The 288,358-nt window shown below is 39.8% G+C and overlaps 1 protein-coding gene and 3 long non-coding RNA genes across 8 annotated transcripts in view; 1 reads left to right on the top strand and 3 right to left on the bottom strand.

Annotated features, from left to right (window-relative positions):
* The first annotated feature begins 75,423 nt into the window (after window positions 1-75,423).
* On the top strand, window positions 75,424-223,411 carry CHRM2 (cholinergic receptor muscarinic 2). 4 transcript variants are annotated; one of them, XM_058724172.1, is made up of 4 exons: window positions 75,732-76,127; window positions 76,388-76,550; window positions 185,828-185,893; window positions 217,954-223,411. In XM_058724172.1, exon 4 carries the CDS (start codon window positions 218,002-218,004, stop codon window positions 219,400-219,402), a length of 1,401 nt encoding a protein of 466 aa, XP_058580155.1. In that variant the 5' UTR covers window positions 75,732-76,127; window positions 76,388-76,550; window positions 185,828-185,893; window positions 217,954-218,001; the 3' UTR covers window positions 219,403-223,411. The 4 variants fall into 4 exon arrangements, 3 of the variants coding, with proteins under 3 accessions (XP_058580155.1, XP_058580153.1, XP_058580156.1); XR_009260221.1 differs by lacking the exons at window positions 185,828-185,893; window positions 217,954-223,411 and adding an exon at window positions 176,509-177,351 and having other exon boundaries at window positions 75,424-76,127; XM_058724170.1 differs by lacking the exon at window positions 185,828-185,893.
* Window positions 223,412-226,283: 2,872 nt separating this feature from the next.
* On the bottom strand, window positions 226,284-229,952 carry LOC131508935 (uncharacterized). Of its 2 annotated transcripts, none has more exons than XR_009260219.1 (3): window positions 229,730-229,952; window positions 228,510-228,629; window positions 226,284-227,879 (listed from the first exon to the last, which is right to left on the bottom strand). It is a non-coding gene; the product is annotated as an uncharacterized LOC131508935 (long non-coding RNA). The 2 variants fall into 2 exon arrangements; XR_009260220.1 differs by having other exon boundaries at window positions 226,284-226,962.
* Window positions 229,953-243,288: 13,336 nt separating this feature from the next.
* On the bottom strand, window positions 243,289-243,708 carry LOC131508934 (uncharacterized). Its single transcript, XR_009260218.1, has 2 exons — window positions 243,512-243,708; window positions 243,289-243,417 (listed from the first exon to the last, which is right to left on the bottom strand). It is a non-coding gene; the product is annotated as an uncharacterized LOC131508934 (long non-coding RNA).
* Window positions 243,709-285,069: 41,361 nt separating this feature from the next.
* Window positions 285,070-288,358, bottom strand: part of LOC131508379 (uncharacterized) — a 6,605-nt gene continuing 3,316 nt past the window's right edge. The window contains exons 2-3 of the long non-coding RNA XR_009259984.1: window positions 287,818-287,951; window positions 285,070-285,418 (exon numbers count right to left, since the gene is read on the bottom strand). This is a non-coding gene — a long non-coding RNA (uncharacterized LOC131508379). The remainder of the gene's footprint in view (window positions 285,419-287,817; window positions 287,952-288,358) is intronic.

Genomic DNA, 288,358 nt, shown 5'->3' with positions numbered 1-288,358 from the left:
TATTTTTATGGTGTAGGGGATCCAGTGCTCTGTGTACAATAGTACAGAGCGGATTTATTATTAGCAATGGGAAAAACAGATTTCCAAATTTAGAGACCACTCCACATTCATGAACTTGGAAATTCCAGGCAAACTTGAGACCTCTTGTTGGCATCCGAGTTGATTTATCCTTGGCAAGAGGCTGTGTGTTTCTTTTGTTTCTTTTTTCAGTAGGATAAAATAGTTGCCTCAAACAAAACTTAAATTAGTGCTTTCTTCAAGTTGTTTTATATATACATATATGTAGATAGTAGAAGCTATACATAGGCATAGTATATATAGTAGAAGCTATACATAGGCACCATAGAAAATTGAGAAGTACAGATAATAAAAATCACAAACAATAATAAAAATTCATACTTAATGTTAACACTTTAGTGTATACCCTTCTGGATCTCCCCTCCATTCTCCTCCTCTTCTTCCTTTTCCATCCCTCTCTCTCTCCCTCCCTCTCTCTCTCTCTCTCTTTGGGAGTCAGATGAATAAATTTTTCTCTCTCTCAGTTACATGAATAACACATCCATAAATGTATCTTTTCAACAAAATAAAATCACACCATATATTTCCGTAACCTGCCTTTTTAGTCAATAGTCTTCATCTTTTTTTAAATTAAAATGTTACATCCTTGGGTAATCAGGGAGGAGGTCTTGGAGCAAGAGAACAGATGACGATAAGAAGCATTAGTGAACAATAACAGTTTACATTTAATTGGTAAACGGATTTAACCTTAAATGTGAATTTACAAATGCAGTGATAGAAAGAAAAAGATGGACTGTTTGGGGCACCTGGGTGGCTCAGTCGGTTAAGCGTCCGACTTCAGCTCAGGTCACGATCTCACGGTCCGTGAGTTCGAGCCCCGCGTCGGGCTCTGGGCCAATGGCTCAGAGCCTGGAGCCTGCTTCCGATTCTGTGTCTCCCTCTCTCTCTGCTCCTCCCCCGTTCATGCTCTGTCTCTCTCTGTCTCAAAAATAAATAAATGTTAAAAAAAAATTAAAAAAAAAAGATGGACTGTTTGAAATCGCATGCATTTCAGAAAGTATTGAAAATTGGTATAGGCAGTTGACTGCCTATATAACTGATATAGTTTCTTTTTCTGGTTCAGTAACCTGTTTTAAGTGTTACAAATACTTACAAGATGGCTCCTAGAATTACATAATACTTATATTTTTTTAAAAGAAAGGTGGGGGAAAGGTACTATTAGGTGCAGAGGGGTTTGTGATGTTTTTTAAAAAGTAGTGTCTAAGCAAGAATCAGAAGAGGTAGAGTTGAATTTTCAGGTGGTATATCAAGAACGGTCATACTTTGTATAATCTTGGAATATGTTCTCATTCTCCAGAGGTTACTGAGAGAACTGATTTGAGTTATGTATATAAATTATCTATCATTGCAGCCAGGACAGAGAACTCTTGATCTGTGATTTCTTTTTACAAATGACCATCTGTTTAGGGAAGCCATTTTCTTTGAATTGGGCTGCCGAAACCCCTCTTTTCCCATTTTTTCTCATTTCCAAACCTGGAAATTTTGTATCTCTTTCCTGAAATACTGTGTTCAAGCAGCCTGATAAATTTTTCTCTCAAGATCTTCTGACATCTGGGAGAGAAACAGCTACGATGTTAGTCCTTACTCTTCCAAATGAAGAGAATCAATCACATTGGAAAATGACTTTATGGAAATCTGAGTAATCCATTTTCTTCTGGGGAAAGTCATGTCAGGATTTTCATAAAGGTGTCCAAAAGAACAGAAAAGAGAATTATAAAAATGTCAACCTTTGGCAACAGTGGAGAAGGGAGCTGATCCTTGTAGGTAACTTTAATAGCCTTGCTCAGTAATTACACAAAAAGAACTGCAAAACATTCACTGAAAAAAAATTATCTTAAATTTATTCCTTTCATTTCCTCTCTTCACTTAAGGAAATGAATAAATATGAATATAAGGAATAATTAGAAGGGAAGATTTTCAGAATTTTTTAATCAATTTCTCATTTCTGTGTTACCCCAAATGCTTTTCTTTTTCTCCTATTATTTGTATGGCAAGTACCTGTGTTCACCACAGGTTATCTTGAATTCACTTTGTGAATGCAAATGCTTTTTTTCCTCTACCTGAGAGTTTTCACAGGGGCCAAGAGATTGGCATCCAAGACATCAATGGTCCTCATTATAAACCTTATCTTTGCCTCTCTGTCCACAGGACATCAGATAGAACTATTTCAGGGTAACTTTTATGAACAAGCATTCATTTACTGCAGGGGAAATCTAAATGTATCCCTCCTTTTTTGGACTCCAGGTCATTAATTTATATTTCACATTTATGAATGCTTACGACTGTCAATAAACTGCCAGAAAATGAAGAGTGCTATAGGTGCTGTGTGGCTGGAAATTCAAAGGTGAAATAGAGCATGCCTGGAAAAACTCAAGAAAATCGGAACCAGATTCTCATTAAAAGCATTCTTCAAAACATTTGGAGTGAATGCCATTTGGCCCGGTGAATTTTTTAAATATAATTTATCCAGTAGATGAAGCACATTCTGTGAATTTAGCACTATTGGGTTGCTATCTGTGACCTCTCAAGTTCAAAAGACATTTTGACAACAGGATATTCTGTGTTATTGCCTTCAGTGCCCACAGAGTTACAGATTTCATTTGTCTCCTCTGATTTTAATCTTGTTTTTATCTCTGTGAATGCCTCTTGAAATATATACCTTAATAAGGTATGTTAATATGCAATAAAATTAGCAGGTGTGTATATACAGTTCTGCGAGTGTTTCCACATGTATAGATTTGCAAAGCTACCAGCAAATTCAAGGTACAGAACAGTTCCGTTACCCTAAGAGACTCCCTTTTGCTTTCCTTTTATACTCACACTGTCCCCCACTCCTAAACCTGGCAACTGCTGCTTTGATCTGTAGTTTTGTCTTCACAAGAATGCAATCTACACAGAATGTAATTTTTTGAGAATGGATTGTTTCAGTCCGCAAACTGCCGCTGAGATTCTCCCAAGGCATTGCCATGTATCACCAGCACGTTGCTTTTTCTTGCTGAGTAGTGTTCCACTGAGTGAATGTGCTCCAATTTTTCATCCATTCACTCATTGAAGGCCATTGGGCTGCCATAAACTTGGGGATACAGTTGTATGAATGTAAGTTTTCATTTCTCCGGAGTGAACACCTAAAAGTGAGATTGTTAGGGCACAGGGCAAGGGGGTGCTTATAAGAAATTGCCAAAGTGTTTTCCAGAGTGGTTAGCCTTTTTTCCCTTCCCTCCAGCAATATTCCAGTTGCTCGTCTTTTCCACTAACACTTGGGATCGTCGTATATCCTGTTTTAGCCATACTAATACGTTGACAAAAGTATTGGTGGTTTTAATTTGCATTTCTCTTTGCACAATTTACAGAGGTTTCTCTGGGTGTTTGAATACATATACTTCACTCTACTCATGTTTTTACTGCTTCAGGTTAGATCCTTGCCATCGTATAGAGAGCCCTTTACCCTCCCACGTCGTGCTCTAGTTGTCTATACATTACCTCCACATACACTGGAAACTTCAATAGACAATGTTACAATTTTTGCTCCCGACTGTCAAAATGTATTTTATACAACTAAATAATAGTCTTTTATATTCACCCCGATTTTTACTCTTATTTTTTACTCTTGATTTCTCTTACTCTTTCTTTATTCCTGAGGTTCCAAGTTTCCTTTGGGGATCATTTGTCTTCTGTCTTAAGAATTTCTGTACAATTATATTACAGTGTGTTTGCTACCAACAAATCTTGTTTCCTTAATCTGAGAATATTATTTCATCTTCATTCCTGAAGGATATTTTGGCTGGCTTTGGAATTATGCATTATACTTCTTTTCATTTTAGGATTGTCATTGCTCATTTTTCTGGCCCCATGATTTTTCAGGAGACATCCCTAGTCATTTGAATCATCATTCCAGCAAAAGTACACATCATTTTTCTCTGGGTACTTTTAAGATTTTTTCTTTATCTTTAGTTGTAAGCAGTTTAATAATGATATATTTAAATATGGATTATGGGGAGTTTACCTTCGCTGAGATTTTGTGAACTTGAATTGGTAGGTTTATTTCTTTTGCCAAATTTGAGAAGTTTTCAGTCTTTATTTTTAAAAAAATTTGGGCACTACATTTTCTCTTCTGCTCCTCAAGCACTGACAGCATGAATATTAGACATTTTGATACATTTCCACATGTTCCTGAGGCTCTGTTTACTTTTTCCATTAATTTATACTTCAGTAGTTCATATTGGATAATTTCTAACTGGTCTGTATTCAGATTCACTGACTCTTCGGTCGTCTTCATTCTGCTATTGGCTCATCCACTGAGGTTTTTTTTTTTTTTTTTTTTTTAATTTTGGCTATTATATTTTCAGTTCTAAAATTTCCATTTGGTTCCTCTTTACATAGAAAATGACATGTCTGTGCCATCTCAGTGTTGATTTCTGAATGTTCCTATTCATGTAAGTTGAGATTTCTCTTGTTTTTCCTAGGCTGGGTACTTGTGATTGTGTCCTGGACGTTTTCAATATTATGTTAAGAGACTCTGGCTTAATTTCAGTAGAGAATATTAATTATATTTTAAGCAGGCAGTCATCCCACCTGGGCTCAGGCTGTAAGTCTTGACCAGCCTTCTGTGGGTTTTAATTCCAGTGCCAGTTCAATTTTCAAATTCTTAGCAGTACTGTTAAGATCTATGCCATGTGTACATCCGCCCCCACATTGGACAGTCTGGGACTTGAATGGTGGTCCATCCCATAGATTGGTTAGCAAAGTCTATGTACGATGTACTATGGTTAGGCTCAGGCTCATGCATGCTTAGTTTAAGGTCGGGTTCATACATGCTTAGCTTAGGGATGAACCTAGGAGTTAGTAAAGGATTTTAAGAGGTCACATTCCCATATTCCTCCTGTTCTTTGGTCTCCTCAGTACTCCCTTTTAGTTACTCCATTAAGGAAGCCAGGCTTTATATACCCTGTTGTGCTGTGTACTTTCTTGGACTATGCCTGTGTCTGGGGTCAATGGTCAGAAGGACAGAGACACAGATAACTAAAAGAGTTTCCCCTGCCCCTTGGAATCACAGCTCCTCTGATAGGAGAGAAAGATTCCTTTCTTTCAGAGTTTTAGACTTCTTTGGGTTTCCATTGCCTCTGCTGATATTATGTCATAAGATTATTTGGGGGCTGGGATGTAAGAAAACAAAAAAAAAAGAAAAGAAAAATGAGGAATTTCCTCTATTATATCTGAATGTTAGAAGACCCTTTCCTGACTCAACATAATAAAGGACATATATGACAAACCCATAGCTAACATCATACTCAGTGGGGAAAAAAACTGAGAGCATTCCCCCTAAGGTGAAAAACAAGACAAGGATGTCCACCCTCACAACTTTTATTCAACCTAGTACTGGAAGTCCTAGCCATAGCAATCATGCAATGCAAAGAAATAAAGGTCATCCACATTGCTAAGGAAGAAGTAAAACTTTCACTTTTTGCAGATGATATGATACTATATATAGGAAATCCAAAAGACCACTAAAAAACTACTAGAACTGATAAATGAATTCAGTAAAGTCACAGAATACAAAATAAATTGCAGAAATCTGTTGTATTTCTACACACTAATAGTGAAGCAGGAGAAAGAGAAAGTAAGAAAACACCCCCATTTATAGTTGCACCAAATGTAATAAAATACCTGGGAATAAGCTCAACCAGAGGTGAAAGACTTGTACTCTGAAAACTATAAAACACTGATGAAAGAAATTGAAGATGACACAAAGAAATGGAAAGACATCCCATGTTCATGGATTGGAAGAACAAATATTGGTAAAATATCTATACTACCCAAAGTAATCTACGGATTTAATGCAGTCCCTATCAAAATACAAACAGCATTTTTCACAAAATTAAAACAAAAGTCCTACAATTTATATGGAACCACAAAAGACCCTGAATAGCCAAAGCAATCTTGGAAACAAAAAACAAAGCTGGAAGTATCACAATTTCAGACTTCAAGTTATAGTGCAAAGCTGTAGTAATCAAACCAGTATGGTAATGGCACAAAAGTAGACACATAGATCCATGGAACAGACTAGAAAGCCCAGATATAAACCAACATTTACATGATCAATTCATCTTTGTCAAAGCAGGAAAGAATAACCAATGGGAAAAAGACAGTCTCTTCAACAAATAGTGTTGGGAAAACTGGTCAGCTACATGCAAAGAATGAAACTGGACCACTTTCTTACACCATACACAAAAATAAGCCCCAAGTGGGTTAAAGACCTAAATGTGAGACCTGAAACCATTCTAATCTTAGAAGAGAGCTCTGACATCGGCCATAACAATGTTTTTCTAGATTTGTCTCCTGAGGCAAGAAAAACAAAAGCACAAATAAACTACTGGGGCTACATCAAAATAAAAACCTTCTTCACAGTGAAGGAAAAAAATTAACAAAACTAAAAGGCAATCTACTGAATGAATGGGAGAAGATATTTCAAAATCACATATCCAGTAGAGAGTTAGTATCCAAAATATGTAAAGTACTTATATAACTCATCACTCAAAACCCAAATAATCCAATTAAAAAATGCACAGAAGACATGAACATGTATGCAAATAAGACATACAGATGGCCACTAGACATATGGAAAGATGCTCGACGTCACTTATCATCAGGGAAATGATACCAGCTCACACCTGTCAGAATGGCTAAAATAAAAAAACACAAGAAACAACAGGTGTTGGCAAAGATGTGGAGAAAAAGGAACCTTTGTGCACTGTTAGTCGGAATGCAAACTGGTACAGCCACTGTGGAAAACATGGAGGTTCCTCAAAAAGTTAAAAATAGAATTACCCTATGATCCAATAATTGCACTGCTGGGTATTTACCCCCAAAATACAAAAATCATTCAAAGGGATGCATACACCCCTATGTTTATAGCAGCATTATCTACAATAGCCAAATTATAGGAGCAGCTCCAGTGTCTATTGATAGATGAATGGATAAAGAAGATGTGTATATCTACAATGGAATAGTATTCAGCCATAAAAAAAGAATGAGATCTTGCCATTTGCAATGACACAGATGGAGCTAGAGAGTTAAGCAAAGTAAGGTGGTCAGAGAAAGACAAATGCCAAGTCAGTCATATGTGGATTTAAGAAGCACAACAAAGGAGAAAACGAGAGAGAGAGAGAGAGAGAGAGGGAGAGAGAGAGAGAGAGGAGAGAGACAGGCAAACCAAGAAACAGACTTAACTATAGTGAACAAACTGATGGTTAGAGGGGAGGTGGGTGGGGGGATGGGTGAAATAGGGTGGGGATTAAAGAGGACGCTTGTTGGGATGAGCGCTGGGTGATGTATAGAATTGTTGAATCACTATGTTGTACACCTGAAACTAATGTAACACTGTATGTTAACTTAAAAAAAAAAAAGACAACAACGACCCTTTCCTGATCCTTAAGCCAGAACTAGAGGGATTCTTCTTAAATTCTGTACCTGCTCTCATGCCTCCTTCAGGATTTTGGACTGAATTGAGGACAATGGAAGATACTCATGGTAAACTTATTGCCCATTTGGTGGGATCTTCTTGTCCATTCATCTGCTACTATGTTTTAAATAGAATGTTTTTCAGAAAAGTTTTACATTTATAGAAAAATTGAGCAGATAGTAGAGTTCCCATTTTATCCCTTTCACTCTATAAAGTTTCCCATATTATTAACATCTTACATTAGTATGACATATTTGTTATAGTTGCTGAACTGATATGTTATTATTAAGTAAAATCCCTTTTATTTATACTTCCCTCATTTATTTGCATTTCCCTTGTCTTTGCCTCATTTTACCATTTTAAAATCCATCCAGGAAACCACGTTACATCATGTCCTCATATCCCTAGGCTTTTCTTGGCTGTGATAGTTTTTCAGACTTTCCTAGTTTTCAATGACCTTGAAAGTCTTGAGAAGTACTGTTCTAATATATTGTAGATTGCCATTCAATTGGAATTTGATGTTTTTTGCATAGTGAGACTGGGGTTGTAGGTTTTGGAGGAGGAAGATCATAAGTAAAGTGCCATTTTTATCACATCATATCAAGGACACATAGCACCTCCATGATGTAGAATTGTTCTTGTGGAGCTCATCATCTGGCCTTGGTAGAGATGTTCAGCTTTCTCCATCCCATATTAACTGTTGCCTCTTTTGCCTCTCTAGGCTGCTTCAGCTAGATCATTGCTTTCAAAGTTTTCCAGAAGAGAATAAAGCACAAGTTTATGTATTCTCTAATATTCTGACTTGAATCTTTCACATACTTGGCTTGATTTGGAGGAGGTACCTCCCTCTATTCCTTTGAGTAGAAAGAAAAGGGAAACTCACAGCACTCTGAAAACTCTCTCTTAGAATCTTCACTCACAAGTACTCCCATCCAATTAATTTTCTAGTGTTCTTATATGTCCTCTAGACCTGGGTGATACAGTAATTTTTGTCTTTGTGGATATGTCCATCATACTGGGAAATCTTGGCATAGATATTCTGCCACCTAACTCTAGTATTGTTCTCATATGAGACTCCTAGCAAAGAGACAAAAATTAGCCCTATTAACACATCTTAATGTGTCTCTAAAGATACATTGGCTAAATTCATACTATATTCTTGAACAGTATTTCTGCCCTTTATCCAGGTCTAGTTTCCTTTTAGCTGAGCTGAGCACTGATGAAGGTCATTTTGACCCTATTACTTTTTTTTTTATGTTTTATATATTTTTGAGAGAGGGAGAGAGAGGGGGGAAAGGCAGAGAGAGAGAGAGAGAGAGAGAGAGAGAGGAGCCACAGAATCCAAAGCAGGCTCCAGGCTCTAGGCTGTGAGCTGTCAGGCTCTGAACTGCAAGATCATGACGTGAGCTGAAGTCAGATGCTTAACCTACTGAGCCACCCAGGTGCCCCCAACCCTATTCCTTTAAACTTTACCCAGGATCAACCCATAGTGACAAGTCTCTCCCATATTTTCTGATATTGCTGCTTTGTCTTCTCTTTGTTCCTCCAGAGCCAAATGCACTGCATAAGCAGGCCTTGTCTCATAGATAACCTCCTAAGAGTTACCATATATACGACCTCTGTTTAAAGAAACAAATGAGTCAGCCGTGAAAGTAAAATACGTGATCTTTGCTGTTTCCACCAAAGTTCCATCCTCCCCAACCCAAGGGTGTCTTAAATTGAGAAAGGAGAACTATAAAAGGTATACATGGTTGTATTAATTAGATTTTGATGCAGCAAACTATCTTACGACAAAGGCGGGGGTCCCAGGAGAAAGCAGCAGTGCACACAATCTTTTAAGATCTAATATCCCAGAAATGGCATAACTTTGCTTCTACCCATTTCATTGGCCATAGTGAGTTACAATGCCTGCCCAGATTCAAAGGATGATTAGACTCCTTGATGGGAAAATTGCGAGGGGTGTGGATACAGAGAAGGGAAGTATGACCAGTTGTATTAACCCAGAGAAAGAAGCTATTTAAAAAAAATATTTAATTAAGTTTGTTTAAATACATTTCAGTAAAATTACTTGGCAAATAATATTAGAGGTTTTATGTAGCAATGGCAAGTTTTGAAGACGGAGCATGCATTGAGATTTGAAAACATGCCCTCATGTTACTTTCACTTGTTATAGCATTCCTTTGGCATTGGCTCCGTAAACTATCACTGACAGTTCCTTTGGCTCCTTGTATTTGAAGCAGTAGGATTTTTTAGAGAACGTGTGGCCTACTGTGTTCCTTATAATAGTTTCGTGTTTGGATTGCTCCTTGCGTTTATTAAATTAAACACATTATGCGCCCCCACTTTCAGCTGTCCCAGGATATCTGGACATGCTGCCATTTTCTCTGGGTCAGAAGCTAGTCTGTGCGAAGCCAGGGGCACTGGGAAAACAGTATAGTTTTCCACATTTGGCTAAAATATGAAGAGTGAATTTGGAGTTAAAATTAATCGAAGATTAGGGGCGCCTGGGTGGCGCAGTCGGTTAAGCGTCCGACTTCAGCCAGGTCACGATCTTGCGGTCCGTGAGTTCGAGCCCCGCGTCAGGCTCTGGGCTGATGGCTCGGAGCCTGGAGCCTGTTTCCGATTCTGTGTCTCCCTCTCTCTCTGCCCCTCCCCCGTTCATGCTCTGTCTCTCTCTGTCCCAAAAATAAAAAAAAAAAAAAAAAAAATTAATCGAAGATTTCATCTGAATTTCTTAAAAGGTCCCTTGATAATTTTATAAGGGACTCTTGAATTCAGTAGTCAATATAAAAATACTTAAGAGTAAAGAAAAATTGGTTGTGATTGTTTTAAAACAACAGAGACACAGAGCGTGAGTGGGGGAGAGGCAGAGAGAGAGGGAGACACAGAATCCCAAGCAGGTTCCAGGCTCTGAGCTGCCAGCACAGAGCCCAATGTGGGGCTTGAACCCATGGACCATGAGATTGTGGCCTGAGCTAAAGTCTGACACTTCACTGACTGAGCCACCCAGACACCCTGTAGTTGTGATGGTTTTAAAGTATTCAATCTGGGGGGCACCTGGGTGGCTCAGTCGGTTGAGCGTCCGACTTCAGCTCAGGTCACGATCTCACGGACCGTGAGTTTGAGCCCCGCGTCAGGCTCTGGGCTGATGGCTCAGAGCCTGGAGCCTGCTTCCAGTTCTGTGTCTCCCTCTCTCTCTGCCCCTCCCCCGTTCATGCTCTGTCTCTCTCTGTCTCAAAAAATAAATAAACGTTAAAAAGTATTCAATCTGGGTCTATTCTACCCAGTAGATGAAGAAATAAAAGGATTTGGTTGTTAGTTCTCTTTCAAGCCATGTCTGTATGAAGGGATGATTAAGAACGAAACTTGGGGACCTGAGTTGCCTCCCAGTTCATGTCAGGATAGTTTTGAAAGTGGAGAAAAGCAGTAGTTTTTTTATTGTTCTGAATGGAGATTTTAAGGAGGCCAATATTCCTTTAAGGCTGACTCCATAAACGTAACAGTCCAGTCATTCACTCTTTCCTCTAATTTCTTTTTGAATTATGAATAGATAATTGTGCTCCCTCCAAACATGAACTATGAAGACATATAATCATAGCATATTTGACATAATTTAATGATGTAGCTCTATAAAACTTAGAATAAACTGCTATCAATCATTAATATGATAGATTAATTAATTGCTACATAATGTCATTAATCTATGTCGTAATTAGGCACAGGAAAAAAATTATGTAAATATTTTTCTTTCACAGTAAAGCCAAATTTTCAAAATCTCTTGCCTTTCTTGTTATTTTTAAATTCTGCTAATATACAGATTTCTTTGTATTTATATACACCCAGTAACACTTATTCAGAGTTAGTGTTCTGGTTTTGAATTTTAATTCATTTCACGTTACCCACTATAGGCTCACACTAAGTCTCTTGCTGCTCTCTTGGATTCTTCTCTGCCACTGCCTCTTACCTAGTTGTCTGGTAGCCTTTTCAGCTATCCCTGTCTTAAAGACTAGATATTCTAGGTGATGGAGGGACTATGGTTTCAATAACTCTAAGTCAGTTGGCTTTAGGTGAATGGTCAAAAGCGTAAGAACATGATCGTGTGTTTGACCATGGTTAGGTTATAGTGTGGAAGGGAAGAAGAAGCAGCACAGGAAATTGACCCAGGTATGGAGGCAAACCAATGTTCAGGAAGAAGTCTTCAAGTTCAGGTTTCCTGGTTTGAAGCCAATAACTCCTAGGCACATTCTCCTTCATCTCTCCTCACCCTGATCTGGGTTCCCCCTAGGAAATGGAGGCAAGTTTAAAAAGGAGTTCAGAAAAACATAGCCAAGCTTTCAGGGATTCTAGACCAACTGATCAGGTTTTCCTCAGGAGTCAGCCTTAGAGGAAGATATAGTAAGATTTCAGGAGCAGTGGGAAGGATTCTGTGAGGGATTTCCCCAGTTACTGCCTACATACCCCCTTGCCAAGATGGTTACAATTATTTTAGTGTTATTTGCCTGAAACTTACTAAGCTTGGATTTTTTTAATCCCTTTATGTACAAGCTTTGATTCTGCTGGACTATGTGAGAATTGTGTTTGAGGATCAAGGTTCTCATTCATTTGGGTTTACCAAACTCATCTCCAGTCCTCGTAAGTCCTCAAACTTATTGCCCATGTTTTGCTTGGGTTCCTAAGCCTTCTTCCCCAGACTCTTTTCTTGGATTCTGTAATTGTCTGCACTAAGTCTTGGTATCCTCATCTACCTTTGAGCATCTTTTCAATTTAACCATACTTTAGAGAATTGATCAATTGCCCAACGAATATTTCCTACAATGTTCATCAATACTTGATATGCCTTTGGAAGTGAAGTATGAAGAAAGGATAATGAGGAAATGGAAAGAAACCTGAGCTGCCTAAAAGGAAATCTAAAAGGGCATAACGATCAGGTTTAACGAAACTTAAAGAAGGTTAAATAAAATTTGGATTACTTCTCTGGTTTGCCTAAAGCTAGCTCTTTTCCTTTCATTTGTGAAGATCAGCCAGCCTCCTGTGCCGGTGTGTTTTAAATCATGTGTGGTTGTGCACAGTAGAACTTAAGAGGCCACGGTGACCAGTCAGGCACTAAATCATAAAATGTTAGAGCCGGAAGGGACTTCAGAAATCATCTATTCCAACTTCCTCATTTTATAGATGAGGAAACTGGGACCAAAAGAGGTTAAGTGACTTGCCCAGTCTCTGTCATAGTGACTCTGTGCATAGAAACAAGCAGTCCCATCATTAACTAACTGCCATGAGGAGTGTGGCTGCTCCATAGCACAAGCTTTGAGCTAAAACCAGTTTCTTTGATCTCAGAAGCTGAGACATAAGTTTGTCCTTTGGCTATTTCTTTCTCTTTCCTTGAAGGGAAAGCATTCTGCTGTCGTTGGGACTTTATGTTCATTCTTTCTGCCTTCTCTCTGCTAAGACACTCAGAATCACCCTTTACTCACTGCGATATGGCAGGTGATTTCATCGGCCAAGACTACAAGACTTCTAGTCAACATTACCAGAGAGGAAATCTTCAGCACTAATTTTCCATAAATGTGTTCTTCTCTTTGCTTTATGACTCTCATGTCATTTAATTAATACCTTTAAGTTTACATTAGCATAACAAACAAATGTTTATTTCCAAAGTCTATGGGAGCTTGGCAATGATGAGGCTGTGGGCTTCTAACCTTTTTCTTTCCCCACTTCATAATAACTCTTTTCTAATTTTAAAAAGTTTTTAAAGGCTAATACTAACTACTTCTATGATTGAAACAACATACTTTTCATAGTCCAGTGAGTTATCACTCTGGGAGGAGGCGGGTGGGAGTGAAAGCGGTGAAGTAGAAGTCCGTGTACAAGTTTGCAAGATTCCATATGCCCATCAGACCCCACCTCCACTCCCAGAAAGGTTCTGATACATCCGCCATCCCTAAATCATTCCCTCTGATGCCTGGTTCTCAACTGTGGTCCACAGACCAGCAGCATCATCACCATTTAGGTACTTGCTTAGAATACAGATTCTCGAGACTCTGGAGGTGGGACCAAGCAACTCCTGTTTTGACAGGCCCTCCAGGCTACTCGGTTGTTCACTAAACTTTGAGAACCACTGCGACAGAGTGTGGCTCCCAAACTAATGGTGCTAATATTTATGTGAACCTCTGGGTTAAAATAGCTGTTATGTCCACCAAGTATATTTCCTGGGTCTTCCATTGGCATGCCTGAAATTTACTCATTTAAACCTTTGCACAAGTCTATCTAAGACCGAAGATTATAGTTTTGCTCCAAAAAGGACTTTGTCTCCTCAGTCTTCCACGGGCACTGGGCAGTTCCCACCACTGCTTCCCTGAGGCCAGCCCAGCAGACTTGCTGTAATGAGGCCAAAAGCTCATTACTTTACACTGTCCTAAAGCACTTATGAAATCATTGCATATAAAATTAGGAAGGAGATACAAAAACTAATTTTGCTACATAATGTTTATTTTTAACTTGAAAATCCTAAGCTATTCTAGTGATGAGCTGGGATCTCTTGCACATCCAGATTTTAGAAGTGCAAAAAAAAAAAAAAAAAAAAAAGCACTGTACTTACAAAGGTTTAAAAGATTTTGAGAAAAACTGCTCTCTTCCTTTGCACTAAAACTGAAGAATTGCTTTCAGCTGGTGTAGATACTTCCTCTGAGTGTGGGTGTCCGTGTTTGCGATGCCTATGTATTTGGATGAATACAAATAAGAGTTTGCGTGTCTCTTTGATTGAACGGATCTCTATGTTTAGTGAATACAAGCCTATGTTCAACTGTAAATAGATGTGGAGACGTGCCTCTTTGGGGAAGCATACCTATAAATATATGCATGACTGGAGAGCTATAGGCTGGCGCATCTATGTACGTATGCCTTAGGTCTGATTTAGACAAGGATGAAGAAATCCACTTAGCCTCTTCTCTCGTCAAAAGCTACTTTGAATTTTTTAAGTACTGTTTTTATACACTGATATATTCATCCTTCTAGGAGATATGTAATTTCCCCCATTATAAAAATAACATTTGGTCTCTGTAAACGGCTTGGAAGATATAAAAATGTAAAGAGTTCAAATTAAGGTATTTCTTTTTATACTATTCCTTTTCTTTGCCCCCTTTTCCCTTTTCTTACTTCTAGGCTAGTGTTCTTTATGTTACTCCCCTCTTCCCTCTGTTTCCCTCAGAGTCTTTCCGCATTGTCAATATAGACATCTTCGTACGATGTCAAACAGGAGATAGCCGTCAGGTAATGGGAGCAGTTCTTAGATTCAGAATTTGGCTTATAGCTTAGAAGTTGTTTCTGCCCATCATAGATTAAAGATAAACACGTGGCATTATTAAGGAAATACAATATTATAATGCATTAGATAGAAACTTTGCACCTAACAGAATTATAGTATCAGAGATGCTAAGTAGACTACTCTATATAAAATGAATACATCTAGTCTAAATCAGTTGTAATAATAGCTTTCATTTATTGAGCACATAGTGTGGTCCAGGTGCTTTTTATATGGGATATCATTTAAGATACTCCAGACAACTTTCGATCATTCTCTTCTCTTCCTCTACAGATGAGGTAAATGAGGCTTGTAAAGAATTTTCCCAGGGCACAGACAGCTTCCTAATAAATGATAGGATGTAAATTAACTCCCAGTTCTGTCTGATTCCAAATCCTTTGCTCTTAATCCCTATGCTATGCCCAAAAATATATAAGAAAAAGAATTCATAAATTGACTGTAACACAATGAAGAAAATACCAATTTCGGAGCTAAGAGGAACTGAAAGGTCGTCCAGTTCATTTCCTTCAGTTGACAAAGGAGGGAAGCTAATGTACTGAAGTGTTGGTTTTCTTAATATCACACAACTAGTTAGTGGCAAAGCAGCGGTTAGAACACCAGCCTCTCCTAAGTGTTAAGATCATGCTGGCATCTAGATCAGTGGTTCCTTGGATGTACATTGGCTCCAAATCTCCACAGGGTGTGTCCTCATGAGCCTATCTATATTTTATCAATAAAAATCTCTTTTAGCCCAGGCCAAAATAAGTTGCTGATCTAGGCCCTTTTCCTCTTAAAACTCATTCTTATTTCTGCTTTAGTTTTCTGAGTTGGGAGGGAGAGGTGGATGGGACAAAGTAAGACATGGTCAGACTCTCCAAGTTACAAGACATCCACAAATTCTGAATGTGACAGAAAAAAAGAACAGAAAGGAAAAAAAAATAAAAAATTTGACTTTGTCCCAATAAATCTGTTTCTTGCCAATGGACGTTCATGTATACGGAACTACCTGTTCTGAGTGAGGCAGGTAATACAGTGCAGAGGTAGGAAAAGATTCAGTGTCCTACACCTGAAATTAACATAATACCGTATGTTGACTATGCTGGAGCAAAAAATAACAACAAAAAAAAAGATGTGGTGTCCTAAATTGTGACATGTAAGCTATTTGGTTGATCATATCTCTTTGTATTTTTGCTCAGGAACTCCAAATTGTTACAATGTCTGACTAATATCAGAAAAAAATCTATACAGCTGGTCAAAGAGATGATCGCATTTCAGGCTGCCATTAAGGACGCTTCATCTTTCTAAGATAAAGCACCTCATTTCTGTCTGAGTTTCTACTCTGTCCCTCTTTCTAGAAATCCTATCTAAAAACCCTATATGAGAAACCTTCACATCTTTGATGAAACTTAAGTACTTCTATTTAGGACACACACAAACTAGAAATTAACTTCCATAAATCAACAGGGTCCTAGTCTCATTTTTCTCAACAAAGAAAATCAGCAGCGCACTGGTCACCGTGCTGTTAGTGGCTAACTCCATGAGGGTGGAAGCCACTGTGTATGTGTCCCACTGCCAGCAAGGTGCCTGACACAGTTACTAAATAACTGTGCAATGAAAGAATGATTTAAAGAATGAAATGGATCTGTGTAACAGCAGCCATCATAGTTTATTTCTTAACATGTTTGTCTCACTTGATAAATAAACTTGATTTATTTTTATCAACTTCATTGAGATGTGATTCACATGCAGCTCAAACATGTGGTGTATAATTCAATGGCTTTTACTATACTCACAGAATTGTGCATCCCTCACCATAATTCATTTTAGAACATTTTCATTACCCCAAAGAGAAACTCCACACCCCTGAGCCTTCGTCCCCCCTTCACATCTCCCAATTCTTTCAACTCCCTTATCCTGCTTTAAGCAGTATAATCTCTGTTTCTGTAGATTTTACTATTCAGGGCATTTCATTTAAATGAACCCATACAATGTGTGGCCCTTTGTGACTGGCTTCTTTTACTTAGCATAATGTTTCAAGATTTGTCTATGTTGTAGCACATAGTGTCTATATTGTAGTACTTATTTTTATTGCTGAATAATATAACATTGTATGGATATATCATTTCATCCACTGATAGACATTTGCCTTGTTTTTGGCTGTTATGAATAATGCTTTTATGCATATTCATGTACAAGTTTTTGTGTGGACATAGGTTTTCATTTCTCTTGGGTGTATATCTAGGAGTAGAATTACTGGATCGTATAGTAACTCTATGTTAGCCATCAGAGAAACTGCCAGACTGTTTTCCGAAGTGACTGTGTCATTGTACTTTTCAATCAGCAGTGTATAAGAGTTACAATTTTGGGTGGTGCTTTATTTATATCTTCCTCCCAGAACCTAATACAGCATAAAGACATAGTGATACTTTACAAACATTTGTTGAATCGTATAGTCATTTTATTCTCAAGTTTTTGCTTTTTTTATGTGAGAGAGAGAGAGAGAGAGACAGCACAAGTTGGGGAGATGGGGAGATGGAGGGAAGGAAGGAGGGAGGAGGAAAGCAGGGAGGGAGGAAGAGGGAGAGAGAGAGAGAGAGAGAGAGAGAGAGAGAGAGAGAGAGTCTCTCAAGCAGACTCCATGCTCAGCACAGAGACCAACACAGGACTTGATTGCACAACCCTGAGATCATGACCTGAGCCAAAATCAAGAGTCAGACTCTCAACCATCTGGGCAACTGAGGCATCCCTCATCTTCAAATTTTCTGTGGGTTTTCCTAACTTTCTCGAAAGTGAAAATCATGAAGGTTAAGTCGAATAAAAAATATTTTTGATGGTACTGTTTAATACTGTATTTAATTTACTATTTCCTATTGAGTTGATTGTTGGATAATTCACATATTAGGGGCAGGGGACATGTATGTGAATAAAAATCATATTTCTGGTATTTTGAACCTCAACTTCTTCCATCCATCAAAGAAACTAAGCGTTTTCTTTAGGGTCTGTAACATTATTCACATAAGGAGGAATGGAGGGCAATCCATATGCTTCTGTATCTGCTGTACAAATAGCACATAATGTTAGACAGTCAAAAATTATATATTTCAGGAGTGATGAAACTGAATTTTGGAAAGACTGATTTACTCATGGTTATATTAGTAGAAAGAGTTGAAGCTGGGCTTTGAATCCAGGTCTTCTTATTTCAAGTGTGTGTGTGTGTGTGTGTGTGTGTGTGTGTATTATCCTAGAGGAAATTTTTATAACCTCCCATCATGAAAAATTGGCGTTGGAACAATAACTTTGGCATTTCTTGCTCAAGAATTCTCTGATTTGTATTTGCAAAATGATTGTTGACCTGCTCACAGAGAAGCACCAATATGCACAGTGCAACATGGTGTTTGTGAGATTAAAAGAAGAAAACTTTTCAGCAGAATATCTCAGATTCTGTCCTAAGGTACCTCAAGGGTGAATTTAGATTGGAAACAAATGTACTGAGTTTTGTTCCATCTCTTTAATTCCATTTGGCATTTGTTATATTTAATATGTTAGAGGTATAAAATATCTCCTTAGAACAAAAGTTCATTATGGTATTATCTATTTGTAGAGTCTGTGTAAGCAGAACAGCATCTCCTGGGCCATCTTTCAGAATTACTAAGTGGTTGAACTGATTCCTACAAGCTCCTATCTTAAAGTATCCCCCACTTCTTCCAAAGCCGAAATAAGAAATGGAAACACATATGCTCACATCGAGAAGTAGCATCTATTTTTTGATCCAGCTTTTGTTGTCCTGACATGAAGGGGTTAAAAGAGCTAGTAAGCATAATCTTACTCGTTAAGAGTGACTGGAAGGAAAAGCATGGGATTGTCACTTTTACATTTTAGGATAAAATCTTGCAGATATGGGGTAAAGAGACACTGAAACTAATATATATTGAACATCAACTCTGTACCTTCCCTCTTATGATGTTTATAGTCAATTATCTCAATTAAACCACCCAAAGTGCTGGAAATTCGATAGCCATTGTCATCTCCATCTGACAAATAGAAACTAAGGCTTTTATTTATTTTTTTTATTTTTATTTTTTCAACGTTTATTTTATTTTTTGGGACAGAGAGAGACAGAGCATGAACGGGGGAGGGACAGAGAGAGAGGGAGACACAGAATCGGAAACAGGCTCCAGGCTCCCAGCCATCAGCCCAGAGCCTGACATGGGGCTGGAACTCACGGACCGTGAGATCGTGACCTGGCTGAAGTCGGACGCTTAACCGACTGGGCCACCCAGGCGCCCCGAAACTAAGGCTTTTAGAAGTTAACTTTGTCTAAGGTTACAGTTAGAAAATAATAGAGTTTTAGATCACAGATTTATCTGTCATTAGAATCTGTTCTCCTTCCAGTAAACTATATTCTTTCCAGTCAAATTACTATGTCCAGTAAGAAAACCCTCTAAGATACTTGGGGCTGTTCTAGGGAATGTAGAAGTTCTTCCAAATGAAGGATAATTTGATATATTTTCCTCCAAGAACTAAATAAGCACCATTTGAAATTAGCATATTGTATGCAAACATCTGCTGCAAAATTAGCTTCCAAAAGAGCTTGAAAATAGCCTGTCAGATGTTTAGAGTAGATTACACCTCATATTCTTGTTTGCCCTATTGATGCAATTAGCTAACATCTTTTGTGAAAGAGGATATTGAGTAAAATGAAGATCAATACCTATTGTACTAACGACAGATTATTTTTAAGTATTAAAATTCAATAGGACATTTTAAGACCGGTAACCCCACTAACCCCACTTTGCCTATATATTCACTCTGAATGCTCTATGGTAAGAGTCTGTTTAGATAGCAGTCCCAAATCTGTCTTATTGCAAGGGTGTGAATTTAGATGAACATCTCCATAAACCAGAAAGAGAATGGAAATGTAAAACATGAAGAAGTAAACTCAGTCTGAAGCCATATACTTCCTAGATCTGGAACTGAAAATAGTCCATGGTAGCCTAATGTTCCGCTACAGGAATTAAGAACATCTTCATATAATGTGAACCAAAGTCAGGCTTAATACCAAAAACAAAACAAAACAAAACAAAACAGTGTCTGAACTTATTGCTTACCAACAGAAATTGAAAAATCTGTGATCAACATTTTTCCAGCTTTATAGGGATATAACTTATGTATAATATTGTATTCATTTAATGTGCACCAAATCATGATTTTATATATGTGTGTGTGTGTATGTATATATATATATATATATATATATATATATACACATATATATAAATGATTATCACAATAAGTTTAGTTAACATCCATCACCTCACATAATTACAATTATTTTTCTTGTAAGAGAACTTTTAAAATCTACTTTCTTAGCAACTTTCACGTATACAATTGAGTACCATTAACTATGGTCGCCATGTTGTATATTACATTCTTAGAACTTACGTATCTTAACTGGAAGCTTGTACCCATTTCTCCCACCTTTCACTCCCTATCTTCTGCCTCTTATAGCCACCAGTTTGTGCTCTGTTCCTATGAGTTTAATTCTTTTAAGATTCTACATAGAATGGGGTATATGTATTTGTCTGACTTATTTCACTTAGCATAATGCCCTCAAGGTCCATCCATGTTGTTGCAAATGGTAAGATTTACTTATTTGTCTTTTATATGGCTGAATAATATTCTGTTATCCTTATAGCACATTTTCCATATCCATTAACCCATCAATGGACACGTAGGGTGTTTCCATGTTTTGACTATTGTAAATTATGCTACTGTTGTAAATAATGAACATGGGAGTACAGACACCTGTTTGAGATACTTATTTCATTCCCTTTGGACATATACTCAGAAGTGGAATTGCTGGTAATTCTATTTGTAATTTTTTTGAAGAATCTCCATACTGTTTTTCATAGTGTCTGCACCTATTTACATTCCCGCCAGCAGTGTGCAGGGTTCCCTTTTCTCCCTCACCAACACTTGTTGTCTCTTGTCTCTTTGATGATAGCCATTCTAACAGCAGTGAGTTGATGTCTCATTGTGGTTTTAATTTATATTTCCTGATAATTAGTGATATTAGACATCTCGTTACGTAAGGCATTTGTATGTCTTCTTTGGAAACATGTTGATTCAGTTTCTCTGCCCATTTTTAAAATCAGATTGTTTTTGTTTGTTTTCATTTTGTTTTTTGTTTTTGTTTTTTTGCTATTGAGATGTGTGAATTTTTGTATATTTTGAATATTAACTCCTTAGCACATAATGTGTGTTTTTTCACCTATTCATTAGATTACTTTTTTCATTTTTTTATTGTTTTCCTCGCTGTGCAGAAGTCCTTTAATGTAGTTCTGTTTGTTTATTTTTGCTTTTGTTGCCTTTACTTATGGTGTCAAAATAAAAAAAAAATCATTGGCAAGACCAATGTCAAGGAAAGTATCTGCTATGCTTTAATTAATTAATTAATTAAACTTAGTATTTATTTAATTCCAGCTGTAGTTGACATACAGTGTGATATTAATTTCAGGTGTGTGATACATTGATTCAACAATTCTGTATGTTACTCAGTGGTCATCACGACAAGAGTATAAAAGTCCACTTTACCTATGCCACACCCCCCTTCCCCTCTGGTGACCATCATTTTGTTTCCTATACTTAAGAATCTGTTTTTGCTTGTCTCTTGTTTTCTTTGCTTGTTATGTTTTCTTCTAGGAATTTTCGGGGTTTAGGTCTCATATTCAATTCCTTCATCCATTTTGAAATGGTTTTTGTGTGTGGTATAAAATAGGGGTCCAGTTCATTTTATTGGATGTGATCTAGTTTTCCTGATATCATTTATTGAAGAGATTATTCTTTCCCCATTGTATATTCGTGTATATTGTCATAACTTAATTGACCATATATGCATGGATTTGTTCCTGGGCTCTCCATGCTGTTCCATTGATCTATGTCTCTGTTTTTATGCCAACAATGTAGTGTTTTGATTACTATAGTTTTGTAATCAGAAAACGTGATGCCTCTAACTTTTTTCTTTCTCAAAATTGCTTAGGCTATTCAGGGTCTTTTTGTGGTTTTATACAAATTTTAAGATTGTTTATTCTATTTCTGTATAATACGCCATTGGATTTTGATGAGGATTACACTGGGTCTATAGATTGGTTTGGGTACTAGGGACATTTTAACAATATTAAATCCTCCAACACGTGAGCATGGGATATGTCTCCATTTATTTGTGTCTTCTTCAGTTTCTTTCATCAGTATTTTATAGTTTCTTGTAATCTTCCACCTCCTCGGTTAAATTTATTGCTAGTAATTTTATTCTTTTAGATGCAATTGTTAATGTGATCATTTTCTTAATTTCTCTTTCTGATATTAGAGATAGCCCAGCCTTTGGCAGACCTACAACCCTATTGTTAGATGCCACTGAGATTTCATGGATGTTTGTTACATCCAGCAAAACAGCAAAATTGCTACTAGAAGTTGGGTAATGCTGTTATAGAAAACCTGATTATGGGACAGGATGTAAGGAACTACTATGGAAAACTATTTAAAAAGTACCCTGTATTATGTAATAACAGATATTTGGCAAAAACTGTCACCCAGGTTAACTTGGAAGACAAAATGTGAGTGAGTAGCTCAGCCTACTAGAAGGGCATATTTTTTAGGGCCCTTTTCAGCAGTGGATAAGGGGAAAGAAGGAAAGAAGTGTCCCCCAATCCCAGACAGTGGGGATAAGAGTCAGGAAGGACAATTGGCTAGGAAGCTACTTCTCAACAGAGAGAAATCTGTGAACATTTGCCTCCTAGAGTTTCAGAATTGCTATGCTATGACTATTGATTCTGTGTGCTTCTCATTTAATTATTTTTGAATGGGAGTGTTAATTGTGGCTCTTCTGTCCCTAACTAGAGAAGAGTATTGTTCTAGAACAGACTGCTGCTCAGAGAGGTGAAATATTAAAAGTAGGGAAAACTAATATAAAATATAGATGATGGACTCAGAAGCCACAAACACAAATTTAATAGGCATTATAGAGTTAGTTAATAGAAGACATTGAAGAGAGGCACTATCTGAAGAAATAGTGGTCAAATAATTTCCCTAAAAATTTTTATTCATGTCTGGTAGGTTTGTAAAAAAGCAAGACAATCTGAGATACTGTTTTGTGGTGTCTACGAAAATTCCACATATGCCTACTCTGTGACCTAGCAACTCCTCTTCTAGACATATACTTATAAGAAATGTGGGCATACGCCTACCAAAAGACATGTATAGGAATGTTTATGGCACTTTTATTCATAGTAGCTAAAGTTGGAAACAACTTTATATATCCATCCAAAGAATGTAAAATGAAAGAGAAGTGTGTTCATGAGTGGACTACTGCATAGCAATAAAAAAAAAATAATTGGGGGCGCCTGGGTGGCGCAGTCGGTTAAGCGTCCGACTTCAGCCAGGTCACGATCTCGCGGTCCGTGAGTTCGAGCCCCGCGTCAGGCTCTGGGCTGATGGCTGGGAGCCTGGAGCCTGTTTCCGATTCTGTGTCTCCCTCTCTGTCTGCCCCTCCCCCGTTCATGCTCTGTCTCTCTCTGTCCCAAAAAAATAAATTAAAAAACGTTGAAAAAAAAAATAATTGATTACTGTTCCATGAACCAACACAGATGACTCTCAGAGATATAAAAGAACAAAAGAAGCCATACAGAAAAATTGGTAGGATTCTACTTACAATTGGTAATATTAGTCTGTGATAGCACAAGTCAGATTAGTGGTTAACACAGGCAGTAGACATTGACTGGGCATAATGGGCCTTCTGAAGTGTGTTGGAAATGCTCCGTAGGATAGATCTGGAGGGTGTAATATGTAGACATTCATAAATAAAAACCCACAGAGATATGCACATAAAATTTGTATACTTGTGTGTGTTACGCATCAATAAATAAATGGAAATTTTCAGGATTGAAAATGGCATGATTCTTAGATCAAATATTCTCAGTGCTATATCTCTACTGTGTCCCTTGGGCCTCTGACTTTCTGAATTAGTTTTTTTCAGAAACGAAACCTGTTTTCCTAAGGCATGTCTGTTGGGGCTGGAGGGTGTTGGCAGAGGAGAAGACCTCGCCAGGGCTATCAACTTTTTAATATGAAATCTTTTCAAAATTCCCTGCTTTTAGATCATTTATTCTCTCGTGTCTTTTTTGGTCTCTAATGTCCTCAAGTCCTAAACCTCTCAGAGATGAGCAGGACGATCTAGCTGCCCTTCTCACATGGTCCCCTGTATTCAGCTAGTTAATTACATTCATCCCTGTGCTTTCTGTCCACCTAAAATTCAGTGAAGCCTTCCATTTTCTGGAGCCTTGCCCTTCCCCATTCTCTCTGTCCCTCTGTGTGTGTAATTGTGTTTTAGTGGAATTTGAAAGGGAGATGGACAAATATTTGATCTGTAAATTCATTAGAACACTTAGAACTCCAGACCCATGAGATACAGATACATAGGTTTGGCTGACTTACATTTGGGAGACATTCCACACCTTTTCACACAGAAGAAAGCCCAGGATGCTACCATTCAGGACTCCCAACTCCACCAGAAACTTAGGGAGCCTCCCCTAAGACTGAGACTAACCAGAATAAAGAATTAGAGAAGATGGTTTAAGGATTTTAATTTCTTAGGATTTTGAATTGCAAGGGCAAGGAGCTTAAATTTTTGGCCTTTAATTCTCCCTTGATAATTTAATAATGCAAGAGAGTTTGTATTATGCAAAATTGGGTAGTGGGATATTTTATGTTGGTAAAAATACTTCATGGTAATTTTATGGAGTCATTTATGTTCGTTGCATAGCCTCTAATGGGCTATATGCCACAGAATGGCAGAAAAACACTTGAAGTGGGAATTATAATAGTGAGATACCAATTTTGGGGTATATGATAGTCTTTGGGCTAACTTAATTAATGCATGATGCAGACCCATTTCAGAATTCTGAGTCAGGGAAGGGGAGGAGCCAAAGATGAATTTCCCACACCAGTTCCAAGAATATAGGCAAGAAAGCAATGCTGTGTATTGAAAAAGTGGCCCATGAAGTCTGGAGCTGATCTTCTTCCTTGAGGGACGTTGTTTTACCCTTAAGTTATGGGGGAAAATGAAATTGTAGACCATGGGAAATATTATGGACTTCGTGTGGGTTTAAACCTCAGCTCAGACACTTACTAACAGTGTGATCTTGGGCAAGTTACTTACTCTTTCTATGCCTCTAATTATTCATCATTAAAAGGGAGATGTGTAGAGTTTGGGTAAATATTAAATATTTTAATAAATATAAAAGTTCTTAGAATTGAGGGTAATAATAAGACAGACCCCATGTAAACATTATACACATTTCAATTCTCTTTCTCTCCATATTTCTACCATGGTCCTTGAGGAGATTTGGGACTGTGGTCTCGCCCCAAAGCAACCTCTCGGACAGATGAGCCTAGAGAAGGGCTTTATGCAGTTCTGGGCAGATACATTTAATTCCAGAGGAAATAATAACGGGCCACAGGGCAAACCATATTCTCCACCTGAGTTTTACCAATAGTGAGTTATATACTTTGATCACCCCTCTGTTTCACATCTGTGTCTGTCAACTGATTCTGCTCTTGGTGGTGCAGTGGCATGGAGAGGGAGCGTGATTAGTCATCACACGGCAATCCTCAAATAACATATTCATTTACTATTCTATTTATAATCTTTTACATTCCATAAGAGACAGCCTATGAGGCAAACAAGAATATTTAGTAGAATCATTAATATTATACATAGAGTCAGATAGTTTAAAATATCAGGAGATAATTAAAATCACTGAAAGTCCAGATCAATTAACTATTAAAAGATAACTTTGAACATCGTGTCAGCCAAAGCCAAATGCTAACTTCTCAAATTAACTTTCTGGTGTCACTTTGTAAAGCAGGGCCAGGAAGAACCAAGAGACTAGTCATTGATGTGATGAAAAAGAAAGCACTAGTGAAGTTAAAAATCACTATTTTATGTATAATTTAAAAAATAAGTTGTTATCAACAAATCCCGAGGAACATAGTGGTTTGTTGTATAACACTGACGTGTATGCTAGAATTCACTATGTGAGTTTCATTTTTTATGCAGTAAGAAAAAAATCTATGTATGATTTCTGAAGTAAATATGGTCAAAAAGAAAACAAAATTTGCATTAAATTTTATGGCTGTGCAAAGAAAATAATTGATACTTCAGGTTTCGGTGTCAATAATGTCAAAAGACTCACAAAATAATCTTCTTAGCAGTTTTATGTATACAGGCAAGAAAAGGAAAATACCCAACTGCTCACCACTATTAGAATAGATAAGCAAATTGTATTTCAGTCAGTCACTCAAATACTATATGGCAATGAAATATTATAGTGCTGTAAAAAAGAATTCAAGAAAAGGAAGCAAAAAATAATTAAGAAAATATATTAAAATGAGTCAAGAGAATGCAATTTTAGCATAACATTTGGGAATATGGAGATAAATCCTGGGAGGCACAGCAGGAAGAGATCATTACAGCTGCCTGAAGGAATCAGGACCAAAGAATGTGAAGAGGTAAGGCAGCTAATTATAATTTTAAATATAAGCTATGTTTACCTTGGAGAACCATAAAATACAGTATTGCAGGACCGTAAAAATGATCATGTAAGCTGAAACTGGGCAAAGCAATGTCAGTAACTAATGAGAAAAATCACAATTGTTCTTTCACCTTAAAAAATTTTTGTCAAAACATTAAAATCTGTCAATTATATTTGTGTAGGGAAATGGAAAAAAAGCTATTTAATAAATAACTATCGATTTACTAATTATAACTTTATAAAATCATACAATTTTTATTAATTTAAAAAATATAATTAACATTATATATAGTGACAATTATATTGCTATACTATAATTGTATTTATATAAAAGGATACATTTTATAAATTATTTATTAATGAATCAATTAATTTAAAATGTCCATGAAGTACTTCCTTAAATATTATGCCAAATACGTATGTATTGAGTACACTGTGGTTTAAAATATTAGAAAGCTTGAATTAAAATGCTTTATTTCTTTGTAGAAAATTCATCGGGAGTAATTTGAACAGTGCTTGCCTTTCACTTCTCATCATAGAACTTACGGTAGAGAGCAGGTATCTTTTCTAAGCTTTGACAAATTGTCCTACTCCACTCTCATTTTGAATCAACTGGTAGCATTTTATCCTTCGTGCTTTCAGTCTTGAGAAAAATGCCTGAGAGATCCCTCCATGTGAAGTTGTTTGCCAGCGCAACTTCCTCTGGGAAGTCTCCATTCCTTTGGTCTCAGTTGCTCCCCTCATCAATGATTAGGACTCGACCTTCGCACAGTTCCTCTGGCTGCCCATCTACAGGCTCTCAAATAATGGCTGTGTCCATATTCCCACGGTCTGCTATGTCTTCTGGGAATTCATTGTTGGTAGATTCAAGTTCCACTTCCAGCACTATCTCTTTCCACTGCTTTGCTGCACTTTCATCTTTGTTAGCCCATTTCTTCTTCTTTTTTAATATGAAATTTATTGTCAAATTGGTTTCCATACAACACCCAGTGCTCATCCCAACAGGTGCCCTCCTCGATACCCATCACCCACCCTCCTCCGCTCCCTCCCATCAACCCTCAGTTTGTTCTCAGTTTTTAGTCTCTTATGGTTTGGCTCCCTCCCTCTCTAACCTTGTTTTTTTTTTTTCCTTCCCCTCCCCCATGGTCTTCTCTTAAGTTTCTCAGGATCCACATAGGAGTGAAAACATCTGGTATCTGTCTTTCTCTGCCTGACTTATTTCACTTACAATAACACTCTCCAGTTCCATCCACGTTGCTACAAAAGGCCAGATTTCATTCTTTCTCATTGCCACGTAGTATTCCATTGTGTATATAAACCACAATTTCTGTATCCATTCATCAGTTGATGGACATTTAGGCTCTTTCCATAATTTGGCTATTGTTGAAAGTGCTGCTATAAACATTGGGGTACAAGAGCCCATTTCTTCTTTAGATTATCCATTTTTACATAATATCATATGGTTTATCACTGGGAGATGAGGAAGCAACCACTGTAAGCTTTGTTCTCTGTGCATGAACAGAGAAACAGATGTACAGAGACGAGTCAACCAACAGATTTTGGAAGAAGTGACATGATTGGTCACTGATGATAATGTGCACTTGTTATTTACATATTGATTTCTGGGCTCAAGAGCTAGCAGGGGAGTTTGCACTTTATGTAATTACTCACAATTAATACACCATGGCAACTGAAGTTTGAACCATGCTGTTGGGAAGCTGGTGTTGTTTAACTAAACCATGGAAACTTAACTACATAAATGTTCCAGTTATATACTTTCCACATCTCTGTTTGATATAAACACATTTGCAGGTATCCCAGGCATCAGAAGGTTTCTCCTCCTTTTTGATTCATCTTAATTCATTTCTTTGTGGAGAAGTTATTGAGGAGACACGAAGGGAGATTAGCTATTTTCTTCAAAACTTACAAAATGATTGAAGTTCCCATGTAATGAAGTAAAGTAGAAATAGCCATTAGAGGCAGAAAATGTTTCCTGCTATATGTAAGTTGGAATTCATGCTCCATGGCTATACATGATATTAAATAATATTTTTTGGATAAATAAAAAATAGACCATTATCTAAAATCAATTAGATTGTTCTGCTCATGAGAGTATCATGTCAGATGGGATGAGGAAATGTTGGGACAGGGAGTAGTAATAAGGGACAGTACTCAGGGGTGGTAGATCTTGGCATTGACTTTCAAAATCATGCATTTACTTTTTTCAGTGAAAAACAGAGTACTTACATTGAGAACAGACTGATGTTGACAGGGTATGTTTAATACATTGGGTCATGCTCCACATACAACACTGATTTTCTTTTTCTTTTTGTCTGTGTAGATGTCCCATGCTTTGGTCTCGATTTTTACCCTCTCTCTCCTTTAAGGTCAGCAGCATATGTTTGCACTTTGATATTTCCTTCATTTCCAAAGAACTGTTTGTGTGTCCTATATAATGAAAACGTGCTAGATCTTTGGTTCTAGTTTCCAATATGGCAGCTACAGTGCTATTCTTGATTCAAGTTTACAGGGACATAATAATAGAGCAGGTACTGGTAATATCAAGTTCAGCATCTATTTTGTCCCAAGATCCAACTTATTATACCTTTTGAACAAACATATTAAAAGATGGCACAGAAAATCCTGTAAGTGAAAAGAAGGATAGCCGTTCTCTTTTTCAGTCCTCTCATTTTACTGATGAGGAAACCGGACTGTGAGGAATTATGAACTTTTCGTGAAGTTAGTAGATCACACTGGACTACAACACAGTCATTTGATTGCTAGGTCATTGATCTTTATGCCACCTTGTGTTTCTGTAGGCTGGCAACAATAAGAATAGGCTCAGAGATCATTTTAAAACAGTCTATAAGGCACAGTTAGTACTGTATTGAAAAAAATTATCCCCAAAGATATTTTCTCTGCTGAGACATGATTTGTGCCAAATAAGACTGTGGTAATTCATAAGCTCTTGAGACAGTTGCCTTGCACATCTCCCAACTAGCTCAAACTGTGTCTATTGAGCTAAAACACATCAAACTGAAATCCAATTGAACGGGTCCCTTGGATAACCATGATGACTACACAGGTCCAATTTGCCTGATGAGTTGAGTGGAGACGAATTGCCTAAGAGTCAGATAATTTAACTGGAAAATGTTCACTTGTAGATGTGGTCATGGTGAAAAGATAGCCGCTCTTAAAAGTCTATTTTGAATTCCCAGAAACTTTCTGAAGTCAAGGACCACCATTTACATATATTACATAAACCATATGTAATGTATCTATATCCATATCTTCCCAATTCCTTTGGCAAATGAAGATTATATCATGATTGATTGGCATGTGGAGAAATAGATTTATAATTAATCTTGCAACTTTTCTTGTGAACAACTTGTTTGGGAGTGGTAAGGTCATAAGGCCAAACAGATACATATTTGTGTATCTTTCTTTTGTCTTATAACTAAATTAAGACAGAATCTTAGTAGATTAGATTGTTCTTTCTGAGCCTAGACTAGGACTCCTATCTCATAATTCCTAACTAAGTTCTCTTTCTACTATATTCTATGAATTGTTAGTTGTCCTTTTTGAATACCCTCATCGATGAGATAAGAAAGCAGCTGTGTCTTTAGTCTACTGGTCTGTTTCAACATAGTGTCCTATTCAAAAGAAATGACAATCTAATATCCAAAAACGACTGAAGAGCTATTGATATTCTAATGGAAGTGTGAATGAAAATCCTCCCTGGAGTTCCATTCACACATCGTACAATATTCATAACCCTTCTTTATACCCATCTGTCTCCCCAGAGCTCCTCGAAGTAGAGGTTGTCAATTGCGCCATCTGTCACTTTAGCCATCCTGCACTTTAAAATCCAGCACGCAAGGACTTTTGTATTTCTTATCACTCTGCTCTTTGCCTTACGGGTTTTTCCTTCTACAGAGAGTTCCTATGCCCCTCCCAATGCAAATCAGTCCAGTCTACCCCTTATGCCGCTTTGCACAAATTCAGAAACGAATGCATGATGAGAAAGGCACTTTTTGCATTGTTTTGCTTTTGCAAAGAGAAGAGAGGTTTATGAATGCAACATTGATACCTTTTACTTTCACGTATCCTTTTGACAGTTCAGGTACTTTCCATATAATGAGGCAAAGTATACACCCGTACATAAATTATGACTCTATATTTTATTTGACATTTTTGTGTCTTCAAGTCTCTTCTCACATCTCTTTATTCCTCGGTATCTACACCTATAACCAGTAGCCCTGTGTAAAGAAAGGAAAGCCTGAATGAGTTCTGTAGAACAAGGGAAGATATAGATTCATACATAAGTGAACAGGATTTTATGTTTGGGTTTCTGTGTCTCCATTCTCAATTCTCTTTATCCCTGTGTAGCTATATCTGTGCCCAGAAAGTAACAGGGTGGATGAAGACTGTAATAATAATCACTTTGTTTATATTTATATAAATAACAATACTAAAGCCATTTTGTGATGTTATTGAATATAGCAAAGACAAACATAATTTATTCAAATGTATGATTTGAGATAGACACGAACAAAAGGAATAATTGTTGTATTATTCAGCCACCACAGTTCTATTATTTTACATATAAAATATCTTCCATTAAATAAACTTTTATTTTTAATTTGGAGTCAGAATGATATTACTGTTATCCTGTATCATATTGCATTTAACTAAATTAGTGGCCATAAAAATATTGCCCATATTACTGGCTCTTTTTTTTAATGTTATTTATTTATTTATTTATTTATTTATTTTATTATTTTTTTATTTCTTTTGAGAGAGAGAGAGACAGAGTGTGAGTGGGGGAAGAGCAGAGAGAGAGGGAGAAACAGAATCCAAAGCAGGCTCCAGGCTCTGAGCTGTCAGCACAGAGCCCAACGCAGGGCTCAAACTCACAAACCGTGAGATCATGACCTGAGCTGAAGTCAGACGATTACTGACTGAGCCACCCAGGTGCCCCTGGCTCTTTTTAAGTGGGGCAATGATAAGATGAGGACTATGTTTCTTCCCCTTGAATTTGGTTAGAGCCTCTACCTGCTCTGACACACACAGGGAACAGGTAATACTGTGTGACTTCTGAATCTAAGACTTTAAGGGGATACAGTTTCCTCCTGGCTTTCTTTTGTTACATACATCTTTGGATCCCGGAGGCTCCAAAGAAGTCTGGCTATCCTGAAGCTGCCAGGCCAGAGGGACCATTTGGAGAGAATACAAACAGCGATCCTTAACCACTGTTCTAGCTTTTGAGTTTTCCCAGCTCAAGCATCCATATGAGGGATAACACTTCAAATGACCTCAGGCTCAACCACCATGTGTAGAAATTAAAGAAAATACTATCAGTGAACCAAGGAAGAAATCACAAGGGAAATTAGAAAATAGCTCAAGACAAATGAAACAGAAACATAAAATATCAACATTTATGAAATGCAGCAAAAGCAGTGCTCAGAGGGAAATTAATAGCTAATAATTCCTACGTTAAAGAAAAAAGAAGAGAGATATAAAATCAACAACCTAACTCTCTACCTTAGACAAGTAGAAAAGGAAAGGAAAAGTTACATTCAAAGCCAGCAAAAGGAAGGAGCTAATAAAGATTACAGCAGAGATAAATGAACAGAAAATAGAAAAACAACATAGGAAATTAACAAAACCAAAAGCTGAATCTTTAAGAAGATCAACACCCATAAAACATCAGTATACTTAGAAAAGAAGTGAAAAATGCAGGAAAGGAGAAAGTAGAGAACAAGATAAGAAAAGATGAGAAAAGAATCAAAGTGGAGGCCTTCACCTTCCCCAGAAGAAGGAGCTTACTTGAGTCAATAGCAAAGGCTGAAAATTGGGTAGAAATGATAGAGTAATTACTGAAGTATAGACAAGGAAAGTTGACTGAAATCCCTTGATGTAGTAAGGAAAGTACAAGCCAGCAGCCATCCATAAAGAATGGAGAGGTAGAGTTAATGATTGATTTGAATGAAAAAGTTTAGAGCAATGAAGAGAATTGCTAAGCATCAGCAAGAGTCCAGTTGAGGTTAGATAACATGACATTTGCCCTAAATTTAGTTGACAAAATTAATTTTTGTTTCAATTTTTATTTTTCTTTTAGAGAGAGAGTGAGTCGGGGAGAGGGAGAGAGAGACACACAAAGAGACAGAAAGAATCCTAAGCAGGCTCCACACTCAACATGGAACCAGACACAAGGCCTGATCCCACAACCCTGGGATCATGACCTGAGCTGAAATCAAGAGTTGGACACTCAACCATCTGAGCCACCTAGGTGCCCCAAAGAATTAATTTTTAAAAATGCTTAGGTATCTGCTCTCTATCAGAAAGCTTGGTGCTTAATATTCAAAGTTGAATAAGATAGTCTTCACCTTCAGGGTGAATAGGGTGAGGCGATATATATATTTAGGGACCTTTCTACTCCAGTGATTGTCAAAATTTATGAGCCTTAGAAATTATCCCAATGGCTTATTAAAACACAGATAGTTGGTGCCACCCTCAGAGCTCCTCATTCAGGTGGTTTGGACTGGAGCCCAAGGATCAGTGTGTCTGATTCCTTGGGGCTGCTACTTGGACAAACCACACTTTGAGACACCGTGCTCTACAAACGCTGTAAGTTGTTGCTCCTGTTGGTGATGTTAAAACTCTTTTTTTTCCTCCATTTTCTCGGTCATGTTCCTCTGCTATGTTACTCTCTTCCTCACTGGACCACACTGCTTGTCTTATCTGCTTGAATCAGCCTCTCTTCACCTCTGGCCTCTGTGTGGATAATTGCACCTGCTCAGCAAGAAAGGCAAGCATTTTTTTTTTTCATTTGAGAAATAAGGCAGCTGGAAATTTTAAGTGGCTTCCTCATGGTTGTGTAGCCAGTTATTGACCCAGCCAGGATTTAGAGCGTGTTTGTTTCTCTCAGCCTCACACCCTCGGCAGGACAACACAGAGGTAGTCTTAGTTGAAGCTCTGAGAAAGGGCAGACATCACAGAAAAGCACTCACTGAGGGGTGGCAATCAGACTTCTGTGACCCTCCTCTGCTTTTCTTCTCGTTACGAGATAGTAATTAAACTATGACATTTGAGTGCAGGTGGAAGATGTCTCATAAAATCAGGCAGACTTCTGGAGTAGCAAGGTGACTGACCGGCATTCCATGACTTGGTCTCTCTGAGAGGTCCATAAAATATCTGCACAGCCTTAAATAGAAAACCTATAACATCAAAGAATGAACACCCAAAACAAGTTACTGGTAGAATCTGAGAGGAATTAACACTAACTTAAGATCTATAAACTGCAATAAAAAGCCATCAATCTGCAGTTTATATGGACGGCAGTGCTGCTCAAGAGAAAATCTTCTGCCTGGCATGAAGGACTGTTTGGGGATGCCTCTTCCCACCTCTGCAGGCTTCTGTCTATATAAGAAGTCCCATGGGTTGTATCGAGCAGAGACCCAGACAGTGGTCCTTCTGCTGCCTTATTAGCTCACTGAGATTAATCCTGTCCTGCCCTGTGTATCCTCCCATAAGTGCCTCTTCCCACATCCATTTCCTTCTTTTTTAAAAAAATTAATTTATTTATTTTGAGAGAGACAGAGATAATGTGAGTGGTGGAGGGGCAGAGAGAGAGAATCCCAAGAAGACTCATCACTGTCACTGGAGAGCCCAATGTGTGGCTCAAACTCAAGAACCGCGAGATCATGACCTGAGCTGAAACCAAGAGTTAAGCCTTTAACTTACTGAGCCACCTAGCTCACCCCCTCCCCCTGCCAGCATCCCTTCCAATAGGAGAATTTCCCATAACAGAACACAGTTAAGGATTGAAGAGGGCAATCATTGAAGGCAGCAGCAGAATGGGCAGAAATGGGTCAGGACTGGAGAAGCCACGCAAGCAGTGCTCCTTTGGACATGGTGCGAGAAGAGTTTCTAGACACAGAAAACCACAACTAGATCATTCCCAGAAACACTCTTTTCTTTACAGTAAATAAAAAAGAACATGCACCAAGTGATGGTTAATTCGATGTGTTGACCTGACTGGGCTATGGGACTCCCAGGCAGCTGATAAAACATGACTTCTGGGTGTGTCTGTTTTCAGGGGAGATGAGCCGTGTGAATCTGTAGACTGAGTAGAGGAGATCTGCCCTCACCAGTGTGAGCAGGTGTCATCCATTCCCTTGAGGGCCTGAATGAAACAAGAAGGTAGAGGAAGGGGGATACTTTATTCTTGGTTCTTCTTGAGCTGGGACATCAGTCTTCTCCTGACCTTGGACATGGAAACTCCTGGCATCTTGATTCCAGGACTTGAACTAGTGCCATCCCTCTTAAGCCTTACACCTTGTACCCTGGGGCTTAAGCCTTGGACCCTGGGGCTCCCCTGGTTCTCAGGCCTTTGGACTCATAGTGAAATATACTACCGGCTTTCCTGCTTCTCCAGCTTGTTTATGGCATATTTGCAGACATCGTGGGACTTAGCCTCCATTATCATGTGAGCCTATTCCCATTATAACTCTCCTCTTGTTTCTCTCTCTGTCTATCCTATTAGTTGTGTTGCTCTGGGACTGATGCACACCGGGTCCAGGATACTCTGGAATAGTTTTCAGAATACTCAGAAATATCCAGATTCAGAATATCCAGAATACTCTGGATACTCCAGAACAGTTTTCACCCCAGTACAGTCTGACTCAGCGGTGTAGTTACCTAGTACCTCTCTAGTTTGATACCTGCCAAGAGGATTCGAAAAACAACTGAGGTACAGTGATAATAATTAAGAAGAAGCTTTATCTTTGTTTTCATCTTTATCTCTCTCTCAATAAACATTATGCTTTGCTAGAAGGTAGCTCTTATTTCAAGGATAACTAATAGAATGGATAACTACAGTATCTGCAGCCTGAGAGGGAAATAGAGGGCAAAGTTAACATACTTCTGCGAAAGTATTTCAAAAAACAGACATAAAATTTAGAATATATCAGTTCTTGTGTTCTCAATAAAACATAAGAGGATATGACCTCTAAGATATGAGAAACGAACAATGAATTGATAAGACTACAGTTTGAGATGAGAAAAAGCTTTGAGAGGCAGATATAAACAAAAAGGTGATAAAAATGATATGGTAGCTTATAATAAAATTAAAAATAAACGGGTGGAATAAAATGTGTATGAGAACAAATAAGGACAAAGAGGCAATACAGAAAATTAAATTAGCGATGAGCAAGCTGAACTTGAGATATTCCTTAAGGAAAATGCAGAGGAAATGGAGAAAATGAAACATATTATTAAAAAGTTGAAATACTTCCTCCCTTGGCAGTATGACCACTAAGGTGCTCTGAGAACTTCACCCCACATTCCCAAAAGTAGAATTATCTTTTGGATAGGACACATTTAAAAATGTATTTCTAGTTTCACAATTCTACCCAGCCCTTTAAGAGTAAGGGATTTTCTTAGGAATGGCAAGTAATAGACAAGTCCAAGAGCCGGGTTGGTGACAATTGCCTGTAACAGCATTACCATCGGGATTCTTAGCCCTGAGTCAGCTGAGAGGCCCAGGTTTGAGCCCAGGGTCCTGCACTGAGTCCAGACATCCCATGTGCTAGACTCTGGCTCCCGGAAGAGGCAGAAGCGAACTTTCCCTGGAGGAAAATCATCCTGAACTGAGACCCACAGGCGTTTGTTTTTTTTTTAAAAGAGTTTTAAAATTTCACAAAATGAAATGTAATCGTGAAATCTAAAATTCAGTTGATGATTTCAACAGCACACACATACCCCTAAGAGATTAAAATTTTTTAAAAAATGACTCCTATGTATCACTATACACTAAATAACAATAAAGGCAAGAAGATCTTAAAAGCAGGCAAAGAGAAATGACAGACTTAAAATGAATGCAGGTGGACAGCAGACTCAAAAGCAGCAACAGAAGCCAGATGACAGTGAATTAATAGACTCGTGGTGTTTAGAGGAAATGACCGTCAAGTACAATTGCATGCCCAGCAAGATAACCTCTTAAGGGCAAGTGAAAAATGAAGACATTGTAAGTGAAACAAAAATAAGAATTTGCCAAGTAACGGAACTTCCCTAAAGGAACTTCTATACATCAGTAAACTACCCAACAGAAGAATGGGCCGAACCATGAATAGACTTTTTACAAACGAGAACACACAAATGGTATATAAACATGCTAAAAGATATTCAAAAGTACTATCAGACGTATGTAAATTAATAGCACAATGAGATAGGATTTTAAAACAATTATACTGACAGAAACTAGAAACTTCTGAAAGTATCAAGAGGTGTAGATCAGCTTGACTTTTTATAAATTGATAATGGGAATATAAATCTGTGAAAAGAGACTGAAAACAATTTGGTACTATTTTATAAACACGAATATTCTCATTACCTATAACCTAGCTATTACACTCTTAGACAAACCTCTAGGGAAACATGTGAAAGTGCATTGGAGAACACATCTACAAATTGTTCATGGCAGCTCTAATCTTAGAAACTAGAATCAATGTACTTTGCCTATTGTCAAGAGAATGGGTAAATAAAAAATGTATACACACAATAGGTTATATATAACCTATAACAATAATAACAATAGGTTATTATAGAGCATTGACAATAAACTCTAGCTACAGGTAACATGAAGAATTTTAGGAACATTACATTACATGGTCAGGGAAAAATAAAAGTCATCCCAGAAATCTACAGGTTGATAGAATTCTTACAAATCTTAAAATTAAGCAAAATTAATCAACAGACCGTCATGGATATGGATGTGTATACATATACGTATTGTACAACAATTTTAAAATGCAGAGGGATGACAAAAACTAAATGACACCAGCCCCTTCTTGGACAGAGATCCAGGAATGGTTAAGCAAGGAGCGCACAGGGTAAATTGGGATTGCAGTGTTGGTAATGTTTAGTTGTGAAGCAGCATGGTAAGATTGCTAATATTTTGTATTGTGCTTTATAACTTACATTTATGTCATCTATAGGGTTGTTTTTGCATGACAACTCTTATATTAAAATATAAAGAAAAAATAGGGGCACCTGGGTGGCTCAGTCTGGTAAGCATCCAACTTCAGCTCAGGTCATGATCTCATGGTTGGCGAGTTTGAGCCCTACATCGAGCTCTGTGCTGACAGCTCAGAACCTGGAACTTGCTTCAGATTCTGTGTCTCCTTCTCTCTCTGCTCCCCCCCTGCTCATGCTGTGTCTCTCTGTCTCTCAAAAATAAATTAATGTTAAAAAATTTTTTGTTAAAGAAAAAGTAAATATAGAAAGGAACAGTTGACAAATCTGTTTCATTTTCGATATAAATTACTGATAATTTGACTTCCTAAAGAACAGAAAAAAACAAATGGGCGTGAAGCAGTAGCCACAATAGAAAACAAAACAAAACAAAAGATCCAGAGCTGAAGAAAATCTGAGTCAGTTAAAATCATTGATAATAACATACTTTAATGTTTTTTTTTCTTAAAATGTGCCCCTGTAAAACATCATGGAAATGTGGCGACCCCCTCCCAAAAAATAAAACAAAAACAAAAGTAAACAAAAATAAGAGATTTCTTGCCAAGAAAGAATTAAGATTCTAGACAGAACACGACTTTTATTTACTTCTGTGTTAGTATAAAGCAAGGGACAAAGGGTTACATGTCTAACCTGACAGTCCATGGAAGGAAGATGAATGAGTGAGAAGTATAACAGGTTTCTAACAAAGGAAGAAAGAAAGAGCAGGCTAGCTTCAGATTTATCCTTTCCAATTAATAAAGGTAGGAAGACAATGAAGCAAACTGGTTAACAGAATTAAAATTTTAATAGTGGAAAATGGAAGCAATTCAAATGACCAGTGATAGGAAAATTGTCAGATTTAGCTATATTCATACCAGGAATATTATCTATGCCCTGAAAATAAGATTACAACTTGACTAATACTCCTCAAACCTGTCAAGGTCATCAGAACAAGGAACATCTGAAAAACTGTCCAGCCTCAAGAAGAGCCTTACTCCCAAGCAATAATCAAAGATGTGAAAAAAGATTTTCAAACATAATTGTGTATTTCAATACTATTTATATTAGTGATAATATGAAGCAAACTATTTAGTAACAATAAAATATTGAAACATTCTGATACATGCCTACTATAAAAGCACTATTTGTGTTATTAATCAGATTTTAAGACATGAATTAAATGAGATAATAACATATCAAATAACAAAGCAGGTTACAAAAGAGTATACAGTATAATTTCTGCATCAGTCTGTTCTCAGAATATGTGATAGGCCTATTTAAAGGTGTTTTTTTTTTTTCTCAATTAAGTCCTCATGATGACCTGGATACAGCAGGTAAGACCATAGTGGCCATTTGACTTAACTAAGCTCTCTGTTAGCCAGTGGTCTTGGGTATAGTTGGGTACAAATTTTGGCTACTCAAGGATAAAGGAAACTATTTAGAACAATTGGATTCACTCTATTAGAGAGTTGGATTTTTTTTTAATTTTTTTTAACGTTTATTTATTTTTGAGACAGAGAGACAGAGCATGAACGGGGGAGGGTCAGAGAGAGAGGGAGACACAGAATCTGAAACAGGCTCCAGGCTCTGAGCAGTCAGCACAGAGCCTGACGCGGGGCTCGAACTCACATACCGCGAGATCGTGACCTGAGCCGAAGTCGGACGCTTAACCGACTGAGCCACCCAGGCGCCCCGAGAGTTGGAATTTTTAAATAAAGACTTGAGCAATTTTTAGTAGATATGTAAGTCAAAAAAACCCAAAAAAAACAAAACAAAAAAACACCTGGAAAACAGTCTTGATGTGGAAGACACCCAAGTCATATTGGTAATAGAGCTCCAGATCATGAAGTCACAACATTTTGCTACTGAAACCTGTTGGGTAGACCTGCTTTAGAGTCTGGACGACTTTGCCATTCACAATCTATATTCCTGTCTCTATAAGGACAAATTACATTAGTATTTCTTGAGTCTACCTGCAAGATGTTGTTGGGGTTTTTTTTTCCATGTATATCCTTATACTAAATCTTACATTACCTGAGGTTATTTTGTTCTTTGTAACTGAAGAGCCCAACTGATGTGGTATTGCACTGCCCTCGTTTTGTTATTGTCTATTTTTGGTTGATAAATCTCTGTACACCGATGTACACACACATTGAAGATAAACTAAAATTTAACATACCAAAATCTTAACACATGTTAAGATTTCAAGTGCATATTGAGTGATACTGTGTGCCTCACAGCATCCAAAGCAGGGAAATATAGCATTGTGAACCAAACACCCGTCTTCCTGGAGCTTATATTACCATAGCATTCTGACAGTAATTGTTGTTGAATGTTGGGGTTATAGGAGACTTTTACTTATAAAAATACACATTTTTCCAAATGTATATCCAAAATAACATTTTTATTTACTATAAATCAATGTTAGTTTAAAATACAAGAAATGGGTCTTCTCTGAGATTCTGATTTCTGCCTCTCAAGAGAAATGCACAAAGAGGAAACAAAAGCCAGAGAACTAACATGGGGTGGTTTCTTTTTGCATTTTGTTTTGTTTTGTTTGTTTGTGTGTTTGATTTTTTTCTTGGAATCAAGAAAGATTCTTTTCTCTTAAGAAAAGATTTTATTCCTCTGATAGAAAAAAGGCAAGAGGAATAGTTTAATGAGAACAATGGCTTGGCTTCTGAATTGTTCACTACATTCTGAGGCCTCTTACAGCCTATACATTTACAAAAACTAGCTATTTTTCAAAGCTTTGTCTTCTATTTTTCTCGCTACAAATTTGAGAGGCAGGCAGGGCAAATATCATCATTTTGAGTCTTCGGAGCCATCACAGGTTAAGAGAAGTTAAGTTACTTTCCCATAGTTGCACACTTTAAAAATGGCACAGCCTGGATCAGAACCTTTGTTTTCTTCCTGTAATTCTTTTTTTTTAAGCTTTATTTATTTTTGAGAGAGAGAGAGAGATACTGAGTGTGAGCGGGGGGGGGGGGAGAACACAGAGAGAGAGACACACACAGACAGAATCTGAAGCAGGCTCCAGACTCTGAGCTGTCAGCACAGAGCCTGACTCAGGGCTCAAACCCATGAACTGTGAGATCATGACGTAAGCTGAAGTTGGACGCTCAACTGACTGATCCACCCAGGCACCCCTTTCTGTAATTCTTTTTCCACCACACCGCATACACACACCTTGTCCTGCAACTGGACTTTGTTACTATTCATTTTGATTATACTGTTGCGGAGAAAATTACAGTCACATTGTTAGAAATTATGTTCTAATGGGTTTTTAGACATCAGGCAGGCTGAATGAATGAGTTTTTAGACTTCACTGAGTTATGGTGGAATAGAACAACAAGTACATTGAAAGGCCAGGCTTCCATACAGTGCAGCAGAATATAACTTCATTCTTTCTGTCTTTGTTCCTCTAAACCCATTATCTGGGCTCCAGTTTTTGCTTTCACTGCCCTTGAGCAGATGTAATAACTGTTCTACTCTCTTGGACGTTTAAAAAAAAAAAAAGTCCTCTAGTCCCATTAATCACAAGAAAAGGCTTCATTTCCATAATTAAAAAGCTAAATCCAGTGTAATCACAACTCTGAACTTCATGTTAAATATTCACCCCTCTCCAGTGGGATAATATTGCTTCAAGCTTGGCAGCCTTCAGTAAAGAAATAAGATGTGCACCATAAGTTTTCCAGGTCCTTGCCTTTCGCTACTTCTGCTACCCTCCTTTACCCCATGGGGTATTCTCACTGGCGCCCAGCTTAGGTACATGTGGGGCAATATAGAGTAAAATGGAGACAGAAAAGATCTTACGTGTGGTCTGATGTCAGGGTTCTCTGGGTCTAGCGGATGTTTAAACTGACTCTCCCGCATATACCTTAAGGATACCTTAGAGGTTCTCCATTGGAAATACCTGTAGCTCTCTCAGTGTGGACAATGGCCTCTCCTCCAGCCAGAGACTGATGTGGCCGCCGAAGATAGTCCTCTTTGAATCTGCATCTGAGATTATACCTCAGCTTCTTTCTGCTGAGATAGCCTGTCCCTAGAAGGGATTCCTCTGGGATCATGTCCCCTAAAATTGACCTGCAGATCAAACCCCTCCTACATGGCTCTTCGCCTAGGCTTATCCAACACAAAGACACATTCTGTCTTGCTGCCAGTGGTAGTTTAGCTGAGGAGCCTTCCGTTTCCCTCTCCCACTAGCTCCCGCCACAACTTTTGCCTCTGAAGTTCTGAGACATGGGACAAAAATCTGTCTCTTCTTTTCCTCCCAAGTTCAAGCGATATACCTCAAGCTCTCTGAGGGATCCTCTTAAAACCCGTCTCACTTGACTTGAATTGAGAATGAAATAACCCTTTCCCCTTTCTCCATGGGGAGTGGGGTTAGGGGAAATACCACAACTCTCACAATTGGACCCCCCCAAAATCCTCCCTAAGAACAATAATGACTTATCCTCTGTGCCTGGAGGTAGGTGAGCTTCACAAAACTGTACATCACTTTTGCAAGTCCGTCATGAGTGATCATGGTGTAATTAACGGTCCCTTATTGTTTTCTTTTTGATTTGGGGACTATCATAAAACCTAGACAAAGATCTCTTCTTTCCTGATATTTATGAGCTGAACTGAAAAGTTCAAGTTGTAGCACCTATGGGTTCTACATCAGTTTTTAGGAACTATCCCAGGGAAATCAGTGACCTCCAAAACATCTCTGGGGATTGGAACTAGTCCTCAACAGCTTTGAAAGGTCTCCAGCTGACTCTACCATGCGTTTAGAGGTGAGAACTGCTGCTATAAACTCTCAAGTTGGGAAGCTACTTAGAGCCAATCTACATTCAATTTTTTTTTTAATCCACATATGAAGAAGGATAAGCTACTTCCTTCTTAAGTGATGCTGATTCTTCTCTTGACTTCTCCAGGCCAGATATGGGGTCAAGGTTCAATAAAATACATAAGGGGGGATGGACATAAAGAGGAGCCCAGCTACCTGGCTCCCGGTGCTTTTGTCTTTTCACCTGGAGATTTGCCTTTGACCCCTGCAGGAAGAGGGAGGGCAGATTAACTAAATTAGTCTTCCTGAGTTTTTGCTAATGGAATATGAATCTCTTAATATTTGAGCCATCAAAAGCATCTATGTGCTAGAGCCAGGTCATGACAACTCAAGAGAGGCAGCTGCTAAATTTTCAGGGAAAATTTAGGAACTGGGAAGCCAGTTGCCGTCCCATTGAAATTGACCCCGATGGGAATATTTACACCATAGAAATCAAATGTTACAAATCAGGTCTCCCTACCTTACCCTGAGAGAACCAGCTGACAAACATGTACCAGCAAAGCATGAGTTATTGGTATTGAAAAGGTGTTTCTCAGACTCTGTTCTTACTTTTGAAGTTTGAGGCAAGGGATAGGAGGCTCTGAAGCTGGAAGTTTCCTTTCCTCAACAAACCTGCTAGAAATTACTTCCTCAATACAATTTTATATAACTGGAACAGAGAGAAACATGACCCATTCTAATAAACTATGTACTTGCTCATGTAGATCTAGCAAAGTGTATTTATCATAATAAAGATAGAAATGTACTGTAGGTGTTTCTCAACTTATTAAAGTTAATTGGTGCCCTTGCAACAGTTCAGCTCTACTAATTAGTATCCACTTTCTGTTTATAAACCTTTGCATGAGGAAGCAGTGTTTTTGTTTTTCTAAATGCCATGTTTATTCCTTTAGTTGTTGATGTGGGGATATGTTCAGATAATTTTAAAAATTGTTTGAGTAAATTATGGATAAATACCATCTCTCTCTGTAGAGTCAGAATTCATTTTAAGGGGAAAATATTTTACACGGGTTATATTACTTTGCAAGAGCATATCATCTTCACAAACACAAGTTGACACACAAAGACTGTGATGGAAAACCCTGAAAGAGCTGATTTTTTTTTAATTTACTATGTCAGTATTTTCTCTTCCATGAAATAAACTGAAAACATGACCTTATCTTATATAACACAAATACTTGGGGCACCTGGGTGGCTCAGCTGGTTGAGCATCTGACTCTTGATTTTGGCTCAGGTCATGAACCCCAGGATCATGGGGTTGAGCCCTGCATTGAGCTCCACACACAGAAAGATTCTCTCTCTCTCTCTTTCTCTGCCCTGCTCTTCCCCCCTCCTGCCCTTCTCCCCTACTCGTGCTCTCTCTAAAAATAAAATAAAAAATAAAATAAAATAAAATAACACAAATACTCAACAAAACCAAAGAGCCAGGTAGTGTCAGCTATTTAATGTGTAACCAATGTTAACTGTTATACATGCGAGTGGTAGATACTAGATAGATAGATGATAGATAGATAGATAGATAGATAGATGCCCTGACCTTAACTTTATTAAACTTGAAAGCTATATAACTCCTGTGATTTCTCACATCCAGCAAACTTCAAGCAGCTGCTGTGCCCATGTCTTTCTGCCCACATCTTCCACTCTGCCTGACAAACCTACGCCTTCTGTCTCTACATGTCCCATATGTTCAGTTTTCAAAGGACTAGCCAATGATCCCCATTTTACTGGCCCCTTCTTCCTGACTAGTGCTCCGTGGCTCATAACTTGATTTTTACTGTACCTCCACGTCTTTTATTCCACTTTCCAAGCCCAATTAAAATGTATGTTTTGTGCGTCATCTCCCATCCCTGCAAAGACTGATGCTGTGGTGCCTACATTTATACTTCCTGAAATAGTCAATGTCTAATCCCAACTACCCATCTAATGACTGAGAACTTTTTAAATGTTGATTTAGTTATTTTGAGAGAGAGGAGAGGGAGAGAGAGAATCCCAAGCAGGCTCCATGCTGTCAGCACAGAGCCTGATGTGGGGCTTCAGCCTACAAATTGTGAGATCATGACCCACGCCTAAATCAAGAGTTGGACACCTAACCGACCGAGCCACCCAGGCACTCCAAGACTGAAAATTCCAAAGTCATAGGAGAATGTTGGAGCAGTTTGAGGACAAGTACAGCAGCACCCATAACATCATATCCAGTGTGGAGAGAGGCCTCTCACATTTCTCTACGGAAAATCCCTGGTAAACAATACAGCTGGAATGGCAGGATATTTGGTAAGATTATTTCTGGCAAAGGTTTTTCCGGTTTATGTAAACCTCATCTGTAGCAGTATATTCAGCTCTTGAGCTTGACAATTGACTGTAGAGAGAAGCTGGGATCACATTAGTTACCTCACCCAGTCCTCACTCAGCACATGCATCAAACTGTGCTTAGAAACCTCTTAGAGGTTTTGGTATTGTTGTTTTTCCTTCTTTTCTTTTTTAATTGTGCTTTCAGCTGATGTGATATCCAATCCCATTTGATTTAGGGACACCCATTAATATGAGAAAATTATTAAGTTATAGTAAGTGAATTAGTAAAAGCAATGTTGATAAGTGTTCTTTGTGATAGACAGAGGGAGCAAATGTTAGATCTGGTTGGTGATGGTGAGTGATGTGTGCTCTCTCTACTGTGTTTCTAAATGTTAACACGGAATGCATGCATATGCATCATGTTTGTTTAAAATATGTTTATTGGAGAGAAATTCACGATCATGGGCTCTTCATAACCCATTTAGCTAACAGGACTTATAAAATGAGTCAAAATTGTTCATACAAGGGACAAGCTGAGCTTTACAAATCAGCAGAACTTTTGACTTCTGGAATTTTTCCAATCAGCTCATTAATACCTGTTATTCTTTTAACAAAGGACCAGTTATTTTGTTCTCTATTTAGGGCAGCTAATGTCCAGTAATAATCCCACAGAGAGTCAAATAATAAACACCACATTCGTACTGAGGAATAAAGGGTCTATCCTGAGTGCTAGAAGGAGTTGAGTTCCTATTACTCCTTCCCCAGTCCCCCAAAAGGAACAGTGGATGCTGTAGGAAATTAAATCAAATAGAGGGTTTCCATTCTCAGTAAGTTAGTAAGCATCACAAGCAATACTTCAAAATGTAAACCAAGAAAGAGTTAATCTTCCCTTCCCTTTACATTCCCCATTTCCCAATTACCTGGATGCAGGATTTAGTTCCAAATAGGTTTCCTCCTCCTCCAACAACAACAACTTCTTCTTCTTCTTCTTCTTCTTCTTCTTCTTCTTCTTCTTCTTCTTCTTCTTCACCTGTGCAACTGCCACCTAGTTATCTTTGTGGAACTCATTTCATTGTTTCTCTTTAAAAAATTTCAACCATGGTGTTCCATCTGCTATCACTGAACTAGAATGTCCCTAAAATGTAAAGGGAGTCCCCCTGGGAAATGCCTCAAAGAATCATTCACCTAACAAATAGAAAATCATGAAATGGGTTTTCACTTCTTTCAATTAGCAACAGCAACAACAACAACAACAAAGGAAGAAGAGAGACAGGAAAGGGAGACAAAGACTTACTCAGCTTGCATTGTAGTCATGTCTAATTCCTCTTGTTCTTTATCCTTCGAGTGAAAGTGGCTGTTGAAGGAGCCCTAAGACTTTAAACTGCAAGGCAGAATAGCCTGAAGATTTTGTGGGGTAGGAGTTGGACAGAGAAGAACATAGGGGAGCTTCAGCTATGTAGGAGACTAGACCATTTATTCATCAAGTCCATATGAAGTGCCTACTATGTACCCAAGCCTATGCTAAGCACTGGGTAAATTAAGGTATATATAGTCCCTGACAGTTGAGTTTCCTGCCTGGCGGAAGTGACAAATATCAATAAATAATGATACAAATGAATGCACAATTACCACTATGACTTAGATTGTGGGGAAGTGGTATACCATGTATGAGAACTTATAAAAGGATTTGTTCTAATGATGTGTGCCAACATGAGACTGAGATGCTTGATCTGAGATCTGAAGAGTCAGGGAGGGATTACTACATTTCAGTGGGAGTTAAGAGCTTTAATTAAAGCCAAAGGAAAAACCTCTGTACCTAGTGCAAAAACCCTGGAAGGAGCATCCCAAGCACTGGAGGCTAGAAGACAGCCATCCTTGATGAGGCACGAAGGGGTGACAAAGGTCCATATTTTGTCATGTAAACAAATGTTAAAGAGTTTTGTTTTTGTAATTTTCATTTTGAAATAATTTTAGGTTAAGAGAAGAGTTTTTAAGATAATATAGAGAGTTTCCATATTCCTTTTGTTCAGGCTTCCATAGCATTAACATCATATATTGCCCAAATTAAGAATTTAACATTGGTATGATATGATTAACTAAACTACAGACTTTATTCAGATTTTACCAGTTTTTCCACTAATTCCCTCTATTTCAGGATGCTGGGTTGCATTTAATCATTATGTATACTTAGTATCTTCTGATCTGTGACATTTGCTTAGTTTTTCTTCTTCTTTCATGATACTGACACCTTTAAAGAGTACTAGTCAGGTATCTTGCAGAGTTCCTTTCATTTAGTTTGTCTCATGGGAATTAGCTTATGGATTTGGGGGAAATATACTACAGGGTTGAAGTGTGCTTATCATTATATTTTATCAGGAAGTACATGATATCAATAGGACTTAGTACTGATACTATTAACTTTGATCATTTTGTTAATGTATCTGAGATGTCTCTACTAGATTTCTTTTTTTTCTTTTCCATACTCTATTCATTAAAAGTGAGTGACTAAGTCCAGACAAGGGAAGGAGAATGAACCTCCATCTCCTGAGGACATGCATATCAAATAATTTGTGGTCCTCTATTAGAACCACTATGACAATGAATATGTATTTGTGGGAGATATTTTGAAGCTGTGCAAGTTTCCCGTGTTTCATGAAGTTTCACCCACAAATTTCACCATGCATTAGTGGATCATGCCTGGAGCAGTCATCACTGCGATGAATTTTTACTTACCTCATTTTTTTCTATATTTAATATTTGGAATTCTTCAATAAACAAGATTTGCTCCCTATCCATTTATTCAATTATTTACTTATATCTGTATAGACTCAAAGATATGTATTTAAAAATAGAAATATCCATAATTATATTTAGAGATTTCATCAGCTCTCTCTCAAAAATTGGCAAATCAAGAAAACAGACAATTAGTAAAAATAAAGATATAGGGAACAATAATAGGCTGTCAAGCAAACTGACCTGAAAGTTGTAAAATATTGCACTCATCTTTTTTACAAGTGCACACAAAAAATTTACTAAGATATAGCATGATCTTGGCCATAAAACAAAGTTTAGTGAATAAGGAGTGACTGAAACAATACAAAGTGTGTTTTCTGACTACAAGATATTTAAATTATAAGTTGATAGCAGAAAGATACCTGGGATCTGCCAAATAATTTAGAAACTAAGCAACACATTTTATTTACCTTATAGGTAAAATAAGAAATCAAAAGTTATAATAAAAAGATTTAGAATCCAATAAAAATCACATAACATCTCAAAATATTTGAATGTAGCTAAAGCAGTGCTTCTGTCCAGTGAAACTTGGGAAAAACCCATTTTCACACCAATTTCCACATTAAGCATAAGATGATACCAAAGGAATCTGAAGGCTGTAGTGTGCTGAAAGTAATCATAACAGCAAGACCCAAAACAGCTCAACATTTGCCTAAATTAATTCAACCCTCCACAGTGAAGGTCTAGCATCAGAAGCAGCATGTGAATCTCAGGCATACATATTAATTATTTCAGGAACCAGTCAAAAGTTGTGAAACATCAAAACAATGCAGATAGAAAACCATCCATGGTCAAGAGACAAAGCAGTCAACACAACCAGACTAAAAAATGATCAAGATTTTGGAATTTTAGAAAGGCATTAAAAAAAATCTATGATTAATGTGGTCAAGTCTCTAGTGGAGGAAATTGACAAAATACTGTAATATGAAGCATATTTAAATATTTGGGAAAAGGTATTGTACATATTTTAACATTTATAAAAATACAAACTTATATTTTGTGTATTTTGCATATTTATTTCAATTTTTACATAATTGTTTTATCATGCTGTGTATGCTGTGCTGTTGATTGAAGAGATTTTTGAAATTATTACCACGTGGAATTTTCCCTCTCTAATTCTCACTCTCACTGTGTCTCTATCACCTCTTTACCCAGGCTCCAGACTCCTGTCTCTCCCATTGACCATCCATAAGGAGTGTAGCCAGGTGCACCAGGAGATCATAGTTTACCTGATACTGAATTTCATTTCAGTGAATAGAGTGAGATGGTGTTTTGGAAGAATCAATATAATAAGGAAGGCAAATGTGGAACTAAAGCAAGTTGCTTTCTAAGAAATTACTTATTTTAACACTTATACTTGCTAGAATTAAATGTAATTAAGAGGGGCGCCTGGGTGGCTCAGTCGGTTGGGCAGCCGACTTCGGCTCAGGTCATGACCTCACGGTCTGTGAGTTCGAGCCCCGCATCGGGCTCTGTGCTGATGGCTCGGAGCCTGGAGCCTGTTTCAGATTCTGTGTCTCCCTCTCTCTGACCCTCCCCTGTTCATGCTCTGTCTCTCCCTGTCTCAAAAATAAATAAAATGTTAAAAAAAATTAAAAAAAAAAAAGAAAGAATACCCTACCATGCCACAGAAAGAAAGAAAGAAAGAAAGAAAGAAAGAAAGAAAGAAAGAAAAGAAAAGAAAAGAAAAGAAAAGAAAAGAAAAGAAAAGAAAAGAAAAGAAAAGGAAAGGAAAGAAAAGAAAAGAAATCAGTCAGTATTGTGGTAGAGCTTTTCAGGCATTTTCCCATGCAGTTATAAAAACATATATGGGGGCCTGAGTGGCTCAGTTTGTTGAGCATACGACTTGATTTTGGCTCAGGTCACGATCCCAGAGTTGTGGGATCAAGCCCTGTGTCGGTCTTCGGGTGGGGCCTGGAACCTGCTTGGGATTCTCAATCTCTCTCTCTCTCTCTCTCTCTCTCTCTCTCTCTCTCTCTCCCTTGCCCCTCTCCCCTGTTCTCTCTCTCTCTCTCTCTCTCTCTGGAAAAAAATTTTTTTTCATAAAATCCAAAACCACGTATAGAACACTTTGTAAAAACAAAACCAAATATATGTATTATTGGTTTTTGCCTGTTGTACGGTGGTATTCATTTTGATTATTATTTTTTACTGAAAGTCTTTAATTCATTTGTTTTTACTGTTTGCCTTATTTTCCTCCATTATTATTATCTTTTTAATTTTATGTTACTAAAAATACTTTTGTGTTATGGTGAAGATATGTTAAAAATGATCCACTTGAGATGTCATTATATGCCACAGATAGGTACCACATTCTCATTTATCTGGCTACTTTTGCTCAGAATTGTATTTGGGACATTCAGTAATATCAACGTTGTATGCACCAGAGTTTGTTCTTCTTATTTCTGAGTAGGAGTCCATTATTGAATAGTCCACAGTTTTTTAATCTTACATTTAATAGTTTAGGAAACATTTTTGAAAGAGAAAGATGGGCAAAGAGTCATTGCTACTTGGACACTTGTTTGCCAAGCACTGTGCTCAGTTTATATGCACTATGTGAGGGGTGCCTGGGTGCCTCAGTGGGTTGAGCATCCGACTTCGGCTCAGGTCATGATCTCAAAGTCTGTGAGTTCGAGCCCCGCGTCGGGCTCTATGCTGACAGTTCGGAGCCTGGAGCCTGCTTCTGATCCTGTGTCTCCCTCTCTCTCTGCCCCTCCCCCACTCATGCTCTGTCTCTCTCTCAAAAATGAATAAATGTTAAAAAAAATTTTATATGCACTATGCCAGTCAATCCTCATAGGGAACCTATAAAATAGGCACTCTTGTTATCCCATATTTACAAATGAAATAACTGAGGCACAGGGCATGTAAAATACTTGTTCAATATCATATTGCTAATAAGCATCTGATCCTGGATTTCAACATTTACTATATTTATTCAGTACCCCCAATCTTGACAACCGTAGAACATTCCTTTGTCGTCTACCTCCAAAAGTGTGAAAAACTATTGCCTTCAACATTAACCAGTATTGTGGCAACAAATGATTTTTGTAAATTTTCTAACTGCTATATTTGTAAAGTCAAACTTTACACTGATAGCAGAAATCATAATTTCAATCTGTGGAGTAAAGCCAGATTTTTCAAACGTATCCAAAACCACTTTGAAATTATTTGATGTCATTTTCAGAGAACTTTATTCTCCCTTTCTTCTGTTTTCCTTTTCTCTTTTAACTGTATCAGGTGCTCCCTGATTCTTACAGCTTGGAATTTCTATAAAATTCCAGAGGCAGAGGAATCCACAGTTGGTTAAATATTGGTATCTAAGCTAGGATTGCCAGAGTTAGTAAGTAAAAAATCTAAGAATACCCAGTTACATTAGAGCTTCAGGTAAACAGTGAAGTCTTTTAAAATGTACTTATGCCCCTGTGAAGTTTGGGGGACAATTTATAAAAAAATTGTTCATCTTAAATTCAAATTTAACTGGTGTCGTATTTTATGTGACACGTCTAATCTAAACTAAAGCAATATAGTTTTTGAAATTTTCCTCCCTGATAAGAGATAATCCTGTGTATCCCAGGCAAATAAAAACATAAGACATTGTCACAAATGTTGCTTATTGGGTTTGTTTGTATAAAAAGAACATCTAAAGTCTGCAATTAAAAATGCTTTCTTCCCTTCTCCAGAAACCCTCCATACTAAACCCCTCTCCAGTAGTTTAAGGAAAAAAAAAACAAAACAAAATAAAACAAGGAATCGATAGCATGAATTAGAATTAGGTACTTTAAACAGGGTCTACTTTTTGTCCAAGGGTGCCCTCATGGAAGTTAGAACTCATAAATAGGGACCAACATTCCTGAAATGAATATAATCAGCCGGGGAGATACCCTCTTCTCTCATTTCTGTTCCGCTCCCCTTGCCCACAGTCCTGCAGTCTTGAAACAAATCTGGAGACAGCAGCTTCGCAAATCCGATGAAACTGCTTGCAGGCAGCTATCATGAACCACCCAGAGTAGGGAATTCCTTTTCTTTTTCCAAGTATAAAACTTATGAAGACGTTAGAGGAAGGCAGTTTGAGACTCTGTTACCTTCATCTTTGGCTTAGAGGTAGGTTAAAGACCTAGAGAGTCCTCAGCTCCTATCACTGGCCCCAAGCCCTGGTCTGCCGAAATCCTGATGCAGCTCTCCTGGATGGCACCGTTATTCAAAGTTAGCATGCCGTTTGATGCAGTCTATTTAAAACTTTATTAGGAGCTTGGATTCTTCCTCCCCTATAATTTAGAAGGCAGAACAGAGAGGCAGTTTGCTCTTAAAACAATGCAATTGTGAGCTCCTGAGCTGTTGTCAGATTGACTTCCCTTCCATGGAAAGTAACTCCCTTGATGTGTGCCAGTGATCTGTGTACCCCTAGATTAAATGGGAGAGGGTTCACAGAGCTCGTGCTAAATTTTGGACCTTGGAAGATGGTGAAGGGACTATATTGAAAGAAACAGAAGGAACTCAATCAGCAGGCAGGAGACTTGAGTCCAGTTACCTTTTGCTCAGTCCTGCCACCTATTAGTTATGTGACCTTAGTAAATTGCTTATCATCTTTGAGCTGCAGTATCCTCTTAAATAAAATACTGAGGCTTGCCTAGATTATTGTAACGATCCTTTTGAAACTAGAGGTTTATGCCATTTTACGTTAGTTTTTTGTTTCCCTTGAGATTCTTGTGTTTTGTTCAGTTTTTCCAGCTACGCCACTGCTTGGGCACAATAGTCATACATCACAGGGCTCACTGGCTGTCTAACAACTCTTTTAGAAGCCTTTATGTAACAAACCAGGAAAAGAAATATCAAGGGCTTCCGCCTAAAGTTCTTCTGGGAAAAAAGGTAACAATGTATAATTCTTAAAAGACAAAAACAACCAAATGATGGAAGTATAAGTGGGGAAGGGAAGAAAGGGGAAATGTCGCAGAGGGGGATAGTCAGATAATTGGAGAAAAAGATGAATAGGAGGAAAACAGAGCAGCAGGATGGTAGTACAGGGTTCAAATGAGATGCTGCTGTTTTGGGGCAGTGGTAACGATATGATACAGGAAGGAAGTAAAAGAGATGTTCGCACGAAGGAAGGGACAAGTTCAGGCTGCAGAAGTAAAACCCTGGATTCTGCTGTTGAGCCGAGGAGCTATAAACTTTCTCTAAATATTCCTGAGAAATAAATAAAGCATGTAGAATCACGTATACAACTACCAATTTCTATCCTTGGATTGTTGGGCTATATGACAGAAGGGGAGCAGCAAGGCAAGGTAATGAGTGGGCTGGAGTAATTGGGTTGCAGTTCGTGTTATGGGATGGAAGAAATTAGTCATGTGAGAGTGGGGATACGGAGGAAATGATGGGGAAGAATAGTGGTGATGTGTGTCTATCCTCCCTGGGAACTCTGAGACTCAAACAGCAACTTTCTCAGAAACCCTTGACAGTGTTGGAGAGAGCCCTAGACGAACACTTACGGAAAGGTGGAAATTGCTTCAAATTCTTCAGTGACAGAACAGAAAGAATATTCAATTTGACAGATGACTTGAGTTAGACTTCATGGATTTTTTTTCCCTTGGACAGCTGATGGATAGCTGCTCCCTCACGCTGTATGAAGAACTAGGTTTCCCCTGAGCTGCAGAGGCGGCTGGTACCATGAGGCTAAGTCTCTTTTCAAGATAGATGCAAGCTTCACAGGAAGAATATACAGATTATGTGTTTTTCTCTTTCCTTTTGCCCATAAAATACATATTTTATAATTTCTTCATTCACCTGGATGTAAAGAATGGCGCATATTCTCATCTGATCAAGAGAAAGGAGATGGAATGGGTGTATGTCTTTGACTCTTACCAACTGATGTCAAGTGTAGTTCCTGTTTTCTTAATAGAAATTAAAACATGAAGACATAAAGTGGAAAAGAGCCTTACAATGTGCATGATTATAGAGTGGATGGACACAGCATAATAAATGATGAAGAAGGATATTGTTTTCTAAGCAGCACTGTCTCATAGGTCAGTAAAGGAGATAAATATCCCTAACTCCATGAACTTTTTAAAGTTGGACTCCTTCGCTAGCCCATTGGGTGTATAAATGGAGGATTCAGTCAGGAGGTTCTGTACTCCTGGCTCTGTGGACACCATGTTAGACCGGAGAAGGACTTTGTCACAGCGGTAGCCAGTCCTCTCATCCTAGAATTCAAATATCTCTTGTTTCTGTTTAATTTAGCTTTCAAAGTGGACAGCTAGTCTGCCATAGAAAGCCAAGCTGTAAGTATTTACTGAACACCTACTTTGTGCAAGGTCTGTATTGAATACAGAGAAGACAAAAGTGGAAAGAAAATCTCTGCCTTAAGTTTTCATTCTAGCACTAAATAAGGTAAAACATTTAACAAAGATAATTTATTGCAAAATATGTCAAAGAAATCCCAGAAAAATAATGGAAGAAATGTTGAAAATGGGGAAAAGATAAAAAATGTATAGAAAAAAACATGTCTTATAGATAGACAGATAGATGATAGATAAGTGTGATATATGTACATACATACATATTATAATAACATGCTAGCATTTTTATCGATTGGATTGGTAAAAACTGAAAACATGCAGATTAGTGAGTGTAAGAAAAATAAATCCTCGGGGCGCCTGGGTGGCACAGTCGGTTAAGCGTCCGACTTCAGTCAGGTCATGATCTCGCGGTCCGTGAGTTTGAGCCCCGTGTCAGGCTCTGGGCTGATGGCTCGGAGCCTGGAGCCTGTTTCCGATTCTGTGTCTCCCTCTCTCTCTGACCCTCCCCTGTTCATGCTCTGTCTCTCTCTGTCCCAAAAATAAATAAATAAAAAAGAAAAAAGAAAAAAGAAAAATAAATCCTCATATGTACTGCTGGTGAATTTCGGAGGGGAGGTTGTGAAACTTTATTTAAATTTTAAATGTATGTACAGTTGACACAACAATTCCTTTTGCTGAATCTCTTATAATTTTTATAGAAGTATTCTGTAAAAGAGCATAAATACTCATCATCAAATTGCCTGTCCTAGTAAAACATTGGAACAATTCAAAAGATGTGTGTGTGTGTGTGTGTGTGTGTGTGTGTGTGTGTGTATACTGGTCACATTAAAATGTGCGTGTGCATGTGCATGCACATGCGTTTGCATACTTTGGGGAGAAAACAAAAGGGGGATCATGCAAAAGAAGGATTGGACATGAGCTCTGTGGAATATCACCTGGTTCTTTTCTGGATATACTAATTCTGTGTTATTAGATGCATAGAAAAATCATCTGAACAATAATAACTTAGTAGTTATTACTTTGGAGGGGGACTTGTAGGCAAGTTAGTGTTCTTTCCATTTTCTTTTTACACATCTCTGTGCAGTTTGAATTTTTTCAGCAGTAGGTGGTATTTCCGTAATTTACAAATTAGTAAGAAAAATTGAGGATTATCACAAAGCATCACATGGCTAATATTCAGGTGAATTATAGAAACAGTAAAAGTGATATAGAGATTCAGAAAAGATAGAATTCCCACCTGACTTAAGCATGAGCATTGGTGGTAGGGGTCACATTTAAGTTAGGTCTCAGAGGATACTGCATTAGAATCCATGGAATCTGGGCATTGACGTCATCTGAGTTGCCAGCCCCGTGCAAGTTGCCGAGCACGGTGGAAATAACACAGACATCATATTTCTGAGCTCTGTGTTCAGAACATGGGGCTTTTACTTACTGAAGGAATTTGCCCCCTCCCCCAATCTTTGTGTATCTCAGTTTAAAATAAAGGGCATTAGGGGACACGTGGGTGGCTCAGTCGGTTAAGTGTCCAACTTCAGCTGAGGTCATGATCTCACAGTTCGTGGGTTCGAGCTGCATGTCAGGCTCTGTGCTGCCAGCTCAGAGCCTGGAGCCTGCTTCGGATTCTATGTCTCCCTCTCCTCCTCCTCCACTCACACTGTGTGTGTCTCTCTCTCTCAAAAATAAACAAACATTAAATTTTTTTTAGAAAATTTAAAAATAAATAAAGGGCATTAGACAGATCTCTCTCAAGACCCTTCGAGTTCAAGAAGTAAGTGGTATTTGAGGAAGAACGAGCATTTCTGGGGAAGAGGAACAAGAAGGTGGAAAGATGCAGCGTTAGTTCTGAAATGAGGTAGTAAAGCATTTTCCCCCCACAGAAAAAAATTTGATAGAGAAGGATAATGGCAAAAATTGCTGAAAAAGTCAGTGTGAATCAGATTGTAGTTGGCTTTGAAAGTCAGGCTAGAGAAGATGAGCTTTTTCTAATTTAATCACTGGTGATTCCAGAGTAAGAGGCTTATGGAACTGTAATCTGGTAGTGATATGAAGAGTAAGGGACTAGAGGTAGTGGGGAAGGTTATTTGGAGATCCTGTCAATAGAAAAGGTAATACAAAAATGCTGATTCGAAGGGGCACATTCACCCTAATGTTGACAGCAGCACTAGGGATGGTGGTCATATATATGTATACATATATATATACATATATATATATATGTATATATATATGTATATATATATACACACACACACACACACACACACGATGGAATACCACTGGGCAATCAAAAAGAATGAAATCCTGCCATTTGCAACAATGTGGATGGAATTAGAGTATATTGTGCTAAGTGAAATGAGTCAGAGAATGACAAATATGTGAGTTCACTCATGTGGAATTTAAGAAACACAGCAGATGAACATAGGGAAAGGGAAGGAAAAATAAGATAAAAACAGAAAGGGAGGCAAACCATAAGAGACTCTTAAATACAGAGAACAAACTGAGGGTTGCTGGAGGGGAGGTGGGTAGGGGGATGTGCTAAATGGGTGATGGGCTTAGGGAGGGCACTTGTTGGGTTGAGCACTGGGTGTTATGTGTAAGTGATGATTCACTGGTTTCTACTCCTGAAACAATACTACACTGTATGTTAACTAACTTGAATTTAAATAAATAAATTAAAAGAGAAGAGAAAAGAAAAGGTGATATAAAAATAACCTGCATTGCATATTGGCCATGGGTACAGAAAAAAGGAGGAATAGTGGACCAGGTGTTAGAATAGATAATGGAGGTCTTGGGGTCGGAAGATGTAATTTTGTTGCCGATATTTCAGTTTGAGGAATAAAAATGTTAAACAGAAATGTGACGGTCACCATAGGATCCCATTGTGGGGAAAAAAAAGGAAAGGGATTAAAATTTAAGCCCTGCGTAATATTTATTAGTGCCTTGGTCACTGATTTATAAACTATAGGGGGTACATTAAAAAATCCATATTCTTGCCTGTAAATGGAAATGGGATGATCTGCCCAACAGTGGCCAACACAAACACAGCACATTAAGAACTGAAAACCACAAAGGGGGGCGTGCGGCACACAGGAAAGGTCACAAGGGGCTCCTCACTCCCATGTTTCAACTGTGCAATTTTTGTTCCAACAAGTGAAATGCTGGGAGGTTTCAATTTTAGCAATTTTATGGCACAGACTTCTTTTGTAAAGAAAAAATATTATTTATTTAGTAAATGTTTGTTTATTTTAAGACAGAGAGAATGTGCATGCATGCAAGTGGGGGGAGGGGCAGAGAGAGATGGGGCCCGATGCAGGGCTTGATGTCATGACCTTGAGATCGCGACCTGAGCCGAAATCAAGAGTCAGACGCTTAACCGACTGAGCCACCCAAAATATCCTTTTATTCTTGTACCTCCTTCCTTATTTACATAGCCCGTGTAAACACTTAGACTCCATTGAATATGTTCAACCCCTTGAGTTAAGGATGCTACATATCACGACATTGTTTTGGATGAGGAGGCTTTAGCTCAGAGAGCCTGTGGTGATTTACCCAAAAGCCAGTGGGGACTAGTGGTGAGTCTGGCGTGAGTTCCTGCCTCTTTCAGTTTAGTTACCCTGAGAACAATATGTCCGTCCCAAGGTGCTACCAATGAGTAGCCTCTCATACATCCTCACACAGAACGTCTCAGAAAAAACGCACGTGGTTTCTAGAAAAAAGTAATTTATTTATGATCGCTTTATAAGGCTCATAATGCAACTAACTGTATATCAAGGAATAACACTGCTGCACATGTCCATCACTGCAGATGGAGTCTCTTGGAAGATAAATTCTTCCCTCCAGTGTGCCCAGCAGGGACAGCTATCTGGCAGTCATGACAGCAAGTCTGGCAGCTTTTGTAGGCTGTAACTACAAAATGGGCTTGTCCTCACCACTCTTCCTCATCTTCTTTATCTTCCATATCTCTGGAGCCCACGATCATTTTTTCCTTTCAAGCTAAGAAAGAGTATATTACTTCTTTTCCATTTGGATCTACACGACGCAACAATGTCTTGATATCACAACCACAGTTGTTTTTTCTACTGTAACTCTACCAAAAATTAACCATGAAGGATTGCCATATTAGGAAAAGTATCCTTTTTGCACCTCCTGAGGATGGGTGTGACCCGTGTGAGATTCCACTGGAGTGATTTCTGGATGTGTCTTAGGAACTTAATGAGGAATAGTCAAAACTTCAGTTATTTTGAAAGTTATGTCGAATCCTGTGTTTGAGTATAGTAGGCTATGAGGTAGAGGTGGAATCTTCTGTGGTAAAGTCTTTATTTATCATTTGTACTGATTTGGATCAGCCGAGAAGCAGATGCCAGTATGGGTTTAGATGTGTATGAAAGAGATTTATTTACTAGAGGTGAACAGGAGAAGGCAAGAAGATTCTTCAGACAGCAGTACAGATCTAACATTTTGGAAGGTGAGAGGCAAGAAAAGTTCAGCCAGGTCAATGCAGAATCCTCAAGGCAAAGCCACTAGTTCGAGTATTCCTACGTCTCACCAGCTTAATCCGCTTTGGCACCTTTGCCAGGCTCAGCCTATGGGAAGCATGGCCTGTGTGGATCCAGAGGGACAAAAGCTACGGTCACCAGTCAACTGTGCTTTGATGTGCTCATCAAAGCAGATCTGAGATGGGTGCTACACATTGGTGCTCCTTATTCCCCTGAAAAATGTTTCTCTGGAACAGCTTTGGTGCCTTAATAGTATTAAATGTTCTCAGTCTGACTTGCCATTAGATTCAAGTGAACCATTATGAAGTTAAAACTACTGAACATGGGGCACCTGGGTTGCTCAGTCGGTTGGACGTCCGACTTTGTCTCAGGTCATAGTCTCTCACTTCTGTTTATCCAAGCCCCGCGACAGGCTCTGTGCTAACAGCTCAGAGCCTGGAGCCTGCTTCGGATTCTGTGTCTCCCTCTCTCTCTGCCCCTCCCCCACTTACACTTTCTCTCTCTCTCTCTCTTTCTCTCAAAAATAAATAAACATTAAAAAAAATACTGAACATGAAGTGCTTTTTAAAAACTACTTATCCATGATTATAATGCATGTATTGATTGAATTTATTAGATTTGTTGATTAAATGTATTTAGTTTATTCACAGGGGTGTATAAAGACAGATAGATCTCTATATTAATATAAACTATATCCCTAGTGTATTAAATATTTTGTGCATCTCTTCTATTCAAATTTAGACTTTGGTGAGTAAGTTACATTGACAAATCATATTGATGTGTCTATAGTAACAGGACTAATCAGTGGCTCTTAGAGGAAAGGCTTCTGAAGATCAATGACATAACGATTAGTATTTCCTGTGTATTAAGAATTTCATAAATGAATCTTAAAAGCAATAGAATCTTCTAAGTTAAGTTTCTACTTGAGGAATTCGTGAGTCTTGATCAAAGAGGGATGCCTGGGTACTGAAGGACCTTAAGTTTTAAATAAAGCTTGGACAAGAAGTCAGGGGCATGTGTATTTATACTTACATGAAATTAACACAGTCACCATGAACTGGATTTATTCTTAACAAAAGAATGAAAAGGAACATGGCACAAAAGCACGGAAGACCTGAGTTTGGGTATTAGTTCTGCCATGTCCTAGTAATGAGTGGTCTTAGGTAGTCATTCTAAACTTCCTAATCTTCGGTTTCATCATTTAGGAAATAGAATTTCTCAAATGCCTTCTTTATATAGTCTCTAGGAAGGTTAAATGGGCTATGAAATGACAATGGAGTGACACTAGATGTTTCTGTGAAAACACTAAAGGCTGGACTTGCGTAATGCAAGATAAATTATCCATAGGGGTTATTCATTCCCAGCTTGCTTTCTTCAAATCTCCTGAAAGCTGCTTTGTATTGTCTCCTAGTAAAAACGTGTGTGTGTGTGTGTGTGTGTGTGTGTGTGCGCGCGTGTATTTACATATAATCCATGTTCATAAGTTCTCCTTTGGGAAGAGACACGAGCGTCTTCGTATTCATTATGTATTCAGCAACTATTAATCAAGCACCTTTCAGGTACTGTTCCAGTCACTGGGGGGATGCAACAGTGAGTAAGAGTGAATCAGCAGACAAAGTCCCCATGTTCATGGAGCTTATACTCGATATAAGTCTTAGCTTGTGTTCTCAGGAAAACAGACTCTGAAATTGAGGTTTGTGCACAGAAGGTTTATTAGGGATCAAGACGGGTCAGAGTAATCGAAGCAAGTGTGGGCAGAGGGAAAGGCAAAACTGAGAATTAACTGCGACAAGAAAACTCCACAGATAGCTTGGAATTGGGATGGCTTTTGCACTGACCATGTATTTGATGTGGTTGCCCCTTGGGAGAGACAAACCTTAAGTGAGACTGTGTCCTTTAGCCAAGGGCAGTGTCCCATGGAGCAGGTTCATTAACCATGGTCTGTGAGCAGACAACACTCTCCACAGCTTGGAGGAAGAAAGTCTACCTGCTGAAGGGATGTCTAAGTCGTATCTCACAGCATCCAGTACAACAAATAAATGTACGCCCTGACACATGGTGACTGTAGTGACTATGAAGAAAAATAAGACAAAGCAAGGCATTAGAGCCTCGGGGGGAAGGGGCTTTCATACAGAAAAGACATTAGGGCATTAGGGTATATTGAGAAGAGATCTGAAAGAGGTGAAAGCACAAAGCATGAAGACTTCTGTGGTCAGAACATTCAAAAGTAGAGGGAAAAGTACCTGGCAAGGCTGGACACAGTGCTTGATATGCTTGGAGAACAGCAAGGAAACCACTGAGGCTTATGTTACATGATGGAAGGGACATTGGTAAGAGGTGGGGACTTCAGAGAACTGGCATGGGGACACAGGGAGTGATGCAGAGTCATACTCACCAAATGTTGAATTTCTACTATAGCCAGGCCCAGTGAGTAAGATCTCAAAAAGAAAGAATGAGTAGGCTCCTACTGTCATGGAGTTTATATTCAGGTGGAGGGTTGGGGAACATGGAAACGTAGATAGTAAACAAAAATATAAATGATTATATTCAATAGTGGTCAACAGTAACAAAGAAAATGTCTAAAAGGAAAAAGTGATAGAAAGTGAATGAGGCAGAGAGGAATCTTTAGATTGCATGATCAGGAAAGTATCTTCAAAAAGGTGATATTAGAATTGAGACCTGAATCACCTAAAAATGACATCAGAACCTACATGCAAATTAGTAAACAATGTAGAAACTATATACAATTTACATGTATTCACACTCTTTGTCTCATTTCAGTTAGTGACATGTGGCATGTGGGAAAATTCTGTCAGGTATGATTAATCTTTTTTTTTAACGTTTTTATTTATTTTAGAGAGAGAGAGACAGAACATGAGTGGGGAGGGCAGAGAGAGAAGGAGACACAGAACCCGAAGCAGGCTCCAGGCTCTGAGCTGTCAGCACAGAGCCCAACATGGGGCTCACACTCGTGAATCACGAGATCATGACCTGGACTGAAGTTGGACGCTCAACCAGCTGAGCTATCGAGGTGTCCCAGGTATGAATAAACTTAATTGTGCCAAACGCTCTAGCCAGGTACAAGATGCTACCAGACTGAGTCTTGAAGACAGTTGGACAATCAAATCCTTGAGCTCATTGTTTTAGAGGTGGGCCCAGACTCCTGATCCATCCTTGTTCATTGAAAGCATTCCTGGAATGCAAGGCTGATGAATGTCCAGAGAACAAAATAAATAGAATTGTTCTCATCGAGCTACCATTTGTCAATTTTTCATTACCCTATTTAATTAGAACCTGGTGAATGAGTCTAAAGCACTCTTCTCTGCGAGTCAGTGAACTTCATACAGTTCTATAGTGACTTTGTGGATTTATTATCTCAACTAACATTTCAATTCAATTCACCTCAAAAAAAGTGCTTATTAATGACGGATCATGTGCAAAGCACAATGCTAGATGCAACAAGTATACTTATATGATCAATATATGGTCTGTGTCCCCAAGAAGGTTACAAGAGAATTAGAGAAGGTGATATTTATGGAAGAATTGAGCACCAGGCTGACTGTGATAAATATTATGGGAGCACAGTGTCTAATCATTAATTATTAAACATTGCTTTTAATCATGAAGCAGGTAAGACAAGTGAATTTAATGTAACATCAGCAATACTAAAATAAACTTTAAAGAGCATACCTTTAACCAACATTAACAGCAGGTAGCAAATATAATTTATTAACTTACTCATTTTTCACAGATATCAAATGCTATGGGTAATATTGTGCCCCCCCCCCCACTCATCTGTTGAAACCCTAGCCCTGGTACCTCAGAATGTGACCTTTTTTGGAGACAGGATCTTTACAAGTTAAAATGAGGTCATTAGGGTGAGCCCTAATCTCACATACATAACTGGTGTCTTAATAAAAAAAAGTAGGGGCGCCTGGGTGGCCCAGTCGGTTAAGCATCCGACTTCAGCCAGGTCACGATCTCGCGGTCCGTGAGTTTGAGCCCCGCGTCAGGCTCTGGGCTGATGGCTCGGAGCCTGGAGCCTGTTTCCGATTCTGTGTCTCCCTCTCTCTCTGCCCCTCCCCCGTTCATGCTCTGTCTCTCTCTGTCCCAAAAATAAATAAAAAAAAAAACGTTGAAAAAAAAAATTAAAAAAAGTAAATTTGGAGATAGACTTGCCAAATTTAGAGAATGTCACGTGAACATGAAGACAGCTTTTTATAAGCAAAGAAGAGAAGCCTGGAACAGAATATTCTCTTATGGCCCTCAGAAAGAACTAACCCTGACCACACTTTTATTTCAGACTTCTTGCCTCCACACCTGAGAGATAATATTTTTCTGCTAAGTTATGCAGTTTACGGTACCTTGTTATAGCAATCCTAGCAAACTAATACACAAAGTTTAAATATGCTTCCTGTTACTGTCTCAAGGCAGGAAAGACTATTAGCTAAAGCACTGATTAATCCATGCATATACATTTACCTAGCTCATATGGAAATGAGAGTTTGGGAGGCTTATTTTCAAGATGACTGAAGTTTACTCCTTCAAGTCCTGTTACTTTTTTTTTTCTTTAAAGAAACTAATGTACCACGCACGTGAGCTTTTCTGCTTTCTGAAGGAGTAGAGTTAACGTAATTCAACCTCAGGATTGTCAGGATGACTCAAAACTATTTAGCCAACTTGTAAACAGCAAACGTTTCAAGGGCCATTGTGCTGAGAAAGCTTGTGTGTTCTTTCTGTGGCCTCGGAGAGCGCTGCCTCTTGAGGTCTCAGGAGGACTTTTTTTATTGATCTTTCTTTTTTTCTAGTAATCCATTCTCCTTAGTGTCTGTATGCCTAGTCCTTAATTTTTATAATTGGATGCAGTTAACCTTCTATTGGTTTGGAAAACAGATAACAGAAAATGGTCATTTTCTTAGAATGGGTTCCTGATTTATAAACACTCAACTTTGGGACAACTTGTGGGGAAAAGAGCAGTAGCTGCTTTTGGAGCAGAGAGCTGTCCTTCATTCTCAAACTCTGATAAGATGCCCGATTAATCTGGGAAGTAAATTCTTTTATGGAGAACTTGACTGTTGAGACACAAACTCTTTGAAATCTTGTCCCTGGACCATGGCGGACAGAAAGATTTCCTGATATTGGTCCTGATTCAGTTCTAGTTCCAACCCCACATCTTCTGTTCCTTCTCTGCTTGCTCTGTTGATCTTCCGTGGCTTCCCACCCCTGCTGCTCCTCGCGCCACAGTCTCTTCCTAGGCAGTCTCAGCCTTGCCCATGGCTTCAATTACCACCTAGGAGCAAATGAGTCATAAAGTTATATATCTAGCTTAGACCTTTATTTGAGTCTCAGATCTGTAGTTTCAACTGTCTATTTGCCATTCCCTCTTGTTTGTCTGAAAGGTCCTTCAAACTCAGTACGCCCAACGTGAAACCTCTGAGAGCTTTGTTCTCTTCCCATGTTTCCAGTTTTAGTCAGTAGCATCACCATCTCAGACTACAGGGTGTCATCCTCAAAATCTCCCTCTTCCTCCACCGTATCCACTCTCCGCCAAACCTCATAAAGTTCACCTCATTCAAAATGAACTTCATCATTTTTCTCTATTCCCACCACAGTGCCACTAATCAGAGTTGTCGCCATGTGTTCGTTGGTCTTAGGCCATGGTCCTGTTGACCTACCCACATTTATTCTGGCCTTCCTCCAACCCATTCTCCACACTGTGGCCAGCACTTTGTTTGTTTGTTTGTTTGTTTGTTTGTTTAACATATTTGATTATAGTCATCTTTCCTCAAATCCCCTACCTTCATGGTAAAGACACAGAGTTCCTACACATGGCTATACTTCCATGCATGGCTTCCCTCCTTCATGCCTACCCAGTCCATTTCCTCTCATGAAAGGTACCCCATAAATCTCATTTCATCCTTATGGATTTCTCTTTAGTTTTTTCCACCCTCCATGTTCTCTTCTGCCACAGAAGATTTGACCTGTGGTTCCCTTTTCCAAACAAATGATTCTTTCGGCTCTTCACCTGATTAATTCCTCCCCATCTATGAGATGTCCGCTCAAGCTTCACTTCCTTGGCAAGCCTTCTCTGAACTCCCTGGCAGATTCAAATTCTCCTTTTATGTACTCTCAGAGCAATATGATCTTTATTCCGTTACATTTATCATAGTCGTCATTTTCTATTGAATTGGTGTGGTTACTTGCTTAATATTTGTTTCCTCCACTACAGTGCAAGTTCTCTTTGTTCATTATTTTATCCCAAGTGGTCTTCCCAGAATCTGGCGTATTGTAGTTGCTTAATAAATATTTGTCTCAATAAGTGACTAGATGAAAATGATGACATTGCAGTGATTCAGAGGCTGCATGGCTTCCTAACCATTGCCCCAGGGTTACAAAGAAATTTATAACAATAACTTGGGTGAAGATTTAAAAGTAGTGCAAAAAAAAGTGACTATACTTGAACGGAAAATTGTAGGGCTAAGAAATAAATTAGGTCCTTAGCCATATTTCTGGGATTGGATTTCTAAGAAATAAAGATATGGGTTCAAACGTCTACCATGCTTTTCAAAATAAATATTAGTATGTGAATAAATAGAAATCATGAGGTAAGAAATAGGATGAGGAAAAAAATAAAAACCTGGCATTGTCCAGAGCTGTCATCCATATCCAAGCCTGTTTCAGAGGGGAACAGAATTTTCTTAGAGCCTCGCTTAAGCATATTTCACTAGCTATTTCCTCTGTCTGAAATATTCTTATCTCAGAAGTTAACACTGCTCACTTATCACCAGTCACATCTCTGGTGAAGTTTCTGCTGGTTAGTGTTGTGCCATCCCTTGACTATCTTTATCAACAGAATAGGAGAGGTTATGTTGTGGAGGGACAAACATATATTTGTGGCTTAAAACAACGACAGAGTTTGATTTCACAATCCCACTCTATAGCCACTAGTTACCAAGAGTCACTCAGGGACCCAAACAATGGAGCATCTACCATCTTGAATGTTGCCAGTTGCTGGACCAGAGGGAAGGAGAGCCCTGCAGGTTCTCACACTTGTAAAACGCTCAGCGGACATCAGTGCCACTCACACCTCGTAAGTGAAACCGATCACACGAGTCTGTCGCACCAAAGCTGCAGTCTGACCTTGTGTATGCAAGGAGGGAGAACTGTAAATATTTAGCAAGCTCCATAATATCTAATATAGACTAGTCTCTTTACTTGTTTTTGTTGTTTATAGTAATTATAATTGTTTTACACATACACATAGGTAGGTAGATAGATAGATAGATAGATAGATAGATAAGATAGATAGATAGATAGATAGATAGATAGATAGATAGATAGATAAGATTTTTTTCCTGTTTTCTGCCTGATTCTCCCACAAGATGCCCATGAAAGCAAAATTTGGTCTTGGTCAACCTTTGCCTCTAGCACATAGAACCATGCATAGCTTATGGTAGGCAGGAAATAAATATTGTTTACTAAATGAATGATGAATGACTCATGGTGGCTTTTCTGTAACCCATACCTTCTTCTGCCAAGCCTTTTAGTTGTGAGCTCAGTTTGCCTTTATTCTAAGTCAAGAGTGTTACCGGACTATAAAGACAGGTTGTATACAAGGGCTATGAGATTCAAGGAAGAGAATGAGACTAGGATGTGAGGAGATAAGGAAAACAATTCAGACTGAGAAAATTCACAGAAGCTACATGTGGTCTGCAGCATTGGGTCAGGGAAAACCCGACATTTTCGCTCCAACTGGCTTTGCCAAAACTCAGTTGAGGGAATTTGATGGTAAGGCAAGAGCTACTCCAAAATGGAGGCAACTCTACGATTCCTTCCCAGGCGATGAGAAGCCCAGTCACTCCCCAGATCTCAGAGACCTTGACAGGGGTTGAAACCACAGAGTAATTGGCATTTGGACCGATCCTGACCATCTGCTGTAAAAGAATGTGTCCCGTCCTCTTTCCAAGGTACTGACTCAAAACTAGTAAATGGGCTGAAGTGCCCTAAGTGCTGAACACTTAGTATCACTAAACTGCCTCTTCAAACCTTTTGCACCCCCACCCCCTGTCCTCACCGTAGGAAGGTTATTGTGAGTATACTTGACTGAGGCTTTGGGGCACAATCATATTACCATGAACATAAGGACTCATCTGGAAATTTGGGTAATCTAAATCAATGTTAAGTCTGCAATACCTAAATCACTTTGTACTAGGCTACAGTCAACATGTCAGCCGGGCTGCATTGCTTCTGGAGGCTCTAAGAGAGAATCTGTTTTCTTGCACTTTCCAGCTTCTGCAGCCTTCAGGCATCCCTTGGCTCATGGCCCCTTCCATCTTCAAAGCCATCAATGGCCAGTTAAATCCTTATCACATCATATTACTCTGATACCAAGTCTTAAGGACACTTGTGTGGCATGGGGCCTGACTGAATAATGTAGGATAATCTCTCTAAAGGTCAGTGGATTAGCAACTTTAATTACAATTGCCATCTTTTTTTGGGGGGGGGCATGTATGGGAACATATTCAGAAATTCCAGGGGTTTGAATGTGGACATCTTTGGAGAGGGAGGCATTATTCTGCCGAACAAACTTAGCACATGTAAACATTAAAGATTATAAAAATAATCATAAAATTAGCCAAAGAGGTGTTAGTAATAGCTGGTTTCTCAAAATATAATGAATCCTAAGATATTAAAATATCTTTTTCTATAATCTGGAATTACTTAGGATGGACACATGGCCATTTTGCAGATAAAGAGAATGAAACATGGATGAGTTAAATTACTGGTTCAAGGCCATGCAACCAGAAAGAATTGAGATTAGGATCCAGAGCACTTTCTACTAAGATATCACTGTTGCATTTCACTTAGGAATCCAGGTTATTTTGTAATAGATGGTGGAACAAATCTGTCAAGTGGTTAACATTTGTTTTTAAATTAATGAAGCCTAAAATCATAAATTTACATTACTAAGGTACTTCAGAGATACAGAGTGAGTGCATCCTTTAATGTTGGTCAAATGATCATTCCTCAGAATATGTGGTTCAGTGGGTTTTCCAATGCTTAAGGTGACCTGGTTACAAGAGACTGATGTTCCCAGGTGTGGCCGGGTACATATTCACCCGATTCATCCCATTGCAATAGGGTGACGCTGTGTGCAGGCTCCATCATTCTTTTTGTGAAAAGCTGAAGTTTGCCATTTGACGATCTCACCACACAGAAGTGTGCACATAAATAGGCAAGTTGTTTTTAAGTGAGTCAAGATGGTCACTATTAAGGAAATATATAAGCATTTGCAATGATAGGAGCAGACATAGGGTAAGGTGAATGGAGACGCAAGATCTACTCCAAAAGAACCATTCATCTACAAACTCCTGTTGTTTGGAATGGTATTATGAAGTATTATCTATACTAGAGAGTCACTTTATTCTTCAGGATGAACCAAAAGCTAAACAAATACTCCATGTGTTTATACACAGTCACATAGAAATGCTTAAAAAATGCTCTCTCCCTGGTGCTGCTGTGCTTTGTAAAACTGGCACACAAGATGCTATTTATATCTTTAATAAAACATTGAGATTAATTTTTCTGGTTCACCCTGGATCCATTCGGAGAGACACAGTGGCCTGCTGGTTTTGAGTATTAGACTCTGACCCTTATCCTTAGCAACTACATTGCTCTACATTTCAGTTCTAGCCTCCACGCCGTCACCACACCCCAAGTCTCTTTTGAATACCTTCTTTTCATCTGAGCCGTCAGGTTTCTAAAGAGGTCCACAGAGAGAACTGTCACCACACCAGGGAGAAAGCGGGCAAAAAGAAAGAAATAGAAGGTCTTTCAGGACTATTTTTGTTTTTGCTACTTCATTACCTTAAGAGCTCAGTGAAATGGGTTCACAAGCTGCCTTTGAGGAGCTGAGAACTTTCAGGTGTCGGCACGAGAGCCAAGGTGTCGTTCCCAGCAGGTTAACAAAGGAGCTCAGAACAGGAGTGGCTCCTTGCCCTTTCCTACCTGCTTAGTTTCCCATCCTCTCAAGGATGTATGTTGTGGTGGACACAGGGAGCTACTTATTCGTTGCCTTTTTCAGACCATGGGTATTGGCTCCGTTAGGAAATCTAATTTCACTTGGTTAGTGCCTTTTTCACAATTTGTTCTCATTCTCCCTCTGTCCATTCTAATCCCTTTCCGTCCACTGTGATCATTTTTTTAGAATTCATTCCTGTTTCTCTGTCTTTGTTAGTCTGTTAATTCAGCGCTTTCCTTTTAGGTCACAAGTGAAATCCACCAGTGACATCTCCAAATTAGAACCAAGAATAATAATCCGAAGTTCTGGAGAGGAGGAAGAACAAAATGAGAAATTTTACCAATTCTGACATTTCAAAGTAAGTCATCATCATTAAGCAAGCATAGTGAAAAATGTTTTTAATGTGTTGAGATTATTTTAATGACATATAAATAATGTATTTATCTTAATATGCATATTAGTGTTCTGGCCAAAGGTAATAAGCCCAGTGCCAAAGACAACTCATATTTTAATGTGAGTTTTAAAATTCCTCGCTGAGAATCATTATCATATTGGTATGGTAGTATCCTGAGAAACGTTCTCTAGAGATGTGAACAGTTAACCACATCAAATACAGTCGAGACTGAACATGGTTAATGAAAACTGACTTGGTGGCTCGGGGAAAAGGTCTTGGCCATAATGACTACAGCCCAAATTTATAGGAAATGTTGTTAGGCTTAAAAGAGCTAGGAGGAGGGGCACCTGGGTGGCTCTGTTGGTTGAGCATCTGACTTTGGCTCAGGTTGTGATCTAATGGCTCGAGTTCAAGCCCCACATCAAGCTCTGTGCTGACAGCTCAGGGCCTGGAGCCTGCTTCGGATTCCTCTCTCTCCCTCTCCCTCTCTCTCTCTGCCTCTCCCCAATTTATTTTCTCTCTCTCTCTCTCTCTCTCTCTCTCAAAAGTAAATAAACATATATTTTTTTAAAGAGCTAGGAGGAGCACGGTTCAGACCAGAAGTGTGTGTGTGTGTGTGTGTGTGTGTGTGTGTGTGTGTATATATATATATATATATATATATATATATATATATATATATATATATAAATTTAAGGAGTTCAAGTCTAAACTTAAGCAGAAGCATTAGGAAGTAGAGATTTGAGGTCAAGATTATCTGGTGAGTCTCAAGCCAGTGTATAGAATGCCTAAGAACAGAGTAGCAGTTGGGCCTGAGAGAATGTTTAAAGGCAAATAGGCTTGGAATTAGAAAACATTTGAGGCCATCCCATGCACAGGGACTGCATCCCAGTTCTAAGTAACATTACGTTCATCCTAATGCCATTATATAATTAGAATAAGCTGTAATAGCCATGACTAAGAGTTTTCTTCTCAAGAAATTACAGAAATGTCCATGTGCCAGGGGCTCTCATTGCTAAGTGACTTTGCAGTCACCTTATTACTTCCAAAACACAAAACAGTACAAAACAAATTAGTAAAAGAAAGCAGGAAGTTACAGAGTAATTGGAAGTACACCGTAGACACAGTACCCTGGACAAAGAGTGTGTGGGGGCGCTCTTGTCCTATTCTAGGCTTCTCCATTAACCGACTTTGGAAATTAGGCATGGAATCCCACAACGTTTAGTTACATTTGTCCACGCTGGCTACTATAAAGCATGAGCCGAAGGTTTTGGTCGATCATGTCGGGGAGGAAAAATAATGTTCCCTCTACCATTCTGGGTTCTTGCCTGAACAGGAGGAAAACAAGCAAAAGCTTAATAACGTGTATACCTCCAGAATACATGGGAGAGACCCAGGAAAACTGAGGGACTCTCCTGAAATGGCCCAAGCGATCACCTTTAATGACATCTCCAGCTAAAGACCAGAGAAGATCCTGGGTGAAGGGAGGTGAAAGCAAGCGTGGGAGGTTACCCAGAAGAATACAGTAAGTGAGGGTCAGATTTAAGCCCTTCCCTTCTCCACTGATAGGAGATCCTGGAGATTTAGTCATCCTTCTCTTCCTGGTACAGAAAGGGAGACACCTTTATAAATGGAGTTCTCCCCTGTAAATGTCTCTGACAAAAAGGTAACTTCTACCCAGTTTTCAGAGCTTCCTCTGTGTCTGCTGTTTCTTAAAAATAAAGAAACAGCTCAAAAGAATCAATATGCCAAAGACACATATTTGGGGGTAGCATATTCAGCTCCCCTTCATTGGTCATTAATACGGGTCCAGTTTTAGTAATGCCTTCCCAGTGATTGCTTTGCCTGATTGCTTATTTTGTTTACATGAAACTTGCTCAAGAGAGAAACCTTTCTCCAAGCAGGAGAATCGGTATACTCCATATCCTGGCATCGATATACGGAGAGCACATTGTGTAGCTGCAGAGCTCTGGGGTTAGAATCTTCCACTGGTCGTTATTGAAGATTTTCAATGATCACCAATACATGCTTATGTGGCACGCTTTTTAAATTAACTCATTTTCCAGGAAAATGTTTGCCAATAAAAGCCTTGTAGGAATGTAGCACGTACATTGACTTTGCCTGGGGCCTGGCCTTGCCTCATTCCTTTCTGCAGGGATTTAGAGAATACTGCCCATGAGATTTTGTAAATGAAGCCCGTAAGCCACAAGCTCAGTTACCTTGTTGCATCAATGAGGAAGAAAGGACAGAGTGTCCAGGATCCGTCTTATTAGGCACAGGAAGCCAAGGAATGCTTTAGGGATGCTTCTTTGGGCGTATTAGTAAGAGAAACAGTGGGGTCTGTCTGGAGCGATATTATCAGACACAGTCAGTTTGGGTCTTGCTTGCCAAACCACAGCTTTCTGCATCACAATGATCTCAGCCACTCTCATGAAACAGAGGGTAAATCACATTTAGTGCGGAAGCCGTTCTGTCTGGTGGTGGCTCCAGGATATGGGTTTTGAGAATGTGTTAGCTTTTCCACCTTTCCCTTGAAGGATCCTTCCAGCTTAAGAACAGGGTTAAGTATATGATCTGAGAAATTACGTGAATTCCCCTGAGCACGTGATGAGGTCACTCCACATTCTAAGAAATTAGGTTTCTTTGTGGAGTAAAAGGATTTTGAGTATTCCTTCACTACTCTTTTCGTGCACAAAGGGCCATGAATTCAAATCATTTAGAGCCCCATGCACAAAGGAGAGTCTGATAAGAGTTTCATTTGAAACTTGCTAGAATCTTATCTCCACCTCAGACCCCAGCATCCAGCTTAGGCCATGGAAGGAGGAGGTTTAAGCTGTTTGTCGCAATACACCCTGAGGTTGACGTGGTTGAGATGTTTCACTTCTCTTTGTGTTAGAGGTTACCTCCGAAGAGGCTCTCGGCATTACCTCCTGGTAGGAGGAATGCACAAACACTAAATGCTTCCCTAAGTAAACACGCGTCCCAGTGGCCTTTTTCTCCTGCATGCTTAACACTGATTTATCACCATTGCAGCTGTGTAACATTTTGCAGGGTGGCGTTTCATTCCCCCTGCTCCCCGCACCGCCCCCCCATCCCCCCCCATCGCTTCTTTACATTCCCTGTTTGAAAAAGAGCTCTGTACTGTATTTTAAATATTTTAGACTCAGCAGCAGTAAAAGTTTTCAGGCTGTGGCTAACACTATCCCCACTAGGAGAGGAAGGTTTTAACACAGCTGTGATACCGCACTTCAAGAAAAAGGAAAAGGAAAACAGACTAGCCAAGCATTGTTTGTTAGACTGTCCCCAAACACTGTCCTCAGAATGATTCTCATTTCTGGTGGAAACTCCTCTTGCAGGGTCTGGAAAAGAAAAGCTTCGGATTTTCTAAGCGAAAAAGAGACCATCTTTTCTAGAAGCATTTCAATTACTCCGGGAAGGCACGTAGGGAAAAACAAATTACTCTCAGCAGAATAGTGTGTCTATTATAAGGCTGTTGTGAAGATTGCAAAACAGGGAGGGAGACTGAAGAGCCCATTTTAAGCAGTGATGGTCACCTGGTGGAGGGTCACTTTTAGCCCAGGATTGTTATATTTCAGACTGAGGTCGAGGAGTAGCAAAGTCCCTTTGGTAGGCATTAGCCAAATCAGCTTGCCCTTCCCAAAGCTCCAGCTGATTAATGCTGTGCTCTCCTAGTTCAGCTCCTGAACGGTCTGTGTGAGTGGGAAGTGAAGAAGGCGAGGCCTCCTGCTCTGGGTCCGTTTTCCCCATAGAGACCAAGCCTTCCCCTTCGTTTTCTTCCTTGGTTCTTTGAAAGCAGAAAATTAAGAAAATGTTATGGCCTCCCTACCTGGTGGGAAATCACTCGAATTGAACTTGTCACCCTCTTAATCCACTTACGATGACAGAGTGCTGATTTGTGCATCTGATTACCGAAGTCTAATTATTGCTCCGCCAAAATCAACGTGGCACAATAAAAATGTGCCACCTTCCCAGGAGTGAGCCCCGTCATTCTCCTTCTCCTTACGTTAGGAGTGACCTGATTTACAGTCTTAATCAAAAGGGAGCTTTGTCAGAGATTCAGTCATCCCTTTCAGGCATCTGAGCTCTTTAGCACTTGGCGAAAACTAGCTTCATGAGGTTGTAGGTGAGGAAGTTTGGCTTCACAAGTGGAAATTACTAATTTATTAGTGTTCTTTGAGGTGGAACATCTGCCATGCAGATAAAGGAGAACACGTAGATGCATTCTACAAAGTCTTTAAAAAGCACTTTTGAAAATGTTCCACACCATGGCTTACTAATAAATGTAAAAGCTGTATGCCTGGAATTGGGGTGTACCTTTTATCTCAGAAAGGAAACTGGCTTAAGAAATAACAATGGAAGAGGCACTTGGGTGGCTCAGTCTGTTAAGCTTCCGACTCATGGTTTTGGCTCGGGTCGTGATCTCGCGGTTCATGGGTTCGAGCCCCACGTCGGGTTCGGTGCCGACAGCGCGGAGCCTGCTTGGGATTTTCTGTCTCCCTCTCATTCTCTGCCCTTCCCCCATGTGTGTTCTCTTTCTCTCGCTCTTGCTCTCGCTCTCGCTCTCTCCAAAATAGGTAAACATTAAAAAACAAGTAAAAACAAAATGCTCAGAATACACATGATCTTTTATAAAGAAACAGAAACTAGAAGGGGAAGGAGAAGTGGATGGGGGTTTGAAGGGGGTCATTATTACAGTGGATTATGTTTAACATGTTCACTGCATGGTGTTGATGAGCAGTGTGGTTCCCATTGGCAAGACTCATTCTTAAATATTCTGATTCAGGGGGCGCCTGGGTGGCGCAGTCGGTTAAGCGTCCGACTTCAGCCAGGTCACGATCTCATGGTCCGTGAGTTCGAGCCCCGCGTCAGGCTCTGGGCTGATGGCTCAGAGCCTGGAGCCTGTTTCCGATTCTGTGTCTCCCTCTCTCTCTGTCCCTCCCCCGTTCATGCTCTGTCTCTCTCTGTCCCAAAAATAAATAAACGTTGAAAAAAAAATTAAAAAAAAAATATTCTGATTCAGTAGGTCAGAGGTATGATCCAAGAACCTATGTTTTAAAATCTTAACAGTCTTATACATATATCTTATATCTATATACTAGGCATGCTTCTGAACGTTTTACATGAGTTAGCTCTATTATTCCTTATAATAACCCCAGGAGATATTACTGCCACCTATATCCTTTCTACAGGGCAGTTAAATAAGTCTTCCAAAATCAGTGAGTGGCACAGCTTCTAAGTGTACATACAAAAGTGTCTTCAGCAATGGCCTAGAAGAAGAAAATGGACGTCATTGCTGATTGTTTGCCAAAAATGCTACATCCATTTGTAGCTCCTTTCCAAAAGGCCGCGAGTATAGTGGCTTCCTTTGAACACGGCAGTTCAGTTACTCACAGATTCTGTTTTATTCAAGTTTAAGAAAATACTTGCCAGCTTTCATTGGCTTTTTGCTTGTATTGCTCTGGTTGGAATGTGTAGCCTTGTTTATAAGAAGACGTTAATGATACGAAGGAACAAATCAGCAGCCGATCACTGGTTTTTGCTCTCCATTACTGGTCAGGGATCCATTCCCCCTTACATTTCTGCTTTGGTGTGTGTGGGTGGTCAGAAAAGATTCAAGCAGCTCCATGGGTTTACAGAGGTTTACTAGAAATAACGGAGTAAGGAAGGAAGATGTGAATTCATTTTTAAAAGAGCACCTCAGGGAAAGGAAGTGACTAAATCAGGTTGTTAATGTAATGGACCAAATATTTGGGGAGGCTGGGACCAAGATTGGGGAGCACTGTTTTGATTTTCTAACAAATATCTTATCATCTTCTGGAGATGGCAGGATGTAGGGGGGTGAGGGCTGGAGGATAGAGCCACAGTGTTGTAACTCATTATTTCAGGATGACTTCAATAGGGCAAAACCGAGTTTATGCCACATCCTGCTTGGTGGTAGCTCTGAGTTAACAGAACAGCCAGAAACTTTTAGCTCTAGGATTTCCATTTATCAGTGAATTTATATTGCTGTATAATCAATTATCTTGACTGTCGACTGCTACATAGGTGTTTCATATGAGTGTCTTCCCTTATCAATAAGACAGAAAACTTATAAAGTACAGGGACACTGACTTTTGCTATTGTATATGCTCTTTGACACCTACCAGAACCTGGGCATCAAGAATTGAACTGAATTGAATTGGACGTATTAAACCAACCTGCTCTCTGTCTTTGTGATACCAAAGGCGATGTACCTAATTCTGTGTTACTCAGTTGAAGCTTTCAGTGTTTTTCATTTGATTGCAAAAGGCAAACGAGAGAAAATGCGTCTGTGTAACGTATCAAAAATTGATGTTATCTTCATATATACATATAGTTTCGCAAGAGCAAAGTCTGGTACTTAGCTATACTTCAGAATCATATCATTGTGTCTTTATCAAATGGGTTACTATCTAAAAATAATAAGTACTCTTCTTGGAAGCCATTTCTCATTAAAATGAAGAAATGAAAACCTAAGGCTGTTCTGAATGCAAGAAGTTTGCATCTTAATTCTTTCCATGGAGACCCCAAATTCCACGAAGTGCCATAAATACTTTGTAACCTAATGCCTATTCCTGGAAGAAACCATGGGCACTGGAACGCGCTTAAAATGAGAAACAACAACAACAACAACCACCACAAAGATTACTTCTGTAACACACTTGCCAGTATCCCAAAGAAATAAGCAATCCGTGAGCAGTTCGGCACGATTACATGGTTACAAAGCATAGCGGATGCATTCTAACATTTTTCCCACCTGGAAAAACTGAGCTTAAGCATCTTCCGCAATCGAGAAGCAACACTGTGTTCTTCCCAATGTGTCCTATGTCACCTTTACAGCAATCATGTACTTGCAGGAAGGGGACTGGGTGGTTGGTGATGGTGCTGCAGCTGCTGGTGGTAACTGTCAAGGTTCTGGTGTAGAAACTGCAGATGGAGACCTGGGCTCTGGGGATGGACGTGGAGGAGCGAAAGGAGCCCGGACAAAAGGCTGTCATATTTGCTCAGAAGAACCGCCAAATCAGAGAGCAGAGGAGATTTCATTGGAGGAGCGCCTTCAACAGCAACTAATCCTGTCATATTGAAAGAAAATTGTAAATGTTCTCTTCTCCAGAAACTGTCCGCCCATTGCAGCTAATCGCACACACACGCAGGAAAACAGACAGGGTCTCCTGCTATATACCAAAGGCACCCGGGCGCAGAGACCCGCTCCGGAGAGCGAGCGCGCGCGCGCGTGCACACACACACACACACACACACACACACACACACACATACACACACGCGCACACACACACATACACGAGCGCGCGCACACACACGCCAGCCTGCAGGTTGGCTAAGAGCCTTGAAACCGCAGATCCCACCAGGAAATCGCCAGGGGCACTGAAGTAGGTGTTGTCCCCCCCCCCCCGCACTAATTACTACTTCCCCCAGCACTTCGGTGAAGAAATGAATCCCGCCCGGCTCGCCGGTCCATCCAGGTCTCGGTCCTGTTTGGCTCTCCAGACTCGTCGTCTCCGCGAAAGCCAGGTTTGAAAGTACCCTTCGCGTTTCCTTTGGGGGCTCGGTGTGGAGGGCGGGGGCAGCGCCAGTGTAACTCCTGCCTGAACCGCGAAGGGGTTCCAGACTCGCCAAGTGACCGGGACCGGTGTGGGGTGCGCGACTCTGCCCGCGCGCGCCCGCGCCCCGCTGCTCCGGTCCGCGCCTTTGGGTCCGCTCTCTCCCCGCCTCCCCGCCCCACCCCTCCGGGCGTCGCGGCCCCAACTAATCTTTCCCTTTTCTCTGGCAAGATCAAGGGAGCAAGCGAGCCGGCGGCCGGCTCCGGACTCTGAGCGGTGCGCAGCTCCTTCCCGGGCCAGTCAGCCCCGAACCTGCTAAGGGCTCCTCGCTCCTGCCAGCCTTCACCGAGGAAATCGCAGCCCCGGAGGCAGCTGGAGCTACAACCCGCGGCAGGTAAGGGCGCCACGCTGCCCGGCTCCCCGCTCGCCCGCGCCGGGGGACTCTGGCGCGGCTGGTCCCTCCCAATCCCCAGGACCCGGCGTGGAGGGATCGAGGTGGCGAGGGGATGGGGGGTTCTGGGAAATCGGACCGTAGTCCTCCGTAAGTGCAGATTCAAAGATGGAAACTTTGACTCCTGGGGCTTGGAGGGCCGAAGGCAGTGATGGCGCGTCTGGAAGGAAGGGGGCAAACGAGGCAAAGCGCGGGGCGGGGGCGCGATTCCGCAGGTCACTGAGTCCGGCGGAATGTGGCTAAGGCAGCCTGGAAGCCGCGCCTGCGGGGCGTCGCGCCTCCTTCCAGCCCGCCGGCCCCGCCGCGGTCCCCGACCCCCAGCCCCCTCCCCGAGATGCCGTTGTGGGAGAGACTCGGAGAGCGTCGCCCTTGCTTGCCTCTCACGGTCCTTCCCGCTGTGGGGGGGCGGAGGGGGGGGGGTCTGGCCACGTCTGCCGGGCGTTTGGGGTGGAGGCCCTGCTCGCCCGGGTCCGCACAGCACCCCCGGCTCCGCCTTGCGAGCAGCGCCCCGGGCAGTCGAGCCACGTCTCGGGAGGGAGGCTTGCTGCTCGGCCAAGGGGCAGGGGGCGATAAGAACGAGGAAAGATCCCGGGACGGAGGAAGGGGGAAGCCTCTCGCGACCCCATCCCACCTCGGTCCTGCACACCAGGTCATCCATCCGCCTGGGCTTGGGGACGCTGCCCCAGCCCGGAGCCCGCGAGGTCCCGGATCCTGCCCGGGCTCCCCCGACCCCCACCTCACCCCGGGTCCGGGGTCGCGGTTAGAGGCGCTGCACCCACAGCGCCCCTCGTCGTCCGCACCTGCGGACCTATGTGGTCGCCGCTAACTTGTAGCTCGCGGAACCCGCGAGGTGCGGTCCAAGCCCGCGCCGGGTGGATCGCGCAGGAATCCCACCTGTGCGCTCTGCCCCGTGCCCCTGACCCCCATCCCCGCGGGGTGGAGCAGGCTCGCCTGGGAGAGCTTTTGAGAAGGGACGACTCCCCCGAGTTAGTGACCCAGCAAGCAGCACGGACCTACTGCCTCAGTCTCCCCCAGCGTCCCCATCCCTTTCTCTACCCTCCTGCCCGTCGCTGTCCTCGAGGCTGCTTTGAGCCACAAAATCATCCCTGCGAGGCTCCGTGGCACCACCAGTCCCAGGCCAGGAGACCAAGGCTGTTGCCTGTGTGGAAATATCTGTGGGAGTCGGTGCAGAGAAGCAGGAGGAGAGCAGAGAAATGGAGGTAAACGCCTCAGGCAAGCAGAGCTGCCCGCCGATAGCTCACCCAAGCCGCCCTCCCGTGTCCTTATGTCAGTTCACGGCCATGGCAGGTCTGTGGCCTCATTCACAGGAGGGTTCCGAGTTGGCCAGACCAGGCACTGCGAGCCCAGCCGGAGCCAGGCGCCTCCCAGTCCTGAGCTTCGGAATCCCCCACATTGACTTTCTAGTTCCTTTCCATCTCTCTGTCTGTCTCTCGGTTTGTTTTGCGTTTCTTGCTCTTTCTCCTAGCGCTGGGTGCAGTGGGTACGTGGCAGCCAGCCGTGTGGTTCGGTCGTCCCCTAGTACACGCAGCCAGCGACACAAACACACGTCCCCACGCTCTACCGCACACTAGCCCGCGCCCTGGCACGCAGCCCCGGCTCCGCAGCCCCGGGCACCTGCGGCCTCGGCCACCCACCGCCATGGCCACTCAGAGGAGGGAGCCCTCCAGACTCCAGAGGGAAACCGCGGGGCGACCGGGAAGGCCTGGGAAAAAGTCGACTTTGGGGGTGGGGTGAGGGTGAGGAGGCTCTGGAGGAAATGGCCCTGTGCTCTGGCTCCTGCTGTTGCGCTCTTGTGACCACTGCGTTCCGAGGGGGCCAGAGGCTGGGGCACACCAGGCCTCTGCCTTCAGCAAGCCTCAGGCCAGTCCCCCCCACCCCACGCCCCTGCAGCAGGTGGGCAGCCTCTCCCCAGTCCTCCCTGGGAAGTCCAAATGGCTGGGTTCTGGGGTAATGAGCGCCTCAATTCCCTCCAGGCTCCTCTGGTTTCCCTGGATTCAGAGAGCTCTGAAAGTGAGGCAGCTCATAAAGTCCTGGTGTTCAACCCGGTGTCTTGGGGCAAAGGCCACGCATTGCATGTTGTTGGCGGTCTGTGTGTGTGTATATGGTGTACTGAAAAGCATATGGCAGGAGATTCCATTTTGACTGATAAGCAAATAATGATGCCAATACCCTTTAAGCCACAATTAGGCACGTGTGCATGCCGTATTTGGGGTGGTGACAACACGGGGACTGATAATCATAGAGGTAACCTAGTGGATTTGGCCGGGAGACGGTTTCACGCTGGGAACGGTGCTGGGCTGCAATTTAGAACCCGGACTTTTGAGCCTCTCCTCACATGGAGGGAAGAATCTTGTGCCAGCAAGGTTACAGCTTTGCGGGATTCGTCACCAGAGTCTCAAGAAGTAACATATTAATGCCAGGTGAATTTTTATTGCTTATTGCTAATATTAGTAATGTGTTCCAGTTGAGGCAGTACATAGATAAGCAAATTCTGTTGATTCTGTATTTTTTCTGGGCTAAACAAATAGGCCAATTAAACCTGAAAGATAAAGGTGTGGAAATTCCCTTAAAAAGGTGTGGAAATTCCAGCCAAGTGAGCTTAGGGTTTTAAAACTCTATGAATGAAGTAGGGTGGGAGGAGGGGAGATTCCTGGGACCCAAAATTGAGGGTGAGCTTCCTGACAGATGCTTGGTCTTCCCACAAAAGAAAGAGGCATAGTTGTTTATGTAAGGATGCCTCAGGGTGTCTGGAGAGGGAATGGAGTGACAACACAGGTGGATTTGAATATCCCTATCATAGTTCAAGTTCAAGGGAACCCAAAGAAAACCTTTACAGCTCTCAACGTCAGGGGCAGATATGGAAAGAAGAGCAGTCAAGTGTAGGTGAAAGTCCCTTTAGGATGAGTCCCCATATTCTTTCAATTTGGGGACATTGCTCCAAATGTGACCCTATCCCCTTTGCGCAGATAACCCCAACATCAGGCACTTGGAGGTACATTCTAGTGACATTTTCCACTTCCAATCCAGGGCAGCCAGCCCCCAGGGCCAAGGGCACAGGAGGGAGGGGCAGCCTCTGAGGTCTGAAGGAAACAGCAGTCCCCAACCTTCCTGGCTGGCAGGGAAAACATGGCACCCGAGTCAGTGGAGAAGAAGAGGCAGGCTGATGAGGAGGTGCCTGTCTCTCTGATCCACAGCAGTGGACAAAGTTAAGGCAAGTGCAAAAGGGAAGAAGAGGGGCAGTAGAATAACAGGAAGTGGAGAGAGGAATGGGAGAGAAAACAATGAGGTCGAGAAGCTGGGTGTGCCGTCAGAAGTGCTTGGTGGAGCCCGCATCACTGATGTCAGGCTTTGTTTGGGGTCTGCCTGTGAGAGAATGCGTGTCAGTGCTTATCCACACCCAAGCACTCACAACCCACTTGTGATCTGATCTTCATCCTTCTTCACTTTCCTCAGTAGGATCTAGAGACCGACTGACACATTTGCTGACACGTTTTCCTTGACGGACTGGCTTTCCTCGTTTAAACTTACGTTTGAGCTGGCTGGACATTTCATGGTATGAGTGCCGGGTAATTTTTCTCAGACTCCTATATATCAAACACTGTCCATATTCTCCTTGTGACTGTTACTACCTGTCTTTCAGTCCTATCCCCTGTCTTCACTTTGTCTGCTTTCAGTTCATGGGGCAGGTGTTGGGACTGTTTTTGTTGTAAGGTGTCAGAGCCAGTGGACCGACTGTATACCCCAAAGCTCGGCTAGGTCACGGGGGGGTGGGGGGCGTGGTGGTGGCGGTGGTATCTTTCTGTGGGACAAAGGAAGCAGGTTATTTTTCCTTGGAAATGAGTTTTTAGATTGTGTTCTAAGTCTCTGGCACCGTCCTAAGCACCTTTCGTGTATTATATCATCTGTTAGTGCTTTATCCCCACTGTTTCAGATAGCGTCTGGCACATTCTAGAGCTCATTAAATATGTGTTGAATGAACGAATAGGTGAAGCAGTTCTCATTTTATTCTTGCAACAGTGCTACGAGGAAGATGTTATCTTCCCCATGTTAGGCATCCAGAGGGGTCAGGTAACGGCCCAGTTTTGCACAGCTTGTAAGTTGCAGCCCCAGGATGCAAACGCACAGCCTGTTGCACTTCAGTCGTTGTCTTGTGCTGTACCGATTGGCTCTCGGAATGGTGGCAGCATTCATTTTGCCTGTGTTTGGGGAAGTCAGAACTGTGGTGTCCAGAGTTCAGCATTGTTCTCCTCATCCTTTTTTTTAAACATTTTTTTTTGACGTTTATTTATTTTGGAGAAAGGGAGACATAGCATGAGAGGGGGAGGGGCAGAGCACATGAGAGAGACACAGAATCCAAATCAGGCTCCAGGCTCTGGGCTGTCAGCACAGAGCCCAACGTGGGGCTCGAACTGACAAACCACGAGATCGTGACCTGAGCCGAAGTCAGACGCTTAACCAACTGAGCCACCCAGGCGCCCCTCTCCTCATCCTTTTGATTCAACTCTGCATGTGCTTGTTGGAGCCCCTAAATCCTAAGCAAGAAAGATCCAGTGCCAACTAGCTTCTTCTTTGGCACAACATGCTTGTTCTGATTAATCAGTGAATGCCTCTGGCAAAGGAAAACAAGGGCACTGAAATCACCTGGTGTTTTGGCAGATGTTCTTTTCGCCTATGGCTGTACTAAGATTTTCTTCTGTCTGGTGTGCAAGGATGAGGGAGGATGTTGGTATCTTTTAGAGTGACCCATGATCTGTGTGGAAGTGGGCGAAGTGGCTTTTCCACCGTGATTCAGAGGACCAAGAACTGCCTGAGAACACACATACCCCGACTTCCAGTCTAGTTTTCTCTTCGTTCTGCCATGCTGAAGTAGTTCCGCGTAATTTATTAAGATTGCTAGTGCTCAAGGTTCTGAATTCCAGTGGCAACTTTTCATTTTAGTTAGAATTTACTACCCACCTTTGTTTTGAAAGGCATGATGTGGCTCTGGGAAACAGCCATTGGCAAAGGGCGAGTGAGGTAGGTTCTGGCTGGTCTGCTTCCTTCCACACTTCATATATTCTTGTCTTTATTTCACTTCCCTTTCCCCCCCTTCATGTTCAAGCTCCTTCTTTTATACTGTGACCTAAATATACAATCATCTTAACTGGTGCTGTTACCATGGTAATGCTTCATGGTAGATAAGGGTACACACTAAAAAATCAGTTTCTTTCATTAGCAGTGGAATTCCTTGTCTTTCCCTCTCTCCCAAATCCTGGCTTTCACTGAATGATGCCCTCTGGTGTTCAGGAACAGGAAGCACAGTACTTTGGATAGGGCGAGAACATCCTTTTTTAAACTTTGAGAAAATTTCACTTCCAATTTTAATTTGAGATAGACACAAGCAAGAAAGACCTGTAAGTAGTATATTTTTTAAAGCAGAAGGATTAGTCGAAGAAATTCATTGCCTGAACATAGGGCTGTTTACTCTGTAGAATTCTAGAAAGTTATGGGAAAGCTGGGATATTTATACCCTTCTATGTTTAAAATTGCTGTGAAAATATTTCTATGGGAGACAAAGAGATTCCACCAAGGTATCTCTGAATAAGAATCTAATGGAATCTTCTATATTTTGAAGTCTTTAAAACTTCAAAATGGGAGTCTTTTATCTTTAGAATGGGAACATTTTCTTGTTGGATAGGATATAGATATAGATATAGATATAGATATAGATATAGATAGTTTTATATTGTAAATAGTTTTTAGTTGTTTTGTTGTATAAGAAACTTGAAAGTTTTACTGTCTGTTGTGTGAATGGTAATGTCAATCTGTACATTATTTTTTTTTATTTTTTTATTTTTGAGAGAGAGAGAGAGAGAGAGAGGGCATGAGCAGGGGAGGGGCAGAGAGAGAGGGAGACACAGAATCCAAAGCAGGCTCCAGGCTCTGAGCTGTCAGCCCAGTGCCTGACGTGGGGCTCGAACTCATGAACTGCAAGATCAAGACCTGAGCTGAAGTTGGATGCTTAACCAACTGAGCCACCCAGGCACCCCTGTACATTATTATTAATCACAAATTACATGACACATTAGAAGAAGTGACGTTGATCTCCAATAAGCAATGTCTTCTTGTGTTCTCGGTCCAGATTCTACTCACGCCATCTAATGGTGTCTCCCAGTCCAACCTGTCTCTGAGAATTGCCTCCTCTCCATCCACATAACTTTTCCAGACCTTTAGCTTCTCTCACTTGAACTGTCACCAGAGCCTTGCATTTCTAACTGGTCTCCCACCTCCAGTGTTCCCCTAGTACAATCTATGCCTCACACTGCCAGCATGACCTTTCTAAAATGCAAATCTGAACATGTCATTCTCTTGTTAAAAATTCTTCACTGTTTCTCAACTGTGTCGGGTAAACTTGAAACTCAAACCCACATGAGATCTTCTTCCATAACTGACCAAAGCCTTTTTGCCAGGTCCTATCTCTCTCTGTGTGTCTATATTTTCCCACTGCACAAGGAGATAATACACATAAACGGCTGTATAATGACCGACCCGAGAGAAATGCAAAATAAATATTGGCCAGTATATTTATTTTTCTCTTTATTCTCCTCCTCTTCTTCTTCCTCCTCTTTATCTAATTTATTATTAGGATAGTAAGCAGTGAGAAACGTGACCCGTATACTGGCCATCACCCAAACTTAGAACAGTAGCTAAGAAAAGCTATGATGTGGCTGAATATTTTACACTCTGTATCTCATTTAATCTCCCACAGTCAGGCACACTGCGTCATATGTTCTGGGTACATGTATATGTTAGTTGTTTTGATATGCATAGTCGAAATAAGAATAGTGACACTTCTGGCACTTGATCGTTATAGCAAAGTGCTTGGGACGTGAAAACACAGGTTTTTCATTTTCTGTGGGGTTGGCTGAATTGTGTTCTTGGATAGTAAACTGCACTGTTTACAAAAGGCTTGGCCTGTGGAAGTGTCAGGCAACTTGCACGATATTAACCGATGCTGCTGGTTGAGCGCATCTGGACCTTCCCAGGGAGGCCCAGGAGATCTGAGAGCAGAACAGAGGCCGTAATTTTATAAACACGTAAGTTTCAAATGGATTGGAAATGTGGAGCTTCATCTTTTCCCAATGTTTTCAGGAACAGTATGGAATTTCATCAGTATGCATCGTCTCCCAGTCTCTTTCATCGTGGCAAGGGAGCTAGAAGCATCTCCCTAGGGCACACACCAGTTGAAATTCACATGTCCAGCCTGTGGATAATGTGCAACAGTAGCAACAACAAAATTGTAAGATGCGGATTCTTCCAGTCAGTGGAAACGAATAGCAGAAAGTGTGGGAGCAGAGCCATATTTTCAAGTTCTCTATTTCCTAGGTTCAGAAAAGTCTCAAAACCAGGACTTCTCTTTTCTGAACCCTGTACGCCCTTGAGTGTTGATCTCATGGTAGAACTGGGGGTCGCGTTTTCAGCAGTTGGTCTTCAAGAGTTACCAGGTAGAGTGCTGTGAATGACCAGACTCTGAAGAACTTAAACCGTGACTGTCTCCTAAAAAGGCCTTTCAAAAATTAATTCATGGGTTGAGTCATTGAAATACCGTTTCTCTTGCAAAGATTTTAAGGTAGCAGGTTTGGGGTCAGGCCCAGGAATCTATTTTTTTAACTAGCATCTCAGGTGATACTGAGGTGGGTGATCACAGGGCCACATTTTAAATGATACCAGATTGAAGAATTGGCATCTAAAGGGCATTGAAGAGGAACACAGATAGGATGCTCAACCTGAACGTCGCCGCCCTGACGTCGTACGAGTTGTGGCCAGAGACTTTGATTTTCTTATCATCAGTAGATAAATAACTACTCGGGAGGGCAGCCATAGGGAAAGATGCTTCTCTTCCATTTCACTGCCCCTGTACCTGTTTATCGAGAGGGGCACAGACCCCACATGCGTTATCTTATGTTAACTCAGCCCTGGCCATTTAAGACGTAAGCACTTGATTTCGTTTCTCTGCTTTGCTTCACTCGTTCCCCTTCACAATTCCTCTCATTCTCCCTGCCATCTTCCTGGGAAGATTTCTTCATTATTCCAGAGCTCCTCTGTAGCTCTCTCCTATCTGGTTTTCTGACCAAGTTTCCATTACTAAGCCACCCAGGCCAACCACCTGGCCCTCATTCTCTTCCTCTCTCGCAGCCCTGGAGGAGGTGTTAAGAGGGAGGGAATTGTCTTAAATGTTAATGGCCATACATTTCACTGTTAACTGGTTCCAATTAACAGTGTTGGTGGTGCCCTGTCATGATCCTCAGTAACAGACTGATCTAGCATATATAATCCCTCCTCTAGGAACAGGAAAGTTGTAATGATTTTTCTTCATGTTTTTGCTCACCCTTGGTCATGAACTTTAATGACCACTTTTGGTCACCACTTTAATAAAGCAAAGAGCTTTACTGCCTTGCCTCCCCAACTATGCCAAGCCAGTAAACAAGATGGAATAATACAGGAAGACCAGCCTATTATTTCTTGACTGTTTAACCACTGGGGAGATCTTTAGGAGGAGTGCGATGGGGAGTTAAAGAATTACAAGAAGACTGATTTCTCCCCCTCTTCATAAAATCCAAGCATGGTCTAAATTTGATTGGTAGAGAGAAGAACATACATTTCACAATCGGATATTGTGGGACACAATGAAGATTTTCTCAGAGCCTGTGCCTTGCTCGTCACCTGCTCCAGAGAGAAAAGTCTCCTACCATATAACCAGCATAAAAATAGAAAATGATAGGAAAACCCTACTTGACTGTGCTCTTTAGAGAGCATCAGGACACTTGGTTTCATTTTAGGGACAAGATAAAGAGCAGCCCCAGGGCCAAAGTGTTTCCCAGATCTGGCCGCTAGTTTCTTGCTTCTTCCTCAAAATTACTTTTCTGCCAGATTTTATCAGTGGAGTGGGCAATTATGTCCTCATGTAAGCCTCAACGTTACAAACTTGTTTTTCTCCCCTTGTACTGTGTGTTGGGAATACTGGAGGCAAGGAGTGGTGGATGATGTAGTTTAATTTCTGTTGTCTTGGCCAATGGATGTCACTCGAAGGTAAACAAGGAGTCAGACTTTTGCTTTGATTTTAAAGTGAGCGTGACTGGATATTTCCATGTGAGGGAAAATTTCAAATTTGGGGCAAGATACATTTCTGTGACCATCATAATCACAACAAAAACAAGGAAACAACAGCCACTCTTTCTTAGGTACCAACCAAGTTTTAGGACCCATGCCCTTTCTTTACGTATATCATTCCTATACTTCATGCCAACCCTATGTGTTAGATGTTTGCTCTTTGTTTTTTTCTCTGTAAGTCCAGAAGCTGGAGCTCGTTGACACAGAAAAGTTTGTTCTAGGTCTTAGAGGGAGTTTGTTGCCACAGGCATCAGTCTCCTACCTGATGTCAAAGAACAGTTTAAAATTTGTTTTGTTTTGTTTTACTATGCCATAAGCAGGGTTGTTTTCTTTTTTAATGAAGAATGGCTCATTCTATCATTTGGCATCTAGTTTCAATAATAAAGCGAAAGAAAAAGAGGGAGAAGAGAAAAAGACAGGCACATCACACTTCGGGTCTTGAGTTAGTGTTTAGGAAAGAGAATCATGAAAACCAAGTTTATGTTCGAGAAATTGGTCTCAGGTGAGATTCAGAATGTGTTGTGGCTACTTACCGCTTGGCTTAGTCTAATTCTAGGCTTCAGTTTGAAAATGCTTGCTCCTTCCTCGTTCCCGGGAACTCTTTCCAGGCACAGCGGGGGGAAAGAGTCTCAGCAAGGCTTCCAGGTATGGAATTCCCAAGGCAGATAATATGATTTCATGAATATTTATAAAGCATATGTATGTTGGAGAGTTTGTGTTGCCTGCAAAAACACTGTGTGCTAGTAAAATATTATTTCATCTCCTGTTTCGTATTATTCCATGTATTCCATTTCTCTGCAAAACGATTGCTATTACTTAACATTAACCTCTGCATTGCAGATCTAAAAACACAAAAGGCCAAAAGAATTATTTTGAGGGATGAACCATGAGTGGATTGATTCTATTTCTGTTTACACTGTCAACTCTGTTTGTTTGTATGTCCAGAGTCTCCAGAGAATCATTAGTGTCTACTGGTAAATGACAATACCAGCTAATTTTTTACAATTAATTGAAATTTCACACTCTCACATTTCAGTATCAGTCTATATTTTTACACACTGACACTTTTAATCAAGGATTATCTTTCACAAGGGACCTACAACAGGGCCCTAATTAATTAAAGTGATAATTGCTCTTCTCCCTCCTAGTTTGTTATATAACATATCCTTCAGGAAATTCGCATCCTTAGCGTTCCTCTTTAAAATTCCTTCATTTATGAGGAGATACCATGGCTTCTACCTCTTTAAGAATTTACTGAAAACTTGATTTTTTTATTTTCAATTAAATTCAATTGAGTTTTTTATTTTCAAGCAGAGATACAGAAAAGAGGTCATATTTGTATTCCAGCAAGTTTCCATATTCAAAAAAAGAAAAGAAAAGAAAACGATGTCTTTGGATCATGGAAGCATTCAGATTAAATCCCAGGGGTCGTTTTCATGGACAAAAAAAAAAAAAAGAGGTCGTCAGGTGTGTCCTCTTTTGATGTTAACTAGCTCATTTGTTTCTTTACCACAGTGCAAGTTCCCATGGTCTTGGATCTTTCTTTGGTTCCTCAATCCTCTGCTACTTAATTGCCCCTGTCTCTCTGTAGCTTTTAGAGTGCCTAAGGTTTGTTATATTTTTCCCTCTGGTGTGGTCCCATTATTTTAGTAGATACTGAATCTAGAGACTTGGCTATAATTGGCAGCGCTGCTCTCTTCTCCTTTAATAGATATCGCTCCAATTCCTGTATTTTGGCACCTTTTGGTACGGGATGCATTTTCAGAAGTAATTGATGGCGGCTGTAAATCCGTTAGCTCATTTCCCTAAGACTTAGAAATTGCAGATCATTGAAATCACTGCACCATGTATTGGTCAGATTTTTCGAAAGGTCATTATCCCTGTTTGCGGCTCTTAATGAAATTAGTGTGACTTACTCATTCCACTTGCAGCAAATATTTGGGTACTTTTTAAAATCCTTTTTTTTTTTCTCTCAAACTCCCATGTGCCCCTAGTTTACATTTGCACTATAATTGAAAATGGAGCAGTAACAATAGTTCAGTTATCTAAACTTCAAACGGGTATTTTTGTATTACTCTGTATAATTACTGAAAGATAACTTTTCTTACTGCAGTAGCTTTTTTTTTTTTTTAAATAAACTGTATTTTTTATAATGGATTTAGGTTCACGGCAAAGTTAAGGAGAAAACACAGCGCATTCCTATAAACTCCCTGCCCCTATGCACTCCCCTACTGTCAACACCCTACACCAGACTGGTACATTCCTTACGGTAGGTGAGCCTACTTTAACACATCATAATCGGCCCAAGTCCATAGTTTTACACCAGGGTTTTGACAAATATGTAATGACATACATCTACCATGATAGCATAATAAAGAGTAGTTTCATTGCCCTAAAAATCCTCTGTGCTCTCCCATTTATCCCTCCATCCCTCCTAACCTTTGGCAATCATTGGATCCTTTTATTATCTCTATAGTTTCGTTCCTTCCAGAATGTCATATATTGGGAATCATAGGGTATGGAGCCTTTTCAGATTGGCTTTTTTCATTTACTAACATGCATTTAAGGTTCCCCCGTGCCTTTTCATGGCTTGATAGTTCGTCGCTTTTTAGTGCTGGATAATATTCCATTGCATTGGTTTTTCTTTAGTATTTTCATTAAATCAGCAAATGATTTTTTCTTACCTCTTGAAGATACCTTTTAGCTATGCATTCGAGAAATATTTTTTTCTCATTTCATTACGTGTATTATTTTATTCTTGTGTTGGGTTTTCTCTAATCATATAGTTCCATGTTCTTAAATTCTGGAGCTTTCTAATAATAGTCACAGCAGAACTCATGTTGTGAATATTTTAATTCTCTTTTTCTTCCCTTTACTATTTCAGCAATTAGTGAGAAAAGAGCATTGTTAGTTGGCTTGTGGTTTTTATGTAACTATTTTTGTTTTCTTTCTATTTTATTTTTTATAAGATGGTTTTTTTAAATTACTTATTTGGTAATTCCAGCAACAAAAATCTTTCACCTTTCTCGTGAAAAACTTAAATGGTTTGTGTATCCAGTTTTGGTCATTCTTCTACTCCATTGAGTCTGCATATACAAGAAGAGGTAAAAAAAAAAAAGGACACCACGGGCTATTTGTTTTCCATTTCTCCTTTCCAGTTGACTTTCCAAGCTTCAGCAGTCAGGGCTCCTGAGGAAGCTAAGTAAAAACCAAAAATTTACCCAAGATACTTCCTACTGACCTGTAAATGGAGCGCTATGAATCTTATTTTGTTTTACCCAATAGGAGACCAAGCATTCTTGTTTCTATTTGAGAAGTCAACAGAGTCCTAAGAGGTTCATTCATACTCCTCCTCCCTTTTCTCTGTTCTCTGCCTTCAGGAAAAGTGATGTTATTTGATAGCATTGATCTAGTCATTCCCGGTATTCAGACATGACCTTTGCACTGGGCAGCTTATGATACCCACTTTTTTAACTTGACTTTTAATGTCTTTGCTTGAGCCCACTCTTCAGTTTCCACACATATCATATATTTAACTCCTTTATATAATGAATTGTCATTGATATTCTCTGGTTTCGTTAGAAGAAACCTGGTCCATATGGGCAAGATTTGTTTTTTTCTTTTTAAATTTTTCTTTTCAGCATTGAATCTTGTGCCCAGATCTATTCTTGTCATATAACAGAGCTCAATAAATATTTATTTAATGATAATTTTGTGCCACTAGTATGCTCAAAGTTTGAAGTTTCTTCCTACCCCAAATTGTTTCTTCTGTTGGTTTCATAATAGCAAGTTATCATTTTCTGAAATAGCTCAAAGAATCTCTCTTTCTAGGTAAAGAGAAAAAAAAGTGTTTTTCAGAATAAATCTTTCCTTCTGACACATTTTCCTGCTTTGGAGACCAACACTTCACCTAAACCTGAGCAAAATTTTTTATGGGCTATGTTTGTAGGTATATGGTAGTATTATTACTTTATTTAAGTTCAGTGTAATTAATATCTAGGACCTGAACTTTTAAAGGAACACAACTTGTTTAGTTTTATGTGGAACCTACGTCAAAACAAATTTTAGCTAGCATAGATCACGTTTGATTTAAACAGACCCTTTTTCCCTGTACCAGGATGGATTTGCAGGACTCATGATTGTTTTTTTTTTACTCCATCCACAAGATATATGACCAAAAATAGAGAACAATTCACATCATGAAACTAAGTACCATATTGGATAACTTGCCATACTACAGCTTTGGTCTAATGCATAGAATTGGAGGATTCATTTATTCGTTCTCATATTCATTCACCAGCAGATATTTGCTAAACACTTATTTTGTGCCTAACACTGCTTGTGTCCCCACTTTCCCCTCGGACCTGACCCCTCTCTGTCATCACACACGAGTATCATCTGGGAAGGAGAGGCCCACATATACCCACTTTGACCCTCTCTAAGGCTACGCGTTCCCCCGGACCTGCACCGCCACAGCCTCGGCAGTCACAGCCCTGTGCTCCCCTGGTTTCGGGAATCTTCCACTGGCCTTCACTGCTTCTCCACAGTGTAAGAAGAAAAGGCTTTGACCACTGTCCCTGACTTGAGGCTCCAGTGTCTCTCAAAAGGCATCCCCAGTGTCAGGCAGTATAGAATAGAGGTTAAGAATATGACCTTGGGGACAACTGCATCGTTTTCAGTTTACCTGTAGTTCCTTCAGCTTCACATTCAAGAATTTAGCAAAGCCAACTTCATCTAGTTTGACACCCTTATTTTACAGTTAAGGAGACTGTGATCGAGAAGTACTAGTGGCTTGTCCTGTGGGTGACGACGAGTTGAAGTGACAAAGCCAGGATTTGGCGTCTGAATATCCTGATACCCAAACCATTGTCAATTTCATTCCTTCACCATGACTATGCTACGAAATGCTCCACAGGATTATTTTTAACCTTAGAGTTTAATTCCTTCCAAGAAAGACTTGAGCTCCAAACAAAACAAAACAAACAAAAAACAACCCTTCTAATTCTTCCTTATTTGCGTGGGACTTCTGATTCTTTTCTCCACTTCCCATCGTCTGTTTCCTTGACGATTTACAGAGGGGTCTCAATTAGTGGCGAGATTTGGGTGGAAAGGCAGAGGTTCCAACATGAGTGATTATCAAAACTTTAATGGTAGATGTGACATGGTGCCAACCTATCAGAACATGAATCAACCATTGTGTCATCGTTTTGGGTCCCTGCCAAGAATCGACCCTGGTTTCCCAGGTTACTCTGATCCTGAGAGTAGTTGCTTTCCTGCTTTCTGGAAGTTTTAGAGATCTCATCTTGTCTTTTTTGCTACTAATTGCATGTAAATAATTAGGGCTTTCATTAATCTTTGCAGTATCTATTTGGACTGACTTTTTTTTAATTTTCATTTTATTTTTCATTTTTTTTAATGTTTATTTATTTTTGAGAGACAGAGAATGAACAGGGGAGGGACAGAGAGAGAGAGGGAGACACAGAATCTGAGGCAGGTCCCAGGCTCTGAACTGTCAGCACAGAGCACGATGTGGGACTCGAACTCACAAACCGTGAGATCGTGACCTGAGCCGAAGTCGGCGCTTAACCGACGGAGCCACCCAGGTGCCCTAGGACCGATATGGTTTTTTAAATACTGTTGATGCTTGTAAGAAGATATCAACTCAGCCTTTTCACTTTACATAATAAAGAATAATTGAAAACAAATTGCACAATGTATTTGTTCCTTGAGATGTAGGACATCTTTTTTAAAAAGCAGAGGGAAGTATAATGGATGAAGCCTTTTAGAAAACAAGGTCAAAATCCACTTCTTTCTTCTGCGTCCCCATTTCATGAGGTCATTGGGAAGCTATGTCGTCACCCTTACTGCCAAATTGACAGAAGTTGTCCGTGGAGTATCTTTAAAAATTTTTTTTTAATGTTTATTTATTTTTGAGACAGAGAGAGACAGAGCATGAACGGGGGAGGGTCAGAGAGAGAGGGAGACACAGAATCTGAAACAGGCTCCAGGCTCTGAGCTGTCAGCACAGAGCCCGACACAGGGCTCGAACTCACAGACCGTGAGATCATGACCTGAGCCGAAGTCGGACGCTTACCCGACTGAGCCACCCAGGCGCCCCCGTGGAGTATCTTTAGAGTAAGAAAGAAAAGACAAGTCGCAAAGCTGTATTTTTTTGTCATCTCTCCTAAGTCCTGATAACTGTAAGCGTAATCAGTGTCACCACAAATGTTTTCAAAATGAAATGCCCATTTTTTGTGTGGTTGTCTTTTTTTTTTCTTTATTTGATGTCAGAGGAAAGTGGCAAGGAGAAGCAGTTGGTGGTGACTTGAGGACCTGGACTTGTCTGGGACACTGGGCATTTCACGGTCCAGAGAAACTCACAGTGAGGTGACAGAATGCTCTCTCAGACCCCTGTCACTTACACTGGAATGTGATGTGCTCCTGGGAGGTGTTAGGGAGCCACTGGCGAAGCTATTTTAAGAGGCGTTTGGAGCTGTGAGAGGACAAGGAAGTATAGGACAACATGCCAGAAACCTCATTTGTAAATCCTGTATTCTCTTTGGGGGTCACTCGGTGGCAAAATCAAAGAGACGTGTTGCCAGGAAATAAAGCTGCGTATCTTGCCTCACTAGAAGAGAAGTCCACACTAAGTGAAGATCTACGATCAGAATTGAAGCATTTCAACAAAAATCACAGGAAATCTGCTTTGCTTCATCGTTTGTCCGATATGTGCTCCCTAAGCTTATCAATGAGCTGGTGCCATTCACTGGTACCAGTAATCCACTGGAAGACAGCAGGGACTTCGTTTTCAGAGGAACTGTATTTAAGGAGGATGGAAGCTAAATTGCCCCACCTTTTAAGAAATGTTTCATCCATCTTCATGTAAGCTTAAAGAACAAGTATTGGGACGGGGATGACAGTCCTTCTGTGGCAGATTGCACCTCCTTAATGATGGCAAAAAGGGAGGGACAAATCAGACCCCAGCGCCTCCCTCCTCCTCTGTCTGATGGATTCCACAGAGAGCTGGAGCACAGCTTGCTTGCAAAGATGAGCAGGACTGGGGAACTCCCTTCAATTCCACCATTTCCCAGAAGAGTCCAAAATTCCACAGGTACCGTATATGTATAGGTACCTCTATATAAAGAAGACATTATCCAAACTTAAAACTGGGAGAAAATCCATCACTCATATCAGTATCATTCTCATCATTCTACATTTGAAAGTTTGCTTCTCCATCTCCCTGAGGTTTTCAGTCCTTCTACAGAAGCACATGGGGGTGCTTTATAAGGGACAGATACTCACACACTGGAAATACTTATTTTTTCATTTATTCTTCAGCATTTATTGCTGCAAAATTAGTGGCAACCAGGTATTCTGCTGGACATCAAGAATACAAAGATGATTAATCATAATTCCAGCCCTTAGGGTCTGTCCTGGGAGATAAGGTGAGGAATAAGCAATGACACACAATATATGTGTCCTATAATAGAGGTATTAGGACTCCCGCAACCACAGAGGAGAAGTGAGACTAACCTAGCAGAGGCTTGGTTTGATAGAACATTTAAAGAGCAAGTACAGTTTTACTGGGTTGATGGGATGTCTTGGTCAGCTTGGGCTCCTATAACAAGTCTACCACAGACTGGGTGGTTCCAACAGCAAACATTTATTTCTTAACAGTTCTGAAGGCTGAAAGTCTGAGATCCGGGTACCAGCAGGATAGGGTTCTGGCAAGAGCCCTCCTTTTGCTTTACAGAGAGCCATCATCTTCCTGTATTTTCATGTGGTGGGGGTAAGGGATGGGCGAGCATGAGCCAGCAAGATCTTCTGTCTCTTCTTATAAAGGGCACTAATCCATCACGAGGGCTCCACTGTCATAAGACCTTACTTGCTCCCAAAGGCACCATCTCCCAATACCATCAAACTGGAGATTAGGTCTTCAGCAGATGAATTTGGGGAGGGGGATACAATCATTCAGTCCATGGGGGGGGGGAGGGAGGATCTCCAAGAAGAGGGTACAGCATGTGCTAAAGCATAAGAATGGAACATTCACGGTCCTGCACATTATTCTCAGTGGCTGCACCTTATTCTCAGTGGCTGCACATTATTCTCAGTGGCTACAGCAGTGGGTATGGGAATATGGGTTGTTTGGATCAGACCGTGAGAAGCCAATATGCTATTGCAAAGGTATAGACTTACCCTTTTAGTTCCCATGAACAAAATCTTTCAAGAAAGCTGAAGAGGTAGTTTGGATCAGACCGTGAAAAGCCAGTATGCTATTGCAAAGGTATAGACTTACCCTTTTGGTTCCCATGAGCAAAATCTTTCATCCAAGGGAAACATTTTATTTTATGCCCCGTACCATTCTGTTTCATCGACATTTACCTAATAAGGCAGTAGAAAATTGGATAGAACCATGGCAGAGAAGATTAATTAGCTCATTCCATTGGATTATCTAACTTCTGATGTCTTGCCAATGTCATAGTGTCCTGTATTAAAAGAAAGTGGGCCCGTGTAAACACAGAGCAAGGTCTCTACTATTCCATGACTTTCCCCCGTTTGTAATGATCTGGGCTTTAGGGAGAAGAGTAGGCCCATTCCTATGTGTATACTAAGGAAGTAACCAAGACGCTGAAGGAAGCAGGAAATTTATCCTATTTTTAAAATTCTAGTTATTTATCTATATTGGTGTAGCTAGTTATTGGCTCCTTCCGAGACACTGAAACCTCCAGGGTGAAGCGGTGAATAATTGAATCAGTCATCCAAATGTTTTATCTCTGCTGGGCATTAGAGCTTCTAGCATTTTTTCCAGAAGGTGTATTTATGAATAGAGAACCAAGACGCTGTCATGGCAATCCAGTAAAAACCGTGTTTCTCTCAGGGAGTTACACCATAGCAATCTGTTAGGGTCTGTCAGTACCCCAGATACCATGATTGGGTTCCCACGTAACATGATTGGTGGGCTTCTGTGCTTTCTGCTGGTTGTTTGGTTACTATGTAGGCACAGCTCAATAACGTGGCATATGTAGTTCAGTTAAACACGACAAAAAATACTTGCCACAGATCCACTGCTGTCACTGATGGAATGAGTGATTGCTAAGGGTATGGCTTGGAATGGAAATGAGTCTTTACCAAATAGTGCCAGACATGGGGATAGGTTCTTCCATGTGCATCGTCTTTCTCAGCTCTCATGGCTCGTTGGTGTAGGCATCATAATCCCCATTGTACATAAGAGGGAGAGAGGTTTAGAGAAGTCAAATAACTTACTCAAGATGAAGCAGATAGGTGGCATGGCTTGGTTTTGAACCCAAGTGGATTTCACTCAGAGGCCTGTAATCTCTTAAAAAAGAAGACCCACATAGGGGCACCTGTGTGGCTCGGAAGCGTCCGACTTCAGCTCAGGTCATGATCTCAAGGTTCGTGAGTTCGAGGCCTGCGTCAGGCTCTGTGCTGACAGCTCAGAGCCTGGAGCCTGCTTCAGATTCTGTGTCTCCTTCTCTCTCTGCCCCTCTCCCAGTCACTCGGTCTCTCTCTCAAAGACAAATAAAAATTTCTTTAAAAATTAAAAAGAAAAAGAAGACCCACATAAAATAATTGTGGTAAAAGAGAGCAGGATATATACTATTGATGTTATTATTTATTGTTAGTATAGTTGAGTGCTTATTATATATATGATATTTTAAAGACACAAATTTATATAACACCTCTCTCCATGTAAGTGCGTGTAAGCTATAGAGTGAATGATTGCACTTTAATTTATCAAGAAGCAGGTGTCACAACAGAAGTAAAGAAAATGTATCAAAATATATAAAGTACACATTGGGAGGTCAGAAAAAAAATAGTATGGATTTGAGCGAATAACCCCTTATATTTGCATGTTGCTTTAGAGTTCCCAAAGCTTGTCACGGCATTGTTTTAGAGTAGGAGTTATTGCCAGATACAGCCTTCGACCTGTTTCTGTATGGCCACTAGCCAAGAATTCTTTTTTTTTTTTTTTTTTTGTTAGTGGTAAAGGGTCGTTTAAAAAAGAAGTAGAAGAAGAAGAATATGCAACAGAGACCAAATGGGGCCTTCAAAGTCTATAATATTTACTACCTGGCACTTTACAAACACAAAGTTTTCTGATCCTTCTTTTTGAAGAAGTTTCACGGATACTTGTAATGCTCCTCAAAGTATAACTCGTTCCACTCTGTTTCATTTCTTACAGAAGTAAGGCAAGACAGGTGAACCAACATCGTATCACTTGGGTTAAGAAACTTCACTTGTGGTGGTGGTTCTCATTGACAGTTTCTGTATTCCATTGTCCCATAAATGTACCTAATGGATTAGGTGTCTCAGTTTGGCTTCAGAACATGTCTGCCTCTTCCTCGCTGGGCTTGATCCCTGCTCTCCTGAAGTCCTATTTGTGGGTTGTATAACGATAGTTTCAAGAAAGCAATCTTTGTTTAAAAAACAAAACTACAATTTACAACAAATTATTAGATCTGTCATCTCATTTCATTTTCACAAAGACTCTAAAAGGGTGATAGCAACAAGCTGAAGAAATTCAGAGTTAGCCATCTCCGATGACGATAGCCTGAGTTGATACAGCTTGAATGGGGATCCAGAATGCCGACCTTCTGTCCTGCTGTGTGTGCCATCCTTCCTCACAGGAAACCCACTGTGTCGCTCCCAGAAATGCCCTGGAGTGTACAAAAAAAGTTCACTGGCAGCTCAGGTGTGATAAATCCTGCAAGTGGGTTACAGAGACGTACACAAAGAATTAGGTGTCCACACTTTTCTCTTGAAGCAGCTCACCCTCAGAGGACAGAGAATTGACTGTCAAACTCCAGACTTCCCTGACCCTTCCTGACGAGAATGATTCTGTCACCCTCCTGAGGAAACCAAGTGTCTAGTCAGAGGAGATGAGGAAGAAGTCTCTGCTGCTTGATGTCTGTGAAGCAGTTTCCCTTTGTGGGACACTTAGAATACATTTTTTTTAAATTGTAGTTGGAAATAACCTTGTGATCTGACTGTGGCCCCGTCTGAGGAGAAAGATGTGAGGAAGAGAAGTTCCCTGACCTTTGAGGGGCTCTGATGACCAGCCTTGATTCACTGAGACAACAGGAATCTTTGGGAAGGCCGATCTGAAGGAAAACCACACTGAGGAGTTTTACATCCTCTGGGTGGGATACAAGGTGTCTTGTGGGCCTTCTGAGGAGAGCTCTCTGGGACTCTCCAATGGACTACAATTTCCTCAGGGCCGTACTAAGCCATGGCTCTGCTGAATGTGTTGCTTTGCCCTGCCGTATTTAAACAGGAGAATTTTACTTATGTGCTGCCAATTCCTACAGAAGACTAACGCATCAACTCACAGCTTAGTGCATGGGCTCCTAAAATGGACCCTAAGAAAGGCTCTACCGTCTTAAAATGCTTAGGCGCTGAATTTCCCTCTTCTGTGTCATGTCTCCGAAATGTGCGCACTCGCGCCCAAAATTGCAATGGGCACAGGAGAGGTGTGGTACTTTTGAGAACCTGCCTGGTTTAATCCTTACTTCAGCCTGAGGTGAACGGCTGCTCTGTGGTGTTGGAAGCTGTGGGAATTCAGTGAGAAGTAGTTCAGCAGGTTTTCAGACAGGAACTCAATTTATGGGTAGGAATAACCTTTTCCAAGTTACACCAATCATCAGCCCTCTGTCTCCAGGGCAGAAGGTCTCTCTGCTAGGGAGAGAATTCTGAGAAATGAGGGATTAGCATTTCCTGCTCAGACTGCTCGTTGATGAGCCCCGGGCCTCACGGTTTCCCTTAATTTAACATGGGGCTATGATCTGTTTTCCTTCCTCCGATGGGAAATCATGAGAAGAGTTCTTCTTGTTAATACGGTGACTTGGCTTCAAAGAGACGTTGGTATGATTATTCCAATTACAGGCGATCACCTATTCAGAAAATAACTGTTCTCACAACCCAATTTATCCTGTCCTCGTTTTCTTCAGAGCTACTGCTCTTGAATATTGGGATAATATTCGATACCGACGGGGAGATGTGTGCTGAGGAGAAAGGCTGGTGGCGTGAGGTCGCGTGTTGAGTTATTATCGAATGCCTGCCCTTTGCAGGTGGCTTTGAGTGCTCGGGGAGCCATGCCTTCTCACAGAGAGGTGACCTGACCTCAGGCCTCGTTCTTCTTGAGCTTCGTCCTTGCAGCCATTGAACCTTTCCTGCTTTCACGTTGATTTTTGCATCTATCGCCCCCTTTATAATCCTGTGAGGTAGGTGTTATTACTGAGTTCCAGATGAAGAATGTGAGTACTTCAGTGCTGGCCCAATCTCAACTTCAAGTATGTGACAGAACCAGGAAACAAATCAACGGTCCCAACTCAAGTGCATTGCACCTTTTTTCCAAAAAAAAAAAAAGAAAGAAAGAAAGAAAGAAAGAAAGAAAGAAAGAAAGAAAGAAAGAAAGAAAGAAAGAAAGAAAGAAAGAAAAGACTCTCAGGACATCATCATTCAATCCTGCAGCTTATGCATTTCTGTAATGGACGTTACCAGTACGCATACTTCTGAATTCACAAGATAATTTAAGAATCAGAAGAAATAAATTTGGAAGCATTTTATAAACATTTAAAATGCTATGCAGTTGAAGTGTGGTAAAATTATTATTGCTCTTTCCCCAAATTTAGATTCAGATAAACATTTCCACCTGTTTTTATTTGGCTTATCTATATAGTACTGTTATAGGGATGCATTTTTTTTTTCCATTTGAAAATCTTTTAAAATTATGTTCCTTGTCTTGGTAGACTGACTTACTTTCCTATTGGATCCAGAGATATTTCCTAAACATAAAGCAGACATGAGAGTTGGGTACTTTCTCAGTTGACTAGGATTACCCAGTGAAGAATAAAGAATTCTCCCTGCCCTAGCATACCTTATCATATCCAGCTATTCCTAAATGTTTTCCATCAAAGTCCAGCGTGAACCTTACGATGAATAGTTCTGCATTTTTTTTTCCTGATCTGGTGTCATAGGTTAAAGTTATTTCCCAGATCTTAAGGAGATTCCTTCAAAACTGAGACAAAAGGGGCGCCTGGGTGGCGCAGTCGGTTAAGCGTCCGACTTCAGCCAGGTCACTATCTCGTGGTCCGTGAGTTCGAGCCCCGCGTCAGGCTCCGGGCTGATGGCTCGGAGCCTGGAGCCTGTTTCCGATTCTGTGTCTCCCTCTCTCTCTGCCCCTCCCCCGTTCATGCTCTGTCTCTCTCTGTCCCAAAAATAAAAAAACGTTGGAAAAAAAAATTAAAAAAAAAAAAAAACTGAGACAAAATATTCTTAATCTTGGGGAGAGTTAAGAAATGTGTAGTTTGCACTTAGATGTGATTTTTGGAAGTGGTGACTTATGTTCTGCTGAGACAGATTGGGAAGGAGGTAATGGATATGGGACCTAAGGAAAGATGGTGGGCACGTGGAATCAGAACTGTGATATCTCCTGTGTTCTTTCATTGATCTTATATCCGGAGAACAAAAGAAGGTTCTGCACAGGGTATTTTTTGACCATTGGCTACCTTTCAAATTAAGTAGTTTTCCTTTGCAGAATCCCCAAAGGATGTCAGTACTCAAAAGGAAATTGCCCTGTTCTGCAGCAGTGAGAATTTGTGACTCAGAGGCAGAAAGATCATGAATAGAAAACATCTGTTTATCAGGGGTGTTCTAGGGAGAAGCCCCAGAGGACTGCTCTCATCCCGATAGCTAGAGACCATGGGTTCTGCTCTAGTGAGTAATAGAACCTTCCACCTTAAACAGGGTGCCTGGTGTGCCACACTGGCTTTGCCCACTTGAAGGAGACTGTGACAGATGTCTCTGTCCAAAGACCCTGTTTATAGTGATAAAGCTGCCCTTGTTGAGTACATCTTTAGGTCCAATAATGCGTGTGTGTGTGTGTCTGTGTGTGTGTGTGTGTGTGTGTGTGTGTGTGTGTAAACCTTAGTTCTTCACCTAAACCTTCAAGATAAATATTACCTCCAATTTACAGATAAGGAAAAGGGTGCTTAGAAAGGTTGAAAAAAAAAGACAAGGTCGCAGTACCTGTAAGAGCTGAAGCTGGGATTCAAATGCAAGCCAATGGTTTTGTCTCTAGATCCCAAAGAAGTTTGTTCTGGGAAGGACACCTAGAGAAAGGTCAAGCAACTGAAAGTCACCACCTCAAAGATACTGTCCTTGACTTCCCATCTAGAATATGTGCCAGTCACAACCTTCATTGTTCTTGTTAGCACTTCAAGGTTTTGTGTGTACTTTGCCGTTCTGTATTATTACACTTGTGATACAGAAAAGGGTAGGGGCGCCCGGGTGGTTCAATTGGTTAAGCATCCGACTTTTGATTTGGGCTCAAGTCATGATCTCAAGGTTCTTGGGATCAAGCCCCATGTTGGGCTCTGTGCTGACAGCACAGAGCCTGCTTGGCATTCTCTATCCCTCTCTCTCTGCCCTACCCCCTGGCTCATGCTTTCTCTCTCTGTCTCACAATAAACAAATAAACGTTTCAAAAAGAAGACTAATAAAATAAGTATTTGTGTTTCTGCCACCCAGTCGTTTGTGGGCTTTTTTTTATTACAGGAAAATATACATCATATAAAATTTACTATTTGAACCATTTGTAAATGTACGGTTCAGTGGCATGAAATACATTCATGTTGTTGTGCAACTGTCCCCACTATCCATCTCCAAACATTTCTCATCATCCCAGAGTGAAACTCTGTTTCTGTCCCCGTTATTCTGTACCCTTTACCAACTCCTGGCAGCCCCCCGGCAGCTGGGGGGAGGGGCGGGGGCTCATTTACTCTCTAGAACTCTCATTACTTTCCAGAACTCCATTCCCATCTGCCTGGCATTTCTCTTTGGAGGTTTCACTAACATCTCTAATTTAAGGTACTCCACAGTACAATTTTGCTGCCTCCTGAAACTTGTTTCCCTTTCCTCCTGCATTTATCCCATTTTTGTCTCCTTGTCTTTCTCATTTCAGGAAATGGTACCACTCGCTATCAACTAATTTGCTAAGTCTAGAAACTTAGGACTGATTGTTTTTTTAATATTTTATTTATTTTGAGAGAGAGATTGAGGGGGGAGAGGGGCAGTGAGAGAGGGAGAGAGAAAATCCCATGCAGGCTCTGCGAGCTGTCAGGGCTCAGTCCCACAAACCACGAGATCATGACCTGAGCTGAAGAGTTGGACACTTAACCAACTGAGCCACCCAGGTGCTCCAGGAGTGATTTTTTAAAATAAACTTTTTTAAAAAATTAGCATAGTTTTAGAGTTAACAGGAAAGTTACAAAGATAGTACAGAGTTCCCATATACCCCATTACCCAGTTTCTCTGTATTAAGATCTTACATTAGTATGATACATTAGACACAGCTAATGACCCAGTATTGATACCCAGTTATTAACTAAAGTCCATACTTTATTGGGATTTCCTTAGTTTTTACCCAATATCCTTTTTATGTTCTAAGATCCCTTTCAGATACTGTAATAAATTTAGTTGTCATGTCTTTTCCCTTAGACTCTTTGATACTGACAGTGTCTCAGACTTTCCTTGCCTTTGATGACTTCGACAGCTTTGAGGAGTCCTGGTCAGATATTTTAAAGAACAGCCCTCAATGTGTGTTTGTCTGATGTTTTTCTCATGATTAGACTAATGTTAATCATTGGTTTTCTGGGGAGGAAGCCCACAGACCATCAAGGACACATGTTATCAACATGACTTACTAATGATATTCAGCATAGGCACTTGGATGAGGGAGTGTTTGTGATGACTCATTCTTGATTCTTCCCTCCCTTCCCTCATTACACTTCTTATCATGGTCTTAGGTGCACGATCTAGAACTTCCCACCTCTCCAGTCTCATCTTGAGCTGCTCTTTTCTTCAATCAGGTCATAGCTACACTCGTTTGTCTCAGTCTCTTGACCATGATGGGCCCTTTCTGCTTTAAGGCTTCTGCTTAGAGTATATGCCATTTTCTGTTTCCTTCATATAGAAGCTTCTCATGCTTATCGTGGAAAGCATCCTCTCATTATGTAGTCTGATTATCTGCCACTCCTCAGAAAGCTGTTCCCTGTGATTCTAAAATAATGACTTGGTTTACAGGCCAGCTTAGCACCTTGTCTATTTCTTCCTAGAATTTAACGCAGTCATTTTATGTAACTTTTATTTTATGTCTTTAATATCCCACTAGAAGGCAGGGACAAGAGCTCTTTAATTTATCACCGAGTCACCAGGTCTTAAAATGGTATCTGGTATACAGTAGATATTAATACTCGGATGGAGTTGAAAGGCACATGTACTGGATAGTATTGATGGTAATTTATATTTAGAGAAATCCCTTTTTTCCTAAGTTACTGATAATTGGTGTACTGTTGTTCATTTATTTAATGACATTTATCTTTCTTGCTTTGATACGTGAATCAAGGATATGCTTTCAGAAGACTGAAAGAACAAGATATGCTTACTGTGACAAATAAAGGAAAATGATCACCTCACTCTTCAGTGAGATGGTATTGGTCTAGTGAGACCCTCTCTGGGTTACCTTGCTTGGTAGTCCCTGAACCATCAAGATTGTACCAACCCATAGAAAAAGCTCAAGGGTGGGGGGGTGCGGAGAAAGATCCATAGCATGAGCAGAATGGAAAATTACGGCCTTAAGCCTAAAAACACAAATAAATTGGTGTCAGTGAGTTAATTTTAAGTTCAAATTAACTTGAGAAGAGCTTAAATACAAAAATGGAGAAAAGTTGTACGTATCTGAAAATGTCCAAGGGTGATGCCATGGAAGAAAAAAACAATATGGTATTTTTGCCAAAGTTCTCTTACAGTGAAGTTAGATTAAGGGTTCATATCTCTTTGGTTCTCCATCTTTTCAAACATTCCTGACAGTAGCACCCATGTTTTCTCTAATCCCATGGCCTTTTTAGGGATGATCCTTTTAGACTGGGGAAGGATATTGGAAAGATTTGCAGCAAAGACTTGTCTGAGAAGGTAGCAAGCAAATGTTATCCTTCCATTATACCTGGTAGTTCTGGAAGGACTGAATGGGACAATCAGTTGCCTGAATTGAAATAATTTTGCCACTGGTTGATCATAATGATGTAGAGTCAAGATAAGGGTGCAAACTCCTTCTTTCCTTCTACTGCTGCGTTGCCATTTAGGCCCCAGTCACCAGTTAGGCCAGAGTTAACTGGGATAACTTCCTTCTTTCTGAGTTGCTCCCCGATGAGGTCTTAACTTCTTTAAGACATTATACTCTCACAGTCAAACTTTTTGACCACAGAATATCATGGTTCCTGAATCCAGCCTTGAAGCCAGGTAGGTAGATCTCTGGTTTCTTGCAGTCTTTCCTACTAGGAGATATAGGCCTTACAAAGAAGCCTTTTATCTAATAATATAAGCATCTCAGCTTAATTTCTAGCTTTATTATGTTGATAGACCATCTTCCTACCTAAAGTAAATAGGGGATGGCGTGAGGGGTTGTGTGTTGACCAGGAATCTCCATCCTCCCTGAAAAGAAGGAAGAGGGTGGATAGGGAGGGAGCACAATGGAATAACTATACAGTCAACTCCTGAACAATGTGAGGGTTAGGGGCACCAACACCTCACCATGCAGTCAAAAATCCATGTATAACGTTTGACTTCCCCCAAGCTTAATTACTAATAGCCTACTGTTTAACAGAAACCTCACTGGTAACAAATAGTTAATATATTTTGTATGTTATATATATCACATGTTGTATTCTTACCAATAAAGTAAGCTAGAGAAAACAAAATGTTATTAAGAATATCATAAGGAAGAAAAAATACCCTTACAGTGCTGTTGTATTTACCAGAAAAAAAAAATCTGTGTATAAGTGGACCTGTGCAGTTCAAACCCATTTTATTCTGGGGCCAGCTGGGCCTAAAACACTCTTCTTAGTAAAACGCACTGTATTTCATTCTGTTCTTTTATTTCTATATCTTCAAATTTTCTTTCTCTGTTTTTTTTTTTTCTGGCTATATGCCCACTGTTCTTGACTCTTAACCAATTTATCCTACCTTTTCTCAATAGACAAAGCCAGTCTTCCCACCTCCTTGTCTCTTCTTGGTTCTATCATCATTGAAACTGTGATCAGCTTGGAGGTGACACCCTTCAATATAAACCATTATCTAAAATTATAGTAGGTTACAAAGTGTTTTATAATGGCAGAAACAAAAGTATCTGATCTCAAAATATCCTTCCTGATCACACTCTCTATAGAATGATACCAATGATTATATCATGATCATCGTAATAGATATATAAAGGGTAGCATATGAATAAGAACAATCCCAAAGGATCTACAGAAAATGCAATATTGATTATCTCTCAGCAAAAACATAATGAACGTTCACTTTATACTTTTTAGAGTTCTTTTTTTAATTTTTACAATGTGTATGGATTTATTTTCAATCAGAAAAAAGGCTCTCAATATTTGCAAGCTATAAACAGTATGTAAGCTATTATATTCAAGAAGCATCCAACACTTAGCTGTGGCCACCTATCAATCACCAAGAATTCTTCAGAAAGGACAGTATTTGTTCAACAGGACCTGATTGTCATTGTTGTCAAGGAGGGGGATAAGGCAAAGGAACAAACTGAAGGCTGTCACCGAATGGGCTTTACATTTGCACTTCAGCTTCTTAAATTGCTTTTATTTTTTGAGTCAGTATTGTGTAAACTCATACACTGCTTTGGAATATGGAGGTATCTCTTGGTATCTTAGAGCTGGAAATTTTTTCTAGGATCAGCAAAGGAAATTAGGGCAGAATATTTTATCTGCGTGGATTCAAATAATTCCTGGGAATAATAATATATTTTCATAATGTTACCTAATTATATAAAATATGTTCACAACATTATTCTTTATTTGATCTTCACAATGGGCCCGTGGGTAGAAATATAAAGCTGCGTACTTAAAATAGGCCTCATTTCCAGTTTGATAAAACTTCTGTGTGTCCTGTAATGCATAATTTTGAGCACGTATAATGAGAATCTATGTCCTGAAAACTTTGAAGAATCCTCTTAAAATACAATTTGAAATTCTCAAGTTTTTAGCAATTCAGTCCTGCAATTTTCCTTATTTCCTTGGAGCTACAGACTTTTTCCTCATTCCGTTTCCATCTCTTCATTAGTCCAGGAGTTACATCTAAAATGCAGAATTAGGGGCGCCTGGGTGGCTCAGTCGGTTAAGCGTCTGACTTCGGCTCAGGTCACGATCTCACAGTCTGTGAGTTCGAGCACCGCGTCGGGCTCTGGGCTGATGGCTCAGAGCCTGGAGCCTGCTTCCAATTCTGTGTCTCCCTCTCTCTACCCCTCCCCCATTCATGCTCTGTCTCTCTCTGTCTCAAAAATAAATAAAAACGTTAAAAAAATTTTTTTAAAAATAAAATGCAGAATTAATAGGCAGGTTCTATGAACCCTTTCTGATGTTTCCACTCTTCTGGCCATGCTGTTTCTGTGCCTCAGTTTACACTTCTTAGCGTGGAGTCTCTGATAATAAGTTTAATAGCCCTGCTAGTAAACAGTTGGGGTTTTAGTCTTAACATGCCAATTCCCCTGTCTCCCATGGTTGAGATAGTTAAGATTCACACAGTTTAAACTTTCCTGCTACTAGACCTTTCCTTACCCTGTCCATAGCACCTAAAATGATATTCCTTTGGTAAATCACTTTTTCCTTTTTATGGTAAAAGCCTCAAATGCCAGATTGCATCTGATGGATCAGTATGCCTTTTTGCTGACGCATACTCTTATTGATGTCATTGTGTTCTGTTGCAGCTTTGCTTTGTGTAATGAAACACACTTGTAAACCTCTTTTGCACCTTTAAAATGTAAAGAATCAAGTGGGATGCTCAAGCATCTATAAACAATTTTCTCAGCCTATTTGATGTTCAGATAAATAATTAAATGAAAAAGAAGTATAGTCGCCATCATATAAAACATGGATTGGATTCCCCGTTATTTCAGGAGTATGAAGTTCTGCTTCTGGCCATGCAAGTCTTGAAGCTGTATATCATCAGTGAGATCAATTAATTGATATACCTGTCAGGGAGCTGGGGGGAATGTGTGATGTGTGACAGACTGGGGGTACTTTTTGGGTGGACTGTCTTCTTGCATATGACACTTCTGTTACCTATTTCATGCTTCATATAGTCCAAGTCTTCGAGAATGTAATAAAGATTCCTCTTTCTTTTTCTTCACAGACAATGCAAGAGGGAAAGAAAAGCATTTGTGCAGTGGGGAAATTATCTCTAATCTTTCTGAAATTGAAAAAACCTCAACAATAATAGTAGACCTGTTTAGAGAGTGTCACATTCATCTGGGCTTTAGTCTCACCCTGAAGTTAGAGCCTTGAACTAGATGGCCTCTGGAAGGTCTAAGAGGTGATATTCACCAGAGGCACTTAGAAACGCAGTACCCACAATCCTCTGAAAAATGGGACACAATTCCTCAATGATTATGAGAGGTTAAAGTCAATGTTACTTTCCTGAATTCCAACCTCCTGAATTTCCCAGTCTAGTCTAGGTCTAGGAAAGCAATATAATGAGATCTTCAAGTGTATCTAAAGACAGCATTAATGTTCTCACTAGGAGGGATTATGTTTCTAGGTAGAATGTGGTACTTTCAAGGCTAGAAGATTGTTCAATATGTTGTAAGCTATACAACCCAAGAGATCCAAGACCCCAGTACTTTTAGAGTTAATAATTCTGCCTTGCATATGTGTATGTTTGTGTGTGTGTGTGTGTGTGTGTGTGTGTGTGTGTGTGTTTTCTCGTGTGCACTCATATCCATGTTTTCAGGGTGATTCTAGCCCAAACTGAAAAGTACATAAGAACATCTTTAGGGTCATGGAATCTCAGTTGAGGTTGAAGAATGGCCAGAGGGGAGGACATGATGGGTTTGCCAAATTAAGGCAGTTCAGGATGACCAGACTCAGGAGTGAGCAGGGTGAGTGATGGGCATTGGCTGTACAGGTTGGCCATGACATACTGTCAAAAATCTTACATATCACTTTAACAAGGTTGAGGTTAAGGAAGTGAAACATCATGAAAAGGCTAATGGAAGGAGAGAAACAATTGATTTATGGTTAAGAAAAATGACAGTGATTGAAGATTGCAAAATAATTTGGCAAGAAGAAAGACTGAAAGGAGAGAGCCCAGAAAAGTAAATGAGGTAAGAGAGGGCGGTGACCCCCCTTGGACCCCCAGTACTAAGTCAGTACTGATGCAGGTGGCAAGGAGAGGATGGGTTGGGAAAATATTGAAAAGTCAGGCTAGATTGGCCTGGGTGATTGGGTACGTGTGTTGGTGGTGGTAGTGGTGGTAGGTTGGCCCTCCAAAAATCAGGCCCCAAGAGCGATTAATAGGGTTTCTAGGGTAGGCAGTTGGGCTGACGGAAAAGGGGCCAGTTTCCTAAGTCTGATTAGTTCCTTTTTGAACATTTGAGTTTGCGGAAGCCAGTGCGTATAGAGGAGCATTAGGGTAAGCTGCGATATAGAAGTCTTAGCGGAGAGATCGTCACTATCTGCATTTAGTATTTGCCAGCATAATAATGGCAAGCTGCTATTGCATATGTATATTCATATATAAACAGCTTATTTTCAACTCACGTTTGTTCCCAGCTCAAAAGCTCTCATGCTGTCTCCCTTTAGGAAATAAGATTGCCAAGTGGTAACAAACAAAGGCAGATCTGTAATAAATGAGCTCCTGAACTGGAAAGCGGTGCTAGGTCATTTTTCTTAATTGAAAATAGTTGATCTTTTATTCATTTCCCTGCTTTTTGTTTTCTGTGTTTGCCTTCCGAATACCTAGGTGTAATGCAGAGTCTAATTACAGCGTTCTGGTTGCACCACTGTTAGAGCCATTTTTGGCAAGCATTAATAATAGTCATGAAAAGTAAAAACAGACATGCTTTTGTTGTACTTCACAGGGGAGAGCTCATATTTGCTTCTTTGCATGTCTTAATTTTTACTTTTGTGTAAACCTAATCACTGTTTCTCCCCACTTTTTGCCTTTCATTCGTGTCTCCCGGCAATGTGTTTTTTGGCAGGTTTTTCTTTTTAAAATAAGAAACCTGGCCAAAGGAAAGTAAAACTCTAAATGTCATCTCTATCTAAAATCAACATCCTATCTAATTTTTGTGTGTTTCTATAATAGAATCACAAAGGCTAGCCAATACAGGGCTATTCCTTCCTGTCTTAAATACTTCACGATTGCTGCTGTTGCCAGCGATGGCCACGTTGTGATGGCAATAAATAAATTACAGGTGATCTTATTTCTAGTTATCAGACACTTCAGGTGAAAAGTTGATAATGAATTTAATGGAAAATTAACGTTGAAAATAATGAAATATTTTTCTCAAGGTTTATGTATTTTCACGTAGTCTATACAAACGATTTTTTGGAATGCTTACTTGATGAGCTCATGTTTTCATCATGTGCTTGCAGAATTAAAAACAAAAACTTGCCAGTTGTTAAATGCTGAGTAGTGTTAAATCTAGAAAATACTCTTAATTTGGTAACAAGGTGTCTCCACTGACAAACACTCAATGGGTACAACTAGTAGAAAAGTTGGTCTTATCAATAATCAGTGTTTGGTACATTGATTTTATCATTCATGTCGTTAATTACTTCACATTGTTAAATCTCTAAGACTGGATTAAATATTAGAGTGGTGTGTGTGTGTGTGTGTGTGTGTGTGTGTGTGTGTGTATGTGAATTAACAGATCACGTGGAGTCCTTTCTGTGCCTGATTAACGAAAGAATAACTGTCCCAGTGACTGATTGACTTTCAAGAAAGAAGTAGCTGACCAGAAAGGATGAGCTATCTTGTGACACATAGTAAATAGGAAAAAGAATAAAGGATGTGTTCAATGTATACTGGGTGCGGTAGACCCTGAAGGTAGACCAGTCAATGCTATGGCGTGGCTACGCAAAACGGGAAATTAAAAGGCTAAAATGAACACTTGTTTGATTTGTTAAAGAAACTTAACATGGTTATCCATCAAGGTGGACACAATACAGAAAGATTTCACTCTTCAGATCTTGTTGCTAACATAAGGCCAGACATAAAACAGGTACAAAAGAATAGAAAATTCTGAAGAGTTCGTGATGAAGCGTCAAGTTGTAAGTAGGGCAGATTTTATTGTGCCGAAGTTGATTTGGCTGATTTATGGCTTACCATGAGTTTGTGCTACGTAAATTCAAAACATCACAGTTATTATTCTCAGGAATGTTATGTAATTCTGAATATCAATATTTTGATTATATTCCTAGTCATCTCTAAAACTTCATCATCTGTGTAGTTTCATAATGGGCGAGTAGGCATAGACCATTGCCTTCAATAAATGAACACTTTCATTCTAGAGGGCTTCTCACATATGTGTTGCTCTTACTCATTATTTATATTTAATTATCCATTATTTATAAAGAAAAGTGATGGGCACTGTGTATTGTATGTAAGTGATGAATCACTGAATTCTACTCCTGAACCAATATTGCACTGTTTGTTAATTAACTAAAATTTAAATTAAGAAAAAAAAAAAAGGAAAAGCTGATTCTGTATTCTAACTCTGTCATTTGGCAAACAGAAAATGTCCCCACAATTGGGCCCCCAGACTTCCTGTGATAGCACAGATCACAAATGACTGCTCCTTAACTTTTTAATGTGAATAATTGGCTTCACCCCAAGAAGAATCTAAGCCACCGATTCTAAACTCAATGAGTCTTTGTAATGGGGCTACCAGGGAATTCTTACCACCTTCCTGATCTCCATTGACTACCCCAAATGAGATAAACAGTATGAAAAATTTTCTAAGATATGCCACATCTTTGCATATTTGTTGGTTAAGGAGTGTGATATTTAAGCATCTAATTCATGTCACTGAGAGTCAGAATATATGTCATCCAACCAAATTAAGAATTTAAGAAGGCATTAATATAAGAGGCTTGAGAAGTGTTCCAATACTTTCTTTAGAAACAATGCAGCAGATACAGAGAGAGAATACTGAATGCTGCAACCTCTCCCTAAGGTGTCTGTGTGCATTATAAACTACACAGTGTAGTAATCCGTCTCTTGTTTTACGGTTCCTTGAACTCAAAGACTTATTTTGAGACCATCAGAATCTTCTTCCGAGTTCATAGTTGGGAGGAAAGATACAAAGACAGCATTATGGATTAGGTGACAAACAGTAGATACGGATGTACTTGTAGCTTAAAAAGCATGTGTTCATGCAGATACCTCTAGTAAATTCCCGAGGGAAGATAAATAGTGAAAAGTATCAGATAAAGAAGAATAATCTTCTATAAACAGGAGTACTTAGTTTTTATTAGTGTCATTGTTTTCCCTTTTGTTTTCTAGGAGGCACTGAAGACTGTTCAAATAAACAAACAAACATAGAAACCTAGTGAGCCCTGATTTTGTTTGCGTGAATTAATAGGGAAAAAAGAGTCATGCCTCCCACATAAAAGCAGGGTTATTTCTGAGGCTGTTGTCACCACCAAGTGGGGTGTCTTCCCTCTCTGTCGCTTAGAACCCGGAAACAGCCCAGGATGGTCTCTGGAGGTACGGGTGAAAGGAAACAAACCTTAAGACTAACCCACACGTTTTGCTGCAACGTTCCTTTTTTTTTTTTTTTGTATTAGGCGTTGCAGCCATACTCTACCATAGAGAGAAATAAACCAGGACTGATTTTGCTTTGTCAGTACCTGTGAGAGGATTGCCTTGGAAATCAATGAAATAAGGCACAGTGGGGAGCAGTGGCATCTGGGCGATCTTGACCACACGACTGTTTTTTGGTGTGGGGTTTCTCCAAGACCCTACCTGTGCTCAGGACATAAATGCAGAGAAGCAAAAGCCGAGTTAGAGGCAGTCCGCTAAGGATGTCCTGTCAGGCTGGGCACCTCAGAGGGTGACTGGAGCTTGAACACGTGGGGACTTCTCAGAAACCGGGCCTCGTAATTATCTTGCCCGAGGATTGAGGGAGCTGGGCAATGTCGATACTCACGGCTGAGATAATCATTATTTGAAGGCTGCCTCCTGGGGACATTTCCGGCTTGCCACAAGGGCCGGGCAGAGCAGATTTCTAGGTTGCTGATAAAGCTCTGAGACACAGAGAGAAGCGGGGATGGTCGTGTGGGAATCAGCAGGAGGACACTGAAAGATGTGAGTGATATAGGTAGATACTTAGTGAGGATGTCAGCTCCTTACCTCTAATCACAATATTTTGAGCCCTGATCAATATTTGGATATTTATGTATAAATTATATAGGTTAATGGGGTATAGTCAAGCAATATCCCATTAACCTATATAATTTATAATTTATATATATAATTTATACACACACACACACACACACACACATCTTTTAAAAAAAAAAGAATGAGGTAAATTCTTCCTGCAAGCTAGTGGATCATCTTACACATCCCCTGAAGTGCAGGCACCCCTCTTTGGAGACCCCTGTACTGGGAAAATGAAAATGTCCTTTGGGGATCCAAATAATTGTGAACTGCACAAAATTAAGGACATTGAGTGGTGACCCTTGGTTCTTGGCCAAGTAGAAAGGTACAGTGGGTTTGCCTCTGTGCTCAAGGTGGAAATGGATGGAGGCAGGTGCATGAGAGGCCCATTTCCAGTATCAGTGTGGTTTTGGCCTCTAGGCAGTTTTGAAAATGGACATACCAAATACCGACCACAAGAAAAGAAAAACACGCATTTCTTTCTCCAGCGTCTAGTTATGTAGCATCTATCATGTTCTGCACCCTCTCTGGAGTGAATCAGACAGACCAGCAGCTTCTCCCGTGAGCCTGTAGTGTAGCAACACAGATAGCAATGGTCTCTGGGTCTTGATGAACCCCTTTTGTCATTTTCCCTCCTCCTTTCCATTTCTATTATTAAAAACATGCAGCTGCTATTTGATCACATTTTGTAAGGACCTAGCCTTTCAGCTCCTTGGTCAATTGCATTAAAAAATAATAATGGTATAAAAACTTCCTAAATGTGTAAGCTTTACAATGTACAGAGAACTTGCACACACATTATCTTATTCATACCTCACACTGTTATCACTTACCAATAACACACGGAGAGGCATGGGATCAGGGGCTGGGTGACTTGCACAGGTAGCTGCTGGTTAAATTGTTAGAACCCAGGATGAAACTGAAATCCGGGTTTTCTGACACGGGAGTGTGCATACATCTGCGACGTTGCTCATCTATTCCAGAGCCGGATAGGAAGAAGTGTCAGTAGAGTCGATCATTCTCTCCTCCTGTAATGAAATGATATTCCTAGTTAAACTAGATTAGTGAAGAACTTAACACTTCAGCCCCCTCCCTTACCAGATCTTTGTTTTTTCTGTGGCTTCCAGTAGGCTCTAAGCTCCTCTCTGCACTATCAGAAGTTACTCTCAGATCAAAATATGGAGCATTCATTTACTACTAACATTCATACTGTGATGTTTCTTTTAAACTCATCTATCTGTCCATCTATCTGGTTTTGCAGTCAGTTGTCAGTAGTTAAGATAATTAGAATGTTTTTTCAGAATTAACAACTGGTATAATTTCCAGAAGAATTTAGATTTAGGTAGCAGCTTTGTAAGGAGTGAGAAGTTAACCTATGGTATCTCCCAGTGGCGTATACATTTTAATTTTTATCTCTCTCTAATTGAAAAATGACAGACATTGCCCCCAAGTAAGTACATCTAAAAATCAGAAGCAGATGGGATACGTGTATTTAAATAATGCCCTTCCCTGGTCCTGTGCACACAGGCCACACATGCAGATACTTTCTTTCCTTATGCCTTAACTCCAGCCTCAGGACAATGGCTGTGTTTGGAGCAAATATAACTGCAGGGCTCTGGAGCAGCTGGTGTGGCCATCTGTGAGGAGCTGAGGAGCACAGCAGAAATAAGCAGAGCAGAAAAAAACTTCAAGGATCCCGTGAAACGTAGCTCCTGGTCTGCACCAGGAGCAGACCACAGTGAGGACAGAGCAGCTTAGACTGCGGGGACAACAATTGTCCTGACCATTGTTAGGACGACCCTGAATGGAAAAGGGCAAATCAGAAACAACTAGACCTTTAACAGTTGGTTGCAGTTCCAACCCCATGTCAGTTTTTACGCATGACTGTTAGCTGGGCATCCTTTCTCCACCATGTTAAGTATAGGTTACAACTGCAATCACAGAAGCATAGTCGTGGAGCTTTGAAATTCCACAGCAAGATGTATATATTTGGCCACTAAGTACAATTTAATGTGTTTGTTACACAGCAACCAAAATGGTGTGCTCTTTGGACCTTTAGGAGAAAGTAGACACAACTTGCAATGTTTGGCTAGTTTGCATGTTCGTCTTTCTTTAGCAAAAGCAACATGTCCAAGCTCAAGATTAATCTGGATTCTGGGAAGCACACATCCTGGCCGGGAGCTTAAAAATGGACAATGGATGGAGGAAATTCTGAGCTAGAAGACAAAGGACAGAATCTGATTTGGGTTAGTGTAGACATAGGTTGTGTGTTCTTCAACCAACGATGGTGAAGAGGATTCCCCTCACTTTATGGAGACCTTGCTGGTGTGGAAAGTTCATTGTTCGACACCATGGATCTCCAGGTGGGTCACGTTTAGAGATACACCAACCTGGAGGACTCCATGCTGTTGAGCTGTTCACAAGCAGCGGACACTTCTAACCCCATCTTCCCGGGAATTCAGGTGGTGTCTTCCACAGTGTTTATGCATATCTTCCAAAGGTAATCTTGCTGTTCCTTCTTTCAAAGATGGGAACAAACTTCCCACCTCTGTATCAAAATATATGTTATTTTTGATTCTTAAAACGTGTTTCATGTTGTACTCTATGAGGATGGAAAGGAGTATGGAAAGATTTATGTTTATAAAAGTTAATTTAAAATGACAGCGGTACAAGTAAAATATTTACTTGTGGATTTTAATTTTGTCTAGAAGGATTTTTAGTGAAAGGTGAGTCTAGCGTATGATGTTGCATTTTTTAGAACATTTTAATTTATTGGATTTCATATATATTATTTATAAATAGGCCCCATTATACATTCATTGTAAATCATGAAAAATGCCCCTTGCTTTGCAATAAATATATTTTTTGTTTTGTTTAACATCTTTTTGAATTAGGTAGATGTTTTATATTAATGTTATAAAACTGAAAAAACAATAATGATGTTGAAACAATCCTTGTTATATTTTAATAAAAACTCTGTTAGTCTTTTACCAATAGTATGGCATTGAGGTTGGTTTAAGGCAGGTGCTCTGATATTAAAGAAATGCCTTTTATCAGATACTTTGTTTTTAATGCATTGGGATTATTATGTGTGCGTACATATATGTACACACATTGTTGATATGGCTTTAATTTTTTTAATTTAAATGACTTTAATTGTCATGATAAGTTTCTCTTTTAATATACTGTTGAATTGAATTCCATTTGCTACTATTTTACTGAAACTTTGTGCATTTATGTTCAAAATTGAGATTGATTCAAAGTTTTTAAAAAAAGTTTTGAGTTCCGTTTGGCTCATATTTGTATCAGAATCATACTCATTATATAAAATTAATTGGTGGCTTCCCCTTTTCCCTTATGCTGTTGAAGAGTTTTTATAAAGCATGAGGATTATCAAGTCTTTAAATGTTGGAATGGCCCACCCATAAAACTTTTGATACAAAGCTCAAATCCTTTTTTACAAAATTTAAAAAAATATGGATTATATTTTTTCTAAGCCTTTTGATTATTTATATTTTATATATCTTCATTAATTTTGGTAAATTATGGATTTATCATTTATCTATTATTGATTATTTAATGAAAATTCTTGACAATTGTTACCAAATAATTGTGCATATGATTCTGTTAAACTTGATTATTCTCCAAATCTGTTATTAGTTATCTTTTTCTTTTCCTAATTGTAGTCCTATTTTTCTCATGCTCTTTTGGCAAGATTTTCCAGAGTTTTATGAATTTTAATACTCCGAATTCTTCTACTTTTGATTTTATAACTTATTACTTATTTTTGTAGTTACTTCATCTGATTTCATTTGGTTCTTTTTTTCCCCTTCTTTTCATAACTTCCTGAGTTGAACACTTAGCACCTTCTTCTTGAAATCTTTCTCGTTTGGTACTGAGAACACTTATAACTATGAATTTGTCTCTAAAACCTGCTTTGGTCTCATCTAAAAATGTGAAATATAATCCGGTTAACAAGAACATGGGCACAGAAAAATGCAGGCTTGGGTTTGACTTCTGCACATATTGTGAAAGGAACTTTAACTCGTTATGTTTCTTCATTTGCAATATATAGTAAAAATACTTCTTAGAGTGCTTTGCAGGATTCGGTGAGATAATGGATTTGTAAGCATACAGTTCAATGAGAGCAAAACCCAAGGTTCAACACAAATCGTCATATTTGTTGAAAATTGTGGTTTGGCTTTTCTTTTAACTCAATAGTCACCTTAATTTTTAATGTCTAAAGTGTTGAGTATTTGTTGCTTTTGTTCTTACTGAAATTTTCTTGTAAATTTCTGATTTTATTGCACTTTGGTCAGAAATGTGGCCTTATAATGTCTATTCTTCAAGATTTTTCTCAGTTTCTCAGGTTTTGAATTAGTTGGAAATTGAAGAGAAGATTGTACTTTTTAATGAAGAGGGGTGGTTATACACACAGATACACACGTGTTATGTTTATATTTATTCCCTATATTCACTCTGTTATTCATTTTCTTTTCTTTTCTTTTGTAATCTCTCTGATCTGTTAGCTGTATTTGCGTTTCTTGCACTTAACTGTTTCTGGTCGAATTCTAATAGGGTTTTTTTGAAAACATTTTGAATTTTATACATAATTATTACTACTTTTTCTGTTCTGTTTAAAACATTTTGCTTGCAATTCTAGTTCTTAAGCGAATATTGCTACCACCTGCTTCTTCTCTTTTATTTTGAGAACCATGGGTCATTCTTTTATTTTTAAATTCTCTGTGTCATTTTGTTGAGGTCAGTTTCTTTTAAGGAGGCTGCACTTGTATTTCTTTATTTTTTGATCCTTGAGTATTTGCTTTTAAGTTGGTAGTTTAATACTCTCACATTGTCTCCTCTTGCCTTTTTGTCTGCTTTCATTTTGTCCTTCATGTTTTATTTCGTATCCATCTTTTGCCTTCTCAACCTTTCTTTTTCTCACAATAATGACTTAGAGAGTGTAAATCTGTTTTCAGAATTTAATTAGCTCTTAGTTTTACCTTGAAAAATTACAGGTTATCCTTATTTTTTTATAGTCATTATCAAAGCCAAGGATAAGATGTAGTGTATTTTGCTTTAGCGTTTGCTTACTTCATACTCAGTTTCAGATCTTTTGCGATATAACATGAGGATTTAGAGTATAATGATCACCATTAAATTTTTTATTTTCATTACATATGCATATGCTTCTATACATGGTTTCTTTTTTCAAGTATTTCCAATCAGTTGCCTTGTGCTGTATTAACTGTTACTTTATTGTTCCTTGCTTCGCTGGTTTCTATGATTACAAGCGTTGTTCAGCAAGATCTATTTCTAAATTCCTTGTTCTGATTCAATGTCTTGAAAAATGGTTTTAAGTACTTAGTTTTATTTCATCGAACTTAATATTTCTTGAGCCAGTGCATAGCAATGCGTACCTTTCTGTTGCTTTCACACATGAAAGCATCATCTTAAGATGCTTAAGTCATCTTAAGATGACTATAGAAATCTGAAATCTAAAATCTTCTATCCCACAAGACTGTGAGTGCTCCTGACCCAGTTCAGAAATGTGGGGGTGGGAACAAGAGTCATTTCCCCTCTCTGGGTGAGAACTGGGATGGGCTACCTTGAGAGAACCTAGAACCTGTCACTGGACTGGATGGATGTTTGTGTGAAATATTCTGCACACTTCACTCTGTTTGACCTTCAGATTATTAAAACACACACACACACACACACACACACACACGGGGATGCGCCTATGCATTCTAGTCGTAGTCTTACATTTCACCCTGAATCCCTACTTATTTCATATTCAGGAAAGGGTAAATTCTTAAAATGAAATTTCAAGTGCCCCATTGTACCTCTCTTTTGAGACGAGAGCCAGCCTGTGTAACAGGCCTGGGTTTTGTACTCTCTCTCAGTCAAAGCTACCTGCAAAATAGGCGTTATCAGGCCAGAGAACAAGAAAGAATGTTAGATCCAGAACTTACACCAAAAATATCTGTCTTATATTTTCTTAAATTCTGTAACGCACCGGTTTTCCATCCCAGAAGTTCCATCTCAGACTATGAAGGTGTTATCAGGGATTCAGGAAAGACAAAGTAGAGCTCACCAAGCTCTTGACCCAGGGCAGCATAGAGTGTATTTCTTACCTCGTTTTTCTTGTTTCTTTCCCAGTATCATTCTTTCCATATTGATGCTTCCCAATTTCTCTGTAAGGAAAAATGTGCTTGGCTTCCTTGGAGATGCTGTGAAGGATTTACAAAGGAATCACTTGGTTTTACGCTTGATGTGCAAATACCTTGTTGGAAATGGAAGAAAAGAGCATTTAGACGTAGAGGATAGGAAAAATAATAACTGCTAACTGCTTGAGGACTTAACATATGCCTCAAACTCTAAGCTCTTTCTATTCATTATCTCATTTAACTTTCAAAACAACTTTATGAGATTAAACTTTTCATCATCATCTTTCTTTGGGGAGGGCAAAATAATGGAGCCTTAAGTCATCTGCTCACGAACAAACATCTAGAAAATGAAAGGGCACAGTTACCAGGTATTTATTCTTAAGTATGTTGCGGAACTGCCTGAGTGCTTTAGCATTTTTGCGCCAAAGGCAGGGTATGATAGGGCATATGTACTTGTATTTGTTCATAAATCAATGTATCTTCAGATTGTATTATAAATTGGTTATAGATTGCGGGACAGATTCGACAAGACTGTAAATTGGAAAACCGAAGCAGGTGGGAAACAGAGGCAAAGTCTACTTACTCTGGTACATTAGGTGGAGTCGTGAGCATTCTGACTAATGAACAGTCAGTGAAGAATTTCTATCTCTTCTTTTTGATCATAGCAGTATGTTTATATATGTTGACTAAATTTTGAATCATCTGGTATTAGTATTATTTTTTTTCAAAGTGAACAAGCCCATCCTGATTTTCAAAGTGGAATTTTGGACAGGGTCCGTATGTTTACTTGCAAATCTAAGCCATTTTGTTGATGAATATAATAAAAAAAAACATAATCAGAAACTTTATTTTCATTATCTACAAATCTGCATATGTCCACGAAAGGAAGAGGTGAAATATACGCATGAGCGTAAACTTGGGGGAGCAAATATGTCTGCACCTCTAATACGTAAGTGAGATCTCCTTACTAGACCCAGAATTTGAAATACTAAAGCCACCTATACAGGCAGTGAACAAAAAGGAAGTTTTTAAATTGTTTTGAATTATGAGTTTCAATTTTGCTTTCCCAAGGAGTTAACAAGTCTTTGCCTAGATAGAGTTCCTGCTTTATTTTCAAGTGTGCTAATTGTGTGCTAATATGTTTAATAGGCTGATTAGCCAAGGACACACAGGTTTCTCACTGGAATTTCATCACATTGAGTCAGAGATTACTCTGGGCTCAGTGATTGCTTCCAGCTCTTCCTTCCTTCCTTCCTTCCTTCCTTCCTTCCTTCCTTCCTTCCTTCCTTTCAAAAAAATTTTTAAATGTTTATTTTTGAGTAAGACAAGACAGAGAGTGGGGGAGGGCAGAGAGAGAGAAAGAGAGGGAGACACAGAATCCAAAGCAGGCTTCCGGTTCTGAGTTGTCAGCACAGGGCCTGATGCGGGGCTTGAATTCACAAATGGTGCGATCATGACCTGAGTCGAAGTCAGACGCTTAACCTACTGAGCCACCCAGTTGCCCCTCCCTCCAGCTCTTCTTTCTGTTACTGTTCTCTAATGGTGGAGAAAAGTGCCAACATTTATGGAGTGGCCAGGGGAGGGGGAGGAGAAAATAGTAAATGCACATAAGGTATAGACCGTGTTATTCTCCAACACATACATGGCAAGCACAGTTATACTTATCAGTGCATGTATCTTTTCTTTTTGGGGAGATAATCATAGACAATAATTTTTGCTGACGACTATGTGCCAGTGCTAAGACTTTTAAAAGATTAGTTGATTCTCATTACGACTCCATGAGGTAGGTAAAATTTTATGCCCACTCAGTAGATGAAGAAACTAAGGCAAAGAGAATTTAAATAACTTGCTTAAGGTCACACAGTTTCTAAATGTTGGTCCTAGGATTTGAATGCCAAAGATACAGCTGCAGAACTCAGGTTTATAACTATGCTGAATTGCATCCCAAGAAGATGTATATTTATCTACGCATGCACACACATTTATATACATATATACATGCACATGCAGATTAAGCACATTCTTGAAACTCATGTTCTTCAAATGTGTCTGTAGAGAGTCTCATACTCAAATCTACCTGAGTGAACCCCTTTAGATGCACTTCTTTAGTTCACACGCACATTTGTACGCATTTCTCAAGCACACATGGCTGAGCCACCATTTTTATCAGAGAAGGATTGACTTTTAGGTACTGAAGTCATCTTGTATTAGGTCATTTGCAGAGTATAACCAACAGTGGGTGAAAGAAAGGTTATGGGTTGAATAAATTTTCCCTCCAAGATAAATTTATACACACACACACACACACACACACACGTGCACACACCAAGAGCCATGCATATTTACTAGCTGGTAAGTGTGACTTTTAACCAAACTGAGGGTTTGGAGTGGGGCTATGGCTAGGGGAGCAGGTAAAGTTGGAAAGACCAAAGACAACATTCAACACTCTATTCAGATTATTTAGGTAATTCAGGCAGATAAAAGGGATGCTTCGCTAATCACTTTGTTCTTCATATTTAAAGTATTGCCCAGTTCTATACATGGAATCATAACTTATAAGTACTCAGATTTTAATTAGCATGATTTTGATTAGCATAGTAAACATACACATTTTGCTTCTTTTGGTAACATTCTATGTCCACATGACCGTAATGCTTCCTTATTTTCTGGGAGTTTAAATTGAAGCGAAGTAACTAGTGTTACAATTTGATAGGTCCTCTCACAGGATTCTGAATCGTCTTTCAGAAGTTTAAGGTCCTTATATAAAAGCACCAAATGCTCTATTGGCTCAGCTACTACACCTGTCACCTTTTTGTAAGATGTGAAGACTGCAAATCTCTTTTCATCACTGAGATTCTCAGAATAAAGCCTTTTGTGTTTACTAAGGAAGGGCATAAAAAAACATGATTGGAGGTGTGTGGATACTTAGGCACAGCTAAAGCTGCCATCACTCTCTCTCCTTTCAGTAGCATGGTGCCATCTTTGAAACTTGAATCTGCTTTTTTATTATTGTTAACTATTTTTTCTGTGCTACTGAGGTTTTGTTAGTGATGAGTCACATACTTCTTCTGACTGTATGATTCTTAAGTTTTGGTGCCGTTAATTAAAATTAAGTGGTTGTGTGTGTGTGTGTGTGTGTGTGTGTGAGAGAGAGAGAGAGAGAGAGAGAGAGAGGGAGGGAGGGAGGGAGAGGGAGACGATACCAAATTATTCAAATTACAGTCACTCAACTGTTATTCCAAATGTTGTGTTTTTAACTCTGTTCAGTGATTTAGTTGTTCTATTATACAAATTCTCTTCCTTCGCAGTGGAGCTACACATGGTTTCTTTCACTCCCAAAGACAACTTTAAATATTTCTGATCAATCCCACCCAAATAGCCTTACTTAAGAGTAACAGAACCAACAACCTTACTGTATAATAATGCTAAATTACTCATTTGAGAAGTCAATGTTTTTATGCAGCAAATGAAATGTTGGGTTTCAGCAATGATATGGATTAAAAATTAGTGTTTTGTCACATTGCATAGCTCCCATCATAGTCGAAAATATAATACCTAACAGTATATCTAACATAATATTTTGGATTGATAGTTTCTTAAACATAACAGCAGCAAAATCAACAAAAAAGCAGAAGTAACGCTTATGTGTTCTGTATATACAACCACTCTATTAATTAGATGCCATTATCTCTCCCCATTTAAATTTAAGGAAATTAAAGATCAGAACATTTAGTAAGTAATTGCCCAAAGTCAGACAGGTTAGGTCCCGGCAGGGCTGGGGTCGAAGCCATGCTCCTTGCCACCATATTGTCTGATGTTTGTTTATTTGGATCTTCATCCTATATCTTCACTTACACACTGGTTTGGGGGAAAGAGGAAGAAATTGGAATAATTGTATTTGGTTACAAGTTAACACTTAGCAACTAGTTACAATATAGCTATCAAATGTCTTAGTTCAATCAATTTCTCCTTTTTTCAAACCAGTTTATATATTGAATTTTCTTATGTTTTCTTATGTAGCATTTATGATTCAGATGAATGTGATTTTTTTGCTTTGCCTTTCTCCTCTATACATATTATGATATTCTTACCACTATTGATTAGAACAAGTCTTCAGGCAGATTTTTAGATATTCTGTGGATAAGGAGGTCTGCTTTTTCAGTAGATCCCACTAAATTCTCAAGTGGCCACCCATAAATTTCTTCAATTTCTTTTTTACATATTACAACCATATTAAATATCTACCCCTATAGACAATGCTTTCAAAGAATAAAATAAATTAAGAATACTGTAATGGGCTAATGGCGATTTCTCATTTTCTTTATAATAATTTCTTTGTTAAAATTTTGTCTTTGTAATACAAACGTGATTAAAACACAGATTATAATTTTCACACCTTCCTATGAGAGGCTTTTTGTCATAAAAGGAATTTTAATATCAAAAAATATAATTAAACATTTCTGATCCTTCTTCAATAACATTATAGTTTTTTTATGGTTTAAATATTTACTTCTTTGATATTGGATGCTATCAAGGAATAAAAGAATTGTTTGACTTATTTCCTCCTTCTACATATATTCAATTAACAGATATTTATTGAGTACATACCACAAGTTAGCTTAGATGCCCCAGTTCCAACTATTTTTGACATGCTTCACAAGTAATTTATGGACAGTGATATTTACAGCACAAAAATCTGTGAATAGTGTCCTTTCCCAATACATTGGAACAGATCTATTTTAATCTTACTCGCATTGTAGTATACTCACTTGAATGAAAGAAAAAGTAGAATTATATTTATTGCCTTTTAATTTCCAAGTATGCCTGAGGGAATGCCCCTTCACTGACTCATGTGCGTGTCATAGCAGAGAAGAAAATACTGCTTTGAGAGATAAAAAGATAATAAACCCTGCTCCCTGTCCTGAAGGAACTGGGACCCCATGCCCTCTTCCGGACCTTCCAGCACACTCTCTTCATCTCACCTAACAGTATTGTCACTCTGTGTTGGGGGAGAACGACTATTAAGGTAGAAGGTCTCCCCTTTCCCATCAGTGGGTAGCAGAGCTGAGACTTGCATCCAGAACTTCTGACTCTTGGTACAGCTTGTGAGGTGTCAAAGGCATAACCACCTAAAGTGTGGGTGTTGTTTGTTTGATTGTTTGAAGTTTTATTTACCTAAGTAGTTTCTACACCCAACCTGTGTCTCAAACTCCCGGCCCAGAGGTCAGGAGTCGCACGCTCCTCCAACTTGAGCCAGCCCAGGCGCCCCAGAGTGTTGTTATTTGTTTTTAATTTTTTTTAATGTTTATTTATTTTTGAGACAGAGAGAGACAGAGCATGAACGGGGGAGGGTCAGAGAGAGGGAGACACAGAATCCGAAGCAGGCTCCAGTCCCTGAGCTGTCAGCACAGAGCCCGACGCGGGGCTCGAACTCACAGACCGCGAGATCACGACCTGAGCCGAAGTCGGATGCTTAACTGACTGAGCCACCCAGGCGTCCCCAGAGTCTTGTTATTTTTAATGAGAAACAGGCCCAGAGTGTAAGCAGTCCCATGGAAATACCATATTAATTTTAAGAAGATGACTTCAACAGATAAATTTGTGTCATTACTATCACAAAGCTACTAGTTGATTTTTTCAGTACATTTAGTAGCGACGCACATAACATTAATTTGTCCACGCCTTAGTTTCATCGTCTATGAAATAGGGTAGTAAAGGCACCTCGCTCAGGGTTGCTGTGTGGGATAAGTGAGATAATCGGCCAAAGCGCTTGCTGTGAGGGCTGGCACGTCCTAAGCCTCAGTCAATGTTATATTATTATTATTATAGCTTTATTTAGCTCACCACTATTATGTGGGGGGGAAAAAAGGGGAAAAATCTAGGATGCAAGTGGAGAACTGATTTTTAGATACTAATTTATAATAAACTTGTAATTAATACATTTTTCATACATTAAGCACCTGAAAGATGTCTAACTTAGTAAGTTTTCAATATCTAATGCAATACTTCCATAATCTAAAACAGACTCATCCATTAATTTATAGGGATACCTCAGAGAGATTGTGGGTTCAATTCCAGACAACCAAAGTAAAGTGGGCAACATGAGTTCTTTGGTTTCCCAGTGCACGCCAAGGTTATGTTTACCCCATACTGTATTCTGTTAACGTGTGCAACAGCATTCTGCTCAAGAAACAATGTCTGCACCTTAATAAAAAATACCTGATTGCTAAAAAATGCTGACCGCAAGTCATAATCACTGATTACAGATCACCAAATATACTAATCGTGACAAAGTCTCATCTACTGTGAGAATTACCCAAATGTGGCCCAGAGATGTGAAGTGAACAAATGCTGTTGGAACAATGGTGCCAGTAGACTGGCTGGATGCAAGACCGCCATAAACCTTCCGTTTGTAAAAAGCACAGTATCGGTAAAGTGCAGTAAAGCAAAGCAGAGCAAGACGAGGTATGCCTGGATATGATACATGTTTTCGAGCACCTTCTTTGTGCCTGGCTTCTTTCTGATTGAAAGATTTAGAATGAAAATAGAATAAATTATGAATCAGCCTATTTCTTATTCAGGGTGGCAAAATATCAGCTTTCTATCTGTGCAAGAAGGAGTTGTTTAAAGGAATCCTTTCTCAAAAGCGAAAACATACCTCTTTGGAAATTGCGCTGAAGTCATCTCCCAGTTTCTGGAGGAGTCTGTTTCTGGAGGAGGTCTCTAGAGCACATTTGTCTATTTTTGAGCGGACTTCCTTCCCAGCTCATGCCCATAGCAAGTAGAGCTGAGCCTCTACTCTCAAAGATGGGAGCCCTAGAATATAATCTGATTTTGCTGGAGACCTAATAACCAGCTACCATTTCTGTGTACGTAGTGAGTGCTTATCACGTTAGTAGTTTAATTGTCAAAACAATGCCAGGAATTGGGTATTACTTTTAAAAGATAATGAAGCTCACTTTATTGCAGTGGTCTGGAACAGAACCCACAATATCTTTGATGTATGCTTGTGCATTAATAGAATGGCCTGGTTTACATTAGGAAAGTATTTGGATAGATATGAAATACTCATTAAATTAGACATGTTTTCAGAAGCTTAATGTATTAATTATAAACTTATTATAAATTAATATATTAAAATGCCAGAGAAAGGATAAAACGCGCAGGTAGCAGATCTGGGAGACTGACAGCAAATGTTTTTGTATTTGTTTTTTTTTCCCATTATAGTTTACTGCCCACTTAAGGTTTATTTCCCAAAACTCATTTCTGAATGCAGAAACTATTTAGATCAGATCGGTAGCACATTGGGCCAAGAACAGTGTCATACTGTTCATTATCTGGTCGTGCATTTAAATGCCATTTCGATATATTGAATGAAAAGTCTAGACCTTTTGCAAAAGATCACACAAACAGTACAAGTGAAACTTGCCTTTAACTCCTTTCCTCTCATGCCTAACGTAATCTCCTGTCTTGCAGGATTCCAAAAATACACATGCAGTTGCTTACCTCCGCTTCCTTGTGCTTCTTTTCATTATTGTTCCAGTTGTTACTCTTGTTCCCAGTTCGTGCAATTTTTTCTCAATTGATTATGCGATCACCGAAGTGGCAACCTCAGACTCACCTACCCTCCAGCTGATTGTGAAAGATTCATAAAACAGCATCTAAAGAAAGGTTATATTTGGAAGAAAAACAATTACAGCTTTCATTTGTTAATTGCATATTATAGTGGTTAGTAAAAGAATAAACCTTGTCAGCCTGCTTACTTCAGAAAGGCGGAGCAGGGCTCTTTGGAGGGTGTGTTGAAGGGCTTTCAGTTTAGAACCCCACCTGGGAATGACTTCACCCTCCCTGAAAGTGGAATCATGGAGGAACGTCGTGACTGTACCCGGAGGGGCCCATGAAAGGAATCAGAACAAGCCCCTTTAAAACACGGGAAATGAGGCAGAATTCTACAAGAGGAACATGGTTTTTTGCCGTTTCAGGTCCTACCTTCATAGGGTGTTGGGTAACTCTAATAAGCAGTGGAATTTTAAGCCCCAGTTTTCTCATTGGTAAAATAGAAGTATTAACCAAATGTACCTTATCTCCCATGTAGAACTATCATAGGGGGACAAATGGGATCATGCAAATGACAGGTTTTGGCGAACTGTAAGTTACATCCAAATGTTTGTTATTATAATGAAGTAGACTCTGCAGAGTGAATGGCAAATTAAGTCCTTGGGTACTTTTAGTTCTTTTAGATAATTGCTGATTTCTTTTCAGAACGAAGAATTGAGATCCTATGTGATGCCCTAGTGGTCCAGGGGGAAGGATTAATGCTCCTACCAAAGCGTCTGTACTATATCCAGAGTATGACTTACAAACTTTTAGGAGTCAGCACCATTAATCAACCTACAGACTTCTATTACAATGCTTAGATCATTCCTGTAAGGAATGTGTTCTGGGAGAAAAGAGATAAGTGTTGGAAGAAAGATGTATCACTATTGCAGAGCTCATTTTGAGAGTTTAGGGAAAGCTGAATACAAGGAGAGATGCCTTCGTAAAGTTTTATTACTTGCTTAAAGTCATAAAGTACATTCGTGCCCTATCAATCTCTGGTTCAATGGGATTAATTAATTGAGGCTGTGCATGCACACTGTAAGATTAATTTACTGAATAATTCACTGAGAAAAGTATGTTCAATTTTCAAGTGCTTGGGACTATAATGAATCATTGATGTGACTAATTTACCTTCCCTGTATTGACTGATAGGTTTTAAATTGAAGTGATTGGTAATTTGGACACATTGATCGCACTTTCTGTCACGTATATTATTAAGAATTCCGAAAACTTTTAAAGGACTGGCATGTGTTTTTCTTTATAGGAAGATTGAGGAATGTCATAACTTGTCAACTGGAATTTCTTCTTTATTTTGTTTTTAATTTTTTTAATGTTTACTTACTTTTGAGAGAGAGAGAGAGAGAGAGACAAAGCATGAGTGGGAGAGGGGCAGAGAGAGAGGGAGACACAGAATCCGAAGCAGGCTCCAGGCTCCTAGCTGTCAGCACAGAGCCCGACATGGGGCTCGAACCCACGGACTGCGAGATCATGACCTGAGCAGAAGTCAGACGCTCAACTGACTGAGCCACCCAGGTGCCCCGAGGAATTTCTTTTTTAGACTCACCTATGTCAACAAGTTCCAACTTCTCATCACAATTGATAAATCAAGGGAGAAAATTGTGTTGAGAATGATGTGCAAAATTCTCAGGATCTCAGGGAGGAAAGTGGACAAAGAAATGCCTACTGTTCTTTGTGTCAGAATTCTCATCCATACTGCCAATGAGCAGCCTCTGAGAATTCAGGACAGCGTGACACGAAACAATAGAAATGTGGCAAGCACAATTATGTTTTCCAAATCAAGAGACATTTCGAAAAGAAGAAATTTTTTTTTTTTTGGTCCCGTATGATAGCCTAAAATGTGTATTGGAGAATCTTACTCTATTACTTGGAAACAGAATCCAGGAGGAATTAGCTAGATATCCACGTTCATCTATATATAAATTCTGTCCATCTCCCAGCTTGGCCCCTTGCAGGTGCTTATATATTGGATTAATAGTGAAAGGGTCTAAAATAAAAAGGAGCAATGAGTAATCTAACTCAGTGGTTTAGGTCCTGTTTATAGGAATCATGACTGTATTACTCTCACTATTGCTTCTAGACTACGTGCCTCTTCTTGGAGGCAGTGGTGTTCTAACTTTCCTTTTACACTATCACTGTAATTCCCATCTTGGTCATTATATCAAAATTCTTATTATTGGGAGCAATGTAAGCATATAAACGAAATCTGATCTGCCTTTCTTTAGCGTCTCAATTTGAAAATACAGCTGCATGGTTATGAAATCGAATTTTATCTTGGAAAGAACAATAAATTAAAATAAGAACACACTTCACTGGCCTTTTGCCTGTATGTCTTAATGTTTTCCATTCCTCATTTTGGGTACTATACTATCCTCTCCAAAGAAGCATTCACTCTGTAATGGGTCTGCCTTGACTTTATTGAAGACGCTGTATTTTTTTCAAGTTTTTAAGAATCTTGTCTATAACGTATCTTTATGGTACGGATTCTGAGGACCATGTGACTTAGTTCAACCGATGATTTATTTTATGCATATTCTCTTTATGTTCTTTGAATGTGTATTGCTACATTTCTAGTTCTCACAATATTTTCTCCCATGTTTTTCTTTTTTTCTCCCCTCTTTACGTACATTCTACATTAAAGCTTTTTTCTGGGGGGGTGGGCAGTGCCTGGGTGGCTCAGTTGGTTAAGCGTCTGACTTTGGCTTAGGTCATGATCTCATGGTTTGTGGGTTTAAGCCCTCCACTGGGCTCTGTGCTGACAGCTCAGAGCCTGGAACCTGCTTCGGATTCTGTGTCTCCCTCTCTCTCTGCCCCTCCCCTGCTTGCGCTCTCTCTCTCTCTCTCTCAAAAATAAGTAAAAAGCATTTAAAACATTGTAGTTTATTTTTCTTCACATTATCCCCTTTTATCTCCTTTCTCCTTAAATGTTCCTTTTTTAAGTTTTTCTCACTTTTAATATTATAGCATAAAATGTTTCTCTGTGTTTGTAAACAACCACTAAAAATGCTCTTTACTATATTATATGGGGATCTTCATATAAAGACATAAAGGCTAAATCCCTGTTACAATTCAGGATTAAGGGAAATGGACAGTTCCTTACATTGTTCTCTTTCTTGGAGTAAATGTGTGTGTAGGTATAGTTCTTTTGGAAGCTCAAGTTTAGAGTCAAGTTTTGATTTCTGTTGTAGAAGTTTCATTTAAAAAAAATTTTTTTAATGTTTATTTTTGAAAGAGAGAGAGCACGTGCGCGCAAGCAAGTTGGGGAGGGGCAGAGAGAGAGGGAGACAGAGGATCCAAAGCAGGCTCTGCACCAGCAGCAGAGGGAACCCCGAGATTATGACGTGATTAGAAGTCGGTCCCTTAACTGACTGAGCCACCCAGGTGCCCCATCTTCCCCTTTTTTATGACTCCTGTTTCTTTGACCTGTGTATTGATGGATCTACTATACACCTTTAGTTCATTATAAAACCTCTCCAAGTCCTTTTCAGAAATTGGTATATTATAAATTTAAAAAGAAGTTTCTACATAAAACCCAAACACAACTGCTCTTTTTAATCTTTCTCACGTTTCTTTGCTTTCCTCCATATTTTTTTAGGCTTGTCCATTCATTGTCTGCCTTTCTTCTTTTCTTACATCCCTTTCTCCTCTCTTCCTTCCTTGGATGTTCAAATCTTTTCTCTGTTCAGCATTTATCTCCGTATTTTTAATTTCCTTATCCTTTCCCGTGATCTGACACGGGGAAATAGTGTGTGAATTATAAACTTTATGTGTCTCTTCGCCTCTGATGGGTCCGTAACGGTGTGAAAACATATTACTATTTGACCCATGGAAAGGAGAGGCTGGTTGCTGGCTGTCCACAGGCTCAGCATCATAAAAGCGTCCTAAGAGATTAATTGGTTATGTTCTCTCTGGTTTCTCTCTGCATCACAAAACCACGAGAGCTATTTTGCACGCATTTACTCTATTTCACAAAGAGAGAATGAGGTAAGCAAGGGTGGGTAGTAGATTTCTGATAGCTTTTGCCAGGGTTAGTGTACTATCTTCAGCATTAACACCAATTGTGGGTCAATGTCACCATCTTCCTAGAAAATACAAGATCAGATTTGGAAGAGATGTGATGTCAGAGTTTTTTTTTTTTTTAATTTTTATTTCATCTTCCCAAAGGTTCTTATAAATAATGTTCTTCCTTCCATAATAACTACGTTAGCCAGTAACATCAGGGTTATTAGCCTATTTAGAATAACTGTGCTTGCTTCTAAGAAGAGGAAGCTTTTAAGCGATGGGGAAAATGAACGGAGGGCACAGGAAACAGAAAGATATCAACACGTGCACGTGGAACACAACGCGCCGTCTTCCCTAGATGATAAATTTACTGACGTTGGGCACTGTTCACCTCAAAACGTTATGTCCTTCAGTGTTTCAGACAGGTTTATTGAGCAAATGAAATGCACAGCAATTGCTAACATCTCAGGAGAGACTAAAGTCGAAATTCACTTAGATCAGCCCACGCATTATGCTCTCTGTTTAACGTATAGATGTTTGATGAAATTTTGCCCTAAAAATGACTAGCTACTAACAACTAGTGTCTTGGTTCCCTAACTTTCTAGAATTGATACCCTCGTGTTACTCCATCTCAGTGTTAATTATCCTCCAACTTTGATGCTCATAGAGTTCGTAATCATTTGGTGAAATCTTCCCCCGAAGTGACATTGTCCACAAGTTTTGACATCGTCAGCAAGACTGTTGATTCTCAAGGCTGGTGTTACAGAGACATTTCCAGCAGCCCAGTGATATATCTTTCTGTGGGACCTAAATGACCCTGTGCTTCATTCCTGGTCAGCGAGAGACTCACAACTTAAAGCAGATCCCGTGGGAAAGGTAACCTAGGCAACAGTCGTACCTCATTTCACTGCTGCCTCAATGATGGATAAACCATTTCCGTTGGTGGTGGTTCCTCCCCAGGAGAGCCATATACCGAGGTCCTCTAATGTCATAGCATAATGAGATATGAATATGAGAAAATCATGCTGAGTGGCTTCTTAACCAAGTGGAAATCGGGGTGAATCTGGAGAAATAGCTATTACTAATGGTCCAAATACTTTTCCCAGGCAATGAACATTTATAACTTCTGTATAGCTAGCTATTTCTAAAGTGCAATGTGGCAGAAAACCGTTGGCCATTTCCTCTATATTATGCTGAATGGACAACCTTTTGAAGACCCCTAGGACATGTCATAACATTTTATTTTGCCTGTTCTCAGTTCAAAGCACTGTATGAAAACAGACATTCATCCAGCGTTACTGGGAGGGGGAAAAAGATGTTTTTGTAAGTGAATTTCCAAAAAATGGTATTGTACTCCTTTAAACTTAAAATGTCAAAATAAGGTCATGTTAGGATCAAGAGGCTTTCATTAAAATTTTCAGTCGGGTAGAAAATATTTCTTTAAATGTTATACATTCCCATATATTCTAAGGCTCTGACGAATATGGTTTACCTTAATTAAAAATCATTATCATACATATCAATTAGTATTAAGTAGGTGATTTCAAATGTCACATTCACATTCGTAATGAAGCTGGTGTGCTCCTTCTAACTTGCAAATCCAGTCAGATGATCCTCCTGCTTAGAATCCTTCCATAATCTCCACTACCTGTAGGAAAAGCCCAAGTCCCAGGAAGTTCTTCAAATCATGTCTCTTCTTACCACCCTAGTTGGTTTTCTGTCTCTCTCCTCACCCCTGATTCTGGAACCCTTGAGCACTGTGTGCCATCCCCCCAGTGGACCACAGCATTGCACAGCTCTGTGCCACTGATGGCTCCATTTTTCCAGAAAGCCCTTTCTCTCCATTTCTAACTTGTGACCACCCACTCCACTTTGAAGATCCTGTTTGTTTCACCTCCTGGACTAAGCGTTTCCTGACCCACCGCCCACTTCTACTCCTATTACCCTGGCCCTTTTGGGACTGTCATGTCCTATGTATCCTTTAGTCAAGTGGTCTTCATTCTGTGGATTGCTTATTGGTCTGGGTATTTAACTCATCGCGACTTTGTCACCTTTTTTTGTATTCCTCAGTGTTGCTCATAAACAACACCAAGCTTAGTTTTCTTTAGTTTTCTAGAGCTTCATACCTGCTTATGGCATCAGTGAAGGCAACAGAGTGAAGCTCCCAGGGCTTTCAGAGACATGGGGGACACCTTGTCCCTAACTAAATGACCCCCGCTATTCCAATAGCTGTGTATTTTGTGACTGAGTTTTATGGCATTTGTTTGTTCTTCTTTTCCCATTTTATCAAGCTCTCGTTCGTTCTCACTGCTATCAGTGTGTACCCTTCGCTAAGATACTGAAACCCACTGCACCTCAGTTCCTTCCTTTTATAGCTGTTCGTAAAATAAGTTGGGGCAGCATCACAGAGTGATTAAACGGTTGACCATAAATGTTGACAAGTGACTCAGACTTTGAACTTAAATGAGACTTCACATCCGTTTACAGAGTGGAGATTGTAGTGTGTTCCTAATCACTATGATGAGCAGCTCATCAGCTCCACATTGTAGACCCATGCTGACCACATCTGTGAGGCTCTGCATAGCGTTTTGAAACTTCAGCTCAGAATGTTTCTGGGGAAGGTGTCCAAGCGCTGCCCCCCTACTGCCTTTTGCCTTCCAGACTAGGATATGCACCCTTCACACACTAAACCCTGAATGTGCGTAAGCTAGATCTGCATATTAATCATGTTAGGGGGAGAATAGAGTCACCTTAAACTCATCACATCTTAGATCTCTGTCACTGTTTCTCAGCAGTCCACGCTGGACTATCCTTTCCCAGCTTAGCTTTCCCTGAGCTTCACTCATGGCGCGCTGTGTTTCCTCTTCCCAGATACAAACGCCTCATCTACCTACTCCTGCCAAGACTTCCCTCTTTCCCCTCCAGAGTTCTCATTTCCATTCCGAACGACTTTCCTTCCCTACAGCTCCTTCCCTGACACCTTACTATCCCTTGAGGGCACCGCTTTCCCTGTGGCCATCTCAAATAGAGTATGCTTATTTTCTCACAACCCAGGGACCTCCGGAGCTGGAGGTGGCTGCTGGAATCCTTCAGAGCTTCCAGAATAAAAAAATTCCGCTCTCCTGTGGCTCATGCTGCTGCTACACCAACCCTCACTCTTTCCATTACCCTTACCTACCAACTGCCAGCCCACCCTGTCTCCTTCAGTGAAGCTCCAACTGCCCATACTCTTCATCCCCACTTCAAGCCTCCTAGTCACCCTGGAAGGCGCTAATGTTCACCAATCTAGTAATCTGGTCTCTCAGCCCCTTCTCCTCATTGTCTCCAGTGAGGTCCATGGGGTCACCCGTGTCACGTCACCCAAACCCACGAGAATGTCATCATCTGGAATGGTTCTGTCACCTCTTAAAATCCGAGACGCCAATATTCCGCTCTGTCTACAAGTTCCTATCCTTCTAGCTCTCTTATTCTAATAGTGTGTACTCCTCACACTGTAAGGACCTTCAACAAGGTTCCCCTCCAACTTAGCCATATTACCAGCTTCCTTCTCTCTTCGTTTCTTTTCCTTACTGATTTAAATTGCACAACCCATCACTTCCGCACTCTTGTCATTACTCCAAGTCATTTTCCCTCCTGCCCTCAGCTCATGCTCATTCAGAAATACCCCCTTTTCTAATACAAACAAGTTTGCCTTCTCTGATGCTATATCCTGTCCCTGACTGACAGGTGCTCTAGAAATGTCCCTTCCATGAAGATTGGGGCCACGGGGAAGTCATGGTCTCCAGCCTCAACTGGGCCCTTGGAGATGCTCAGGAGTCTTGTTTCCACAGTCACGGTTGTTATCTGTTCTATATTCTCCTAAACCTCATTTGCTCAATTGCCAACTTTGGCATCATCCTCGACTCTTTGCTTTCTTTTATGCAGCACATCTCATCAGTAAGAAGTCTTGTGAATTTTACTTCGCAGACACAATTTTACTTCTCCAATCTCTCTGCATTCACACTGCCACTACCTTAGTGCAGTCCTATGTCATATTTCCTCTAGATTATCATAAGAACCCTATTGTTTTTCTTTACCAGACTAGCTCTCTGGTTCTGCTCTTCTCCACATAGTAACTAGTTCGATCCACTGACAATGCACCTACATCCACTGGCTTAAAGATGTCCTTCTTGTACTTCTTAGTAAAAAGCCAAGGCTGTTTCATATCACATTGAACATCCCGTGGGATCTTCTGCCATGGATCATTATCCCAGTTTATGTCTCTCCACCCTCTATACGTCTACACAGTCCATCTACAGCTCTTCACATTCCTGCCCTCCCTGAACTCCACAGCCATCATGTTCTGGCTTCTCTCCGTATCCTGGCTACTCCCCATTATTCCCTTGGACAGGCTTGGATAATGCCAATGTATCTTTCAGCTGTTGAATTGATGCCATTCCTCTGGGATGCAATCCTTGACTCTACTCGGCAACTGAGAGCAATTAGAGAGTTGACTGGCACTCCGATTTTATTACCAAAGACCCTGTCTGTTGAGTTGTTTCTTCTTCCCTTGCATTTTTATGCTGAGGTATAGCCTGATTGAAGATCCTTTTGTTTTTGTTGTTTTCCAGAGAAATATACTCTTTACGAAATGATGAAAGTGACTCTCTTGTATACTTGCCAAATCCTTCCAAGCCTCAGTTTACTTCTCTATTGAATAGATATTATAAAGGATATGCTAAGAGGAGCAGTGTTATGACCAAGTGATTAAATAAACGATCACATGTTAAATACCTGGAAAATATGAACCCTTACATAAAATGTAATTACATCATTTTGTAGATCGAATAAAGCAGAGGGTTTTTAGGTCATTATTGCAAATCTGATGCCACATTTTACGTAAGATGTTACCTTTGAGTGATCTACTTATACATCTGGCAAACACAGAGAAAAATAGTAATGCTTCTTACAAAAGCAGAGGTTATAAATGATAAAAAACAACAACAACAACAACACTGAAACAAGTTACCATTTTTTTCCCTACTACAATCATTATAAAGATGTGAGATTTCCAAGCCAGATTTTTGAGTTACGGTAATCACGCCAGGCACATGTGAAGTCCTTAAGTCTTTCCAGGAATGTGTTCCTTGTTCTGCCTACACAAACTGATTGAATAAGTCAGGTGTGGAAATTCCTTGTCAGTCAAGCAATTGGTGAGTTGTTTCCATCTAATCAGTTGTTTGTCTTCAGTCAGCCAAAGTTAGGCCCTGAGAGATGGGTGTCTTCTTTGAAAGAACCGGTCATGAGCAAAGACTCGACACAAAGAGGTTTGCATTCCATGAAGGAACCCCCAATGCTACGTGGTAGGATCTGTGTGCCGACATTTCAGTGAGCATGTGAACATACCATGTGTCCTTCATGATATTTTCACTAGTGTTGCAAATAATTTTTTCATGTTGTTACTAAAAAGGGCTTTCATAATTAAAAAAGTTAATAAAAATGAAAGGAATTGCATTTTTCTGGGATTCTCCTCTCCTGCAAATAGGTAGGTTACAAATGGTTTCTCATTAGTACTCTAGCAAGAGATTCTAGGTTGACGGTTACTCTTAACATGCTGGGATCAGTCACCATAACACTGTAGATTTATCCATGGAATTAACCCCAACAGTTACGTAGGCAGACTCCCCACACAGTGTGGAAACCCCTTCCGCCGGCCCTGACCTGTGGTCGTGCACACCATGCTTCACACTTTCAATGGCAGTTTTGCCTCTGCCCACATTCTGCTTCAGTGGTGATGAAGCTCCTTTGTATGGCAACCCAAATTTTGTTTTTCATCACTTCCCCCCATTGGTCATGTTTCTACTTAATCTTAAGCAGCTTCGTAAAAGTTCGTTGTTGGTAGATACATAATAGAAAACATGGGTGTTCTGAGAAATAGTCGTCTCTGCCCCGCCAGCATCTGCTAAGTACGGCAGGATCCTTTCATTGACCAGGTATTGGGAAGCTTACCATTGGCATTTCCTATAGCTGCAAAAATATTCAAGGCTTTTTATCTGAGAGAGTTCTTGCTTCACTTTCAGGTCTCCTTGTCTTTGGTTCATTGCATCTCCTTTTCCTGTCTTGATTGCATTCCTGACACTGAATATTTCTTTATCGTGATCTGCAACCTCTACTGACTTCCTCCACACTGATGCTCGCCAGATGTACAAACACCTATTTGCCACCTGGGAGGAAGTCGCCTGCAACGTTTGGATCCCTATTCCAGGCTTTGATCTGGTTCTACCAGCCCCCATTTAAGCTTCAACTCAGATTAATTTATTCGGCGCATATTTTTGAACACGCACTATGTGTCAGACAGGGATAGAGGGCTGTTCACAGACAGGTAAAGTCATAGACACTTGGGTGCCATTATCCAGGATGGAGTACTGAGCAGTATCTGTCCCGTTGTGGGAATCCTTGCTTTCCGTCCCGTCACTTAAATCTATCTTTATAGCTGTCGGATCTTGGAGTCTGCACATCTGAAGCTTGCAAATATAGATATCAAGATATAGATATTAATATAGATATTAATATAGGCATTAAGGCAAATAAGTGAAATAAGGAGCCTCCTTCTTCCAGGTCTCTTCACTGAGGCAGTGGAGTTCAGATCGCCTGTAAATGTTGTAGCATGACACATTTCCAAGAAAGCGTCGGGAATGGATGGTCGGGATGAAAGAAATCAGCTGTTTGTGGAAGAGAACTGAGTCCCAGGAGGCTGTTGTCTCTGCCTCCATTCCTCTGTAGCCTTCGGTCGGTACTGTGCTGTGAGCATCCAGGAACAAGGCTGTTACTGCCTTTGCAATGCCTCCTGATGGTGTTCCTGCTGCAGCTGTCAGATGTATGGAGACATAATTGATGCAATTCTATTTATACCCCGGGATAAACTTAGAAAACCGAACCATGCCGCCTAAACTAGCATATTCAGTGGATCCCCTTGCTGCAGTCTCTACCATTCAAGTGACAGTGCTGTACGTTTACTATTTGTCTCAAAGTCACTAATTGGCTCATACCTTGGAATACACTGATCGTGCCACAGGCGTGCAGCTTCTGAAGTCAGAAGGCCTGGGTTCAAATTTTGGCTCTGTTCAGGGTCATGATCTGTGGCACGTCTATCAACTTCTTCATCAGTAAAATGAGAGTAATAAGTAGCGTCCACTTTACAGTGTTGTCGAGAGGATTAAATAAGCCACATTGTATTAAGCTCTTAAAACAGCTCCTACATACACAGGAAGAATTCAAAATCAGTTGCTCCTTTTATTCTCATCATTTTACCTCCAGTTCAGGCACGGGAGTGGGTACTATGCCAGAAGGTGCCTTGGATCAGGAAGCAGAACACCTGGGTTACAATCTCAGGTGTGCTACTGGCGAACTATGTGACTGTATGACCTTGGAAAAGCCATTGAACTTCTCTGAGCCTCAGTTTCCTTGTGTGTAAATGGGTGTATGTGAGGGGAATGTTACAACGTTTTGTTTTGTTTTGTTTTGTTTTCGGTACAATGTTTTAAATTTTAAGGTTTCTTTTAGCACCAAAAGCAATCATCCTCACTATCAGTTGATGGGTCCCTAGATAATATAGCTTAAAAAAAAAGAAGATAAATATTATTGAGGAAATTATATTCTTTTTTTTTTTTTATTTTTATTTTTTTATTTTTATTTTTGGGACAGAGAGAGACAGAGCATGAACGGGGGAGGGGCAGAGAGAGAGGGAGACACAGAATCGGAAACAGGCTCCAGGCTCCGAGCCATCAGCCCAGAGCCTGACGCGGGGCTCGAACCCACGGACCGTGAGATCGTGACCTGGCTGAAGTCGGACGCTTAACCGACTGCGCCACCCAGGCGCCCCGAGGAAATTATATTCTTAAAGATTCTTCAAGGGAGAATTAAAGCCTGTAGAAAACACTTATGCTAGAATATTAAATTATAGAGCAAATAATACTACAATGCTACACCTATGGGTAGTATTTCCAATACTATGAGTATTCCAATACTCTGAGTATTTTCATCAAGTGACAAACTATTTGCTGTCAGTGTGGAAGCAAGATCAATAGAGTTCTATTTCTCAGAAGAATCAGGTAACCCCCCCACCCTGTCATTCTCATCACTAATGGAAAATTTAACTACAGGTATATGGGTGGAAATTCTAAATTCTGTGCAGAGAATTTCATCATGTCACAGGGATGTTACTTTAAGTTGGTTACTTACTCTGAGAAAGTAGACTCATGATATGAACCCTGAAAATAGGACAGTGAATTTTGGAGTATTTCTCTGATATGCTGTAGTGTTTGTGGCACAAAGGATTTCTATTACTCTAAGTAGAAACTAGGCTTTATACTTTATATCTCAGATCTTTTCCCAAAAAAAAAAACTATTTCTTGTTCTGTGGTGTTGCTGGACAGAACTTAGCACCACGGAGTGGATCAGGAGAGGGAAAAGGAGATGTGTAAGAACAAGAAAATATTAGTCAAAAGGGGAAGAAGGAGAAGGAGAAGAAGACAGAAAAGGTTGTTCTAAGTTGCTATAATGGTTAAACCTAGAATCAAATCCTGCTTGCTGACTCTGTGACCTTGGGCAATTTAACTAACCTCTCAGAGCCTCATGGTTCCCGTGAGTAGGTTGAATATAGTAATATTTGGATTTTAAAGTAAATATGAAATATGTAAAGTGGCTAGCACAGAGACTGGAAAAAGGTAGATGTTTAATAGCTTGTAGTGATTATTTCTGAATATTAAAGGAGAAGGTTTACACACACAATGCTATGTTGATCCTGGAGCATAGTCACATGCTTCATAATTCTTCAAAACATCAGAAGAAACTCTGTTTTTAATATTCACTCACTTCACTTGTATTCATTGGGAATAATGGAACTGATTGCCTGAGTCAGCAGGGTGGCTACTCCAGCTGCCATTTCTTTTTAAATGAGATTATTTAGTAAATATTCTTCAGAGAAGAATTCACTCATGATTTCAAGACCATAGAGCAAAGGGACCATAGCTAGACTGTTTTGGGCAATGTTATATATTGGTAAGAGCCCATGATTTTGAAGCAGGTATTTTGTTTGAATGTCAACTAAACCACTTACTGGCTTCTGTTTCAGGGGTAAAGCATTTAACCTCTGAGAATAAGATTATCAACTTGAGGTGGAAACGGAAACAAACCAGCACCTGTCTCAGAGGGCTGCAGTGAGAGGGGAGTTCAGATGGATGTGGGTGTATTTCTTGAGCGGGTAGAGTGCTGTAAACATTGATGTTGATTGTTGGTTATGTCTGACCCAGGAAGGAGATTCCCCTCCTCTTAGATTTTATTGTGTGCGTGAAATACAGGACGAAGTGAAGGACACCTCTTCTTTGCCAACTGTCACTACTCCTAACACTTCCAACGCCCAATATGCGTGTGTATTTTCCCCACACCAACCAATTCTCCAATCCTCTGGGTACCAACTGGATGTCCTACAATTCAATTCTGACACTACCTCCCAAGAGTCAATGCGGATTGCATGGACTAAGGGCTCCGTCCTCAAAGACTTCCTCCCCCTTCAGATGCTAGCCACAGTTGGAGGCCTCCCGGGCGACTGACCACTTGGTGATAAATCGGGGTTCCCACGACCCCCTCTCAGCTTCAGTAATTTGCTATAGTGAGTCACAGAACTCAGAGAAACGCTTTACTATTACTGGTTTACTGTCAGATATATTAAAAAGGATACAAACAAACAGGCAGATGAAGACCTACACAGGGTGAGGTCCCCAGGATCCCAAGTTCAGGAGCTTCTGTTCCAGAAGAGTTGAAGTATGCCATCCTCCCAGCACGTGGATGTGTTTATCGACCCAGAATGTCCCAAACTCTGTTGTTTAGAATTTGTTTTTTTAACGGAGGCTTCATCAGAGGCATGATTGAATGTCCCTGTCCTCTCCCTGGAGGTTGGGAGGTGATGCTGAAAGCCCCAAGTTTCTAACCAACATTTGATCTTTCTGGGTACTAGCCCCCCAGCCTGAAGCTATCTCAGGGCCTACCAAATGTTACCTCATTAAAACAAAAGATGCTCCTATCACCTCCGTCACTTAAAACATTCCCAAGTTTCTGGAAGTTCTTGTGTCAGGACCTGGGGACAGAGATACAAACTATGTGTCTTATCATGTCATAATATTGTATCTTTTTCCATGATCAACAGGTAGAATTGTTGAATCTTCAACTGTTTTACTTTTTTCTCCTACGAACCTCCTCTGTGGAAGCAACTTCCAATTTACTAACTGAACGTTAAATTTAATAACTTACTAAATTTAATAGATTTGCTGAGTCAGCCAGACTTCTCAATTTTTCCAGCATTATCCAGATGAAACTCAAAACCACAGTGAGGTCTCATCCTGCACCTGTTAGAGTTGGCTGTTAGCAAACAGACAAGGGACAGCAAGTGCTGGGGAGGATGTGGAATAAAGGGGATCCTTGTGCACTGTTGGTGGGAATGTAAACTGGTGCAGCCACTATGGAAAACAGGACGGAGGTTCCAAACTTCTTAATTTTGGACCACATTAAAAACTGGAACTCTCTCTTTGCCTCCAAAGGCACAGTAGTTTTTCTGAATAGAGCAAGAAGAAATGTGGGTCTCGCCTCCTAACTTTTGTAGACGCTGCTCTTTATTTGAGGCGGTTGTATGTTAGGCGTCAGCCCACCCAAGTTTTCACTGCCAACCCAAAGAAGCTAGAGGAGATAAAGGTATATAGTAGCCACCTCCCCACCTCTACCAGGTTATAGGGTAGCCTCCTTCAGGAAGTTGAGACATCAGGAAGAAGAGGGAGTCCCACTCTTGACCACACCTGCTTTTCCTAGTCCCTTTATTTCCTTCCTCCTTCTTGCCACTCTGAGACATAATCCCTCCCAGACCAAAGCTTCAAAGTGGATGGAAGATGATAACCTGTGGGTTAATTGAACAAGGAAATCTTGAAATCATAGAGAGAAGAAAGCTATTCATAGAGAATGTAAACAATTGTGAGACTGAAGAACAGAGCCAGTTGGGGGAAGAGTGGAATATCGGCATTCTGTTTTCAAAAGGTAGAGAAGATACATGTCTGTTTGTCGAGGAAAAATGAAGGTTACTAATTAGGGGCAGGTAGTGAACCTCCAAGTTAACAAAGACAAAAATATAATGAATAAAATATTTATTAAGTCAGCAAAAATAAGAAAAAGGATAAAGAAGAAACCACCAAGGGAGAATAAATAATAATCCTGTTAAATGGAAAGATTAATACCAAGTCTCTTAGTCATTGCAATAAATATAAATGTGCTGAGTGTTCCATTAAATGATGGATTGTCAGATTGTATTTTAAAAGGAAAGCTCAGTACATGCTGTGTATGAGAAACTATTAGAACAAAGAAATAAAGAAGGGTTGATGATAAAGCACTGGCACCAGTGGCAGGGATAATCTAGCTGAATTTTCATTTGCTATGAGTTACATATACAGTATATGAGTTCATATTCCATAAATGTAAAGGATACCACCTAGGCTATCTGGCCTGTAGACTGATGTAGTTTATATATTTGCATTGCTTTATTCATTCTTTTATTCAATCCATAGCGAGTCCCACCATACAGAGGCAGAACTGCATATTGTGGCCAACCGAGAGCTTTATTTTCTCAATCTGGAAGATACTTGTGAATGATTTAGACTCTCAAATCCTTTCACCATTCCTCATCGTCTGCTACTCCGGGTGATAGGCAGAGCTGCCTATGATTTTTTTTATGTGGCACTCCCATCATCTATTCGCTTTCATAATAGACATAGCTGACAATCTTCCTTTAAACGTATGTTAAGAGTCTGAAATAACATGTTGAATGAGAAAGGGCGTTATGAATTCAGCAAGGAAAATTCCAGATTATTTGCCAGTTCCTTTCTCTTTATCATCTTTAACTTGAGGGCTATAACTTGCTTTTGGTAAAAAGGAAATCCCTTTGGTATTTAAAAAGGAAAACCCCATTTTTCTGTTGTCTTTGCTGAATTGCTCTCTGGACCGTGCCAGCAGTAAAAGTTTCAAAAGGATCTCATTGTGCTTCAACTTCATCTGGGTCCTGGTTTCAAATGCAGATGTTTAGACCCCAGACCTTCTGGATAATGGTCTGCATTTTAGTAAGAGTCTCAGCTGATTTGTTTGCACGTTAAAATTTGAGAAACACTTCTCTAGGAGATTTTGGGGGGGCTGATATATTGATTCTGCAACTAAACTTGCCATTGGTTACACAATAAAAAATAATGGCCAGGAAGGTCTTTCTCCCATATTCCCACTTTGCTTTATCTGTAGGAGTCTTGGGATTTCATAGGCTGTTCCATGACCGAAATTATCTTGTCCTGTTTTCTGGTATAATCATTTCTTTATTTACATTACTGGGATACTTTAATTCATTCTTGGCTTCAGTGACTTAGATATGTGCATGGTTAATGTTCATAAACATCTTCAGAATCTTTTTGGAAGTGGGTATAAATGACAAATAGGAAAAAAAGTATAAATGTGTCTTTTCTGATAAGAGAATTTAAGTATGTTGGAAAATGACAATACTTTAGCTTTCAATTCACTTGAACTACTTTGGGCACAAAGACAGAAAAGGGATTTTTGTTCCAGCAAATGCACAGCAGGAACAGCTGAAACCCGGAGAGAGATAATGCACTAAGTATAGCAGTTAAGTGATAAAGATTTTTATTCCTAAAGTGGCAAGTTCCAAGCATCAAAGCAGCAGGAACAGTTTAAGACAGCAAACAGAAATGGGAAGAATCTCCTGGAGCTATGAGGATGCCTTTGGGTATTGTCAGAGAGCGGGCCAAGTAGGATACGTCCCAAAGGGACAGATGATTACACTTGGAGGCTGTTGATTGTAGATCATGGAAAGCACCATGTTGTACTAAGATACCGAATCCAAAGATCTTTTTGAAATCATTTCTTGTTTCCTTTATGACATTACACACTCACGAACACTTCTGTTTTTCCTTCCTTGACTTTGCAGACCTGACGTACACCGTCCAGACTTGCCTTCTTGACTTGATCCTTTGAAGACTGTGTTTTTTCTTCCTTATTAACCCCTTAAATGTCTTGTTTTAATTTTCACTTCCGGAGAAGTGACTAAAACATACATTTCAAATCCAGATATCTAGATCCCCAAACAAGAATATCCTGGATACATCTAAAATTCAGTAGGCTGATCAGAAACAAACAAACAAAAAACAAACTTATGGTGCCTATCCCTGCATTGGAGACTTTCAAACTGTGCCCTGTAGAGCCGTAGTGCTTTTTCAGGGTTGTCTCAGAAGGCCCCCAGAGACAAGGAGACCATGCCACTGAGGTTTTTGGAGGAGCTCCCTCTGCCAATTTCATCTTGGTGGTCTATGTAGATTACATTTGGTTAAGTAGTAACGATAACCATAAAAACAATGACTTAAGAAATAGAGGGGCACCTGGCTGGCTCAGTTGATTAAGTGTATGACTTCAGCTCAGGTCATGATCTTGCGGTTCGTGGGTCCAAGCCCCACATCGGGCTCTGTGCTGACAGCTCAGAGCCTGGATCCTGCTTCGGATTCTGTGTCTCCCTCTCTCTCTGCCCCCACCCCCACTTGCACTGTGTCTCCCTCTGTCTCTCAAAAATGAATAACGTTAAAAAAAGTTAAAAAGAAGAAATAGAAATTTTGAATAGACGTATGACAAGTGTAATTAAAACCTATCCACAGCAAAAAGCCCAGCCCCGGATAACCTCACTGGTGAATTCTATTAAATGTTTAAGAGAAGAATTAAAGTCAATTATTTACCAACTCTGAAAAGACAGCAATGGAGAGAACAGTGCCCAACCTTTTCTATGAGGCCAGTGTTATCCTGACACCAAAATCAGGCAAAGACATCACAAGAAAACTATAGGTCAATATCTCTTACGGATATAGACATAAAAATTCTCCACAAAATACTAGCAACTGAATCCAACAACATATACAAATTATCACACATCATGACCAAGTGAGATTTGTGTTAGGACTGCAAAACTGGTTTAACGTCTGAAAAATCTGTAACACAATATCAAAACAGTAAAACACACAAAAAAACACATGATCTTTTCAATAGACATAGAAAAAGCGTCTGACAAAGTCCAACACGTCCTCATGATAAAAAAATATTAACAAAGTAGGAATACAAGGGGACACCCTCAACTTGATAAAGGGTGTCCGTGAAGAAAGCACAGGTAGCATTTAACTTAACAGTAAATGCCTCACCCTAAGATCAGGAACAAGACAAGGATGTCTACTTCTATTCAGCATTGTACAGGAAGTTCTGGCAAGGACAACTGGCCAAAGAACAAAGAAGATACACAGTTGCAAAAACCTCTGAAGAAGGAGAAGAAGAAAAATTATCTCTATTTAGAGATAATCTTTATACAGAAAATTCTAAGAAATCCACTGAAAAACTATTAGATCTGTAAATGAGTTCATCAAGGATGTAGGATACAAGGTCAGCACACACACAAAATCATTGTATTTCTATAAACTAGCAATGAAAAATCTGAAATGAAATTAAGAAACTAATCCATTCACAGTAACATCAAAAATAATAAAACACTCAGAAGTAAATTTAACAGAAGTGTAGAATTTGTACTGTGAAAACTACAAAACGTAGTTGAAAGAAATGAAACAAGACCAAAAAATGGGAAGGTAGGTCATGTTCATGGATTAGAAGATTTAATATTGCTAAGATAGAGCTTCAACATAATCTCTTATCAGAATCCAGATATCATTTTGCAGACATTGACAAGGTAATCCTAAAACTCATATGGAAACACAAGGGGCCCAGGATAGCCAAAGCAATATTGAAAAAGAAAAATACAGTTGAAGGACTCACTCTTTCCAATTTCAAAATTTATTAGCAGTGTGCTGTTGCATAAAGATAAACACATAGATCACAAGGAATACATTTTTGTGATCTTGGGCCAGGTAATGGTTTCTTAGTTATGACACACACAATCAATTCCTACCATTTTCTCAAGGCCCAAGTCTTCATCTTTCACCTCTATCTATCATTCCACTTGCACTTAAGTTGTATAGACTAGTTGAAAAATGTCTTACGTTTATATGCCCAAACTCTAACTTAGTGGTTCTCAACCGTGCCTGCATATTGGGATCACTGGGGAGCTTTCAAAAAAAAGACTCCCTTGGGTCTCACGCTCAGAGCTTGTAATTTCATTGGGATGGGGTGCAGCCTGAGCATCAAAACATTCTAAAAGTTCTCCAGGTGATTTTAATATATAATCAAGTTTGAGAAACTTGCCCTAAGTGAACAGTAAATTCCTCATAACAGACTTGCTTTATGATTAACGATATCCCCAGCACTTAGCACAATACTGAAAATGAAACAGACGCTTACTCATTGCTGAGGAAGGAAGCATTCTTTAATTCTTTATCTTTATTATTCTAACATTCACTTCTTAAAGAAATAAATATGACTCGGGGCGCCTGGGTGGCTCAGTCGGTTAAGCGTCCGACTTCAGCTCAGGTCACGATCTCACGGTCCGTGAGTTTGAGCCCCGCGTCCGGCTCTGGGCTGATGGCTCAGAGCCTGGAGCCTGCTTCTGATTCTGTGTCTCCCTCTCTCTCTGCCCCTCCCCCATTCATGCTCTGTCTCTCTCTGTCTCAAAAATAAATGAACGTTAAAAAAAAATTAAAAAAAAAAAAAGAAAGAAAGAAATATGACCAGACGTAAAGTCTTGAAAAAATACTATTTTAACTTCAAAGTAAGGTTAAATGTTTTGGCCTTGTATTATTTTCCTGAATCCATTCATGGGAGGAACTGGACAGCCATAGTTCTTCTGTCAATGCTGGAGGCACCACTGACATTGGTTACCCCTGATGCAGATTGGACACGTGTCATTGCTACTGGACATCACTGGCGTAGTGGCCATGCCTGGTTCTGTAAACTTTCCACCCCACCCCCACCCCATGTGATGCAAGGTAGAAATAAGAACACATAAGAAATAGCACTTGTCTTTGAAGGGCTTGCAGTATAGTAAGAGATAGAACTCAATGAGCCCCACGATCTGGTAACATTCTACTTCATCGATTATGCTTGTAGCACTAGACGTGTTTCTCTTTAATATCAGGAGTGAAACCAGAAACCATCACAATTGCTTTGACATGTGGAGTTCCTGTCTAGCGTATTGAGCAAGAAAATAGAAATTAGAAGGATGAGGCTTAAACAACAACAACAACAACAGCAACAACAACAGGATGAGCCTTAGAAAGTAGTAAATAAGGAGGGCCTGGATGGCTCAGTAAGTGTCCAACTCTTGATTTTGGCTCAGGTCATGATCTCAGTTGAAGGGTTCAAGCCCTGTGTGGGGCTCTGTGGTGAGCTCCTCCAAAATCCTCTGCTCTCAAGCACAGAGCCTGCTTGGATTTCTCTCACTGTCTCCCTCTCTGTCCCACTCCCGCTCACTCTTGTGGTCTCTCTCCCTCTCAAAATAAATAAACATTTAAAAAATCAAGTAGTAAATAAACCTCTCATTATTTACATGTAATGTAATTTTTTTTACACAGGAAACACAAAACAATCTCCAGATAAATTATTAGAAATAATAGAAGAGTTTATAGTATGGTGACTGAACAAAAGACTAATACGCCAAAAGGAAGTTGCCTTTCTATGCCCCAGCAACAAATAACCAAAAAATACAATTTCAAAGAGGACATTATTTACTGTAGTATCAGAGAGTATCCTTAATCTAGAAATAAAAAAAATGGCAAGACACGAAAAATCATGAAACTGTGTGAAAGGCATTAATGATCTCAATAAATGGAGATTCAATTTATATTCAAGGCTAAGGACACAGTATATTAAAGATATCTATTCTCCTTTAGTTGTGCGTTAGACTCAGGGAAATTCTAATTAAAATCTTTAATAGTAATTTTCATGTAACTTTGTAAGCCAATTCTAAAATTTCCATGGAAGGATAAAAGAGCCAGGGAAACGGGAGATTTCTGCTCTGCCAGATACGTAATGGCAGGTTACAAGTCGGTCATAGTACTACTTCGTTTAAGATCCTTTGTGTGTGTGCTTATGTTTCTGAGTTTTGTGTATACATAGAAATGAAGAAAGGAAGTAACACACAACTTAAGTACAACGGCCACTTTCTTTGCTTTGCTTCTCTATGTAAATTCTCTACAATTACTTTGTGCCACCTCATAATCAGAAAATCAATTATAGTTTTCACATATCTGCAACATGCTTGTATAGGTTCTCATAGTGCGTTTGGCATTTTCTTCTATATTACCCCTTTATGTCTCTGCTTCCTTTTTTTTTTTTTGTAAATTGAGAAGGCTCTAAATTGAGGTGTCTGAATATAGCTGGAGACGTTGTGTTACTGCGATTCTGTAATCTGCCCTATTTCAAACAGATCAAGGTCACACATGCCTTCAAGCCCCAAGATCAAACCGTTTCTATTAAGCCAGTCAACATGAATAGAGTTTCTTATAAGCTCAGTGATTTAAACCAGGAGTACATTGCACTTCATTACGTTCTGAATACTAATATACTTCAGCTTTTCTTGTTGTCTCCTGGCCCAAAGGCAGAGGTTTTGACTGGAATGAAAATAGGTAGATTTTGATATTTTCTTTCTGATTTACTCAGTGATCTATAGAAAGAATGATCATAGTTTTCATTGGCCACATAAATGAAGGCATCATCCTCATTGACTCAAACATACAGGTTCAGGGCAGTTAGAATAATGTTAGAATTACAGAGAATTTAGACTATAGTAAAAATTCCTTTTTTCTCACCTTAATTCCTATGAATGAACAAGAAGCTGCACTGAACCTAAGAACTCATTTCAGAATTTAGTAAAGCTATGTCATTTCTCAATGATTTTTTTTTTTAGATACGAATGACTTTTCTGAGCTCTGTCTTGCGTGTAGATTCACTTTATTCTAATACATTCACTGATGGTCACCTTTTTTATTTAATAAGCTAAAAATAAGAGATGAGGCAATGACTGTGATTGCACTGGACTCCAGCTCCCAGGGTAAAGTCTAAGCAGTTTGAACTGACATTTTGTCGTTGTCAAAAACCAACTGCTCGCCACATCCATTGGTGTAAAACACATCTGGTTCAGTATAATTAGGTTTTCAAGTAAGCTGATGAGAAAATGAGCCTTGTGCACTTATCCAAATGAAGAAGCGTAAAGAATTTTCTTTTGATTGACATAAATACATGAGATGGGATTGCAAAATAGAGAATCAGGTCTTGGAATCACACTTGACCTCAGACATGACCGTTGCATATCACGTAGGTGCGGGAAACAGAACTCAGGTTTGCTTTCATTACCACACACGTGCTCGGTGATGACATTTCTGGTATGAAGTGTCACCCGGGAGGATCTCCTGGGGTTGTTCTCTAGTCGAGTGGTTGGCCCAGAAATAAACAGGGATTGAGCCTGAAGGCTTCGTGACGGTGAGTATCGGCATTGTCACAGGCAGGGCTAGGAATGTCACTGGACGAGTGCACTTCACTGATTGCGAGAGGGGAGCGGAGGGCATTTCTGGAGGCCGGAAGTGGCCAGCTGGGCAGAATGGGGTTGAATAGCCTGGCCCTTGCTTCTGCTTCTTGTAGAATCTGAATACGGTCTCCATGCTACTCTGGAACAGTCCATTGCTTGGAACATTGTTTTGCCCTTAGAATAGGGTCATGGAGCTGTCGAATGAGTAAATAGTTCCAGTTCTGGGAGCAGGACCACCAGACACAATGATTTTAGTTGAGGAAAACTGTCTCCCTGGATTCCTTTCACAGCATTCTGGACTTCTAATTTGGGCGACACTGGCCATCATAGGCATCCACCAGCTGGTCCCCACAGGGAAGGGGACAGCAGGAGAAGGGAAGGGACCACACAAGAGCTCTTAAAATACAATGCAAATCCCATGACTCTTTTCCCTTTATGAGAACGAGTTCTGTTTCCTTTTAGAAGAAGGACTATTTTCCCCTCTCCATTTATAGGTTTCCACAGGTGGAGAGCCCACTGAACTTGTAATTTCATTCTGGGCTTTACTGGTTTGAGTAACAATACTGTGTACTTGACTTAAACAGACTTGAGCTCAAGTTCTAGTGTGCCCTGGTCAAGTGATGTAGATTTGGGAAATTAACCCCTGTGGCTTCAGTGTTTCTTTATCTGTAAAGATAGTATTTCTTTGCCCCAACTAACCGGTTGTGTTGAGAAACTACACAACCCCAACTTGTTGTGTAGTTGTGTTCGCCCCAACTAACTGAGAAAAAAATATGCAAAAGGACTTCTCGTATGGTAGCATTCTATGTAAGTGTTATTACATTTTCTTCTCTAAAATATAATTCTGGGATTGACATAGCAAGTAAATAGCATTAGATGTTCTTGCATTTGTAACAACAGAAAAATCAAAATAAATATAGCAGAACTTACTATCTACATTTTCCACGTGAGGAGACAGAGCTTCATTTAACTTAAATGAATTAAGGAAAGGTCATGTAACGGGTACAGTGGCAGGAATAAAACTAACATTTTCGTATAGTTTAAATTGGCATTTTGTGAAGTTTCACAGGAGAAACTAGACTGACAATAATTAAGTATTGTGGAATGTAAGAAGTTTTATGTAAGTGAGTCCATAGCCAGAAATACATTTATATCCAGAGAGTGTTGATTGCATATCAGTGTTTGGGAACCAGTTGTGTTTTGTTCTGTGCTTGGTTCTTATGCTTTGTAACACATTTATTGATGGCCAAGAGGAAACCTAGAAAAAAAGCCTCAGGGAAAACAAAAACAAAAACAAAACAAAATAAATGTAACAGGTTTACAATTCGGAGTCAGAAATCTAAGCAACATCAGTAGGTTTAAATAATGAGCCAAAACGAGCTAGGTGGTATTTGAGATAATATTCTACACACAAATATTCTAAAAATAAACCAAATAGGAAGAAGTCATATAGCAGTTTGTATCAAAGAGTCACTTAATTTGATGACAAAATCAGTAAATCTGTTGTGTGATTCAGATGTTGTAAAGCCGTAAGTACAATTTTAGGAAGTGACCTGAACAAGAAGGTAGCAGCCCTACTCTCTGACAGACCACTCCTGGACAGGAAACCTTGTATGGTGGTTCAGGATGTAGACTCTGGAAATAGATTGCCGGTTAAATCCTGGCTTTGTGACGGTCTTCTGGTCCTGTGAGTTTGGGGAAGTTCCTCAATCAGCTAGTGCCTTAGTTTCCTCAAGGGCAAAATTGAATTAACAGTAGTACATGGCTTACAGAGTTTTTATGAGGCTTAAGAGCATAGCCCAGGGGCTCAAAAATGGAACCTGGCCCAAAGTGAGTTAGCCATCATAATCATCACTGTTAATTCTGAATCACAAACTAAGAAAAGCACTCACAACCTGGACTGTTTCCAGAGGAGACAAATAGACTGGCACGAAGATAAAATTCAACACGATTTATTAAAGATTTATTAGGCTCCAAACCATAAACTACAAATAAAATAAAAGGATAAGATACAAATGTTATCCTTTCCAAAACCCCGGGGGTTAGGTATTCTTGTTTGCGCGTCGTGCATGAAACAAAATGTGAATTAGGAAGGTTATATAACACAGCCAATAAGTGATAACATGTCTGCTTGACTTTGAAATACCTCTACCCATTAAGTAATGCACATTTGAGGATCAGCTGACACACTGAGGAAGTTTAACCTGGACAAGCAGGGACCAAGTAGAAGCATATTGTTCCCTGACATTTGAAGGACTGTCAAGTAGAACAGGGGTTTGACCCTGCCTAGCTAATAATACAGTCCTACAGAAAGACTCTAGGACAGGGCTCTGGTTCATCTCCTTATCTGCTCAGGCCCGGGTTTACTGCATTAACCTCTTATCTGAACTTCGTAACACTAAGCTTTTCTTAGTACAATTCATCCTGCATCCTGTTATGAGATTAATCTTCCAAAAATACTACCACTATTATATCAGCCTCTGGCTTAAAACCCTTCCTCCATGATATGCAGGATAACATCCAGACACCTTAACTTGGCATTCAGAATCTTCCATGAGCCGTTTCAACCAACATCTAGAATCATTTACCTTTTCTGTTTTTTTTTTCAAATTTAATTTCTTTAAATTCATTTTCTTTTTAATTTTTTTTTAACGTTTATTTATTTGTGAGACAGAGAGAGACAGAGCATGAACGGGGGAGGGGCAGAGAGAGAGGGAGACACAGAATCAGAAGCAGGCTCCAGGCTCTGAGCCATCAGCCCAGAGCCCGACACAGGGCTCGAACTCACGGACCGTGAGATCGTGACCTGAGCTGAAGTCGGACGCTTAACTGACTGAGCCACCCAGGCGCCCCTAAGTTCATTTTCTAAATTCCAGTATAATTAACATATTAATTTCAGGTGTACAATATAGCGATCCCACAATTCTGTACGTTACTCAGTGCTCACTATGGTAAGTGTCCTCTTAATGCCCTTCATCTACTTCATGCATCCCCTCTGGAAACCACCAGTTTGTTCTCATGGAGGGATCCCAGTTTGTTCTCATGGAAGGTATAATGCTGAGCGAAATGAGTCCGTCGGAGAAAGCTAAATACCATATGATTTCACTCATGTGTGGAATTTAAGAAACAAAACAAAACCAAAAATGAGACAAATAGAATCATTTACTTCCTAGACCAAACGGTGCCTAAGATATAACGTCACCCTGCACCATCATCATGTGAGGAGAATTAAGCTCCAAAAAGTCCCCTGATTTATCAAGAACCTCCCGCTGGTTGAGAGAAGAGTGTGGATGACTGTCCAATTTCTATATTATTATTGTGAACAAGATGTTCAAACTGATGACGGTGATGGAAGCAAAGCAGAGTGCACTAACCTGGACAATAAGGGAAACTTTCCATATGCATTTCTTCCATACAACTCAGGGAGAGGTTTGTCTTTTTTCCTCCAATTTTAAAAACTTCATTTTTTTGGGGCGCCTGGGTGGCGCAGTCGGTTAAGCGTCCGACTTCAGCCAGGTCACGATCTCGCGGTCCGTGAGTTCGAGCCCCGCGTCAGGCTCTGGGCTGATGGCCCGGAGCCTGGAGCCTGTTTCCGATTCTGTGTCTCCCTCTCTCTCTGCCCCTCCCCCGTTCATGCTCTGTCTCTCTCTGTCCCCAAAATAAATAAAAAACGTTGAAAAAAAAAAATTAAAAAAAAAAAAAAAAAAAAAAAAACTTCATTTTTTTAAGCGCCGTTTCAGAATCACAGCAAAGTTGAGAGGAGGGTTCAGAGGTTTCCCGTAAGTCCCCTGCCTCCACACGTGCATGGTTTCCTCTGGTATCAGTCTAGCCCTCCAGGGTGGCACGTTACGGTTGATGCCCCCACACCGGAACATCGTCATCACCCAACTGTGAGGGTTGGTTCAGCCTTGGTGTTGTACATTCTGTGGGTTGGGGTGAATATATACTGCCATGTATCCACCATTACAGTGTCCTACAGACACAGGTTTTAGTGCCCTAAAAATCCTCTGTGCTCTGCCTATCTGTCCCTCAACCCTCACCCCCAACCTCCTGGAAACCATGGTTCTTTTAATTGCCTCCATAGTTTTGCCTTTTTCTAGAATGTCATAGAGTTGGAATCATAGAGCATGCAGTCTTTTCAGCTTGGCTTCTTTTACTAAGTAATACACATTTAAGTTTCCTCTGTCTTTTCAGGGCTTGAAAAGTTTATCTTTTTTTACACTCTGTTATTAATACCTTCCTTAGCTTTTCTTTGAACCTATAAATATGTCTGGACTGGTCTGCCAAAAACGTATATGTAACTCAAGGCAGAGTCAAGGTGAGTGCCATGTTATAATCACTGAGATATTTTCTTTGCTTTTTATTTTATTTAAAACTTTTTTAATAAACATTTTTTTAAAAAATTAATATTTATTCATTTTTGAGAGAGAAGAGAGACAGAGCATGAGTGGTGCAGGAGCAGAGAGAGAGGGAAACACGAATCCAAAGCAGCCTCCATGCTCTGGTCTGTCAGCACAGAACCCGACGCAGGGCTCGAACTCATGAGACATGAGATCATGACCTGAGCTCAAGTCGAACGTTTAACCAACTGAGCCACCCAGGTGCCCCCCCCCACAACATTTTTTTACTGTTTATTTATTTTTGAGAGAGAGAGAGAGAGAGCATGAGTACGGGAGGGGCAGAGAGAGAGGGAGACACAGAAGGAATCAGGAGTAGGCTCCAAGCTCCAGCTGTCCACACAGAGCCCCACGCAGGGCTCGAACCCACGAGCTGTGAGATCATGGCCTGAGCTGAAGTCAGACGCTTAACCGACTAAGCCACCCAGGTGCCCCTTTGCTTTTTATTTTAATTTATTATTTGTCATTGTCATCTTTGAGCCCAGTGTGAGGATGGAGCGGTATCCCAGTCGTAGTGGGTGCTTCTCCATACTTGCCAAAACTACACTTGTGGTTTAGAGAGGTAAGTGCTGGTTCTAGAACGAATCAGACAGTACAGTGTTAACACCTTGGCTCTGTCCGTTTCTACCTGAGTGACATTGGGCTAATAAGTACACCTCTTGGAGCCTCAGTTTCCTAGGCCTAACCATGGACCTTTGTATCTTATTTATTTATTTATTTGTTTATTTATTTATTTATTTATTTATTTATTTATTTATTGGAGTTGCTTGCCATGTTTTATTTGTCTTAAACAAAAACTTGCTTGAATTTTCCTCCCTCCTTGTATATCTTATTTATTTACTTATTTACTTATTTAGTATTGAAGTATAATTAACATACAGTGTTATATTAGTTTCAGGTGTATAATATAGAGATTCAGCAATTCTGTACTTCACCCAGTGCTCATCATGATAAGGATACTCGTAAGGGAATGCAAATTGGTGCAGGCCCTGTGGAAGGCGATATGGAGGTTCCTCAAAAAATGAAAAATGTATCTTCTTTTTTAAAGCCTGTGATGAGATTTTATTGGGAAAAAAATGAATTGAAAACCCCTATTTAGCCTCTAAAGACTGAGCTGAGCCTCAGCAGGAGGAGGCCTTGAGGGTACAAGGAGTCCAGCAGTCTTTCTTTTGAACGGCTAGCATAGGTCTTTGCACATTACCCTAGTAAGACAATGGCCTAAAAATGCCATATTTCAGGTCTGTTGTTTTTCTCTCATGGGGACCCACTGTCATCTTCCCAAAGATCCTCTCCCTCCGTGGGAGCTGGAAACTTCCCTGGGAAGATCCTCATCTGACTTCTGCTTCATGTGTGGAAAAAAACAGCCTTTTGTGTCCTGGCAGCTTCCAGAAGCTCATCTTCCTCCATCCCTTAGGAAGTGCTCCTGGCCACTGGTCCTGGAGGACCCAGTAACAACCCGGGACCCCTGCAGGACTCCGTTTTCAAAGTGCCTATTTTGAAAGATAAAAACACGTTTTCCTCAGGAAACCCAAAGTGCCGCTGTCTCATCCTTCAGAACTCACGTCCTTTTTCTGTGATGTCTGGCATTTTTAGTTCTCTTGTCCCTTTACCCTTTCATTTAACACATCACTCCTTGACAGAGGCTCACCTTCACCGTCGGGGAAGAATAACCCCAGGGCAGGCCGTTTGCTCATCATCCTCTGGGGTGAAGAGGAATGCAGAGAAAGAATTTAGTTTTTCCCAAATCTCTTTCTCCTCTTTGATTTTGTCTCATGCTTTGCTGGTTTGCAGGCATTCACTGGGGCGGCCACAGACAATGTACTGGAGGATCTTTTTTTCTTTTTTCCACTTAGTTCTTTTCTTCTCTCTCTCTCTTTTTCTCTCCCTTCAAAATCTGTCTTTGTCCTTCCCGTCGGTGTCTAACCTCTGTCAGAGTCTTCGTTCCGTGCTGGGAGACGCGATGTGGTCACCTTTCCGTTTTAATCATAGCCTCTGAGGGTTGGAAGGGAACGTGGAGATCACGAAGCCCAGCTCCCATAGGGGCTCTGTGTTCAGTTCATGTAGCGGACAGGCATTCGGCCTTTCTGTGGACATTTTCAGTGCCCGGAAGCTCACGGTTTTGTAGTGCGGCCCATCCCATTACAGGAGCACACCCATCATCAGGGATCTTTCTTATTTTCAGCTGGCATCGGTCTCCTGGCGACATCCAGCCATCACTGAGGTGGTATCTCGGGCCGTGCAGAATAAATCCAGCGCCCCTTAGACATCTTATCTCTTTGCATGTGGTCCTTTTATTCTATGCCTTCAACTATTCCTGATGCAATGTAGCCTCCTGATCTGTTTCTTTCATTTCTAGTGGAAACAATTCAGCTTACAATTACTGTTTCCCACCACCCCCCCCCCCCCCACCCAGAGTGAAAACAAAATATACAATAGGAACATAACTGGGTTAGTATTTTTTGGTTTCTTTACTAAGGCGACCTAAGACGTTTTGCATTGTAATATGAATTCTCTGATTATGTTACTGTATGCATCTATGCAAAGCTAATATTTCATTGACCAAAACTCAGTTCTTCAATCAGCGATTCTTCAACTTGATATTATCTTTGGGGAACGTTTTAGGGCAAGAGGAAAAGAGGTTCTTGCAATCACAAAAAAGAAAAAGAAAAAAAGGAAGGAAGGAAAGAAGGAGAGAAAGCAAGCAAGCAAGCAGAGGTAAGAACCAACAAGCTTTTAAAGGTAGTATTGTGTTTTAAATTGATTTAGTGTCAGATGATCTCACAGGAACTCATCAGGAAAATGGAACAGCGATTAAGATGGTCTGAAAGCTTACTTACAGAGAACACAAGATATCTCAAACTAAATGCCAGGAAGAATTCTTAGAAAGAAAAAGAAAGAAAAGAAAAAGAAAGAAAGAAAGAAAGAAAGAGAGAGAGAAAGAAAAGAGAAAGAAAGAAAGAAAGAGAGAGAGAAAGAAAAGAGAAAGAAAGAAAGAAAGAAAGAAAGAAAGAAAGAAAGAAAGAAAGAAAGGAAGAGACAGAGAGAGAGGGAAAGAGAAAGAAAGAGAAAGAAAGAAAGAAAGAGAAAGAAAAGAAAGAAAAAGAAAGAAAGGAAGGAAGAGACAGAGAGAGAGGGAAAGAGAAAGAGAAAGAAAGAAAGAAAGAAAGAAAGAAAGAAAGAAAGAAAGAAAGAAAGAAAGAAAGAAAGAAAGAAAGAAAGAAAGAAAGAAAGAAAGACAGGCAGAGGTAAGAACCAACAAGCTTTTAAACATAGTATCATGTTTTAAATCGATATAGTGTCAGATGATCTCACAGGAACTCAGCAGGAGAATGGAACAGCAATTAAGATGGTCTGAAAGCTTACCTACAGAGAACCCAAAATTATCCCAAGCTAAATGCCACAGAAGGAGAGTGTGCATACTCATAAACACAAGGAAAACCATTGGCGAATAGACTTCTTTCAGAGAGTTGAATACCTATAGATACCACCTTTTTGTTTTGCAAGAGGGGATATCTGGACTCATATTTAAACACCAAGTTGGCTCAAACTGAAAATCACGCACAGCTCTGTGGCTGTAGGACTTTTAGATGCGTCAATGTGCTCTTGCCAGCCACGGCTACAGGAAGAGGGCCAACGTGGTCCCCCAAGCCGGTTTCCTCCATGGAAACGGGAGCCTCTGCTAGCAGGGAATGCCGGGAGATGGTAGTTCAGCAGCTCCATCCTCTAGGCCACTGAGTAGGCCATGCATTGAGAGATACCTGTCGGTAGGCATGGATTTGCAGGTGCGGATAAGCACACAGAGAGAAGCTCTAAGAGAACGATGCGGACTGGAAGTGCAAGAAATGGTGTATGTGTACGTAGGGGGTGCCGGGGAAGAGAGAGGTCAGCTAGGAGAAAGGAAATGGTCAGGAAAACAAACAAAACCCAAAAGCCTTGACTTTGGTGTCAAGCCACATGTATAAAATGGAAAATCTTCCTGGAGACTTTCTCACCTCCGTTTTTAAGAACCTGTTTCCTTGTTGGTATTCTCAGTGATTACATTTCCGCAGTCATAGATTGGGCACTTTGCTGTGGGCCTGGTCATTTATCTCCTACAGTATCTCAGTTAATCCTTGAAAATTAATAAGGTGAATATTATTACGCTTTTGTTAGTGAAGAATATGACAGAGATGAGAAAGTTTAAATAATTGCCCAAGATTATGCTACTAGTAACAAAAGGTTCAAACCCAGCTTGGAAATAAGATCAAAGAATTTAAGCACCGTGACATGATGCTGTATGAATATTCTTCCATATTGACCCCGATGACCTCCAAGAGTCGGGTGAATTATTCTGACCTTGCATAAATTGTATTTTATGGAATGAAAAATGGCAGTACGTTGAAATGGAAAGAGACCCAGACTGGGAACTTTGAGGCAGAGACTGTTGTCTCAGCTTTGCTTCTGGCTAAATTTGCATCAGGTAAATCATTCAACTCTTAGAATCAGTTGCCTCAGCTGGCAAATGAGAATAACAACCCATCTCAAAGGTTTTTCTGAAAATCAAGTTATAAAATGCTTATGAAGATAAAAAGTGATGTATGAAAGCAAAGCATATGGGTCATGTAATCAGCAGGCCTTCAGGCAGTTTGAACTTGGAAGCAAAATCTAATGATATAAACTGATAAATTATGCTAAATCATTTTTGTAATAATTTGTAAAGCAGTTTTGGAGTGCCTGCAAATCAGGCATCGTGCAGAGCAAAAGGAGATACGAAGATACATAAGACATAGCTCTTCCCTCAAAAGGTTTATAATCTAAAGAGTTCTTACTGATATTAGCTGCTACATTTCAGAAAATTAATTTCTTGGAACTGAAAACATAGGAAATTGAGATTTTTGGTCTTGATTTTGGTTCAACTCGGTTTTATTTTTATCTGCAACTCCCAATACAGAATGTATACCTTAACTTGGTACCTCTCTTTTCTGTGCTGTATTACATTCAGATTTACTACAAATAGAATGCTGCTACTACTTTGTAAATATATTTATAAATCACTTGAATATGGTGATGCATAGCAATTTTAAAATACTTACATAATGATCTGTATTCAAATTAAAGGCGGAAAGGTATGAAAATATTTCTGGAGGAAGCCTTTTTCTTCAAAAAGGAAGGAAAAGACCTCAGAGGCCTCTTACTGACTCTGTAGAGACTTCTGGTTCACTCTTTTCAGCTTCTAGGTTCTTAGTTACAGACACAGAATGGTGATGGGTAGAATTATTACAGTTACTTTCTAAGACAGACTGTATGCGCAGGGTAGCAAAAAAAAAAAAAAAAAAAAAAAATCACTGGATTCCTTCTATTTAAATTCCTGCCCAAAGAAAATGTGCCATTTTATGTCAGCCAAATCGGTTTTGCTTCTCATTCCCAGTGAAAATCTGAGCAAACCATCACTGTCCCAGTAGACTGAGGAAGGGGTCAGCCCATCTTATGTCTAAAGCCAGAAAGCAGCTGGAAAACCATGCAGTTACTCCCCGTAAAAGTAGTTTAGGAGGTGCCTGTGTGGCTGAGTCGGTTGAGTGTCCAGTTTTTGATTTTGGCTCAGCTCATGATCCCATTGTCATGAGATCGAGCCCCCTGTCAGGCTCCAGGTTGGGCATGGAGCCTGCTTAAGAATTTCCCTCTCTCACCCTGTGCTCCTCCCATGCTTGTGTGCACTTTCTCTATGTCTCTTCACAAAACAAAGGCAGTATAGGATGATTTTTTAAGATGTGGAGGTTGTTGAGAAAGGAAAAAAATTCAACCGATATTTGATCAGAAAAAAGGTGTGTGTATACCTCTTTTTCTTAAGCTCTCCCATTATCTTATGATCTAGGGATGGGACTATTAGAATGTTAGAAATGTTCAAATAGAATGTAAAATTGAGGAAAAAATAATACAGTAATTGAGGTATTGGGGGGGTTTCTACTTTGATAATAACAAAGGTTAATGTTGACGTGCAGCAAAGTGATTATGGATTTTTATCAACTTAAGTAACAACACCGTCTTGTCCATGGAAAATTTATTATAGTTCTTTCATCATTGCTGGTTTGGCCTTCTGCCCAGGAGGTGTCTTCGGTTATGTCCTGTACTGGTTAACCTGTCTGGAATTGCTGCTAAAAAGCTCTACTTCTTTAAAGAAAATTATTTCCCCCAGGATATTGTTATCATTTATAATTTACAGATCAAGAAACAGAGATCAAGGACCTTGAGGAGTCTGGAGTTGATGGGATCTGGTGGTGGGGTTGAGTGCAGCTAGAAGAGGTTGCCCTGCACAGAGTCAGGAGAAAAGATTGGGTATGATTGGAGAGAAGTCAGCGGGTGGTGAAGGTGGATGATTAGGGTTTTCTCTCTTTGTGGCCTCAGTTTCTGACAACGTAAGAGACTAGAGACAATAGTGAGTGTTGGGGAAATTGCGAAGAGTAGTGAAGGTTTGAAACCACTATTGAGAGAGTTTGGGTGGTGAGATGTTTAAGGAGGACCCTGGTGAAGTTGGGATCTTGTCTTGATCATGGTTCTAGTCCTCATGGCAGGGCATTCCCTGCCATGGCAATCTTCAGTCCCAGACAATAGTTAACTCTGCCACTGGAGCAGTGGTACACTTGCCAAGAAGGATTCTACACAATTGGAAGGAGCAAGTGATCCACATCCATCAATGGGTAAAGTAATGGACTATGGAATGTTGTCTAACTCATTTCTAGATGGAAATGAGGAAAAGAGGTTAGGGGAAAGATTATTAACTGGTAGGAAAATAGAGGGTCTAGTGGAGATCATGTATCAGAAGATTGTGTGTTAGAAGAAAAGGTAGTGAGTAAAGATACTAAGTTGGAGTCAGTGGAATACTAAAGTTTAAGATTTTTATTTTTTTCTTTTTTTTAATATGAAATTTATTGTCAAATTGGTTTCCATACAACACCCAGGGCTCATCCCAAAAGGTGCCCTCCTCAATACCCATCACCCACCCTCTCCTCCCTCCCACCCCCCATCAACCCTCAGTTTGTTCTCAGTTTATAAGAGTCTCTTATGCTTTGGCTTTCTTCCACTCTAACCTCTTTTTTTTTTTCTTCCCCTCCCCCATAGACTTCTGTTAAGTTTCTCAGGATCCACATAAGAGTGAAAGCATATGGTATCTGTCTTTCTCTGTAGGACTTATTTCACTTAACATAACACTCTCCAGTTCCATCCACGTTACTACAAAGGGCCATATTTCATTCTTTCTCATTGCCACGTAGTATTCCATTGTGTATATAAACCACAATTTCTTTATCCATTCGTCACTTGATGGGCATTTAGGCTCTTTCCATAATTTGGCTGTTGTTGAGAGTGCTGCTATAAACATTGGGGTACAAGTGCCCCTGTGCATCAACACTCCTGTATCTCTTGGGTAAATTCCTACCAGTGCTATTGCTGGATCATAGAGTACGTCTATTTTTAATTTTTTGAGGAACCTCCACACTGTTTTCCAGAGTGGCTGCACCAGTTTGCATTCCCACCAACAGTGCAAGCGGGTTCCCATTTCTCCACATCCTTGCCAGCATCTATGGTCTCCTGATTTGTTCATTTTAGCCACTCTGACTGGTGTGAGGTGATATCTGAGTGTGGTTTTGATTTGTATTTCCCTGATGAGGAGCGACGTTGAGCATCTTTTCATGTGCCTGTTGGCCATCTGGATGTCTTCTTTTTTTTTTTTTTTTTTTTTTCAACATTTTTAATTTATTTTTGGGACAGAGAGAGACAGAGCATGAACGGGGGAGGGGCAGAGAGAGAGGGAGACACAGAATCGGAAACAGGCTCCAGGCTCCGAGCCATCAGCCCAGAGCCTGACGCGGGGCTCGAACTCACGGACCGCGAGATCGTGACCTGGCTGAAGTCGGACGCTTAACCGACTGCGCCACCCAGGCGCCCCATGGATGTCTTCTTGAGAGAAGTGTCTATTCATGTTTTCTGCCCATTTCTTCACTGGATTATTTGTCTTTCGGGTGTGGATTTTTAAAGAATGAGTCATTCTGAATTTTAACAAAGCCAAACTTGTGCCAAAGGGAGTGGATCACTGAAATCAAGGGGAAGTGAGGGCAAGTGGAATTGAAGAGGTCAAGGAAAGGTTAATCTGGGACGGTCAGTGGGCTAACTGTGCAGACATTTAAATCACCCAGCTGGTTAGTGGAATCAGAAGTGTTTAAAAATGTCATGAGTCTAGAGCCAGAATCTTCTGAAAAAGTGATTGGGTAGGCATGCATTTGGCAAAGTGGAAGTAGAGGGGTTAAATGGTAAGATTGGTAAGTTTTTTCTATTTAGTTGTAAGTCTGAACGAGAGAAAGGGAGTGAAAAGTCTCTCCCGCACAGGGGAACAGAGAGCGAGAAGGTGAGCAGTCTACCGCGGATAATCCAGGGAGGTAGCATCCTTGGAGATGGGGAGTAGAAGCAAAGTTCACATGGATCCACAGAGCTTGCAGAGCAAGAAGGGAAAGGAGGAAAGCATGGAAGACAGCCAAGGTGCAATGAAAGAGGGTGGGAACTGGAGGGGCTATGATTTGAGTCAATGGTGAAAGACATCAACAACAAGTGAGAGGATAGAATTGGCCAACTGGAGCGTTGATTTCAAGACGTGTCTGCACCTAGTCGCACAGAGACCCTGGCTGGTGTCCCCAGCAAGAAGGCGTTTGTTGTCTGTGGTTCATTGCAAAGAGACCTGTATGACAGAAGGTAAAATAGATACTAATATTTACTGCATTGTGCACAGATTATGTCATTTAATCTTTATAAAAACTCCAGAATGTATGCATAATTATCCTCATTTTTTTTAAGAGATGAAGACACAGAATCTCAGTGAGGCAAAATAATTCTTCCAAGGTTATCAGTGCCAGCAAGTGCTTAAAATGCAAGTACCAAACTCCAAACCCAGGTTTGTCTGAACATTCTTTCTCTTGTACCAAGAACTGACATCTGGGTCTGGATCCACACTTGCTCTAGGTGAATCAATTAATTTCTACATCTGCTTCCTTACATCCAAAAAATAGCAATAATATCAACTTTGTCTAACATTGACCGTGATGCAGTGAGATGCTTGTAAAAACAGTTTCAAGTAAACAGATAAAACTATACACTCATGTATTAACTCCTTCACTCACGAGTCTACTCTTTTTCTGTATCCTTAAATCCCTATGAATATAGGTAAATAACTCATCTATTCAGTAACTTGAAGTGTAATCGTGTTCCTATAGTATAAACCTGTATTACCAGGAATTACCAGATGTACAATATAAAAATATTCCCCTTTATAAGGTAAGGCTGAATTGTTTCCTATAAAGGAAAATTTCCCCAGCGAGGTAGAAGGGATCATGCTTGTGCCGATTCTTTTTATTACTTGACATTGTTTTGTTAGTGGTGCCAATCTGGTGGTGGTAAAACGGTTTTTCATGGTTTGCATTTCTCTGACGGCTGCTGAGGTGAGGTTGTTTATGGGTCATAAATGTTTTATTTTGTATGGAATGTCTGTGAATATTTTTTAGATTTTTTTTAAGTGTATGTGTTTTGAGAGAGTGTGCGCAAACGCACGCGTGTGTGCACGGCAGTCGGGGAGGCGCAGAGAGAGAGGGAGAGAGAGAATCCCAAGCAGGCTCCACACTGTCAATGCAGACCCAGAGACGGGACTCCGTGCCCCGAATCACAAGAACGGGACCCAAGCAGAGATCAAGGGTCACATGCTTAACTGACTTAGCCACCCACGCACTCCTGTCTGTTAATATTTTTGCTCCTTCGTTGCCCTTTTCTAATGAGACCCTCCAACTTCCTCAAGGTTGAGTTTGCATCAAGAACATGAATTAAGGAGTACCAAGTCGCACCGTAAATTGGTGGGAAAGCTTGAACTAAGACTGAACTGGTCCGGTGCTTTTTTTTCACGCGATGTCATGGTCTCTTTTCCACTGAGATTCTTTCTCCTCAAACAGAGGGGCACCTGAGGCCGTTTGCATGGGACCGTGTGGGATACCCAGCTGGGATGGTTCTTGTTACTTCAGCTTTATTCTTCCCACAGAAATGAAACAAAGTGAGCCAGACACATCAATATCCAGGGAACCCTGTCAATTTTGATGATACATGGAATTTGTTGTAAAGCAACCACTAGTCCAGAACTCCCAGTCTGGGGAGAGGTGGGGGTCAATGTAGATATGATTTGAAACCTTGTGGAAGATATATGATAGGCATTAGAGAAATGACAGTTGGAGCAGAAAATATAAAATGTGACTTTGAGAGAGGCTGGCTGGCTGGTCAGCTTTAGGTTTTATTACTGCCGCCTACTCCCCCTTTGTTTCATGGTTATAACGGACCTGACAGTTTGTCATTCTCTTTGCTCTGACTGCATAGGAGAAGCGGAGGATTGGGGCATTGGCATATGAGAGGACAGAGGGAAGTGATTTTTCTGTCATTTCCTAATGATATCCTCAGATAATAACCTGAGATCCGGAGTGGAAGAATATGGTGGAAGTGGAATTTTGAATGAAATCACTCATTCATCAATTCATTCATTCTCTCACTCTTTCCCACCCCCCGCCTCCATTCATCGTTTTAAGCACTAAATCATTGTGCGTGAACAATATGCTGAGTTGTACTAGAGGGAAATCACGTTTTGCTGTTGAAATGGTGTCCTGTGGTCTGCACGCATTCTTTGCCTTCCCACCTGTTAGCAGTTTCTCGGGTTCTGCCCGCCATCTGTCCTTCTTGCTCATTTCTTTCTCCTCCTTATTCAGTGGCTCTTAGATGGAGGAAAATACAGTGTCCTTGGAGCTTTTTGTGTGCTACTCCTTTTACTCTCCTATGAGACACCCAGGGTCTGGCTCCCTAGTCCCCTAAACACTGGACTGACACCATAGATCTTCAGGGTGGTGGGAGTAGAACATTGATCCTTGATAAGTCCCACTACATATTCTGTGAGATGAACCCCATGGCTGTGGGCTGATTTTCATGCCAAAGGCAGAAGTAGATGGGAGGGATTGTGGGGATGTGGAGAGAGAAGAAGGCAGACAATGTATGAGTAAACCTTTGAAGACATCCATTGACCTTTTCCCAATATGTGGTATAGGACAAATAGTTCTTTGTTTCTAATATGACAGTATAAAATATAATGTTTGTAATTATGCCATGTTCTATCACTACAGCATGCAAAATACTCCTTTCAAAGCAACACTTTAGGGATGCCTGGGTGGCTCAGTTGGTTGACCCTCCAACTTCACCTCAGTTCATGATCTCACAGTTCACGGGTTCCAGCCCTGCAGCGGGCTCTGTGCTGCCTCTGTTCCCCTCACTCTCTGCCCCTCCCCCACTCATGCTCGTTTTCTCTCTCTCTCTCTCTCTCAAAAATAAATTAAAATTCAAAGCAATACTTTAATTATCCTCCCTCATTTTTTCTTCTTCTTTCCTTCTACTGTTATTCCCATATTCTCTTTATTGAGCTAATATGAAGGTCTTATAATCCAACCATGTCATTTTAGAGAAGAGGAATTGAGGGCCAGGAACATTGTTCAGCTTGCTTAAGTTTTTAAACCCTGAAGCTCTGGACTTCTGACTTCTAGACTAGTATCCTGTATTCTTCATGACCGGAGTTGATACTCCAGGAGACTCCCTCTTAGATGACATCTTCTGACAGCCTTGTAGACTGGCTCCCTTTGTTGTTGTTGTTGCATATTTGGAGACTGAGCCCCTAAGTGCCCCTAGGTTAGTTGCCCTGTGCCACTGACTTTGTGATATTGACAAATGGACCTCACAGAGATCTTACAGGATCATTATCCTCTATGATAGAGTACCAGAATGCAATTCAATATAGAGATAGCTTTTCTGATATACTTATTTTCTGGGGGTCTCCAAGATCATAAGTATCTTGATTATATGAGGGGTTTAATCTATTTTACCTATCCTTAGGAACCCATATTTAGTAAGCTCTCACATCAAACAGGACATTTAATTATACCACAGGCACAATAATTCATTCAACTAATGTTCATTGAATACCTGTCATGGACATTCACCTGACAGGCACTGAAAATATAGAGGACAGATATTATTTTTGCCCTCAGAGAGCTTATAGGCAGAGGCAGAAATGGATGCATAAACCAAAAACTTCAACCCTGGGCCAGAGCAGGCATCATATATCCTAAGATTTAAGGAATGATCTAATGTTGTCAGGCAGACAAAGCAAGCCAGAAGGCACAGCAGCATCACAGAGGCAGTGCCTATTGCTTGCTGGACCCCTCAGCTTGGGTCCATCAACACTGCCGACTGATGGTGGAGGCGGGAAGACAGAAGACTACCAAAGAAACAGGATTCGGCCTCAGATAGGCACACACACACAGACTTTCATTTTCTTATCCAGTGTCCCTTCCATCCTCTCACCGTGGTGACGAGAGGAGAGCTTGGGCCAGAGCTTATCTACTCAACTATGTAACAGGAAATGAATTGTGGTGGGGAAATGGCCTCTTTAACATGGGGAGAGCCTCTAGAACTCTGTTACTTAGATAAGTCAGAAACTTGATGTTCTTCATTTGTAGTAACACAGACTGTGATAAGACTGGCAGGTTGAGAAGCTACCATAACGGAAGAGGAAATGATCCAAGCCTACCCAGAGTTGTCTCTTCTGTTCTTTATTACACACACCTCTATATGTTTTCTCCCCAGAATGTCATTGTCAAAAGTTGGTGATCTGTCTGAGCAAGTGAGCCAAGTGCACATGTTTAGTTTTGTGTGAAATCTCAAACTTTCACTATTCTTTCTTTTACTTTGGTTCATCATACTTCCAGAATCAAAAGAATTATTCCACAGTTCTGCCAGCTTCTCCCTCCATAGTACCTGTCTTTCCATAACGTCCTGTGGACCTGTGTATTATCACCTACACTTATTAATTCAGCTCATTTTATTTCTTTTGACTAACCGTCATGCATTTTCCTCTTCATAGTCAATGGACTCCCTCTCTGAACTCCCTTTTTGATTATTTCTTCCCATGAACCACAATGAGTTCATGGAACTACAAACAACATAGGAAAAACATGAAAGACTTGAAAAGGTAGGTGTGCTGGATATATTTTATTCTCCCCTCTTTTCACTTTACTTAATGCCCCGGGAAGCTGAGCCATATGGACTATATCCATGGGTTTTCTGTTGCCACATGGGTTCACCCAATGGGAGGTACCAGAATATGAGGGGAGTTGCCTCCTCAGAAGGCAAGAGGAGAGTTAGGCTAGGGTATTTATTACCTCATCTCTCCTTCCAGGTCAGTATAAATTGCTGCCTTCCTCTACTGAAGGCCCAAGTTCCTGTCAGGCAGTCCTTGTCACAGAATTACATCCTGGTTCCAGGAATCTCTTTCTTCTCTTCCTCCTCCAGTCCTGAGGATATTAACGAGCCCTGCTTCATACTGTGCCCTATGTACCACACTTTTCTTTCTTGGTTCTCTTAGGGAATTCTCACAGATTTGTGTTTCACGTGGTAGGATATATGAGCCTGAGGCTCAGGATAGAAGTTCTAGAACAAAAGCGTAGATTGGTAGTTGAAGTTGGGGTTGGTGTGCAGAACCAGAATGGAAAATGGCTGAGGAGAGAAGGTTAGAGAGGGCTCATAGATTCTCTAACGGATGCCTCTTGCCATATTATCTTCTTCCCTTTTTATCCATGAGTATTTCTTCCATTCAAGAATGTGTATATAATTGCTAAGTGATAGCCATGAAAGAAACAAGTGATTCTTTAATGGGCAAAAGCAAAAGTAAAAATCTTTTTAAAAAGTTCTGATCCATAACAGTCAATCATGGCATATGTGAATCTGTCTAATAACAAGTTTTATTATAAATTCTTTAACATGTGCTATGTATTTAGAGAAAGAAATGCTTTAGCCAGAGTCCCTTTCCGCTTATAACATTTCTCACTGGCTGCTTCAGTTGTTTTCTCCTTTTTGTGGCACATTAATTCGAATGGAGCAGGTCTCACTCTCCATGATAATTGTCATTTAGTTGGATGTTAATTATTTTCACAGGTAGAGTAACCACAGGAGCAACCATTTTTCACAGTTTCCTTTATTGCTCTGGTAGTCCCAAGTTCCATTTAGCCATAAAAGAGTTTTAAACACTTGTGATTTCTTTAACACCGACCAGCTCCCCTTTTGAGAAAAAAACATTATTCACCTTTCCTCCCAGTGTTTCATGACCAAATTCTAAAATGTGTCCTGACTGCTTCCTTCGCTAGCCAAGATATTTGATATTCCAGTCATAATAACACATTAATTAATTCAGGTTTTATAAATTATGTTCCTGGCCCAAATAATAATAGCATGAGTGAAGATGGCACTTTTTGTGACAGGGTTTGTGGTGTTTTTTTGTTTTGTTTTTTGTTGTCGTTGTTTTGTTTTGTTTTGTTTTGTTTTGTTTTTTTATGTTTCTACTGGGTGTATATTCACGTTTACTTCCTGGGAATATTCCTGCCTTTAGTCCCTCACCTCCTGCTTCACTCCTTGTGATTTCCCCAATGACCAAGTCTCCGTTTCAATGGTAGAATAAAATGGGACGCATTGTACTGTATGTAGCGTGTGTCATTCATGTGTCATTCATCAGATTCCAACTCTGAGTTAAAGATCCACAGCCATGATGGAACATGGTTCAGCTTGACCACTTCATCCCCGTGAGGAGTGTTTTGGTCTCTTTTTTCCCCTTCTTAAGGAGGCATACTTGGCTCCGTTAAGCTGTTGGAGTCCTAGAAAGTACGGCTACTGGTCTGAGCAGTTGGTTTTGCCAATGCACTAACATTTGGGATATTCTGTATGTCCTTTGGTGCTAGGTATTTTTGGGGGGATTGTCTGTTGGTTTGTTTGTTTGGTTGGTTGGTTTTAATACTCTCATGAGACTAAGTTGATAACAGTGAGGACCTGTTCTTTTGATGCCTGAATTTCAACTTGGCACATTAAGCATATGTTATCTACGCAAAGTGTTATAAATTGCCATATGAACACTAACTGTACTTGTAGGCATAGATAGCGAGTTTTTATTTTAATTTTTGTCATGCATTTTATTGTAAAATAAATGGGTATAATGCGTCAACTGATAATTATTGAGCACCTTATTTCATCCTTACACTCCTCTTGGTCTTAGAAGTAGCTCAGAAGGAAAAATTCTTGGATTCTCTCTCCCCTCTGATGTAGATTTTTGGTGGGAAAAGGAGAGATACTATAATTGTCATCATAGAGAGTAGAATTTAAAAAGAGTTTTGAACAAGGGGGGGTGAGCTCGTGAAAAGAAGGAGTCTATTTCAGGATTCTGGAATGGCATAGAATATAGCATATGGCCTTTACGAGAAGAAAGAGAAAGGATTGTTAGTCAGTGGCCTTTTTGTTTTGATTCTTCCTTAGTTTTTATGCATTCTTTTGATGTACTATTTCTTTTCTGTTTGAACTATTTTCTAGATGATCCTTAATATAAATGTACTGTTTAGGGGGAAATGCCAACTCTTAGTCATCTCGAAAAGCTGTTTCACTCTGACCTAAGATTAATGGGTATAGATAGTAACAGGAAGCCCAGATTGGAAATAGATCTGGTTTTGGAATTCTCCATTACAGAACACCAATATATTAAATAGATAGAAGTGGAGCGTATCAGTTGCAAAGGAGGCAGGAAGCCTCTACCCACACCCCACACCCCACAAACGCCCAGTGGTTTTGAAAATTACTAATATACTCCCTTTTCGGTTGTTAGGCCGTCTTCATATTATCCTTTATTATTAAATAAATGGGGACCGCTGACACATGAGCCTTGGCTCACCTCCCTTTGCCTGTGGTTATATAGTCAGTTGCCAGGGGGGTTGTTTAAAAGGGTAACCTGAAGTAACAAATTAATGCCTGCACAGAACAGAGAGAGGGAATGGAACCATGAGAAGTGTTTTTTCCTCTTCTTTTGTTATTATGACACCCATTTTACCAGAAGATATGTGCAAGCAGTAGCATGATGACCCCTTTTCCTGCCCACGCCTCAGCAGACAGTGGATAGGTTCTACTTAGAGGCTACGTCTGAGATGATGGGATGTGAGCCCCAGGACCCACTGCCCAGGACTGCCTGGGACTGTACCCTCAGGTCTCCTCAGGAGCACCTAACTGAAGAAGTCCATATTTTGGCCTGGGTTGACAGCCATCTTGGCTGGCCCTATAGACCAGGTGCCAAAACACCACTTTAATTTGTGCTGAGTAGGCAATACCATAAGTCAGGAACTCACCAGGGCAGGAAGCCAGGGCTTTGAATGGCCATCTCTGTGACTTTTCCAGCCCATCCATTGGAGGCAGCTCACTCCGATCAACACAAAAGCTGTCATTATGCTTCCTGCCACCCCAAATAGTCTGTTAAGTAGGGAACCAAGAGTGTCATTATGGACGTGGTACTCAGTATATTCTGATTTCCAAGTGTTGACTTACTCCTTGTCCACTGATTGGATGCTCTTGAAGATGGACCAGAAGTATAGAGTTAAACAAGCTGACAAAGACATAAGTCGGAGGAAAAATACGAGTACATTTCTCTCCTGTGCAAGGACATCCTCAGTATTATGAAAATATTGGATTATTCTTTGGACTACTGCTTAGTAACACCCAAGAAATAAGTGAGGATCTCTGACAAATGAATAACTAGCTCAGGAATACATATATTTATCTGGGAAAGCCACAAAGAGTATACCAGGACTACAAGTCTCCATAATATATTAAACATCTAGTATCTTTACCCTCAGTCATTTGAGAAGGTTTTCTTTTTCTTTTCTTTTGTTTTTTTTTTCTGAATACACAAGATGTTTTGTAGAATTCTGAAACTGTTTAAAAATATTATGACCCCTCAGCGACTTGGGTTACTTCATAAGAAATCTTCATGTCTAGATCAAAATGTAAAGATTTTATTGAAGCCACATCTCTAATTAATCAAACCATGTTATCAATCCAAGAATTATTAAATCAGTTCACTCAGATGTCAAGTTAATTTTTGATACCTAATGAACCAAGCTAGAAATTTAATAACTAAATATTTGCCATTTGATCACCCGTTTTGGAAACATAGCAGGTCCTTCCTTGTGGTTGCTTGATGTAATGCAGTCTCTCTGTTTGAGGGCACATCTTGAAACTGATGACACTGGTGTCATTAAAAAAAAAAAACCTTTCCATTTTTCTTGTGAGAATTTGGCAAATTATTTGTGTGCTAATGGGAATGAGCCAGGTGAAAAGGAGGAGAAAACTAGGAGAGAGACATCCTGGGGTAGATGAGAAAAGATGGAACCCTATTGAATGAGGGGGACGCTGTCCCTGGTTTGGATGTAGGGACGTCATCTCTGGTAGCAGCATGCTAGGAGATGCTCTGATGCTCGTAGCTGTTAAATGCACAGTGGGAGCATGTGGACGTTTCCTTTCATTAATTTCTGTTTTCTCATTGTAAGAACAAGGGACAGGGCCATCTGCTGAAAGTGAGAACAGGTGAGGAAGTCCTGGGGGGCAGGGGGAGAAGAGACACCAGTGACCCGAAACAGTCTTCTCATGGGGATAGGACAGAGGTGAGCCACCTGCTGTGTCCTCAATGCGTCTTCAGTTGACAGCATTATTATTATTATTATTATTATTATTATTATCATTATTATTAAGAACCTGTGTGTCACTCAGTCTAGTCTGCCCGTCTCAGTTGTTCCCTTGCCTTTGAAAGATGTCCGGAAAAGGGGCTGAGAGAGTGTTTTTATGTTTGTGCCCTGGAGACCCTGCACCTCTTCTAGGGTAGGACCCAGTGTCACAAGAACAACGGTGACCCAAGTCCTGGCCTCTCTTCCTCTCGCCCCTTTTCTCTTCTCTCCCCTTCACCTTGTCTTCCTGCCACCTTCCTCTTACCCTCTTTTCCGCACTCCTTCCCTACCCTCTTTCCTCTAATGGTGTTCTCTCTACACATCTTTCAGCTAAACATAAAATTGAGAATTCACCCACAAATAAATGTATATAGCTTATAACCAAGTAAATATGCATCTACTACTAAACTAATTTTTACATTAAAATATATCCCAAAGTAAATAAAATAAAATAAATAAAATATATCCTAAAGTATACATTTTAAACATTTTTAAAATACTTATTTCTTTTGAGAGAGAATGCACGCACAGGCATGTGCTAGCAAGGGAGGGGCAGAGAGAGAGGGAGAGAGAGAATCGCAAGCAGGCTGCAGGACTCGATCCCATGAACCTTGAGATCATGACCTGAGCTGAAATCAAGAGTTAGATGTTTAACCAACTGAGCCACCCAGGTGGCCCTAAAGTTCACATTTTAAAGGGGCCTATAGGCTTCCACCAAGGATAAGTGATTTGGGTGAGGGAGTAACAAGGTATTTGTTCATTGACATGAGGGTGCCTGAGAGATGTGGGTACCAATATCAGGTTCTAGGATTGCCAGTCCTACAGGCCCCGTCTGAGCTCTATCGGAGTGGAAATAGGGACATTGATGATGGGATTGTTGGGAGATCTTTACAGCGTCCCCAGAATGTGGAAGATGTACTTAAACATAGTCACAGACACCAGGGCCCACATTTTCCTGGCGATCTCTGAAGTGGATGATAAGGGACTAGAGCAAACAGTGAAGATGAAATGAAGGATGGGGGCTACCCCACCCCAGTTCCTGGATGCCTCGTGTAGTACAGTCACTGTCCCCGTGGTTCCTGCGGCTCCAGGTTCAGGGGAGCAGACAGCACAGGCAGGGCAGGACCTGTGTGGGTGTCCTGGAGCCCGGCCACTGAGCACTGAGGCACTCAGCCCGACAAGAGACGGAGCGAACTATTGCCGGTGGCCAAAGACAGACAAGATTGCTTCTCTATAACTGGGTCTTGGGGGATAGAAAGGGCTAGAATAAAGTGGCTCACTGCCTTAGAAAACCACCCACATCATCCACACAGAGACTGACATGTTAACAGGGGTTGCCAGAAGCCCATGGAATGAGCCTGAAGCCTCGTACATAGTTCAGGTATAAAAAACTGTGCCAGAGAATCTCCTCTTTCCCTCTTCTCTTCTTCTGACTCATCCCACTCGAGAGGAGCAAGACCCTGGGCAAAGTGGGAAAGCCAGCCCCACGACCGGAACGCCCCACCCCCTCATTCCAAGGTGCTTGAGTAGGAGCGAAATCAAGTAGTCAGGACCCTGCCCTACTCAGAAACCAGAGATACAGTCCCTCTTGGTGATGAGGCATGTCTTAAAGTGGAGTGGGCCATCACAGTAACTGAGACCATCTGGGATCTCCCTAAGATAACATTAAAGAACAATTTTACCAAGCATGGTTGGGTCAATGATGAACAAAATATTTACTATTTCATGTTTAAAGCTCACTGGGTTAGACTCAATAAACCAGTTGCACAAGTATAGAACTAAACCGAGCTTCGAACCAAACTTTCAAATGACTGTCCTTTAAAATGCTATCCCAACATACTTTTAAAATGATGTGTCTTCAACCAAGTTGTTTCCACTACAAATACTTTCATTGTATATATATATTTTTTAATTTAACTTTATTTTTTATTTTTTTAAACTTACATCCAAATTAGTTAGTATCTAGTGAAGCAAGGATTCCTTAATGCCCCTTACCCATTTAGCCCGTCCCCCCTCCCGCAACCCCTCCAGTAACCCTCAGTTTGTTCTCCATATTTATGAGTCTCTTCTGTTTTGTCCCCCTCCCTGTTTTTATACTATTTTTGTTTCCCTTCTCTTATGTTCATCTGTTTTGTCTCTTAAAGTCCTCATATGAGTGAAGTCATAGGATTTTTGTCTTTCTCTGACTAATTTCACTTAGCTTAATACCCTCCAGTTCCATCCACATAGTTGCAAATGGCAAGATTTCATTCTTTTTGATTGCCGAGTAATACTCCATTGTATATATATACCACATCTTCTTTATCCATTCATCCATCGACGGACATTTGGGCTCTTTCCATACTTCAGCTATTGTTGATAGTGCTGCTATAAACATAGGGGTGCATGTGTCCCTTCGAAACAGCACACCTGTATCCCTTGGATAAATGCCTAGTAGTGCAATTGCTGGGTCATAGGGTAGTTCTATTTTTAGTGTTTTGAGGAATCTCCATACTGTTTTCCAGAGTGGCTGCACTGGCTTGCATTCCCACCAACAATGCAAAAGAGATCTTTCTCCGCATCCTCACCAACATCTGTTGTTGCCTGAATTGTTAATGTTAGCCATTCTGACAGGTGTAAGGTGGTTTTGATTTGTATTTCCCTGATGATGAGTGATGTTGAGCATTTTTTCATGTGTTGGTTGGCCATCTGGATGTCTTCTTTGGAGAAGTGTCTATTCATGTCTTTTGCCCATTTCTTCCCTGGATTATTTGTTTTTTGCGTGTTGAGTTTGATAAGTTCTTTGTAGATTTTGGATACTAACCCTTTATCTGATATGTCATTTGCAAATATCTTCTCCCATTCTGTTGGTTGCTTTTAGTTTTGCTGATTGTTTCCTTTGCTGTGCAGAAGCTTTTTATTTTGATGAGGTCCCTTCATTGTATTTTTTTAATGAAAACAAAAATATTTCTGTTCAATTAATAAATATAAAAAGTAGTATTTTAAGATATTGTTTCTTTTACTGTTTTCTCAATCTGTAAGTTTCATACTTCGGAGCATATTTTAATATAAAAATGAGGACAGTAGCAGATGTATGTTTATTCATTTTTTAATCAATTATATAAGTTTATTGGTGAGTAAATTCTCAAACTTTTTAACAGAGAGAGGTATCTAAATACATTTTGTTAGAGAAAAGAGTTAGCAAAAGGGGCCCAGAAAACAAGCATGAATGGAAGATAGAAGGAAAGAAATGTGAAGAGAAGGAAGCAGAAAGGAACTCACAGGAAGGCTGACCATTTATATGTGGAGGGGAGAGGCCAGGCTGGGCAGGGCCAGGTGGGGTGGGGCAGGGCAAGGAGGGGAGGAAGGAGGAGGACTTGGGTCACCATTGTTCATGTGACATCAGACCATTCCCAAAAAAGATTCAGGGTCCGGGGCATGAACATAAAAATAGCTTCTCAGTGAACTTTTTTAGACATCTGTAGAAGATAATAGGGTCTCAGGCTACACTGAGGGGCATATAGCCACGTTTTAAAAACTCTGGAGTAACAATATTATTGTCCGGTGAATGGGTGGTGCGGGGTAGAGTGGTAGGGGAAGGGGAAGAGAAATTTAGGTAAATTTAGATAAACTCTAAATAAGAACAGAAAGCCTATGCCATGGTCTCAGGGGTCATCTGTTAGGCCCTTCATATTCAGAAGGTGAAAACATCCTTTCAATTCAAAGTTCATGGAGAAGTACAATTTTTGGAAGAGTAAATATCTCATTTCCTTAGAAGCGGTTTGGAAAACAACACAAAACTTACAAGATATGCTTCATCTGCTAGAGCATGGCATTGTACGGGGAGTAAACAGCAGCACCGGGTTACAAGAGCCAGTAAAGGTCTCATGAAAATCTACATTTATGCAAAGCACTTTCTGTACTCCTGAGAAGCCGCCTCCAACTGACTCAAGAGTTCACACGCAGAAAAATAATTAAATCCCTGAAAGTCAACAAGGATTTATTAAGGACTGAAATGATTCTCTACACACTAGTAGGAACTCTGATGAAGATATAGCCCTTGCTTTCAAAAGAACTTCACCACTTGCAGGTAAATTGAAGATAGAAGTCACAGCATAGCTTAATACAACTGGATTGTGATATTACATGGATGAATGAGAGAAGGGAGCCGAAGTGGAGCAGGGAAAAAGAGAGAATTACTTTTGAGGCAAAACCTTGTCCAAGAGTTCAAGAGGAGCAAAACAAACAAACAAACAAAAAACAAACAAAAAAAAGGGAGGGAAGAGAGCAGAAAGTCTAGACCAGAAGAAAAGAAAGAAAAAATAAAACGGGAATACCCAGAGTAATGGAGACCCCTGACGCCTCACATCTCTTTATGTTTCCATTAATTAATATACTTATGGAATAAGTGTCTATCTCTGACACTTGGTGTGGGCATAGTGATAGGGAATGAAAAAGAGAGTTAAAGAAAACGTGATCCCTAGCTTGAAAGAACTTGAATGCAGGGGAGCAAAGGAGTAGAGCGATGGTTACCTCACAGTGGGTGATGGATGCTTTGCCTGAAAAAGGCGGATGGGAGCTGGGGAGGAAGTTAATTGACCCACAAGAGCTCTGTGCTGCAGGATCTCAGATGTTTTGTTTTCAAGGATGAAAACTTAGGGAAGAACGTGCTGAAGTTAATGGATGACATTGACTTTTCTTTATTCGAGGCACAATTCCCCACTAAGCTAGTTTAGACAGATCAGCTGTGGGCTCATCTGTTCGTACCTAGAGGCATGGTGTCGCTAACCAGGGATCACAGCCCTGGTCTCACCTAAGAATCACCTAACACTGATGCCTGGATCCCACGGTAGAACAGTTAAATCAGAGTCACTTGGGTGGAACCCGGGAAAAGGCATTAGTTAAAAGACTTCTCCAGATGATTCTAACGTGCTTCTGGGGTTGAGAACCAGTGCCTACACACAGACCTGGGCAGATTCCCGCTGTAACAGTTTACCCAGGTTTCTGACTTGGTCCCAGATGTTATAACAGAAACAGCCTCTCCTTTCGGAGGCACTTGGGTCCCCTCTTGTACTTCGTCTTTGCACACCGCACTGTTTAGTTGAGTCCATGGATGAAATAGATTAAAAGAAATTTTTAATACATTTTATTTTGTGGAAAATTCTTGTTTTAAAAGTTTGGCCCTCTGCTGCTGTGCCATATATGTTGGCCAAAATATATGACCAGTTGGCATAACTGGTCAACTAATTCCTCCCCAGGTAATATTTCGTGCAAAAAAAAAAAGTAAATTCTGACAGTGTAACATTTACATGAGAACATAATTTTCAAATAATTAATTCATTATCTGTTCCTGGCAATCTCTAAGAAATGGGTAAATATATCTACGCATCAATGTATATTTTCCAAGAGGATTAGGAACAAATTAAGAACATTTCTATGGAATAATCTATAGAGGATCGCTGTGTAACGGAACACTTCGACTCCAGCTTCTTCTATAGATTTTAACTCTTTCTCCCGTGTAGATTTTGTAGACAATGAAGACTAACCCAAATCTTGACATTCTGTGACCTCTGTGAGCTTTCTGAATGCTGCCTGGATGTTTCGTATTATGGTCTTCTGTCGGCCTTGGCAGTTTAAGGGCTGGAAGCAAACCAGTTTTCAATTGTCTGCCTGCAAAAAATACCCAAAAATATTACGAGACCAGTGAGCATTGCCAAATGTTTTCTTCTTTCTTTGTCCAGTCTCCCACAAGACATACAAGGTTTCTACTTCCTTTCCCTTTGCAGTTAGAAAAAAAAAAAAGGAGCTGAAAAGTCCATTAAGATAGAATTGTCCCTTTCTTCACAGGCTCTTAATCAGAGTATAACTGTCGTTTTGACTCTTCAGCACAGGCAGCCATGGAATTGGTCTCTTTTCTCTCTGTAACATCTATTCAGTTGTTTTGTTGTTGTTGTTGTTTTTTACCTCTCCTTTCTGACCAGTGGGAAAACTACATTTAATAAAATAAGTGGAGTTTATTAAGAGTGACCAAAACTAATCGCAATTAAGCTTTTTTACCTTCTGAAACACTGAAACATAATTGGAACAGAATACTTTCTGAGTGTCATAGAATCTCACAGATATTGGAAAACTTGTTGCCTAAGAGTCAGTGCTGATGCAATGCCACAGAGGCCATACCTTGTTTCAGTAAAACAGGTGTAATATGGATGGGGGACTTTCTACGTCAAGAATGATATTAAAGTATAATAATGAATTATTCTGATATTGATATACGATATTGAATTATTATGATGCTGATGTATGATATTGAATCATGATGTTGTATGTCTAATATACATACATGTATTATGAAGCTAATATAATGTTGTATATCAGTTATAGCTCCACAAACAAAAAGAATTTGTCAGTTACATTTCTAAAACAAAGAATTATATTAAAGTATAGAAATCCAGGGGCGCCTGGGTGGCTCAGTCGGTTAAGCGTCCGACTTCAGCTCAGGTCACGATCTCGCGGTCCGTGAGTTCGAGCCCCGCGTCAGGCTCTGGGCTGATGGCTCGGAGCCTGGAGCCTGTTTCCGATTCTGTGTCTCCCTCTCTCTCTCTCTGCCCCTCCCCCGTTCATGCTCTGTCTCTCTCTGTCTCAAAAATAAATAAACATTAAAAAAATTTTTAAAGTATAGAAATCTATAAATTAATGCAGAGAGGCAGTGAATTTTTTTTTAAGTTTTGTTTTATTTATTTTGAAAGTGAGAGAGCAAGTAGGGGAGGAGCAGAGAGAGAGGGAGAGAAAGAATCCCAAGCAGGCTCTGTGCTGTCAGCACAGAGCCCAACGCGGGGCTCGAACTCAAGAAACGGGAGGTCGTCACCTGATCCGAAATCACGAGTCGGACACTTAACCAAGCTGACGGAGCCACCCAGGCACCCGGCAGTATGGTGAGCTTTGAAATGATGACAAATGAATAGCAAAACAGAAGCAGTAGTGTTTACGATGGTTTATACAGACCACATGGTCAAAGTGCTTTCTTAATCCAGGTGTCCACACTGCTACAGAAACAGCATATATTAAGAGCGAAGGAATTCAAACATCTCCATATCAGTTACGACTCAATTTTTGCCAATTGGAAGCCATCTGAAAGGAAATGTCTTGTTTTACTGTCACCTGCAGAGTTCAGGAGTTGAAGAAGTGGAGAATGGGCTGGCTCCTCTGGATTTACTTCTCATTGACCAAGGCACACTGATCGGTGACACAAAAGCAAAAAGAAATTGGTGGAGGGAGAGGCCGTGCCATTTTAATGAGCAAAGGAAATGTCAAAACAGAAGAGGAAGCAGCAGTACAATTGCACGTCCAGCTACTCGACAAGAAGAAATAGTTCAAAATAAATGGAGGGGTCCAACAAATAAAACGAGGACAGTCTAATTAAAAGAGAAATTAAAAAGAAAGAGAAGCTCCTACAGACACCCAAATGAATGCAAAAGGAACTTTCATCTGAGCCCATATGACAGTGGAATCAGCCCCCCGTGTCCAGCCGCAGACAGTTATTACAGTGGGTTCATGTGTTAAAGGGAACCTTACGATACATATACGAACTGGGACGTGAGACACAAAGACCAAGATGAATACAAAACAATGGCATGTTGGAATCATTAGAGTAGTATTTGGAGGGAAAATACCTAAATGAACTAAGATGTGGGGGAAAAAAAGGGTGAAAATGGGTGGCAAAAACAACCTGAAGCCTTTATTTTGAGGAAGCTCGAGGAGAAGCTAGGTCCCCTGCCTTTTAGAATACTGTATAATTTTCAGATTACCAAAGGGAAGTAGAACTCCAAAAATACTGTTTTGCTTCCACATTTTTCTAAGGAGAATATATGGCAAACCAGAAAGGGCAGAGGAATAATTGATGCCAAAGAAGGGCAAGTTAGCCTGAGAAAGTCTTCTGGTTTGAATCACTGGCTTCTAAATGTTTGTCTTCTACAAAATGATAATAATAAAACAATTCAGTTGAACTTATTTTCTAAAACTCTAACAGAGCTGCTTATTCTGATATTACTTTCATCATTTGTTTGTTTGTTTTCCGGTTTCACATACTTTTGTTTCTGTTTTAATGAAATGATGCTGACGGCATGGGTTAGTTATCCTTATGTCGTCGCAAAATAAAAAATTAGCAATGTTATGTTAGCTCCTATTTTTAAGTTTTATTGGTTCCCAAAGTCCAAAGACCTGGGAGTCAGTAGAGATTTTTTGTTTTCAGTTTACAACATTCCTTTGAATAAGGAATAGATACACATGATAGACATTGGAAAGGTTCATGTTGTCGCACAGTATTTTGCCTGCATTTGCATGCCAGCCTATTGTCCTCTCAGTTTCCCTCCAGAAAGGCAACCATTGCAAAAGATTCTGTATATAATTCTGCACAAGTTCTGAACTTTGCGTAAAAATTGCTTGTGCTTTTGACACAAATGGCAGCACACTCAACCGATCTGTACTTTGCTTTCATCGCACAAACTGTATACACTCAGGACCTGGCCCCCGCTATTTTAATTTTGTTTGGAGTTGAAACTAAATCTAGGTACTAAAATATAATTTATTGATGCGTTTGTGGAATCAGTGTCAAAAGTTCTTGAGCGGTGCTGTAGGATGAAAGGAGTGTCGTAACACCAGGAAGATGAAAACGTCAGCTCAAGATTTCACCAAGCAGCAAAAGAAGAATTTAAGAACTTACCCCGCTGGTGAACTTGCTGTCCGTCAGGAGCAAGCTTTACGTGTAGACTGGTGACTTAATGCACATGTGAAAATTAGGGTCCTGTGATGACTGGGAACAGTCATGAATTCATAAGACTATAAATAAAAGCTTCATTAAGTTTTCTGAACAGATATAAGAAAAGAACATCAGACATCTTGTACATTTTGATCATAAGTAGCCATTTGGCACCATTTTTCAGGACCTGTGTCTGTGGCTGTGGAAGGTAGGGAAGGTAAAGTGCAGCCCAAAACTGATTGAACACTTTTATGCAGAAGCGATTAATTAATTACTCCTTGGAGGGGCCTTAAAGGTTCACATCTCCAATTAGAATGTTGCTAAGTTTTGCCTGTTAACGTTGTATCAACGCATTGATGACAAGGTGGGCGTGGTTAGCAGATTAGTGAATAATGCAAATAAGGAAGGAAAAGCAAATGGGTATCGTAGTCAGAATTTAAAAAGATCTTGACAATATGGAACAATAAACAAATTAAACCAAGACTTGGTTCAAAATATCAGCAGTCTATGTGCAGGCAAGTAGATCTGGCTTAATTTATATAAAGAAAAGCTGCACATTTTACAAGTTGACTACAAATACATCCTTCGTAACACACATCAGTGCCTTCCAACTTAAGGACTGAAACTTTATTTAGATCTACAAATCTTCTGGTTTTCTTTTATTACTTCCTTCCTTATGTTATTTCTGTACTCTGTTTCTGTCATTTCTGGTAGACTTTTGTCCTAACCTTCTCCCTTTCTATTCCTGGACCCCTTTTCACTCCCTGCGTCCATGCTGTGAGCTTAGAGTTTCCCTGAAACTACACTTATACTCTGAGCAATCTTATCCTGTGATTTCCTTTCTTTGATGATATGATCCCAAATATTTGTATCCTTTAAGAATTTTGTAAAATTCTGGAACTACCAATAGCTTTCTAGCTCTGCTATGAATTTCTTTCACACACACACATTTATGTTACAGCATGGGAATTTGAGAAGAAGGATAAACATCATGTTCTTTGCTCTAACTTGATCCAGTATCCATTAACATAAACCAATAACACCCAATGCATCATATGATCGATCAGATGAAAATTAATGGAAATATTGTGCTCAGGAGAAGAGCAGTAATAATCATACTTATCAGAGCCTATTTGAATATTATATTCAGTTCTATGTATAATAATAAAGAATCTAAGATATATGAGGAATGTTTGAAGGAAGCAGAGATATTTCGCTTAGAAAGAGACAAGATCGTCAGCTTGAGTTATCTGAGGGGATGTTATGTAGAAGTTAAACATTTTCAATATTTGCAGAAAACAGACCTATGATCATTTTTTTTCCTTAAGAACAGGTGGTGGACTTTATTTTAGAATAAAGAATAACTTCTTAATAATTAGGCCTGTACCAAAAGTAGAATGAGCTACTTCCATACTTGAAAAATTCCTAGCACTAGAAACGTTCAAACAGCAACTGAGGGATGACTTTTCATGAATATTTTAAACAATAGAACATTTATCTATCTATCAGTGCCTTCTAATTTTCCAATCCCAAGTTGTCTGTTTCTTTGGGTTCTGTCTGGCCCTAGACTGAAGTTTGTTTCTCCCCTTGGATCCATCTGACTCCTGAGTATCTGCCTCATTGCTACTTTGCCTTGAACTGTGATTTCCATGTGCCTCCAAACTCTTGACCCACCGCTTATCCAATTTTGACTCTGGACCTGGCTCAGCTGTGGACACTGAAAGCATCCATCTCAGGTGTCCCACTTGATTCCAGTAACTTCATCCCTGAACCACCCATCAGGTTTTATGTATTGTTTTGTGACTAGGCCTTTCTCTCTTGCCTGCTCAGTGCTTTCTTTTGTGTTCTGGTTCCTACAAATATTACATAATCCCCTTTCATTCTTACAAGAGGCTTCTAACGGGGCACAGCCACCAGTTTATCTTCCTTCTGTTTGGGGCATCCTTATTTCTCGTAAACTCACATGCACCCTTTTAACCCATTAATCTTTCAAAGTGCTACTTTAATTATTGCTATCTTCCCAAAACCACTGTCTCAAAACAAATGTTTCCCACGAGCTATCGGATGAAATCAACTTGGGATGCTGTAACAGACTGGATGGCTCAAACAATAGACAGTATTTTCTGCACAGTTTTGGAGGCTGGGACTTCCAAGAGCAAGGTGCCCATCGATTTGGTTGCTGATGATTCTCTTCCTAACTTGCAGAGAGAGGACAAACTCTCTGGTGTTTCTTCGTATAAGGGCACTAATCCCATAGTGAGGTATGAAGGCCCTCTAGGCCTCATCTCAAATGCCATTACTTGGGGGATGAGGCTTCAACATAGGAAGTTGGGTGGGACAGAGGACACATATTCAGTCCATATCAAAGTGTATCTTTATGGTTTGCTTCCAAACTGTATTTCTAGTTTTATTTCTTTATCTCCTTTACTTAATTCTTCTACAACTAAATCTGTTCATTTGCTCTTTTGCCATGACTCCCTTGCAAGATATGCCCTCCCCTATTTTTTGTATCCTACCCATCTTTAGTTTATTATTATTTACTTAAACAGTCTCAACTCTATTTTATTTGACCTTCATGTGACAGTGTGGTTGGGGGGGGGGTGTATAATTACTGCATTGTAATTCTTGTTAAATGTAGAGACTGTGTCTTAGACTTTTTGGAATGAGCACATACATCTCAAAAAAATAATTTTTGGTTCGATTCACCTTCACTCATTCAGCAACATTTAATGACCACCTGTTTTGTGCTGGCAGGCTAACTATAATTCTCCACCATGTGATCTGTGTCTCAAAATGTTTGACTCTTCCTAAAACTCCTGTGTAAATATCTTAGAGAAAAAGGCCTTTTCTCTTTTTACCTTTTTCTTTATAACTTTACGGTTAGATTGCCTTCCTCGCCTGCCCCACTGGTGACTCTCAGAAATGTCAGTTGTGCCATAAGCCCAAGATCACCATCTTTCCTTCCTGTTTCTTTTGGAAACCAGAGAGGAAAGGTGAATATAATGTTCTTCTAGCTTCCTTAACTTTCAAAAGATGTGAGGAAAATAACTGGAATAATTAAGCAAGAAAACTTAATTACTCTTCTTCTCCATCTCCTTGGTTCACTTTAAACATAACCCAGTGTCAGGCAATAATGAGCACTGAAAAAATATTGAACGTTGAATGAATCGTTTCTCAAGACATTTGCCGAAATCTGCCAGCATAGAAGCTGGGAAAATTAGAATTAGGAGCAGATCTCAAAGATCATCTAGACTAACTTGTTCATTTTCTAGATGATAGAACAGAAGTCCGTAGAAGGTCAGAGAGTAGCCAACCTAGATTTGGACTCTGTTGGGTCCTACCCCATTCCAGCACTGTTTTAACTGTATCTCATAGTCTAGACCACATGACTTCACTGTATCTAGGTGAATAACTTAAAGGTATGCTGAAGAAGCTTGGGGAAAATATGACAGAAAAGACTGTAGTTAAAAAGACCCAGGGGAAAAAATATAAAATAGAAGAGGATAGATTTACTTTTGACAAGAAGCAATTGGTGATGCCTATCTTTCTTTTATGACTTTGATAAAGTTCTGCATTAGAACCAAAGGACAAACTAAAAGAATCTTGAGTTCCTTACAAGCAAAGGATCTTTTTTTTTCCTTCATTTCCTTCTCCTGCATCCACTACTTGCATCTGTATTTTTGGTGTTAATCTCTGAAAGAGGAAACAGTGGTAAAACCTGCAAACTCTCTGTTTAACTATTTGAAAACTGATGCTCTGTTTCCATGATTCTAAAAAGGGCAAAATGGTTTGACTGTCCTGTTCCTGATTGATCTGATATTTGGACATTCTACATACTGGGCCTTAGAGGAAAAGAAACACAGTCCTTTTGGAGAATGTCAACACGACTCTGTTTTACCCTGGCTTCTTTCCTAAAGTTCAATAAAGGCCATCTTTCAGAAGCACATAAATCCACTTGCAGATAAAGCAAAAGGAATTATTGTCTTTACGTGAGAATAAAATCCTTATTTATTCCTTAAACCTCTCCTACTTCCACCTTGAGGGAAGCTTCTGGTATCTGTGTTCATTTTAGGCCTGTCTCATCTGTCCTCCTTTGAATCTCTGCCTTGTTTTGTCCAACCTGGAGGATAACAACGCCTATTACTTTATATATCTTATTTCCAGAAACAATAGCCTGTGGCACTTCCATTATTTATTCTTTCTCCTTCTGTCAGTGACATAATGGTTTGCCGCTTGCCAAAAATTCTGCTTTTCCAGGCCAGTGATTCCATTCCCTCTAGCATTTTCTCAGATTTAATTTCTTGTGAGAGAAAAAAAAAAATATGGCTGATAGTTCCGCCAAATGGGAACTCAGCTTTGCATGAATTGGGCTGGACTTTAGCATATGCTGGCAGCCAGTGTTTGAATTATTGATGAAGGGTGTAGTGGTGGTGATGAAGGTAGCAGGTGATGGTGGCAGTGGTGATGACAGTGGTGGTTGAGGGGGTGGTGATAACAGTGGTGGTAATGGTGGTTGTGGTGGTGGTGATGGTGGTTATGTTGGTAGTGGTGTCTCTTTGTTGGTCTGCCTTCTAAAGAACTCACAGTTCTTAGGATGATTTGTTCCCATTGTAGAATAATAGAGAAAAAATATGACAATAATTTAAAAGTCTAACACGACAGCAACTAATTTATAATCACTATCATACTATTTGTCTGATTCTCGAGAGTGGAAAATCATTACATTACCTTTCTTGAGAATAAAACTTTTAGTAATACTGCCATTTACTCTGTCTTTAGCATTGCACGCTCATACTTTTATTAATTTTTTATATGGGAGAGCCCATGATAAATATAAGAGATAAAATTGAAGGATGTCTTATGACCTGAATAAATCAGTGTCTTTACCGGAATGTACTTAATAAGCTTCTCCCAAACACTCAGCACTAATATTGGCACTGAGGGGGGGGTGTATCATGGCCTCGGTTTCAAGTCAGTGTATTTAGGTCAGAGGTATGATATTCATTTATCCTATACATATTTGTTGAATACCTTCTGTGTCCTAGATGCTGTGCCAAGAAGAAATGCAGTGCTTGTCCCCACGCTAATTGAGACCATGGAATTGCAAACGCTGTTGCATAGCAAGAAATCTGTTAGAATGCAAATACGTAAAATGTCCTGGAAATGAGAGAAAAAAAAATCTAAGTTTCATTAGAGTGGCCAAGGGAGGCTTTATCTGAGGAGGAAACACTTTAGCTAAGACTTGGAGGGGAAGATTAAGCATTCAAAGAGAAAGAGCAGAATGCATAACAACAGAGCAGCTTGAGTGCGGCTGCCTTCTTACAGTATCTTTAGCTACTTCAGTGTTGCTGTAGTGTATTATTCTGTTAAGAGTGTAGCATGGGAGGAGATAGTATTGACTTGAGATGAGGCTAGGCCATCGGGCAAGAGCCATTGCATGAAAGGTCTTGTAGGACGGTCCATGTTGGGGTTTTATTCTCCCTCGATGAATTTCCAACAGCAGATTGGCACAATTAACTTGGTAAGTTAGAAAAACCATTGAGTAGAGGATATATTTGAGTCAGACCGGATGCAGGGAGACCCGTTGGGGAGCCTTTAGGGTGAGAACTGATGATGAGACTCTAAGCTAATGTAGTGGTGGTGATAATGCAGGGGTGGTGACTAATACACAGGGCATAAAAGACCTAGTATCTTAAGGAGTTAATTTTTGTTTTTAATGTGGGAAGCTTTAAGGATGATTTCCAGGTTTCTGGCTTATAATACGGGACTGAACAATGCAAGACAATGTATAATTAGTTGCTAAACTATGCAGCTTCAGAAAGAAGTTCTTTAAAGCTCATAGGAGTGAGCCGTATTTGAAGACGACTCCTCATAGAAGGTGTCAGGATGTAAGCTGAGATATCAGAAAGTAGTACATACAGCACTCTGTAAGGAAAATTATTTTCCTAAGTGACTTAGAACTCACTGTCTTGTTTCTGACTTGTGTTCCAGAGGGTCACTTGACTCCCATAGAAGAAACCCTCTTCCCCTTACTCTGAAAAAGTCGGGTAAATGGCCCACAACCCTTTCCCAAATAAAATTCTACGTCTAACTGGAAAGATACATAAATTCTCTATCACAGATCCCGGTAGGGAAGGACAGAGGAGGGAAGAAAAAAGAAAGGAGCTAATTAGTAATTATTTTCAGGGAAGATGGGGGAGGAGTCAGAGAGTAAGATTTCACTTTTTAGGTTGGGAAAAATTAATGTAGAGTGCCCCAATAAAACAAAATCAAGTCTAACAATAAAATAATCATAGCAGCATTCTCAGATATTAAAATGTCATTTTTCACTGTTTTCAAACAAGGCCTATAATAACAAAGGAGAGATATTTTCTCCTTTACTAGGAGTGCTGTAATATTTCCATTTATTTTGTCTCTTCCTTAGGCTTCATTTTTGTCAGTTGGTGCAGTGTTTGGGAAAAAAAGCATGTAAGATTAGTGCCCGTAACACAAGAGCCAACTGACAGAACAGAACAAGAAAATAGAGCGGGTTGTGTATCATCGTTTCCAACAATACCGTGGGCAGATCAGGAAGTTCTAATATTCTCAAGATTAATGGTGTCCTTGTTCATAGTTTCGAGATGGATGGGTTGAGATACGTCTGTGTGAAATGTACATCAGTACTTGGGTGTGTGAGCGCACGCACGCCTGTGTGGTTGCGTGACTCAGTGTCGTCTTGTTTGTTTCACAAGATGCAGTATCGTGACCAAAGAGACGGGAGAATGATCTTGCCAGGGAAGTCCCATTGGAAAAGACTCTGAAGGAAAGTTAGAAATCCACTAGTTAAAAAGAAGAAAGGTTATATTACAAAAAGGGAACCATTAAGTACAACGATCTCAAGGTTGGGCTAAGAGCTAAGTATGGTTTGGGGTATACGTAGGAGATCTTCAGGCCGAACTTTAGACTGAGTATCAAGGACGAGTAGGATGTAACGTATTACATGAGTTGGGTATTTTTAATGGTAGGAGTTTGGACGTGGGAAGATCCTAAAAGGTTTTCAGTAGGAGGAGTGAGTGGCATACTGCTTTGTGACTGATACACTATTAACATTATTAATACTATTGAGGGGCGCCTGGGTGGCTCAGTCGGTTAAGCGTCCGACTTCGGCTGGGGTCATGATCTCACAGTCCGTGGGTTCGAACCCCGCGTCAGGCTCTGTGGTGATGGCTTGGAGCCTGGAGTCTGTTTCGGATTCTGTGTCTCCCTCTCTCTCTGACCCTCCCCCGTTCATGCTCTGTCTCTCTCTGTCTCAAAAATAAATAAACGTTAAAAAAAAATTTTAAAAAAAAGAGATCAGTTTCTATTAGCTGAGAGGTCTGCCTTTTAAACATGTAATATTTAGGAGCGCCTAGGTAGCTTAATCAGTTAAGCGTCTGACTTCGGCTCGGGTCATGATCTCGCGGTCCGTGGGTTCGAGCCCCGCCTCGGGCTCTGTGCTGTTGGCTTGGAACCTGGAGCCTGCTTCAGATTCTGTGTCTCCCTCTCTCTCTGACCCTCCCCTGTTCATGCTCTCTCTCTCTGTCTCAAAAATAAATGTTAAAAAAATTTTTTTAAATACTAATGAAATTAATAATAGCTAGCATTTAGTGACTGCTTATTGTTATGCATGCCAGGCACTTAATAACTAATTGAATCTTGATCGTCATGCCCTTTGATGTAGATGATCTTATCATCGTCCCTATTTTCCAGATTTGTGACCTGAGAAAACGGCCAGGGAACCTGCACAAATGCCACAAGTAACACGTGAGAGAGCAGGTCTGTGAACCAGGCACAGTCTGGCGGCGAGTTTGTTATTTGTAAGACAGAATGAAGGGGAAAGCGGAAGCTGAGGAACCCCTTAGGAGCCTGTATGATCATACATCAGTCCTGAGGTGGTGAGGCACTGAGCTTTAGTGGCTACAGAGGAGGTCCATATGTGAGCCTTTAGTTTTACCTTTACTCAGAGCAAACCGTGCTTTATTCGAGTCAAACGGAAGCTTGTTTGAAGGGAGAAACCCTTCAGCACGGTTGCAGAGATGGATCTCGCCACCAGCCCTGCATCCACTTGGATCCTGGAACAATGCCCCTAATTCTGTAACTGAAGCCTAGAGCGATAGCATCTTCCCTCAAGGACATCACTTCCGCAATTCCATTCATAGAGCTTTGTTTCTAGAAATGTTGCAGTCTATTGACTATGTAAATGGTGTAGTTGCTTTTCCATGAAAATGCATAAAATTCCTATTGTACTATGTACTACTATTGGCTCCGAGGGGGGAAAAATATAAGTAGCTAAGCATCATTGTGGGAGACAGAACATCTGTTTGCTTTGGAATCCAAGAGAAGCTCTCCACATGGCTTCCCTCTAAAGCAGATTAGTAAGGAACTTGTGAATAAATTATCCGCGGGGCTGTCTTGTCCACATGAACAAGAGTTTAATGTCCCCTAGAACCAATTCCATCATTTTAGTGGTTACCTGATAGCCATTCTCTCTGGGATAAATTTCTAATGGTAAAGGGAAGCTGTGGTTTCCTCTGATTCCCTCAACCTCTCTGGGATCTTACTTTGTCTCCTCCTGATCCGTTCAGTGTCTCTGAGGATCTGCTTCCCTGGAACAGTTTTTGTTTTTCCTACTCCTCTGTTTCTCAAATATTTATTTATCAATTCCGTATACAGGTTCTTAGGAGAGGCACTACGGTTTACAATCGGGAAAAAGTGAAGCCAATCCCTTCAAATAAAAAAAAAAAAAGTAAGAAGGCTTGTTAAATGCTAATGTGGAGCTAGGTCACAGTGTTAAGAAATATCAGAAGAGAGACACCCCACGCAGTCTCGAAGTATCAGGAAAGGCTCCCCATAGGAAGTTGCTTTTAAGCTGGGACTTGAAAGATCTCACCCAACATAGGGATGGGGCTTGGGGCGGGGGGGGGCGGGTGGATTCCTAATGATAGACTGTCATTCTGGGAGAAGGAACAGTATGTACAAATGTAAGGAGGTACAAGAATTACTGGGATGTCCAGGAAACTTCACTTATTCTAATTTGAACATCCCATCGATTTCTTGATTCCGTTAGCAAGTGTTCCCAAACTGTGGTCTGTGGCATATTTTTAATAAGATGTTAATATGTATCCTATGAGCTGAAATGTTCTCTGGTGAAATGATTTTGAGAAATACTGAAATAATCTAAATTAATGGCTTCTTTACTGCAGCATTTTTAATACACCAGTGTAAATAGGGACTCACCAAAAGAAGAGTTGAGGATGCAACTTTTCCCAACTTGACAGGGAAATGGTTTGTTGCGCAGAATATTCTTTAGCAAATCGCGGAACTTGTATTCCGTAGGACAAACTTTGTAACTACTTGCTTAGCATCATGGTCAGGGGTTAGAAGCCGGATTCCAAATTTTTAACACCTAGTGTTGAGTTGAAAATCTGCAGACATCCGAACATGCGCATTCCAACCATATTATTTTTTGACCAGTCACTAGGATTTTAGATATTGCTATAATTATGTTTGAAAGGCACCTCTGGTATCTGCAAGAATCCTGAATCATGACGTCAAAGAAACCAACGAAGTTGGTATCAACTTAAGACAGGATTGCATTTCGGTCTTTCAAGAATGATTCCAAGGAAGAAGCTAGATGGGCATCTTAGAGACAGTTCCCTGGAGCCTAAATTTTATCTTTATGCTCAGGATATATTGTAATGTGAGCATTTTCTTAAGTTCTCTGGCAAGGACCAATGGTAAGGTAGATTTGCTGAGTTACAGGGAACTCAATTGCTCTGCGGCTCTCTTTGGATGAAGAACGTGCGGTTACGTCAATATTTTCCATATTCATTTGGCAAAGACCAGCTTTCGCACTGAGGTCATTTTTAACTGATGAGTGAGGCCAGCAAAATCGAATAGCTTTTCCATAGCGCAAAGGGTTGGGAGGGGATCTGGTGGATCTCATATTTTTTCTCTTTGATATAAATGGATGGATCCTCAATAACCACTTCAAGTAGCTCATCCCTTTGCCATTCCAGAAATAGATGAAAATACAGTCAAATGATTTATGACTCATTTAGGCAGTGATAGAAGTGGAGAGGAGCCCTGAACCAACCCCATGACTATTTTTTAAGTTGAATCCACGTCTGTGGAAATACCAAAGTGCTTTCTTACTTGGGAGATTTTTTTTTAAAAAGTATGAAATAGCCTACCTTTTTCACTTCTCCAGTTACTCCATTTTTTTCTCTCCGAAGCCTGGGTTATTTTTACGGATACTTTCCTCCTCTGTGATTCATTCTCCAAAAAGTCTAAGCAACATGCATATGGACTCGGTCCTATTATCAACATATTCTAAGCTATAAGCTCTCACTCCCAACTTAAGAGCAAAGAAAAGCAGAGAACATATACCGATTCCACAAGATCATGATGACAGGTGAGTTCAATTCATGGTAACCTGCTTTTGCTGCCTGCCAGACACAGATCTCCTTCCTTCTCAACTTTTTAGTTCAATCGTCTTTGGCCCATTTGGATTAGCTGTATTTGCCCTCCCATGATCTGCCTGATCATAATTTTGACCATGCATATATCTTGTTAAAAATTTCGTTCTGAATGCCCAGAGATATTCAGCTAAGAAAATGTCACTAATGCTTTCCTCAACCCCTGGGCAGCTCTGTTCTTGATCAGGTTCAGTCAGGAGCACCTTATAATACATTGTCTGGGCTTCCCTTAATGGTTCCCTTGCAGGGACCCTTCCAAATTGTAGGGTGAGTGGAGGTTTTATGTTGTTCAAAATCACTCTGATTATGTATGAACTATACTCATTCTGTATTGAATTCGGGATATTCATTAGGATATTCACTCTTTCATTAACTTAAATTCTCCAATTACAATTTTGCATTGTAATCCAATGCAAAAATATCTCCCACCCTTGTATTGAGCAAAACCAAAACAAATAGGCAAAACCAGAACAAACCAAACAAGAGTGGTTTTCTCTTCTGCTTACGAAAATGCACCTTCAGTGCCTTAGATGCAGTTTCTAATTGCCTTCAGGTATTCTTTCTTTTTTTTATTACTCTTTCTTTTTCTTTGCCTCCTTTCTCCTGTGCTCCTTTTCCTGAAGTCCACGTTCGCAACCCCTTTCCTGCCCTGCTTCAGAGCAGTATCAGGACTGTGTTAGAACAGCCACAGCCCACATTCAGGGGCACCCGGGTGGCTCAGTCAGTTAAGCATCTGCCTCTTGATTTCGGCTCAGGTCATGATCTCACAGTTCATGAGTTTGAGTCCTGCATTTGGCTCTGTACTGACAGCATGGAGCCTCCTTGGGATTCTCTCTGCCCCTCCCCTCCTTGTGCTCTCTCCCTCTCAAAATAAATAAACTTTAAAAAAAGAACAGCGACATCCCACATTCAAAACATCCTTCCTTTGCCTTAGACAACCGTTCAGAGGTTCCCTCTGTTGCTTCAAACACTTCCTCAGACACATCTCCATCCACACCTTCCACCTTGCCAATGAGAGGTCAGAAGATGGGTCTGGAGAAAACGTCTCAAAGCTGTGCCCAGTGTCCCTCCTAGTCATTTGATTACCTCAACACCGTTTATTGCACACCCAGTGTTTACCTAGCATGGTCCTACCAGCTGAAAACACAAAATCTCCAAGATTCTTAAGTGAGTGTGTTTGCCACTGCACTTCACTGTGACTGCAGCTGTGCTCGTGGACTGAGGCAGGGCAGTTGGATAAACTGTACATAGGCATGAATGCATCAGTTAGGGCTACTGATGACCATTTCCAGAAGATTGGCCTCTTGAATTTGCATTCCTCCTTTTTTAGCCATAATCAAATTGTCCTCTTTGGGGCCATACTCTTAAGCACATTCAGGCTTCAGTCAACTCTTTCTTACAGGGACTGTGTATAACACTCTTGATTGATCTCAAAAGTTCCAACATTTCGTTATATTTTTTACAAGCAAATGAGGGGGAAATAGGGTGCATAGATTACAATTGGATTAGTATTATTTTTCCCTTCTAGAATGACAAGAAATATTGTGTATATAAATCATACCCCAAAAATAAATTCACAGATTTCTCATCACCCTGAAAACTCAAAAAAAAAAAAAATCAAAACATAATGTGCTATATTCTGGGAAAGGTCTAGATGGATAGGTAGATTATAGATATTATAGATTTATAGATAGATAAAGGTTTATATAGATCTATAGAGAGATGGATAGATCCAGAAAAACTCAGATGTAGTCAGTTATAGGTTTATCATTTAAAAGGAAGGAAAATTTGGGGTGCTTGGGTGGCTCATTTGGTTAAGTGTCTAACTCTTGATTTCAGCTCAGGTCATGATCTCCCAGTTTGTGGGATCGAGCCCCACGTCAAGCCTGCTTGGGGTTCTCTCTCTCCCTCTCTCTCTGCCCCTCCCCTGCTCGTTCTCTCCCTCTTTCTCTCTCTCTCTCTCTCTCTCTCTCTCTGTCTGAAAATAAATAAATAAATAAACTTTAAAAAATTTTAGGAAAGGAAAATAAAGGAAAGGGAAAGAAGAGGGAAGCAGAGGAAGAAGAGGTCAGGGGAGGAGGGTAGAGGGCAGGGAAGGCAAGGAGGTAGGTTGCATGACATTTTCAGTAGAAAATGGAATTTTAGTGAACAATCAGCAATTTGTGTACTAATAGCTATCATTTTTTGAGTACTCATTATCTGCTTGGCCTCTGGCCTCTGTACTCTGTATGCATTATCTCATTTAATACTTAATTGTATAGTTTCTGCATCTTGTAGAGAAGGTAACTGAAGCCTGGGGAGCTTAAATAACATGTCCAGGGGTTACACAGGTCCAACTTAGAGTCCAAGGGTACTGTCCATCTCAGCCCACACTCTTTTCTGCTTCACTTACAATTGTAACAGAGTAGGCACACATAATTTAGTGACAAATTAATTCCAATCTGTCCTAAAGCCATTGTTTCCTTGAGAAGATGTGCAAAAAAAGAAGCAATAAGTAACTAAAATAAATATACATTTATATATACATGTAAGATTGAATATTGTTATAGAATATCATATATATATAAATATGCATATATATGTATATCTATAGATAGATAGATAGATACTGAACTAAAAGTCATCACCATTTTTGTCTTTCAAAATGGCTGCATATTGGCAACTTCATGTGGGCTGACCAAATAAGTGTCTGTATATACACATATTATAAAGAGACAGAAATTGATGTATTCATAATAACAAAGAATACCTATTCAGTGCATATTAGGTTTTAGGAAATATTCAAAGCACTTTATATTTATCATTTCACATAGTCTTCCTATCAGACCTAGGAGCTTGTGCCATTCTTCCCATTATATAAAAATGAAATTTAAGACATGGAGAGATTGTGTAACAGAGGAAGTCACACAGTTAGGATATGATTGAGCCAAGATCTTGTCCTCATTGGTCTGATCTGAGACCTCATTCTCTTGACCACAGTGCTCTATTGACCCCCTATTTTACCAATTTATTTCTATACATGTTAGGGGTAAGTCCACGCTGGAGTAAATGAATTATTAAGGACTCAATAATATTTACTTTTATCGCTTTTGCTTTCTGCATCTTGCCTTCATATATCTCCTCTTTTTTATTACCATTTAATATTTAAAGAAATTAAGGTTAAATTGGTTGATTTTATTCAAGGTCACCCAATGATTAGTGACCAAAAGGGAATTCAAACTTTAGGTCATGAGGCTCTAAGGACTTTTTCTATGTGCGATACATGGTAAATGCAAACCTTTACAAGGCCAGATGCTTAATTGAGAAGGAGTTTACTTAATGAGAATAAAATCTGTTGTGTCCTGCAGGCTCAATGCTAAAAATGCACATCAGTGATACTGTGGTCTCATTAGCCTTTTGTATGGAGTTCAAGTCCCTCTGCTTGTTTGAGTTCACACTAATGATAGAAATGTGTATGTTATCTCTGACCACCCCTTCTCTTCCTCCCTCATTTCAATCACACATTTTAAAGCCCATCATCTCTTTTCTGGCCCTACACTTCCTGCCCTGGGTCTGTTCTTTGCTGTGGATCATTGCTGTGATCCAGGTACTGGCCTCCCTGCTCCTGGTCATGTCTCTTCAAATCCAGCCCCTGCACAGTGGCCTCGTAGATCTACTTAAAATACACATTTATTCGTTGGGCTGCCTTTTATTTGGACCCTCTCATCAGGTCACCACCCTCTATAGCATAAAGTCTGAGTCTCTTCAGCAGGGCACGTGAGTGCTCCATAGGTCAACTTCTTTCTGACTCTCAGCTACCTCCTTTGACCTCTCCCAGACTCAATCTTGCACTCCCAGCACCACTGAACTTAGATGCACTGCAATTTCTTCCTCTCTAAATTTGCTCAGACTGCTCCCTTCCACATTATCGTGATCATATTTAGTTTTTACAGCAAATTGGTGAGATGGGGACTATAATTATTCCATTTCAGAACAGTGCCAGGCTTAGGTTAGCTTTCTGTAGCTACCATCAAGAGGTCTGGAGGAATGCAGTACATCGAAGACATTTATACAGATTTACAGTCTTCTCCTGGTTTTCTTTTTCTCTGATGGAAACTCTTCCTCTGCCATGTCTACCTGATAAAGTTATATGCATAATCATTTTCAGCGATGTCGTGTGAGGGGAACTTACCAAATACACTGTCTCACGAAGGCAAACTATGGTTGCTAAGATAAGAACATTTTACCGACACAACTTTCCATTGCTATGAAGCCACAATAATGCTTGGAAAGATAGATGTATCAGGTCAAATTGAACGTCAGGTGCTATTATGATTTTAAACATAGCAATCAATCTAGGTTGTCATGTTAGGATATTTTATTAACTTCAGCCTAAAGAGACCAACCACCAACCAGAGACAAGATATTTGTTAAGACAGAGCTGCGATCCCAAATCCGGTTGATTCAACTTATCAGAAAGAGAGTCTAAACACTACTTACAGCACCTCACTCAATATGTCAGAATGTTCTGAACTGGGACATTCTTCCCCCTGTTGAAAAACAAACCTCTATTCCAGTTGGTTCGTAGGCTCTTGCTCCTTATCTGTTGACTACTGAAGCATCAAACTTTATTTGAGTCCCAAAAAAGGAGGGATTGTGGGGGCGGAGGAGGCTAGATAAACATGTGCCAGAGGCTATCGTATTTGTAAGGAAGAGACAGGTAGGAGGGAATGAGGAAGAGAGTAAGACTGACACTGCAAAATCTCATTTAAAAAGTTGTATTTCTGGCTAAAAAAGTTGTAGATCACAGATATACAGCAACACATATATGTTTAAGTTCTAATTGATGTATTAAAATAATAATACATGTGAGGCCACATATATAAAGCACAGAAGACTTTTAGCGAATACTTCCATGCAGTGCTCATAGTTGACAACTGGTCAAAGGAATGAAAGAGACAACACAAATCAGTTTGTCTGCACGTGTAGTATCCGCGGGCACAAACCAGTGTGAGTGGGTTCTGTAATCTCAGTGGTCAAATGCAAGCTGACAACCAAGACTTTGGACTTATATCTAACAAATAACTTGAAATCTTTTCCCCAAATGAGAGGTTGAGGTGTAATAAACACAGGCTCAATCTCTTTCTGTATTGCCTTAATGCAGGTACACATTTGTAATGATCGAATTAATTCTGATAAGCTCTACTGTTAAATGGGGCATGATGTTGATATTTTTCATGAGGCTTTAGTTTCATTTTTCTATGCTGACTCAATTATTCATAATTAATAAATAGAAGTGTCCCTTCTTGGGGGTTGTATTGATACGGTCATTGTATCAGTCAGGGTTCTCCAGAAAAACATAACCAGGAGGATGTGTGGATATGTGTATACATGTGATATACATTATGTGTGGATTCCATATATGTGAATTCACATACTTGCTGAAGTTTAATGGTGACCCTCAAATCGACACTCGTGATGTTTTCATGGTCATTTCCAGACATGCATAAGACAATGAAAATTTGAGTCACCTGCCATACATGTTCCCAGCTGAGGTCAAAGGAGGTGATGCTCTGTCTTCTTGTGTCCTTTTTGTGGTCCATTTAGTGCCACGTTTCACTTTGTTGTGCTTTCTGAAAGCCATTTTGCTGTTTAAAGTGATCCTCAAGCATCATGTTGAATTTCTGTCTAATATTTATAAGCACAGAAAGCTGTGATGTGCCATATGGAGAAAATATGTGTGTTAAGCGGGCGTCATTCAGGCATGAATACAGTGCTGTCGGCTGTGAATTCAATGGTGGCAAATCAACAATGTATGTTAAATAAGATGGCTTTAGACAGAAACACACGCACGCATAAAACATGGTTATGTATGGACTAATTGACAAAAATGTTGTGACCGGAGGCTTATAGGAACTTAACCCTGTATTTCCTCTAGGAGTAGTGTGTCAGTATTTACAAATTGAGCGTTCGTATGGACTTCGTAGAATAGGACTGCCGCAGATGCCAAGGATGTAAAGTTTATCTTCATCTGTCAATCTGTTTATCTATTTAAGTTCATTTGAAAGAATTGACCCATGTGATTATGGGACCAGCAAGTCTGAAATCTATAGAGCAGGTCAACAGGCTGAAGACTTGGACAGGAGCTGCTGCAGTTATGTTTTGCTTTGTTTTGGTTTGTTTTGTTTTGTTTTTAGTTTTTGTTTTAATTCCAGTCAGTTAACATACAGTGATATATCAGTTTTGGGTGTATGATACAGTGATTCAGCACTTCCCTGCATCACCCAGTGCTCATCAAGACAAGTACATTCCTGGGGCGCCTGGGTGGCTCAGTAGGTTAAGCGTCCGGCTTTGGCTCAGGTCATGATCTCACGGTTTGTGAGTTCGAGCCCCGCGTCGGGCTCTGTGCTGACAGCTCGGAGCCTGGAGCCTGCTTCCGATTCTGTGTCTCCCTCTCTCTCTGCCCCTCCCCCCATGTTCATGCTCTGTCTCTCGCTGCCTCTCAATAATAAATAAACATTAAAGAAAAAAAAGACAAGTACACTCCTTAGTCCCCATCACCTATCTAACCCATCCCTCCACTGACCTCCTCTCTGCTATCCATCAGTTTGTGTGGCTGTGCAGTTAAGATCGCATTTTACAAAAATAGGAAGAATGCTTCCAAAGTCACCCAGGCCTCTGCTGTTGTGGCCTGAGGTATTTTATGCCTCAACTTTCATTAAATCATAATGGTTTACTTTCATAAACTCAAAATTATGGTCCTTTTGGGTTACATATATTCTACCCTTTGGGGAGATATATATATATATATATATATATATATATATATATATATATATATATATCACGTTTTCTTTATCCATTCATCAATCAACGGGCAGCTTCCATATCTTGGCTATTATAAATAAGGCTGCCATAAACATAGGGGTGCACGTATCCTTTGGATTAGGGTCTTTGTATTCTTTGGGTACATACCCAGTAGTGTAATTGCTGGATCGTAGGGTGATTCTATTTTTAACTTTTTGAGGAACTTCCGTACTGTTTTCCACAGTGACTGCACCAGTTGCATTCCCACTAACAGTGCACGAGGGTTCCTTTTTCTCCACATCCTCACCAACACATATTGTCTCTTGTGTTGTTGATTTTAACCATTCTGACAGGTGTGAGTTTTGGTATCTCATTGTAGTTTTGGTTTGTGTTTCCCTGATGATCAGTGATGTTGAGCATCTTTTGATGTGTCTGTTGGCCATCTGTATGACTTCTTTGGAGAAAAGTCGGTTGATGTCTTCTGCCCATTTTTTAATTGGACTATTTGTTTTTTGGGTGTTGAGTTGTGAAAGTTCTTTATGTATTTTGGATACTAACCCTTTATCAGATAATGTTACTTGCAAATTCTTCCATTCACTAGGTTGCCTTTTAGTTTTGTTGATTGTTTCCTTCACTGTGCAGAAGCTTTTGATTTTGATGTAGTCCCAGTAGTTTATTTTTGCTTTTGTTTCCCTTGCCTCAGGTGACCTATCTAGAAAAATGTTGCTCTGGCCGATATCAGAGAAGTTACTGCCTGTGCTCTCTTCTAGGATTTTTATGGTTTCAGATCTCACAGAATTTAGGGAGTTGCTGCCATTTTGAGGCAAAATTTCTTCTTTGGGAAATCTCAGTTATTGCTCTTAAGGCATCAGCTGATTAGATGGGGCCTGCCTGAATTATTGAGAGCGGTCTTCTTTACTTAAATTCAACTAACTGTAGATGTTAACCACATCTACAGACGACCTTCGTGGCAAACATCTAGATTCATATTTGGTTAAATAAGTGGGTACTATCGCCTAACCAAGCTGACGTATAAAATTCATCATCACAGTTTTGATAGATACTGATGAACTTATAGTGAGCCCAGTCCATTGGTGTTTTTACTGATAGAGCAAGTTAAAACTGTATTTTCACACACACACACACACACACACACACACACACACACACACAGAGAACACTTCTGCCAAAGTTCTATGATAGGGAACAAGTAAGCAGAGGGAATAAGTACCCTGAGGGGGAAAAAAGACCCTGAATGTTTTCCACACCTGATTCTCTTTTTCCTCAAGAAGAAAGCACTCACAAAAATCAGTCCACATAGAAATCACAGCCGCCAACCGAAAAGTGAAAAATTCAGTTAAGTGAGCTCACAGACTCAATGCTAAAAACCGGGTGTGAGGACGTTGCCACAGCTTTGTTTAAAGGCTGCGTGCCGCTGGGATTGTTGCAATGACATGTAATCGCAGAAGACTTAATAATGAAAGGTGAAATCGGGACCTTGCTATTCTAAATGCTCTCTCTGCCTCTCTGAGTGTACCTGCTGCTGGGCTCCAACCCCTTCACTGACCTCCCCATCACAGAGTGACAGACCTTGGGGAGAATGAGGGGACATTCTAAGACAAAAATAAACCTGTCATTTTTACAGTCAAAAGTGTCAGAGCTCAGACATCAGTGGTGATTCAAAGAGTCAATAATGTAAGCATTCTTTGTACATAGAAAATGGCCAGATGTAAAGTAAAAGCTTTCACATATAAACATGCTCTCTATACATTCTGGAGAGGTGGCCAAGTGCAAAGACTATAATTCATAGCCTATGTGAATATTGTGCCTGTGTTTACTAACGTTTAGTGCTCATTCCGTATGAAAGTTATTTGCAAAATATTCTTGCATTGCAGACTAATCGATGTTATTTCTTTGGCTTCAAAAATAACCATTTCAACCTTTCTAGACTGCACAACAAGCCACATCAATTCCTTATTTAAAACAGAGGTATTTATTGCGTTAGACTGTAGTCACTTCCCACAGTACCTTCTGCTCCTTTCCAACTATGAGACATACTTAGCTTTATTGTCTTTACTCAAATAATTGTCATCATTATTAGATTATTTTTCAAGGTATGTGTGATTACAGCAAATGTATTAAGTATTTCATATATGAATTTTTTTAATTTGTAAGTATCTTATATTTTTTGGATAAAAGCTAACTTATGAGTGGGACTGATTATAGCGGGAGACAGTTGATTTAATCAGGAAGGACTGTGCAGATTTATTTGCTATATTCCTTTTTTCTTTTTTTTTTGGAAAACTTTCAGCTCTACACAGAATAAATATGGAGGCAAGATAAGAGTCACCAAGTTCTTCTGATAACCCTTATTCATAGGTGAGAAGGCTGTGTAATAATATGAACTTTATGAATAGATAAGCATAATTTGTAATTAATATATGAATTCTGTGTACAAAAAAAGTGGCCAGATGTAAAATAATAGCTTTCACACATAAACATATTCCATATACATTATGGAGAGGTGGCCAAATCCAAAGATGATAATTCATAGACTATATGAATTATATACGTTTTTATACATCACAGAAATATAGTGTCAAAAATCCCATTCATTGTGCAACTAAAAATAAGGTCAGTCTTAGCAAGATCTATGCAATATACATATACAAACAGGTCTGTAAATTTTCATGTCAGATATATTTGCAGAGAACTACAAGAAATCATAGAGGGACAAAGGAGAAAACTAGAATGGATGAAAAACATTCCTGGTTCAAAGACTTACTCCTAGACAGTTGTTAACTCTTCACAAATTAATTTATAACAGCCCAATAAAAATACTGTAAAGAAAAGGAGTTTACAAAATATTTTAATGTTTATGTTAAAAGAGCATGAAAATATAGTAAAGATAAGTAAAAACAATACACAAATATAGAGGATTTATAATTAGAATTTCTAAGTACATTATACAATTAAAGTAGAAAAAATAATGTTGCTGGTACAGGACAAACCGGAAGAAACGATGGAATAGAATGGAAGGCCCAGAGATAGATTTAGGATTTTTTAAATATTTAGTAGATGATAAAATCATCTTTCCAAATTTGTGGAGAAGGTATAAGTTGTTCAATAAATGTTTCCGCAGTGATTTTTAAACTACTTGGAAAAAAATCAATATTAAATCTCTTCATACCTTATTGAAAATACAGTCTCATAAATTATAGTTTCAAGTATAAAATATGGGAAATAGTTAAAGGATATTATCTCCAACATTTACTTACTTGGAGTGGGGAAAGTGTGAATGTTTGAATATGATGCCCTAAAGTTAAATCTTAATAGATACAACACTTATCCGAAAATTTCCCTGAAAAAAGTGCAAACAAAAAATGCTAGTGGTCAGTAAGATAAAAAATATAAAACTTAACAAATCAATAAAATGATAGCTGACATTTCAAACAGGATATTTTACTTAGCTGATTTACTATAGTTTTTAATGATAATTCTTAGTTTTGTTAATGTCTATAGGAAAATAACATAGTGATTCATTGCTGGTGGGAATTTACTGTCAACAACAGCAAGTGTATATAATTTTGGCCAATGATGCAACTTTTAGAAATTTACCCTTAAAAAAAATTTTTTTTCTTAATGTTTACTTAGTTTTGAGAGACAGAGACAGAGCATGAGTGGGGGAGGGGTACAGAGAGAGAGGGAGACACAGAATACAAAGCAGGCTGCAGGCTCTGAGCCACCAGCACAGACCCCGACGCGGGGCTCGAACTCACAAACTGCAAAATCAAGACCTGAGATGAAGTTGGATGCTTAACTGACTAATCCAGGCGCCCCTAGAAATTTATCCTAAGAATGCAATAGAGATCTATAAAAGGGGAAAAAAAAAGATGTACAAAGAAGTTTACTCCACCATTCTATGCTAGAGTAAAAAGTGAAAATTGGCAATGACTTATATGTCACAAATAGAGGATTATTTAATTAAATTACAGTATGGCTATAAAACTAAACATAATATACCCCTTAAAATGATACATTAGAAAATTATGTAATGTCATAGAAAAATGTCCATGATTATCTTTTTTTAAAAAAATTTTTTTAATGTTTATTTTTGAGAGAGAGTAGGAGAGGGTCAGAGAGAGAGGAAGACACAGAATTCAAAGCAGGCTCCAGGCTCTGAGCTGTCAGCACAGAGCCCGACACGGGGCTTGAACTCACAGACCGCGAGATCATGGCCTGAGCTGAAGTCGGATGCTTAACCAACTGAGCCACCCAGGCGCTCCTCTTTTTCTTTTTTTTCCTTTTGGTTTACTTTCCTAATGCTTTAGCTTGAAAATCAGAAAGAAAATTCACAATAAATTTTATTTTTAACGCCCAAGGGCAGAGGGAACCATGTCAGCAGAGCAAAAACCTATCGTAAATAAATCTCATATAGTTTTGAAATGAAAAAGGTAAACACACCATTCTTAGTTGAGACTTCATACAGAATTCTCTGGCTCTGAAGTCTGCTCTGTAACACAGAACATAATACAAGAGCCAATTTATTCTTGTTTGATTTTGTAATTTTGTTTAGACTTCAGGCCTCCAATGAAAATTGTCACAATACCCTTCCTTACCCTTTGCAAATTGTTGCATATCTCAAACACACCCCCTCCGGGAGCCTCATTTCACTTCTCTGCCTTCTGCCTCCTTGCAGGGTTACTTAGGCAGTGATTATAGCGATGCTATAAAACCAGCATGCAAGTCACCGGACGACTATTTCTAGTCTGTCCACTAAATAAGTCCAGGATAAAATCACCAGCACAGAGGTGTCAGCTAATTGAGGAATCAGACAGCCGCAGAGACCAGACGGGGCAAGAAAACACCCTTATCCCAAGGACAAACCTTTGCTCTGACATTGGAGAGAATACACAAATGAACTTGCCAAGTAAATTGCTTTCCTGCTCCAATACGTGATCTCTTGCTCCGGTGCTAAAGCCACTTTTTAATGAGTTGGTAGGTAAATATGGAGCTCGATTGAGAGAATTAGTTCATGCTTGCACGTTTGCAATATTGAGAGTGAAATGAAAATACAGATAGCAATTTGAATCTAATTTTCAAGCTTGCATGGATGAAGGGTCACAGAGGGAAGCTGAGACATACCAGGATATTGGGGGTGGGGGACGCGGTGATGGTAACAAAGCAAACCAGCTGACACAAAGCAGAAGCCTCTTCAGCAAGTACAGCAAAGCCCCAGTAGTGTAAATTCAAGAGGGAGAGAGAGAGAGAGAGCGAGAGTGCAGTTTACTCTGTAGGTATATGCACTTCAGTATTTAGGAATATATAGATCTAAGGCAGAAGTCGGTGACGATCATCTCTGACCTCTCAGTCGGCATCATATGAATCCTAAGAGAATTACAGTAAAATTAGAATTCTAGAATGCTCTTGGAGCTGAGAGAGACGTTGGAGTCGAACATCCTCACTGCCACAGAGGACGAAAATCAAAGTCAGGGAGGTTAAATACCAACTCCAGGATGAGAATACAGATATTTTAACATCACAGACCCCTGTTCTTTGCGTGACTTTTAGACCAACACTGCTATCTGAAAACAAACAGATCCATGTGAGAAATGGGCGTGGGTGGAGGGAGTGGTTGTTTGAGGTCCTGAGGAAGGCACCATCTTGCGTAATTAAACATTTAAGTTTTGAGAGGACACAGATTCAAAATAAAAGCCCTTCCCAAATGGTGCCCCCAAAGCCCTAAATTAGAAAAAGAAAACAGACACACACACACACTAACACACACACACACACACACACTAACACACACACACAGACTCAGGTGGAAAAAATGATTGGGCCTGCTATGAGTGAGTTAAAAGAGAGCAAAACGGGTGGTTTGCGGGAAAGTGAGGGCAGCAGGAAAGTACCAGATTCCTCCCGTTGCTATCGGACAGTATCACATCCTAAAATTAAGGGAAAACATGCACTTAGATAAAATGATGATTTGGGCCTGAGGTTTATTTCACAGGACAGGTTTGTTTAATTTAGTCATTACATTGTCCCATGAACATTCTTTGACATTCATCTTCCCCTTTCCCCATCTACTTGTTTTTCATCACATAGCTTAAAAATGTAAAGCATTTGAATCATCATTAATGATGCCATTTACTGTTTATCGTCCTTCAAAACTGCCTTCCAAAATGTATTCGTGTTTAAGCAAAAATCATACTTGACTTATTTTTGCTCTCGATATTCACGGTGTGATGCAATTTGCTCTACATAACAGGATATGTAAACAGAACACGCAGCCCTGGCTTGTCCCTCCCCCTGCCCGCACCCCCTCTCCCCCTCTGCCCCCCATGTACACTGCCTCTATTGGGCAATTCAGGGTCAGTTTCTGGTTAATGCCAGCCAACAGGTAACAATTATTAGCAAACTTGTTTATTATATATGAGTTACAAATGGTGATTATCTGAATGTGAGAGGTTGTGACTTCATGAAAATTGTTGTTGTATGGAAGAAGTAGGTGAGGGGCGCCTGGGCGGTTCAGCTGGTTGAGCGTCCGACTTCGGCTCAGGTCGTGATCTCACAGTCCGTGAGTTCGAGCCCCGTCTCGGGCTCTGTGAGGACAGCTCAGAGCCTGGAGCCTGCTTCCGGATTCTGTGCCTCTCCCTCTCTCTGCCCCTCCCCTGTTCACACTCTGTCTGTGTCTCTGTCTCTCAAAAATAAATAAACATTAAAAAAAAATTTTTTAGGGGCGCCTGGGTGGCTCAGTCAGTTGGGCGGTGGACTTCGGCTCAGGTCATGATCTTGCGGTCCGTGAGCTCTAGCACCGCGTCAGGCTCTGTGCGGACAGCTCAGAGCCTGGAGCCTGCTTCATATTCTGTGTCTCCCTCTCTCTCTGACCCTCCCCTGTTCATGCTCTGTCTCTCCCTGTCTCAAAAATAAATAAACGTTAAAAAAATTTTTTTTTAATTTTTTTTAAATGGAGGAAATCTGCATAATTCCCGTGAGCTTAAGAAATTCAAGAATATGCGTTCTAAATAAGAAAAAGCAGCCAAATGGCAGTTCCAACCAGACCCGTTGTATAATTAGCGATTTTACGAACTGTGAACGTAATTCTCTTTCCACTTCTCCTTCCAGCCTAGCCAGGGCCTTTACTTCAGCCTTTACTTAAGTCTATGTGTAACGGCTGAGGAGCCCAGACCAGGAGGCTCGGTTTAAATCCTTTTGTGAGTATTAATCTTGTTTAATTCTCAAAATGGGTCTGCTCAGCAAGTGTTGTCCCTACATAAGCAACGAGAGAACCTTACTCTTGGAAAATTTAGAACCTTCCCAAAAATCTGGAGTGGGTTTACATGCCTAGACTGGAGTTTGAGGTTGTCAAAGGGAAGACACTTAACTCAGGGTCAGAAAATCAGGTCAAGCCAGGGCTGAATCCAGAGAGAGACGACGATTCAGGTGGATTCGAAAATGAAATCCGGTTAAAGATCCTTGGCAGTGAGATGGCTCTTGAGATCAGCTTGGTCGATGACATCAATAGTGTGTTACAGTTTCTGACTGTAAGTGTTCCTCCCTGCCATGAGGTTATGTCTCCAACACAACCTGAGTCCTAGGCCATGCCCGCCTTCCTCGTGCCCCACCAATAACACCTGTTGCTCTTACATCTTTACACCCTCACTCGGCAGGGTTTCCTTCCCTTCAGCTTGTCGGCCATGTTTTTTTTTTAAAGCAACCAAACCAAATATTTTCAAAGACCTCCTCAAACCTTCAAATTACCCTTTTTTTTTTTTTTCTGTGCTTTACCCTCAGGCTGCAAAATAGACGACCGTCTTACTCTCTGGCTTTTGTATCCGGAGAATTTCCATCGTATTGAAAGTAATCCATATTTCTTAATTCGTTTAACCTCAGCAGAGAAAATATTTTTCGGGTTCTAGCCACAGGAATGGGCGGTTCATAGAGTGAAAGAGCTGGCTGGGGGCTGGGCGTTTGAAAACTTGGAATTGTGTAGAAACAGATAGTAAAGTGCATTTGAGCGGCTCCCGGTTGGAAACCCGAAGTTGTCCCATACCAAAAAGAAAAGAAAAAAAAAAAACATGTAGCAAAGTGGGTCAGGCTGTCACCTTTCAGCTTTACAGTGGCCTTTGAAAGCAACCAAACAAGGGAACAGCCAGACACAGGCTGCTCGCAAGCTACATTCCTAAACGCAGACACAGCCGAGGGTGTTTTATCGTCAAGAACAGAGGCTAAGAGGCAGCTTACAAATGAGCCTGTTCTTAGAACACTTGAGCTAAGTGTTCCCATCCTGGTAGCCACACGCGAACCAGAGTGAAGGCTGACTGACGAAGGTGCATGGGCGTCGTATCCAGGCTCCGGATGAGAACTGCCCTGGGCCACACTGGAGAGGGCCTGTCTGGCTGACAGGCTGTGGTGGGCCATCGCATCCCCAAAGACCGTCAATGGAGTAGGTCGGAATCCCTTGGCTCGCTGTTACAAGTCGGTCTAACCTCTGCCTGACCCCTGGATGCTAAGATGATGAGGTTGTGTCTGTTGTCTGCGGAATAATATTTCCAGATAAATGTAAGAGTTACCATGTCGTAAATAAATCTAAGTGTCTTACTTCGAGCCAGTCCTGGCAGAAGACGAACGTGACATTAGAGACTGGGAAATTGGTCTTTTCTGGGGGTTCCCTAGACAACTTAGGCCTGCACTCCTTGAAGATAGGATGCTGAGGGAGAGAGCAATGCAGATAGAAGATAAGGATTTGCATAAAGAGAGTAGAGAAGTCACGAGAAGTATGCACAGGTAAGGCAAGCAAAGGCTGAAAAGACTCAAGAAAACTAGCACAAACACTCTGTTCTGTTGCTGTTATTGTTATAATGTATTTACCTTCAATTTTACCTTCCTTTATAAAGCAAAACCGCTAAAATGAAATTTTAAAAAGTGTTTTTTAATTTATTATTTATTGTAAAAAAATTTTAATGTTTATTTTTGAGAGAGGGAGACAGATTGTGACGAGGGGAGGGGCAGAGAGAGAGAGGGAGACACAGAATCCGAAGCAGGCTCAGAGCCTGATGTGGGGCTTGAACTCACTCTCTGTGAGATCATGACCTGAGCCGAAATTGGATGCTTCACCGACTGAGCCACCCAGGCGCCCCTATTTTTTATTTATTTTTTTTTAAAATGTTTATTTATTAAGTATTTCTTTTTAGAGAGAGAGCATGAGCAGGATAGGGGCAGAGAGGAGGGGAGACAGAGGACCTAAAGCAGGCTCTGCAGTGTCGGCACAGAGCCCAGCACAGGGCTCAAACTCACATACAGCAATATCATGACCTGAGCTGAAGTCAGACGCTTAAGCAACTGAGCCACCCAGGTGCGCCCCCCCAAAATAGTTGGGTTTTTTGTTTTGTTTTTTTAACGTTTATTTATTTTAGAGACAGAGGAGCAGGGGAGGGGCAGAGAGAGAGGGAGACACAGAATCTGAAACAGGCTCCAGGCTCTGAGCTGTCAGCACAGAGCCCGACGTGGGGCTTGAACTCAAGGACCGTGAGATCATGACCTGAGCCGAAGTCGGACGCCTAACCGACTGAGCCACCCAGGTGCCCCAATACTTGGTTTTTTAAACAACACTTCGAGTAACATGGTAAATGTAAGTCACAGGTTAATGTTACGCATATTCACAGATCATGTGACCATGTTTCTCTAAGCACTCACAATTTGACATAGAATGGAATTTTGCTACTTTTGTATTTGTTAACAAGAAATCTCTTTCACAGTTTCATTTTTTGTTCCTAATTTATGTCGGGGCAGAAATTTTTCCTAGTTCCTTAGATAATATTCTCCTCCAAAATAAACTGATCACTCTCAGCTAACAGTTAAGTACAGAGTTGCTAAATAATCTTTCCTAGATCTACAGCAAAAGTTTTATTTAATTTTTAAAGTTCTTTATTTGAGTATAGTTGATGCACAATGTTACATTAGTTTCAGGTATACAACATAGTGATCCACAGATTTCTACACTCTGCTGTGCTCAGTATAAGCATAATTTGTCGCCAAAGAACACTGTTCCAGCATCACTGGCTATATACCTGTTGTACAGCAGGAATGTTAAATAGAGGAAGTGAGGAAGAGAATTAGTCACTAATTGTTATTTTTATTATTTTTTAAAAGTTTATTTATTTTGAGAGAGAGAAACAGCTGGGGAGGGGCAGAGAGAGAATCCCAAGCCTTTGACGTGGGGCTCAAACCCACAAGCCGTGAGATCGTGACCTGAGCCAAAACCAAGAGCCAGACGCTAAACATATGAACCACCCAGGCGCCCCAGTCACTAATTCTCAGATTGAAGTTCCTAGAAGGTTAGGTAGAAGCTTCTGACCATCTCAGTGTAAGAATCGGGATACCATACAATGGTCATGGGGCTTCCTAATGCTGAAGATGAATGGAAACAGATAATAAAAGTGACATGGAATACAAAATTAAAACTTGCTGCAACTTACTGCCTTATTGGGGGAGGGGGGATGAGAAATACAGTTCACGCTTCGTTCCTTTCTTTTTTTTTTTAATTTTTTTTTAACGTTTATTTATTTTTGAGACAGAGAGAGACAGAGCATGAACGGGGGAGGGGCAGAGAGAGAGGGAGACACAGAATCGGAAGCAGGCTCCAGGCTCTGAGCCATCAGCCCAGAGCCCGACGCAGGGCTCGAACTCAGGGACCGCGAGATCGTGACCCGAGCTGAAGTCGGCCGCTGAACCGACTGAGCCACCCAGGCGCCCCTCTTTTTTAATGCTCTACTGGTTGGTTAGAACCACATATTAGGGGCGCCTGGGTGGCTCAGTCGTTGAGCGTCCGACTTCGGCTCAGGTCATGATCTCACAGTCTGTGAGTTTGAGCCCCGTGTCGGGCTCTGTGCTGACAGCTTGGAGCCTGGAGCCTGCTTCAGATTCTGTGTCTCCCTCTCTCTCTGCCCCTCCCCTGCTCATAATCTCTCTGTGTGTCAAAAATAAATTTTTTAAAGAGGAAATGATATTGTTGAGTTTCTTTAGACTTAGACCTTCTTTTTAAAAAATTTTAAAAGTATTTATTTATTTTTAATTTTTTTTTTTTTAATTTTTTTTTTTAACATTTTTTATTTATTTTTGGGACAGAGAGAGACAGAGCATGAACGGGGGAGGGGCAGAGAGAGAGGGAGACACAGAATCGGAAACAGGCTCCAGGCTCCGAGCCATCAGCCCAGAGCCTGACGCGGGGCTCGAACTCACGGACCGCGAGATCGTGACCTGGCTGAAGTCGGACGCTTAACCGACTGCGCCACCCAGGCGCCCCTATTTTTAATATTTTTTAAGTTTACTTATTTATTTTTGAGAGACAGAGAGAGTGAGCAGGGGAGGGGCAGGGAGAGGGGGAGGGAGAGAGTGTCAAGCTGGCTTCGTGCTGTCAGCACAGAGGCTGATGCAGGGCTTGACCTCACAAACCACAAGATCGTGACCTGAACCAAAACCAAGAGTCAGACACTTAACCAACTGAGCCACCCAGGTGCCTCAATCTTTATTTATTTTTGAGAGAGAGAGAGAGAGGAGGAAGGGAGAGAGAGAGGGAGACAGCATTCGAAGCAGGCTCCAGCCTCTGAGCCATCAGCACAGAACCTGATGTGGGGCTCGAACTCATGAACTGGGAGATCGTGACCTGAGTGGAAGTTGCAGGCTTAACCGACTGAGCCACCCAGGTGCCCCTAGACTGAGACTTCTTAAGAGCAGAAACATTATTTCCTCCTTTTCTTCTTCAATGTGTCATTACCCTTTCCTCATCAGCTAATACACACAGTGGCTAGATGAGGGAGTCCAGGATATATTCTCTCAGCGTCCTGTTTCCTTTCACTTTGCGTTGTTTGGGGGCTTAATTAACCACAGAATTCTACTCTAACACATTCTCCCGGAGGTCCTGCTGCGTATAGTCCTGCCCCGAGAGAATACAGACTGCAACTGCTTTGCTGTACTTGTACTCAGTTGTACTTGAGGGAACAAACATCCCACCCTGCAGGACAGTCACTGCACAGCCTGTCTATCTGGAGATCTCCCCTTCTCATGCACTATTCACGTACAGACATGGTATTTCAATACCACTATACCGTGAACTGCCTGAAGTTCAGCTGCTTTTTCTTGGATGACAAGGTGGGGCATGTAAAGCGTGCCGGGGATATTTACCAGCCAAGACGGCTGTAATTCGAGAAGGGAGGTGTCACTTTGTCTTCCGTCTCCTCCTGGGCACAGTCAACAGAGAACCTGCCTCCTGGGGGAAAAGAACAGGGCTGGCAAATCCTAGCACAGTCAGAGTGAGAGATCTGATTTTCCTAAATGTTTAGAGTCTGAAGGGTGGGAGAGTTAGCTCCTTAAATATGGAAATAGGCTTGAGCTAATGGTGTCTGAAGAGGGGAGGGTAGAGGAAGGGACAATGAGGTAGCAGTGATGATGTACACGACAGGCATTCAATATGGCGTGGTCCCCATGGTTATCACCAGGAAAGTGGGTTTGTTGCGGTAAGGTAGAAGGGTTGACTGTCCTGATTTAGCACATAAAATCCTTGATTCTCTCCAACCAACTTGCTTGAAACTCCAAATTAGTGCTTTAGATACAAAAATCTTTGCTGAGTTGATGCAGCTTTTTATGTGTCCCCATCTCAATTGCCATTAGATCATTTAGTAAAGACTTTAATCTTCTCCGTGCTCTCATTTCTCACATTTGAGTGGGATAACACGGTGGTCATTTTGCTCAGTTCTAGAAATAGGCTGCAATCAGACTCTAAGGACACAATCATGTTGTCTTTCGATTGGAAACAATAAAAATAGTTGCTGCCCATTACTCTGTATACCTCATTACTATTTTATTTTTATAGCTTCATTGAATCTGATATGAATCATAAGTATATGAGGCCTGTGTCATTTCTGTCACTGAAAAGTTGAAGGACACAGATTTACCCTCATGGAGGTGAATTCATTACTTGGGATTCTGCTTAAATTCTAGGTGTTGTTACCAGAAGAATGATTCTGTCTGTTAAACTTACATTTATGGGTACATTTATTTATTTGAAGAGGAAAATTATACCTAAACATAAACTTTACTTTTCATGTGTATATTTTCATGAAAAGAGCAACGATATTTTTTTTTTCCTTTTGCCTTTTGTCCTTAAGCAATGTAATGTTAGAGATGTGCTTACAATAAATATAGATTCCTAAGTACAACTAAGTGGCCTTTTCTCTACTTACCTGTTATAAGATGGAAATTCAGAAGAAGGAAATTCACTTCTATGTGTGCCCTTTAATCTTTTCACAATTTCTGGTCCCATTAATTCTTAACTATTCGAGTCTACCCTTCAAAGGAAAAATATTAACCTACAACTCTCTTAGCTTCTCCCTGACCCTAAACTGATTTTTTACTTCTCTTTTCAAACCTGTCCTTGACCTACTTACTATCCAAAGCTCCGTGTTGCCTTATGTTCTGTCTCAGCTTCCAGCAGAAGGCACGTGCACCATTGAAAAGGATCCCTAAAGGGATGCATTGTTTGGAATTGCTCAGCTTCTCTAGAACAAGGGCTTTCATTCTAGAATTTTCTATCAGAGTCATAACAAGCCTCAAATCCTCTGCAAATTTGATTCACATGTTTAATTCAAAGCAATGAATTAACTAATTTAGAGTTATTAAACCAGCAGCCTGCCGACTTTAGGGGGAAAAAAAACAGAACAAAATGAAAAAAAGCCGACTATACAAATTTCCAACTTCTGAAGATAAGAAAGACACAGACATCGACTCAAATACAGCTGCCTAATCATATACAACTTCCAGTAGCTCTCTGAGGATTGCTTCCATTTTCCTTTCACTCTTCCTTGTCAGCGCATAATAACCTTTAGACAGAGGGCTTTCTCTAGCATTGCTGCTGTTTGCTCTAGAGCACTGTGTTTAGTCAGCACCATTTATGAGATTATGGTCATCCTCAATACTGAGTTCTGTCAGATTCCTAGGACAGAAGAGGGAGGGGGCCCCAGTGCTTACTTAGATGGAACTTCACTTCGAAGGGTCAAAAGAATGGTTTATCCCATAGTGCGTTTTGTTTATAATTGTCCAGACCTCTTTTTCTCCTCGGCAGGAGGATGTCAGTGTGTGGAAAAAATCGCTAAAATGTACCATGGACCCAACGGCAAGGACTAGATACTGGTTAAGTCACGTTAAGGTCTCTTTGCCTCTTGGGACATTTTTCTAGAGGAAGCGTTGTTTAGGATGTGTTCTGAAGAAAGGAAAAGGATAGTTTGGCGAACACGGAGTGCACGTCTGTCCAGCGTCACTAAGAATAGTACGTTTGACAGTTAGCCAAAACTGCAAAATGTGTACATCGCAATAAGGGATGGGAGGTTCCATAAGGTTTTTACATTGGAAAAAATCATGAATTCTCTTGTATTTGTACTGGTGTGGGGATCAGATTACTGTTTCTGCCACTTTCACTCTGTTTCTACCATTTGCTTTTACATTTTTTACCTTTTTACAAAAGTACAACCTGCATGGGGCGCCTGGGTGGCTCAGTCGGGTGAGCGACCGACTTCGGCTCAGGTCATGATCTCATGGTTCATGAGTTCGAGCCCCGCGTCGGGCTCTGTGCTGACAGCTCAGAGCCTGGAGCCTGCTTCGGATTCTGTGTCTCCCTCTCTCTCTGACCCTCCCCCGTTCATGCTCTGTGTCTCTCTCAAAAATAAACATTTAAAAAAATAAAATTAAATTTAAAAAGTACAACCTGCATACAGTAAAATGCACAAACCTTAAGGGTGCAGCTTGATAAATGCAATTTAAGTGTGGTTTTCTTTTTTCAGATATTTTACATGATGCATATCTGGTAAAGTCTGTAGTTCTGTGCTGAAGTTTTCTAAACTCTACATGTTGCTTCCAAAATGCTTGTGACATATCCTCTGAGATAGACTTAAAAACCCAGCGCAGGTGACTTGATGGCTAAGTTGCATTCTATGTTTTGGAACCTACAGGTTGTCAGGCTCAGTCACTGGAGTGAACACCCACCATGAGTATATTGCACTTTTCTGAGAAATGCAATAGAATGCAGAATCTTGAGAACACAGTAAATATATACATATATATATATATATACACACACACACATATATACCTATATTATATTTATTCTATATATACATATACCTATATATTATATATGTATACCTATATTATATATACACATATATAATATATATTATATATACACATATATACCTATATGGTGTGTGTGTGTGTGTGTATATATATATATATATATATATTTAAAATATGTCAATGTCCCACATAAACAAATGGTGAGAGGAAGGAGAAAAAGAGAGAGACAGAGAAAATAGATCTGCTAGGAAAAGCATCCAGGAAGCTTTATGTATTGTTTCACCCCATCTGCCCAGCCTTCCTCCATGGATTCTGAATCTTGACACGTGTCAGTATATTGGCCCAGAGTTTTTTTAGGTAGCTGGAAATCCCATCAGCAATGTATGTCTCCCTAAAGTTATAAGCTCCTTGTGGACAAGAATGTGTTCGATTGTGTTTGGTCATTCTCTCCTTCACTTCCACCTTCCAAAGCCCTTCAAGGCATCTGCAGGTCTGTTCAGGACAGAAATTCAATAAGGTGCTTTAGAATAAATTTTTAAAAACAGAGATAGCCCTGGTTTCCGAGCAGGGCCCCTGTTGCTCCTGTGGCCCCCAACCCACCACAGCAGCTCACATAGTAAAATTCAGGAGCTCATGAAAAATCTCTTGATCTGTATACTCACTCCTAATGTGTCCCTTGGCTAAAGGGAAGCCTTATAAAAATTGGGGGAGGGGGGGCGGGAAGAGTGGAAATTTACTCCATTTCTGCCTGATGTTGTCAAAATGCTAGAATGTGGAATGTCAGTATTCAGCTGTCAGAGCTACCCTATCCCCTGAGCCCCAGGCTAGAACTCTCCTTGCTCATAAGTAAAATGGAGAGACATTCAAGATTTGTGGGGGTCATCACAATATGAGCAAACTGTGTTTTATCATCTACTGCATCAGTATCAAAACTGAGACTGTCTTTAAAGAAAGGGGACTTTGTTCCTCAGAATCCCTTAAAATCTCTCCCCATTTCTCTTGCCTTTCTTTCTTTTTCCCTCCATCGTTCACGGCAGGAGTGATTGGTCACTGATGCAGGAACAATCTCAAAGCCTATTAAATACCTCTACCGATGCCACTTATAAACTAACGGCATGCACTGAATGTTTAGAAGATCTAAAACAGAATATAGACTTTATGCCCCAATGGTCATGTCTCCAATGTCAGGGAAATTTTATAGTTAGAATCTCATTCACCAGATTATTATATAATAGGTTATATGTGTTTTTAAATATATAAATTGCAAATAAAGGAGCTCCATTTGCTTTCTAATTGATGATAACACAGCGTCAGATTACCACGTCTCACTCTTAAGGCAGAGAGGAGATGAAGGGAAAGTCTCTGCTCACTAGGCAGTCTTGCTCCCAATGAGGGTCTCATGTTTCACCACGGTACTAGATGGTATCATCCTTATGTTTTTCAAGTTTTTTTCTAATAGCAATATTTTTTACTGAAAGCTAGATATCTAGGCATCATATTGTTGAAGTAAACTTTTAATTATCTCAAGACCGATTGCGTGTTTAGCCCCGACATGTCCACGTTAAAACGGTGCCAGGGGCCTGAACTGCTGTAGCAGTTGAAGGACTTTCAGGCACCCCCGGTGAGGATTGATGATTTCATCCCTCGTGGTTGCTCAACAGAGAGGCTGTGTCTCAGAGCTCAGTGCGAAAGACACGGACAAAGAGCCCTCAGAACACCCTGCCATTTTTGGTAATGTGTTCAAATGGCAGCAGAAATTAGAAATCTATAAAAAGTAACATACACCAAGATTACGTTTTTAAAACACAAGTTAAATAAATATAAACAATTATAAAGTCAACTTCATGTGAATTCCTCTTGATTTCTTGTTCTGAAATTTTGCTGTATAATTACATATCTTCTCTCTGGATTCCAGTTATCAATCGTGGACTACCCCCGCTCCTTTTTTTTTTTTTTTTTTTTTTTTTCTGACTTTTCTCATTCTAGAAAACTTTCTTTTTTTTATTCAATCAAGTTTGGTGTCACGGTGTAACATAGTGGGAAGAATATGGCCCTATGAGCCAGATGCCTAAATTCCATCCGTGACCTCAGTACTTGCTGGCTGTCTCATCAGTTGTCATCTGTACAACTGAAAAAGATGATAATTCTTTTAAGGGTTGTTGTGATAATTAAATAAAATAACATGCAAAAAATTCTAACACTTAGGTTCCTCACGTATTGATTAATTTATGATTAGCTTATTACACTGTGGCCGCACTTACGAAGAGACCATTTTATATTTGGCATGCTGCCTGGCTTAGGCAGAGTATGGAGAAAATCCCATTTTTTAAATTTAATTTCCATTGTGTGTCTAAATACACATAAGAATTTATTTTTTTAGTCGTTTTAGTTAGCATTCCCTCTAACTTCAGAAAAATATTATTGTAGATGTTTAGAACTTCTGTGTAACTGATATGAATACTTCTGTGAGAGGTTCTATATTAATTCACATGGTGCCGTGTTTTTTGTGATGATTGCTTTTAGGAAAATGTTTTAAATCTTAAATGTCATGTATTTACATAATCAGGAATCATACTTACTATTCTGTATCTTATTGTGAACACGTCCTGTCCAAAGTCACAATTTTAGCCTGGACAAGATGATCCTCTGTTGTGTAAACCAAGGACCCAGCTTGAATTTGGGGAAAAAGACTTAGTCATGGCAGGTTAGAGTAATAAATATTTGGGGCACATATTGGCTGCCAAGTAAGATTGTTCCTCAGGCAAATAATAAATACTTGTAGCAGACTCTGGAGTCAGGAACTCAGGGGTTTGAACCTCAAATAACTTAATTCTTTGATCTTTAGTTCAACATGTATGAAAAAGCATATCACAGTCATAGTCACCTCAGGACTTGTTGTGGAGAGGAATCAGGCTCAGTACCTGTGAACTATTATCAATATTATCATTAATGATTTCATGTTCTTGGTAACGGTATTCTTGATAATGATCATTTGTATCACCCCTACCACTATATCCTACACGTTCTCACTCCTACCCTATTTCGTCTACACATGCCCGATTTTCCGTTAACTAATAAGAAAAATGACTAATTTATACCCATTTACCAAATGTAAATATTAACGGCATTTGTGTTAACATTTATAGATCATGGTTCAAAGACATGATTTCACTTTGATGCTTCCCACAACTCTAGAAGAAAAATAGGGTTATTAATATTCCTGTTTCAAAAAAAAAAGAAAAGAAAGCTTCATGGAAGTGTTTAGTGACATGATCAGACTCTCACAGCTAATAATTCAGAGCAGGGATTAGCACTCACAACTTTGCAAGGTTAATATGAAACCATGATACATTTCTCCCTGCTACATATAGAGACTCAAGTAGTAAAGAAACTAAGGCCAGAAAATTGTTTTCTTGTAAATTTCCAGAATGCTTTCAAAACTTGGTCATAAACTAACATGGTAAAATACCAAGTAGATTACTATGCACTTGCCGTTTTAAGATGTTGAATCCTGAGGGTCATCTGCATTGTTTAGTCTGTTGCGATTATGGCATTTCATCGATGATGTAACAATCTTTGCTTTAATAAAACCCTATGATGCCACACCAGAAGTAAAAACTTTTACAGAGATGTAAACAGCAGAGGAGGCAAGGGGTTGACAAAAAGAAGTATTTTCTTTAACAGGAGAGGAACAACCCCCCCCCCCCCGCCCCCAGCTCGTGCATTATGAGGGGAGAAAAGAATGCCATCCCTCAGACATTTGTGCTTGCTTCTAAGTGAAATGCTTTCTATTTTTATATATGGCATTACTATGAACAAGCAAATATTAGAACTCTGAGAATTTAGGGGGTATGATTATCATTATATAGTATGTTACCATTATATAGATTTGCTATGTCTACCTGGGTAAGAATTCCAAGCCCCCCAGACGGAACCTGGCTCAGCCACCAACCTCTGGGTAAAGTGTAACTCTTTACCCATAGGGTAACTGAGAGGTTACCCAGAAGGGACACTGAGAAAGAGTATCTAACTCAGAGGTAAGAATGATAATTTTAGTGGCAGAGTTTTTGCTTACTAACCTTGAAACCGAGAGTGATCACTTAAACCCCTACTGTGGACTCAGCTTCTGTCTTCAGATCAAGGGGGTGATTGGATGTGTTTATATATTTTATAGAGCTGTTAATAGAAGGTGAGATAACATATGTTTGAGAGTCCTAAGACTGTTGTTTTTTTGGTTTTTTAGTTTTTTGGATTCTTTGATTTTGGGGGTTTTTGTTGTTGTTGTTTTTAAAGTTTATTTATTTTGGAGAGACAGAGGCAGAGACAGAGAATCCCAAGCAGGCTCCGTGCTGTCAGCACAAAGCCTGATGTGGGACTCGAACTTATGAGCCACGAGATCATGACCTGAGCTGAAATCAAGAGTCCAATGCTTAACTGACGGAGCCACCCAGGCACGCCTTGTTTTTTAGTTGAAATGTAATGCATGCTCACTGTAAACAAGAAGAGGGGAAGAGGAGAAAGGAGGAAAATTAACAAATAAATAGAATCATACAGCTTTATGTTACTGTGATATTTTAGAATAATAACACGTATTATTATTAGCATAAATGATGGCAAGAGCCATGTGACTATGGATAAATCACTTACTCTTATGCTTTCTTAATCCATAAAATAAAAGATCAAACTAGTTTATTTTTGAACATAAATGTTATATTTCTACATTATTTTTGAGAGGAAGTCACCAAAAAGCTTTTTAAAACTAAAATAAATATAGTCCTATGTTTTATTAAATGAATGTCAGTTCCCTCTTCTGACAAACAAATATAAAAGTATCAAATAGGACGTTCAGAAGGTAAATCTTTGGTATTTTTCAATCAAAATTTATTAAAATGAGCGATTTGTGAACAGATAAATATAACTCAATTCAAAATATGTCAGTGAATTTAATGAACAGACAAAAGCGAGCTTATAAGCAAGTCAGGATTCTGTCTTCCAGTTACCTTAGCTAATAAAGAATCATTGGAATTATGATTGGATTAGTGAAATTACTTTGTTCAAATAAATTTCATGAATAAACAGTTGTATGAATCATGACCAAAAAAAAAAAAAAAGGGGGGGGGTGCTGTTACAGAGAAATTCTATTGAGCCAATTCCACTGGGTAAGTAAATAGAGGCTGAATTAATAATATTAATTGTTAATCCTGTTTTGATTCAATAAACATTTTTGAGCACCAGTTACATTTGAGGCAGTGAGCTGGATGGTACAGCTAAAAAGACTAAGAAGCCAAAATTCACCGCTTTTCTAGTGAAGGAGGAAAATCATAGATGGGGTGTATCGATCGGTGTCCTAGGTCAAAGCCACGAACAGGGGATCTACAAAGGTGGAAACCTGAGGGCTACTAACTGCAATATTCCCCCCTTATTTATTGGGGGATACATTTCAAGACCCCCCAGTAGATGTCTGTTGTGTTATGCTTTAACAAAACCAAACTCTCCGTAATACCCAGTGAGGAATATAATATTGAAGAAAGCATTTCCTCCAAAGCGTAACACGCAAGACTTACACTGCGAATGTTTATGTGATGGATGAGGACCAAGCCAACAGAAAAAGTTGTGGTATCCAATGGTGGGATGATACATAGTGGGCCAGATTTTAAAACAGGTAACACAGGGGTGGCTTCAAAAGTGTTTCCTAACATGCCTTGTAATTCTGAATCGGGAGGTCTGGAGTCAGCCTGAAAATCTGCATTTTGTGTAATTATAACAAGATATATTCATAATGGAAGCATTGAACAGTATTCTGAAGCGTATGATATCAAAAGTAAATGATACTTTGTAAGTGCCTTTTCCTTGGAGCAGTAACTGCCACCTCATGTATAATTTCAGAAGGCAAAATGGTAAGTGGCATTTCATTAATATCATTACCTTGATTAAACTCTTCAATGTTTCCTCAAGACCTACAAATTCATTTCATATATGTAATCGCCTTTCTGCTTAATTAGAACTATATTCTACAACATTCTGAGTCTTGCTCTGATCATATCATCTTCTAACCGTATAACTTTCCACAACAAGGCCAGAACACATATCTACCTCTGTGTTAACAGCTGTGTACTATTCCATTGTAAGGGCATTCCATCATATATTTAACCAATCCTCTGTCAGTGAGTTGTTTTTAATATTTCTAGGGGGGTTTTCTACTGTAGCATTTCTGAATGAGCATCCTTGAGTAGACCTTTTTGCGTATCTTTGTAACTATAGCTGAAATGTAACTTCCTATGTGTGAGGCTGGCACCAGACTTTGGTGATATTATCTGAAAAATGATAATTATGTGTTTATCTAAACACTGAAGGGTTTGGCAACAGAAAGTATACTCAATTTTAATAATTGCTTCTTTAGCAGCCCATCCCTACCCCCAGAGCATATGCCTCTCAGAGGCGGGGACCCTGTCTTAATCGTCACCGAATATCCAGCATACATCAAATGCCTAATCCAGAGAAGTTGCTCGATAGGGATGTGAGGACAAAGTGAATGAGTAAATTCTTAAACAGGTTTGTTCCTAGGCTCATTTTTCTGATTGACTCGATATGTGACCTTATATAAATTACTGACTCTTTCTGGACTGCAGTTCCCTCTTTTGACAAACAAATATAAATCCTAGCCTGACTGTACCAAATATTTGGCAGGAAGAACAGTAGAACAATAAATTTGGTGGTGACTTGAAAGATAAAACATTCAGAAAATTCATGTGGTTATCAATACACATTTAATAAATGATTTATTTTGCAGGATATAGAAGATTGGAAATGTTAGCTATGCGATACTCACTACAAGGGCAAAATGGAGATCAGAGAAGAATAATGGAATAATAATAATTCCTCATTAGTGGAAGTGTACTGGCTAATTAGTTATTATTATTATCTTATTTTGGTTATAATCAGTATCAGTATTATTATGAAAAAGTCTTACTTTGAGCTACCAGATGGAAAGATGCTATAGACTATAAAAGTCACCCACTCCACACTGTAAGTTTTATGCTTTCTTCCTCGCATTGGTTTATTAATTTTTATGTCTATACCAGAAACCTCTTGATGCTTTGGAAGGTCTTATGTATAATCCTAGTTTATTTAGTTTAATCCATCAGTAGTATACTCAGCTAAATTGATTGATGACAGATGGACAGACAGATACCACATCTAGGTATGGATGCTTTCAAAGTGTTTTCAGACTTCAAATACATTGCCAGTCTGAAAGGATCTTTCGCATCCTCCATTTAATGTCTTTGCTTTTTATGTGGGGAATCGGGGCAGATAGGTACAATAAACATGGAGGGGAAGAGTGAGGATTTTGGAGAAAAAATCGTGGTTCAAAAGGAAGAAATCTGATATATTTTAAAGCAATGTTTATGTCATATCTGTTCATTCTTTTCTATGTCCCTGCAGGTTTCAATGCGTGTTTGGCTACTTGGCTTCTGATTGAGAGAACACAAAATGAATAACTCAACAAACTCTTCTAACAATGGCCTGGCTCTGACCAGTCCTTATAAGACATTTGAAGTGGTGTTTATTGTCCTTGTGGCTGGATCCCTCAGTTTGGTGACTATCATTGGGAATATTCTGGTCATGGTCTCCATTAAAGTCAACCGCCACCTCCAGACCGTCAACAATTACTTTTTGTTCAGCTTGGCCTGTGCTGACCTCATCATTGGTGTTTTCTCCATGAACTTGTACACCCTCTACACCGTGATTGGCTACTGGCCTTTGGGACCTGTGGTATGTGACCTGTGGCTAGCCCTGGACTACGTGGTCAGCAACGCCTCGGTGATGAATCTGCTCATTATCAGCTTTGACAGGTACTTCTGTGTCACCAAACCACTCACCTACCCAGTCAAGCGGACCACGAAAATGGCAGGTATGATGATTGCAGCTGCCTGGGTCCTCTCCTTTATCCTGTGGGCCCCGGCCATTCTCTTCTGGCAGTTCATCGTAGGGGTGAGGACTGTAGAGGATGGGGAATGCTACATTCAGTTTTTTTCCAACGCTGCTGTCACCTTTGGTACCGCCATTGCAGCCTTCTATTTGCCTGTGATCATCATGACTGTGCTATACTGGCACATATCCCGAGCCAGCAAGAGCAGAATAAAGAAGGACAAGAAGGAGCCTGTGGCCAACCAAGACCCAGTTTCTCCAAGTCTGGTACAAGGAAGGATAGTGAGGCCAAACAACAACACCACACCTGGCAGTGACGGTAGCCTGGAGCACAACAAAATCCAGAATGGCAAAGCCCCCAGAGATGCTGTGACTGAAAACTGTGTCCAGGGAGAGGAGAAGGAGAGCTCCAATGATTCCACCTCAGTCAGTGCGGTAGCCTCTAATATGAGAGATGATGAAATAACCCAGGATGAGAACACAGTCTCCACTTCCCTGGGCCACTCCAAAGATGAGAACTCGAAGCAGACGTGCATCAAAATTGTCACCAAGACCCCAAAAGGTGACTCATGTACCCCAGCTAATACCACTGTGGAGCTAGTTGGTTCTGCAGGTCAGAACGGAGATGAAAAACAGAACATCGTCGCTCGTAAGATTGTGAAGATGACGAAGCAGCCTGCCAAAAAGAAGCCTCCTCCTTCTCGGGAAAAGAAAGTGACCAGGACGATCTTGGCTATCCTGTTGGCTTTCATCATCACTTGGGCCCCATACAATGTCATGGTGCTCATCAACACCTTCTGTGCACCCTGCATCCCCAACACAGTGTGGACAATTGGTTATTGGCTCTGTTACATCAACAGCACTATCAACCCCGCCTGCTATGCACTTTGTAATGCCACCTTCAAGAAGACCTTTAAACATCTTCTCATGTGTCACTATAAGAACATCGGCGCTACGAGGTAAAACACCTTTGTAGAGAAGGAAGGTGGTCAGGGGAGCTTGGGAAAAAGAAAAGGGATAAAAAAAAAAAACCTCCCAGTTTTAAAAATCTCTGCCATTGCACTTTATAGTCTTAATATGGAATGTGCAATTAAGGAGCCCGACAGTGACACTTTTATCGTGCCTATGCTCCAGTTTGAGAAACCCACACCTTATCAGCCCTGTCAGTTTCAGAGCGATGAGACCATGAAAGAGACATTTTGGAATTAATGGATTTAAGGAACAATCCACATGTTCTCGTACTCTCTTGAAGAAGGGCTTCTGAATCTACGGTTTTATCTCTGCACAAGAAGAATAATAACCTCGCTCCTTTTTATTCCCATTTTTTTTTGTTCCCGAGTGTCCATATGAGGATGAAATGCCACAGCTAACATGGAGACTTAAACATAAAGAAATAGATGTCACACAATGGACAAGTGAAGGAAGAGGATCAAAACAAAAATACATAGAAATGGTCTCCATAGTGTTAAGTGCTAAGCATATATTATTCTTTTGTTACAGTTTTATTTGGAGAATTGCGATGTAATCAATGCTTTGGATTTTTTTTTTTTTACCTTTCCCTCTTCCCACCGTCAAAGGAAAGCAAACACACAAAAACCCCAACTAGACCATAACATTATTTTTCTTATTATGGCACTGGTTTTTGTACATCCCCATTCTACATTGTGTAAGGACAAAATCTGCAAGACTTTTGCTAAATACAACCAGAAACAGCCATGAACATGGGCATTTCACCCCTGCCCACTGTGTCCTTTGCATTCTGTGGGGATATAAAAGCCTATAAAGTGTTAGTTTGCTTATGATCCTGTAGGTGAAATGTTTTCACCAATCTGGTTTTCTCCTAAACTAGTGTCTTAAGTTATTGGGCTAGCCTACCTAATACATAAACACGCTTGAGAACCAAAGTCATTTTTTAAAGTGAGGTTTTGTCAAATTAAATAATGGTCGTCTTTAGTTGGAGAGAGTTTACTGAGGCCAGATGAATTTTGAAATAAGAAAATAGAAGACTGAGAGGGCATTCTGTTTTCAACCTGAATCTGCCTGACCCATCTAGGAGATGCTAACTTGTAAACCATGAACTTCTGGCCTTTGTCAGCAGGAAGAAGCTGCTTTATTCATTTGGAATCATAAGTAGGATTAGCATACTCTGGTGGCACCAATGACTTCTGGGTCACTCCCAGGAGAATAAGACGTTCTCTTCAATGCCTGCTAACAAATTATATTCAATTTACAGTCCAGTGAGGTTTTTTATAACCATCCTATATCCCACTGGAGGAGGAAAAAAATAGTTAAAAAACATTTCCTGGAACCACATGTTCCATGTTCCTCAAATTGTCAATTCTCTCTAAAATTTTTTAACTTCAAAAGTCTGTCTATAGAGGTAATCTTTGTGGCAAGAACGTAGTGGATAACTAACAGAGGCCAAGTGAGATCAGCAAACTGTGAGGAAGAATGCAGGTAGCTGTGCCTGTGTCCTTTCTCATTGTTTAATTCTAGACCATAAAAAGTCCTATCAGGAACTATTATTAGCCAAACGGTAGCTTGTTGTAGAATCTTGTCCATGTAGAGACTTTTCATTTCGTACCCCTCATAAACATATCGTATTGATCCACATTTAGCTGTTTTTATCCCTCAACTTTCTTTCTTACTGTATTTGCTATAGTCTTAAAATCAGATTTTCTGAAGACGGCCCAATCAATAGAAATCAAATTTATAAAACCCACTTCAGATTTCATATTTTGCATTTCAAATGTATGGGCCTTATGCTGTCTTGACCAGTAACATCAATGTGAGTAACATGTTTAATTTGTCAGTATTAAACCTTAGCACTTTAGAGTTGGTGTGTGTGTGTGTGTGTGTGTGTGCGCGCGCGTGTGCGCGTGTGACTTGCCTCACTGATGGCATCTCAACAACTTTGCAAATTAAAAAAAAGCACAAGGTAAACAATAAAGAAAGGACAGTCAGTAAGAGGCAAACTGCCCACAGTAGTTGGATGTAACTTACCCTTTATAAAAATAACTTCTTGTTTGAATAACTTCAGTCACTCCCACCCATAAACCTTCTGCGTGTAAACCTATGGCATCAGTTCATGCAGATTCCTTTACTCCACAGTTACTTCAATGTAAGTGTTAAATCCGTATGTATTTTTATTTTATTTCTTCAAATTAGTGAATCAATTGAATGGAAGGGACATCAAGACAATGGGCTGTTTGGTTGGCTGTAAACAAAACCATGGCTGGCTGAATACTTATTAACTTGTACTATTATGATGTAGATTCAGCTTTAGTTGGGATGAACTCTTTGGATTCAAGGATTCATGATTCTGGATTTGGGTCTTTTTGGTCTGCTCTAACAATTCAACTCACCATGAATCAAACTGCCTCTTACTCTTCATTGCCATCACACCCTCCCTTTCTTCCTTCTATTCTTGATCTTCGCCATAGCCACCACAACCTTGTTGAAAGAGAAACCATCGCGCATTACAGAAAGGAAGTGACTATAGACCGACACATCGTGAAAGCTTTGTCAGCTGGAATCAGAGACACGGGAAGAATACTGAAAATGGTAGATGATTAGAAAGATATGGAGATTGTATTCAAAGGTTTGCATTAGCTATGGCTGGATTTGTCTATTTCAGTGGCTCTCACACAGGAACAGTTCCCCCCCCCCCCCAGGGGACATTTCACATTGTGTGGAGACATTTTGGGTGGTCACAACTTGGGGGAGAGCTACTGGCATCTGGCAGATAGAGGCCAGGGATGCTGCTAACAGCTTTCAGTGCACAGGCCGACTTTCCCTCACATACACAACTAAGAATTATTTGGTTCAGAGTGTCAGTAGTGCCAAAGCTGAGAAACTCTCATCTGTTTTAAGGAATTCCAGCGCTTGCTTTGTAAAAATGGGGAAATAATCCTGTATCACTATTAGAATATCAATGCAAATTGCTCACCTGTTTGTAAAAGGTAATGTTCACCAATTGTGTATCAGACATTGTCACCCATGAGTCTGGTGTATGTGTAATTCACAGATTGGGAACACAGGAGACATCTGCACATCCAAAGTCACCAGACCATGCACGTAGCACATTGTTTCCAACATCTTAATGTCCCAACACGATTGCCACAGAGTCCAGTCAGTTGAGGTTGCCGGTAATTGACCATTAAATGATTGGAGTTGATGTGGTCAGTTTCTATTGGAGCTGCCATTTTTTCTTTCAGAAACATCAGGAGTCTCTTTCAGAAACAATATGATTCATCTCTGTTATTTTCACTGGAAAGGTAGATAGCTGTCAAGAATTTCTTCTCTCCTCAAAGCAATAATGTAAATATTCCAGAGTGGTCTTATAAGAAGAGGAGATTAAGAATGTCAAAAAGCCAGTTCATTTCTTTAAAAAAAGAGAAATGATCACCCCTTTACCAGATCACATTAATTTAATACCAGCTCCCAAGGGTTAGGACAAAGTCACCAATATAATGAGTCACATGGGATAAGCTTTCCCATTTGAGTGTGGAGGCTAGAGGACCCACATACTTCTTCTCTTTGTCCATTCACTGCTTTTTTGATCCTGGAGATCTGACATTGGGGAACATGGGAGTTCAAAATGATGGCAACATATACTTAGAAATGCGATCTACTTTTATTTTCTCTTAGTTCATTGGTAGTTGCCTTCTCCCAGTTTGATAATCTCCCTTTCAACAACCACAGCACTGATGTTGCAAATAGATTAGGGAAGCACCCAAAGCTGGATGAATTGTGCAAAGTGTATTTTCAGCATGTACATACAATACCACGCCTCTAAATATGCTTCTTTTAAAAGGGTGCACGCTGCAGCATGAACTGTGTGCGTATTTAATGTATCTTTCTGGAATATGCTGTGTGCTTAATATACATATTCTATAAATAAAGTAATGAAATGTATAATAGAAATACATATTTCTGTATGCAAATAAATATATTATACACAAAATCTTAATACGCAATATGGTATATGTTGCTTCAGAGTAACAAGACTAGATTTTGTAGGCCCAGTTTTTTAAAGCAGTTTTGGTTTTTGAAGGAGAGGGTTTGAGAACAGCCAAAATCCTACCCGTATTACTGTTAAGCTGTTTTATAATCTTTGAAAGCATGGCACTGATTTTAAATATCTCTTGGAGGAATATATTCATAAATCTTGGCTGGTGTCACCCCACATGACCAGAATGCTCTTTGCTCCTGTGCTCCCGACTGGCCTGTGACTAGAATCTTTCTGGCTGTTACTGTTCCAACAGCTGTGTTGATCTCACGTCTGATTGCCTGATGAGATTGCAACCAATTCATTGACATACAGCTTTGCTCTCCTCCAAGTTAACTGATTTTAGTCAAATAAAAAATAATCATGCAAGGAGGAAAGGATGACCTTCAGAATGTTTTCCATTCTGGAAAACAGGTAAAAAGTTGTACAAGCACTGTATTTTATGAGCCACTCTTTTCAGTTTGAGCCCAATACAGCATCCCATACATTAAATGCCAGAAATTTCTAGTGTAGTATGATACTCCAAGTTTTCTCCAAGAAATTATGAAATAGATGCCTTCTTTTTTATTTTTAATTTCAACTTTTTTTAACGTTTATTCCTTTTTGAGAGACAGAGAGAGACTGAGTGAGAGTGGGGGAGGGGCAGAGAGAGAGAGAGGGACACACAGAATCCAAAGCAGGCTCCAGGCTCTGAGCTGTCAGCACAGAGCCCGACGTGGGGCTCGAACTCACGAACCACAAGATCGTGACCTGAGCTGAAGTCGGAGGCTTAACCGAGTCACCCAGATGCCCCATAGGTGGTTTGTTTCTGAATGCCCTACATTTTCTTTATAGCACTTCTTTTCCTTCCCTTGTTACCAACTCAACTACCCACATTCCCCAGAACATATTCTTTGGCTCATTAGCATGAGTTCCTAGTTAGCAATTACTGCTACGATTTTAATTGATCCTGGGCACACCATCCCAAGAGACACTTGCATTTTAATAGAAGAGCATAAGCACCGAACATCTCAAAGAGTCCTATTTATCGTCTTTAGTTGCCAAGGTATGCAAGGTGTTCAGTGAATTCTAGTTTTCTGTGCAAATTTCTGCTTCACCATCTATACACTTCCTAAATTTTACCTGTTATTCCATAATCCACCCGGGTGCATTGTTGCTTATCTGAACCAAAATCATCTCTAGAAAAAAAATTGAGTTTTCTGTCAATTCTCATTAGTGTCTTATTGTTCCAGTGAAATGTTCTCATTACATTTTTTAGAATGTGATTGCATACTGTATCGATGAATTGTCAAATGTTATTCCTTACGAAGTAGTTGCAAATGCTGAGGCAGGAAAAATATCTTACCATCACAAAGGAAGAATTTTCCACATGTCAGTCTTTTTTGATTAAAAATTGAAGCAACAGTGTGGTAAGTTGTGGAATGTACATACTTATTAAGTGACATTCTATAAATTCTGTTCTTTGGCTTCCTAAACACACACACACATCATGGAAAATGACAGAGAAAATAAGTCATCCATTTTCTTTGTACCATTTACCGTGCAGCTCATCTGAATCCTTACACTGGACCTTTGCTGGAAACATGCATGTCCTCGGAGAGCTTGTTGAAGGATTTTTTAAAATGAGTATCTTTTTTGGAGTCATTATTATTGGAAGATAAGGGATAGTGTTAAGGGATAAATTATGTGTATGCATCCAGAAAGAATTAAAATAGATTGCAGAGCCAGTTCAAATCTGGATAAGAGTTGAGCTATTTGTACGAAAAGACAAACATTATGATTCAACTGGATGCTTAAAGCAATTTTCTTCACGCGGGAATCTTCCTCTTCCTACTGCTTTTGTATAGAGAGCAGGTGCTTACATGTGTGAGGGCGCGGGTATCTTTGCCAGGGCCATATTATATTTTGCCACATGTCAAACTTCAGCCTGATATAGAATCACCTGCAGATTGTTGGGCCTCACCAGTAGGTCTGAAGTGGCGTCTGAGAATTTGTGTTTCTAACAAGTTCCCAAGTGATCCTGATGGGAACCACACTTTGAGAACAATTACCTTCTCTGGTCTAATGAAAATTTTTACCAAAGTATTATGATGCCTTCGCAAGATGTCTGTTACTAATGGCGAAAACATTACATTTAACGAACTAGCCACAGGAGAGGATACCTTTTCTTGGACGTAAAGTTTGTTGCTTACTTACAAATAGGCTGTTCGTATTTTCTGTCTCTTCCGAAACTTTTAGTGCGATGACCTTAACACCAGTGATTAAAAATAACCATATTGATAAATTTACTTGAGGAACCATTAACATATCAAAGTTTAAAGATAAATATAGCAGAATCTTGAATTCTGTGATATCTCCAAATGCATCTTTAATGTTTAAATTTTTTTTCAGTGTTCATTTATTTTTGAGAGAGAGAGTGAGAGAGAGCACGAGTGGGGGGAGGGGCAGAGAGAGAGAGGGAGACACAGAATCTGAAGCAGTCCAGGCTCTAAGCTGTCAGCACAGAGCTCGACATGGGGCTCGAACCCATGAACTGTGAGATCATGACCTGAGCGGAAGTTGGAGGCTTAACTGACTGAGCAACCCAGGTGCCCCTTGAATGTTTATTTTTGAGACTGTGTGGGTGGGGGAGGGGCAGAGAGAGAGAGGGAGACACAGAATCTGAAACAGGCTCCAGGCTCCCAGCTGTTAACACACAACCCAATGCGGGGCTCGAACTCTCAAACCACGAGATCGTGACCTGGGCTGAGGTCGGACACTTAACCGACTGAGTCATCTAGGTGCCCCACTTTAAAAATGCATTTCATGGGGCGTCTAGGTGGCTCTGTCGGTTAAGCGTCCGACTTTGGCTCAGGTCACGATCTCGCGGTTCCTGAGTTCGAGCCCTGCGTCGAGCCCCTGCGTCAGGCTCTGTGCAGACAGCTCAGAGCCTGGAGCCTGCATTGGAGTTTGTGTCTCCCTCTCTCTCTGCCCCTTCCCTGTTCATGCTCTATCCCTCTCTGTCTCAAAAATAAAGCATTAAAAAATTTCTTTAAATGCATTTTATTATAGTCTCCTACATATATTTTTGCATAGTCTATATATGCAAACACATTCTCCTCTTATGAGTACTTAAAATGAATCATTCCATTATTCTGTTGAGAAGTAATGTTAAATAAAAAATATTTGCATTCTAGAAGGAATTCTTCAACCTCTTCTTAACACAAACACTCATGTACATAAACACATATGCACGCTCATATACACATATGTACAAATACGAACAACACATAAACACAAGTTTCACCTTAAATATCTTGACTGTGCTCAGAGGTATAACCTTCCCACTACTTTGAAAAGCATTTGGAACTCAGCTAGAGGAGACATTGAACTCCGGTCAGCCAAGTAGTACTGAAGAAAAAATTCTGTGCTGTGGCCAGTAAATTGCAGAATGTTCTCAAAGCTCCTAGGGTCAGTAAGTTCCAGCTTTGTGTCTGCCACCAACATACCCCCGTTGTCTGAAGAAAATCTCTCTGAAAGTCAACAATTACATTGAGTCGTGGTGAGGAAACATGCCTGAAATACATGATCATGATGATGCCTGGAGGACACGTCTACAAATATCGACCTTCGTGATGGGTACCCCAAGATCACCAAGCAGATTATTTTGTTTTTCTTGGGATCCTCACCATTCTGTTTATTAGTGAACAAGTAGAAGAGGTCATTTATAGTCCCGATATTAAATGGCTGAAGAAAACCATTTTATTTTTTCTCAACCCTCCCCATTGGGTAACATCTTACACAGAAATAACAATCTGAACAACTCTGCATTTAAGCAGAAAAGACAACCATAAAGAATACAGTTAAGACTAAAACAGGAGCAATATGAATATGACATCCACGTGAGAAAAAAAAAACACGTATGCCTAAGCTCTCTCGAAATAACAATAAATATTTAACAGAAATGCTTTTCTTTTTTCCAGGTTCTTTGTATTTTTTTTCTTCATCTATTTTTAGTATTTTTGCTCCAGTTTTTACTAATGCTGCTGTAAAAGTAATTTTTATAAATGTTCTGCGCGGCAAACACAAAAATTACTGTTTCCTTAGACCTCATCTTTAATTCTGTTGTAATTGACATTGCTGTTGCAGAAAGCCAAAAGACATTTAAAACAACAACAGCTGACAATGACACATGCTTTCACTATCCAAACAAAACAAACGTAGCCAAAATATGGATAAAGGGCAAAAACACGGCTTTAAATGAAAAAAAAAAAAAAATCTGCGTATGTGATGGCTTCCCAATGTAAATATTTCCAAACAACATGGCATCTATTTCCTCTGTGTTCTCGAGGGCTTTCCCGCTGCTGTTCACAGTGCGGTGGACGGACGCGGGCCCTTGGTCACTCGGAGAAGAGTTCAGGGCATATCAATGTGCTGTTTGAAACAGGCCCTGTGGGGACACGAGCAGGCCCTTGTCACGATTAAGTATGGGACGTAAACCAAGAAGTGAAAGGCTGTTAAGCCGTTGTTAGAAAAGCCGTTCCATATGATGGAAAAGGGAGTTAAACCAATACTCAGTATACACACATCTGTTAGGAAGCACATTTGAACAGACAAACACGATTCCTTGGCCGTGTACAGGTGAGATAGTTCACGTAACTGAAAAATTAGGATGATAGCTTATGTTACCTATAACAATTGCTAAAAATTCCATTATGGTCAAGGAACCTGGTATCCTTGTTTCCCCTTTGCTTTTTATTGAAGAGTAAGGAATACAACGTTCGTTAGAAACACACAAGAGTGTAGAGTCCCAGTGTTTTTGAAAATCTTACATTAAAAGACAGTTATTTAAGTGTATGTGAAATTGAGAGCCTCTTTAACGATAACCTCCTTTATATACATATTGGATGAAAGATATCTATAGTGTTACTATAAATTATACATATTTAAACAAGCCTGCATAATTATATTATACATTTTATTTATAAAAGAAAACGCGTTTAAAGACATGGTTGTAGGAATTTAATGGAAAGTGATGCACAAAAATGCAAGGAATACCAGTGGAAAATACTCAACATACCAGAGGAGTGTTGGCTTAGATGTTGCTGATGCGCGTATGCAGAAACATTCCAGCTTCCAAAATCAGCGTGGAGGAAATCACACGTGGTGTCCTTGGATGTGTTTTTGCCAAGCTGTATTCCTAAATAAAGCATTGTAGCAGTTGGAGAATTCAACAATAAATTTTTTTTCATTATAATTCACCACATTTAGAACACATTTGTGAACATTTTGGAAGCCAGACACTACCGTACTCCTGGGCACTCTTTAAGAAAGAATACCAACTGGTACAAAGCCCTCCCTTGAAAAAGTACTAATTGTAACACGAGTTAGTGTGAGCTCTGGCTCTCCCCTTGAAAACTTTCACTTCACTTTCTCCATCTACCAGATGAAAAGTGCTCCAGAGCATTCCTTCTGTCCTCTGCTTTCCACCTCTTAAATAGCGAATGTATTGGAAAGAGATTCCAGAGTCGTTCCGGATTCTAGAAATACTCGGTGGGCTAGGTGTGTAGGGAAGCTTTCCTTTTTTGTGTGTGATTTCCCCAAATAACTGACTTGGAGACACTGATCTGGAATTCCTTTCCTCCTTCCAAACGAGGGGAAGCAAGTCAAAACTCACACAAACTAATTAATGCCAAATGATGTCTTCAAACTACATAGGCCAGGAGGTACCATGGTAAATGGATTGTGAGAAATTACTGTCCTTGCCAGTGAGGTAGGGCCAACTCCAGCCGGAGGAAAACATTTCCTTCAGATATTTTCACACTCAAGCTTATGGGAAACTTAGATTTTTTGGTTCTCAGGGTTGATCAAATGTCATTTGCCGCCTATTCTCACCTCCACCTAAAAGCAGGAATTCTTGTGGCCTCCACCATGGTCATAGACACTTCACGTTATGCAATGGACAGTTCCTTAAGGCTCCATACTCCGCTCTCTCTCATCTCATTATTCTTTCCTGACACCAGCCCATCCACAACTTCAGCTTTGGTTATCATCTTATATCTGATGAGATATAATATCATCTCCATCCCACTCTTCTCCACCATCTATGTCAGAACCCGTCTTGGATACCACAAATGTACCTCAGACTCACCACGTCCAAGCTCACATTCATGATTTCACCGACACTGGCCCCATTCTGCTGTCTCTTAGCCCATCCTCTACTGCGCAGACAAAACGGACACCACGCTCTGTCATCCTTGACTTTCACCCCAATCGCCCTTCAAGTCCTCCCAGTTTTACCTCCTAAGTATCAAATGTGTCAGATCTGCCCGTCAACTTCTCCCATTGTCACTGGAGCCACCACGTCGTGCAAGCGATCTCACTGATTTTGCCACATCCAGTCTGATCCTGTCCCATCTGGCTGATACCTGCGGGCAGAGCCAGCCTTTCAGAAGACAAATCATATCACATCACTCCTCTACTTAAAACTTGTTAGTGAGTTCTTCTGACTGCGTCCACATGTCTTTATCTGACCCGCAAGCCCTTAATGGACTAAGCCCCTCCCCCCTCTCCAACCTCGCCTTCCAGCACACTCCCCGGTGATTTCATTGCTCTTGCATCACTGCCAAAAGCCACCCTCGCCACGCCCCCCCCATCATGTCCTCTCCTGCCAAAAGATTTTAGCACATGAGCTTCACACAACTTTGCCTGGAAAGCCCCCTGACCCTTCGCTACCTGGTTAGCTCCTAATAATCCTTTAAATCTCAAGTCAAATATGACGCTTGCAGAAATGTCTCCCCTGACTTGTCGGACGACATCAATTCCTCCAGTGTAACTCCCATAAGGTTTTTCACGATCGCAACCTTACTTGGGGTTGTAGGATTATTTGAATAAATTCTGGTCTCTGTTTGTAGACTGTAAACTTTGCAAGTACAAAGACAACATTTGGATTTGTCTACCTGAGGCAGTGCCTGATACATAGTCACTGTTCCCTCTCTGCAACATTTTTTTTTTTTGCAACATTTTTTTTCTCCACTCACTAGTCATATGACCTTGCGAAAATCATGTAATTGTTTCAGATATAGGTCACCTATATTTACATGTATACAATATCGCGATAAATTACATATATTTATATAAGGAATATTTAGAAGATTGGAAATAACCACGTAGTTCCTAGCAGCATGCTCAACAAAGAAGGGTACTCAATAAAAGATGTGTTTATAACACTTCTTATAGTGGAAGTCTGTGGTACAGACAAAAGATGCCATAGCCTCTCAGACTGCACTTTGATGAGCCCTGAGTGTCCCATCAAGCCAGTCGGTGCTTTACTAGGACAAACGGGACCTTTGGACCCTCGGGCTCTCATCTCCCAAATAGAGAATGACTGAAACACCCGAAGTGCAATTATTCTGTCCTTCTGAGACATGGCTCAAATTCTTTAGTTTCTTTTTGCTACATATTGCAGTAATAAGATTATTGGTATCTTACATGGATCTGGTTCATTTTACATGCCAGGCATTTTATTACTTAGATGTGGCTAGAATCATAGGAGGAGTTATTATTATCTTCATATTTTAAATAAGGAACCAGAGAGGCTCCATGAAACCAAGTAATTACCCAAGGCCATAGCTGGTATTGGTACAGCCAGGCTCAAATCTCAAAAGTGGTTTATCGAAAGCAGGAAGCCTATAGAAGCAGCCTGACCTGGTTTCCTGGGTCCAGGCCTGGTTTACACTGGCTGCCTGATTCATTCATTATGCATTCTTCCCCCTCTTCCTGCAAGAATGTTAGCTTGGATAATATGGTATATGGTTAACCCTTTATTTTGGGGACTGGAGGGGGCACCAGGCCAGCTAGCAGTTGAAGAATGGTTTTCTGGTCCCCATTCTGTCATTTCTTAGCTGTAAAATCTCAGGAAGTCTCATTTGTTTGCTTTAGCCAGAATATAGTGTTACCCTAAGCGCTTTCCAGATTAAACAAATTACTGTCAGAAATATTTTACAGATTAGAATTGATGCTTAGAGGTTGATATCCGTAGTCTGTAGATGCTTTAGGCAGCTGCCTGGAACTCATCTGATCTGAGGATTTGAGATTGATCTGTGTGTATCTGCGTTTAGAGTGGACACACCACGAGGTGAGCCTTTCTGAGAATTGATGCTGTGGAGAATCTTTTATTTCGTGTAGTAAGTTGGAAGATACGTTGAGACAGTTAAGTGGAATGGTTCCTAGAGCAAATTCATTCATCTCTTTTCCGCCTAAAAGTATGATAGAGGCCACATCTAAATAATATCTAAAGAAGTACGAGTATCTCAAGTACACAAACAGCAGAGGATGAGAAATGAAAGGTAAACTCAGTTTGCACTAGAAGCAAGGAAAAGCAGGGCGATGCACCATCTGCTATTTCCACCAAGGCTTAATTTCACCCTCTTGGTTATACCTAGCTATGAGAGGTGAGATAAGCTTTATATATCTGCTTTCAGGTACTTTGTATGTCAGTACTAAACATCAGAAATATAGATAAATCATACAGGAAAGAAAAATAGAAAAATATATATAGTTATTCTTATATATAATAATCATATAAATGGGAATGTTTACTGGATCCCATCAGGACCAACATGTGCGGGATGGGGCTGAGGGGCAGGAGCTGGGTCATGGGTCTCTTCCCTTTTTGGGCTTGCTGGGGGATGAAAATAGCGAGCCCTCCACTCCCCAGGGACTGCAGCAGTGACACAGCTGGGGAACATGGGGACAGGTGGAGGGCTCTCGGGAAAGAAAGAGGTACCTTCTTGCCAGGGCCCTGGTTTTTAACTTTACTCTTTTGTAGAAGGATTCTGAAAGAAAACCAATAAAATGCACTTAAGCCAAAAACAACACTATAATATATACACACACACACACACACACACACAAACTATATATATTATTATACATATAATAATATATAATATATAATAATATATAATAAATATATATAATATATATATAGTTCCCTTCCAGGAAAGTAAATAATACATAACATATAATAAATATAAATACATATAATATATACTTATATATTCCTGTATTGACACCCCACCAATATTGTGTTCCACAGTGATGCTCTTAGGAGTCTGAAGGTTTTGATAAGGCTGAACAGGTTTTTTTTTTTCCTTTTTCCCCCTTAAACCCTCCCATGTATCTTACAGTTGCTGAAATTTGGGGAATTTTTATTACAATTCCTAGATACTCTGGGGCACCTGGGTGGCTCAGTCGGTTAAGCGTCCCACTTCAGCTCAGGTCATGATCTCCCGGTTTGTGGGTTCAAGCCCTGTATCGGGCCCTGTGCTGACGGCTTGGAGCCTGGAGCCTGTTTCAGGTTCTGCGTCTCCCTCCCTCCCTGCCCCTCCCCTGCTTGTGCACTATCTGTCTCTCAAAACTAAACAAACATTAAAAAATAATTTTAAAAAGATTGTCAGGTACTCTGGCATTAGTCTTCAAACAAAACGGTCCCTGCTCACCTCAAACAAAACAGTGGAAGCATCATTAGTGGAACAAAATGTCCCTTCATAAAATGCCTACTGATTTTTTCAGGGGACTTCATGCATTTTACCAAGCCAATCCTTATACCTCCTCCTGGAAGGGGTCACTGTCATCCCCTTTCCCAGATGAAGAATATCTGGGTCATGAGGTTAAATGATTTGGCCTACACCAGTCTGATTGCCTGCAAATAAGGAAATACGTTGCTCTTTCCCATTTAAAGAGCACACTCAGGCAGTAGAAAACTAGCAGACGAGGGATTTCGTACGCGCTTAAGGGAGAGGATATTGTACTTTCCTTCCCTAATGAGTTGGAATTTGTAAGGAAAGTCTTTTAGGGACTGCTCCCGGGGACGAGTCAAGAATTTCAGGGTATTGTCACAAGGCAAGCAACCTGACATCATGTCAGTGCAGTCCACTGGGCTCTGTTGTCCCCAAATGGTGCCGGGAGGGGCCAGCTATAGGTTCCATCGGTTTAAAATTTTAACTTATTTCAAAAGAGCGTACCCATTCGAGGGAGTACTATATTTGCTTTTTAAAATAGTTCTTCAAGTATCATTAAGATCTGTTAGGTATTTTCCTAACTAGGACCCAACTTGCTAAAATGAAAATCTTTGCTTTTTTTGGTGTGGTGTGGTGAAAAAAATCATAGTCATCTTTAGAGATATTCTAGGATAAATTTTGAGAAGCTGCTTGAGGTTTTCAAGTTAAATCATTGAATATGACAGCCGAGACTTTAATTTTCTATCTCCTTTATTCACTTTCAAGAGGTCTAATTTTAATTTTTGTTTATTTTTGAGAGAGACAGAGTGCGAGCAGGGGAGGGGCCGAGAGAGAGGGAGACACAGAATCTGAAGCAGGCTTCAGGCTCTGAGCTGTCAGCACAGAGCCCCACGTGGGGCTCGAACCCAGAGCCTTGAGATCATGACCGAAGCCGAAGTTGGTTGCTTCACGGATTCAGCCACCCAGGTGCCCCGAGAGTTCTAATCATAGTTGTTACACTAACTACCTTAAGAGGCAGCCACGAGTTTTCAATTCCAAGTAAAGTGGGACCTGCAAGCAAAAGCCTCCAGGTTGAAGAGAGAGCTCAGAGCCGACGGCTGGAGCTAACAAACTGTCCAGGGAGATCCTGTGAGTGACTGTCGTGGAGCCAGAGTAGTAGACGGTTGAAGAGAGCAGTAGATGTAAATTTCTCTCAGGTAAGAGGTCGGCCTGGTGCCAGAAGCACAATAAGGAGCCTTTATCACCGGTCATTAGGCAGAATCCTGACATCTGGACCCTGACAGCATGGAACAGGCCCACCAGGTATTTTTCTGGAGCCCCTCCTGACCCACGACCTTCTCCATTCTGCTCTGTGGCTTCTGAGAAGCCGACCTGTATGCATCGAATTAGCACATTCCTCTCCCTTCTCATTTCGAGTCGGAGGTTTCCAGGGGACCTTGCAAGCTGTCAGAGGACAAGGGGAGAACGAGATCGTAATATGCCTTCCCCTGAGCTCCCTTCCATGTGATACACCATTACTTGGCTGTGTCCCTCTGTAAGGGATCAAATGGATGGCCTCTTTGGGTTCAGCACCTCACCCACCCCCCATCCCTGGTGTTCTAGTTTTGGGGTAGTATGGATGCTTCACCATTACTCCATACTACTATAAGACCCAAGGTCTTGCACTATGCTATGTTGGATTTCCTAAACACCACCCCCACCTTTGTACGTAGAACCTTTGTTAAACTTTCTTCCAAGTATCTATTTTTAGTAGATTGTTACCTACTGTGTTCCTAAGTGATAAGCACTGGATGTGAATTAACGTAAAAGCAGAGTAAATGTCTCTAATTTCCATGAAACACTTAAAAGTGTAATTTAGGACCCCGGTTCTTAAGCGATGGATTTTTTTTTTTTTTCAACGTTTTTTATTTATTTTTGGGACAGAGAGAGACATAGCATGAACGGGGGAGGGGCAGAGAGAGAGGGAGACACAGAACCGGAAACAGGCTCCAGGCTCTGAGCCATCAGCCCAGAGCCTGACGCGGGGCTCGAACTCACGGACCGCGAGATCGTGACCTGGCTGAAGTCGGACGCTTAACCGACTGCGCCACCCAGGCGCCCCTAAGCGATGGATTTTGTTTTCAATTTTTTTTAATGTTTGTTTATTTTTGAGAGAGAGAGTGAGCCAGAGATGGAGTGTAAGCAGGGGAGGGGCAGAGAAAGCCAGAGACGCAGAATCTGGGCTGTCAGCACAGGGCCTGACACGGGGCTTGAACTCACAAACCGCGAGATCATGACCCGAGATCAACCGACTGAGCCACCCAGGCACCCTTTAAGCAATGGATTCCAAAGGCGGAACAGAAAGACAGGAACTAAGGAATGAGAATCATTTGGCATCCGTTGCTTTTTTAGAATTTTGGTCTAATTTGATGGATTGGCCACACAAATCAGCAGCCAATTATTATTAATTCTTCCATTTGTTCATAATCTTAGTTATTCAGCAAATAGTTATTGAGTGGAATCTCTATGCCTCTCTGTGTAGTAGGTGCTTAAGACCCAGAACTAGGGGCGCCTGGGTGGTGCAGTCGGTTAAGCGTCCGACTTCAGCCAGGTCACGATCTCGCGGTCCGTGAGTTCGAGCCCCGCGTCAGGCTCTGGGCTGATGGCTCAGAGCCTGGAGCCTGTTTCCGATTCTGTGTCTCCCTCTCTCTCTGCCCCTCCCCCATTCATGCTCTGTCTCTCTCTGTCCCAAAAATAAATAAAAAACGTTGAAAAAAAATTAAAAAAAAAAAAGACCCAGAACTATACAGGAAAAAAGGGGAAATTGGTCTCTCCATCATGGAATGAGTCTGGCTCAAGAAGAGTGAGTGCACAGAAGTCTGGGAGATGGTCTATGGAGGCCCTTATCTTTGGAGATGTGAGGCCATACTTCAGATTTTCAACTGTCTCCTAAGCTATCAATGGGTTTTGAAGGGGCATGTGATCAGGTTTGAGATTTTAAAACACTTCTCATATAGCAGTGTAGACAATGGGTGGTGGACCCAGAATGACCCGTGAGAGGATTATTATAGTAGTTAAGATTTCTGCCTGGAACAAGGGAGTGATTGGAAATGCACTTTGCTGACAGAGTTAATGTTATTTCTTGGGAATGTTTGATGTTCACAGAAACATCTAAAATGTAAGCACTAACCATGGTGACTTTAACTCTCCCCAGCTTGTGACAGAAACACATTACCTCTAATGGGTTCAATGTTTTGCTGTTCTTAGTGTTGTTTCCTGTGAAGCATTTTTAATGAAAGATATAGAAAAAGAAAAGTTTAAACAAAGTCTCAGTGATTATTGATGAGACTATTTGCAAATATTCACTATTCTAATGTGAAATCACATAAGATGAACGTATCTTCCCTAAAACAGAAGAATGTATTAGCTCTAAATAAACAATGACAATGAGTAACACGCAAGGACCAGGGAACCACCATTCAAATCTTCCTAAGATGTCTATTGGTGATCTAAATATAATACAATCTGCTGTTTGGATTGGCATGTTGAGCAGAGCAATGAGAACCATAAGAAATGACTGGGAAACTCAGATTTTGAGAATTTGGAGTTATTGCAATATTTAAGCAACACATTGACACTATCTTAAAACCCAAACGTGTTTATTATCCAATTCAGCAACTACATTTCTGACCACTTAATCCTAGAGAAATGAAGACTTGAGTTCACACAAATCTTGTGTGAACAATATCCTGTACACGAATGTTTATAGCAGCGTTGTTTGTAATGGCCCCAAACGGGAAACAACCCAGACGTCCTTCAACAGGTCCACAAACTGCAGTATGTCCATATCATGGGAAACTACTCAGCCATAAAAGGAATGAACTATTCAAACACACAACAATTTGGATGAATCCTCAGAGAATCATCCTCACTGAAAAAAAAAAAATCCAATCCCAAAGGGTTATAAACTCATATGTATATAACATTCTTGAAATGACAAAATTGTAGAAATGGAGACCAGGTGAGTGGTTGCCAGGGTTTGAGAAGGAAGTGAAATAGAGAGGAAAGTGACTAGGGATATCCCAGGGTCGCATGAGGGAATCTCGCATGAGGGGTGTGTAAATGGTCCATCTTGACTGTATCAATTTCAGTATTGCAGCTGTGTTATTGTACTACGGTTTTATAAGATAGTATCATTGGAGCAAATGGGGTAAAGGGGAAGTCGGGTCTTTCTATATTATCTCTTAAATTGAAAATGAATCTAAAACGATTTCAAAATAAAAAGGTTATATGTGTACATTTTCCCATAAATGTAAATAGATGAAACTCACAAGCTTTCTTCTCTCAGGAAGAGGAAAATAATTGGTAAGCATCTAGGTATCTCCTCCACAGACTATCATTTTAACCAGCTGGTCACCAAATATCCACTTCCCTCCGGCTTCCTTTCTTGAAATCGACCAACCTCTTCCCCAAGGAGGACAACCATCCCTTCGATGCAAACCAGCTCCGCCACAAAGATCTGTGTGTGATAGATAGTCCTTCCTTTATCTGGCAACCTCTGGACAAAAATAAATCAAGTTGTCGGTACCCACGTACTTCAATCCCCTCTCTGCTGCACACATCACACTTGCAGTGACGGAGTGGAAACAGGATGACCATCACAAAATTCCGGGAAAGTAGGAATGGGGGTGGATGGGAGGCACACAGCTCTTCTATGGTCCCCCTGGGCAGCATAAAAGCCCTATTCTGGCAGCAAAAGACGTTCCTAGATTCTGCTCTAAGGGAGAAATTCTCCTGGGTTTTGTTTAACAAGGCTACTGGTTCCATCTTCAGGGAGGAGCATCCTTGTCTCCTATTTACTGGAACTCATGTAAAATGTAGATGAGCCTGCTGGATTTACCCTCCTGGGAGCCTGTCTCCTGCCAATCTAGGGAGCTTAACTTTTTTTGTTTCCGTTTTGTATGTCATGTTGAACAAAGAATTTTTGGTCCTGACTCCTAGTCTCTTTGGAAATATAATTCATTCAAACACTTAAAAGGCTTCTGTTCTGTGGGATAGTCATTGCCATGTCAGAATAACCAGACCCGGCATTCTTTCTGAAACATCATGAACAAATATATTGTTTCTTCTTCTTTTTTTCTTTTCTTCCTTTTTCACTAGAGTTATTTTGTTTCTCCATTAATTCCCAACTCATTTTAAGCTACCTGGCAAGATAAGTGAAAAGATCACATCTTATCTCTGTCCGCATCACTTTATTCATGGGAGACATGTTACCAGGGCTCCACTGCTCAAAGCTTTTAAAGATGTATTTCTTTCAACTTGGAGCTCTAAAAGCAGATAGCTTTTCATCTGCAAAGTCCTGAACTCGAATTTTTCATTCCTTTCATTTTTTGCTTACACAATGGCCAATTACTTTGGGGACCAACTCTTTCTAGAAATACCTTACCAACATCACCAACACATTCTAACCCCTTCTAGATTTCCCCTAGAGCTGTGAGCTCAAAAGGTGTGCTTTCTGCCTATGATTCATTGCAAGCATCCATTGTTTTTGTTGTTTAACATGAACTTCCTTCTTCCAGCCCCTGATAGTGGCTTTTCAGCCACTCGTATCTAAGTGAGTAAATGAGATACATGATCTGTATAACTTTATTTTGCCTTCATAATAACCATTTGGGTTTGGTACTGTTATCCTCACTTTACATTGAAGGAAATTCTGGGTCATCAGTATTGAAAGTTTGGCCAAGATCCCTTAGCTAGTTAACATAGGAGCCAGTAGTCAGTTTCCTATTTGTATGGCTTCAGAGAGCCTGGTTTCAGTTAACTGCCATCTCCCTCGTCTTCGGAGTCTTAACATTGAGCTTCTCCATCTTATTTCCTGGCACAGGCCTTAAGCACACTAGGGTGTTATGTTCTTTTTTTCCTACACATCGATTCAATAAACAATACGAGTCTTAAGAAATCGTGGAAAGGAAAGGAGAATATACAAAAAAAATATTATATACGGATGCTGAATACAAAAGTTATTTTTATATGTTTCTACATTTTATACATTTAGAGCAATATTGCTACATTAATTGTATCATTCATTTGTTTTTAAAAAGCAGCATAAGGTTGAGGACTAGTTACACTTATCTCAGTACCATTGTTCCTGGGTCTATTCTAGGACCCACACTTCTTGGTTCTAGAATGGGAGTTTGATGCGGAAAGCCCAAGCCAACAGGATGCACCAAAAATGCCAGCCCAGAGAGGTAGCATATCACCCAGAGGTAGCTTAGCAATTACCCTGTGTCTGTATTGTCGAGGGACAATTTAGCACCAATACTTTCCCATTGCTGACTTGTGCTTTTGCCTTCATAGTTACCATCTACATCTAGCGATGTTTGCTCAAACTTTATAGTTTTTGTTTTGGGTTGCAAACATTTTCATGCATTGACAGGGCTTCTGGCTTCACATTGTCAATCTGTAGTCACTTGTCTTTGAAATCTAACGAAAAACTAACTTCTTTCCAAAGGATTTTCCCAATTACCCACTCCCTTCTGAATACTTTATTCTGTGTACCCTAGGAGTTAAGAAATAATCCTTAATCTATGCTTTCACTTCTCGGCAGGCTTTTGCCTACTGGTATCATTGTCTTTGTGTTCCCTTAAGGGCTTGTGTTGACTGTTGTCACTATTATCTAGATACTATTAGGGTTCAACAAATAGCTCAATCATTGCAGAAATTAATCTATCTACCATCTATCTATCTATGTATCTATCTACCATCTATCTCCCTCTTCTTTGGAAGGAGCAAGTATAACATTTTTGTCTTCCATGTCCCTAAAATGTGTGAAATTAAACCGCACGTTTTGCTAAACGCAGACTATACACAGATTCCTTCTGCAATGTTGTCTACATTTCTTTTCTTTCTTTGTCACCTTTTGATCTGTGATGGATGGTTGGTGTTGCTTTCTTAAATCCCAATTCACTACAGAAAGTATTGCTTCACTACACTGTCAAACACCTCAATGTCTCAATGCCATTATAAATATTTCATAACTTCCTATGTGTACACACACCCTAACTCCTTGTCTTATTTTAGTAACCTCCAAAATGTCTGCATGATTCTCTTTGGGGCAATTTCTTCTCCCATTTTCAATTTTCTTTCCTACTCTCTACCTACATATTGTGAGATTCCACCCCACCCCCACCCCCCGCCAAGAAAATTGCCTCTGTGTAGAAGATCTTGCTATCTTGGGTAAAATGGTCAAAAAGCACAAACTGCAATCTGGTCCTTTCTAAGGGGAGATCTAATTACCCAGCTGGTGCTGGAGAATACAAACATTTTCACTCTGGACAATGTTTATCTGTTTTTTTGCAAGTACATCACTTTGGAAAGCTACTTGCTCAGCTAATCTGTAACTGTCATGGAAATGTGATTTTTTTTTTCCCCTCCTCCAAACCGATAACGGGCACCTGGTAAGACTGCCTTATGCACCCAAGCATTCAAGTCTAACTGTTTCCATGGGAACATATAAAACTCTGTCTGCAAGTTCCCCAGCATCCTGCCACATGTCCCTTTTCTCTACTCTGCTCTCTCTCTCCATTCCTTCAGTGTACGCGCATGAGATTACATTGCTTTGCAACAACTCTGTAATAGACTTCTTTTCCATTCTTGCCATTGTCGGTGATTTCATTCTTGCCATGTAGGAGGGCAGAGCGTGTGAGTCTATTTCAGCTGTGTAACTTCCTCAACACTGAGTCCAGTGCCTTAGACTTAATGGGCACTCAAAGCCTATTTGTTGAATTGCTTTGGATTAAGGGCTTATTGCCTTAGTCAGTTTTACTTTTGTGATCTCTGAAACATGCTCATTAAGAGCTTCCTCAGCAGAATAATTGGAAAGATAAAAAGAGCCTGCTGAATACAGAGTTTAAACCACCAATTTGTATATTTACAAACTAAACATGAATTTTCAGCTCTCTCTCAAATCTTGAAAATTTTTGAGTCTATAAACTTTAGAAATAAAGGAAAGCAAATTAATATTTATTCAGCAACTACCAACTATCAAGCATTTTCATATTCTTTCCCCTCTGAATTGAGTATTATCATCCATTGGATCTGAGAATTAAAACCTTAGGACGTGGGGCACCTGGGTGGCTCAATCGGTTAAGCGTCCAACACTGGATTTTTGCTCAGGTCATGATCTCACAGTTTGTGAGTCTGAGCTCCACCCTGGGCTCTGCAACTGACAGTGTAGAGTCTGCTTGGCGTTCTCTCTCTCCCCTCTCTCTCTGCCCTTCCCTTGCTTGCTCTCTCTCCATTTCAAAATAAATAAGTAAACTTAAAAAATAAATAAATAAATAAACCCTTAGGATGTTCCGCACATGCAATTTGTGTTATATTTTACATACTTAACCTTATGATCTCTTTAAATATCCATGCTGGCACAGACTTTGAGATCATGCATTTGTAAATAATGAGGGTTAAGAATATTAGGAAAAAAGAAGGGAGTATAAAACTTAGGACCTCATTGTATGAAAAGATGAAACAGTCTGAAAAAATTCTGAAAGAATTTGAAGGATTACTGATAGCAGAAGCTAAAAGTGAAATCTGAGACATTCAAGAGACATTGCCTTAAATTGGAGGTAAACCGACATTTAAGAACAATAATTACTACTCTGAAGTGTGAAACAACAATACACAAGAATGTATTGGTAAAGGATGATCAGAATCAAAGAATTCTAAAGCACTGGTATTAGGGCACCTGGGTGGCTCAGTTGGCTAAGCATCCAACTTCAGCTCAGGTAATGATCTTGCAGTTCATGAGTTCGAGCCCCATGTCAGGCTCTGTGCTGACAGCTCGGAGTTTGGAGTCTGGAGCCTGCTTTGGATTTTGTGTCTCCCTCTCTCTCTCTCTCTCTGCCCCTTCCCTACCCGTGCTCTGTCTCTCTCTCTCAAAAATAAACATTAAAAATTTTAGGGTGGGAGGGAGGGGTGGGTGGGTGACAGGTACTGAGGAGGGCACCTGCTGGGATGAGCACTGGGTGTTGTATGGAAACCAACTTGACAATAAATTTCATATTAAAAAAAATTTTTTTAAATAAAGCATTGGTATTTATGACAAGAGGCGCAAAGCAACTATATTGATATGGAAAAAGGGAATATGATTTGAGATGTCACAAGCCTGCCGTCCTCTAAAAGACCTAGTGGAGGTAAGTGTTTATGATGCTCTGCTCAGGAGCAAGGAGACCTCCTCCAGGAAGTGTCAGCAGCTACCACACAGAGAGGCTGTACCCTCAACCCCTCAGTGGTAATGAGGTGTCCTTCTCCTTCTCTGTAGGCGATCAGAGGACACCCAGACCCAGTGGAGAGTCAAGACTTTCATCGTTGCTCAGCGGTAACAAGGACCCCCCCCCCCCCCCCCATGGTGTTAGTAGAGGTCAGGTTGGGGAAAGGAAGATCACTTCCTAGGCAGATTGGCATCAGCGCAAGCCTCGCTGGGGCCTGAACTCCCAATCTTGCCATCCCTGCTCCAACAGTGACAAGATGTCTTTCTGCCTTAGATGTCAGCAGAGGCTTGGGAGAGAAACAAGAATCGCACCCCATCTAATATAATGAGGTAATGCGGTGGTACCTCCCTTCAACCACAGGGGCAGTGCTAGAAGAAGCATATTAAAACGGAATATTTCAATAAAATCCAGAGTCTGGTAACATAGTACCCAAACTATCCAGGTATCAGTTGAAAATCACTAGTTATACCAAAAACAAAGATGACCTAGATTGGAGTTAGAAAAAAAAAAAAAAAAAAAAAAAAAAAAAGATAGTGAATGGATACTTACACTGAGATGACAGGATTGTTAGAATTACCTAATGAGAATTTTAAAACAGCCATCATTTATTATTTTTTAATGTTTTTTTAATTTATTTTTGAGAGAGAGAGAGAGAAAAAGAGAGAGGGAGAGAGAGGAGGGGCGGAGAGACAGGGAGACACAGAATCGGAAGTAGGCTCCAGGCTCTGGGCTGTCCGCACAGAGCCTGACCTGGGGTTCAAACTCATGAACCCTGAGATCATGACCTGAGCTGAAGTGGGAGGCTTCACGGACTGAGCCACCCAGGCGCCCCCAAAACACCCATCATTTTTAAAAGCCCCAACAAGCAGGTATAAACGCGTTTGAAACAACATGTTTAAAACTCTCGGCAGAGAAATAGAAGATATAAAGGAAGATGAAGGGGGCAATTTCATAAATAAAAATGCCTAAAAGTCAAAACTGACCACACCAAACGTGGGCAAGAAAGTACTCTCACACGCTGCTGATGGGAATACAAAACGGCGCAGCCACTGGGAGACAAGTGAAATAAAACACGTACCCAGAGATGTGAACGTGCAATGTTCCCGGCGGCTTTATTTGGACTGGAAACAGCACGAATGTTCATCCACGCGACACGCGTGCAGAAGCAATGTGCTGGGTCCGTACGGTGGAATACTACTCGGCCCTAAAAAATGACCTGTTGATAGACACACGGATGAGTGTTAAGATAATTCTGTGGAGTGAGAGAAGCCTGACAAAAACAAATAAGAGCATATCCATTTATATCCCACCTAGAGAATGCAAGTCAGTATACAAGGACAGACACCGGATCGGCGCCGGCAGCGGGGATGGGCAGGAACGGGAGGAAGGGATGAAAAGGTGGCACAAGGAGAGGCTCCGGGCGCACGCGTTAGTTCTCCACGGACCGTTTGTGCTGTGCGCCTAGGAAGCGTGGGGTGGCCGTTTGCCTGCCGGACGGAGTACGGGTCCCGGGCGGGCTCCTGCGGAAGTTCACGCACCACTGGCCGAGGCGCCTTCGCTCTGGTTGCCGACGTCCTCTTCTCGAGTCTCTCCTGGAGCCGGACCCGTCCGGAGCCGACGCCGGATCCCCCGCGTGGCCTCCTCAGCGCCTGTGTGACCTCCTTTTCCCCGGAATGTGGCGATAACGCCTGACTGCTGTGGCCGGTGAGGTCGACAGTCCTTGGTGAAACATCAGAGAAAGGTTGCCGCTCTAGCTGCAACTGCATCTGGTTTCACAAAGTATTTGTTCACCTCGTCCTACTTTAAGGCTTCAGGACGCCAGGGGAGGAGATCACGGGGTTGTATGGTGACAGATGGCAGCTACATCTGGGGTGAGCGTAGCATAGTAGAAAGGTGTCGGATCACTGTGTTGTACACCCGAAACTAATGGAACACTGTGTGTCGACTCGACTCAAAGAAATATTTTAAAAAGATATCATTTTGGCAGTTCTCTCTAACTAGTCTCCTTTTATGTAAATCGAAACTTTCTTCAATTAAATATGACTACCAACCCTGAAGGCATTTTTGACCGGCAAGGTTAGCTCCAAGGCTCTTAAAACTTTGATGGCTCATACTAGGATCTGCTGTTGCTGGTGTCTGTGCAGCCCAAAGGACTCTTGATCAGTGGAACTATCTACTTGACCTTAGTGACCATAAATGGGTTGTGCCTGACGTTGTGTGGGAGATTAATGAGTACATCTAACTGAGGGGAAATTAGAAAAGCCCGCTTAATTCAGAGGGCTTTGCAAAGTTGGCATCTGATTTTGACAAGGTGGTTGAAAGCCTCAGCTTGTGGAAGGTTCATTGGAAAAATGGCATTGAGCACAACAGCTCACAGTTCTGAAAGGGGCAGCATTACAGAAAGGGGCTCACTGTCTTGGTGAGCTCACTGTCTTACAAGAGCAAATTCAAGAGCACAAGGAGGAAGTGTGCAGAGCAGCTGGCCAGTGTCGCATGAGCTATGCCCAGCTGAAACGTAAGGTGTCAGAGAGAATTGACCAAATTCAAAAGAAACTTCTGCATATTCAAAGTACCAGGGGATGTTGGAATAGCTAGAAAAGGACAACAAAGAAATAAGAAAATCAGTATTACAGAAAGATGACAAAGAAAGCCGTCGTAGAAAGCTTAGGAAACCTTTGATTGATGTGTATTCTGAAGTCCTTGATGTTCTGTCTGATTATGATGGCCATTATAATGCACAAGATCATCTGTCAAGGACTCCTGTGGTTGAACTGGGGAGGCTAAGGCAGGAGGGTCCCTCGGGCCCAGGAGCTCTGGGCTATAATGTGTTATGTCTATAAGATGTCTGCACTAAATTTGGCATCAGCGTGATGACCTCCGGGAACTGGGGGCCACCAGGTTGCCTCAGAAGGAGGGAATAGGCTCAGGGCAGAAAGGGAGCAGATCGTGGGGCACCTGGGTGGCTCAGCTGGTTAAGTGTCTGACTTCAGCTCAGATCATGATCTCACTGCTCGTGAGTTCCAGCCCCCTATGTTGGGCTCTGTGCTGACAGCTCAGAACCTAGAGCTTGCTTCAGATTCTGTGTCTCCCTCTGTCTCGCTCTCTCTGCCCCTTCCTTGCTCACACTCTGTCCCTCTGTCTCTCTTTCTCGAAAATAAACATTGAAAAAAAAAAAAAAAGAAAGAAAGGGAGCAGATCAAAACTCTCCTGCTGATCAGTAGTGGGATTGCAGCTATGAATCATCACTGTACTCCAGTTTAAATTAAAAAGTGGTATGAGGAAACTTTTTGGGGTGATGGATATGTCTCGATCATGGTGATAGTCTCATGGGTGTTTACATATATCAAAACATTAAGTTGTAAACTTTATTACATCTCAGTTACACCTTAACAAAGCTGTTAATTTTTTTTTTACTTATATGCCTATTAAAAGACTTAGTTTTCAAATTAATAAACTAATTTTTGATGATATCAATTTCTATTCTCCCTATCAGATAGCCTTATTAAAAGATGTCTAAAGGGACCTTAATTTGAAATGATTCCGTTGTTTAGAAACTCCTAACCAATGAAAGAAAGCTTAATTTTTTTTTTTTCATTTCTATTCTAAGACTCCACTTAGGTGTAACACTTTACCAACGTCAAAAGTTCTTAAAAGAGGCCAGTGTAAATGAATAGCATCTTGATGTTGAACTTTCACTTTTATTTGAATTGACAACTATTGTGGCCATAATAAAAAAACAGAAAGAAACGGCTTGAGTTTGGGGAGAACAAAAAGGGAGCTGATGTTTACAATTGGAGAAATCTATATCAGATTCAAACAAGCAGATTCTGTTTATGAATGGAAGGACAAAATGGCTAATGGCTTCTCACCCCCAAATTTCCAAATGTCCACAAAGTATCAGAATTAACTCCTGTTGTCTGCTACCTGATAGAAATCTCCAAATGGTCAGGCCATGGTATCAAAAGCCAGATTACTCTAGGTATCATTTGGAACAAATAACCAGCTGGGCACAAATCAGAATTATAACCAGAAACAAACTTAACCAAGAAATATACTTAGCACAGTAGAGGTGAAGTATTGAATTACTGCAGATGAGACTTAGCAAAGGAGCCAAGAGAAATCGAGCCCCTTGAAGTGCACAATTTAATTGGCTACAATTTTAGAATTGAGGTCAATAATGTTTCAGTGAAAACTCCAGAAATAAATTGTTAGAGGGCAACTCAGAGATACTGAGTTAGTTATATGCATGCTAATAATTTACTCATATGTAGGAAGAGGGACATTAAGCTGCTGTGTGCAAAAGCAGACACATAAGGAAAAGAAAGAGGGGAAAGAATCTGGGAAGAGTGAGTTTTGTTTTTATGCATTTGCAGCTAGCAGAAAGGCCAGTTGCAGCAGAAAGATCTTGAGCAGGCTGGTGAGGGTCGTCAAAGGAAGCCATTTCAGTTCTTCATGGATTCTTCAGGAGCACTTGAGAGAGTTTAGCTGGGGGCACACAGAAGATTAGTGGAGATACAGTTGGATTTGTCCCTTGAGTGGTTGCAAGATGAGAGCTAATTTTTTTTTCTACTAAGTTCTATTTACTCAGTAAAAAATATAGATAGAATTGTCATCTGCAGGTTGGGTTATGAGATGAATGTCATAGAGGAATGTAGGAAGAAACTTGATTAGAGAAAGGAAAGTATGAAATAATCATCTTACAAAATTGAAAAGCAGAATCACTACAAAAATACGGCAGGATTGAACAGAATTTCCCAATGAAGTATTTTTTTTTATTCCAGTAGAATTTTGTTTTCTTTATTCTTAATTTTACTGTGAAATCTGTTTTCCCCAGATAAGTTAATTTCAGGTGTAATAAAAACCCCAACTGTATATACGTAATACAGATTTCACCTTTCACAGTGTTTTAGTTCATGTGGTAAGAATCTCCTCTTAGCATCATGCCCTTTGTCTCCTGCAACCTTCTCTGTATAGTCATTACTCTAATTCTTTTTTTTTAATTAATGTTTTTATTTATTTTTGAGAGAGAAACAGAGTGCGAGTAGGGCAGGGGCAGAGAGAGAGGGAAACACAGAGTGTGAGGCAGGCTCCAGGCTCTGAGTTGTCAGCACAGAGCCAGACGTGGGGCTCAAACTCGTGAACTGCAAGGTCATGACTTGAGCTGAAATCCTATGCTCAACCAACTGACCCACCCAGGCACCCCTCTAATTCTCCTCTTTAAAGGAAACTGTGGCCATCATGGATTAACCCTTTCCCATAACCCTTTATACTGACTCTTTTAAATAAATCTTATTTGTCATGACTTTTTCTTTTTAAAGTAAAATTCTATTTCATAAGCATTATAGATAATTGGCAACACTTCAAATAGGACTAAAATGTGTGCAACAAATGTAAGGTTCCTGCCCATCTTTGTGCTTCAGTTCTACCCACTGCTTTTAGTTTCTTATTATCCCTCCTCAAACAAGCTGGCAGCAAATACGTACTTGGTTGTGTGTGTGTGTGTGTGTGTGTGTGTGTGTGTGTATACAAATAGTCCTCTTTACATAACAAATTATAGCATACTCTATATAATGTTTGGCATCTTGCATTTTTAATTTAAAAATATATATAAGCCCTCATCATAACATGATGACTAGAACACAAATAAAGGCAAATAAAATTCAGTGTTACCTGATAAGGGGGTTAATGAAATGACTGGGGTGACACTATCCAGATTGGTCTTTAGGGAGTAAGGGCCTAGTCCTTCCTGGCCTCAGTTGGGGTTTGCCGCAGCCCTGGTGGCAATTTTCTGTTTCCACTTACATGTCAAAGGAAGATTCCAGACCCCGTGGCCGGCTAAACTGTTCACTAAATCTATTTGGCTCCTATTTTGTCTGCCTGGTCCAGAGGGCTTTGGCCAAGAAAACATAGGGGCCAAAGACACCTACTTTCCACACTGGGGTTGCCTGCCGTCCCTGAAGCAGGCACTACTCTCTTCTCATGTCTTCCTCCCCCAGATGAGCAATTCAGGCCACCCATTTTGTGCTGTCTGGAAGCCAATAGCTAACAGCCAATCAAATGATGTTTTCCTAGAGCTGTTTATTATTGTTGTTGTTATTTCTAGTTTACCAAGTGTATTATTTCGTATCAGTAAATATAGATACACCTCATTCTTTCAATGGCCGTATAGTTCTCTATTATATAGACGAAGAATGGGCAGTCAGCCAGATAGATTTGTTTTACTTTCCAGACAACATCTCTGAGGCTGATCAATAATGTAGATGCTTTTTAATGGTGCCAACTTTTTCAGGGCAGGTCGAGGCTTTTAATATGCCATGTGTACTGTTGCTGGAAATTTATGGATGAGCTTCTCTGGTGTTTAATTTAGAGCATCTATAGTCTGCATTTTGTCAATATTCGCAATTATTTCCCTCTCTCTTCCTGTTCCTATCTAGACTGGTTTTTCTCTACTCCTGCTGTACAGCTGCCATGTTTAGACATCTCTCCACCACCCTCTTGAATTGGATTCATTCTTTCCTGCACCCCATTTCTCTTCATTTTCTGATTTGGCAAACGCAATCTCTAGGATCTTCCTAAGGAAAGATTCGTGGGAAGATAATCACATAAATACCTAAATGGCTAAAAATATATTTATTCCGTCCTCCTATTAGTTGGGTGAGGTGTAGGTTTCTAAATTGAAAGCACGGTTTTCACCAAAATGTTTAAAACACACACCTGATTTTTGTTGTCCGGGATGGTCAGTTGACCTGTTTATTGTCTATGTTTATACTTTTCCGTTATCTTTCTAATTCCATTTTTATTTTTACCAAAGCACTACCGGTGTATAATGAAGTGTATAATTTTATAAGTCTCATATTGAAAACAGAGCATTCCCCTATTCCGTTCCTCCCCCACCCACCCAATTCCTATTCTCCACAGTCAGCTACTTTCAGTTCTTTTAGTTGTTGCTTCTGGTATTTATAGAAACTTCCCGACACTGGGTGGTCTCAGGCTTCTTTTGTGTCCATAAGGAGCAGGGAAAGCAGTTGAGTTAGAACGGCAGTAGTCACTAGAAGCCCATCAGGCATTGTCAAGGGAATGAACTTCAGTGACTCCTAATTAAAGAACCAGCTTCTACGTAGATATTAGTTGGTAGGGAAATAGAAGAGGCAAAGCAACACAAATATGCCTACACTGGTTTATTTAAACACACAAGGAACTGAGCTAAAGAAACAACAGACTGGAGCATGCTAGAAATAATCCAATTTGCATGCTTACAGCTCCATCTTTATTAAAAACAACAGTAGCAATAACAAAAGGCTCCCCGTTTCCCCATTAGTCCTTGTATCGATTCCTCTTTAATTTTCACTACTACCTGATGGTCTCGGGCCCTGCCTCCTTTCATGACTAAATTAGGTTCATTAATTCTCCTTGTATCACCATATCATTACTTCATTGGATTTTTTTTTTTTTTTTGGTGTGTGCTAACTGGTTTTCTTCTAAGCCTGTGCAAGCCAAACTATACCTCTATAATCCAAATTATGCACAGAACTGAATATGTATCTTTCGTGATGTCCTGTAGACACTGGTTGATTTTAAATTGTGGTATTTTTTTTTCACTGCTTTTGCTTTTTGTGTTTGTGTGCAAATATCTCCCTCCTCATTTGTTTTATGGTCAATTATACCAATTTACCATTTTATCATCCAACATTTATAACTAATATTTCCTAGTTTTCAGGTTTACATATTGTCTCTCTCTCTCTTTTTAGATGTTTATTTATTTTTGAGAGAGTGCACACACACAAGCGGGGGAGGGGCAGAGAGCGAGGGAGACAGAGAATCCCAAGCAGGCTCTGTGCTGACAGTGCAGAACCTGATGTGAGGCGTGAACTCACAAACAGTGAGATCATGACCTGTGCCAAAATCAGGAGTTGGATGTTCAACCGACTGAGCCACCCAGGTGCCCCGATATTATTTCTTAATGTGCTAATGTGAAAAATGAGAATGTAGAAGCTTGCTCCCTGTATTCAGAATATAGTTACCAGCCCCTTTGGTTACACCAGTATTTGCTGTTTATGTCTGAATAACACATCAATTTCAGCTATCTCTGGTCAGCTATGACAGTTCTCAGTTGTACATCTTTTTATTCTTCCTTTACACCTCCCAAAAGGTCATAGGGCTCATGCAGAGCAGCAGAACCATAACAAGTGACATGGAGTAGGCCTTTGGTGTAGAGATCAGGTCTCACAATTCCAGGAGCTGGTGAAGGTGCCTATGGAAGGCTGCTGCCTGTGTGTCTCCCAGTATCGCCCAACTGCTGCAGGCCAGAAGGGCTAACAGTTGGGAAGAAACACCGAAGAAGAAGCAGAAGACACCAAGGACAAACTTGAACCCAGGAGGGAAAACTGTCACCTGACTCTGATCTCCTCTGGCCACAATGACCCATCCGCTGGAGAAAAACTGGTACCTTTTGTCATACTGCAGATGTCTCTGGTCCAGGACTTAGAAATTTGAAGAAAGAGATCTGGCAGAAGCTGGAAGCTATGTGGCTCAGCAACCAAGATTAGCCAGCAGGTCACTGACAACATTTGTGAGCTGCACTTGGTACCTGATACTGATCAAGGCCAACCTAGGACAATAGAGGAAAGGGAATTCTGGGAAGCATAATCTCGACTTAAATTTATTGACAAGAAAAACCCCTACAGACATTCAGAGAGACCAAAAAAAAAAAAAAAATTGGATCCATGAAAGAAAACATAATATTAAAAAATCAAACAGTTGATTTAAAAAATAACTTCAGAAAAATAAAAATATTATAGTAGATTTTTGTAATTCAGTATATCATAAATTTTAGATGTGACACTTTTCAAAAGATTGGGACAATAAACAAAGAGAAGAAAAACTGGAGAGGGGGGGAAAAAAGAATAACCCTTTAGTCTACAGGTAGGAGAAACCATTGACTCCACTGACATCCAGGACCTTACTTTCTTTTTTTTTTTTAATTTTTTTTTTTAATTAAAAAAATTTTTTTTTAAGTTTATTCATTTTTCAGAGACAGAGAGACAGAGCATGAGCGGGGAGGGGCAGAGAGAGAGGGAGACACAGAATCCGAAACCGGCTCCAGGCTCTGAGCTGTCAGTACAGAACCTGACGCGGGTCCCAAACCACAAGATCGTGACCTGAGCCGAAGTCGGACGCTCCACTGAATGGGCCACCCAGGCACCCCCAAGACCTTACTTTCTCTGCAGAGAAGTCTGAGAAATCATGGAAATAAAACAAATATGTTCCCAATTGATCTGACACCATAAAAGTCTGGAGAGCTCTACCTTTTGTCAGCTTCTCTCTTGGAAGATGGGCTCATTTAACGTGGATACTCACCCTTGCAAAGGCAGACACAGTGATAATGAGGCAGCTTAAATACAAGTGTTTCCAGCTACAGAATACTGGCTTACAACAATTAAACGCAGAACTTGGGGAAACCATAGACAAGTCTCCAGCTGAGAGCTCTGCAGGGTCCTTCGTGTCAGCCAGTGAGGACACCGTGTGCTCAACCTTCGCTCTTGACTAAGTTCCCCCTTATCCACGGTTTAGCTTTCCATAGTTTCGGTTACTTGCCATCAACCACAGTCCAGGGGCAGATGATCCTCCTCCTGAAGAGCCTTCGGAAGGCCGTTAGTAGACTAACAATAGGTCACCGTGCCCACGTCGTTCACCTGACATCAGCTCATCACGCAGGCATTTCATCATCACACAGCAAGGGGAAGGGTGAGTGTAATACAATAAGATACTCTGAGAGAGAGTGAGACCAATTCACATAACCTTTATTACAGTATATTGTTATAATTGTTGTATTTTATTATTAGATATTGTTAATCTCTTATGGTGCCTAGCTTGTAAATTAAACTGTATCATAGGTATGTATGTATATATAGGAAAAAAGCATAGTGTAAACAGGGTTCATTACTATCAGTAGTTTTGAGCATCCACGGAGGCCCTGGAATGTATTTCCTGCAGTTAAGGGGGGACTGCTGTATTACAGACATAAGCACCAACTGCTCTACAGCGTGTCTTAGGATGTCTGTTACCACTGAATTCCTTGTACTTCACAGCAAACACCTAGTTTTAATTCCAGTGTTCTTCTAGTGTATTCTCATCAGATGGTATTTTTTCAGGCTGACTCCTCAGTTTGTCCCCTCCTGAAGGCTGCTTGGAGCCCCATCACCCAGTGAACCGGCCCTGTTCACTGGGCGTCAGAGAACAGGCGTCTGCCTCAGGAATTGACCCCTTGACTCATTACTAGAATTTTACGTGGACTCTTTATACTGAGAGTTATAGGTCAGAATTTAGGATTTGTAACTCATAAGTTCCCTGCCTGAATTCTCACAGAATGCCATCTTACGGAATGGCTACTAAATGTTGGCTTCTTTGTCAATGGGGAAGATAACGTGGGTTTGAGGGGAATTGAGGCAAATAAGGACATTTAGTTAGTTTACCCAGTTTATCCACTTTGAAGATTCTGAAATCATCTTTCCCAATTTTGCTGTAAAAATTTTCCACATTTTATGGAATGACAGAAGTAGTGGTTGGTTCAATGACCTAATTTGGCCAAATAAAAATTCAGTGGCCAAAAGAGAAAAATAAATTAGCTACCATATATCATTTTTTCAAATATCGAGTCAAAGTCCTGATGACGGTGTGCCCCCCTCACTATGACGGGAAGAGCCGTCTCTTCCCATATATTATATTTCAAAGCTGACTGTATTTTCCCCCAAAAACTACACAACTTCGTCTTAAATATAAATTAAAGTCTGAAACGTAATTGATTAAAAGGGTATATGTAAAACAACCAAGATTTGGACAAGACTTCATTCTTCAGCTGAAAAAATTCTGTAAAAGTTTCTATACTGATTAACAAGTTATACTATTCTGTCTCCCTAGTTACACGTCTGAGAGGCAGCGAGAGCCATACACAAGTCCAGCCTTTAGGGTCTGGCTCCGCCTCTTCCTCAGCCTTATTTCCTGTCAATCTTTACCATCTTTGTGAAGCCACAATGGCATGGGACTCCTTTCATGTTCCTGAACGTACCGAGATGAGGCCTCCCTTAGGGACTTCACAGTGCCATTCAGTTCTCTTGAACTACGTTTTTTTCCCCCAAATTGTATACTAACTTTCTAGCAGTTTTCCTGTTCCGTAATAGGTGTATCATAATTGCTCCATAAATGAACAAATGAATTTGTGGTATACGTCAACATACAAGCTAGACGACAGATCAGAGGAAGAGTAACAATGGGGTTTCAGTGGGGTAAAACAGGAAGAGATCAACTATAGGATTATTCCTCACGTAAATAAGGATACAAGGTATTATTTACTCTTGACTGGAATAGCTGTTGCTATATATAGATAATTTGAAGATACCCAGCAGATGGACTGTTTCCTCCCCATTTACATATTCTGCCCAGAACCCTTTTAGCTTGTTGGAATTTCTTTTAAGAATTCCAGTTTTTCAGCAATGATTTTCCAAGCCCACAGTTTTTGCTGACATACATTATAAATACGTTTAATGCCAAGCTCTCATACTGAGCTAGATGACAATTTTGCATGTCTAACTCTGAGTCAGATGGAGGCATTTCACACGCCTGTGTGGCAGCAGTGGGCGTCCAAGCTGTTGAGCTCACTGGTCCTTTAGCATTTATCTTCTTGTGGAAATTTTAAAAAGCATAAAAATGCTGAAAAAGCTAACCTTTAGGTCTGGCATGGTGATTTCTAACCCCAGATCTGACAATCATTTGTGGGAAAGATTACGGTATGAATTGCTAGGGGCTTTAAAAAGATTGGAAACTAGATGAGTCCCTAAACCTTTCTTCTGGTTTCACGTTGAGAACGAGCAGAGGGCACTTTTCTAGGAGAAATTTCACAGCACCCCCAAAGTGCCAGCACTTTAATTAGAACAATATTTCAAGTGTCAGTGGATATGGCTACTAAATAAAGCAGATGGATAAGCTGGTGGAGGTGAGAAAGTCCTTGAAGGCATTTTAAGCTCTATGGAGAATAAAGAAATGTGTAATACACATCATAGAAGAGGAGGACAATTAAATATCGTTTATATTCCTTGGTCTCAATATAATCCAATGTCATTTTATTTTCCTCACTAATGGACTTCTGTTTTGTTTTCAGTGATTGTGTTGACAGTGCATTACATTTTTTTTTTACAGGCGGTGAATTGTTTAGCTTATTTCTTTTTTTTTACATTACCACTTTCTCCATTGTGTCTTAATGCGGACTCTAGATCTAGATCTGTAGACATGGAAGAGACATGCTGTTGGCTGTATGTAGAACGTCCTTTCCTCTTTCCTTAGCCTACTGCTTCTTCACTAAGACTAAATAGTGCATGTTCTTTGGATCTCAGCCTGAGTCTCCTCCAAAGAGTCTTGTTATGATACTGGAATTGCCCTCCCTCTGAACGCCATAACCACCAAGTTTCTTCGTGTCCTACCACTTGATGAACTATGCTTCTTGGTTTATTTCTGAGTTTCTACCAGGAAGCTGTAAGCCCCTATATTGTCATAGCTAAAAGATTGGACTCCAGAGCCAAAATATATCTATATTGTTTTCTTTGTAGATAAGTAGCTCTGTGACCTTGGAAAAGTTACTTAACCTCTCTGTGCTTTAATTTTTCATCTGTAAAATGGAAATGATAACTGACCGTTTCACAGGACTGCCATGATAACAGAATGAGGTAATGCACATGAAGAACTTAACACGGTGCTTGGCTAAACAGATGGCCCAAAATGTTTTTAGTGTTTTACTATTATCATTATTTTCCTTGATGAAGGAACAGTGTTTTATACTTAGCGCCTGGTTCATAGTAAAGGCCTGAAAATGTTGAATAAATAAGTAACATTTCTTTTTTCTCTTCCTATTCCATAAACAAGAAAAAGTCATTTGAAATTAAAAAAAAAAAACCCAAAAGACTAAAAACAAACAAAAGACCCTTCCCCTATGCTCCTAGGAAATTTGGGAATAAAATAGATAATATATACATAGAAGACATTCACATTAAGTAGATGTCCCTTGCATTAATATCAATGCAATAAAGACCATTCTCATCAAAATTCATAAAAAGGCTCCCTGGCAGGGAGGTCTGTTTTTAGGTCATTATAGTGAATATCTGTATTTGGTTTGAATTATATGCTTTCTGAAATATTTTATATACTTACATTCAGATACACAGCATTTCAAAGTACTCAATATTTTAGATTTTCCATTTTCTGCTTTTGTTGCATGAATAAATTCTCTCTCCTCCCAATGAGAACCTGCCTGTCCATGACCGGCAAGATATCCAGAAGTTCTGAGTCATTACCTGAGAGGGTGTTTGTAAATCAGCGATTGTTCTCCTAGTTTGGATACTACTGTGGAAGAGTCATACCTATTTGGGAGGAATATTGTTTACCAGCAAAAAAGAAACAAAAGGAAAATAAGATTTCCTGTAGTTTTCCTTGTTGCCAGTATGTTAAATTTCCTGTTGCTTATTTCATTAAGTCTCAAGTTTACCACCTGGTTTTCAAAACCATAATGTTAATGAAAATTATTTAACCTTACATTCATGTACTGCTTTGCAGTTTACAGTGTTTAACAGCAATCCATTTTCTCTTGGCATTTCAGTCTGGATGGAGACAAACCATCATAGACCCATGAGCCTTCTGTGATATCACTGGTCCTGCCAGAATTGCTTTGGAGGTATTATGAGGTGGCATAATCGAACTACACAAATACTGGTAAGTTGTTGAGGAGGGTAGGTTGGTCACTCTAGCAAAGAGTGTTCTATGTTGAAAGACCCACAGAGGAAAATTCTTACTACTATAATCTAGGAAATAACTGCTTCTCTAAAGCCAGTTTTTCATATAGACCTTGTGTGCTATGACATTGATCAGAGCCCTTCTACATGTTAGCTGGTAAAATGACAAAATCCAGTTTTATTGAAAACTAGTAGCAAGGACAGGGCTTACAGCAGCCTCATTCTTGGTTATCTTACACATCTCCATACTTTCTTTTTCTCATCTATTTCAAATTTTTGGTATCTTGCCACATTTTATGTGTGACTATAAACTACTTTAAATCCTTTTTAAATAAGGTAGGATATACATTATTAAAGTGTTTTCACATATAATATTCTGTTGGATTCTCATATCAGCCCTGTGAAATAGGCATATTACAAACCCAATTTTAACTATCCATCCGTATTTCTCACTATTTTTCTTCCAAACAGACATTTTCAGCAAAGTTTGAGCCTGAGAGAACAGCCCTGGATCCTGCTTTGTATAATAGATCCCAAATGTAGGCTTATGCAAGCAGGCAGCCCAGAATCTATGCCAGGAGTATGTCTCTCCAGCACTGATTAATTCCTGTGTCTAAAAGCCATGTGTTCATTGTGGATGATAAGCTTGTTGCACAAACACAAGCTAACCACACTGAAGAAGTTTGGCATTAGTTCTGCACAAACCCCAGTGAGGATATTTGCCAAAAGGAAGGAGAAAATTCCTGCCAGTTTAGACATGAATGAAATGTTTTGAGGCATCTGTAGACTTTTACATACTAAAGAGAGAAAACATACATTTATAACACTGATTGGAATTTATTCAACCAAACTTGTGCTGAGGAATCCCAGATTCTAGGCTTGGGAGGTGGTCTAGCCCTGTCCTTACAAGCAGATGCACACACATACAAGTACATACAAAATCACTAAAAGGTCAAAACATGCTGGTGTGCTGAATCTGGTCTAAATAATCACATACAAAGACAATGACATTATTTTGCAGGGTACCAAAATGTGATTTTTGTGGATGTAATAAAAGCCTGAAAGTTTCCAGATCAACTTTTTTTTTCCAAGGAAGGAAGGAAGGAAAGGAGGGAGGGAGGGTGGGAAGGAAAGAAGGAAGGAAGGGGGGAAGGGAGGAAGGAAGGGTGGAAGGAAGGAAGGAAGGGAGTAAGGGAAGGAAGGAAGGAAGGGCAGAAGGGAGGAAGGGAGGGAGGGAGGGAAAAGAAAAATCTGTGAAGGAACCCAAACTACATTGTGAACAACGAATGCCATCATAGATTGGATCACCTGGAGAATCACTCTGTGTTCTGGTTTTACTTTTTGTTTTAACTGAGGACAAATTCTACCCTTTTATCTCTCAAAAAGATTTATTTTCATATTTCTGGAAATGAAAGATAAAGTGAAGCCATGTGTGTGTGTGGCCCCTTTAGAAATGTAGAGTTTCAAGCTTTAGAAATACCCTTTGAGATTACTGGGTCTTCTCACCTGGGGCAGAAAATCTCCCTGCTGTGTGTCTAACATGTGGGCATTGAGCTGCTGCTAGAAAACCCCAGCCATGGGAGACTCAGCACAGCCCTAGGACCACCACTGCCGTGAGGGAGGAGGTTTGTCCACCCTACACTCCTGTTGACAGCCTTTTTTTTTTTTTTTTTACATACATGTATGGAATTTTTTTAGCCCCATCACTTTTGATTGTTCTTGTTCTTTGGAGCATCAAAGGACCAACCTCTCCCTTCTGCTGTGTGACCGTCCTCCGAATAAATGGAAGAGCTTTAAAGACTGCCCTGTTGCGATCCTAAGATAAACCGATCTGTTTTTCTTCGTCTCTTCCACACGTAGTATGATTTCCAGAACTTTAGTCAGTCTGGTCACTCTCCTCCGAGAAGAACCAGCTTGTTCATGTTTTCCCTAAGACGTCATTCTCAGGTGGGGTTGGATTGGTTCAGGCTTCGGTGGTACCATGACCTCCTTACGTTATACAGTATTTCCACAGGTGTGGCCTAGGACTGCATTACCTTTTAGTAGCTTTACCAACATGATCAGCTTTTGTGAGAAGTAGAGTCACATAAACTCTAAAATGTCTACATTTTTCCATATGAACATGTTTAGCCAATTATAGTAATGGGGGGAATCACATGCTAAATCTAATAAAAGTTTTCAGAACTGCATGTCAGCCAACAGCCGCCCCCCCCCAAAAAAAGGTTGGGTTTGAGCAAGAATTAAATTATCTGGCCTTTGTAGATGTGTCTTGTTTTGAGTCATCTTTGTGTGTCCTAAATATTTCTAGGTACCTGAGGAATCTCTAATTGGTATCTTATTCAGACATGGTAGCAATAGCTACCCCTAATGATAATATGCGTGTAACCAGGATATTGAGCAGGGATAACAATATGAAGACGTTTTCTTTCTATTTTTCCTCATTATTGTTTTATAAATTCACTCACTCTAACAGACTTCCCTCTTTCCTGTCCTTGTCAATTCCATTGTCAACTTTCTTGGCTTTCCTGTCAGTTTCAATTAATAAACATTCTGTTTAAAACACCTTTCCACTGCCACCTAAATGTCATCTCTTTCCCTCCCACTACTGCCAAGGAGGCCTAAGCCTGAGGGACCTGGAATGGGCAGGATGCTTTTTCTCTCCTCAGTTCCTCAGAGGGAAGGGATAGGAAAGGCAGGGTTGATTTGGGACACTGGTTATTCTCCTGTATCAGTGCCTAACTTCTCTGGGGTTGAGGGCTGTTATAGGGCATGATGGAGGAGGGGTGATGCCATTTACATGATTTTCCATGGTTGTCATTCCTTTGCCTAATACTGACTGCCACATGATGGTCCTTGGAGGCCAGTGGCTACATATTGTATCAGGCGTGGAGCACTGCACAATTCCCTCACGTCAGGTGGGAGATCTCTTCGCGGCTGGATCCATTTCACCATCCTCATAGATCCCACAACTGGCCAAGATTTCACACCATCTTAACTCTTAGCATGCCTTCAACCTGGCAGGCAGTTTTCTTAGTTGTGTTTTCTGTATGGCAGCTCACGTACCACTTGAACTACGCGAACATCACATATCCCTCGTGTGCCAAAGAGTAAGCAAGCAGGCCATTCACTGCTGCTCCTCCTCTCTACACAGCAACCTTCCTCCAATTGGAGAGAGTCTAAGTCCTGTTTCTGAGGCACTTCAGCAAGTATGTTGCCTGATACAGGTCTACCTGGAGAATGAGAAGCCAGTAGCATCTGCTCATAGTCGTCTCCAATCTTGAGCGAAATTTTTGAAATCGATTTGGGAAGGAGACAGCACCCCCCTGCCCCCCCACCATTTACCACGGGGAAGAGAGAAAGCTGTGTCTTAGCAGAAGTACTGCATTTGTCATAAGGGCCATGAACTTACGGCTCTCTTGTTTGCTTCTCTCCCATTGTCTACGTGTATAAGGAAGGAAATTGATTGGAGTAATGGAGGTTATTCTGATTTTCTCTGTGTGTGTTGCGGGGGCGGTGGGTGGGGGGTGTCTCTCCTAATCACGTAAGTTTCTCTTCAGGTTGTAAGGTACATAACTTTTGATCATCATGTGTTAGCTCTTGTTAATTCCAAGGAAATAGAAACTAACCAAATCTGCCTGGTCCCTGTCGCAATTTGGATTTATCATAAGAATCTCTCATTACATTTCTTAAAGAAATACACATTTACAGTGATTCTGATTATATGGTTTTAAGTGGGTCCCAGGAGTATATGAGGATTCTTGCTTGCATCTCAACCTCATTGGTTCTGAAGAGTCTAAGGAACTGTGCTGTGGTAAGCCATTTCTTCTCTATATCTCGTGCTTCCTGGTAGATACAGGGCAGCTTTATTCCCTTCAGTCTCCTTTGGTGTATCCACAGAATCCAGGCAAAGACTTTTTGTTTTAAAGTCCCATCTTTCAAAGAGTCCTACTAGTGTTCTGACAAGTTGCACGTGGTGTTCTTTCACAACCCTTTATTTCTTCCTTATCTCATGTTGGTCTCCATTTTCATATCCAACCTTGAATATTTTTGTTGTTTCTCTCTTGCGCTGTCTTTCCCTTTTTCTTCCTCTTCTCCTTATCTCTCCTCCTTATTCCAATCGTCTGCATCTGGGTAGTGATAGTGATTTAGCAAGAGACCTGTCTGCATGTGAAGGAGCCTGGGGATCAGTTGTTCCTCCTCCTAGCGCTTGTCCATCAGGCAAGCGTAGTGATAAAGCACAGAAGCATCTAGGACAGTGTGTGGTTGAGCACATCAGTTGTCTGTGCTTGTGGACTTGGGACACATGCTCAAAATTATAGACCTGTTTAGTCTGTCTAGCCCAACACTCTTCATGTTGATTATATCTTGCTCAATTTTTAAGAGCATATATGAGCATAAAGTACCTCCTTTAATAAAAAATGTTAAGATTCATTTGTATTTTTGAATAATCAGAGCCTAGCGTCCTATACAGCTAATTCCTCATTCCATTATTGTTTATTTTCATTCAGTATTTGATAGGCTCAGTCCCACCTTTTCATTGCCTCGTTTCCCACAGACAGGAATAAGAGAAGAAGGCCTATCTGTGAACATATTCCTGGGCTGTGCTATGTGAATAACAACTTGACAATGTGCAGAATTCTGGTTCACCCTGCAAGTTCTGAGGAACAACTGATCCCCATTTTCTTCTGACAGCTAGTACTGCGGAGGGAAGGCCTCATCTTCACACTCTCTGGTACCGCTGCTCTGGCAAGAGGGCCCTTCTCTGTTTAAACCCTAACAAATCTGATGAACGGTAACTAGAGAAGATGCAAAAATATTGACTACTGGGAATAAGAAAGGAGACATAGCCACAGATAGAGAAGAAGTTATAGGGTTACTTGCACATCAAAATACCACATGCAACTCTGTTCCAACCCATATGAAAAATCTAAAGGAAATGCTTTCCTAAGCAATTCTCATTTAGCAAAACTGACCCAGGTGGAAATTGGTAGCTTAAATAGCTCAATTTCATATAAGAGATTGGAAAGGAGATTATGATTAGAATATATATGCCAAGATAGACTCCCTGCCAGAACTATCTCCTCCTCGTAGAAAGTGAAATTGTTTACACAGAATCATCCTGCAATGAAACTCACTGCTTATGTACAGTGAGACTCTTGGGAATGGCACATTTAGGGCTTCAGAAACCTGATAGCCCTCTGTGTGCATTAGCCACAGAGATATTTGAATAGAGAACAGTTGCAATAACCAAAGTTAAGAGCCTTTTCATCCGTTAGGTTAAGTAAAAAAGCAAGAAATAAGAAAATTGTTTCCCTTTATGGAATTTTCAAGGGAAAACGAGAAAACTAGGAGTGTTTACAGTTTGGAATTAGTGAGAAATTGTTACTTTGTATTGTTTTCTCTAAGAGGTCTTTATATGTTTTTCTTTCTTTAAGCTAAGTAATGTGAAGTCCAATTATTTTAATAAATATTGAAGAATATTAATTATTAATCTTGATCAATTTGATATATTTAATTATAATCAATATAATGTAATTATAATTAAATATTGATATTAATTAAGGTGAGTTTGCAAATTCCCAAAAGTAGTGATTTCCTTTGGACCTAATACAGCACTTTGCTGGGGCCCCTGGGTGGCTCAGTTGGTTAAATGTACAACTCTTGATTTCAGCTCAGGTCACGATCTCACAGTTTATGAGTTGGAGCCCTGCGTCAGGCTCCATTGACAGTGCGGAGCCTGCATGGCATTCTATGTCTCCCTCTCTCTCTGCCTCTCCTGGTTTCTCTCTCAAAAATAAACATGTAAACATTATTAAAAAAATACAGCACTTTGCTTTAAAGGATTGCACAGAAGGGTATCAATACAGAGTGCACGGATTTGTTGAGCTAGAATTTCCATGTTAAGCTAAGTGAAAGTGGTACAGAAGGCCAGGACATCCCTTGTCTTTTATTAGGGCAATAGTCTTATCTCACTTGCTACCTTTGCAGACCAGCTTGTAAACCAATCACGAAATGCTTGACATTATCACAGCTTGGCCACCTTATCACCTCTGCATAGAAGCATCTTAGTCTAACGCCACTTAGGACTCAGTACCAGTCCAGACCAGAGCCGGGGTCTGGTTTGGCCAGTGTGAATTTAATGCACCCACCCACCCAATCTATGAGGGCTTTTGCAGCTTTACCCACGATAGACCCCTCTGTTTTCTTATAAATCTGTCTGCAGTATTTCATCATTTAATTAATTAATTAATTAGTTAATTAATTTGTTTATTTAGTGTATAACTATAATTATTACATTATCAATACATAAAATGTACACACACACACACACACACACATTTTTTTTAAGTTTATTTATTTTGAGAGCAAGAGAGAGAGAGAGCACAAAGAGGAAAGGGCAGAGAGAGAGCTCTTTCGTTCTATCAGGAGGTGGCTGGCATTGTCGATTCCTGTGTTGAACCAGGATGCCCATTGCCAACCTATGATTCCATTTTCTTACATTTGCTAAATCGTAACTGATTTAGCACTCACCCATCTGCTTTCAACTTCCAAAAGTTTGTTGCCTTTGCCTCTTTCCCAGCTGTTTTTGGTCTTTTAGATTCCCGATGGCTTTTTAAAATCCCTTCACTCTCTCAAAAAAAAAAAAAAAAGGGGCGCCTGGGTGGCGCAGTCGGTTAAGCGTCCGACTTCAGCCAGGTCACGATCTCACGGTCCGTGAGTTCGAGCCCCGCGTCAGGCTCTGGGCTGATGGCTCGGAGCCTGGAGCCTGTTTCCGATTCTGTGTCTCCCTCTCTCTCTGCCCCTCCCCCGTTCATGCTCTGTCTCTCTCTGTCCCAAAAATAAATAAATAAAAAAAAAAAAAAAAAACGTTGAAAAAAAAAAAAAAAAGTCCCTTCACTCTCAAAAAAAAAAAATTAAAATAAAATAAAATAAAGTAAAATAAAAAGATGGGATGAGATAAAATAAAATATAAAATAAAATCCCTTCACTCTCATCTTAGTGGAATTTGGGAGGTAGGCCAGAGTATGTATGTGCATATAACCCATCATTTGTAACCAAGATTCCCAAGAATATATATTGATAAAGAAAAGCATTGAGGAAATGTTGCTATGAAAAATAATGTATCTTTTATTTTCAAAAGTTGTATATAATACTGCTAGTTTTATGCATAGAGAGAATATGGAAAGGACTGGATTAAAAATTGGTAGAGTAGGATTTCAAGTGAAATTTTATTCCTTTTGCTTATCTCAATTGCCAATTGTTATAGGGACAAATATTAATTTTTAAAAATGAAAAAAGGCGTATAAAAACTACATCATAACAAAGATCAAATAACTCATATATTTTGATTGGTTTCTTAGTGGATGACCAGAATGCCAGAATTAAAAGTTACTAAGAATATGAGACAGAGTTCATATCATTTCAAGTGATATACCCCATTTTAATTATAAGTTTGCTGTTCCTGAATGACAAGTCCCTTCCTCATTAGGAAATGTGTGGTGTGACTGCAGTAGAGAACAAAACTCCCTAACTCCATTCTAAGAATGATTGCCATTCCCCATCATGTAAAAAATGCAAAGTCTAGCCCAACCAGGAAAGGTAACTTACCGTCTGTTCCTTAATGGACACTGAGCTTTTTGTCTTAGGCAAACTATAGCTTCCAAACCGTGGCTGCCAGGTAGATGAGACAAAAGCTGTGTCGGCTTAAGTCCATCAGGCATAGCTGAATCTGATTTTGAATAGATCTCCATCCATAACGAATTCAGCAACACACTTGGAAGGAGAAGGGAAATCATGAGACCCTTATTTAAAAATTTCAAAGGGCTCGATGGCCCCCAGTTCTGCTCTCTGATTGTCTGCCAGCAAGAGCCCAATGCCAGGGGACACGGAAATCATGTTCATTTGCCCTCTCTCCTGATCAGAGACTGGCAGATAGGACATGCAGTTTCAAGGATTTGCTACTGTATTTCATTATTTCAAGTCTGCATCAAAGTCTAATAATGATATGATACTTGGAGAATTGTAAATTTCCAAGAGGAAACGGGGCTAGGGAATCAGGCTTTCAGATAGCTGGGAACACAGATTGTATAGACCCACGTTTACATGGGTACAAGAACTACCTTGCTTCCTACTTCATTGCCCTTCCAAGTTAAGGCCAGATGTCCCTCTGGATCTCCACTTTCAGATGATCTGACCTTGAATCAGGGAGTAAAACCCTGACTCACAGACTTTTCAGCTTAGCATCAATTTCCATTTTTCCTATTGATGGCCTGTACTTTCTGCTGAAGCCTTTTAACTAGCACCTGACTGATTCCTGCCCCAGATTTTCTGCAAGTTTGCTAATCTTTTAGTTTCCATTCTCCTACTGTGGTGCCCATTCTAGGCCACAATTATCCTATACTATGGAAGTCTTACTGACTTAAATTAATTTCATCTATCTGTTCCTCTTAGCTGCCTTCTCTGAACATAATCCTAGAGTTGTGCTGTTTACTGAACCACGGCTAAAAGTGACACTCTCTGCCAGTGACTAACTAAGCAAGTCCCAGTTATCTTTGGACATTCCATGTAAAATCCTTATATATAAACTCAAGAGGGAGAAAACAAGCAAGCATCTCTTTCCTTAGAGCAAATAATCTGGAGCAATTCTTGTACTTGGATTTCCTTTGATTATAGGTCTTTGAATCACCCAGGTCCTAGACGATAGTGTTTATCAACTGTGTCTAATCTGTCTCACATGGGTAGGGTGCAAGCCACAAACTGAACCTACTTGAGGAGCATTCCATGCAGATCCCCGAAACCTCAGCTCAATTAAGTTTCCAGATGTGCTAGTCTCTACAGCTTATCCTGTGGGGCTATATGGGATCAGGGATACAGTGGTCCTACTCACCTGGAACACTCATCTTCCCCAACATCCTGTCAGCTAACCAAATACCTGCCCCCATTCTCCCACCCTACCCAGTTACCTTCATTCTTAAAAGTGCCCTAATTTGGATTATAAAATATACAATGAGCTTTTTATAGAACCTTATTGTCATTTTTCCATGTAAATATCCAAAGACTTTGTCTTTGATCGTTGAATTTTAACTCTGATGTATGACTAGTTTTGCTATGCTTTAAGAATAAGAAAGATTCGTTATTTGAGTAAATCGGAAATTGGGATTAACCTTTATAATCTGATCTGGAGGATTTTGGTTAATCAGCCATTCTGATCAATAGATCATTGTTGATGTATTACTCAACGTTAAAAGCTTCTTTCAACATATATTTGAAACATTTCTAATGTTCAAAGCAGTTTTGTGAGAACTCAAGAGTTCTATAAATGTAAAATGGACATGGGCACATTAATAAGGGGCTATTAGAAGATTACCAAGTATTTATCAGGATAAAATAAATACTCATTGTACTTATGATTAATATCTTTCTAGGTGTCAAGAACCTTACAGACATTATCCTAATTCTCACTACAAGCTTGCTAAATAAGTAGTGAATATACAAAGAGGTTGAGTAACCTGAACAATGAGTACACCTGAAACATGGTGAGAGCAGATATAAATCCAAGTCTCTTTGACTTCAAAGCCAGAGATTTTTGGTGATTATTGAAAATACTGATTTATAAAAATGGATCAAATACAGAGATGCAGTGGTAAAGAAAATTAACTTGTTCAGAAGACCTTTTCATAAAAAGCCACGTTCTCCTTTCCTTTCCCATCTCTATCCCAGTTCCACTCTAATTCCTAAGAGTCTTTCCATAGTTTGCTCTGTACTAATTTAATCCTGGATGGATAGATAGATTTCTGGTTTTTAAATGCCCATTTTACCAAAATGGAAAGATCTCACAGGCAATTTTATGTACCTTGCTTTCCTCACTCAACAAATCTTATGAAAGTCACTCTATATCATGTCATGTAAATATAAGTCACTTCTAATTTCCATAAAATATTGTATATTTTTTTAATGTTTATTTATTTATTTTGAAAGAGAGAGAGACCAAGCAGTGGAGGGGCAGAGAGGGAGGGAGAGACAGAAAATTCAGTGCTGTCAGCACAGAGCCCGAGGCAGGGTGCTAATCTCACAAACCGCGAGATCATGACCTGAGCCAAAATGAAAAGTGGTACCATTAACTGACTGAGCCACCCAGGTGCCCCTTACATAAAATATTTTATACATACATGTGCTGACATATATCCAATAATTCCCCTGTTGATAGGCATTTGGTTTGTAAGCAGTTCTTGACTACTTTGCACAATGCTGCTGTAGTAATCTTTAAATACAGATATTTGGAAATTATTACTTTTAGTTTTTTAATGTTTTTATTTATTTTTGAGACAGAGAGAGACAGAGCGTGAGCAAGGGAGGGGCAGAGAGATAGGGAGTCACGGAATCTGATGCAGGCTCCAGGCCTGAGCTGTCAGTGCAAAGCCTGATGCGGGGCTCGAACCCATGGACTGTGAGATCATGACCTGAGCTGAAGTCGGACGCTTAACCGACTGAGCCACCCAGGCGCCCCTACTTTTGTTTTTATGAAGTAGATTCACAAGAGTGGAATTGTTGGATCAAAATACCTGCGTGTACTAATGTTGTTAGGTATTTCCAGGTAGTCTTCCATAGAGACAGTAGCACTTCTCATTTCTTTCATCAGTGGATGCCATTACATATACACATGCTTCCTTGGAAATATGTCTGATAGATCTCTACGTATATGTTTTGCCAGTATGATGTGCAAAATCATTATGTTACTGTTCCTTCCATTTCTTTTTATATTTGATGAGCTTTTTCTTTTATATTGTTTTATGACTTAAAACAATAAAATCACTCCTATAAGAGGACACTTTGATCAGTTGGGTAGATGTGTACAGCCATGCAATTACCACAAAAACAAAGTTTTATCTGGGACCAACTATATAATACGTGGGTCCCAGTGTAAAATGGAAATACAGGCATCTTTTTTCCAATATTAAAAATTTCAAAATGTTGGCAGCTTAGCGTGAAACCAAGAGTAGGGCATGAGACTGCACAGGTCACGCCCGTGACACTGGCCCTATTCCATCACCTTGAAAAAAAAAAATCCCTTACTCCTTTTCAGCTAATTTCTGGCATCAGGCAACCACAGCTCTACTTTTTGCCCTTACAGACTTGCCTTTTCTAGAATTTCATAAAAACAGAATCTATAGGATATAGTCTTTTGTGTCTAGATTTTGGTTTCATTAATTTTCCCTATCACTTGTCTACTTTTTATCACATTGATTTCCTTTATGATGTTTATTATTTCTTCTACTTTCTTCTACTAAATTACTCTAGATTTAAAGCTTTTTATAGCTTCCTAATGTAAATGCTGAGATCTTTGTTTTTGTTGTTGTTGTTGTTGTTTTGTTTTGTCTTCTAAGTATTGATAGCTTTAAATGTCCCTGTATTTAAGTTTGATGTGGATTTAGCTGGATTTCACAAAGTTTGATATGTTGTGTTTTCATTTCCATTTAGTTCAAGATATTTTATCATTTCCCTTGTGAATTCTTCTTTTATTTCTGGTATATTTAGAAAATATGCTTGCTAATTAAAAACTTTCTACATATTGGGTGATTTGCCAGATTTCTTTTGTTACTGATTTCTGATTTAATTCTGTTAATTTCTAGAACATATTCCAAATGCATTTAATCCCTTTTAACTTATTGGGACATCTTCTCTGGCATAGCATTTGTTCTATACTGGTTAATGTTCTATGGGTACTTGGAAAGTACTGTTGCTGGGTGTTTGATACATATGAATTAGAACCAGTTGATTGATTGCAATGTTCAAGTCATCTGTATCCTTATTGGTTTTTGGTCTACTTGATGTATCTGTTATGCGGGGAGGAATATTAAAAATCCTTGCTGAATGTTGTCAGTTTATTAGTTTTCTTTTTTCAATTCTGTTAGTTTTTTTTTCGTATATTTTTGAGCTTTTGGTTGGAAGTGTATGCATGTATAATTGTTATATCATCTGTTGTATTGACTCATATCCTTATTGAATGTTCTTTTTTGTCATTAGTAATATGCTTTTTCTTCATGTCTGTTTTTCTATGTTAATATAACAAATATAGGCCTTTTATACTTAGTGTTTTATGGTATTTTGTCTATCCTTTTACTTTCAAACTATACTATTTTTTATTTTAAATAACATCTCTGATAGATGGCATATAATTAGTTCTTGCTTTTTTAATTCAGTCGAACAATCTTTTTGATTAGAATATTTAGACCCTTCACATTTAATATTATTGTTAGTAGTATTATAGCTATATTTCTATGTAGGTCTGCCATTTTTCTATTTGTCTGTCTATATAGAAAATCCTAAATATGTTTAGAAAGGTCACAAGATACAAGATCAATATTAAAACAAGATGCTTGAATCCATAATAGTCTGGGAAATAAAAATATAGGAAGTGACCTTACTTCTGGCAGCTTGTGATCCTTTTCTGCAAATAAAAAACATACACCAAAAAAATATTACTAAAAACCACCACTGAAGGACACTGGAAAGTGGTCAAAGACAGGTAACAGTATGTGAAGTGTTTACTAATTTTTAAAAATTAGCTAACTACTGTGTATTAGGCAAAAATGTGATTTGTGACCTCATCTTGGGCTGTTCTCTTCCTTCCCAACTTGAACTGAAGATTCAGTTTATGACTCATGGCAGTGGAGCTGTTAATGTAAGGGGGCAGATTCTAGAAACTGAGATAACAGATACTCTGTATTCCTGGCTGACTGATAGATGAGATAACTCATGTAGGAGATCCCATGGGGCCTGGAAAAAAAAAAAACCTGAAAGTCTAAGGAATTGTACACAGTTTCCATATCTTTGATTCTATTTCATATCCAGGCCGCAGAGTTAGATGCTGTACTAGCTTCAGGCATCTGAGCTATAAAGTCACAGGAAGCAAAGGAAAAAAGCAAGAATTAGATAGATGCATGCTGCACATGAGACAAATGTCACAGATTGAATTAAGCCCAATTGATTGCCTGTTATCACAATGGCAAAAACCCCCCACAAATCCACAGAAAAATAAAACAATCCTTAGAGTAAATACAATATATTATATACATTAACTTGCTTTTAACCAAAAATTACTAGACATGCAAAGAAACAGAGATTTGTGACCCACACATCACACTTGGAGACACAGCATTCCTTATAACATAAGGAAGTAATATCTTCTTCAGGTACTTGGAAGGAAGTCATTAATGGCATGTTTTTAGTTCTCTTTTGTTCCCTAAATTATTTCTGAATCCTCCAAGTATTTTCTTCTTCTTCGCTTAGCTTACTCTTTCTATTCCATGATTCTGGCTCTACTTGAACATCTGGCATTCATTGATCATCTGTTTATGTTCAAGAATGAGGCCATGAAACATTGACTGTGGGCTCTCGAACAGAGATGCTCCTCTTTCAGCTTTATCCCACCATCCTCTAATCTGTGTTCATTGATACCTAAGTTCATAAGTGTCTTTCTGAACTTCAGACTCATGATGATAATGGTCAGTGCTGTAGTCTGAATCATTGTGTCTTCCCCAGATTCACATGTTAGAATCCTAACACCCAACACGATGATGTTAAGATGTGGGGCCTTTAGGAGGTAATTAGCTGATGAGGGCGAACACTCATAAATGGGGTTAATGCCTTCATAAAAGAAGGCCCAAGAATACTCTTTGCCCTTCCTGCCATGTGGACAGAGCAAGAAGTCTGTAGTATGCAACCCAGGAGAGGGCCTTTACCACAACCGGACCTTGCTGGCACTCTGATCTTGGACATTCAGCCTCCAGAAATGTGAGAAATAAGTTCTGTTGTTTATAAGCCCCCTAGTCTGTGGCATTTCTTATAGTAGTCTGGATAGGCTGACAGTTAGGTAACACTTAAATGATGGGCAGAGCTGGGGATTCTTTTTTTGCTAGACTTTCAGACAACACAGAAATTGTAGTGTTAAAGACCATGGACTCTCAAACCTAAAATAGATTATCAGAGGCAATTTTTTTCCATCCTGCAACTTTTGGGCAGTTTCATTTTAGGAAGATAAAAATTTGTTCTCTTTTGAGAGATACACAATTTAAAATTTAGTGGGAATAAATGAATTTCACCTGCAAAAGGTTATTTTTTTAGTGGCCAAACTAAAACAATATAAGGTATTTAGACAATGTATAATTTATCAGTCTCGAAAAAGAAATTACATCTTCCAGGATGTCAACCAATGATTTTTGCTGAATGTAGCTTTCAATGCTTCCTACAGTGTGTGTGCATGTGTGTTTAATATAGATGAACTTTTAAAATGGAAGAAATATCTAAGGGAGTGATTCTCCAAAAGTGTTTTGCAGAAAAGTAATCCCACGAGATGATCCTTGAAAGAAAGAGTTCCCTAAGCAATTTACTTTGTTTTTCTCTTGGGACTGACAATGCATACTAACACACTCTACGAAGCCGTCAGTAAACAAACTTGTATCGCTTATAAACTACTTTCCAAATGGCTTGCCATAATAATCATTTTCAAACAAAAACCCATGAATATGTTTTAGGGTCTTAATATTGAATAGAATTTTATGAAATGCAGATCTAAGTTCATGCTCTGTCCTAGTAAACTAGAAATCTATGGAAACATGAAAAAAAGCACAGTTATTAATTCTACTACATTTTGCCAAACAGAAGTTTTCAAAATTTATGTTGTCATAGTCACATCATGTGGGAAAATATTACCAAAGGCTTGAGCCAAAGCACTTCTTTGTTTTTTTTTAAGTTACTTATTTTGAGAGAGAGCATGCAAAGGAGCATGAGTGGGGGAGGGCCAGAGAGAGAGAGGGAGAGAAAGCAAATCCCAAGCAGGCTCTGTGCCTTCAGTACAGAGCCTGACGCAGGGCTCAGTCTCATGAACCATTAGATCATGACCTGAACCAAAATCAAGAGTTTGACCCCCAGCTGACTGCACCACCCAGGCACCCCAACTAAAAGTTTCTGCACTCAGACCCTTAATGACTCAGGCCCTTACTCCTATCATTGAAAAGAATAGGAACTTTTTAAGTAATATTTAAAAATCCTCAAAAGAGGGGAGACTGGGTAGCTCAGTCAGTTAAGTGTCCGACTTCCGCTCAGGTTATAATCCCGCGGTTTGTGGGTTCAAGTCCTGCGTCAGGCTCTGCGGAAAGCTCAGAGCCTGGAGCCTGCTTCAGATTCTGTGTCTCTCTCTCTCCCTCTCTGCCCCTCCCCTGCTCACTCTCTGTCTCTCTCTCTCTCTCAAAAATAAACATTAAAAAAAACTAATCCTCAAAAGAAAACAATTTCTTGCCAAAAAATATAAGCAAAGGGACCTTTATTTCTTTAGGAGATAAATATTTTGCTGTCAAAATATCTGCCTAAAATGTTGCTGTTTTGTAAATTATATACATTTTTTGCTAAAAAAAGATATGTGTCTGGTGAAACATGTCTTAAAAGTGATAAAGGTGAAAAAATGCTAAGTGCTCTAGTGAGATCTATGCCAGTGAACAGGAGAGTTGGAAATAGTTCTTATTAGAGCAGATCCTGACAATTCTAGTTTGGGTATAAGAAGATAGTCTTTAGAGTTAGAAACAGAGTTAATATCAAAATGTCCATTGATGTTCACACTTACTTTTAAGCAACAATCCTGGGGGCCCCTGGGTGGCTCGGTCAGTTGAGCGTCCGACTTCAGCTCAGGTCACGATCTCACGGTTCGTGAGTTCGAGCCCCACGTTGGGCTCTGTGCTGACAGCTCAGAGCCTGGAGCCTTCTTCAGATTCTGTGTCTCCTCCTCTCTCTGCCCCTCCCCTTCTCTTGCTCTATCTCTCTCTGTCTCTCAATAATAAATAAACGTTAAGAAAAAAAATTAAAAAAAAAAAAAACAACAATCCCATTATGTCCAAAAGGAATATTGCTCAGAATTCTGATATTTAAAATGGATCAAGGTTGTGCTTTACTGATTAGAGTCAAGAGCCCTCCAGGCTCCCCTGGCTCTTAACAGCTCCTGCTTCACCCTAAGTAATGGTTCAGCAGGATCATCTAGAGAAAACCTTCACAACTAGAATTCTATACCTCTTGGGAAACAGCCCTGGGAGTCTGAAGGAAAACAATGAGAGTGTTAATGTCACTTGATCTAATTTCCGAAGTCCTCTTCTGTTGAAACGTTTTCGGTATTTGGCAACCTACCCTCTTAAGTAATGTGATTTGAATGCTTTCTCCTAAGTTGCATAGTATGGGTTCCATAGTTGCCATTCCAGGGGCATCCTTTGGGATGCCCACCTTTAAATGCCAGATTCTTAGACCACTGCTGTAGATCGTTGTGTGCCTTTTTGGTGTCTTTGGGGATTAGATTTGTGCTTCGCTAGGGAAGAAAAGAATGTAACAGCTGTATGGAGGACTACCAGATCTGAGTCTCACCTTCAAGAAATCGTGTGCATGTCTTTCTGCCAGAATGAAGTTCAACCACTCCTCCTTTTGCTTTATCCTGTTATAACTTAGGAGTTACATTTTTCTTCCATGCTGGTGGTTTGGAAGTGGTTAGTATCCTCATTAGGTTTAGGGCATTCTTGAATATGAAACCAAGCTCCCTATTTCTTTTACATCATTTAGAGCACAGAATAGAAAAATAACAGCAATTCTGATTAACTTAACATAGTATTGTAATTCATCAAGTATCACAAACAGTTCCATTAATAGAAAGAAAATCACATGGGAACCACAGGATTAGAAAGGGTTCAGATCCAAGGAAATCATCATTTTAAATGGAAATGTTCCTGAAAAGGTCCCTGTCAATTCATCTGGAACATCAAATTTTATTCCAGCAACACTAGGGAATTGAACTCAGTAGGGAAGACTCCTAGAAAATCCTTATGAAAAGTAACCAAGCCCCTCTGTTTCATTTTGATTATCTTGTATTCTCATTTATTAGGACTTTTGTTAAAGCAAAACCCATCTTTTCACTGCAACAGGAAAGAACTAGGACAAAAAGGGCTAGAAGTGGACTGTTCCTTCTGGTAATAGTATAATGAGATTAGAGATTTTTCTTCTTGTTGGTTTGTTTTTAATGAGAGCATTTTGATTCTGGACTAAAAGATTCTTCATGACACTAATTGTCTTCTCAGCAGGAGAAGATGAATCACTTTCATAAGTGTGTGTGTGTGTGTGTGTGTGTGTGTGTGTGTGTGTGTTTACAATCTGTCTCTGCTTGTCATACCACAGTAAAGACTTTAAAACCACAGATAAAGTCCTGGAAGCATTTCCAGTAAATAATTAGAAAGCGCCCATGTTTACCCTTCAGGGAACAAGTATTCCCAGAGCTCCTAGACACTGTAGATCAAGTGGAATTAAAAATCTCATATTTAAAACCAATTCTTCCTTGTTTTCAGGGTTTTGTATTTCCAGGATCGAAGTTCCATTCCTGTGGGAAATGACTGAGCATTTCAGTTCCATTTCATACATTTTGTTTGTACTCTTTGCATGTCCATTGGCTCTTGAAGACTCAGTTCTGGCTTGCAGCCTTTTCTGAAGTTTGTAGGTGGATGCATGCACCTCCATCTCACAGTTGGGTATAAACACTTCTGACTGGCATTCATAGCCCATTGTAGTTTGGCTTTCTCCAAACAACTGAAACAAAGATCACTGAATAACATATAAGTGGTTCATCATAGTCGCTATTTGTCACACACCAAGAAAAATGGCATTTTGTCTTTGGACATCTTGTTTTCTGGAGAGCTTCTACTTTATATTCCTACTTAATCTGTTTTCCATGTGGCGTCATTGGGAAGAGGGAGAGTGGGCATAAAGACTCTAGAGTGAGAACTAATAATCACTTTTACTTTGTGTGATTCTTGCTTTTGACTTGCTATGGATATTTAATGAAGTTCTCTGATAGCACAATTATGCTGGACCTGAAGGCTTCACAAGGCTTGCTCTTGTTTCCTTTTTCTCTCAAGTACTTGTATTGTTGCTATGGTGAGATTTAATGCTCGTGATTTAATATCAGTTTCTGATACTGAGTTCTACTCACGGTTGGAGTATAAGCTCCAAACCCTGTCCTGACTAAAACTAACCCGTATCTAAATCTGTCAAGCCTCTTATGAAAGCCCTAACTAGAAACAGCTGCTGTTTGTTGAACACTTCAGGCTTTGACACAAACAAACAAAAAAGGAATAAATGATTTAAAAACCTAATCACTAAAATGTGGTGCTGTTGAGAGTTGATGTGAGAGGTGGGGTAAATATCTCAGCTGTCAGCTGTCGGGTGCTCAGGAAATTGGATGATGTCTGTCAACTTTGAGGACCACTAAAAGGGCTAAAGAAGGTCATTCACATAAACAATATTTTTCTGGGGCTATATGATTATCATTTTCAAATACAGATAGTGAGCAGCATCCACTGTGTCTGGCGAGAACCACACAGGCCATGGTATCTTTATTAAACTAATAATGGAAGTATCTAGAAAAAAAGCCAGGATCACCAAAATGTCCAGGTGCCAAACACCAGTTTAAGAAACAGAATTTGGGGCGCCTGGGTGGCGCAGTCGGTTAAGCGTCCGACTTCAGCCAGGTCACGATCTCGCGGTCCGTGAGTTCGAGCCCCGCGTCAGGCTCTGGGCTGATGGCTCGGAGCCTGGAGCCTGTTTCCGATTCTGCGTCTCCCTCTCTCTCTGCCCCTCCCCCGTTCATGCTCTGTCTCTCTCTGTCCCAAAAATAAATAAAAAATGTTAAAAAAAAAAAAATTAAAAAAAAAGAAACAGAATTTGTGCTTCATAATTATAATTATGTTGACCTTAATGTGTAGATTCTGAGAATTTTTATAGTTGTTTAATAGGCAGGACTTAGATATGAATGCTGAGTTTAAAACTCACCCTACTGACACTCCAGTAATAATGAGGACACCTACTATTCAGATCTTGGCTTCTAAAGACCATATTCTGATCAAAGCAATTAGCGATCCTTGAAGACATGGAAGATCCTAGGACTGGGGCATGGAAAATATAAGATGAACCTAGAGATTCTTGTAATGCCAAAAAGTAAGAAAATGCCCACGCAAAACAAACAAAAACGGAGCTTATCAAATTGATACAGGAGCCAACTTCAAATGTTTCCGGTGGCCCAAACTGAAACAATCTGAGCAACCAAATAAATAACAATAAGATTGTATTAAATTCTCCAAACTAAAATAAATATCCATGATTCCATACTGATAAAAATAAGCAATTAAAGAAATAAATAAATGGTGGAGAAGGAACAAATTATCCTTACAGAAGAACTCCAAGTAATAGTTAATTTCCCTTCTCTTGAGTATGGACTGGACTTAGTGACTCTATTCCAGAGAATACAGTGTGCAAAGGAACAAATAATAATAACTTTATCGTGGAGAAACCCAACAGACACCACCTTAACCAAGCCATCAAGTTAATATAATCGGTGATCAGTCATGTTGATAACATCACACTCTGATTTGATGCACTGAGAGGAAAGCTTACTTCTGTGGTTTTCTTATCCCAAATCCATAAATCTGGCCTAATTATGGGACAGGCCTGATGTTTATGGTCTTAAAAAGGTTTACAAATGTAAATATGTCTACAAGACCTGAACTAATAACCACAGCTAAAGGCTAAAGTTCCTACTGTGCTTCAAGTACCCAGGGTGCTTAAAAAAAAATACAGAGGCTAGGCCACATTCTCAGAGGTTCAGATTCCGTTGTTCTGAGGTGAAACCAAGGATTCAGTATTATTTTAAGTCTTCAGAGGGAATTTTATTTTGTAGTCAGGTTTGAGACCCACCGTATCTAATCTATTGAGGATGTAGGAATTGGGTTTCCAAACAGACGAATGAAAAAAAAAACCAAAACACAACATACTATATGTTATCTTAGGTCCCTGAAAGAGCAACTTATTAATTTAAAGGGGTTGGGAGGGGAGCCAAGTATGGTTGTTGTACTAATAGACAAATTACGCATATATCGCAATTACAGGATAGCTATGTGAAGGAGCAGGAATATCAGAATTGCATAGAGAATTCTCTTCATAAATTGATGGTAGTTTTTCTACTTGAATGAAATGTAAAGAAAGAGGGAGAGGTGAGTCAAAGCAGCGTGGAGGAGATGCATGAAGATGAGAATCTGTTACTTGTTTTGCCGAAGGCTCCCTGATTAGCCTCATCCAATCAGGGTAGCTGTCTTTCCTTTATGGCTGGTACCCATTCAGATTAGTATTCAAAGATTGCATTGTTATTGGTAAGTGACTTTCATAGCTTATTAGCTACTATGCATACTAATTTAGAGTGATGGAGAAGTGTTAATGTCAGAAAGAATTTGCACATGAGTTTTTGCTGTTTCCAGCTAACTTCATATGCCCCTGAATATCAAGGACTAGAGAGGAGACAGAGAGAGGGGAAGGGTTGGGGAAGGAAGGGAGGAGGGAATGGGGGTGGGTTGAGAGAGAGAGAGAGAGAGAGAAAATGATCTAGTTTGGGGGGAAGTCAGGAACAGAAATCTCATATGTGACATTCTCTTTTTCTGGATGCATGTAAATCAACCGTAATGGATTTTTTAATAGAAAAGCAACTTTGCTTTGCCTTTATTTTACAATTCAGAATGTATTCATTTGCTTAATAGGGATTGGGGATCCTTACAGTTCAAAAAGTACTTTGGTTTTAACCACTGACTTGATGACTTGGCCTTAGAGCTTGATGACAAGGTATTTAAAAACAAAACAAAAAAATGTCTTGATTGGCTGTATTGCCTGTGTTTTATAGCTATCTGACAAATATTTCTTGAGTGCCTGCTATTGCCAGGCCCTATTCTTAGTTTAGGGAGTTCAGTAATGTGCCGAATAAGCAGAGTATTTGTTGTCATGGTTTCTGACAATCAGTAGATATTTACATTTGTAATCAAATCCAATAAAACTGAAACATTCAGTTCACACAATGATTATCAGTAATTTCAGAGATATTGTCTAAATGTTTTGCTCTAAGATGACTGTTTCAAACGATCACTTTCTATATAAAGGCTTTCTTACAGACTAATCATTAATTTACTCATTCATTTATTCATTCATTTCTTCACGGGTAACGTGTGTTCATCAAATATTTATGGAGCTTCTGCCAGAGGAATACAGGCTTTGTGAGAACATGGGGATATGCTATACTTTTCAATCTTTCCCAGTGCATATCACAGTGCCCTGTATATTGTGAGGTACTGAATACATGTGGAGATTGAATATTTACTATGCACTGGATTAACAAATATGAGGGTAGGGTCCCAGCCTCTATCACCTGTTTGGGTTTCTTGCCATAGTTAATTTTTGATTTGTTTTGTTTTGTTTTGTTTTTGAGTCTCATCTCCCCCATGGATATTTGTATGTCCCTCCAGTTATATTATTTTTTTCTGTAATATGATCTCCAAGTGCTCTTCTAAGAAGTTCTCTCAAATCCTATGAATGCTAAGAATCACTGAGATTGTTTTGGTGGGAATTTAAAAAATACAGTCTTGTGTTGTGAGTCTGGTAATATGATATATTTTGATTTATTATAGTTTTTTGTGAGATTTTATTTTTAATCTGGGTTGAAAGTAATAGCTCTTACATGTGTGCTTAGAAAGGATATATGAAAGGCCCTGTTCTGTAAGACATTACCATTTTAATGGCTGGATTTTTCCAGAATTTAAAAGGTAAAGAGCAGTGTCTTTGGTCTTTGGTACAGAGGGAAAGGGAAGCAAACGTTTTACCTAATTTTAAAACACAGCATCATTGCCCTGATTTTATTCCTTAAAGAGTACACCCATTTACAATTAATTTTTAATTATAGCTAAGAGTTTACTATCCAATTTTAGTGCTTGAAATGCAGGGTTATGCTTGGAAAACCTGAACAGAATTTTCATCCAGAGAATACTGAAATCTGTAGGAAAAGCTTTCCTTTAGAAGCTGTATAAAAAAAAAAAAGTTAGAGAGGGAGGGAGCCAAACCATAAGAGACTCTTAAAAACTGAGAATAAACTGAGGGTTGATGGGAGGGTGGGAGGAAGGGGATAGTGGGTGATGGGCATTGAGGAGGGCACCTATTGGGATGAGCACTGGGTGTTGTATGGAAACCAGTTTGACAGTAAACTTCATATTTAAAAAAATAAAAATAAAGTATTAGTCAATGAGGAAAAGAAAAAAGTTGTATAGACTCAGATCCACATTTACAATATATACAGGGATATATAGATATCTATGTATCTCTCTATATATCTCTATCTATATAGATATATATCTATATATAGTTAGAGTGTAGAGAATGCAGAGAATTGGATCTTTATTATTATTTCTATATTTCATAGTAGAATTTTGAGGAAAGCATTTAACAGTAGCAGCTACTTTTTTGTTTGAAATAAACTTCAGATTAAAGTCATAGTGCATTGAGGAATAGATCTGCCCAGAAAGGTGTTGAGGCTTATGTGTCATTAAATCCAAACATAATTGAAGATTTTATGTTTATGTAATTTTCTTTGTAGAGGCTTATGCTTCTGAATTATTCGTGAAGACTGAGTGAGATTATTTTGCATAAAATTGTATGTTGTATTCTTTACAAAAGACATAGAGAGGGTTCTGGCATGAATGATGTACCCCCAAACTCCACGACAACAATGAAAATGGTGAGTCCTAACTAGCTAGACTTGCAAAATTAATTCATAGGACAAGAGGCTTCCAGAGTCATGAAGAAGCAGAATGGAAAATAGCACCTGAAAATGCAGTTGAGCATCTCTGAGCAGTTGGACATTGCATGCCGGGTGGTGTCTCCTAAATGTCCTTGGTCTGGTACACTTGACCACTGTCAGTTTTAGCTGGAAAAGAAAGAACTCCAAGAAGCCAACCAGGTACAGTCTTTTGGTTCAGAGCTTACATTCTGAAGTGCCCTTTCTGTGGAGTAGTTCATATAGTGAATGATTTTGTGGGGGACTGTTTATCACAGGAAACAGTGAGCTAGCTAGCTTAAGGCTAGCTCCTGAAACCCCTTGTTTCCTCCCAGGGATGCTTATAACCCAGAATGGTGATCTTATTTTCTGAAAGATTCAGGGGAAATGATAACGTATCATTTTTTTATTCCAGGATCATATGGTCTTGAAATAAGTTACGGGATTTTCCATTTTGTAAAGAGAAATAATGTTGACCAGTGATTCCCCACTATTTTAACCCTGTGTTCTTTCCTTCTTTGCTTCCTTCCTTAATTTATTCTTTCCTTCACCTTTTTTCCAGGAATGAATAAATGAATGCATTTATAAATCCTTTCTCTCCCCCACCCATTTCTTTCTACTTTCCTTCTTATATCTTTCATTTTCATGCAAATAGGAGAGACAGGAAAAGAATGGCAGCTTAGATCCCTCATAAACTTTATTTGCTCATCGCTGTTTCCCACAAGGCTTGCTTCTGATTCTTGTGCATATCTGTGAGATGTGAGCCCTTACAATAAATTCTCCATCACTTAAGCTAGCTAAATAATAACCTTTAACTAAGATGATGTTGCATTCTGCAGCCTGCTCCTGGTTGCTCACGCAGTCAATGTGAAAAACTTTCATTTCAAGGAAACTCATCTAACTTTAATGGGATAGTAGCCCCTTTTATGCATGCATCATGATTTCCTTTCGTTACAATGTTTCATATTATTTAAAATTTTAAATATGAAAATATGTTCCCAAGAAACACAAGAGATCCACTGAAAGGAGCAAAGACAATAAAACACAATCACAGTTTAACCACCCAGTGCCCACTATTAACATGTTGGTATATTTCTACTCTGATTGTTAGTATTGTTATTGTTTCATCTTTTAGTCCCCACAAGTAGTACATTTACTCTCTTTAAAATTTTATTTTATTTTACATTTTTATTTATTTTTGAGAAACAAGTGAGACAAAGCGTGAGCGGGGGAGGGGCAGAGAGAGAAGGAGACAGAATCTGAAGCAGGCTCCAGGCTCTGAGCAATCAGTCAGCACAGAGCCCGACGCGGGGCTTGAACTCACAAACTGAGATCATGACCTGAGCCGAAGTCGGAAGCTCAACTGACTGAGCCACCCAGGCACCCCTCTCTTTAAAATTTTAAACTAACAACGTTGCAGTCCCGGTTAAACCCCTCACAATCCTGATATTTCAGTCATTGGAATGAGGCTGTTTTGTCGTGTAATCTTCCAGAATAGTTCCCATACATTTATATGCATATATAGTACTAGTGAAAATTATAAAATATCGTGTTGTCTGTGTCTTTGCATATTTGTAAACTTTTATTCTGTGCACGTTCTTTTACAACTTGGCTTTTCACATCTATTTATTTACTTCATTTCTTCAAATACTTGAATAACAATTCATACTTACATAGTAAATGTTGCCTCCCCTGTTATTAGATATTTATGTTTTCAACAATTTTCTCAATTACAAGTAACAAAGCAATAAATTTTCTTGTACGTACTTCTGTATGCAAATATACAAGTGTTTGTATCAGATTGCACTTACAAGTACAGGTAAGTTAATTTTTACTTTTAATTACCACTGAGCCACTTTTCCCAGCAGTGAGCGACTGGAATGATTTCCCTACATCCCCATAATGCTTTAGATTTGGAGCTTTTACCAATAGAATATGTAAAAAATGATACAGGGCTGTGTTTTAATTGTCTTGACGGTTAGAGAGGTTAGATGCCTTTTCATAAGTTTCTCGGTCACTGTTACTTATTTTTATCCTGGGTCAAGTTTTCTACTTAATGTCTTGTGTTTTTCTCAATGGTGACTAAGTTTTAAATACTCTGGATTCTAATCCTTGGTGTTTCCTTGTACTTGTTGCATATACATTATTACAAACCAGGGCTTGTCTCAACTTTTCCTCTGTGTGGCTTGCCTTTCAGTCTTTCTTGCTTTTGTCTTAAGCCTTTACCATTTGTTTAAAAAATTGTCTACTACCCTAATATCATAAGGATATCCTATATTTTTTCTACCAAAATTTTATAATATTGTTTTTATTACTTAAACGTGTAACCCATTGGGGATATTTTTATGATGGAAGGAACTGAATTTTTTCCCCATACGTGCCTCATTAATTTCTTCTTGAAGAGTCTGTTCTTTCACTTATGATTTGATATGGCTTTACTCTTATTTTATATGTTTATATATATGGATCTGTTTCTGAATTCTCAACTAAACTCTTTTCCTATACATGTACCACAATGTTTTAATCACTCTGACTTATATATATGAGACCTGATGTTAGGTAAAGCATGTGTGACAAGGAGTGGACAGTTACGACTCATCAGTCTCCATCGTATTCCTACAAACACCGAACCGAAATTTCCAGGTTCCTCCTAGAGTTTGATTTTGGCCACATAAACTACCTGGAGTCAATGACGTGTGGAGATTGTAAAATTATCTCAAGGTGATTCTTCTGCATTATGATTTGAGGAATAGCGGTGTCCCCTCTTTAAGGTCCATCCGGAAATTCTCCTGCCAGATCCTTGGCTCTCTCTTTCTGCCTGCCATCCTTTATGACAGAAATTTTATGATTCTGAGTTGGTGACATGGCAAATTAGAAAGAGTATGCATACTAGAGTCACTATTTGGAAGTGAACTGACCAAGAGAAGTGCCCAACCTACATTTCCTGTCTTAAGCTACTGAGATTTACAGCTTCATTGTTACCAATATAGGGATTTTTACCTTGGAGTGCAGGCATAGAAAATACCTGATAAATATTTAGCAATTGATACTTGTTGGTTATTATTTTTTAAAGTAGGGCCACAGTAACAACTTGTTTGTGACAACCAGGAAAAATAAAATGCTGAACTGTTTCCTGCCTTAAGAGTTTCAAAATTTAATTATTTTATTTTATTTTTATTTTAGAGAGAGGGGGCAGTGGGGCAGAGAGAGAGAGGGAGAGAGAGAATCCAAAGCAGGCTCCACACTCAGCGCAGAGCCCAATGTGGGGCTCAGTCTCACAGCCGTGAGACCACAACCTGAGCCAAAATCAAGAGTCAGATGCTTGACTGACCGAGCTACCCAGGTGTCCTCAAGTTAAATTATTTTAAAATCAAATGTACTGAGGCTACAAAACATTTTCTTCTTTCTCCCTTACCATTATCCCTGTCCCTACCAATGCCTAAGAAAACCACTAATCAGCATTCTATCACCGTTAAGTGTGTTTTATCCTTTGAATTTACTTCAAACAAATGAAAACAATTTCAACTCTTTTGTGTGTAGTTTTTTAAACTGAGCATAATGTTTTGAGACTCATCCAACTAATTGTACACGTTGATAATATGTTCCATTTTTTGGTTCTAATATTATCCACTGTTGAATGATATTACATTGTATAGATAAACTATAACTGGTTTATCATTCACCTGTCCACAGAAGTTTGGATTGCTTCTAGTTTGGGGCTATGATTATTAAAGATGCTGTGAATATTCATGACAGGTCTAATATATGCTTTTCTTTCACTTGGATAAATGTCATCAACTTTATAAGAATCTGCCAAACTATATTCCATGATGGCTGTAACATTTTGCGTTACCACCAGCAATTTTTGAGTTTCAAGAGCAGCACTTCTTCAACAAACTTGACTTTGCCAGTCGTTTTAATTGAAACCATTCTACTGAGCGTGTATCGTATTTTGTTGTGGTTGTAACTTCCCGTTTGTCTGATGACAAAGTTTTAGGCATCTTTTGTGTGTTCGTTTTTTGTATCTTTTTCAGTGAAGCATCCTTGCAACTCTTTGTCAAAATTGTTGTTGTTATTAAGCATATGTATTCTCCTTATTGAGTTGTAAAAATTATGTATCCTGGATACAAGTCAGACAAAACTATTATGGATATCTTCTCCCAGTCTGTGACTTCAGTTCAATTTCTTAACAATGCTTTTGGAAGTTCAAGAGTTTTAATTTTGTTGAAGTCTAATATCACGTTTTTTAAATGATTTGTGCCTTTGGCTTAATATTTGTTCATCTCAAGGTAGCAAAGATTTCCTTACTATGTTTAGTCTAGACATTTGATAGTTTAGATTTTACATTTTGTCCCTTATCTGTTTGAGTACTTTTTCTACATGGCACATATGTCATATAATGTGCTAATGACATTTTTGCCTTATGGGTAACCAGTAATTCACGCATGATTTATTGAAAAGACAATTTTCCCCATTAAAACATTATGTGAAACCAATTGAAATATATGAAAGAGTTTACTCTTGAGATATCAGTTCTCTTTTATTTATCTATATATCTTGATGATTCTCATTTTATTGTAAATCTTGAACTCAGGTAGTATAAGTTCTCCAACTTTGTTCTTTTAAGAATTATTTTTGGGGCTCCTGGGTGGCTGAGTCAGTTAAGCATCCAACTTCAGCTCAAGTCATGATCTTGCGGTTCTTGGGTTCAAGCCCCGCATCAGGCTCTGTGCTGACAGCTCAGAGCCTGGAACCTGCTTCAGGTTCTGTGTCTCCCTCTGTCTCAGCCCCCCCCCACTCATGTGCTGTCTCTGTCTATCAAAAATAAATAAATGTAGAAGAATTATTTTTACCTATCCTTAGTCTTTTAAATTTACCTATAAATATTGCAATAATCTTGTCAATTTCTTTTTTTTAATATTTTTTAAAGGTTTATTTTTGAGAGACAGAGAGCAAGCAGGGGAGTAGGAGTGGAGAGTGGAAGACAGAGGATCTGAAGCAGGCTCTGTGCTGTCAGCATAGAGCCCAACATGGGGCTTAAACTCACAAACTCTGAGATCATAACATGAGCCAAAGGTGGACACTTAACTGACCGAGCCCCCCAGATGCCTCTAAGTATTTTTTTTAAGTTCATCCATTTATTTTTGAGAGTGTGTGTATGAGCTGGGGAGAGAGAGAAGGCAAGAGAGAGAAGAAGAAGAAGAAGAAGAGAGAGAGAGAGAGAGAGAGAGAGAGAGAGAGAGAATCCCAGAATCCCAGGCAGGCTCTGCACTGTCAGCATGGAGCCCGACATGGGGCTCAAACCATGAGATCATGACCTGAGCCGAAATCAGGAGTCAGATGCTCAACCAACTGAGCCACTCAGGTGCCTCAATCTTGTCAATTTTTATAAAAATTCTGCTGAGTTTTAAATTGAGATTGGATCAAGTTATGGTTCACTTCCACATGTTCACAGTCATCTAAAATTGTGACAAATTATCACATCCATTGCCTTGCTCATTCTCTTAGTCAGTTCCTTTGATGATACTATAGGTGTTATGTTCTTTGTGTTTTTTCTTCAGGAAGCACTTTGACATCTAGTTGTTCTGTTTTTATGGCATTAGCAGCTGCTGAGTATAAATGCTTAGATCCAGTAATCCATTGGGGATATAAAATAGTGATACTGTAGTTTAATAATTTGTTTTATTTCCTAATTAAAATACTTTTATAAAAACTGTTTAATCTATTTAATCACAATATGTTCATACCAGGAAGGCAAGATAAATGCTTTGGTTTGCTTTGTTTATAGTTTTTAAGATAATGAATTGGTTCCCTATTATCCTCCAAAGGTAACAAATTAGATTTTTTAATTTGTGTTATTAATTCATGTATTTAAATATATTTGATATTTTAACAAATTGAGCTTTTTATCCTTTTTGAAACTAAGACCACCCTTGGGTAATGTGAACATATACGAAGAAAAGTAATGTATCATAAAAGAATTTGCCCTTCACAATGTAAATAGTTAAAATGAACTACCCTGAAAGTGATAATAGTCAGAAATTTCCAGTTATACACGGAATCACTGAATTCACTGGTTAAAAAGATAGAGTGGTAAGGGGTATGTGTTAGTGAACCAAATACCGTAAATTATATTCCTGGTGAGAATGCATTATCACTTATAACCTGGATGTCAGGTTCATTTTTGTTCTCTCTCTTAAAATGCTTCAGAAAGAAAGTGGTGTAGATACCTCAGGGCACCAGTGCCTTGTGATTTTTTTAATGCTGAATGTAAAGGCATACTTCTGGGTCGTTACCTCCTCAAATACTCTTGGTTAAAGATTCAAAACAACTACAAAACGCTTGTTATCTTGAGACTATGGAACAGGACTGTGGATATAAGACTCTTCTTTATCAGTGTATGCCTGTGTGTAAAAGCCAAGTCATGTACGCTGGGAAATGCCTATATTTCAAATGATTGCAGGCATTTTCTACCAAGAGAGTAAAAGCAGAAAGGGACAATATGTTGATAAGAGTCTGTAACAGTGCACTGTAAATGATGACAGCAAAAGTCTTCCTTGATGATTTCTGATTATTTCCACCTTAGGCCTCAGACTAGATGAAACTTCTTGTACTAAAAAGTCACACTGTAGTCTTTCTGAGTCCTGCACTGGTAAGCCAATACTTTTGAAGGAAATCCCAGTGCTGGACAACACCATTCTGAGGCCAGGTATCATCTGTGCAGTGGTGATTGTTATTTTACAAGTTCCCAGGTTGGGAGGGTCACATATCTTTATAAGCTAAACAAACAGAAGTAGAGAAATTGCAATACATGAATTTGTGTACAGATGAACATTGGTTTGTACACAGAACACTTCCAATTCTGATGTTGTCTTCAACATCTTCATAAGTCATTACTTTTTGAATATCTTTCTAAAATTTCATTGACTTCAACCCACTGCTCTTAGGTGTAGATATTACTTCTCGCATGTTAATCTCTTGGTATTCACTTGTATGTGTAAGTTAAAATGAGTGTCTGTCCGTCTGTCTAGAGTCTAATTATATATATGTGTGTGTGTGTGTGTGTGTGTGTGTGTGTGTGTGTGTGTGTATTTTCTATTGTACTTGACTCTGAATTTACAAATAATTATATTTTTGGCATAGATGTACACACAGGTACAGAATAAAATCAGTATAACCCTAGTTCCATATCTAAAATTAATGGTCCATGCATAGATCTCTAACTTTATTGGTATTGTTAGAATTTTTACTTAATAATGAACATCTATGAATACAGTGCCCAAACTAAGAACTAAAATATTATCAATAACTTGTGTCTACCTATGTGGGCCTCTCATAATGACACATCTTCTTATATATCCTTCAATCAAATATTGAGTTTATGACCTTTTAGGGTTTTTTTTTAATTTGTTCACTTTTTTCCAAATTAAAAAAAAAAAGCAAAATATTTTTTTTTAAGTAGGCTTCATGCCCAGCACAGAGTCCATCATGGGGCTTGAACTCATGACCCTGAGATCAAGACTTGAGCTGAGATCAAGAGTCAGATGCTCGACTGACCGAGCCACCCAATCACCCCTCCAAATTTTTATTTAAATTCCAGTTAGTTAACATACAATTAGACTTTTTTATATCCTAATTTATGTAGAGATTTTTATTGCTAGTTTTGAAACTTTACATAAAGGACATCATATTGTATGTTTCTTCTAAGACTTACCTTTTTTACCCAGCATTAGATAACTAAAATTTATCTGTGATGTATGTAGCTGGAATTTATTCATTCTCAATCCTGCATAATATTCTAGTGGGTGACTGTATCAAACTTATTCATTTTCTCTCAATGGACATTTCTCTTTTTTTTTTAATATATTTTATTGTCAAGTTGGCTAACATACAGTGTATACATTATGCTCTTGGTTTTGGGGGTAGATTTCCATGATTCATGGCTTCATACAGCACCCAGTGCTCATCCCAACAAGTGCCCTCCTCATTGCCCATCACCCATTTCTCCCTCTCCTCTAGCGCCCCCCTCCATCAACCCTCAGTTTGTTCTCTGTATTTAAGAGTCTCTTACGGTTTGCGTGCCTCTCTTTGAGACTATTTTTTCCCCTTCCCTTCCCCCATGGTCTTCTGTTAAGTTTCTCAAGTTCCCCATATAAGGGAAATTATGATATCTCTCTTTCTCTGACTTATTTCACTTAGCATAATACCTCAGTTCCATCCATGTCGTTGCAAATGGCAGGATTTCATTCTTTCTTATTGCCAAGTAGTGTTCCATTGTATATATATATATACCACATTTTCTTTATCCATTCATCAGTTGATGGACATTTGGGCTGTTTCCATAATTTGGCTATTGTTGATAGTGTTGCTATAAACATTGGATACTGGACATTTCTTTTTCTAGGCTTTTGCTATTATGCATAGGATAACTATGGATTCCTATACATGTATCCTGGTACCTATATGCTAAAGTTCAATTGGGCAAGTAGGTAAAAGTATAAATGCCAGGTCACAGGATACTTGAATGTTCACCCTTAAATGGGAAATTTATACTTTTAAATTTCCTATGAAAACAGTAACATATGCAGTAATTTTTATTTCTTCCCTTCCACTTCCCTTCCTACTTTTATTTCTTCTCTTCCAATCTTTATGCCCTTAATTTATTTTATTTATCTTATGCCAATCTCAGATTTCTAGTACTGTTAAACAGCAGTAAAAGTGGGAATCCCTATCTTGTTCTTAAATCTAAAGGGAATGATTCCAGTGTTTTCCCATTTATAATTGTGCGTATCATAAGGAGTTTTGTTGTTATCTTATATGAAGTTAAATTAGTTTCCTGCTGTTTTTAGCTTATTGAACGGGTCTTGAATTTTATCAGATTTTTTCTTTTCTTTTTTTAAGTTTATTTATTTATTTAGAGAGAGAGAACATGCACACTAGTGAGTGGGGGAGGGGCAGAGAGAGAGGGAGAGAGAGAATCTCAAGCAGGTTCCATGCTGCCAGCACAGAGCCTGACGTGGGCTCGAACTCATGAACTGCAAGACCATGACCTGAGCTGAAATCAAGAATCAGACGCTTAACTGACTGAGCCACCCAGACTCCCCATCACATTTTTTCTTGTGTCTATTAAGATGAGCGTATGGCTCTTTCTACAATCTGTTGATGCAGTGAATGTCACCCATTTTCTTATATTAAAATATTGTCGCATTCCTGAGCTGCATCTAACTTGTTTATGGTGCATTTTTGGAGAGAATTGTTCCCTTTGCTAATACTGGCAGACCTTGGAAATTTTGCAGGTTTGGCTGCAGACCACTGCAAACAAGTGAATATCACAATAAAATGAGTCAAATGAGTGTTTTGATTTCCCAGTGCATAGAAAAGCTATGTTTACACTCTAGTCTATACCATACTATACCTACACTATACTGACATGTATACACTGTGCCGTATACTATGCTGGCATGATACACAATAGCATTATGTCTAAAAAATACACATAGCTTAATTTAAAAAACCTTATTACTAAAAAAACATAAATCATCATCTGAGCTTTCGGTGGTCACCGATCACAGATCACCATAACAAACATAATAATAATGAAAAAGTTTGCAGTATTTTGAGAATAACCAAACTGACACACACGACACGGGCAAATACTGTTGGGAAATGGCGCCGATAGACTCACTGGACATGGGGTTGCCACAGACCTTCAATTTGAA

This window comes from Neofelis nebulosa, chromosome 4, assembly GCF_028018385.1.
Source record: "Neofelis nebulosa isolate mNeoNeb1 chromosome 4, mNeoNeb1.pri, whole genome shotgun sequence".
NCBI classification, from domain to species: domain Eukaryota; kingdom Metazoa; phylum Chordata; class Mammalia; order Carnivora; family Felidae; genus Neofelis; species Neofelis nebulosa.
The sequence above is the reverse complement of the archived record's forward strand: the minus strand, read 5'-3'. Positions and strand labels throughout refer to the sequence as shown.

What these genes read in the sequence shown, in the direction of transcription:
- CHRM2 (XM_058724170.1), top strand. Translation starts at nt 218,002, where the DNA reads ATGAATAACTCAACAAACTCTTCTAACAATGGCCTGGCTCTGACCAGT.